Raw genomic sequence first — 286318 nt, forward strand, 5'->3', positions numbered from 1 at the left:
TTTGTGATTAAAAGGTGAAATAAAGAAAAAACTAAATATTCTTTTATAACTTTATTGTTTGCAGTTTTACATTTGTTTTTGCTGAGGTTGGACGTGCAAAAGGTAAACTGATTTTGAAGCATTATAAACATGAAGTTACTATTAGACAGACTATTTTCATTCATTGTTGTGTTCTTGTGTCGGCTGATTCCTCTTTGAGCGCGGCTGTTATTCTGCTGCCTCCACGTAGAAGCTGCAGTGGTAGTTGTTAGGAGCGGTTCACGTTTTTAGTGTCTTTCCCAAGTCAGGAGTTTCTTCAGCCACGCTAGCGGCAAGGGATAGCAATGTCTGTCTGTCGGCCATTTTGTACGGACATTCGTGATTCCCAGAGGATGAACCCTTCTGACTTTGGCGACTTAAGGTGCGTTCACACCAAACCGCGTTTGGTGTGAACGCACCTTTAGGTAGTTCAATATTTTGGTTTATGAACGAATGCCTGCAAAACTAATGACATCCCCATCAGTCTCCGCTAGCAAATGTTAGCATGCTAACATGCTGAACTAGGATGATGAACATGGTAAACATTAGCATTTAGCTCAAAGCACCACACTGTGCCCGAGTAGAGCCGCTAGCACGGGAGTTCACTTGTCGTCTTGTGTCCATTTCCGTGGAACTTTTTCAATGTTTTTCCAAAACAACAGCCGTCAATGAGCACGACATCTTTTGAATCACTGGGGAAAATTAAACCTCAACTCAAAGACGAAACTGTGAATAAATATTCAGGAAGCACGCTACAGACTTCCTCCTGCATGAAATCATTTTCATTTCATTGAATCCATACTGTCTTTTTCTGACACTCCCGTCCGCTGCATCGTGATGGAGTCAGGAATCGATAAGCGGAATTGAAAAAGCACGTTGAATAACGAATAATTGGTTTGTTTTTAAATTTTGGAACAGGTTTGAATTCAAAAACCTCGCTGATAATCAACACACCTGCACACCAAACTATTTCCGTCCACCTCTAAGTCGTCAACCAGAGAGAAAAGACGTCGACGTGTTTCTGAGGATCTGCTTTGTGTTTTTGGCTACAAACTACGATCTTACATCATAGAATTGGAGGCTCACAGTGCAGCAAGCCGGCAGTGTTTTTATCAGCATTTTTATGAGTTATGGAGTTACCGCTCTGACAATTCATCCTATAAATAGCAGAGCAACTTCCAGCACTGCAGAAGCCAAGGTTATACCCTTGTAGCAGCAGACAAAACCGGCAGGTTTCCTCACAGCCCATATACACTGGTCGTCATTGTCATAGCAACAGCAGAGAGTCTGTGTCTCGAATGAGCTCATGGGCCTCGATCTCGACTCAAAGGCTAAATGAATGCTTCATCACGACGGGAAAAACTAGATCTGTTTAAGGAATAATTCACCCCAAAATATCGACCTTTCTTTTAAAGTATTGAAGTTAACCCTGAGAGAAGTTGTGCAGCTTCTGATGTTGAGGTCTGGTTCACAGTTGTAAGAGTAACTAAACCCCCAAACCACTTTGTTCGGCTGAAAGCAAAACGTCTGTGTCATTAGAAGTGCTGTTGGTGGATCCAGGACCAAATCTATCTATAGTATTTGAATTCTACATATTGTGCTCTAGATATGCATAGTGACTGCCCTCTGGTGGTTGAAACACCGCTATTGCAATTGATTTCAGCTGTTGGGAAGGCAGGTGCTGCATTATTTTTGCACATCTGGTTCCCTCGTCTTAAAAGCAATGTTGTTTTTAATGGGTTTTTGGTTAGAAACCTGAAATAATTTACTTGATTAACACAAGCTTAAGAGATTTTAACTTTTTGTTCAACAAAATAAAATACGTCCGTAAACACCCCTCTTGTGAATTTTGATGCTTTTACAAAATGCGGTTGCTAACAAGTGGCTAAATGAGACTGCCTAGACGTCATAAAAGTGGTGTGAAAGTATCATAAACGTTTGTTTGCCACAGAGCTCATTTTATATAATCCAAAATCTTTTTGATTTTTGTTGAGGGAACCAGCGTGACACTAACTTCCTGGTTGGCCTATAAAGCCTACATCATCCCTGCTGCAGTCTGTATAGAGGCAGCTGTTGTCACCAACCAACTCTCTACTGCTAGAGATTTAAAGAGTTACTGCTGTCATGAACCTGAATTTGATATTGGTAAAGTCCGGCTAAATAACTGTAACTGTAGCATGAAAACATGGTGGAATTAGCAAGCTAGCTAGCTAACTAGTCAGCCCCTAAATGAGTAAAAACTTCATGATACTTTTTTCACATTCTAGAGGCATTTTTTTAAATATCCAGGGAAGATGCACTTCAGCCAGAACTCTGGAGTTTAGTAACTTTTGAAGATGCATTCGGATCACGAGCGGATAATTACATGTGTGAACGCACCTTGATTTAATGTCTCAGGCCTCATCCGCTGGTGGTCAGGAATGCATTTGTTCACATTAGCTGTGTGTGTGAATGCAAATGTGTTCCTCACTGCATTCAACTCAGTGTATTAGTATTCATACAGCATGCCAAACCTTCCAAACTCTAAGTGAGTTATCTTCTCTTTGTCCTCCTCTTCTCACGAAACTTAAACTTTATTACAATCGTCATACACACATGAATATGACATACATGATACATCATCCTAAGCATCTAGCAGTAGTGGGCTGAAGAGCAACTTGTGGTTCAGTGTCTCGCTGAAGGACGCTTTGACATGTGGAGAGTACGAGCCGGGGATTGAACCGCCAACCTTATGGTTAAAGGACGACCCACTCTGAGCATCAGCCGCCGTCGCGTTTTTCCATTTATTGTTTTTCTGATCACAGTCCTCTTCTTTAGCTCTACAATACATCCAAGTACATATGTGTATTTTCAAATTTGAATGTACGTGTGTAAACATAATCAGGATTTGAACAAAAGATACCGGCTTTGTGAGTCCTGCACTCGGGCACGAGAGGAGTTCTGGTCCTGCTGCTGACGTGAAGGGCTAAAATGGAAGCAGATGTGAGATGTGAAACACAACGCTTGTGTGTTCGTATGTCGCACTTGTATTTTTTTTGTTCTTGGAGCACATCATCTCCACCAAAAGTCCCTTCACTATTTGACATGTTTATGCCCGTCAAACAAACGTTACTGTGGGTGAATCATGGAGAGCATCGACCGGGTGTACAGCTCCGCTTAGCCTCAGCTGAAATCATTAATATCAATGAAGGTGGTCTGAGGCTGGATCGCTCAGTGGGCCAAAAAAGTCCAATCAATAAAGCTGAACTTGACAAATGTTAACAGATTCATTAAAAACCATCCTGCGGGACGAGATTTAATTTCCAAAGCCTACTTGAACACTCACTCTTTCAAACAAATAAAAGATGCAGTCTGTTAAAGGTGCTTTCAAGTTTCTCATCCGAGGATGTTATTGCTTTCTGAGCTTTAAAGACAACCAGGTTATGTTTGAATTGTGTGCTTCATAAAGAAAGAACAGATAAACAGGTAAAGAACAGAGTAAATGGAAGGTATTGGTTTTCATTTGGCTGTGGAAGCATTTAGGATTACGTCTCAGGGGCCTGTGTGCTGTTTGAAAAACTCCCAATGAACTGAACAAAAGCCGTATGGAGTCCCCTCCACACATCGCTGTGTCCAGACAGGAAGGCAAATGAGACGAGCACATTTAAAAAAAATAAAGCTCTTAATGTCTTTTTGCACACGAATCAACTCATTACCAAGGGAACAAACATCATTCCGTGTATGTTCACTTTCATGTGACACTTCAGACTGAAACGAGACACTTTATTGAAGCTTTTCTTGTTTCTTATTTCTCCATGTTTGTTTGTGTATGTTTGAATTATGCATTCTCTATTTCCACCGTACCACGTGCACACACATACACACACACACACACTCTCTCTCACACACACACACACGCTTTCACACACTTTACATTCGTTTCGGTGGAAGTTATAACGGCAGAATGACGTCACTGTGTCCAGTTTGTATATGAAGATCTGTTATTAAAACCTGAAACAGTCGTGTGTGTCCTGTAATCTATATCCTCATGACGTTATACCGGTTCAATATCAGTATGATTGATACTGAGAGGAAAACAATGGGAGTACCCAAATGACGTACAAGTACCTCACATTTGTACTTCAGACCAGTACTTGGCTCCTTTGGTTTCCATTTCCCTTTAGTACTAAAATAAATTAACTTGAAACTTGCATGAGTGTGATTAAACAAAGTTCATACAGTACATTCATTAAAGATACATTCTCATAGCAGACATGAGTGGAATAGAAGAAACAATACATAGTAAAAATAAAAGTAAAATGATTGAATACGTCATGTATGTACCAGTTCAGCAGTAGCTTGACAGACAGGCTGAGGGTGATCGGTAGAGGGCGCTACAGTTAAACACAGTCGGCTTCACGGCTTCTCTGCATCCGTGGAGGAAGATAACGACACAATCCCCCTTAAAGCCTTAAACCCTAAACCCTCGTGGATTGTGCAGTCCGTGAGTGTGGAGATTAGGCTTGGGTCCCCTAATACAGTCTATGATCACCAGCTTCCACCCTCCACCACAATTATTTTTTATTGACAGAAAACGACCCTCTTAACCAAAAAAAAAAAAAACATGTCGACGTGCCTCTGACACGGAGCATATACATTCAGAGGTCGGTTCAGGTCCGTCAAGCTACAAACAGACATTACCACCGGAAACCAACAAACCTTTAAAATCATAAATAAAAGCTCCGTCAGGGGTAACGTCCTTCTGTGATCTTATGGCCTACTTTTTCCATCTCTCTCCCTCTTTATTGAAGATTGTGAACAAACAGTCATTCAGCACAATTCTTGCTCAATTTCAGGGAGTTAAAAAAGTAAAATAAAATATGATTAATAGAATATGACACGTAAATATATCAAATTTAAAAGATTAGGTAGCTAAACATATTATTGAACAAAAACATAAAAACTGAATACAGTTTATTACAGTTTATGCCACAGGAAATTATTCTTTATATTTTAAATATTATTTCCTTGAACATACAAAAGTACTTTTTTATTATATTTTAAAGTTTAAAATATGATTTTGTATGTTCACTTTTTGTTTGAGGTTAATTTACACTAATTTACAAGTTTAATTCAAATAGAAAAAATATTAAAGTTTGGGAAGGAATGTGCCCTCTATGGTTTCCTTCCAGTGGAGACAAGATGATGAGGTGTCCTCTAGTGTCCCCTTTCAGAAGACAAAACATGATATAGTGTATATAGTTATCAATGGGTGCCCTTAAATGGAATAAATGTGATGCAGTGCCACATTGTCTGACCTACATGCTAGGAAACTTGTTGTGCTGGAGCCCTTTATTTATTTATTTCGCCCTTGCCCTACCTACAGCCTGGGTCGGCCACTAATTACAGTATTTAAGTAAATGTACTTCATTACATTCCACCACGGCCAAATAACTGGGGGTAAGTCTTAAGAACAATCATCTTAAAATCGATTCTTGTGCTATGAAGTAGACTTTTATTTTTTTGAATATGACCGGAAACGGCGTTTCCTTGCAGGTGAAAGCTTGACATAGCTGAGGGTTTGACATCGACACTGTTGTCCAGTCTGGATAAACAGAAACAACAATATAGAGCAGAGGCTCGGTGCTCCGCTGTCAGAGCGAACATGAAGGAGAAAGAGGAGACCGTCGTGGTCAAACGGTGAGACCAATTTATTCAAATGCATATTCCATGTCTGTGTATTTCCGTGTTGTCTTTTGTGTTCACTGCAACTTTCCGAGTCCCAGTAAGCCTTTGCATCCCCCATCAGCGGCTGTGATCATGACCCACATTGTGCGTTCTGATCCCTGCAACGTCGTGACAACATATGATTTAGATTTAGTGTTTTAGACGTTTCATTCATGTTTCATTCATGTCGCTTTCACGTCTCAGCTCCGTTATGAACACATTGATGCAGAAATATGTATGATCCAATCTTATAATATGCATTATTCATCTTAAATAATGCATATTATTATGGCCATTCTGCATAATGGTTACTTTGGGTGCATTTTTATGCTGAAAAAATAAGTACAATATCTGACTACATCTTCTACTTCTGGGAATCATAGTGTAATTACACATGTTGCAACATACTGTAGGTTGTGGTTTGTTTGTGCTTCTCATTGTGAAGTAATCATTATTTCAGGTATATTTTCCTGATATTCTTTCCACTTCCCTGCATTATTTAGCTGTGACCAACAAACACAATTAGGCAGCTGGAATGAGTTCATATTCATGTGCAGACTGGTGTCTTGTGACTTTGTGTTTTGATACTTCTTCCAAAAATGGCGTATATATTTAGTTCCTCTTAGCTCTGTGACACTTATTTTATTAAATAGTGAAAGCTTAAAGATGCAGCGGTGTAGTTTTGTAGAATGATTAAGTGTAAAATGCAACATTTTAAAGGGTTAATTACTTTATATTCTGACACAGCATGTAAATACATGTTACTTCTTGTTTGGCTTCATGTGAATCTGCCTCTCAACAAGCCGTTAAACTGCTGTGTTCATCCACACATTTGGTGCAGATCTATTTGGTTTCACAGTGAGAGTGTATGGTGGCCTGAGAGGACAAAGTTAAGGAATAGAAATACATAAATCTGTAATTAAGTGAGCTACCCTTGTATTCTAGTGATTAATCCTACAAATGTAGTTTTTACTGTTTTCGTTCGATGCTGTGTGACTGTTCATGTTGATGTCCAGTATAGATGTCCATATTTGGACATCTATATGGGAGGAACACCCGCACATACATGACATGAGAGGACCCCCATCAGCAGGTGACGGTAGAGTCAGCTGTTCAGCTGAACAAACAGGTCTTCAAACACACAGCACAGCGTGATGTGTTTTCAATACATCAGGGAAAACAGAAAATCACATTTATTTATATTTATTTTGAAAGATGTTGTTCATGGAACATAATTCCTTCTGAGACGACATGATAGGGGAAACAATCAGTGGATTAATCATTCAGTCATTTCACTTGAATAGAATTGCTGGTTCCATCTTCTCAAATGTGATTTTTAGCTTTTATTGTCTTATGTAATAGTCAAATGAATATATACAGTATATTGTGCTCTGGACTTGGACAAGTCAATGTCTTTTAAACTTTGTGTCAGTTATGTGACATTTATTATTGACTAAACAATAAATTGAGAAAATCATTGGCTGATTATTGGGTATTGAAAATAATCATTAGTTGCAGTCTTCTTTTGTCTGTATTGAATAAAGAAGAAACCATTAGTTAAAAGTACCAGAACACAGTTTAAAAGCTCCTTCCCTCTGGTGCAGGCTGTGTTTAATGCAATGTTTGGAGAAAATCTAGCACACTTACCAGCTAATGGGTCCGACAGCCACTACGGCGAGGTACACTTTTTATATTTTCTTTTTATAGTTTTAATACTGATAAACACAAGCAGTCGTACAATAACTTTGTCTAAAGTAAACCCACTCTGTGATGGGGGAAATGATCTCCTATACAATAAGCAAACACAAGCCTGTGAAGCTAACCAGACATCCAAAGCTCTACTTTTAGTTTGTGACAGTTTTTGATACACGGACACATTTTGTTTAGTACCCAAAAAATACTCTGTCAAAATGTTTTATATTAAAGGTGGGATGGACCATCAATGTGTGTGGATTTTATCGGGTCACGGATACTGAAGTCAAACTGGTATTTTGCTGACTTGCAGACTTGTATTTAACATCAGATCTGGGCTCATCAGTGTGGATATCATCGAATATGATCAATATGAGGCAGTTTGTGTTTTGCATTTACTGCACCGATGAATCAACACTAAAGTCCTGTCTGAACCTGGAATTACATATTTAGTTTGGATTCCATTCAAATGTGGATGATAGTGATGATTATGTTGTCTATTTGCTGCCCAGTGTACTTAACGTATATGCCCATATTCACATAGTGTAAAACGTATGCACTACTGGTGTGTGCAAACACTCCTGTAAGTAGTGTCCGTTAGGGCTGCAACTAATTCTTATTTTCATTATCGACTGAGCGATCTATCGTCTGGACTATTAAAAGTCAGAAAGCACTTTAAAAAGTCATAATTTCCCACACAACAAGGCGACGTCATCAAAAGTCTTCTTTTGTCCGTCCAATAATCCAAAAGCTCAAAAGATATTCATCGCATAAGAAAAAAAGAGAAACAGCGGATCCTCACAATGTAGCTGGAACTAGAAGTTTGGCATTTTTTAAGTGTGTGTAAGTGTCCAAAATGTCATTTAGCCAGTGTTCATAATCGAGAGAAAGGGGAAAGGGTGAACGAGGGAGCGGTTTTGGAAAATGCTCTTTAAAAAAAAAAGAAGAAATTGTTTAAGCTTTTTTCTTCAACTTTCTCTTGTGACCAAACTGCGAGCTTCATGTGTTCCTCACTCACACTGAAGAACTCCCACAGCATCCCTGTTGTTTTGTGTGTGTGTGTGTGTGTGTGTGTGTGTGTGTGTGTGTGTGTGTGTGTGTGTGTGTGTGTGTGTGTGTGTGTGTGTGTGTGTGTGTGTGTGTGTGTGTGTGTGTGTGTGTGTTTAAGAAGCTGAAGGTGTGTCCTTGCCTGAGTATATTTTACTCGGCTTATGCGGGTATGTTTTCCCTCTCACACACTTTAACTTCAGTAACCACAGTTTGTTCTCCATCACACACACACACACACACACACACACACACGCACACACACACACACACACACACACACACATTGAGCAAAACGAAATGGTTGCCATCGTGTAGCTCTGCTCACTGAGGAAGTACAGTGTTCTGTCAAGCTCCTCCCACTTGGCTCTCTTGTTGATGTTGTGTTAGAGAGAGGTAGACAGTATTTAGTTTCATGGGTTATTATTGGCAGCAGTAGTATTTACAGTGGTAGTAGTACTATGAACAGCAGTAGCAGCTGCAGTGGTGGTATTTGTATGTTGTGCAGATTGTAGATCCATCTGAGATGAACGTGTGACTTTTGTCACTTCAATCAATCGTGCAGTCATGTATAATATTTGCATGCTCGTTATTTGTAACATAGTAACACTTAATGTGGCCGGTACTTTGGTCTGTAAAATGGTGAAAAATCTTCAAATCGCTTGTTTTGTCTGATCGGTTTTTCATAAAAGCCTGAGAAAACCAACACATATTCACGTTTGACTGGCTGCAGACATTTGGGAAAAAATAAGAATAAATTGAGTATTAAAATAATTGATGTTTAATTGTTTAATTGATCAAATTTATTGTTTCAGCTTCATGCTTCATACAGTTTCCCATATTAACATAGTATTGTAATATACATGCACCTTTCAAGTAGTAGCAGCAACAGTAGTAGTATAGCTGTAGTAGGAGTGGTGTTAACAGTAGACAAATATCCATATTTTAGTTTAACAAACCTCTTGTTTTTAATTTCACTATTATATTTTCACTGTTAACCTGTACTTATTTCTGTCCATGTGCTGCTGCAACTCTGGGGATCAATACACCTTATCTGAAGTTAGTTGTGTGTGAGTTTGTTTCAAGGGGAGTGTGAGCTCCACCCACTGTGTGTTTATTGTGTGTGTGTGAATGAGAGAGAAATGAAAGCCTCCTTTTGTCATGTCAGCACATGTTTTCCATGGGATGGATGAAGAGAGAGGGGGGGAGGAAAGACAGAGGGGGAGGGAGCGAAGGAGGATCTGGACGGTCTCCCAGTAGCTGAAATAAACAACATTCTGTTCTCCTCAGTTTGGGACATGTTTCCCTGTTTTTGCCGTCAGCTCTGTTCCCACTTTGAAAAAAAAACCTCCAGGAATGTCCTTAGAGCTGAACTCTCTGGTCATGATGTCTCATGAAGACTTATGATGTGGAGAAAAACTGAGATTGGCACAGCAGCAGGACTCCAGGGTCTAAGATTGAAAGTTTAATTTGCCCGTCTTTCTCATCCTCATTCCACCCCGTCTATCTCCTTCCCCCTTTCCTCCTCCCTCCTTATCCTTCCTCTTCCTCCTCCCCCCATCTCTCTTTCCTCCTTCCCTCTTCTTCTTCCCTATCTATCTCCTTCTTCCCCCTTCCTCCTCATCTATCCTCTTCCTCCTTCCCCCTTCTTCCACCCTGTCTATCTCCTTCCACCCTGTCTATCTCCTTCCACCCTGTCTATCTCCTTCCTCCCTGTCTATCTCCTTCCACCCTATCTATCGTCCTCCTTTCCACCTCTTCCCCCCTGTCTATCTCCTTCCTCCCCATCTATCGTCCACCTCCTTCCCCCTTCTTCCATCCTGTCTATCTCCTTCCTCCTCTTAAATCTCCTTCCTCCCCATCTATCGTCCACCTCCTTCCCCCTTCTTCCTCCCTGTCTATCTCCTTCCTCCACCTTCCTCCCCATCTTTCATCCTCCTCCTTCCCCCTTCTTCCACCCTGTATCTCCTTCCTCCCCTTCTATCGCCTTCCTCCTCATATATCTCCTTCCTCCCTATCTATCGTCCTCCTCCTTCCCCCTTCTTCCTCCCTGTTTAATCTCCTCTCTCCTTCTTCCTCCCGTAGCACCAGTTCGGAGCAGAGGAAGCTGCGTTCTCGTGATGCGGCCCGATGTAGGCGGGGTCAGGAGACGGAGGTGTTCTATGAGCTGGCCAGCACTCTGCCGCTGCCCCGTCGAGTCTGCACCCACCTGGACAAATCCGCCATCATGAGAGTCGTCCTCAGCTTCCTGCGGATGCACCACCTCCTCCTCCGACCCGGTAAGAAGCACGTCTTCAGATGGTCGTCCGTCCCGAAGGAACCTGAACGCTCCCCAGTTTTCTCTTTTATTGTTGAGTTTTTGTTTTGTCATGATACGAATGCCACCTATAGTATATAATGTTTGTACTGTATGTCGGCACAAAATGCTGATTTCACTAAAACAAAAATCTTCATTGTTTTTGTTGTTGCATGGCTCAGCGATGGCAATGTCCAAATGTTAAACAGTGAAATCCGTATGGCATCACAGGAGCAGCAGCTCTCTGACACTTTGCACGCTCAGCATTTGGGTTTTTCCTTCTGTCAGTGTGTTATTCTGGCGACATGAGTCGGCTCGGTGCTGTTTTGCTCCCTCAGGTGTGAGAGCAGAGTAATGAAGTCGTCAATAATAAAGGGACGACTCTGACTTTATATTATTATTCAGGTGACAAACGTGAAAAATGCATCAGGCTTTGGCAGAGTGGTTCTGCTGATAGCTGTGGTCATACCAGAAAACATCCTCACTGGAAGAAAGAAATGTTGTTTTTCACTGTTAATGCATTTTTTATACTTAGTATTTATTTATGAGGACCAAAAATATGACAACAATGTGCCCAATGACTGGAGAATAGGTTAACCTAAAGAGTAACACAAGTAAACACAAATGATGCAGAGTTACAGTAAAGCAGTCCGGTTCGTTAAATCCAACAGGCAATGGAAGTTTGAACCAAAGCTGCTCTGTCTGTAATAATCACCTGGTGGTTTTTTACTGCAGGTGAGAATCAGAGCGAGGAGTCTGAAGAGAAGGAGGAGAAGAAGGAGGAGGAAGAGGAAGAGGAAGAGGAGGAGGAAGAGGATCCAATGGATTCTTTCTACCCTCAGGCGTTGGCCGGCTTCATCATGGTGATGACCGAGGAGGGAGACATGATCTACCTGACGGAAAACATCAGCACACACATCGGCGTCACACAGGTACAGCATTAGGTTCATCAATAACAATTCAGTACATTTATTGGAACTCGATCGATACCTTATAAATGTTGTTTTTTTTCATTTTAGATTTTGCTAGAATTTATTACATTAGATGTTAAATCTAATCTTTTATACAAGTGAGTGCAGTTCAAAGTGCTTCACAGATGACTGATGGGCCAGACATAAGACGGATTAAGTGAAATCAGCAGAAAAGACAACAACAATTTGGAAATTTAACATTTGAGATCAATGCAAGCGAGACAATAAAATGTTAAAAAATATAATAAATATAATAAAAGTACAGTAATGTTATTTAAACAGTATGAAATTAACACTAAATGAATAAAGTAGAATAAAATTATCAAACTTAATTAGAATAAAATAGGTGATTAATGGTAATCGGTATGACATTTTTAGGACGTTTCTTTAATTTGAGTTTTTACTGTAAGCCTCTAGGACGGTACATGACTTACTCTGAGTAACCCGAGCCGAAGGAGAAGCCTCCAATCTATTCTCAGCTCTGTTTGGGATCAGGTTTGTCTTTGAAACACAACTTGGTCACGATAAGTAAAGTGCAAACAGGAACACAGAGTGAAACGTGGCGTGGAGCTGAACTGATTTAACCCAACTCTGACCAGATTCAGCTCCCTCAGCAGGGATTCAATTCAATCTACAATCCATGTAGATTTGATTAATTTATCAGCACCACGGTGAATTGTTCAGTAAAGAAAAATGAGCACAGATGAACCTTTAACCAAGACAGCAGTCATACATGATTGTACATGAAATACATGCATAACATACATAGTAGTATCATGAATAGTATTTCCATTTCAGCTGGTTTTCCAACCTCAAACTGGTTTGACACTGTTTGTTATCTACAGCTGGAGCTGCTGGGTCAGAGTATCTATGACTTCGTTCATCCCTGTGATCAGGAGGAGCTCAGAGACCTGCTGACTCCACGTCCAGGTCAGACCTCTATTTACTATATACAACAGAAATCCTTCAAACAGAGGGCATTCCAGGTTTTCTTCCCAGGAACCAAACTGGACTTGTAAACATAAAGCTTAGACCTGTGACTTTTTTTTTTGGATGATAAACAAGTTGATAACCTTCTGTGAGCTAGCTGCGTTAGCTTTGTCATCATGCTGCTTTCAGGTTCCTGTAAGAAGCCGTTGGCAAAACGGCCGAGCGAGAGGAACTTCTTCCTGCGGATGAAGAGCACTCTGACCAGCAGGGGGCGCACCGTCAACATCAAGTCTGCTGCCTGGAAGGTGCAGTGTTACCACGGACACACAAAGCCAAACAGCTAGTGTCCTCACACACACACACAGCAGCAGATTTCTAGTTAGTGCTTATTCATGCCTGATGTAACAGCAGAGAGGAATGTTTTCTTTATTTGTAATGAAAAGGTTCTGGAAGCATCCAATTCTATCCAAATGCTACAGCCTGAAGACTTCAGCTTCAGGACTCAAGTATCAATCCGGTGATAAAAACAAAGACTTCTCAATCAATGTTAGCCTGGTGAACTTCTAAAACAATAGACAATAAATAAGAGAGTGACGGGCATGCTTTGCAGAGCCACACAGCTTGGATATTTAAATGTAGGCCTCTGCATTAAATGGACATTTAATGATCAAAGATACTTTTATCAGATATTTGCTTATTTGGATAAATCCGTTGTTGGTGTTAAGGCGACATTAAAAACTTCTGCTTTGGATTTGTTTGGCATTGGAAAAAAATGTTTTCTTTCCGGTAAATTAAGCAATTCACAACCGCTAACGCTGTGTCGGCCACAGAGCTACATGCTGCCATCTTGACGCGCACTGAATAAGCTAGCACGAACAGCAGTGGTGGGCTGGGCGAAACACAATTGAGAATTTCCCAATGAGAAAGAGTTTTCAGACTTTTTTGTTTTTACTTGTTATGTGGGAAAACCATGTTAAACAAAATGATTTGTATTTTTTACATACTTTGAAATGTGTCTGGATGGGACCTTTAATCTTCGCTCTCATGTTCTGCAGGTTCTCCACTGCACGGGTCACATCCGTCAGCTGGGCGGCGGCTCCGCGTCGCCTCCTGTGGGCAGAGTGATGACCCTGCTGTGTGAGCCCATCCCTCACCCGTCCAGCGTGGAGTTCCCCCTGGACACGCACACCTTCCTCACCCGCCACAGCATGGACCTGCACTTTACACACTGCGAGGGCAGGTAGGACCAACTCTGAGTCCCGTGACTGAGCCCGACCTTTGACCTCCCTGTGGATGGGAGGCAAGAGAAAAGGGAGGTTTTTTCACATGACAGAGAGAGATAGGAGAGAGAGGAAAATAAATTCCTGAACCTTTATTTTTTTTATCTTCTGGTTTCCAGGGTGACAGAGTTGGTGGGATACAAACCTGAAGATCTGATTGGCCACTCAGCCTACGAGTTTCATCACGCGCTCGACTCTGATCACGTCAACAAGAGCCTGCACACACGTGAGTTTCAATGTGTGTGTGTGTGTGTGTGTGTTGTACCAGAAAAAAGACATACTGTACATTTAAATACAACTACAACCAATACTAATAGTGATTATATATTTTTTTTAATGTTTTTTTCCTTGAATATACAAGTCTTTATTATATTAATGATATATATAACCATGTAGACGTACTTTGTGATTATTACTTATTGATGTTGAACCATGTATTTGATCTATTTTCACCATATTTGGGTGACTTAATTCTTTTGTTTCATGGATTGTACATTATTGAAGCCCATAGAAGAATTTATAACATTTAAGTGGAAGTCAAAACATGACATTTGCACAAATATGTTATAACTTCTGTAAACAAACGGGACAGAGAATGAGTCCGCGCACACAGAGGCAGGGTTTTAGTCAATGATCTGGTCCTTCATGAATGTACCTTGTTTTTCATACCAATGTCTTATATCTTTGTTTGTGTCCCTGTCTGCTGTAGTGCTGTCCAAAGGTCAGGTGAGCACCAGACACTACCGTTTCCTGGCGAACGGCGGCGGCTTTGTGTGGACGGAGACTCAGGCCACCGTCCTCTACAGCAGCAGGACGTCGCAGGCCGAGGCCGTCGTCTGCCTCAACTATATTCTCAGGTGCTTTAAAAAGTATTAAACTCATGTCACATAGAGTCTACGGTAACAGTAGACGTGGGGAGGGATGTTGTGTTTCATAACGGATGCACTCCCTCTCCTACTCCTTCTTCACCTCCGACATGGTCCTCCTCTCCTGCAGTGCCGTGGAGCAGCCGGACCTCGTCTTCTCCGTGGAGCAGACCCGTTGTGGCCGGCTGGCTGAAGCCGAGCCCCACGCGCCGGCGCTCGCGCCAGAGGATTGTGAGGCTTCCGACATCAGCGACTCTGACCCGGACGGTGAGCATCTCGCCAGCTCCAGTCAGACTGAGGCCGAAGGTTTGAATCCCGACAGCGCTGAAGAGCTCTTCTTCAAAGGGAAGGAGCCGCCGGAGGAGCTTCTCCAGTTGGATCCAGAGGCCGGAAACGCCATCGTCCCACTGACAGGAGGTGAGACACACCACAGACATTTATATTTATATACAAATATTTATATATATATTATATTATTTCATTATCTGCCTAAAATGGGAACTAGCTATAGTATCTTGTAAAATGTACACTCAGTGGCATGTTTGACTTTCTTCTGCTTCCTGTCTGTCAAAGAACTTATATCAAATTACTATCGTTGGTTTAGTATTTCTGATCTTTTGCTTCATCATGAACCATCCAGACCTCTCAGGTCGGCTTTCTGTCCCCAGAGTCCAAACTAAACACGGAAAAGCTGCCGTCATTTTTAAAGCTGCACATACTGTATCTGGAACAAATTCACAGAAAACTCCACTTTTCTGTTTGCTGCTGTCTTTTATTGAATTATTTCTTACACAAACTGTAACTTTTATTATTTTTTTTATACTCCTATTCTATTTAAGCTTGTCTTTATTTTCTAATCTCTTGGTTCTTTATTGACTGTTTTAAGTGTATATAAATGTCCTTTTATAATGCTTTTTCTTTTGCACTTTGTCTCCATGCTTTTGATGTTTTAAGTAAAGCACTTTGAGTTGTCTTGTTGCTGAAATGTGCTACGTTATTCAACTTGCCACAACAGTCCACAGCCATGCTAACAGCTAAGGCACAGCGGTGCTTTGAGCTAAATGCTAACATTAGAATGCTAACACACTAATATTTTACTATAAAATGCAGAAGGTTGCTGTTTGTAAACACAGCGTTTAGAATTCACCCCCTGAATGGAGAGAGGGACCGGTGTTGGTGAGCACGAAGCCGTGAATCAGAAGAATAAAACGTTACTTTCTGATTGTTTCACAGCGGTTACGCTCTAAAGCACAAATAAATACATCGACACCTCCCCACAAACCTGCGGGGGGGTGCCGGATTTCGAATGAATGCAGCCCAAAACCGTTGGGAAGTTTTAATGTGTACCATGTTCACCACCTTTGTGTTAACATTCTAATATTTGCTAATTAGAACGGAAACACAAAGTACAGCTGAGGCTGGTTTTGGTTTTATTTACGAGTCTCTTTGTGTTTTCTGTCTCTGTCAGATTTTGTTGCGCTGTCGTTCACCAGTCTGCCCAGTCCAGACTCAGTGCCGGACCACCCTCAGGACCTGTGCACTCCACAGCTGCGACAGCTCCTCTCACCCATCTTGGGCCTTATCACTCCACCTTCATCATCATCACCGTCATCACCGGCCGCCCCACCTGATGTTGAGTTGGTAAATACGAGCCCGACATCTTTTTAAATCTTTGAAAGCATACGTTTCTCTGTCTGATTTAACAGTTGACTCAATTCAATTCTCTTAGCTTTATTGGCACGAACAAAAACAAAGCAGTTTACAGACTATTACACACATTTCATATTAAATACCCAGGTGTCATATTTGACTGATGCAGATATATTCCCTCTCTTTGTTCGTTCTGTGTCGACCTTCCTTTAGAGCCCCTGTAAGGAGGAGGTGACGGACACCAGCACGGTGGAGAAGTTCTTCGCTGTTTGGTCAGAGGGTGGTCAGAAGAAAGAGGAAACACTGGAGGTAACAGCAGAAAACACTCTTCTCTCAGAAGACCAGGTTTTTTGTCTCCGCTTATGTCTTCTGCCACAGCCTGGCTGACGGGAGACACACACTTAACGAATAAAGTGATTTATTAATCAAAAAGTAAGTAAATATAGGTCAAATAAATGGAAGGGACAACTCTGTAAAGTCAGTGGTGTAGGGAGTGGACGTGTGGTTGCATGGGTGTTGTGCTGTAAATACAAAGAAAATAAACCAAAAGACACAGCAAAGCTCTGGAGTGAGAGGAGATCTGCCAACACATGATTTCTGCTGCTCAACCAAACAGTGGGGCCGTCACAAGGGTAGTATTGTAAGCTTTTATTTTCATTATAAAAAAGGTGAAAATCTTGTTTTGAAAACATCTAAAATTCAAATCTCAGGGTGAAAATCAGATGACAACACGTCTTGCAGCCCAAACACACTGTGTAACTGTTCACATTACTTTGAACAGCTACTTCTACAAATCGGTCTGTTTACTTCGTAACAGTGGAATCATATTGTGACCTGCATATGCCACAACTGGGACATGAATTTGTCAAAAATTTGACTCTCTTACTTGTAGTTATTTTGTGGAAATTGGTCAAAAACAAAGAGCGTTAAACATCTGGCATGTAAGATCATGATGAAGATGACTTTAAACTATCAACAATCCATCAGATAGTGTGAATATCTGATGGCTGTAAAAACTAAAAACCAGTGTAGACAGCTGTAAATATAATTGATGCTTGGGCCTTAAAATGTATTTGGAAAAAGGAAAACTCAAAAATGTTTCTGTAACATTTTTAAGTTGTTTGTGGACAACTAAATGTTACTTAATGTTGTTCTCTCTCTCTTTTTTCTGTGTAGATGGAGGTGATGGATCTGGAAATGTTGGCTCCTTATATCTCTATGGACGATGACTTCCAGCTGACTGTCCTCAGTCTGCCGGAGGAAGCCGACATACCTCCGTCTTCTTCTTCGTCCGAGCCCTCAGCTGGGACACCTGCAGTCGCAGGGAGCAGGAAACGGTATGATGGGCTACTTCCCGCCGTACACTCACATTTTCAGGGATTGTCAGTCGTGAAAGGAAGTGAAATGAAATGAGCATAAGAGAAAAAGAAAAGTGTAGAAAATTAGATATGTGCTGAAGAGAAAGAGCGGAAACAGATATTTTAAGTATTATATTTAAGTATGTAAAATTAGATTATACAGGAAAAGATGCAACATCTGTCCGTCCAATCTTAAATTTGTCTGTGCACAAGCTTTTAATAATCCGTCAAACATTTCTAAATTAATTTTGTGGAAACGTATTCTTTTATAATATTTTGGGAAAAATACACTTTTTATGAAATAAAAAAATATGTTTACAAAGTGGGACTGATGACAAGTGGAGCTGCAGAAATATGAGCATATTTGATTTATTTGTGAGCAGCCTTCATGGAATGTCAGACATTTGCGTGCCAAGTGTTTCACTCCAAAATAAATGAGATAAACAAGCATACCTTTTGCCACGAAATGATAATAAGCATTTAGTACTGATGCTGCAGTAATTCGTATCACACATGAGATCGCAAGCTTTCTCTACGCAGCGTGTCATAAGTAGAGACGTTATCTCGTAGATCATAAATGGGACAAATTGCTTCAAGCACGATTTTGAAAACAGGGCTCCTTTTGTCCAAACACTATACACAATTCTCACATCCGCACACACAAGCAGCAGACAACCTCAGCTCTTTTGCAAAATGAAACACTCAAAACAGTTTCAATAGTTGTGCATCATGTGTCATTGTAGTGTATTAGTAATTGGAGGAAAAAAAATTGGAAGAAAAAACAAAAACCTGTATGACAACTTTACGATAATCAGACTTTTCTATCTAACGGACACAAAATGTAAGGTTTGTCATAAGGGTGGCGCCACAGATGAGACTATGTCGTTATCTAAATCAAAAGGGTTTATCCTCTGTACGGTGGCCACTGTAGGACAAATGAGGATGTGTCAGACTCAGTTTAGCAGGCTCACTTCTACAATGAAGGTTATTTTGTCAGCCTCAGCCAGAGGGTGGGACCAAGTTATTGTTTTGCAAGTCACAAGTAAGTCTTAAGTGTTTGCACTCAAGTCCCGAGTCAAGACTAAAAAGTTCCAAACAAGTCATAAAGCACTCTGCAACAAATGTAATGTTAACAACAGAGTAATACTATATCATGAATGTTTTCTTTACAAGAGTGACTGAATTTTATCGCAAAAAAAGTTCTTGGAATTTCCGTGTGAATGAATAGTGTTTACATTAACTGATTCAGGAAATTAATTGATTCGTTGCGCAATTTTTAAATATCATGCTTTTTTTTTTTTTAGCTTTGATGAAGGTATCAAGTGTTTTCAAATCAAAAGGCTCAAGTCCAAGTGAAGCCACAAGTCTTTGGTGTTTGAGTCCATGCCAAGTCTTTTATTTTTTTTGTCAAGTCTAACGTCATCAAATTTGTGACTTGACGCCACACCTCTGACCTCAGCTGTACTTTGGGCTAAATTCTTACATTAGCAACTTATTTACTTACTGGCTTAAATGCAGGTTGTTCAAACTTTATAATGCAAGTCTAAAAAAATCCTGCATTTAAAAGAAGGTCTCACGGTTTACAATCTCCCTGTCTCTCTTTTAGGGCTCATAACCTGGATGAGGAGATGCCTTCCCAGCTGATGATTCAGGACAAGAAACAGAAACAAGATCCTTCCTCAATAGAAGAGGAACTTCTTCTCGGCCACAGACTTCTGGTGAGTGATAAAAAAAGAAAAAAGAAAAAGCTTACTGGCACCTTGTTTGAGAAAGTTTATGAAGCGCTTTAGAGAATGAAAGAGAAGGAAGATTCAACGTGTACCTGGAACAAGTGAAACTTTCTGAAGAAGAAAGGAAAGTCATTTATTTGAGATGATAGATGGAATTTATAAGTCTGATGTTTTTGCAGAGTAGAGAGAAATTGAATTAATTAATTTGATTCAACATTATCTTTGAAAAGAAATTGCTCTTAAAATAATTTCATCTCAATGAATGAATATTTCTTCAAGATTTGACAGTTTTATCAAGCAAAGCTCCTCCTCACCTTTCTTCATTCTGCATCTTCAGAGCTGTCTGGAGGAAACCGACCAATCAGATTTGTTCCTGGACCCGATGGCTGAAGGGCGAAGTCATCTGCTCACAGACAGAGACCCTGTTTTAGGAGGCACACAGGGACTCTGTGATACTGCAGGTGAGATTAACACACACACACACACACACACACACACACACACACACACACACACACACACTCTCTCACACACACAGTTACAGAGAAACCACAGTGACTTAACAGTTTCCAGCCTCAGACTTTTAAATTGGTTGTAGTTCAAATGAAAACCATTGTTAAGTTCAGGGGCCGAACAAAATGTTCCTGAGGGCCGCACAGTTATAACTTTTTATTTATTTTTTCAATATTCTTTCAATAATTTGGCACCAAAGACCTCAGCTCGAGGATGAACTCATTAGTTTTTTGGGCCGTAACTGAGGAACTTACATACTGTTTATGACAATTTCACATAAATGTCTCACAGAATAAAACAATTAAGTTTTGGACGTTTTTGGTCGTTGATGTAAACTGCAACTTGACTTGTTGGTGGATGCATACTACTGCGAGACGGTTATAAGGCGGCTAGTTACTTTAATATGACTTTTTTTATGGCTGCTATACCATGACACACTACAGTATGAATTTTATGACGATAACGTTTAATTCATTTTACGACATACTTTACTTATTTGTATCTCTTTTACTATATTTATTTTCTAAAGAATGTGAGTGATTTTATTTGCCTGGAAATTTAGCCTCTTATGGTCAATGCGGGTGGGGGGAGGGGGGGCAGTTGTTCAGGCCATTGGGGGATTTGGCCTTGTTGGGTCGCCGGTTCAAGTCCAAGTGGTAACGGATTTTAACTAATCCAAATTGGAATGTTAAAATCAGGTGTAACTGAGTTCTTAAAGGGCCATACCGCCCAAAATCTTTTGCGAATCAAACGCCCTCTGCAGGTTAACAAAGAGGCCGCCATCACTCCTCTAACGCCTTTGTGTCGCTCTCTCTTACAGCTCTGATGAGGGACATATTCACACCTCGTCCACCTGACCTGTTGCCGCCTCTAATGCTCATGACTTGACAGAGCTCCTTTTCCGATCAAGAGTCGCCCCGACTTCTGCGCTCAAACCGCCGGACGCAAATATAGACTGACGCACATTGTGTAACCACGCTTTGAGGTCCGTCGTGACCTCAACGCTTTTGTAGCTGAACCAAGAAAGGTCCAAGTGAGAACTGATGACAGGTGTTAAAGCAGATGGGAGGTGCTGCAGTTTGCTTTCTTTAACCCAGTCGCTTGTTTTCCCTCTACATTTTAAACGTAATCTCTGAGTCAATGTGAGGAACCAGCAGGTGGTGCTAAAAATATGTTTTCAAAAATACTCTGAGACAAATCTGGAAATATTTCTCTGTGCAGCTAAATGAGATTCATCACACCTTTTAATTGGATCACATTTAATTAGTTTCAGTATGTGTCATTATTTAGGCATGATGCGCAGGAACTCCCATAATGCTCTGTTTTAACTTTGAGCCAACTTCCTTCAAGTATGACATTTTTTTTTCAATCCCACTGCCATTTTGTGTTTTCTTTCAAATTACTTCTCCAAAAAAAAAAAAAATGTAATATCAGTGGCAGCGTTTATTTCAGTGGCATATTTTTACTGTTATTCTTATTCTTATACACTCTGAACTGTTATTACCGTGTTATCTAAAACCACGATGGCCTCCAAATGACTCGTGGCGTTTGTTTTAGCTTCCTGTGGTGCCAGGTGGGCGGGGTTTACCTCATCCAGCGCTCCCTACAAACTAACGTGAGGCGATCGATCACATGTTTGGTGCCAGCCTGAACCTGTTTACTACAGAGGAAACACAAAGTGAGCTAAACAAATAAAAAAGCAGTTTAGTTTGTCCTTTTTATTATAATTAAAACCAATTAGGAAATAGAATGTGATTACGAACTGATGCTAATAGTAGATGTTTGTTTTTTAAGTAGCGACAGCTTGTTCATGCTATCTTTAGAAATGCATTTAAAACACTATATTGTGTCAGATAGGAGTTTGATTTTATGACTTGTAACAGATTGTGCCTCAACATGCTCGGTATAAGGAGAGTAGACTTGTATTTTACAGTTGTAGCATTTGATGAATATATCGTATTGTGTCATATTGTGATTTGTTTTGGCCTCAGACGTCTGGTATTTTCTACAAATAAACCCTCAAACTGCCAACTGTCCTAAAAAAAGACCATTTTTTGTTTTTATTTCAAACCAGTTCTTAGTGCCTTTTATCATTGTGTACAGTTTTATCCTGTTTGCATTCTTAAGCTAAAAGTTGTTGAAGCAGAAGCTCGTTCGTGGGAGGAGCGGCTCCGTCTCTAGGTGAGCAGTGAATGTTTCATTTTCCCAGAATCAGGAGCTTCTCTCCTCGTCAGCGCAGCTCTGAAACAGGATGATCACGTTAATGTGCCATAAAGGCTTTTAAATAAATCTCAAAAACAGAAAATGGTAAATTTGACTGTAAACTACAGCCAAGAACCTTAAATAGAATCATCTCTATGTTGGTAAAAAGGTGCTCCCTTTACTCAAGTGCTGTTCTTAAGTCCAGATTTGAGATACTTGTACTTTACTTGAGTGTATTTTTTTGTAATGCACTTCTACTCCACTACATTTGAGAGCTTTGGTAACTAATTACTTTACAGATTAAGACTACATACAAAAGATCGGAATAAAATAATAAACCAACCGCCGGTTTTCTGATTGTAGGACCCGCTCTGCCTCTGAGCCTCATTGTTAAATGTAATACTGTATCACACTGGTCCTATTTCTCCACTCAATATTTGTTTACTTTTAATAGTTTTGAATCCGTTTTACTAAAAAGTTGAACTCACTTTTACTTGTAAACAGTGATGGAATGTATTTTACTTAAGTATAGTGCAAGTACCTCAAAGTTGTACCTAAATATTTCCCTTTTAATTCAACTTTATACTTCTACTTCACCACATCATCGAGTCAAATATTGTACTTTTTTACTCCACTCCATTTGACTGACAGCTTCAGTTACTTTGGAGAGTCGATTCATTTGACAAAATATAAATCAACAAATTAATTATGATATATTAATATTTGTACATGGTTATATTGCTACTTTTACTATTGAAAAAAGATCTGAAAGACTTTCCACCACTGCGTAAGCACTGTTATCAAAAGGTGGATTTGATTTAATAATAATGGAATACAGCTGTCACTCTGAAAAGGTGTACAGCCTCGCTGCGTAACCGATAACGAAGACAGCTTGTTCAGTGACCTCTGAGCTAGGTAACGAACGTCATTCAAATTTATATACAATTATTTACTACTGTCAGCCGATCCCAGGGGAAGAGCTCTCTTACCTTTAGGAGACTACGAAGGCCCCCTCAGAGATGAGCAACACTGGACTTTGGTTGAAATGTACAAAATACAAACCAGTTTTATTTGGTTTTTACAATAAAGAGAAGATAAAAGGTTACAAAAAATGGAAAAAATAAGTAAAAGAAAAGATGAAATGTTTAAAGTTCAAAAACCCAATCAGACCTTCAAAAGTTTCCAACATCCAAGGACCCCCTACTAAGAAGACCTGCAGCCCCAAAAAGACCAAGCCCCGATCCTTTGTTGTCTCCTTCTATTTCTTAATTCATTGAATAAAGCAGTTTGTGTAGGCTTATCTTCTCTGACAGACTTGTTCTTCAAGTTAACACTTTTTGCACCCCCCCCCCCCCCCCTTTGAAGGTTTCTGTCTGGCCTTTATTGAACAGGATGTCCTCCATTTCCATTTGAAAACGTATATGTTTTGCTACGTTTTGCTACCCCGAAAACGGAGGAGTTTGAAAATGCTCCAGAGGACGGATACGTTTGAAAAGGCCGGGGTTGCATTCGTGACCGTCGAAAACGGATAACTTTGGAAACGATGACGCTGTTAGCAGATGTGAATTGTACAGCAATTCTGGCGTGTATACCCAGTGCTGACCGGAATATAATTACGGAGGAATAAAACAACGTGGGGCATCACTTCTGTTCAGTGGAACTGTTTTTCCAAAGTAAGTAAGTTCTCTTTGTCCATCACTCAGAACCTGAATTAACTCTATAAAGCCTGCATATGACAATACAAATGGATAACATATAATTGAGAACACATTTCCTCGTGTATGTTAACAGACGCTCACACCCGCGTTCGCTACTTGATTGGTTCTTAGCAGTCATGACGTGTCCTTCCATGATTCGTCAGTCCCCTATCACGTGACCATTTCCCGGAAGCTCACAAACAACAACATTGATTACCGATTGACTAACAGGTTAATTCAACATGGATAACTGATTACAGGCGTTGTAATGGAGGAAGCAGTTGTTATTGGAGCGATTAGCAAGCGGCGTGTCCAGCGTCGTTGTCAGCCCTACGGAGCGGCCGTCTGAAGTCACGGGGTACATCCCAAGTCTCTTAGTTGAAACAAGGGAATTGAAACAAGGGAAACAAGGATGCTAATTGCATCCCCGTTTCCCTCACTTAGGTCCTTTCCTTGCGTCTTAGTCCCTCCCACCAGGGATGCATGGAGGAAACCATGCGAGGAGAGAGGAAACGAGGAAATATGTTTTAAGAGACATGAGACGTCCTTTCCTCAGTTGCGTCACGTGAAGTGACGTCTGTTTCTGATGACGGAGGATCAGCTGTCAGTCGGCTTTAACAGCTGGAGAGACTTTTGATAAGTTTGTGTATGTTCACATGGTCACTGTACTTAATAATAGTAACTAATAATACTAATAACTAATAAAGACACACAGTTATCATCAGTGTAGAGGTGTTTCTCTCTGTAGTCTGTTAACAAACTGTGTCCTGTGTTCTGTTTATAAGCGCAGGATATATTTCTACCGGCGGAATGTGATCGTCTTATTTATGAATTATTTGCGTCTGTACGTTTTGAAATTCAGATTATGACGTCACTATTAAATAACCCAGAATATGATTATTGTTTCTCTTCAATGATGAAACTCATCAAACCCGACAATCAGGAATGAACAGCCTCACGTGACTGAATGAAATTATGATAAATTATGTAAAAAGTGTTTTGTCTCTCAGCTCTCTCTCTCTCTCTCTCTCTCTCTCTCTCTCTCTCTCTCTCTCTCTCTCTATATATATATATATATATATATATATATATATATATATATATATATATATATATATATATATATATATATATATATATATATATATATATATATATATATATATATATATATATATATATATAGATATAGATATATAAAGGGTTTAGTCTCTCCAGCTCCCTCTGACTTTAATTGAATCCATAATAAAAGTTATTGAGGGTAACATCAGATTATGAAAAGACAAATCTTTCTAATAAATGAAGAAAGTTGTTTGTGGTCCTTTTGTTGTTCAGTCTACAATGAACATTTATTTAAACCAGATGTTGAATCAGAAAACGAATCAAATATAAAGTTTGAGTTTAATCTGTGATCCGTCTTCACTGTTTACATGTTGAAAAAAATCTCATCAGTCCGATCGGCTGCAGCGTCCAATCACATGACTGATGAACAATAAGGGGGCGTGTCGGCCGTTAAAACACTTCCTGGAAGTCTGTTCTCGTGGGTCCTCGCTCATGGCTCCTCAGAGATCCCTCCTCCCGCCTCGATCCTCGCTCCTCAGAGCAGAAGTAAGAGCTTTGGGACGGCCGTCAATATGGCGGCGCAGAACAACTTCCGGTTCGAGCTAGGATCGAGGAAACGACAATTAAGATACTTGAGAAGTACCCATGGACCAATAATCTAGTACACTTGTATGTGTAAGTGTTGATTTTAAAGTAAATTTGATGTGTGAGAGAGAGAGAGAGAGCAAGATCCGCAGCTAAGTAAGTAACCAAATTCGTGTTTAGCAATACATTTGTTGCCGTTGTTACATGATTTTGCCTGTTTCTCACATTTGTTATGTATTTCCTGTATTAAGACGAAATGCTTTTATTTTGAAGGTGGCTCTCAGAGTAAAAACAGAAGTAGAACTGTGCGCGCGAAGAGAGAGAGTAAAGTACGGAGAATATGACGGTTGTGAACGTTTAGAAACGGTTAAGGTATTAGCTAGTACCCCCCGAAGAGGCACAAGGTTGGTTAATGTTTTAATATCTGTAATAACTGATAACTGTAATAACTATGTGTGTGTTTTTAAGTAGCATAAGTAACTAGCGTAACGGCTCCATGTGTGTAGGCTACAGTAATGCTAACAATAAGGAAATGCTAACACATAATTGTTGCTTTGTGCTTTGTACACAGCTCTTCCGTTGCTTGTGGGATTTAGAAATAAATTGTACAATCATCAGTCAAGTGTCGGACCATCTTTCGGAGGGATATGCTACAGTAAGAGCTTCACCTGCTACACCCCGCTACTCGTGCACCTAGCGTGATGGTCAACAGAGGCGGTAAGGACAACTACGTTCAAAATGGATGCCATAAAGGATCAGATAAGCTACAAATGGAAATACAAGAAATTAGAGGCTTACTACATCTGGAGGATTATGAAGTCATGTCGAAGCAAGAATTAAAGGAGGAAATTGAATGTAAGGAAAAACAATTAGCTGAGCGTCAACTTGAAATGGATGACGCTAATGTGTTAGCATTACCACGTTGATCAGAATGTCATAGTGGGCAAACAGAGAAAATGCTTGCCTACCAACAGGAGGAACTGAGTAAAAAAGAAAAAAGACTCATAAACCTGTATGATCAATAGAAAATCAGAACATCCAAAGACAATTGAAAGAAAAACATATCAGTCACTGAATTGTCTACAATAGCAGACACCATTGAAGAAGGAATGGATGATGTCATGAGAGCTTACAGTGAAATAAGAGTGTGCCACACCATCCACTGAGTTGAGACACAAGATTGATGCATGTGAGGCTGTGACTAAAGACCTTATGAAGATAGTCCATGAACGCTTATCAGCAGTAGATGGCGATTATGATGCAGTACGCGAAAGGCACCGTCTCCATCAGTTATATGCCCACGACTATGCTTACTCAGTATATGGCACTACTTCTCAGTCAAGTGCCAGTCAACACTCTGAGCAGTGGCGGCTGGTGGAACATGTTCTAGGTAGGGCTGTGCCACATCCAATCAATTTCAGCAAACATCCCAGAATGATTTAATGCAAAAAAAATGAAGGTATAAAACACGCATTACTACTTTGCAGTTAAATATTTAACATTTATTCCAACATGAAAAAAGCAGTAAATAACACTTAAACAAACACGTCAGGACATCTTATTTTTGTCACCCTCACAAGCAATTCAGTATAATATTTCACCTGCAGTTTCTCCGCCAAAGTTCTCCTCTCAAACGGGTCTTTGAGAAGCCTAGTAGTAGTAACGTCTCTGTGTAGTCAACAACTGTCAAATCAAATAAAGAAAGTACACATCAATTATATTTTAACAATTACTATTCTCAGTTTTCAAATTTAACTGGATGGATTATAAATAATACATAGAAATACATAAATAAATGTTCTTCTCATTTCAAGTAAAATAATGGCTGGATTAAAGAATAACTGACATAACAGAAAGATTTTGAAATATGTGCATCTTCAAATAAAGTAATTCATTTTAGAAAAAATAATTTCACTGAATTGCCTGCAGCTTTAAATTCAGTTCATTCAGGTGTGAAGTGATAATCAAAAAAAGCCACGATATTATATTTTTCTCATCTTCTAACAAGAGAAATCAGTGAGCATGGACTTTATCTGTGATTATTAAACCACTTGTTTCAGCTCTATTCTCTCTGTTAACATCATTGGACAGTGAACTAACGTGTTAGGATTCTGATCATTTTGGGCTCTTAGGTTTATTTTCTGTGTCTTCATTACAGATGTGAGTGGGTGCGTTTGCTCAAAAGAGTTATGCTTTGTCTCGTAGTGTCGCTTCATATTACCGCTTTTATTAATCGTAACTATCTCTGAGAACATGTGAGACCTACTGGTTTTAAACTGTCTGTGGGAAGAATTAACATATAAAAGTCTGTTCATTATTGGTTAAAGGCTCTGGTCTCTCTGACCACTTTTTTCTCTTTGGAAAACGTCATGTGAAATAACTCTCTGGCTCACATAATTCTCCTGCTCTTCATTCTCTGTCCTCGTCTCTCCCGTGTGTGTGTACAACTCACTCGAATCAGGAAACTTGTCAGAATACTCATATTTGATTGGCTGAGCTGCATCACGTGATGTGATTTGCACCACTGAACAAGTACCGTGAAGGCTGAAAAAGCTGCGCCGGTTAAAATAGAGGCGCTCCGTCAAAATTTAATAATTCTCAATTATCTATCGCTTTTAGGTCCTGGGTCCAGATACAACGGCGTCTGGGTCCGGATCCGGTCCGCGGTCCGCCAATTAGTGACCCCCGCTCTACACCGTACCGGAAGTCGGCCATTTTGATTTATGTGTGAATTTTCCCATGATTTTGGACAACTTATAGGCGCTATACTTTAACGAACTCCTCCTAGGTACTTTGTCAGATCCACTTCAAATTTTGCCAGTACAATCTTAACACCGTTGTGATTAAAAGTTATCAAAAGCTTTACATTTGATTGAAGGGCTTAGCCATAGCAGGCGGCTACTTTAAGTGATTACCCATCAAACAAGCTGATGTAACTCAGCTGGACTTGTTCCAAACGGTCCCAAACTTCCCATGCTTGATAAGACTCATGGCCTGAGGATGTCTACATGCTAATTTTCACTAATACTCACAGCGCCACCTACTAGCGAATGGAAATCTGCAGCCGATTTACATGACTTCTACACAATGTAGTTTACATTTGACACAGAGCTACATGATGCATGTTTGCACGTGTTCTGAAGTTAAATTATCTTCACCTTATCCCAGCAACACTTTGCCTTATAAGTCACAACTATAGACTGTATATAACGAGTAGACAATCTTTGTGACGTACCCATTGATGCCTAATATTACAGAACATAAAATAAATTGTGTTGAACTCAACTACCTAACAATGCAAAAACATTTCAGTATGAATTGACAATAACAATGTATTGTATGATTTAAGATGGACTTCCTGAACCTTGCCACTGAGCTGATATTTAACCTTTTTTTTAAAGTCACACTGCAGATAATCAATAATACTTTATCTTATAACATGTTTTGTCTTCATGTATGATGTATTTACTGTCAACCTGTGGAATTCTTGCAGCCAAAAGCACTATTTGTTTGTGGGTAACCTGTGTTACTCCCTCCCTTATCTGTCTAAATGACAACTACACACATACTCTCAAAATTATTCCCTAATAGAAAAGAAACAACCACATGAACCAAATGAATAAAACTTTTATGAACAAATAAAATTATAGAACACAAAAAAAACTAAAATAAATAAAACTTAATTTTAAAAAACATCTCCACCGCCACTCTCCACCGACATCTCCGTCACCTCCTCCGACACCTCTGTTTGGTGTTGTCCACCGGCCTCCTTTCGACCCACTCACGCACCTGTAAAACAATGAAAATATATTAATATATGTCCATATATCCATTGCAGCATATCAAAGGGGCTCCTTCAAGCTGTTAAAATACAGTATACTCAGTCATTCCTTCCACTGCTCCTGGGCGCTGAAACTGATGAAGCACCAAGATTGCTTCGAGGTAGTATCTATAATAGGTCTTCTGTAAATCAGACACCTCGTCAGAGTCCTTGCCTGAGACCTCGCTTGAGCCATTGTCATTTCTGTCGACAAACTACGCAAATATATTAAAACCTCTTAAGCCCTAGCCCTATTTTTAGCCCTCTGCTCGAAAATTGCGTACCCATATTCAAGAGAGTACATCTTTGCAACCACAAGGTCTATTTGAATAATTGTTGTTGTAATAAAAGGGAACACTTGTGAGATTTGTTCAGATGTGTAAATATCAGTGTATAAGTTACTGGTTAAGAGTAAATGAACATGGCACACAGCTCAAATTGAAAAGTTTCAGCTTCGCCTGAAAAAAAAGCCCTTTTATTGTTATTATTTCATTAAAATGATGCAGCAGCCAGCCTAAAACATCTCCCAAATCATAGCACATATTGTGAACAGTCTCTCTGAAAAGTTTTACTTTGATATAGTGAAGCACAACAAAATGAGAGAGGTTTTAGTACAGAAGGTTTAGGCGAGATTTCCAAAATGTGCATTTGGGCACCATGTGTGCCATTTGAATTTCCTCATGTACTAAGCTACATATTTCACTTATATATTACTAATGGTGTTCAACACATCCAAATGCAGCAATTTCTGGCTTTTTTTGGGGGGGGGGGGAATATATTTTCCCATTCAAAATAACACACAAATCAACTGAATATTGAATCCAAATGAAACAGATTTATTTTTACTGTAAACATTTGAAACAAACTAAAAACCACACAAAAAAAAAAACCACACAAAAAAAAATAAAACTATTTACATTATTTACACGATACTGAGCCGTCAATGCACTCTAGTATCCCTGAAGGTCTTGGGGGGGTTATTGTCCACTGTGCCACAGGTGGAAGCAGTTATTTTTGGAGTTGAGGCACAGGGGAACATCACACCTCGCGCAATAAGTAGGTGTCTTCACCCGTGGCATTCCATGATCGTTGCACCTCTTGCAGTGTTTCCTGAGCCCCGTTTCAAAAAACATGGGCATGCAGGTGGTCGGGGGTGGGGGTGGGGAGGCTGCTGAGCCTTTGGCAAACTCCAGCATCTCCTTGGCCAACTGCTCCCTGAAGGTCTTGTGGGTGATGGGCTTTGTCTGGGTGGGGTCCTGCCTCAACTTGAACAGCTCCTTGTGCAAGAGGTAACTGTTCACAGCAGCGATGTCCACAAAGTGGTAAAAAAAAGTCTTGTACCACTTCATGGTCTTGTGGCGGACGGTGTACGATCCGATTAGGGAATCGGACAAATCCACACCCCCCCCATGCTGTGATTGTAGTCCACGATGCTGTCCGGAACTGGTATTGATTTGTGCTGCCACACCCCAGCAGTCTTCACCTTTCTCTTCACCGTCTGTCCACTATAGGCCCGATGAACTGTGGAACACATCGTGACCTCTCTCGTGTCCATCCACTTCACGAAGAGGAGTTTGCCACTCTGGATCCATCGCATGTCCCCCCTCACAGCCTTTTTGGGTAGGTTGTTGATCTGGGTCTTAGGGAAGCCAATACGATTTCTCCTGATGGTTCCACAACAGCCGATGTTCTTTTTGGACAGATCGGTGAAGAGAGCAGGGCTTGTATAGAAGTTGTCTGTGTACAAATGGTAGCCTTTACCGAGGAGAGGAAATGGCAAAAGGTCCATCACTGCCGAGTAACTCAGCCCGTGGCCTGTGGTGGACTCACTTTTTCACTGGTAGACAAAGAAATTCCAGGTGTAGCCTATTGATGAGTCAGCCAGCACGTACAGTTTGTAACCCCACTTTATGGGCTTGTCCTTCATATATTGCTTCATACTGATGCGGGCTTTGCTGGCAACCATCCGCTCATCAATAGACACATTCTGGTGCGGCTGGAAATGTGCTTTACAGGCGGTCACCATGTCCGTGTACAGCGGCTTTATCTTGAACAGGCGGTCATACTCAGCAGTGTTCCTATTGTTCTCGTTCTCCTCGTCCTCTTCTGGGTTGCTGAGGTGAAGGGAACACAAAATGGTGTTAAAGCGGTCCCTCGTCATGCTGTCACCAGGGAACTGAAAGTTGTACGGCCATCTCTTCCTCCAGTAGTCAGACCTGTTGTGGACCGTCACAAGGCCAGTGAAGATGATGATGGAGAGGAAAACGTAAAAGTCCTTCACTGTGAGCACAGCCCATTGGAACTTCATCCCAGCTAGTTTCCGTTTGGCAGCGTTGGCATTCGTGTTGTCAATGATTTTTTGGACAACAGAGCATGAAAAAAAAAAGCTGGAAGAGGCCAAGGGGAGACCATGATGTGGTGGTGTCAAATGTGGGTCCCGGGGTCCTGGCTGGCATGAACCTGAGAGGGTCTGGTTGGATGCACTCCTCCTCTCTGTTGTGCCACCTGTCGTCCTCCTCCTCACTGTCTGTTGTTGACCTTGGTTTTCCATGCTTGGATGCTGGAGCTCCCAGAGAGGCGCGCCGTCTCTTCTGTTGAGTGGTCGGGGGTGATGCTCCAGGGCTCGACTCTGAATGAGATGCCAACGACTGTGGGTGTGAAGCCATGGGGGGAGGTGATGCGGCTGGCTGAGGCTGTGGACGTCCTGGAGCTTTCTTTTGTCCTGGAGCCGATCGTTGAGCTGTCCTTTGTCCTCGTCGTGCTGGCTGTGAGGAACTTGAAGTACCTGGCACACTGGCATGGGGGGGCTCGTAATCCTCATCACTGTAAACCAGAATATGGAAGAAAAATAAATATGTGCATTCAGTAGTTTGGTTCTGAAATTGTAATACATGTAAACACACACACACATACACGTTTTTGCTACATGGTGGGGACGTCAGTGTAGAGGTTACGCGTGGGGACCTTATTTTCTAAATGGAATAACGGCATACTTTTAATCACATAAATTTTGTTTTGGTCATGGGAACCAAAATATCAACTCAAGTATCAAAATTTCTCAAATTTAACAAACTGAATTTTTGTCTGGTTTTTCTATCCCAGCGGGGACGCTCCTATCATGTCATAATACAAACCACCACCAGGAGACACTGTTAAAAATGTGTCTTACACTTACAAGCCTATATAAGGTATTCAATGGAGGGTAAGTTTATAGAAACACCAAGGAGCTTTATTTAAAAAAAAGAGTTGTTTCTGTATTATATTTTGTTAATTAATTTAATATTGCATTTGTGTATTCACCATTAAATGTTGTAATTGTATAATGACTCATCTGTGTATATTGAACTCCACTCAATATAAATGTTCAAACTTCACAGCTTTATTTCAAAGTTATGTGCATTTTTCAGATATAGTGCACTGAATATTACAGTTGAAAGCATTGCAGTTGTGATACTGTGATATTCAGTGCTTTGTATTTCAGTTGAAAAAAAACCTACAAATAATGGAGCTGAATATCACAGTATCACAACTGCAATGCTCTCAGCATAATATTTCAAAGTAGTATTTCACTTGCAAAACAAAAACTGAACTTGACTACTACAATACTTAAATTGTAATTCTGTAAACATTATTTCAACACTTACTGTTTCAAAACCTTTCAGTGCCTCACAACTGTTGTGTACAACTTCTATTACAACTGCAGTGCAATGTACACTTTTTACATTTTCAGTGTAGTGAAATGGTTTTAAATAAAAATACAACGAAAATATATGTTTGTGTATCACAAAATAGATTCGTACAACTCTAATGCCGTAATGCAAATAAAAACATTCAAATATTTAACAAAGAAAACGAGGAATGTCAAAGAGAACAGGCACGATTATGAATTCCTCAAAAAAAAAAAAAAAACCTGTTAAACCTTCAATTTGCCAATATTGAACAACGTCCAGCAACAGAAGTGCATAAAGGTCCAGCAAAGATTGTACCTGTAGTCTTCCATCTGAACACAATAGTGCACAAATGTAAAAGCTTACCTTGGTGGTTGGTCATCTCCTTCCTGAGAGTTGGTTGAAGTTGTTCTCTGTACCTTTCTCTTCTTTCCCGTGTGCTGTTTGACATCTTCTTCTGAACTGTGACTTTCTGTTTCTTCATCAGATTGAGGAACATACTCATCCTCATCACTGTACTCAGAACTTGATAGAGGTCTTCTTGTGTCTAAGCATTTGTCTGTTGAGCTTAAAAAAAGAAAGAAAAAGAAAGGATTAGACTTGGATATTCTTCATTGTAAAATCACAAGCATTTAACAATAATAAATGTCAAGACAAAACAACAGAGTAAAACTAGGCAAAATGTTTCGAAAAGAAATTGACTGCTTGCCTAAAGAACAACATTTACAGTGTGCATACTTGTACATAAATATAGATATATATTGAGTACCAAACTAATCTATTACTTTTACTGAGCAGTGCCAATTTAGACCATTAGTTTTGGGTAAGTTATCAAAATACATAGGACCAGTCTTTCCTGGCCACTCCGGCGCGTCGAACGCGAATGAAGCAGATAAATACAAATGATCCCGCAATCAAACTCCCGCGAGTAACGCTTGGTGTGAACGCAGCATTAGTCTAATGTCATGGTGGACCAGCCAACAGAGTCTACTGGTCACGTCTTGTTTATCCGTTATTTCATTTATACAGGTCTTGCTGCATTCAGTAATGTCTTTCCTTTGTTCAGGTCATTTTCTAAAACATCTGTGGGTGGCTCTGACAGAACATCCTATCAGTGTTTCCTAAAGCCGTGGAACAGCATGCATATTAACGTAGATTGTTGTTGTGTTGTTTAGGGTAGTTTTAAACATCTATGACTGGGGTATTCAATTAAAGTTCAACAAGGTCCATTCAGAGAGAATTTCCTCATTAAAGCTCCAGAACATCATAATAATGTCTAACTTGCACTCTGATTTAGTCCCATATACTGTATATTGAAGTAGCCAACAGTTGTATTAACGTCTGTATGTAGTCAACAACTGATTATCAAATCAAATATAGAAAGATCAATTGAATAATACATAAACAATATTTATTGTCAGATTTCAAATTGAGATTAAGATTATATTACATAACAGAAAGCTTTTGAAAAATGTGCATCTTAAAATAAAGAACTGAAGTGTCCTGCAGCTTTAAATTAATTTAATTCAGGTGTGAAGTGATGTCACCCAAGAAAACCAAGATATCCATATTATTCTCATCTTCTAATAAGATTAATTAGTGAGCAGGACTTTATCTGTGGGTATTAAACCACTTGTTTCAGCTCTATTCCTCTCTGTTAACATCATTGTTGGTCAGTGAATTCATGTGTTAGGATTCTGATCATACTGGGCTCTTAGGTTTATTTTTCTGTGCTTTTATTTGAGACGTTAGCTCAAAAGAGTTGTGCTTTGTCTCGTAGTGGCACTTCACATTACCGCTTTGAATAATCGTCATGGCCTCTGAACATATTACCCTGGTTGCTGTAAACTGACAGATGTCATGGCCCTTTTCATGTTAGAATGTGAAGTTTTGCAAATAAACTTACAACTACACTGTCAGTTCTCATGAGCTCTGGAACACTTGTGTCCTCATCGACATCAGCTGGAGTGGGGTCAAGAATATCGGTATTGTCACTGTCACTGGACCGTGTTCTTCCTGAAAAACAAATCATTTTTTTGTAATGTTTGGACAGGCTCCCAACCTACCAGTCTGCCTACCTATCAGTCTACCTACCTACCTACCAGTCTACCTACCTACCTACCTACCTACCAACCAGTCTACCTACCGACCATTCTACCAGTCTACCTACTTATCTTTGCATTCCAGCTACGACTTAAAATCAAGGTCCTCTCCCTCTCAACGTTTAACTTCTTTGTGTTTGTCGCTTCATAGCGCTTCTCACACACATCATGATTTTTTTTTTCTGGAGGCGACGCATAACACGACTTTAAACGAAGTTTAAGTTTTGGCCTTATTGTAAATGATACATGCTGTCAGGTGAGCCACTGGGGTGCCACATTATCCACTGAACAACTTTAGTAAACTTAAGTTAGGGGTGTCATATTTTAAAGTGAATTAACTTCTTAAAAAGTTGAATGTGGTCATTTGCAAAAAAAAATAAAAAATAAGGTGTTGCATGCGAGGCCTCAATTAGATTTGATTTAACTGATCAGAATAGTGTTGTTTCTCACATAGACTTTACTTAACAGCCACTAGGCCACAAATAGAATCAAATTCTGTGGGAAACATTGAATATTCTTCTGAAATGTGTCTTGCATGCTGAGATATACACTGTTTTACATAAATAAAATAATACACAACCAAACAACAAATACTACAACTTATATTTCATCAGACATTATGAATAAGTGGCTGCAGTGCAAACAATTGAATTTCTCCCTGTGGGAAACACTGTAGTAACAATGGAAGTCGAATATGTGTGATTAACTAGCTGTAGTCTGTAAGAAATGAATTACTCTAGCATTGTATTGATTTCTGTTCTACATACACAGTCGAGCAGGTTAACTGTCAATTAAGAACCCAAAGAAGATGACATATCCTACCTCGTTGGTCTGTTCAGGGTTAAAGCCATCTGTCACATCAGCGCCTGCAAATATATTACAGAGGATGGAAATGTTAATATGGTTTACGATGAACTAATAACTTCAACATAATCTTTGATGGGTAAAAATTAGTGCTGGGCAACGATTACAATTTTTAATCGCAATTAATCGCATGTATTTATTTTTTTGTTATGGCAAAGTTCAATAATGAATTTAAAAGTAGTGTATTGTGCACTTTTATTTTAAAAGTACTGCTATATGAACAAAAGGGCAATAACATTTGGTTTGCAAACACTTTAAACATATCAGGTTCTTGTTAACAGCAGTATTTCTCTCCCCTCTCTCACCTGTGCATTCAGAGCTGCCACCAGTGGATGAAAAACATGCTCCATCCTCCTGAAAGCACAAGGGACACATTCAGTCATGTTACAGTACTCTGTATTTCAAGCTGCAGTGGTAGAATTTGGTGTAATTAAAATTGTCGCCTGAGCTGCTATTATTACATTTTGACTGAAATTAAAAGTAATTTGGTCTGGTCTTATAGGCTGCATTATAGTAATGAGATCTACTTATTTCTTAAAGTATGAGGCTAAATATTCTACTTCAATACCCATGGTGATTTGAATTACAATATCTGCTTACATGTGAAGAAATACTTTTTTAAAAGTTAACCTTGAGTCAATATGTCAAATATCTCACTTTGTTGAGCATAATATTCACGTTCTGTGGGAAAAGATAATGATAAAACATAAATTCAAAAAATATCTAAATACCATTATATTGTGACTATAAAAAAGCCCCACGATGTGTAAATTATCCATTTGTAGTTAACTGCAATTAGTTGTCCAACCTTGCGTTAACGGTAGGCTGGTAGACATTGGAACATGTGCTGCTAGCTGCACATGCTAGCTTAGTGTTAGCTAACATTAGCTGTCCATCTCGGTTAAGTTCTAGCACATTGCAACAGCTCTTTTTATATGGCAGTACATGTACCAACATTAGGAGCTAGGACAATAATTAAAAACTTACCATTTCCATCCAGGTTCCACAGCTAGCCCGTCAGGTTACATGTGTGTGCAGCCCCTCGACAGTCTGAGGCAGTCAGTCACCTCTCCACGGGAGCATGTGCTGAGTGGGGGCGGGGCCAGGCCATGGTCCCCATGAGGACGGTAAACGTCAGGTTTTGTGTAATGTCACAAGGTACTTCACACAGAACATGACATTGACTGTCCCCACCGTAACCTCGCCCATCCCCCACTCCTTCGGTCACCATTAGCATGAGGGAGCTCTGAGGCTCGGCCTGGTCTGCAGCCTTTGTTAATAACTTAGACAGGTAATAGTAATTACTAAAACGGAAGGATTACATAAAATACCTTCTCAAGTCGAGACGTTATTACTCAACTAGAATTTAGTATAAAGTATGTCAAAAAAAAAAAATTAAAAAAAAATTAAAAAAGGACATTGAAATGACAAGCATTTCTAATGAAGTTAAGTAATAGAAGCATTTTTGAACTATTAAAAAATTATACAAACATTGATATTGTTAAAATAGAAACTACAACTATTTACAAGCCATTGTATTTATATGTGTATTTAACTAACATATTATGAATTTACGATGGGAAATGGTAGTCAAAAGTATAGTACTCACACAAGAATACAAAAAATAGATTTCTTAAGGGCTCTCATCATATTTCATAGTGAAGAATAAAGGTACAGAGTGGGGAGGGGCTGAAATCCTATTTTTTTTTTAGTTCTAGGTAGTTTTTATCAAGGTTGTTTTACTTGATGTATATTCAAATTGCAATTATGACAAATGCAGGAAACTTTTCTTGATAGTATAATGTATTATACAGATGCTCTTGCATATAAATGCATGTAATGTCCTGGAGACGGAAAGGGCATGGAAAAGTGTGGAAAAAAAATCTATAAGACAATGCTTGAAATGAATAGATACATAAATAAATCATAGTGCTGTTTTTTCCATTCTGGGATGCCAGAAACATTGTTTCAGCTAACCGTGAGCCTCTCAGAGTCTTTCTCTGGAGGTATTTGTGTCCATACATACATATTGAGCCTAGCCTAGCATTACTGTCGTCAATATGCTGCTAGCTTCAGAGTTAAAGCCCATCATGCCTCAGGCAGCTGCTCTGGACTGGTCCTAATCGCTATACATTCTGGTTTTGCCCAATTATCTTTAGGAAGCCCAGGCCCGACTCATTCTGATGCTGTTAGCATTTCTGCTTCTTCTTTTGGCTGTTCTAGCTGCTCTGCTAACGAGACTACCAGTGCTAACACTTCTATCCAGTGACAATCAGTCCTCCACTATGACCTCTTTTTCTTCCTGGTGTGCCGCTGTTAACTGGAAAGCTAATGCTAGCACATGCTTGTGTCAACAATGCTAGGGACATTAGCCGTGTTTCTAGCAATGGATCATTGCCATTTCTTACTTTCCACAGTACATCTGGATGCTGGATCAATGGTTTTCTTAGCCTTTGCTTCAGCATCTCCTTATAACACTCTTTGTGCAGTTCACCTCCGTTAGCTGCATGAAGCAGAGATACATCTGGCCCCATTTCCCCATAATGAGTGTCCTCTATTGGCTCTGTTTGCCACAGAGACACACTGGGCCCTGCTGAATGATTCTCTATTACTCTTTGCCGTCTCACTGCACCATGCCCTACCCACAATGGACACCTATCTCAACTTCCCTAGCTATGGTGGGTCAGGTATTAAAGCCATTTTAGTTTACTGGCCCACTATTTCTGACCCGTCCTCCCCCTCTGCCCTTCTGCTAACCCCCCATGAGCCAGGGCACCCTATGTTGAAAGTGGCCCTCTGGTTGTTCACAGAGCCCAGCTGGTAACTAAGGGTTACTAGGCCTTTCGAGTCTGGGCCCCCACACTCTGAAAAAACATGCCTGTTGAGAAAACATTAGCTAAATATGTCAGTGCTTTTAAATCACCTCTTAAAACATTATTTTTGTAACGGGTGTGGTAAGGACCCAGGAGCAGTACTACAGACACCAGGGATAGTTTGAAACAAAGCTTTATTTTCCTCTGGACACACAACAGGTAGAATAATCACAGGGAAAAGGTGGCAGGATCTCGTGGTCGGGAACAGAAGGCTGAGTGAATTACCGGGGCAGAGGCAAGTTGGGTAGTGCAAAACAGGCAGGGTCGGTACCGGGGAATCAGTCTAAGGGTATACGCTGGAAGGTCTTGTATCCCAGTGAGCAATTTTCCATTGAAAAGACGTTTAAAAGACGTCTATGCCCAACGTTGAAAAGACGTTCAGAATTGGTTGAAAAGTGGAAGTTTTTTTGCCGACTATTTGTAGACGTTGATTAAACGTTCACGCTTAGACCAGATTTAAACGTGATTTGCAATACTATAATTTGTCGTCCTCTACATTGTGCTAATAATAATTTATCATGATTTAGAGGCTTACTAAGAAACCACATCCACATTTATCAGTTGAAAGCCAGTATTGGACATCACGTTGAAATCTTGTCTAAACGTGAACGTTTAATCAACGTCTTCAAATAGTCGGCTAAAAAACTTTCGCTTTTCAACGTGATTTAACCGTCAAAATGCTCTCAGATCAATATGTAGCAACTAAATACTTAATGTTAGTAACACATCAACAGTTTCCACTTACAGGACAAAAGACCAAGTGATACAGGCAACAGTTAATTTGTATTTATTAAAGCACAATATAAATATAAATGTTCTTTATATAAAACCATAATCTCCTTTTCCTTCTTTAAATGTCGTTTTCAAAGCCACACAGGAGCCGGTTTCAGGAGATCTGCCATATTTTCAAGCTGGACATCTGTAAATAAAACAAGTATTAGAAAAACTTGTCTCTTCACCGGAGACCATAGACGTATTTTAAACGTGTCTTCAACGGAACGATGCTGACCTGGATATTACACAGTACTTTATATTGTTTGTATATTGCTATAAGCCAAACAACAATGTTTTGACCATGTTTATTAGTACATTACTTCGTTTTACTCACGTCCTCCACATTTAAACTGTGTACAGCCCCACTCGCTGTCCGTAGTACTGCGGACAGTAAGAAATATATGGAAAATACACGTGAATTTTACATGTGAAATGTCCTAAATACTCTATTTTATAACGTTGGGCTACAAGGACAGTCCACAAAGAAAGTGTCTCCAATATTAACTAACACACATGTCTGTGTTTACTTTAATAACATGCTAACACTACAAGCTAACATGCTAACGCTACAATTGCTAGCAGCCTCCCCACCATGGTGAGCATAACATGATATTAATGGTATGGTAATGATATTTCGGTTTGCAATATTGGAATAAAGTAGTTCAAGTACTTAGAGTATGTCGTTAGCGTGAAGCCTCGTTTATGCCGTCAGCTCGTTCACTTCACTCATCAACTCAGTAAGCGCTAGCTAGCTAGCTAAAATTGTGCAGACAGCACGGCTGGAGAGACACTCCAGCCGTCTCTAACTAAAAATGCACTGAGTCCGTGCACATGCGTGTTCCAGCAGTAAACAGAGTTGTATTTTACGTGAACATACAGACATAATGTGCTCTGCTCTCATTACGATGTCCTGGGAGCTTCTTGTTGACAGCACACAGTCTATAGTTCCATATTTACGAAGTTTTGTATGAAACATTAAATGCGTTGAAATCACGTCTTCGTGTAGACCACTTATCAACGGCCAGCGTAATATGACTTTGGAGAAATACGTTTAAAGTAACCAAAATCGCGTCTCTTTCAACCTACAACTGAACAAACTATCAATATTTTGAAACAAATTGGTGTTTTGTGACACGTTGATATTGTAACCGTAATTTAGCCGGTTGAAAAGACGGTTAAAATACGTCTTAAGACGTTCAGACCCCATTTCAACCAGTTTTAAACCAGAAATCAACGTTGAAATCCGGGTTAGTGCTCACTGGGATGGAAGCGGAGAACGATCTGGCAGTGAGTGTGTGTGTGACTGGGGTTTAAATAGTGTATGCAGCTATGGTCACGTTGCGGGTCAAGCTGCAGGGTATCAAACTTGTGATGGTAAGCTAGCTATGCTAACTGCAACTTTTGTTGCTTGACAACAGGTTGCAGTGTGTCTTACTAAAGTTGCACAAATGTGAGTTCCATGACATAATGACCCGTTCTTCCTATAGTATATATATATATATATATATAGTGTTGTGCGCAAGAGAGTTTTATCCTCAGATTCCTTGCATTAGATCAGAAGGTCACCACGGGAATATTCAAAGTAAGAGTTAAAAAATGAGGCCTATAGCCACCATATAGCTAGTTGTTACAAAACAACTAACAATGAGCTTTGCTAGCTACAAGGGGTGCGACCATAGAAATACATTATACGGTTTTCCGTGGTCTATTGAAGACTTAGTTGTTATAATGACAACACATGTCTGTGTGGCTAAGTGTTGTTGAAGCTTGCTTGGAAGAGAGCAGACTTAGCTCCAGAGACAGATGGCTAGCTACTGAGCTAGGTAGCTTATCTTTCTCCTGAGCAGGCAGGGAGTTAGGGCAAGGGACGGTTAGACCCAGCGATGCTGCTGGCTGTTGTGACCATCTTCTGTAACTAGTGAAGCATTTAAGCATAATGGAATTAGCAAGCTAGCTAACTAGCCAGTTGTCTAGTTTGCTAGCTAGCTTGCTAATTTAACAATGCTTGAATGCTTCACTAGTTACAGAAAATTAGCCACACAAAGTTGCTACTCATCTGGCTGGTGCTCAAAGTGGGCCCTTCTACATTTCACTCTTTGGTGTACCATGATTTATTTTTCGCACCAGCAGTTCTCACAAGCTGCTGTGAGCTCATAATGCTTTTCCGACCTCTTCATATCAGTTTCTCTGGATGACTCATGATGGCAATTCATAACAGTGCAGTGCCAGTGTTTTTGCACCGTGCTTAAGAGGCAGTATGATTTTATAGGGCAAACATTTCCAGAAGAAACAAAAGGTCAGACAAAGCCTGTGATACATGTAAATAATGGAATAACTATTCATACAGAAAGTTTGTCTCTTAGCTTTTGCAGCGTTATCTATGGTCGTAATAGTGGTCTAAAATGATGTCAAATTGCATACTTTAAGTCAAAAATCTTCAAATATTGTTGGGGGAGGACAACCAAACCCAAATATCCTAGTATCTTTTATTCAATGTAGAAATTCACGACTCTTTATCCTGCTGCGTAATATGTCCCGTCTGATATGCTGCTCCTAAAACCTGAATAAATAGCTCACACCCTGTCTGGCATGCTGGTGGTGATTCCAGGCTGAAGGCATCGTACAGTAAAATATGTTTTAAAGTGATACTATAGGCTACAAATAACAGGAAAGCACTTTAAGTATTAACACTATGGGTAAATATACAAGCACACCAGCTTAACCCTATACTGTTTCAGTTGGAGTATTATAGACCTACTATAGAAGATGCATAGCATTTGAATAGTATAATAATAGAACAATCAAATCATGACTGACACAGAATGCTATAACATGCTTAAAGATATAATAAATAATTCAATTAATTTGTAGAGTCCAAAATCATAAAACATAAATAGGAATAAGGAGCAAGACATTGCTGACACCGGCCCATACACATGCCAACAAGTGAATGAATAATGGGAGTAATGGGACTTATTTTTCTTCGACTTCAAGAACTGCATCTGGCTATATCAATGTGCTGTACAAGAGTGTGTGGATGAAGCATTAAGTTGCGACTCTATGCTTTGTGATGTTACTACTCCCCTTGTCTTTTCAGTCATTACTGCAAAACCTCTCCTCAGTGAGTCCGCAACTTGCCATATGTAGTTTACACGGAGATTAGCCTAATATAACGATCGCAATAGAAAGTGTAGACATGAAAATGGCCGCCCCTCTAACCATCCTGCTATATTGATTTAAAGGAAAATGTCTTTTCTACTGCTATTTTATGTCTATGGATACAACTCTATACCTGCATTTGTCTGTTATCATCAATATCGTTGTCATTGAACAGTGAGCACTGTTTAATGTGAAAAGTTAGCTTTAAGAAAAGCAGTGCAACAAAACAAGACCTTATTGATCTTACACCTCTGACATGGCAAAATAAATCAAATATAGACTATTATAATAATTGTTGTTGTTATTATTATTGTCAATAATATCAATGATGAGGTAATGAATAATGATAAAATATTTAAATAGTATAAAAGAAACTTAAAACAGGCAAGAGTTTACATAAGAGCTAGTCTAACATTTAACATTTTAACAGAGTGCATTATGGATTGAAAACATGACAACCTTAAAATACATGACAAATATACAGACAATATACATTATGGTTATCATTGTGTTAATGCAAATTTAAAAATAATAACTAGCAATATAAATAATATCAATATTAATATTATGTATTTATTTATATATATATATATATATATTTATTTATTCATTATCAAATGTAGCATTTCATTCATGCCTATCTTTGGTCAAAAAGACACATTTAAAGTGTATTCCCAAACTTTAATACTACTTCTGACCAATAGGGGGTAGTAGAGAGTGGAAGAACAGCGACACACACTTCAAGAACAGCCAACCTCATGGGGACTGCAGTGCTCTGTGTATACACTAGGGGAGCATTCATACACACACACACAGATTTTTGTCTTGAAAATGGTTTTCCTGGGGACTTCAGAGAAAACTACATGGGGCGTGTCTAGACACTGTTTTGAAGCTCGTAGGAGGGGTCTGCCGGTGGGGACCTCATTTTTTGTCCCCACGGTGACACGAGTCCCCATGGGTCTGTGTGCATTCAGGTCAAAGTCCTCACCGGGATACAAGAACAAGAACACACACACACACACACACACACACACACACAGTATGAAAGTATGCACCATGTGGTTATGAACAAAAACACGTGGATGCTGGAGCACACAGACACACTTGTATGAGTACACACACACGCCAGGATTTTGGCCTGAGAAATCTAGATAGATAGAAAATTCGACACCAATAAATCAATAAATCGACCAATAAATTGATCAATAAATATAACATTTACAAGACAATCATACCTCTCTGATGATGACGACGACGCAACACGGTAATCAGATTCACTGCTGCTGCTGCTGCCCTGTGGATTTTCGTGATGAATTAAATCTTCACCATCGGACGAGGATTCAACACAGAATTTCATGGCTTCCTCCTGGTTGAAAGATGGCTTCTGTTGTTTCGACATCTTACAAATGAATCCAAAAAATGAACGAACGGTGAAAGTAACTCAAACGATACTAAAACAAGCAGAAGAAACCAAGCTAAAGCTTTGCGTAAACTGCTGTGCGTAATGCTGCTGGCAGCTTGCTCCTCGGTTTTATATTTACGCCGAACAATAACTTTCGTTCCCATTGGCCGACCTCCATGGTTCATACCTCTCTGGCTTCGTCAGAGCCAATAGAATTGATCTAATCACTTCAAAATGACTGACAGGCCTGTTAGCCAGTCGAAATCATCAAGTCTCCGAAAGTAGTGACGCGCAGGCTCTGGGGCAGAGAGCACATTCCTCCTCTCCCTGAGGGGTGAAATCCCCCCTCCCAAAGGAAAGGTGTGTCTCTGTTGCTAGATAGGAAGTCCGTTGAACCTTTTCCGGCAAAATAATGCGGGGATATTCGATTTTTCTTCTTGAAAACGTCAAAAGTGAGTCATATTTATGATCATAAAGCGATAATGTGATTTGTGTTGCTGGTGTCTGTTGGCTCATATCTCAGCGATAGTGTGACGGAGAGAAATGTTACGGTTATGTCCATAACCGTTGTGTTCGTGGCGTGCTTTCTGCCATCTCGCTTTGTTTGTTAGCATCAAGCTACGATTGCTAAGTCTGGAAATGTGCAGTGTGTGCACACTTCTGGCGAAATATGAATATGGTGTTGTAGTTATGCCCAGATCTGGGGACCCTCGTAGTTAAAAGGTTAAGGAAGTCTTTCTCAGCAACTCTCAGAACCTCCTGGCAGTCTCGAAGGCTACGTGTTCCCTCCACAAACCGCTGGTATCTACATAACAAAAACAGAAAAAGAGTCCGATTTTTAAATGCAACACACTCAAGATTGTAGGAGTAAGCATCAATTAGATTAATAACAGGACATCTCACACCTATTTAAGTTTTTTTTTCGCAAAGCCCCTTTTTCAGGTTCACCAAATAACCTTTAGAAGCATTCAGATAGCTATTACTTTTAAGATATTCTGGCTTGAAGGTTGAATACTTTATAATCATATGTTTGACCTTTTGACCTTCAAAATGAGTCATATCTCAAAGTTATTTAAGTACTCCTTCCATCTAATGTCAGGCAGCTGCCTGGAGAGGTCCAGAGAATGTGAGAGTAGATGCAGTTCTATGTTAGATGTTCAGTCAAATGATTAGATACAGTATTTGGCCTTTGTAAAGAGTGATAGTTTATTTATGTAGCATTCCTGCATCAACAAAGTGTTTCACATCAAAGAATCAAGATATTTTTCTGTCATACTGCCACCTAGTGTTTCTTTAAAATCGGCCTGTGCACACGGAGAGATGTACTCAATAAAATAGATAAATACTTTGAGTTTGCGAAATATGACCATCTGTTGATGGCTGATGCTTGAGTGCCTTCTTGTCCTCTCCTCTGAAACTGTCCTCTCAGGCAGGCACCTTCTGCTTCTTTCAGGACAGTGTCTGTGTTTCAAAAGAGGCAGACAGATGGACAGGGACAGTGTTTAGTTTTTTGAATCTCCCCATATTATTCAATATTACCTTTTCATGTCACTTCAAACCATAAGAGATAGATAATGTAGTAGAGAACCTATTTGAGCCCTGACCCAGCTCAGAAAACTGAAAGTGACCATTTTGAATGACTACAGCACAAGGTGATATCTGGAGACTTTAGATTACTTTCTGACTACCCCAACTCTCACTCAAGTTGGGAATTTTGAGAGTCAGATTAGATACAGTATTTGGCCTTAGTAAAGAGTGATAGTTTATTTAGGGTTGCATTCCTGCATCAACACAAAGTATTTCACATCAAAGAATCGAGATATTTTTCTAAAGTCATACTGTCATACTGCACACAGAGAGATGCACTCAATAAAATAGATAAATACTTGCTTTTTGAGTTTGCGAAATAGGACCATCTGTTGATGGCTGATACTTGAGTGCCTTCTTCTCCTCTCCTCTGAAACCATCCTCTCAGGCAGGCAACTTCTGCTTCTTTTAGGACAGAGTGTTTCCAAAGAGGCAGTCAGATATCCCACGCCAGCCAGTATAAAAAAAAATAAAAATGGGGGGGGGGTTTAGAAGAAAAATCCTGAGTCATACAGAGGGTCTAAAAGGGGCCTCGTATGCCAGCGGGGGGGAAGGACCGCATCGGGGCGGTGTCTCCACCATGGGACTTTTTTAAATTTATCTATTTAACATCAAGATAAATATAAATTACTGATATATAACATGAATTAACAATAAAGCACAATTAAAGGAGTTAAAAAGAGTGGATAAAGGCATGCATAATAAATAAAAACCACACGTGAGGGAAAACAAAAAAAATGTATATAAAAGGAATTCCAGGCTGGAGGGTGGTGGAGGAAAGGAAAAGAGGGACTAGAGGCCCCATATCTGGAGCAATGGTGACCTTATTCATCCAACCACTGCAGGTCCAGCCCCTCTCCTTTAAAGGACTTCCGTTTGACACCATAGTCAAATTTTAGTTCATCCACTTTAATGTCTTTCAGGGCCTTGAAGAGGATTACAACTGTGCCCTTCCCATTCATATTCAGCAGGCACTGAAGTGGCTTGACATTTGGCCTTTTTGAAGAATGATTAATTAATCTTCCAACCGTCTCCAACTCTGGGTGGCACTTGCAGGGATGGGTTTGGGCATCGACGCAGAGATGCTTCTCCCGAAAGGTGAAAAAAAACATATAGGCCGCATTGTCAGTGATGGCCTGCATCTTCTCATTCCCTTTTTTCCCTGTGATGACTTAACCATGGTAGTCACAGAGAATGTCACCTTTTGCAAACTGCCTGGTTGCAACCACTCCTGTAATCAGGAAAACGTGAAATTTTCAGTTATATCGAAATATGACTGCATAAATATTACAGATTGGAAAACATTTCAATAATTTTTGTTACTGGTGGAGCTAAGGGTCTGATGAAGCCGGGCCGAATGTGCTCATAGTAGGCTTGAAACCACTGTGGGAACAAGAAACAGTTACTTGACAGCAAATGATTGTAGGCAATATACACTTTGTATCATACTACATATCAATGGTAAGCAAATTTGGCTGCTATAGAACTTACAGCCTCCTCCTCTTGTGAAATGGCAAACGCATCAAGTTGCGTTGCTGCCGTCTTGTGATTGCTGATGCCAATCACAAGCATGTTGTCCACCGGCCTCCTTTCAACCCACTCGCGCACCTGTAAAACAATGAAAATATATTAATATATGTCCATATATCCATTGCAGCATATCAAAGGGGCTCCTTCAAGCTGTTAAAATACAGTATACTCATTCATTCCTTCCACTGCTCCTGGGCGCTGAAACTGATGAAGCACCAAGATTGCTTCGAGGTAGTATCTATAATAGGTCTTCTGTAAATCAGACACCTCGTCAGAGTCCTTGCCTGAGACCTCGCTTGAGCCATTGTCATTTCTGTCGACAAACTTCGCAAATATATTAAGGAAGTCTTTCTCAGCAACTCTCAGAACCTCCTGGCAGTCTCGAAGGCTACGTGTTCCCCCCACAAACCGCTGGTATCTACATAACAGAAAAAGAGTCCGATTTTTAAATGCAACACACACAAGATTGTAGGAGTAAGCATCAATTAGATTAATAACAGGACAATACAGAATGAACAGTAAAATCCAAAAATGTACCTTGTACTGAGAGAGTCCTTGCTGTTAGTCTTTGATATAGCCTTCCTCAGTGTCTCAACCAGCTCTTTATATGCCTGGCACTGGTTTCGGAAATCCGAGTTGGTGGCATTCAGGTCCAACCTATTCCTCAGGTAGTCTACAAAACGAAGGATGTTCTTGATATAGTTCAATATCGTCGCTGCAGTCATGTCTGTGTTCTTCAAATCTTGGAAGAAGTCCCTGGTCTCTGTGCTCTTCTTTAGGAAGTCCAGAGTCGGCACATCCCCAGTCGGCTGCATATAGCGCAGGAAACAACGCTTTTCTAATAGAAAAGAAACAACCACATGAACCAAATGAATACAACTTTTATTGACAAATAAAATTATAAAACCAAAGACTAAAACAAAAATAAATAAAACTAAATCTTCCAAAACATCACAGCTCTCCACCACCATCTCCTCCGTCACCTCCTCCGACACCTCTGTCTGGCTACTTGCCTCGACCACATCTGCACATATGTACAACAAAATACAAACATATTAAATGTGACATTGCTTTTTTCATGTTAATTCTTTCATAATGCAATCAAACAGAAAGATATATATATTGACACAAACCATCTTATCAGCCCAATTCACACACCCAATGTGCAAAATGGAGACCCAATTGTTAGATATTCACTTGTGTTTATAATGTGAATTCCTGTTCATTGTCAGTTTTTTTTTTTTTTTACTGCTCCCATATTAATTTCTTGTTACAGACTGCTGAAGTAACATATCATATGACAAAGCCAGCTTTGAGTTCAATACTTGAAGACTGCTTCAATTTAATATCCTAATAATTGTAAAAACAGCCAAAGGGGAAAATCCTGCCCAATGGTGTACTTTATTAGTCATTCCCTCAGTGACAGTCATACTGTGACAACAATCAAAGTACAGCAAAAGATTAACACTTACCATCTGCCTTGAAGCTGGCGATGCTTGCTTCTACTTCCTGCTGCAGGAGGAAGCTGGCCATCCTCTCTTGGAGAGCTGTCAGTTCTTTTTGGCAGGTTGCCAGCTCGTCTTTGGTTGCTGCCAGTTCCCCTTTTGTGGCTGACAGCTCTCCTGTAGTCTGGGCCAGCTCCCTCCGCAGAAGGATCCCCTTTTGCTCCTCTGCCCGGCTTTTACGGACGTGCCGCACCAGGATGCCCATCATCTCTCCTCCAACCTGCACCAGACCAGTGTGGACGTCCTGGCAGCGGGATCAGCACTTTTGTACTGTAATTACAAAACAACAAATATACACATCAATCGTAGAACATGAATGAGGACTTTAGACAAGTACTAGAGACATGGTAAAAAAACACATCAAACAACGTAGGTTTGTTTAAAAAAACAACTTACAGGTAACAATAACATGATACAAATGTGTTGCATATACTGTAGGATTTCTAGCCAGGCTCATTTTTTTATATTAAATAAATAAGTACTTTCCCTGTCCCTGGTTGGGCTTCTCTGCTTAAAAAGTTCATAAGATAATTACCACTGTGTAGCTACATAACTTAATATGAACACAATAAATAGTAGCATTGTCATGCATGTGACATGAGGATATGAAATTCAAACATTTACATTGCATTACAATTATTTAAGGTGTGCACAACTGCAGAACAATCAGATGAATGCTAACAACATCGTAACCTGTAAACACCACCACCTGTAAAACTTACAGTGAGGAGCTGAATGGCCTGCCCGGTGGCCTCCACCTCCGGGTGCCTCATGGTGGGAAATTTAGCAGGACTTTGCATTTTCTAACAAACAACATTAGAGAATACACAACAAATCAACAACACACAACATTAATGATTCTACTTTATCAACACAGATTACAGGCACTGGATACCAATTCTTCAACAAACATGTGCGTAGACGTAGCTTTCCAGCAGATTAAAAGGATGACTGCTAGTGCACGTTTAGGATTAGCTATTTTATATTAACAATCAATTCAAACACTTAATTTGTCACAATATCTGGAAAAAATACATACCAATGCAAGATTAATCTAAATGATAATACAAGTAAATGCAAAACATAGCTATTAACAACTATCATTCATACAACAGCAGTATAAACTCCCGCATACTTAAGGCTTTGGTTGACTGGCAGTGAATGATCTGAAGGTCTGCTGGTCTGATGCACTGTAGCTCCTGCACCTGGCATTCAGGCGCGGGAAAGGCGGCTTTAGCTTTGATGCCATGCGCATATCACGCCACCCAACATCCTTTGCGCTATTGACTCATCCATCGCGGATTTATATATTACTATTACTATAAAGCTATTGGAGTTTAAAAACAACCTCTCCATTTTTAGCATTGTTATCAACTAATACGTACAAAGTCACATACATTTTTTGTTCTGAACAACTCTATAATAAAACTACAAAAGAACGTACTTTGGTCGATAACATGTCCGGCTCATGAGAAGGGGTTTACAAATCCAGTCAACGTCAAACTGCTCCCGGTCTCACTGGGGCTACCCAGTTAGTTTCAACAAAGTTTCATATTTAGGAGTTAAAGTGTAGATAGCTCCATTTATGAAAACGTCATACTTTTCGAGCAGGACCACCGCGGACATTGTTTACGAGCAACGATAGCCTCACGGCTGTTACCGTTAACAGCCGGGAGGCTATCGTTAGCTAGCATACAACTGTTGACAGATATTACCACTAACAGTTAAAAGTACTGGTATAACGGACCACTGTCGGTCCTTACGGATCCCCCCGCATTGTTCGACACGCATGTCAACTGCGGATTAACTACACAGTTAAAACTTTAACCATCACATTATGAAATAAAGTTTTTCTTACAATACTTATCTGTCAATATTCAGTCAAATATGCGATCAGGACATCACCATTTATGCTTTTCTAGTCGCCGATCTCTGATAACGTTACATTGTAAACAATTATTCCGTGTAGAAATCAACAGGAGCGCTAGTTACGATAACGGCAATGAACGAAGGTTCCGTTTGTTTACTTTTTAGACGCGTTCAAGCTCTGTTCAGTGAAAATGAGTACTGGGTGAATATTTTACGAGATTACATGTGAACACATCATGGTAACGTACCATGATGTGTTCATGTAATCTCGTAAAATATAGTGTTGGTGATACAATTGAATAAATCCAGTAGTTTGAAGGATAAGTTTTTCACATTAATATAAAATAGCTCATAATTCATCTTGAATATCTGTTTAAAATACCTCTAACAGCTTATAATGCATAATTAAGACTACTATTGCCATCATTTGTGGTAATCCATAAAAATAGAATCTTATATTTCATAGTCATTTGTATTGTGTGTTTTATGAGAAAGAAATACTATAGCTGCAGTGGCGGCTGGTGGAACATGTTCTAGGTAGGGCTGTGCCACATCCAATCAATTTCAGAAAAAATTAAGGTATCAAACACGCATTACTACTTTGCAGTTAAATATTTAACCTTTATTACAACATGAAAAAAGCAGTAAATAACACTTTGACAAACGCATCAGGACATCTTATTTTTGTCCTCCTCACAAGCAATTCAGTATAATATAATAATATATATATCATATAATAATATTCACAATAATATAAAACACACACATATATGTAATTATTTATTTATAACTATATAGCCATTTCTCAGGTGCTTCATGTCCCTCACTCCCGTAATTGTCCATGCTGGATCTGTCCCCGTTGTTTTAAGTTATTATCATGACTGCATCCAGCTAGCCGAACCTGTCTGGTGAACAGCTAGTAGAAAAGCTTTGCATGTATTGCTTCCCTTTCCCATTAGTCTGCTGTCTGATTGTGAGGTCGGGCCAGGGTAGGAAATTTACATATTTTTAGGGGGAAATTTTTGCCCCCACTGACTGAAATCCAGGGGCATTTAACAAAAAATTGGGGGCACTTTTTGAAACTTGTGAAATAACATTTAAACTTTGTTCAAAATAATAAATATACTTATTTAGGCTTACAATATATGAGCAATTGTCATCAAATGGCAATAATAAGACTATTAGGCAGTAGTCTACAGATTCAAAGTGTTTTCTTAGATTTTTTTGAACAAAAAAAAAACAGAAAACATAAATCATATTCAATTTTATTCTTATTTCTTTGTGGTTATTTATTATTATTTCATTTTTTTAAACTATTAACCCTATTAAAACTATTAGCCTCTTTTGGGCAGTTTCGCCAGCGCCCCAGCCAGCTGAGACATGCAGACAGGCGGAGAGGACGTGCAGGAAAAGCATATATTTACTGCAGATATCATATTTTACACATATTACTGGGTGATTCCATATTTCAAAAACACAAATATTGATAATTTGTATAGCTTATTATTTATTATATTTTATTTGTTTTGGCTCAAGGTGGGGCGGCGCCCTAGCGCCCTCTATTGACCAGCCGCCACTGTGTAGATGACTATAACTAAAAGCATAACATTTAAATTGCTGATGGTTTACTAAATTCAGAGCGGTTGAAATGATTTTTATGACGTTACAAAAACAAAGTCTGGAGCCTAGCAGACCAGCTGCTATAATCAAACAACAAAGGGCTCTGTATCTAACAATATCAATCATCAATGATCAGCAATTAGTATCGGCAGCAAAAAAAAAACATGATCAGGAATCTCTAACAGTTATATTTACCCAATTTTTTCTGGGCTAGCAAAGGCCCTATTGAAATTCTAATGTTTATTATTCTTCTGATTTTTATTTTTCCACTTTGGGTGTATTTTGGGGGGACTTGCCATGCACGAAAACTCACCAAATTGTGGACACTTGTCAAGCCTAGTGAAAATAGCCATCTGAAAAAGGATGCATCTTTCTGTGTAAAAGAAATGGCTCACTAGCGCCCCCTACAAATCGGACCGGCGACGCCCCTCGGCCAGTATGTCCGATTGACTTGAAATTCAACACATGTCCAATTCTGCTAGATCTACAAAAAAGCCTCTCAGACCCCTAAGCTCCGCCTACTTAGCCTGCTTTAATTATTATTTTTATTTTTTATTTTTTATGTAATAGGCGCCCTCTATTGACCAGCCGCCACTGACTGAGTCAACGATCATAGCTGAAAAAAGGGCTGATGCAGCCGCAGAGCTCGCCGCAAAAGAGGCTCAGTATAAAATACTGCAAGAAGAAACAAAGCAAAAGGAAAAACTAAGGATAATGGAGGCAAACCATAGGAAGGAATTGGAAATGCAGAAGTCTGAATTAGAGCGTCTACAAGCAGAAAGACATGGAGGTTGCTTGTGCTGGACTGGAGGTCTACGACAGAGAAATCAGACAAGAAACTGATACAGTCCATTCAGCAGAACAGCCCCCTATCATTCCTTTCAACCCTTCTATATACCATCAAAGCCCTCATGTTGTGACACCAGCGCCCGCTAATGACATGTCCTGTCTAGCCCAAGTAATCCAAGACAGCATAGCCATAAACATAGACTTCCAGTGCCAACGCCCACAGTGTTTAGTGGAGACCGAATCCTGTACATTGAATGGAGGGGGTTTCGTTTATGGCACTTGTTGACCGAAAGGGTATTTCTTCAGCAGATAAAGTGTATTACCTAAAGAAATACGTCAGTGGCCCTGCTTATAAATGTCTCGAAGGCACATTTTATCGCAATGATGATGAGGCATATAGAGATGCATGGAATAAGCTCAACCAATGCTACGGTCAGCCTTTTGTCATCCAAAGAGCTTTCAGGGACAAGCTGTCAAAATGGCCAAAAATTCAGCCCAAGGATGCTGAAGGGTTAAGAACATTCTCTGACTTCCTAAGTGCCTGTCTGCAAGCTATGCCCCATGTGAAGGGTCTAGAAATATTAAGTGACTGTGAAGAAAAGCTAATACAAAAGGTCCCTGACTGGTTAGCGTCAAGTTGGAATCGTCGGGTTACAATAGCCCTCATAGAAGGAAGAGCGTTTCCCACCTTTGAGGATTTTACTAACTTTGTGTCTTTAGAAGCAGAGATAGCATGCAACCCAGTCACTTCCCTATATGCTCTTCACACATACAACTCATCTTATGACAAAAGATACATAAAGGAAACAATGTTTTCAGCACTCAAACTGCCCTGAACAGTGACAAATCAACATCAAACGATGGAAAATCAAGGTCCCCCTGTATGTGGTGCAAAGATGACAAGCATCAACTTCCCAAGTCCCTTGAGGATCGCCGAGCATACTTGAAGGATAACACGCTGTGTTATGGATGTGTAAAACCAGGCCACAGTGCCAAGGAATGTCGTCACCGCCATACTTGTGATGTATGTAAGGGAAGACACCCTACCTGTCTCCACGATGAGAACTACAGAAGACGTGATGGTAGAGAAAGGTCCGTATCCTTTACTAACAAAGCTCCAAACACTGTAAACGAAACCATGCCAGCCACAGCACTCAGCGCCACTGGAGGTAGTCAGTCAGGCAGCACTTCCACGATCGTTCCTGTGTGGGTGTCCTCTGCTGAAAACCCATCCAAGGAACAGCTTGTCTACGCATTACTATACACTCAAAGTGACAGCACCTTCATCAACAAGGAGGTAAGCAATGAACTACAAGCAGACGCCTACCCTGTGAAACTGAAACTTACCACTATGCTTGGAGAAAACATGATTGTGAAAAGTGAAGTACACCAAAGGAGATGACAAGACTTGAGGATCTCGTTTTCCTGAACAAACTCAAAGAAGGCATAAGGAAAAATTATCAGGAACATTGTGAAATGCCTCTGCCCTTTAAGCAATAGCACTTACCCGATAACAAAAAACTTGCTGAAATCGGGCTCAGTCATTTACGACGGAGGTTCTACAGGGACGAAAAATACTACACAGCATACATGAAAGAAGTCATTGAGAGAGGTGATGTCGAAGAAGTAAATAAAGATGGAACTCCTGGTGAACGATGGTACATTCCCTATCTACCACCCTAAAAAGCCTGAAAAACGACGTTTTTGTGTTCAACTGTTCTGCAAGGTACAGCGGCACAAACCTAAACGAACACCTATCGGGGCCAGACATGATAAACAACCTAACGGGTGTCCTCATACGGTTCAGACAGCATCCTATTGCTCTCGTGTGCGACGTAAAGAAAGTACAGACACTGTGGAAAGCCATTCAGTTGGCTCATGAGAGTTATGTGCCAACGGTGGTCTCCGTCTTCAAAAATTTGTGTCAAACAACCATGCTGTCCTACAGAGCATCCCCTCATCAGAGTGTGCAATCGACGCCAAAACCAAGGATCTGACCTTCAATGATATGCCACTTGAGCGAGCGTTAGGGATTCACTGGAGCATAGAGAGGGATGGCTTCAGATTCAACAACACCTTGAAAGAGCAACCAGTGACACATAGAGGTTTACTGTCTACTGTTGCCTCCATATATGACCCTCTTGGCTTCCCTGCGCCATATATTCTCACTGGGAAGAGGATCCTACAGGAAATGTGTTGCCACGGTACTGGCTGGGATGACCCCCTGCCAGAGATGCTGAAGCCACGGTGGGAGAGCAGGTGTCAAGACTTTGCCAACTTAGAAAAGATATACATAGCTCGATGTTACATACCTGACAAATTTGAAGAAGTTGTGGAAACGGAGCTACATCACTTTTCGGATGCGAGCACCAGCGGATACGGTCAATGCTCCGTCAAATCCAGTGCGACCAAGGCACTAGTTTTTATGAGTGAGGTTTATGTTCAGGAGCCGGACTAAGAACATGATGTGGTACAGAGTTCTTGGAACCAAAGAGCTGCTGCACAGAACCTACAAGAACCTGGAGCAGAAGGTTCTATTGGAGGTGAGACCCACAACCAACTGGTCCAAATATCCTCATCCTCATCACAAGTCTAACGTGCGTTTGTGTCGTGTTTGTTTGTGTGGACAGTGTGATGGGTGTCCGATCCCTCTCCCCAGTCTTCAAGGCATCGCTGTGTTGAACATCCCCAGTTACGCAGGGGGAACCAACTTCTGGGGAGGAACCAAAGAGGACGATGTGAGACCTGAACCTGTCTGTCTCTGTCATCTGATGTCTTCCACTGTTTATCCGTCTGTCTGTTTATTGATCATGTTACCTGTCTGTCTCTCAGACGTTCACAGCTCCCTCCTTTAGTGATACGATCCTGGAGGTAGTAGCCGTGTTCGGCAGCATGCAGATGGCCGTGTCTCGAGTCATCAACCTGCAACATCACCGCATCGCACAGGTACACCTATCTGTCTTTGTCTGTCTGTTCATCTGTCTCTGTTTGATTGAGCTGTAATAATCTGAACCCTAGTAGACTCTTGTTTTTGGTTCTAGACACAGTTTCTCTCATCACCTTGTTTTATATCTGTGTTACTAATCATTAGATAGATGGATAGATATATACTTTATTCATTCCCAGGGGGAAATGTGTTTGTAGCAGCAGCAAATTAAGTTACAGAGTAAACATAAAAATATAAAGTATGATAATATATTATTTTTTTATTATTATAGTATTCTATCATTTTGTGTTTCAGTATTCGTGATGTTGCTCAGTCTCACCACAGTCTGGAACAGGAACTTAACACACAGAGACTCAATACATTTCTGTCACAGAAGCAGTGTGACTGTCATGAACGCGCCCCACTCCAGTCATGCAAGCGGCGTGTGGGAGCGCCAAATAAAGACTGTCAGGAGTGTGCTGAATTCCACTCTCACACTTCCCCATAGCAGACTCAACGATGCTTCACTACGAACTCTACTCTATGAAGCTATGGCCATAGTCAACAGTCGACCCCTCACTGTGGATAACTTAAACAGTCCAGACGGCCTGGAACCACTCACCCCCAATCATCTGATCAACATGAAATCCGGAACAGGTCTTCCACCACCTGGAACGTTCCCCAGAGAGGACTTGTACAGAGTGAAGAGATGGCGTCGCGTGCAGTATCTGGCCGAGCAGTTCTGGAGTCGGTGGAAACATGAATATCTTCACAACATCATCGCAAGGCAGCGCTGGCATACACCGAGGAGAAATCTATGTGTCGGTGATAGTGATGGACATTGATGAACTGTTGCCCAGAGGTGAATAGAGACTTGCGAGGGTCTTAGAGACTGTCGGTGGTAAGGATGGACTTCTAAGGAGAGTGAAAATCTCAGTGGGAGATAAGAGACTGAACAAGAAGGGTGAGCGCCTTAGAAATCTCTCCATAATGGAGCACCCAGTGCAGAAGCTAGTTCTGTTGTTAGAGGCTTCTGAAGATCATGACTACAAAAGGACATCGACGCTCCTAATGTTAAATTATTCATAGTTCATATGATGTCATTTGAAACATTCATAATTTGGTGGGAGTGTAAGTAACCCAATTCGTGTTTAGCAATCAATTTGTTGCCTTTGTTGTTTTTGCCTGTTTCTCACATTTGTTATGTCTTTCCTGTTTTAAGACGAAATGCTTTTATTTTGAAGGTAGCTCTCAGAGTAAAAACACATCACCCCGGTCCTTCGCAACCTCCACTGGCTCCCGGTCAAATACAGAATAGACTTTAAAATATGACTCAAAAAACACAAATTTTGACTTTTAATTGTACACCTCCTACAAACATTAGAGAGAAATTTCACCTTAACTGGGACCAGAACTCCCTGAAATACCTAGGAATACACCTACCAAGAGATATTTCAACATTGGCAGAGATAAATTACAGCCCCCTCTTAACAAAAATGAAAGATGATATACATCGATGGAACTCTATTTCTTTCCTCGGACTAAGCCATAGAATTGACTCTGTAAAAATGAATATTCTTCCACGATGCCTGTTCTTATTTCAAGCACTTCCTGTAGAAATTCCCCCAAAACAATTCTCCGAATTGGATAAAATCCTTTCAAGATTTATTTGGCAAGGGAAAAAACCAAGGATTCAATTTAAAACTCTACAACTCACAAAAGAGGAAGGAGGAATGGGTCTACCCAACTTTAAGGATTACTTCTATGCTGTCCAGATTAAACCTTTAATTAACACGTGTACCCCAGCTTATTGTGCCGGGTGGAAAGATATTGAACTCTCTATTATGAATGATCCCCCAATTCATGCAGTATTGGCCCATAAAAACTTGGGAAAACTTATAGACAATTTACAAAATCCATGGATCAAATTCCATTTAAAAATCTGGAACGTGATAAAAGGAAAATATAAACTAGATCAAAAACTGCAAATACTTCGATGGTGTGCCTATGATCCGGGGTTCAAACCAAATGAAATGGACCATAGATTTAAATCCTGGATCCCAAAAGGTATAACAACATTCTATTCTCCGACAGAAAAGGGACAACTAAAGGACTTTGAACACCTGAGGCAAAAATATTCTCTTGAAAAATCAGATTTTTATAGATACCTCCAGATACGCAACCATTTTGAACATAACATTAGAAATACAACGAACCTCGATGACCCAATATTGAGAATATTTCTCGGTGCCTACCAAAATGATTCAAATAAGGGAATTATCTCTAGATCCTACAAAGGCCTTATGACAAAAAAGCCGCACAATGTAGGATATGTTAAGGAAAAATGGGAAAGAGAAGGTAACCTCTCAATATCAAACGAGGACTGGTTAGATGTGTGTAAATTTCAATGGAAATGCACCAATTCTCACGTGTGGCGGGAATTTGCGTGGAAGTGTGTTATTCGTTTCTTTATCACACCGAAGCAGAAGGCGCGCTTCGCTGGAGGAGATGCTACATGTTGGAGACGATGTGGGGCTCCGGAAGCAAATCACTGGCATGTATTCTGGGAGTGTCCAGTGATACAACCTTTCTGGGCAGAGTTTCATAAAACATTAAAAAGCATACTTAACACTGACCTGCCCCTGCAATTTTCCACATTATTCTTAGGAAAATTTGATTTCCAAACAGGGCGTCCAGATGAATACCTGTTTGGCATTTTAATAACGGCTTGTAAAAAAGCACTCACAAGGCGCTGGTTGCTTCCTGAGCCCCCCACGATACAGGAGTGGATAGATATAGTAAACATCTATGTTATGGAAAGGATCACTTTTTCCCTTCGCCTTCAGAGAAACATGTTTATTCAACTCTGGGACAAGTGGGTGAGATACGTAAAACCATTACAAACAGATTTTGTGGAATAGTGAATGAATGACCCTGTAACGTTGATTTAGCTTAGCAAGCATCATCGACCTCTATCACATTCTCTCTCAAGTCCCCCTGTCTGATGGTTGTTTTTTTTTTTATGTGTACACTCTCCCAAATTGTACAAAGTTACCTAACTTTGAAAAACTGTGGACACCATATATGCTGGTGTGAACGTAAACTTGATAACCTAAACTACTGTCCAAAAATAATTTTGAAAAAAAATATATATATATGTCTCACTACCTACAAAGCCCTAAACAACCTGGCCCCTCCCTACCTTTCAAACCTCCTCCCCCTCCACGCCCCAACCCGTTTCCTCAGGTCCGCCAGTGCAAACACTCTGAAGACCATCAGGACCAAGCACCGGACCTGGGTTGACGGGGCCTTCTCAGCCGCTGCACCACCCCTCTGGAACGCCCTCCCCATCCACATCCGTGAGGCTCCCTCCCTATCATCATTCAAACTAGCCCTCAAAACCCACCTCTTCAAACTCGCCTTCACCTGCTAACCCCTGCACCCTACCCTCCACTACATGACCCATTCAGCACAGCTTCTCCAGTTTTCTTTTTTACCAAAATGTTCTGTTTGTTTGTTTTTGTTTGCTCCTGTCTTTTTTTCTTTTTTGTTTGTTCTGTTTGTCTCTGCCCTATGTAAAGCGTCTTTGGGTATTTAGAAAAGTGCTATATAAAAGTATTATTATTATTATTATTAGAACTGCGCGCGAAGAAAGAGTAAAGTACGGAGAATATGACGGTTGTGAACATATAGAAAAGGTTAAGGTATTAGTACCCCCCCCCCCCCCCGAAGAGGCACACGGTTGGTTAATGTTTTAATAACTGTAATAACTGTGTTTTTAAGTAGCATAAGTAACTAGCGTAAGTAACGGCTCTGTGTGTAGGCTACAGTAATGCTAACAAGAAGGAAATGCTAACACATTGTTGCTTTGTACACAGCTCTTACGTTGTTTGTGGGATTTAGAAATAAATTGTACAATCAGTCAAGTGTCGGATCATCTTTCGGAGGGATATGCTACAGTGTAACTAACGCTAAGTCTGAAAAATAAAACTTTCCACGAAATGTGTCTGAGTTTATAGAGGACGATTTTAGAGAACATCTTAAGTATCAAACACGACCTTTCATTATTAAAGACTACTGTATTACTATTTCGTGTTTTTTTTTAAACTAAGCAACCAATCTACTTCCTGTTTACATCGGCACCATCACACATGCCCAGTGTACGTGAATACAGAAGCACATATAATTACATATTGATAAATGATAGAAAAACATTAAATTGACACTATATAACATAAAATTATATGTAACGAATATATTGATATCTGAGACCAAAACATTCTTGGCTCAATAAAAGGAAAGACATCGTAACTTATCAAGGGAAATGAAACTTTAAAGAGAATAAAACATAACCAAAATAACCTTTAGTGACAGAGCCTAGAAAGTCTTACTTCAAAGTATTGTTTTCTTTTATTTTTGACTCATTTAGTATTGATGCTTTTGTTTTATTCAACTCAATAACTATTGATTTCTTCTATGACTACCGCAGATCCATAGGCCCGAAAAGTTCCAGTTTTGTTTCATCGCTCCACAGAGTAGAATCCCAAAACTTCTGTCTTATTAATATGGTTTTGAGCATATTGGAGCCCATAGATCAGCGGTATGTTTGGAGGAGAAAGAACGAAGCATACGCTGAGAAGAACACCCTGTCTACAGTGAAGCATGGCTCAGTGGCTCGGTGATGCTCTGGGGCTGCTTTGCTGCGTCTGGCACTGGAAACCTGCAGCGTGTGGAGGGCAAGATGGATTCAATAAAGTATCAGGAAATCCTAGGAGAAAACGTCATGCCGTCTGTGATGAAGCTCAAGCTTTGGTGTCGTTGGACCGTCCAACAAGACAATGATCCCAAGCATACCTCAAAGTCCACCAAGGCTTGGTTTCAGAAAAGGTCCTGGAAGATTCTTGAAAATCCACAGAAAATCTCTGGTTAGATTTGAAGAAGGCGGTTGCAACACGCAAACCCAAGAATATTCGAGAGCAGGAGGCCATTGCCCATGAGGAATGGGCTAAGATTCCTCAGGAACGCTGTCAGAACTGGTGTCTGGCTATGCATCACGTTTGCATCAGGTCATAATAGAAACTCTGTAAAGACACCAACGGACATCTTGTATCCATCCCCAACTCCATTGGTCCCTACAACGGACGCATCATATACCCCGGTCAGTCAGTAACCTGCTTCATCTGCCACTCTGCTGACCACCAGGTGAAACAGTGTACGTTTGTCAAATGTTGGAGATGTGGCGGATTGGGCCACATGGCCAAAGAGAGTCAGTGCACACCTTCGGCTGCCCCGCCTCATACTCCAACAGGGTGAGATCTCAACACCAGTCGCCTCCTACCGCCCTGCAGCGGTCTGTCCCTCCACCCTCCTCCCGGCAGCGGACCAATCCTCCACCCCCCCAGCCTCAACCGGATCCTTCTCCACCCCCCCAGCCTCAACCGGATCCTTCTCCAGCCCGTCAGCTGCCTGGTAGACAGCCGGATATCCACCAGCTTCGGTCCCTGTTCCATCCCTCAGCCCTGAGGCCGGGACCTGCACCTCCTCGGACCCAACAGCCCGTTGCAGATCCTTTTGCTCCTCAACAACGTCCTCCTCAGCGAGATCAACCTACCACAGCCGAGAGTCAACCCTCAGCTCCTCCTCCCGATGATGAGGTGAGGGGAGATTAATTAATGTAAGTGAATCAGAGAGCGAGTATAGTAGTGATGAAAATTATTATGAAAGTGCCAGTGAGAGCCTCAGCTCAGACTTCAGCTCGATCGGTCTGACAGCTGGCCAGAGAGCCAGCACCTCAAAAACCTGTATAGACAGCATTTATATATCGTCACACTTCAAAGCAATAAATTATAGAACCGTATTAAAAGAAAAAAGAAAAGGAGGAAAGCTCATTGTCAGCATCACATGTTTTAAATGAAGGAAAACCAGATGTACAATGATAATACAACAGACTAATGGACGGCAACATGGTGGTAAAACATATAGTCACTGACCTTTTGTATCTGTCTTTGTGTTATGTCTGTATACTTGTGAATCATGTATGTATTTGTGGAACTGTAGATCTGGTATAAATTAAATAAAGTTTTCCAAAAAAAAAGGAAGAGACACACCTGATCCTGATCTCCTCATCAGGGAGGTGAACAAAGGGCACGGAGGGAAACGGAGCAGAGAGAACATGAATGGATGTGGGAAAATGTCAACAGCGAACTAAACAGGAGCCAGCAAGGTAGGAGAGAAGGACTCTGTGGGAAGGTGGTGAGAGTTTATTTTAGGAAACACATCAGGACCAGGTGTTGCTCATGAAGCTGATGACCAAGATCCTACAAGACAAAGAACAGCCTGAAAATAAAGGAAACAGGAGTATAGAATGTCATAAAAACGTTATTCAAAAATTCATAGTATAGTATGTCATAAAAAATATAAGAAAATCATAGGCTATAGTGCGTCAAACATTTTTTTTAAAGTAATTGTATAGTATGTCGTAAAAAATGTCAATAAAAGTCATAGCTGTGCGTAAAAAAAAAATAAAGAGGCAATATAGTATGTCATGAAAAAGTTATAGTATAGCATGACAAAGATTTTCTTTAAAAAGTCATAGTATTGTTTGTATAAAAAAGTAGTAAAATTATTTCATAGTTTAGCTTGTCATAAAAAGTCATAGTATATCAAGCCAAGCCAAAAAAAGATGTCATTGACAGATTCAGTTAAAGTTAAACCTGACATTTTTGGGATTTTAATATGACATTTTATTGAAAAGTCATAATATATTATATTATACACATTTGATTAAAAAGCCATAGTATAGAATGTCATAAAAAAATCCATTAAATGTGATGGTATAGTATGTCAAAAAATATCAAACATGTCACAGTATAGTATTTCATAAAAATGTCACAGTATTGCATGCCGATAAAATATCAGTATATTATGTCAATGAATTTAATAAAAATATTTTACTATAGTATGCCATAAAGAAATGTCATGTCATAGAAAAGTGTACCATTAAAAACTCGTAAAAAGTATAGTATGTCATAAAAAACATCATAAAAAAGTCCTAGTATAGTATGTGCCACAGCCCAGCTCTTCTGCTGATGAATAAATCATAGTAGTGTGTCATAAAAGGATATAGAATGGCATACATAACATAGTATGTCATAAAAAAGTGTCATACAAATGTATACGGTACATCATAAAGATTCCATTAAATAGTCATTATATGCTATATGGTATATCATAAAAATGTAATTAAGAAGTCACAAAATAGCAGAGCAATGCCTACAGTAAAAATTCATAAAAAGTCATAGTATATGTCATAAAAACGTTATAGTAGCATCATGCCAAAGAAATTCCTGAAAAATGTCACAGTATATAGTATACGTCATTAAGCAGGGGGCGATGAGAAAGAAAGAAATGGCTGACGAATAAACCATAAATGTTAGGTTTTGCTTGCATTCCTCTGCTTTCATGTGTTTTTATGAACCATCTTTAATCTTTAATATGTATGTGTAAACGTAACGGCTGAACACACACGTGCCCTCCTCTTTGTTTACCTTTTTTATATGTAGGGCCAATGTCTCACACTACGTACTCCGGTCCAGTAGGTGGCAGTATGCACCATATAAGCATCGGTTGCATCCCACTATTTATGTGAAAGAAGAAGTAGAAGAACTATGACCTAGTTATTTAATGAATATTCATGTCTTCGTTACAGGAAGTTGATTAACCTAAAAACAATATCCGCTGAACTGCAGACATCTCTTTCCCAACGCAAGTCTGTGGGGAGAAATCTAAGAATGATTTAGATATAAATTGCATCTTTTGCACAGCTCAACCTGAAACAGTTCCTCATCTTTTTTGGCATTGTAATCTAAAAAATAATGGGAAAATATTTCAAAATGTATTCGCGAAGTTTTGTACAAAGATTTTGCATTATTCTATGAACGTGTTATTATTTACCTATGACAGAAAGCTTCATCTATTGATTATTCTGGCCAAATTCTACATACATAAGTGTAAGTTTACAAGGCAGAGAGTTTTGAATTTTATATTAAAAAAACTTGCTGTATCGTTAAAAACAGTAATGGCATGCATTGCCTGTAATATATGTATGTCATTACACAATTAGAATGTGTCCCCTTTTTATCTTTCGTTATATAATTTATTTACGTTTTTCTATTTTATTATTTATGCCTTTATTTCTGTCTATCTTATCTTATCCTCTGCGGTTGCCCCCTGACATGTTAGTTTGAATGTATGTATTTTGTATTTTGCTCTTTCTTAAAAGTTTGTGGGAAGACGGTTTGGACCCCGCGGTATCACGTGACGGACCCGGAAATTGTAGTTCCACGATTGTCCACTACATAGAATCTGCTTCACAGCCCGGCGCTCTTACTGTGGACTTGATAGGAACATACTTAATGTTTTTTTTGGCATACTAAATAGCATGGTAGTATGGGTGTTGTAACGCACACTCGGACACACAAGTAACGGGCATACATTGTGTGGCAGTCGCGGTGATCCATTCGGCGCAGGTGTGACTCTTATGGCACGAGCCCAGTAACTACTATAGACTGTATAATACAGGTAACTACTTAGCGTCAGTGTAGCTACATGCTAACGCTAGTTGACAGCACTCTGAGCTCCAGACACACAGACAGGAGGAGCAGGTGAAGCGATTAATGATCCCGCTCTGCTGCAGTTAGTTATCTCTGAAGAGTCCAACGGTCACAGGGCGATGTTGTCAGTGTTCGTCAGGTCAGCTCTCACCAAATGTAAGTCACAAGGTTCTGCTCGTTTGCTGTTTTATCGTGATACTAATGAACATGTGTTGTATTGTCATATAACTTCACAGTGCACCTGATGTTAGCTGTACAGGTCTGTTAGCGCGCAATAGTTGGTAGATGAAGTATTTAACTGCGTGAACAAGCTTCATACGCTGTGTAGGTGAAGGGTCAGCAGCATTCTTGTTTTCATGCAACAAGCAAGGTTGTATTGTCGAGCTCATCTGGGCTTTAACCAGTGGTGGAGGTAGTAGTCAGTAGTATTCAGGTAGTATTTAGTAGAAGTACTAATACCTTTTTAAATATACTAGTAAAAGTCCTGCATTGGAAGTAAAGTTAAAGTTACTTTGAGTAACTTTTAACTGGTTATGAAACAGTCTCATTTAAATGACCTTCATAAGTAAATGAGACCATCAGCAGGAAGGTCGGCTATTTCTATAGTTGTTCTTAGTTCAGCCCTGCTGGAGGGAAGGGGGGCACGGGAGAACCAGGACCAGGACCAGGACCAGAACTTAGTGCAGCAGACTGTCGGACTGCTGCAGTAAAATGAGGTTTTCTAAAGGGAGTCTGGTGCTGTCCACAGGGACCTCCAACATCCATACAAAATGGAAGTTCCTTGTAGTAACTTTAAGTAAAAGTATATAAGTATAATCAGGAAAGTGTACATAAAGTTGTAAAAGTACTCTTGCAAAAAAACTTTGTGCATTGTGTAAATAGCTTATACACATTAATGAGTCTAGAGGTGCAATCATGCATATTACTACGTGACCTGCATTACATCACGTAGATTACTACTATGTATTATCCACAGCCCAGGATAACAAGTTACTCTACAAACACGTGTTTTACATGTGCAGACAGACAGACAGACTAAAAGTGTGAAAAGTGGTTGTAGTAATAAGTTTAAAAAAGATGCATTGCACTTTTCCAGAAGTTACACAAATTTAACTTGTAGAGTATTGTTGAATAGATCAGAGTATATCTGCAGTATCCTCGACGGCTGACATGCAGATATATTCCTAATTAATAGTTAAGAGTATAAAATGTTAGAAAATTGTGAAAACAAAATCACAATTTGCAAAAAGCCCAAGCATACAAATATGAGTCGCACAACACCAAAAAAAGGCATCAAATCTTCACAGATGAGAACCGAGAAGAAATGTTGTTGCTTGAAAATGATCTTAAAGATTTATTGATCATCAAAATGGTTGCTGATTAATTTCAAATGGATCGTCTAAATGAATCAAATAGTTTCACCTCTACTTTCCTCCACTTTTACCTTTGTGTTTGACCGTTACCTTCTGATTATTTACCATCTCATCTACTCCCATTTCTCCTGTGTGACACTTTGTACTTCACTTATGTCTATTAACAAATACAAAAATATGTATTGTTAGCTTCTGTGTCAGAATGGTCAGTTCTTATTGCAGTGGAAAGAAAAACACCCCGGATTATTTTCATTATTGATTCATCTGTTGATTATTTATTTCTTTAAAGGATTTTTTTATTTGTGAAAACACCAGAAAAAAGCTAAAAAACCTCTTTAGTCCAACTAGCAGTACACAAACCTTATGTTTAATCAAAGACAATAATCAAATACTCATTTAATAAGATGGAAGCAGAATATTTGGTATTTTTGTTAAAAGAAAAAAGACAGAACTGATTAATCGACTATAATAACAGCAGGTGATTAGTTGTGTGATGATTTTCTGATTAGCTTCCACTGCTCTCTGTATGGATCTCTAAATGTAAGTTACTGTTTGTCGGCCACAGATGATTTCAGTCTCATCCTGTGTTGTCTGTGTCGTCGTGTCTCTGTCCTCTCAGACAGGAGGTCCTGGCTGCCCGGTCAGGCTGTGGTCCGGGCCATGTCGTCCTCTGGTGGTGCCGTCTCTCCTTACACCACCCTGGCCATCAGTCACCCAGCAGAGTCCGTCACACACGTAGAGCTGCACCGCCCGGACAAACGCAACGCCATGAACAGAGCTTTCTGGAGGCAGGAATACGTTTCTATTCATATGCAGTCATTTCAGACACCAACAACTAAATGAGGATGATGATGAGACATGTTTGTTTTTTACATATGAAATGCTTAAAGAAAGACTTCACCCCCAAAATGATCATTTGTATATTAGTTACTCACCCCGTCTTACCTTAAGTTCTTGAAGTAAACTTACATTTTTTCGCATGATTCAACGGTGAATAGAATAGAAATAAACGGACAAAATACTTGAATTTAAATGTTTTTTTTATTCTTTAAGCCGAAAAAGTTTTCTTCAAGAATACAATGTAACACGGAGAGAGTAATTGATGTACAAATGGTCATTTTGGGACTGAAGTACACCGTTAATGTTTTAATCCTTCTTCAAATGAAATCCTTTAGAGCAGTGTTTTACAGAAAAGTTGCGATAGACAAGAATATGTTGGGGCTGGATGTCGGCACTCATCTCCCAATTCAATTGAAAAAGTTTTGACATATGAAGAATCGGTTAAAACATATAAATACCCATTTTCCATGAATGTGAGAGCACTTATAAGAATTTATCTCGGTAACTTTAAATGTATTTTTATTCCACAAATAAGAAACACTGTAAACTGTTCTTTTGTATACAAAGTTATTTAAAGAGAAAATGAATGCCCGAGAGGTTGTCCAGTAGTTGTATTTTGTAATTGGCTAATTAACACATTAATACCCCCGTCTAGACACTAATATGTGAAAGGCGTCATAACGCAGTCAGTGATGCACTCAGCTGTGTTTTGAGAAACTGAGTCATCGCACCCACAAGAGGTCATTGAGCACACAGCTGTGACATTACGCAGTTTGATCCAGCAGAATGCGAGGTTAGCCGTGGACAGACACAGAGGTGCACACTCACTCACGAAGAGGCGACCGATCGCATGATCCTTCTGGCTGAGATGATAAAGAGCAGCTAGCCTATAAAATGACTTGAAATAGATTTTGAAAGATATTTAATAACTTAACAGAAGGCGACTGTGTTGAGTCAGTGAGCAAATCTCTCTTTGAGGGCACAAATTACAGGATATTATTAAAACGTAAACTACTTTAATTCATGATTGAAGCACTTACACTAAAGTATTTGTTTAACAGTTTATCCAACACTGATGGTAACTGTTGTTGTTTTCAGTGAGATGGTGGACTGCTTTAATGAGATAGCTGGGGACCCGGGCTGCAGAGTGGTGGTGGTTTCTGGAGCTGGGAAGGTCTTCACAGCTGGTGAGTATCTGACCGCTCGCGCTTCTTTTTTTAACGACACTATCTCCATGGTAACGTTGTATTTGCTCTCTGCTGTGCTGCCGTCCAGGGATCGACCTGATGGACATGGCCGGCGACATACTCAGCCCGGAGGGCGACGACGCGGCCAGAATTGCCTGGAACGTGAGAAAAGTCATCACCAAGTATCAAGAGACGTTCTCCGTCATAGAGAAGGTCAGACCTGAAGACTGGTGCTCTTCATCCCACTGAGGATGAAGAGATCGGACCGCTCACAGACGTGATTATGTATTTGGATGGACACCATTTAAACTGTTGCATTGTCGGTGTACGTTTCCTTTTTCTTCTAGTGTCCAAAGCCTGTTGTAGTGGCCGTCCACGGAGCCTGTGTTGGGGGAGGTAGGACTTCATCATCATCGTCATCATCGTCACACCGTCACAGTGTTTCCATGAATTCAGATGTCAGAGACCAGATATCACAAAGTTACATTAGTGGGTTAGCTGGCTAGCTTTAGCCTTTATTGTGATTTCAACTGGCAGAGAAAAGAGAAGTGAGGCCTCTGTGAGTTTTCACACTGTCATGGTCGTCATGGTCACGGTGGATGTTTTGCTCTGCTGCAGGTGTTGATCTGATCACAGCCTGTGACATCCGTCTGTGTACCCAGGACGCCTGGTTCCAGATAAAGGTACGTCTAATTATCATGACCTGCTGAGGAAAAATGGGAAATGTCACAAACAGGGACCAGACAAACGATTAAGATGCAAAAAGTAAAGAAAAATAAAATGCGTGATTTAAAGATGGAGAGATAACTTAAGTTTGAATTAATTAAATTAACTGAGTGAAGGTAAAAGAAAAGGCTTCATATTTGTTTTTACACTTAAATACCTGAGTAGATTGTCTCCACACACCGTAGATGTTCTGATAGGATACTTGTGGATGACATCACCACAGTCTGTGTCTGCCTTTGTGGTCGTCTTTACAGGAAGTTGATGTTGGACTTGCAGCAGACGTTGGAACTCTCCAGAGACTTCCGAAAGTCATCGGCAGCCGCAGGTAAACGGGCTATTTTAATTAACATCTTTATCAATATTATCATACATTATCATCTGTTGCTCGCTCTTAAAAGTCACAGGATATATGTAGAAATACATGTGATGTAGTGTGCAAGGCATCAATACAGTACAAAAATAACTTTTTGATGGTTTTTCTTGTGAAAGTTTAACGGCAGTACGGACTTGGTGTTTCAATTAGTTGCAAATAAAATAAATATCCATTGCAGATTTTTTGCTCACCCTTTTTAAAACACTACATCACAACACTAAAATACTCGGGACATTTTGGGTTAATGCATATAATCCATATATGGCAAAAACACGGCGCCTGATCCACGAAATAAAGATAACAAAATGTCTGATGGCAATATAACATACATAACTATGTATAAATAAGCTACACATTCACGATTTTGCATTTCCTGTGGTTTAAAGTTGAGTATGACGTCCATATTGTTGTCATGTGACACTTTCTCCAGCCTGGTGAACGAGTTGGCTCTGACTGCCAGGAAGATGTTTGCTGATGAAGCAAAGAGCAGCGGACTGGTCAGGTAAACGCATCCTACAGAATCACACCTACATACAGGAGGTGTTTTCTTTTCCTCAGTATTACTGAGCCTGTGTTGATTCTGACGTGTTTGCACCATCATCTCAGTCAGTGAACCAGCTGCATCAACGTTTATTGGTAAATTGATTGAGTCAGCCCCACCAGGGGTGGTGCAGCGTACATGCTCCTCTTTACTGCTGTCTCTCAGTGAAGTGCTGCTTTTATTATTGGTTGCTTGTCTTTATGGATATATTTACCTTTCTGACTAGGAGAAATGCTATTTGAGATTTTAAATATAGTATATCAATTATACATCACAGAGCAACCATCACCTATTTTAAGCACTTATTTGTTCCACACGTTTCCTCTCCAGCCGAGTGTTTGCAGATAAGGAGGCCATGATAGCTGCAGCTCTGGAGATGGCCGGGGAGATCGCTGGTCGCAGCCCCGTAGCCGTGCAGGGCACCAAAGTCAACCTGATCTACTCCAGAGACCACAGCGTGGCCGAGGGACTGGACTACATGGTGAGAACACCGCCTTTATTTTCTCCTCATCGCCACAATGCCTGGATATTAGTCAACACTGAGCACCTCGTTTGTCCCTTTCCAGGCTACCTGGAACATGAGCATGCTTCAGACTCAGGATGTGATGAAATCAGCTCAGGCCTCCATGGAGAAGAAGAGTCCAAAGACCATCGCCTTCTCCAAACTCTAAACTCAAGAGATGCTGTTTTATTCCCCCGCTGTGGGAAGAGGGGGGACCACATGGGATTTTGTGTCTTCTAAATATGTGGCCATATGAGGATGATTTAGTGAGACTTTAAGGAGAGCGTTCACCAGCTTTTATGTGGCTGTCCAATCAGTGCTGATGGTAAATTAAGAGATAAATCCTCCAGTGCGAGCTATATTGACCCTCCTGCTAAGGAGTCGTGTTAGCTGTGCCTACATGTACCAGGATGCATTGCGAGCAGTGATTTTCCATGTCTGACAAAGAAAAATAACTCCTAAACTTTATTAAATACAACAGTACACCTTCAGAATTCAAGTTTCTCTCTTACACTAAACTAAGATGGGCTTACTTGCTCTGTTAACTGATCCTAAAACACCCAATAACATTATCTGTACTCTTATTTTGCCTTTTTTTTTTTTTTTTTAACTGTTGGAAACGTGACAAGAGCACGTTTTTTGAGCAGGGTCACAGCTGCCGGAGTTGAGTGTAGAACTCCGTAGTTTTTTTCCGTATACCAAGTGCGTCACTGGAGGAAGGGACATGAGGAACAGATTTTTGCAGCTGCGCCCCCACAGAACAACTGCAGGCATTTTTTCCCACTATATACCCAACTCTGATAGGAAGAGAAGGTTGATAATCTGAATTTTCCTTTTAAGAAATAGAGGCTTGAATCCATTGTTGGAAATGAGATGATTGGTTTCAAAATATCTGTATTATTGTTTAGGTGGAAAAGCCTCTGAAACAGGATACTCTACTTCCCATCTCATTTATGTGTGAAATCACAAGTTATTTTGAGGTTAACTTCTGTACCACAGGTGACAAACTGAAATATGAGAAGTGACTCTCAGCTTGTCAGTAAAAGAAAAAAATAGTAACTGCAAGTTTTTGTAATTCTGTAATCGACTTCAAGAATGTTTAATCTTATTAAACTCATCTGAAAGTTAAGAGTTGGCTGTGATTTTGAAATATCCATTCTTAAAATAACACGGGTGCAAAAAGTGGATTAAAATAACTTAAAAGGCTTTATTGATAAAAAAAAAAATTTACAAATGTATTTTAAAAAGTAGAACCAGGACACATTCAAAGTAGCGGCGGCGTCTGCTTGGCCCGGAGCTTCTGTAAGGTTTTCTGTGAAGAGATCGGTAGAAAGTATTCAGGCAGCTAAAAGCAACAGTTTGGTGCTCGCAGTTCTGAAGAAGCATATAGTCTTTACAAACATATCCTCAAGAGCTTTACCTTGTGGAACTCTTTGGCCTTCAGTCTGTTGGTTGCAGAAGCTTGCTGTCGGCTCATGATGGCTTTCTGACGCTTCACCTCCTCCAGCTGCTCGTACAGTCTGCACAAACACAGGGTTGCTTACAGATACACTGCATCCTTTTGAGAACGCTGCATCTTTGTGATTGAATGCAGGTAATCACATATTGGGTTTAACAGATATAACATGTAGTCAGTGTCTGTTGCTGTTTGGAAACACAGCGTTCAAAGTTAAGTCCTCTCCGTGTGGGAGAGGCTGGCTTAAATATAAATATAGAAAATACAGGCAGAGGGCCGGGTCTCTGTAGATACAGATCAGTCTATACATACAGTAGTTTTGAGAAAATTGTTACATATAAGTTTAACCCTTCAAACTAATTGTAAGAGTAGTAGTATAAGCAACATTTACTCCACAGACTGTGTGTGAAGGTTAAAAGCTGATAATATTGTAGCGGTACCTCAGAGTTCTCTGGTGCATCTCAGAAACATCCCGTTTCCTTTGCTCCGGTGTGCAGCTCTTCACCTCGAACACCTGTTTAACCCTGGGATCCCTCGCTGAGGGAACAGACAAATTACACAAAGTCTTTACACAGATTATTGCAGACCACTTTACAAAAGGACTTCAGATGAAACCTTTACTCCGCAGTGCAGCACTCAATGATTATAGAACACTCCCTTTATTACCATAACACTATCTATCCCAACACCACTTTAATTCTAGGTCAGATATCCATATCTGAAGTCTTATTACCATGAATGACACATGACCAAGACTATTTTTCCCCTTTGTTTAGTCAGTTTGCATATCTCTTCCTACCATACGACTCCTGGAAGGCTCTGTAGTCGACAGAAATAGATTTTTAAACTGATTGTTTCACTTTCACCAGTAACGATTTATTGATGGCTGGGCATAATGCAACTGATCAGCTGAGATAATTGTGACGTTTTAATCAGAAGGTAGGTTTTAGAAGGTAAAACTGTCCACCAGGAGACACACATCTTGACACAAGCGTTAGTTCTAAGGTATCTAACAAACTGCTCCAACGTGTGAGCCTGAATGCATCGTCTCATTCTGCCACCCATCATACAAACGTTAAGCTATTTGTGGCCCAACCAAACTCTTTCCAAACATTTGTTCTGATTGGTCAAAAGTGGTACAACTTTTGAATTTGTTTTAGACATAAAAAAAAATTTGATTTTTTTTTTTAACACTGCATATTTGTGCATAGCTTTGATAATTAACTGATAATTATCCCGCTGAAGTTCATAGATCCCAAATACTTGATTTTGCTCCTTGTAGTCTTGTCAGTGCACACATGCAAAGGGCTCCTATGGTAAATGGACTGTACTTGTAGAACGCTTTTCTAGTCTTTCCGACCACTCAAAGCGCTTTCACACTACTTATCATTCACACACTGATGGCAGGTGCTAAGTGACACCTGCCTATCAGACTAACTCATTCACACACCGTAGGCACAGCTACGGGAGCAATTTTGGGGTTAAGTCTCTTGCTCAAGGACACATCGACATGCGACTAGCGGAGCCGGGGATCGAACCACCGATCCTCCGATTGAAGGACGACCCTGCTCTCCACAGTCGCCCACAGGTGAAAACATTCTCTATTATTTTCTATGGGTTTCAATGCACTCTCAGGATGCATGTCTGTTTGCCTCCATAAAACCTAAGGACATACTTAAGATAATAGTAAAAATATAAATAATAGAAGTGTGAAATGGAATAAAGTTCAGATACCTGGAGGGAGAAGCTGGGGCTTTTTCTGCTCGATGGAGCCAGATCTCTCATTAGTTTGATGCGGCTCAGCCTGTCCCCCCTTTGACTTGGTATTAGTCTTATGTTGAGTTTCTGCCTTCGTCTTTGCCTTACTGGGGACTGGCTTAGATTCCTTAGCTATAGACTGCTCTCTGGCTTCAGGTGGAGCTGAGATCTCAGGTTGAATCTTTGCAAGAGCCCCTTTGGCCTTGATCTCCTCCACCCTGCGGGACGATCTCTGGAGCAGCGCTCTGCGCTTCTGCTGGTGGAGCTCCTGCAGGTCTCTGCTGGGACCCCACCGAAACTCCAGGAGCGTCCCTGGATCTAGGGACAGGAAGTTTTCCCCAAATTTACAACGTTCTCACTGAAAATAAGGATGCTAAAAAAAAAATGATAAAAACGGTGCAATGTGTAAGATCTGGCCAGAAGTTTTGCTTAAAACATAAAAAAAAAAAAAAGACCAAACATTATCAAGACATCTTTGTATTGTGTTGCAGAGAGATCTACTGAAATGAGGATGCTAACCAGCTAGCCCCAGCCCGTCTTGTCACACCACTTGTACCTCTATCTGCTGCCCCGAGGGCTCGTCAGTCACGTTGAAGGTACAGCCCCCGGTTAGTTGCACAGTAAACACAAAGACAGTCAAGGAAACCACATTCGGCGGCAAAGAAAAGAAGCGATGTAACAAAAGAAGCAAAACCAGGGTAAATATTGGCGTGGCTCTCCACCGCTGGACGGCTAGGTTTGATGCTGAACACAACATGTTTCTTTTACGATTGTAAGTAACATCTAACGTTGGCTATTTTGCATCTTTAGTGCAACTAATGACACAAACCAAAGAAACATTCCAACTAGAGAGTCAGTATATGGTTTTCTTGGTAAAACAGAGCTAAGCAAGCTGCAACGTAAGTCATACACTGACCACACGGGAAGATTGTCTCACAGTTTCAGCAGTTCGGTCAAATTTTGACGGACGGTAGGAGGAGGTGAATTGCTGCCTTTATTTGTTTGGAGCATGTGGCCAGGCATTACAGCTTTTAATTAAATCTGTTTAAGTATGTTGATTATTGCTACTTTTCTGTTCCCGAACCCTATACATATAGATATATTCAGTCTGTAACTGTTGGGACTGTACCTGGGTGTGTGTGGTTCTCGTCCTCTGGAGTCCCATCCTGTGCCGACGTGGATTCAGACCTCTAGAAGAGACGAGGTCTGTGTTCAGAGATCAGAAAGACGCCTGCTGAAGTCAAAAACATGTGTAGACAGTCACCTCTGTCTCTTGGGCTTGCTGTCCCTCTTCCCTCACGCCGTCAGGATGTTCATCTTCCCACATTCCCTCTTCCTCAGTGACGGTCGTCTCTTGATCCTGCAGCGTGGTGTCGCTCAGGCTCACTAGTGTTATCTCCGACTGCTCTAGGATCCCCTTCTCACCGGCAGCTTCCTGATGGACAGGGAGGGATGACAAGCACGCAACTCAGCCAACGACATTGCACACAAGTTCTAAAGCAATAAGGACAACAAGGTTTAACAACATAACAGAACTGACATTTTCCAAAATAATCTGACCTTCAACTCAACAATTAACGTCCTGCAGCCGAAGCTCTGACTGGGCAGGTGTTGCCTTTATGAGCACTGCAATAGTCAGTTAATGTCTGAAGGATGATGCTTTAGTGAACAAAAAAACATAATCGTACCAATATCTTATCTGAGAAAGGACAGACGCGGTTTCTGTCTGCTCGAGCTCCCTCTGACACGTCATCACACATTGTTAAACGTGACAAGCTCAGAGCTGTTGGCTCCTCGTCCGTCCTCGTGTCGGGAGACAGCACGAGGACGGATTCATGGGGGTGGCACTGGGAGGTGATGAGCTGGGAGAAGGATTCATGCGAGGCGGGGGAAGCTGCCGCGCAGCTGGACGGCTCCTCCGCTCTGAGGTGCTCGGGGGACGGCTCGGACTCATCGGTTTCAAACTCCTCGGAAGACGTGGAAACACCGTGTTCCCCGCTGGCCGGCTGTCCCTCAGGGGACGTAGGCACTTCGTGTTCGGGCAGGTGAAAGGTCATGGAGAGGTCTGCCGTTTCGTTGTGGGTGACCTCAGCCAGCAGCGGGTGGAATGAGTCCGAGTCTGGAAACACTGAAGATGGAGATAAACATGAACATTAAGCACACCATGTTTCTAACTACGCTAGGCTGAATGTACACGGAGTGGTTTTCTCTGGCAGGCCGCTGGGAGCGCAGTGCCTTTCTAAAAAGTTTAAAGAACGTACTTTGAAAAAAAAAAAAAAAAAAAAAAAAAAAAAAAAAAAAAGAAGGTGCTGGTGCAGCGCTTCATCTCTAGGCAGCCACATACGCCTTCTCCTCATTGGGAACAATTGAAAAAGACGCTGGTGCTCATTAAAAAAAACTAAAACAAACCAACACTGAAAAATAACAGCAAATAAGTAAAATAATTAATAGAAATGGCTGAAGTTTGCTCAAAAATCAGCAGTAGAAGGAACTCATTATACTCTTTTTGCCTCAAGTTTCCGAACTCAAACTTTGACTTGAGCTATAAACAGACTATAATATACATAATGTGCGTGATCGTAATACACTCCAACAAAACACACCAGAAGATTGTTTTACAGCTCACTGTAACTGCTTGAATATGTTATACCTCACCTTCAGTCCTCTCTGGGTCCAGGTCCATTGGACTGGTTTGGTTCTGCTCCGTCTGGTGAAGTGGATTCACACCAGGGACCGAGGCCCTGTGTGACGAGGCTTCTGGAGGCAACGACGGCACATTGGCTTCAGTTGAGACACCAAGATCCACGTAAGTTCTTTCATCTGCAAAGCAGCAGAGGAGTTGATGACAAACTCTACTTTTTTTTTCGTACCAAGAGGAAATGGATGAGCACAGACACACACACTGTGTCAAGTGTCAAGTGTTTAGAACAAGCTGGATTATCAACAGGCAAGGTGTTGATTTATCAAAGCTCTTCTTCAAACTTCACAGTAGAACCAGAAGGCTAGTCTAGAGTTAGTATGTTGAACATCAGCTGAACTAATCCCAGTTCAAACCTCTTCAATCTAACCACTGAGTAGACTGCAGAGGGCCCAAAGAGAAACACACCCACTCAATATTTAGAGCCCAGTTCAGTAAAGATGGAGGATCACTGAAGACTACATCCAAGTTCAACAGTATTCTCTCCCGTCATGTAACACTGAGGGGACATCAGCTAGATGGAAGTTTGAATCTGACTAGGTGTACATATATGCACACAATCACAGAGTAATCAGATGAAGGAAATAGTTTGATTTAACCGAGTTTCAAGAGATTAGATTTTCTGAAAATGTTTAATCAGAATGTTCTCATCAATGTAGAAGATGTAATTGCGAATCAATATATGTCGTTATACGATTCCATTGAAAGACAATAAATCATCATATTAAATTATTGCCCAAAACTATGATGGGGTCAAAACTATGTCAAATGCAAACAAAACATTTGGTGTCTGAAGTAATTCCGACACCAAATGTTTTTATTTATTTATTTATTTTTTTAAATCAAAGAATGTAAGATTGATAGAATAGGTTTTGATTCATTCATTTCTATTTAGCATTAATTGTTTAACAATAAAACATTGCAAAGATGACAAATAGCCATTACAAATAAATATTATGGAAGTCGTCTTTTGTTGCCAAAAAAAAAAAAAATAAAAAAAAAAAAAGACAATTTAAAACCTTACAACCCGTTCCAGTTCCCCCACACACTCCTACCTGAGCTTCCACTGTGCTGGCCAGCGGACTCATCCAGCTCCACAACCAACGGCCTCATCCGGCTCTCCTCCGGACCTCCATCCAGCCACGTGGTCGACTGCTCCGACGCCATCCGACCCGTCAGCCGGTCGGCGTAAAAGTCCTGCCCACCGCTCAGCCAGTGAGAGCTGGACTGATGGGAGAGTCGACCGATCATCCGACTCAGAGTGGAATCCCATCCGCCGTGATCAAAGCTCACCGAAACCGGCGGGCCTGGCAGCTGACCAATCATGGACGAGTGAGCGGACGGTTGACCGACCAGCTGCTCCATGGCCGAGTCCCTCTGGTCAGCGGCGAGACAGGACGACTGGTCCGCCAGTTGGCCGATCAGAGGTCTGAAGGAGTCCTGCTCCTGGTCCTCGGCCAGTGACGGGTCCTCTCCTGAGAAGTGCTCCGGGATCGGATTGACTGCATTGTGCCAATCCTGTAGCAAAAACAAAATATCAGTAAAATGGTGGGTATTTTATTTATTTTTTTACAGTAAACTATTTATACTGCAAAATAGCCATTGTGGATTGTGAATCACTGACCAGGCCACTCCTCTGTGCTCCTGCGGTGTCCGAGGGAAGAGACCGGCGAGCCGTAGAGCTTTCATCCTCCCCGCTCCTCTCCGGGACTCGAACCGAAGCCTGCTGGGAAACTGAAGAGCCGGGTTCCTCCACGGATGAGCCTTCGCTGTCTGCGGACCGACAAGAGAGGAAACGAGACCAACGTGACGCAGCCCCCTGAGACGAAATGCTGATTCATGTGCTACCACTGAGTTTGGCCTGTTCAAACTAAAAACAGGTTTGTGGCAATTTAAAAATTCAGATTTGGATGGTCGCTATACCTTTAAGTTATATTGCTCAACAACGTCCTTAAAAAACACTTCATAGACTGATCTAAAATGAATCACTTGTTACCCACTAGAAGTGTGTAGCGGTGTCGGTATGTAAACAGACCCCGTCCTCTGCTTGCGTTTGCTGTGTACGGGACTATTATTCTCCCCCCCACCAATAAGCAGGGTGTGCTGCCCATTCTCATGTCAAACACCGCCACTTTGTCTTGCCCCTCGGCGTAAAAAAAGACAGGAGACAGCAGGATGAAGTGTGCCTTGGGTTGCTTTCATTCAAATCCAAAAGAAAAGAAGAAAGAGAGAGTGAGAGAGCATTCTTGAAACATATTTGTAGCATACCTGTGGTTTTGCCAGCGGCGCCGAGGGAGATGTTAAGCTCCCTTGTGTATCTGTCTATAATGTTCTGGATGCTGCTGTCGTTAAACAGAGAGTCCACAGCCAGACCAGGACGGCCTGCAGCCGAGCTGTCCTTGATACAGGAGCTTTGAGCGGATGGCGAGGAGATGTCGAGTGAATCTGCTCCTCGTCCTGGTTTTGCAAAATGTCTGAGTGGCGGGGATTTATCTAATGAAGAAGAGGGGGGAGAAAGGGAGGAAAACAGATTTAGGCTGTCATAGAGTTAGAAACACAACCAGCATGTTGTCTGGATTATAAAGGGAACTTAACGGGACAGCGGGGTTATACGAGTAAGGCACTTATCCATAGGCAGTGCATTATACCTACAGTAGAAACAGACAGGAGTACCAGCACGGGAGCAAAGCAATGTACTGCTGTGGACTGGGCAAACAGCAAGATGTATTTTAGACACCTTAAAAAAAAATTTAATAAATCTATATCAGTTTAAGTGTACGCTGTATTTAGAATATTTTCTCTGCTTTACCTCGTCGTCAGACAGCCCTTTAGGACGGGGAACTGAAGCCGGTTATTTTTCCTTTGCAGAACACAGGAACTGCTGGTCTACCAGTCTTTTTCTTTTTTAGGCATTTAAAATATGTTTTGCTGCTGCTGCAGTCAACAGCGGTACATTGCTTTGCTCCCGTGTTGGTACTGTCTGTTACAAAAACATCCCAACAAGCCACACACGCTGCTGTCCCTCACCGGCGTGGACGTTTAGCTCAGGATCGGTGGTGATGTAGCTGCCGGTGGAGATGGTGGTGGAGGAGAGGCAGTCAGAATCTGGAGTCCTATGTGCAGACTGACACGTGCACACAAAATAAATGTGTTAAAGAGGTAAAAAAAAAAAAAAAAAAAACGATTTGGGACACGCGTACATGCACACAGACGCAAAGACTCACACACACACTGAGCTCAGATCAAGTGTAGAAGCCCTCATGAAATGTATTTACATCAAATACACTTTAGGTCCAGGTAAATTCACATCATCGCTCTGTGTACAGAAACAACACACGACATATAGACACAGACACGCAAAGACTCACACACACGCAAAGACTTGCACACACACACGCAAAGACTCACACACACGCAAAGACTTGCACACACACACACGCAAAGAGAGACACACACACACACGCGCGCGCACACACACACACACACACACACACACTGAGCTCAGATCAAGTGTAGAAGCCCTCATGAAATGTATTTACATCAAATACACTTTAGGTCCAGGTAAATTCACATCATCGCTCTGTGTACAGAAACAACACACGACATATAGACACAGCCACACACACACACACACACACACACACACACACACACACACACACACACACACTCCATAAAAGACAAAGGTTGACACACAAAGTAAAAGCTTCTCGAGCATAATCAGAAGCTGAGGCAGATATATCTCTAGCATTCAGATTAGGCTATCTTTCATCATCGATCCACAGCATGTGAACCTCAGAGTGTATTAGGAAAGCGGTAAACGGAGCGCCTCGGTAGCTGAGTGGTTACAGCGTATAACCGCAACGTCCCAGGTGCGTGACACTGACAGAAGTGTCAGGCAGATGCTTTTTCACTGCATTCTGATCAAAACTGTTCCTTCACCTTGTAACTTTCTCATCAGTGTCTGCTGCAAAAAGTTTGCCACGAGGTTTATGACTTGAAAGAGAACAAAGCGCTTCAGCAGGATCGGTTACCTCTGTGGAGGGTCTGTTGCTTGTGACCGCAGGACCAGAGGAGTCGGCTCCTCTCCCAGAGTCGGAGGAAAGCGGTGAGATCATCCTCAGGACTGTATCTGGAAAACAGCGTTCCAACCCGAGAGGAAATAGTATTTGATCAGAAAATAAAGCTAACAGTTTTTCCTCCCATCCGTAGTCTTCATCTCATCACCCGTCCTCTACATACCAGACCCTGAGGAATCTGGAGACGTCCCTGCTCCCATCAGCAGCCTCTTTTTCCAGACTCCTCCCGAGCTTGTCCCAGAGCTGGTTGATCGTTCAGCCGTCCGCTGCCCACTGCTGGACCAAGAGGGCGCCTGCGGGGTCCTGTCAGAGGACATGGACGATTCAGAATCCTCCAGCCGATCCCAGCCCAGAGCGGGAGAGGGGACCGTCACACTATCCTCCGGGCCTGTGGGTAGGAAACATCGACAATCCAATCAAATGATAATCACCTCTCAACAACTTGTCACGTGGCGTGGGCGTGTGATGAAAACAGTCTTGTGTTTCTGGGGCTGAGCTCACCTGCGACTTGGCTGGAGTCGACCGGTGTCTCCACCTCTTGAATGGCACTGAGCTCGTGTTGCTCCGTCATCATCTCCATGGCGCCCAGCCTGACGCGGGTCACCGGGGGCTTCGCTGCTCGAGGAGGAGGAGGGAAGAGTCCTGAGGTGAAGACTGACGCCGGGGCAGGTCCGGCAGGAACTTCGCTCTGACCGATGAGATCTAAATGGAAAATTTTAAAATCACTTTTTTAAATTAAAAACAAGATACGTTTAATGGGTTGGAATTTAATGGAAAATGTGTAAATCCATCCAAATGATTTTGATAATTAGTACCTATCAAAGGGACAAATAATAAAATGAAGTGGAAAAATGTTTCCGTCCTGCAGTTAAATGGAAAATGTGTGAATAAGATGTGAAACACTGTCTGCCCTCTGACATGGGATTTACCCGTCTCACCACTGTTGGCTGTCGGTTGCGGAGGGGAGCCGTCGTTCTCCTGAGGGTCTTCTAAGTGAGCTAAAGTTCCTCCGTTAGACTCCTCTATAGCTCTCAGCAGGGACGCCAGTAATTTGAGGCGGGTCTGACCGATGTCCTCTGAAACCAACACTTCACCGGCAGCCTCTGGAACCAGCTGTGGGTGAGGAAAATGCATCAGGAAAGTTGTTTTACCTATACGTGCACGCGGACTCACTGAGCTCAGTTCAAGTGTAGAAACCATCACGAACGGTATTTTATAATAATACACTTCAGGTTATGGTAATTTCACATCATCGCTGAGTGTAACGAAACAACCACTTTGATTTTGATTCAATCTGTGGAGAAACAAAGTGATTTGTCTACTGTACTGCAACAAGAACACCAGGGCGGTAAATGTTCCCTGACTTACTTGTTCTTCAGTATGAATCAGAGCCTGCAGCGTCTCCTTTTGCCGCCTCATCTGCTCCATTTCCGCTTCCTGTCTCCGTCGCTGCTCCTCCTGTCTCTGCCTCTCCTCTTCTCGCCGCCTCTGCTGAAGAGCCACAGTATCCCTCAGCTCCAGCACCCGTCTCTGGACCTCCAGCAGCTCTTGTCTCTGCCTCTCCATGTCGTCGTCGTCGTCGTCGTCCTCCTCCTCCTCCCCGGAGCTCGGGGACCCGGTCCGCAGGGAGCCATGTGGCGCGGGCCCTCGCTCGCCCAAAGGTGCCCTATCTGTGATGCGCGGGCTTGTGGCTTGGATGGAATCAGAGGCCGGCTGAGGCGAGACGCTGGCTGAATGATGCGTTGGGAACCGTTTGTAAGATGGTGGCTCGGAGGAGGGTCTCACTCTCTCTGGAAGGTGCTCCGTCACTCTCTCCATTATGTTGTCGGTCAGCCAGGCGGTGGCATCCGGTCTCCGGTTCAACGGATCGCTCGAAAAAGATCCAACTTCATCCGGCAGCAGCAGCTTGGAGCCAACGCTCACGCCCGGAAGTCGTGAGGGCGAAGCCGGCATGTCGGACTCTCTTGTGGGAACTTCCGCAGGGGTTTGCCATTTGGCGTGGATGTATGGGGGCGCCGCAGGGAGCTGCGGGGGAGCTGGGAGATGAGCAGACTGAGAACCGTGCAGAGGATGAACAAGGAGGCCCAAAGGCACGACGGCCGGCGACGTGGCGGTCATGTTGTAACGTATCCGTAGAGCTCGCTGGTATTCCTCCAGGCGCTGGCGAGCCACCTCCATGGACCTCTGGTGAATCCTACAAATGAAAAGGTGGTCAGAGGAATACAAGTCAAGTCAATTTTATCCCGGCCTCAAGAGGCTTTCAGAATGTATACTTAGATCCTCTGAAGACGTGCGTTACCACAATAAAGTGGCGTCATTTCAGGCTTTAAAACACACCCGTTTTGTTCCAGCAGCCGCTGTTGGTACTCTTTAATCCGTCTGGTGTGTTCATCTTCACCTGCAGGAGGCACCAGCTGTAGAGTGCAGAGGCAGCAATTATTCCTCATTGAAGTAACAGTACTACACTGACCACACTTTACAAAGGGTATCTTAAAGGAAGTCCCCCAACAACACCTGTAAAAACTAGAAGTTGACAGGAATACCGAGAGGCCTACCTCAGTGGCTGCACCAGGAGTGACAGAGGTGACTTCCTGGTCATGGACAGGTACTTCTGGTTGGTTGATGGGTTCGTCCTGGGTCACAACAGCCTTCAGGTCTTCTCTCTCCTGCTGGGCCTCGAGCAGCATTTGCTCCAATTTGGCTTTCTGCTCTTCCAGCTCCTGGAGCAAAACCACCTGCTGCTGCTTCTCCCTGTCGAGCTCCTCTTCCTGAAGAAATAATAAAAAAGGTTTAAAAACAGCGAACTTTTCCTGGATATTGACCGGATATCCAGTGCAAAGTAGTGCGCATCAGTTAGCAAGTTGAGACTTTGCAGTTTGACCGAATAGTGAAACGCAGTCTTCAGAGGATCACCCTTCTCCGCAGGAATAGCCAGCCAGCCCAGATCCTGTGTTCCTCTGCTGGGTGTAGATGCAACGTCCACCAGCCCCCATTATGCTCAACTGCATTTTATTTTTTACGAAAGAAAAACTTTGGTACGTTGGGCCCCAAAACAGGGAATCAAACCAAAGTCTGTAGTTGTTTTATGTACAAATAAGACAACAAGCCATGCATATTGTGACTGCACACCACCTCCACACGATCCTGCTTTAGATAGAGCCAGGACTAATTAAGTAACGAGGAACACCTGGACCAATTAACTCGAACAACCAATCGCAAAAAACTCACGAAGCCACTCGGATAACAACAGAACCAGATTTTGGATTATTTAAAAAAAAAACTGAACAGTGAATACAGACTGACTTCTATCAATTTGATATTGTGATCAACTTAAATGTGATCCAACAGCCGTCACTGGGTAAACATGAGGAGAAGCATCTAAACCTGTCGGATCACCTGCTCCTGCCTACATGTGTAGTGTTTAGAAGCAGTTCCTGCATTGTATCATATTAAATAGGAATCAGCATGTACCCGTCTCTTTCGTTCTTCTTCAAACTCTTGGACTCTGCTTGCAAGTACATCGGGAAGTGGAGGACCTGCTGCAGACGACCGCTCCGTTGTCTCCAGCGCTGGTCGAATTCAACAGAAGAAAAACACAAAATGGTTATTATCTCACAACAACTTCAAACTGTGACTTCTTTGGCTGTAGTGGGATTTATATTTGGAAAACAAAACGGGAGCAGATCTCAAATTTGAGAAGAATGAACAAAAACCCTAAAAGACAAAAACAGGTGCTATAACTCTGGAGCCTAGTAGTAGACAGCACTTTGAACATAGAATTCAAATTTTAAAATAGTTGAAAATATTAATATTCAAGTTAAATATGACTAGTAGAAGTACAAAAGTATTAGCAAAAAACATTAAAGCAGGCTTCATAAAGGTAGGGTGACTCATCATGCAGAACGGCCCATTTCAGAATAAGTTACAGAACTTATTGGATCATAATTATTTATGCATTAATGTGTTCATCCCTTTAATGTTGCAGCTGGTAAAGCTGTGGCTCATTTAAATTACTTCGTATACCGCTGGATAGTTTAATCTACTATAATATATATGAATGTATTAGTTGATTCGATTTTTTATTATTATTCAGAATAAGGCATTTACTAAAATAAATGTAGTAGAGTAAAAACTACAATATTTTCCACAGAGATATAGTGGAGTAGAAGTATAAAGTAGCAGAAAACGAAAATACTTGAGTAAATGTACTTAGTTACATTCCACCACTGTTAACATGAATACATTAAATAAACCTTTGTTAAAGATTTAAATGTGATTTGTGATATTGGGCTATATAAATATGAATACAATTGACTTGACAATACAAATGACTATTAATTAAGAGTTTGCCCAAATAAATGAGTGTAAATAGGGGAAAAATATGAAAACAATGAAAGAAGAAATCTCAAGTTCTTTAAATATCAAAATAGAATGTTTTAATCACATTGTGCTCGGTCTTCTAGATGCATCTTACTACAGTTGATGACAGTGAATGACCTACCTGGGTCAGGCTCAGGGAGCTCCGTGGGCAGCAGGAGGCCTTTCTCCTCGCTGGACAGAGAGCCCGTGTCGATGGTCGTGTCCCGCTCGGGGATCTGGTCGGTGACGGCGGTCGGTGAATCGGCTGCAGGGCCGCGACTGTCGTGGTCAGTCCACTGGTTCGTCTGGCTCCTGATGCGATCCAGGAGTTTCTTCAAAGCCCGTCTGGGAGCAGGTTTGGAGGACTCCGCTGCAAGTACAGAAGAACCTCTGAATGCAGTTCTGGCTGGGTAACCGCCTGGTCTTGTTCAAGATGCTTGTCCTTGACTGGAGAATTTACATAATTCTTATAATCTATTGCAATAAACCAAGATCTATGTATTGATGTTGTGTAAACAGCCTTTATTTAACAATTTGGTAACAACCCTTAAAAATGAATAAATAAAGGTTTCATGTGTATCTGGTGCTTCTCCTCACTGTGATCAGATAATTCCCGCTCAGCGCCATGTTGTGTTGTTGCTGCTCCTTGTGTGGCGATTCCATCCATTGAGACGTCCAGCTCTTGGTCCTGGCTGCCTGTGGACAGAGCTGGCAGAGGCTCGGGTACCAGCTGCAACACCAGGTCACCTTTGACCCCTGGGATCAGACACAGGCGAGGTTCAACGAGGCCCCAGTAAAACTGTACCTGTACGCGGTATCGCCCACCAAAGCACAGACGCTATTTTGCTGCGTGAATATACAAATAAAGCTCAATACGATGACGATTTAAGAAACTGTATTAACAAGAGTGACACCTTCTAGGCTACATCAGAATGATGCTCTCGAATCTGATGACGTACTTCGTTTTGTGACTATTTGCTACAAAACACATTCAAAGCTGAATACTACACAGCTGAACTGTCCTTACTCCTCTCTCCGGTGTACATGTCCTCAAAGGCAAACTCCATCTCCCTCTGGAAGTCCTCCCTCGTCTCCTGTCTCTTTAGGAGAGGCTGGAAGATCTGAGCGGGCATCTGGGACACCTGCTGTCTCCTCCTCAGCAGGTCCGTCTGCTGCATGTGCTCCAGTTCAACGAGCAAGCGCTCGCGATCCTGAAGGGGACCATCGAAAACAGATTCAGTTTTTTTTTTAAAGCACTCAATTCTGGACCAAGTGAGTCAAATATGTAAGACCCTTTTACAGACAGATCTTGAAGAGGTGTCAAGTGACTGACCCTGTAATGTGGTTTTAACTGAGCAAACCTCATTGATTTTTATTTTATTTTATTTCGGGTCTCCCCCGACATATTTTTCATTCCTCTTGCGTGCACACTTTACCTCTCCCAAAATGATCAAAGTTACCAACTTTAAAAATCTGTCGATGGCACAAAATATGAAGTATAATTGCCCATGTGCTGATGTATGTTTTGAGAAGAATCCCACACTTAATATTTACAGCCTAAATCCTTGTTGCACTCTGATGCAAGACTACTGAACATGTTTATGGGGAAATGTTTTATCACAGTACCGACTCATTTTCTTAGGATGAACTGCACGTGGATTTTGGATGACAAATGTGTCAACACAGTAATATGCACCACTGCAAGCTGTACATGAAGCGGTTTGTCTTCTTACTGTGGTGAATGCTATTGTCCTGCTGCCGGTCAATCGTGTTTGCAAAAGTTAGGGCAAGTTACATGAGAGCAAATAATCTCGCTAATACACATTTTGGTGTCTATCTGCTCATTTCAGTAACCGGTAAGTTGTACCTGGACAAGATGTTCCCTCCTCAGAGCCTCCTTCCCTCTAAGGCGAGCCTTCTCGAGCTGCTCCTCTCTCCTCCCCCTTTCCTCCCTCTGTAAGTCCTGCAGTCTCCTCACCTCCAGCTCAGCTCCCTGGTGGGCATTAGGCTGTAGGCACATGCACAGATTAGACAACTCTGACAGGAGGGAGGACAAGCGAACCTTTAGTGCACGCAATAATCGGAGGGATCACCTGCTTCGTGTCGGCCTCTCTGTCCACTATGCCCTCAGGCATGTGGTAATGCGTGGTGGCGAAGGCACTCAGGTCAGATTTCTTCACTACACACGGCTTCTTGGAATCGATGTTCTGCTGGAACAAGAGAAGCCGATGTAACCTCGACTCCTTCCAGAACCTAAACTGTGCAACTTAAAAAGTTTGTGTTTTTACGTTGTAAACGGGACAGATTGGTAGCAATGCTTAGTTGTGTGTTGGGAGGATGGAGAGAGATATCAAGCCTGAGCCAAAACATACGTGATAAGTGAACAGGTATCTGAAATCACCTGGCACATTTCTGTACTGAATCACTTTGCCCAAACTTAATTCTGTGACATCCATACTCCAATTTGGCACATTAATTATTACTGTGACCTCTAAAAGTCAGCCAGCAAATCCAGCTGGCTTGTCGGGTCAACAGGACAATAGTAACGTTATGATCACTGATTGGCACCTGAATGGGGTTGGGGAGAGGCGGTGGGAGGCTGGCCACTTTTGCTGATCTTTCCTTTTCTGCGTGTAGCGCCTTCTTCCTGGCATTGATGGGTCTACAGACAAGCAAATGAACAGACTTAATGTTCAGTCGGTGCTGACTAAATTCCGACATGTAAACGTCTTTCGGGCAAATGTTTGTGAAGGCTGCGTACCGGCTTTGCCTCTCGTCATCTTTAAGCCTCTGTGATTTGAGCTCCTTCAGGGCTTCCCGATAACGCTCCTCTGCTTTGACGTGATTTTCCTCCTTCCTCTGAGCTATGGCTTCCAAGTCAGGTTCCTTGTGCAGATAAATGAAAATTAAACAAAAATTCAATGATTGGGAGACTGTTTTCCCCTTATTGTGAGGTTGTTATATTGTGTTGTTCACATTTTGGTTTCAGCTGTTCGGTGTTAATCTCTCTTTCGGTGTCTCCAAATTCATCTTACGTTTTCTTTTGCACTCCTGTGTCCCTGACCGACAAGCTGGAGGCTCTCCTGGTAGAGCGTCTGCAGTGCGTGGAGTTTCTCGCTCTGCTGTCGCTCCCAGTCCTCCCTCAGCTGCTGCTCCAGCTGCTCCAGCTCACGCTGCCGTCTCTGCTCAACCTCTCGGCGGATCTGCAGCGAGATGCACCTCTGCTGCTCCCGCACCTGGAAGTCAATGCACAAATATATATATACATATATACATACTCAGTCTTAAAAAAACAGACGATTTTGAAATCTACCCAGAGGGGTGTCTTTTTATAAAGGTATGTCAAAAACGGCAAACGTATTTTAGAAAGTCTTTCTTAAATGAGCCCGACATATTGAACCAGGACAAAGCTGTTTCATCACAGCAGCAACAGTTCGCTTCTTAGAAAAAAGACCCAAGATTACAAGCAAAGTTCCCGTATGTCAATAGTGAGGAAAATGGGCATGTTAAGACAAATCTGTGATGTTCACTGCCACAGAATGCATGTCGCAACATATCACAGAACAAATGACCTACACCAGTACCAGAACCACAACAGAAGAGAACTTCTGGCAAACTGAAATCATAGGCAATTTTTCTTAACGAAACATCCTTCACATTATACAGTAAGAAGCTGTATTCACGGGCATGCAGAAATCATGGACATGAAGTGAATGAAGTGAAGCAGAGACATCACTGAAATGAACTTGTTCCGTTAGTAACACCATTAACATTGGCGTTAGCTTACCTGCTGTATTCGTAATTTTCTCCTCCGTTCATATTCCTCTCGTATTATCCGAGCTTCTTCGTTCGGACTGAGTCTTAATTTGGCCACTTTTCTCTTCATTTTCCTCAAATATTGCTAGTGGCCATTTTACCAAAAAGCAGGTAATGTTAGCAACTCCGTTAGCCGTGCTAACGCTAGTTAATATTGGCTCGTTAGATTTAGCTTCATTGTGCTGTAGGATTCACTACCACGGACATCCTGGTTTAGCTAAATCGTTAAACGTATTCGAATATATTATGGAAATGGTGACGTTACCGAACAAAGACGAAATCAACCCCATGAGTTTTGTTTAAGAGCAGAAATCCATGCCAACCTGACAAAAAAACAAAACGTGAACGTTTTTGTCCCACACGTCATATCCGGTGGTTTAAACTGCCCGCCGTACCCGTTCCGTGATGATAACAATTCCCCGTGTTTCTTACCATTGACTAAACATAGTTCCTACCCATATTATGTGGGTTTAAAATATATTGTCCTGGCTATATTGTATTAAACTAAAAAATGTTTTATATTTTCAAATCAAAACGAAATGAAAGTAAATAACATGAAGCACCTAGAGCTGCTAGACGCCTAAACCCGTTAGCATCACGCTAGGGGGCAGCAGAGTGCAGTTGTTTCTGTGTAGAGAGAGAAGAGACACACTTCGCTACTGGAAAATATTCCACAACTCCAGTGAATAACCGGTTGTACAAGTGGTGACTAGTGCATACTAGAGGTAAGACATACATACACAAAAAATATGTTGTTGTCATTTGGGCGTTTCTTTCAAGCTCCGGTTCTTCCATTCAACCTGTGAGATTAGCAAGGGGCTAACGCTAGCTAGTCTCGCTAGCTAGACGCAGACATACACAATTAAATGCAGCTAGTGCAGCCGTATTAACAGTTACGTATGCAGTTATTTAGGAAAGAACGCCAGCAAACAAGCAAGCAGTGGTGGAATAAATGTGTATATCCTTTTCTGAAGTAAAAGTGCCAATACCACGCTGTGGAAATACTCCACCACAGGTAAAATACCTGTATTCAACACCTAAGAATATGCAACGTTAAGTATTATGTTGCTGTTTTTCTAGTTTGGGCCTTTTCTTTATTTATCGTCAACATTTTATGAAGTGTATTTGTGTGTGGTCTACTCTTATTCAAACTGTCTGTAAAATATGTCAAATGAAGAGATCCACTGAGCTGAAGCGCTTTGTGCTCCACTGTGTCTCAGTTTGATGATTTAATCTCGCTGCTTGTCTTCCTCTTATCAGCCTTGTCATCATGTCTGGTGGTCCAGCGGTGAGGGTCAGCATCGAGTCTTCCAGTGAGAAGCAGGTGCAGGAAGTGGCCTTGGATGGAACAGAAACATACGTCCCCCCTTTGTCCATGTCCCAGAACTTGGCAAAGTTGGCACAAAGAATTGACTTCAGCCAGGGATCTGACTCCGAGGAGGATGGGATCGAGGGCGAACCCAGGGACCGCGAGTGGACCAAGCAGGAGCCAGAGGAAGAGGAAGGTAACATGTGCTCAGGAGAGTATGGGACTGTCTAGAATCTGAGTCAAGTCATGTAAAGCTGACTGGCATCAGCTATGAATAATCCACCACTGATTCACTATTTAGATAAATTATATTTCACATGAGAAAAAACAAACTCTTTATTCCCTGATGTTTTCAGCTGCATGGCCTCGTCAAGGTGGTGCATTAACTTGGCAATTTAACTAATGAAAAAAAAGTAACAGCCAGAAAGTTAAGGACTTTCACATCATTATCAAGTCAGACCATCTTATGATAAATAGTTAACACAATAAAACACATTAAAGTAAAATAGCACATCTTTCTGAAACACCTTCCCTGTCTTCAATAATGAATGCTCCAGTCCCCGTGAGCCTGCACCAGGTGGATGGATTCAAAATAAAATATACTCGTATATAATACGAGTCATATGGATTTTGTCCTCTCTGTTAGTATCAAATCTGATTTGCGGTTTTGTCACGCAGGCACGGTGAAGTTTCAGCCATCTCTTTGGCCCTGGGATTCAGTGCGTAACAACCTGCGCAGTGCCCTCACAGAGATGTGTGTGCTCCACGACGTGCTCAGCGTGGTGAAGGAGAAGAAGTACATGGCCTTAGACCCAGTGTCTCAGGATCCAACAGCTAACAAGGTAAACTGCTGAAGAATAGCACTGTCGCTACGATCACTTAAAGGGGCAGTATGCCACAAAATCAAGAAGACTTATTTTTCCTCTTACCTGTAGTGCTGTTTATCAATCTGGATTGGTTTGGTGCAAGTCTCAGAGTGTTGGAGATATGGGCTGTAGAGATGTCTGCCTTTTCTGTAATATGATGGGACTATATGGCACTCGGCATACATCTGGAAAACTCAACAGCAATGTCTCTTTCCAGAAATCATGACCAGGTTCCTCAAGATAATCCACAGACCTTGTTGTGAGCAGTTCATGTAGGAACTATTCTCCTTCTACCGAACTACACCAGCCAATGAGTGAGCACGATCTTCTTGTTCTTCCTTCTGCATGGTGATACAGTTGGCCGGTTCGGTAGGAAGAAAATAGTTCCAACATGAAACTGCTCACAACATTGTCTGTGGATTATCTGAAGTAACATATCTAAGGCAGATATCGCCAAAACCAGGCAACTCGCACTAAAACAATCTAGATTGATAAATAGCACGACAGGTAAGAGGAAAAATGTCTTTTGGATTTTGGGGTGAACTGTCCCTTTAACCTCTGAAGTAGGGTGAGTAAAGATCCTACCGATGATACACAAGTGTTATTGCAACGCTGACGAAATGTTCAAAAACGATGACGTTCTGATGTTTGTATTTCTCAAAGAGATCTGTGCACCTTCTCTTTTTCACTCGCATATTTACTTCCATTCACAACGCTTTATTTTCTTGCCCTCGAGCAGACCCCCCAGGTGTTCCAGCTGATCAGTAAAAAGAAATCATTGGGCACAGCAGCGCAGCTCCTGCTGAAGGGAGCAGAGAAGCTCAGCAAGTCAGTAGCAGAGAACCAGGAGAACAGGAGGCAGAGAGACTTCAACTCGGAGCTGCTGCGACTCCGCTCCCAGTGGAAGCTCCGCAAAGTGGGAGACAAGATCCTAGGAGACCTGAGCTACCGGAGCGCAGGTGAGAAGGCCTCTAAAAGCATTCTAATCTTATTCACTTTTAACTCCCAAGCTAAACATATTTTGACCGTTTACCTGTGCAGGCTCCCTTTTTCCACACCATGGCACGTTTGAGGTGATCAAGAACACGGACATTGATCTGGACAAAAAGATCCCAGAGGACTACTGCCCCCTCAATGTCCAGATCCCCAGTGATTTGGAGGGATCTGCTTATATCAAGGTGAGAAGGAAACCACAAAGTTCATTAATTGCCCCTTTTTCACTCGCTTCACCGGTGAATATTAGAGTTGGTAATGCATGAATTATTTGGTGGACTACCTGTGTGGTACAGCTATAGCTCTTTTCATTTTCTGTTTTTTTGTTTTTTTTACAATTTCCTTGCTAGTGTGACCTGTGATCATCACCCATACTTTTTTATATTTCAGAAATGTAGTTGTAATAGTGGAACACTCTTTTTATGTCTTCAGGTGTCCATCCAGAAACAAGCTCCAGACATCGGTGATCTGGGAACCGTCAGCTTGTTCAGGAGGCCGCCGAAAACCAAAGCCGGTAAGGTTCGATATTCGGAGACATGACATTGCTCGTCTTCCGATAGGCGTTGAACTTTTCTCTGCCTGTAGAAATGTAATTGTAAGTCTCACCTGAAATGTCCCTGCTCTCTTTTCCTCCACATCCCTTTTATTAAATTTCCTCTCTCCTCACCATGGTCATCTCTTCGCTGTCTTGTCTTCCTTTGTTTCTCTCCAGGTACCCAGCAGTGGCATGTGAAGCTGGAGGCGGCTCAGAACGTTCTGCTGTGTAAGGAGATCTTCGCCCAGCTGTCCAGGGAGGCTGTCCAGATTAAATCCCAGATCCCTCACATTGTTGTGAAGAATCAGATCATCTCACAGCCCTTCCCAGGTCAGAACGCTCATGACGGGTTTTAGTTGAATGTCACCATGAGAAGATCTATGTTTGTTGCATATTCAACATGAAAGTGCATCACTATACACCTGTGCTACTTTCTAATAGTTCTGCATTAGTATACAATATTTTAAAAGTGGACAAATGACATGTGCATGCGTTGGAAATAGAAAAGTGATGGAACAAAAGATTATTCCAGAACAACAAGACTGCTTATTCGTCAGGTAACCTGATAAAGGTCAACGGACCAAAACCTATATTGCCAATTTACAGGTGTTCACAAGCTTTTGTTCTTTTATGAAAAAAATATACCGAAACACAAAGGAAGACGATAAAACAACTTATTGGAAGAGCTGTTTTTACCCTAGTAGTCCATCCACAGTTCAATTGTTCCCCGGTACAGATATTATTCCTAACACATGCGTTTTAATCACTTTGGGGGAAAAAGGCAAAACTTTGTTAACAGATGAAACACTTTATTATCTGGTCTCTGGAGTTGGCTTTGATTTATTTATTTATTTTTCTATATGGGGACATAAAACAAACGTACTCACGCCTTGTTTGTTTCCTTCCAGGTCTGCAGCTGTCCATCTCACTGTGCCACTCCACGGGGGAGAAGAAGAACAACCGGGCGTCTCCAGAGAAACCCAAACCGGACGACCACCTTTACGTACTGGAACACAATCTGCACCAGATGATGAGAGAGGTGAAACGCTGCGTGAAGTCACTCTGCATGTTGCCCGAAGCCGCTGCCTAGCACAAATGTTAGCTCATTGCAGAAATAGGAGAAGCACAGAGATGCCAAAGATATGTTTTGAAACCGGGTCAACATTCTGTAGTTTGTCCACCACAGTGAGAGTAGTTTATTTTTCAACTGCAAAATGTTTAAAAAAACGATTATATAAGTAATCTAACAAGTAAGGTTTGTAGAGCACAGTTTACTTCAGTTCAGTCCTTGTTGTCTTTATTAATGGCAACTTTGGCAAAAAGCAAACTCATCTGTCATTTATTGCTGCTCTGCATGGAGACATCTTGCCTGTGAATAAGGGTGTGGTATTGATCTCATGTTAATAACACACATATTATAATAGCGTGTAAATGATCCAGCGCCTCTTAAATCATTTTTATATATCTCTCTACCTCCCCACACTCATATTTTGAATTTAAATAATTTGCCAAAAATAGTTATTTTATAGTCAAATGTTCTCGTTAGCGTGAATTCGTTTGGCCACGATAACCGTGTAGAGAAAATCTGATGTTGTGACAAGAATCTGTGAGCTCATGTTTTAATTATTTATTTATTTTATTTGGTTTGGCGTCGTCAAGCTAGAATACATCCACATTCTGACCATGATAAATACCCCCACCAAAAAGTATTTTCATTCACAATTACATTGTATCAATTCAACCCTGGTTTCTGTTACAGTTCCACAAGCAGCAGCTGAGCTCCGTGGTGATGCCGCATCCCGCCAGCGCCCCCTTTGGCCACAAACGCATGCGCCTAGCGGGGCCGATGGCCTACGACAAGGCCGAAATCTTTAGCCTGCAGCAGAATGAGGGGCTTCTGGAGAAGATCATCAAACAGGCCAAACACATCTTCCTACGCAGCAGGTACCTTTAGCTGTGCCAGCTATGGTTTTTATTCGAGGACTGATATGATCACAAAACCGATTAGCAGCAGTCATGTCACTGTGTCGCATACATTACAGTAACGTTAGGAGCAGACACACTTTCAACTATGCAAGTACCAGCGGAAGTACTGTATGTAAATCCAGGCGGGGGTGTCACAATTATCATGCCACTGTTTGCAGTGGAATTGAATGAATGAATGTTTTGCCAATGAGTCATATTTGCTCAGTTGCAGTGAGCAAACATTGCTCCATCCACGTGATATGAAACTTCCAAACATGACCCTCAGTCTTCGCAATGCCACGTTTGGCCAGAAGGCAGCACACTTTGTCCACGTTCCTCATCGTTTGATCTCCAGAAAATACAATTATAAGCAAAAACAAAAAGTAATTTGAACTATTTTGTTAAGGCGGTGTTGAGGATGTAATGCCTACTTGCTTCATGATTGCGATCACCAGGACGGCGCGGACCATCGACAGCCTGGCCAGCCGCATAGAGGACCCCCAGATCCAGGCTCACTGGTCCAATATCAACGACGTGTTCGAGTCCAGCGTCAAGGTGCTCATCACCTCTCAGGGCTACGAGCAGATCTGCAAGTAAGTGGAGGAGACGAGGGCAGGATAAAAGGAGAACCAGAGCAGGAAGTGGGACACAATGTGGGAAATACAGGGGAGAACCTGCTAATGTATTTCTGAGCCGTTGTGGGCGTCTGCAGGCCCTTTAACAACGTTTCAAATGGTGTAAATTGAAAGCTATGGGTTGTAATCGGAGGCAAATCGTTTTTTCAGCATGCTATACTTGTTTGCTTTTAGTTTTGCTGGCATTATGAAACTAGAAATAGTACTGAGACTCTTGCATAGCCGTGAAATTCAGGCAACAAAATAGTGTGATTTCTTTTGGGGATTTTTTTAGTCCTTCATTCTGGCGCATTTTTGGCTTGACATGTTTTGCGCCTTCAGGTCCATCCAGCTGCAGCTGAACATCGGCGTCGAGCAGATCAGGGTGGTGCACAGAGATGGACGCGTCGTCACGCTGTCACACCAGGAACAGGAACTGCAGGACTTTCTCCTCTCACAGGTATCACACTTCCCACACAGCAAACTTTCCACGCTGGTGGAGGCTGGCTGTATTCACTGGAAGCAGAATGTGTGTGTGTGTGTGTGTGTGTAGACCTGTTGCGTATTGGGCCTAAAACAGTGAGGCACAATTGATTTGGTTGTTAAATGTTGCCCAGTACTGGTTATAAATAGTGGGGGGATGTAACCAGTGCTGTACTTAAGTACAAATTCAAGGTACTTGTACTTAACTTGAGTATTTCCATTTTAAGCTACTTAATACTTGTACTCCACTACATCTCACAGGTAAATAATTTATTTTCATCCCTGTCCTGTCCAGTGAAAACCATGTATCTCCTGATGTGTAAATGTTTGTGTTAAACTGAAGGATGAAGTGTTCCTTTACTTGTTGAGAAAGTCCTCCTACTTCTTCGTCTAAATAAACTCTTTAAAAAGCCTCTTGGATCAGCTGGAAAATGCATCGTCACAAAGCTGAAAACAGGACTGTTGATCTGTTTAGAGATACGAGGTTCTCACAGGACAGAGACGCTACAAACATGATGATCTTATAGAATATGATGCATTGATGCAGATTAAACTAACCAACAGGATATAAAGGAGTTAAAACATCTACAGCAGTAAAATGCAACATACACATTAATGCAGCAGTAATATTAATCCAGAAACAACATATATAATAGTAAAACACTGCCAGGGAACATTTTACTGTACAATCTATTATTTTACTCGTCATACTTCAAAGTACATTTAGCCGATAATACTTGCATAGTTTTATTTCAAGGTTTTGAATGCAGGACTTTTACTGTATTTTCACACTGTGGTGTTTGTACGTTCACAGATGTCGCAGCATCAGGTGCACGCTGTCCAGCAGCTGGCCAAAGTGATGGGCTGGCATGTCCTGAGCTTCAGTAACCATGTGGGCCTGGGCCCAGTGGAGAGCATTGGGAATGCCTCCGCCGTCACCGTCGCCTCTCCCAATGGAGAGTACGCCATCTCAGGTGAGACGAGTGTCGCAAACATCCAAATAGGAAGTTCTCCTCTATCTTAAGAAAATCATGCTACTTGCAAGCATGCTACTTTTGAAGCTTTATTGTGGCTATTATGGTGTATTTTTTTTCAAACAACAGGGATTTCCTTCTAGACTCAACAGAGTGCACTGACATTCAACAGTCACGGGGAGAAACGCATGAGAATTGGAAGTGATGCAATTTTCGGCACCAACGTTAGCCCTAGTTGACCAAAATGCATCGCAGCAGAGATGAGACCTGTTGCTTTTTCAGGCCCAACTCATGCATTGCAACACCCAGTCTCAGCTATGAAATCACTCTAAAAGACAGGTTCATACAAGTTGAGGGATTATTAAGAAAGCAAACACTTCCCCACAAATACAACTCCTGGAATGCACTACATCACATTATGATTTAACGTAGTCTTGAGATAATATCCTACTGCGGTAATACAGAATATCCTCATGAACTCAATGTACCAAGACGACTAAGTCACTGATGTATCGCCTGTGTGTATCCGTTCTGTCTGTTCAGTGCGTAACGGCCCAGAGAGCGGGTGCAAAGTCCTGGTCCAGTTCCCCCGCAGCCAGACCAAAGAGCTGCCGAAGAGCGACGTCATCCAGGACGCCAAGTGGAGCCACCTCAGGGGGCCGAGCAAAGAGGTCCACTGGAGCAAGATGGAGGGACGGAACTTCGTCTACAAGATGGAGCTCCTCATGGCCGCGCTGACTCCCTGTCCTTAGATCCGGTCAGTCCGCGGACTCCTTTCCCCACACACACACACACAAAGCCATGGTTTGTATTCAGCTGAGCGGCAGTGAACTGGACAACCAAACACAGATCATCTAGAGAGATATTTGGACAGAGCTTTGCAGCCTTGGCAAAGGCCTCTTTGTCAAATGTGACATTTCCATCCATTACACCTTTTTCCATACAATTCATGGACTTTTTGAATACTGCAATAATCCCCTCTCCACCTCCACCTGTGTGTCTGTTGTCTGCTCTGTTTTTGATAATGCGATGTTGTCGAGTGTGTCCAACTAATTGGATACAAAATAAAATGTTATGTCTGTATGTATTTACTGTATGCCGATTTGTCATATCATCATAGAATTAAGGATTTTATTTAGAGGTTTTCTAAGGACTTCCAGGTATTTTTTATTGTGAGGAATGTGTTTCTGTAGTCTTGCTTTTTTGAGGTTTTAGCTCAACTTTCTTAAAACGAGTAACAGTCTTTTTTTGTGTTTATTCTTTCACTCTGAAAGCCTAAAAAGTAGTCATGTGATTCTCCATCTTTTATCACTGCATCAGAAATCTGTTACAGGCCACCTACTGTAAACCGCAAGATTCAAGTTTGGATGATTGTAGTGAAGAGGCCATATGCTTACAAAATAAATCACACAATTCCTTTGCTTCGACAATAAATACAGTATGTATTGTTTTCCAGGGTCATGAGGGATATATTTACATTCAATCCAGTGTCATCAGCATTGTGCTGTAAAAGTATGTGTGTTCAATACAAATGTAAACATCTTGGGTACACGCTTTCATAAGTGGCATACCATCTTCCTGCCTGTCAGTAACTTGGGCAGCTAAAAAAAAAAGAAATGAGACATGTAGCCTCACATACACACCTAACTTTAAAAAAAAAAAAATGTATAAACAGTCTCCGGTTTGTTTTCCTGTCCGGTCCAAAGCACAGCGAGACGTCCATCAGAGACGCTGCAGCTCTGTCACGTCGGTTTCTGCATGAAAGGAGGATGTAACTTAAGACAACACGCTGATGTAACGAAGCAATAATAGAACTGTGAGACCTTTGTGCTCAGACACACCCACAACCTCAACCCACATTCACGCCCGTCAAGCCACGTCTGTGCATTTCACACAATGATGCAGCAGTGAGAAGGTAACTCCAGGGCAAACAATCCTCTCGTATGTACAAGTTTATATGATTTAAAACGAAGATCCGGCATAGAACGTCCTCATTTAAAAAAGCATTTTACTACTGTCTAGAAAAGTATCAGTACTTGCCACCATATACTTTCCTACCTTTTTATTTACCCAAGCTGCTGTAATAAGTCATCGAGGCATAAACACCTAAATGTGTATTTTGCATGTTTTCTTTCCACCAGTCAGAAAGAGTTCATGTTAACGGAAGCAAAATAGCTCAAAACATCAAAATTGAAAAGTGTTTTTTTTTTTTTTGCCTTAAGTTTCTCGCCTTATGTGCAAACATGATGGTGTCTCATACAAACCGGTCGGTCACAAACGGCCATGCACTTTACAGACTGATTGTTTTCATCCTGGTCTTACCTGGCATCTGTTTCCTGCGTCTCCATGCCACTATCTTCCTGTAGGCCTTGTCCAGCAGCCACATGGCCAGCATGAGAAGGCCGGCCAAACAGGCCAGTGCCAAGGCAGAGACTGACAGGTACTGGAGATCCTCATATAGCACCTCTGGAGGACAGGGACACAGGAGTCACTTTTTGTTACAAAAACAAAAAGCTTTGTGCAAAGGACTACTTTCCAGAGATGCAAACACAAAACACACACGTTTGGGAATCCAGCTTGTGCGAGGAGAGAGGAGGTAGTAGGGAGACTGTGTTTGATGTAAAGAAATAAAAGCATCCTGATTCTTATGTCATGCTCACCAATAACAAAACCTTACAGTTATTACACATGTAGCTATTTCCATGTGTCATTATTTTAACACTGTGAACTAAAATCCTGCTCAGGTTGTTTACTAATGATTAAGTTGCTTGATCTGAAGATCTCAAAGGCTCATACACTATTCAAAATGTGACTCTGGACTTTAACTACCGCCACAGATACCGGAGTATCATCATGAATGTGTCCTCCTGCGGAGTGCAACCACGGTCTGAGCTGCTGGTCGCTGAGCAGCTCCACTGGAGCAGTTGGGATTTAGGGCCTTGCTAAAGGGCACCTCAGTGGTGGTAATGAAGGAGGGTGGCAAGTGCTGCTTTTTCACTTTCCCGCCCGGGAATCAAACCAGTAACTCTCCCAGTCAGGAGCCCGCTTCTCATAGCCGCAGACAATTTTGGGAAACCTGGGCAGCTCAACTGTCATTCCAACAACTGTTATCACAATACTGTTGAGCAAGGCCCAATCAAAGTCAGACAGCCATAGGCAGCAGGCATAAGAGTGAAAGCAAGGTCTGCCGACTTTTCTTAAAAGGGACAGAGTGTAGGACTTGGTGACATCTAGCGGTGTGGTTGCAGATTGCAACCAACCGAATACCCCTCCACTCACTCCTCCCATTTCCAAGACTGCGGTAAACGTGAGCGGCCTGAGAGCAAAGCCGAGGTAACGCCGTTCGCCTCTCTCAGAGGCCGCCCTCACCGTAGTAACACCACTTTTAGGAGCAACTGAAACTACGGCGGCCTTCGTGATACGTAAAAAACGCAAAAGGGCTCTCTCTAGAGCCAGTGTTTGGTTTGTCCGTTCTGGGCTTCTGTAGAAACATGGCGGTCCAGCATGGCAGGACTCCCTGAAGACTCTATTTAGATATTAAGGGCTTATTCTAAGCTAAAGAAAACATTACAATGTTTAGTTTCAGGTAATTATACACTTATGACAAAATAATATGGAATATTATATTCCACTATTGCCAAAAGCTAGATGCTGGCTCTTTAAACCTGTGACTCTAGGCTGCGAAAGAAAATGCAGTCAAATGAGGTTTTTCCAAACGTTGCACTCTTATCTATTTGCTTAAAGAATGAAATACGCAGAAGCCCAGACCCACTCACCGTTCACTTTCAGGACAAAGCCTGCATCCTTGCTGCTTCCTGCGCTTTCCGTGACGGTGACCACGTAGTATCCGGCATCCTGCAGCCGCAAGTCCGACAGGCCCATCGAGCCATTGTCGAAGGACTGCACTCTGCTCACGTAATCCACCGTTATGTTGGTGTACACCCCCGGCTGCCAAATCCCAATGGTGCGGCTCACCGCTCCCGACATAAAGTTCCATTGTATGGTGGGTACCTCACTGCAGGTAATGTCCACTGAGAAAAACACATCGTCCTGCACCGACCTGGTCAGGCTCCTCTGGGGAGAGTGGATGGAGATGGCTCCGGCTTCCAAAGTGCGAAGAAGAAAAACAGATAAATACACATCAAGATATGATAGATGGATAGATGATTGTTATGGGTCACACCTTTACCTTTTCTGGCCAATACAGTGGCTCATTTGCATTAAACCCAGAAATGTGCTGCTGTGTGAGTTTCTTTTTTCAAATTACATGCCTGGCATGAAGGAATAAAACTGGTCAAACAAGCTGAGGCTCACCAATTTGAATTTAAATTGGCCTCCTGTGTGTTCTGGCCGCCCCTCATCAAATATTTCCAAAGGAGTTTCGGGGGGGGGGGGGTCTGGTTCTGCTTGTGGTGTGTTTGCTTAAGGTAGAGAATTCCACCTGACAATACCAATGCTTTTTTTTTTTCAGACATAAAATTCTTACCAGGGTTCTGTGTGGGAAAAATCTATATTTAAATCTAATTTTAAGAACGTTTTTTTCTTTTCTTTTTTTTAAAGCAAAATACACTTCTTTGTGGTTATTCTGAGCAGCTGGACTTCCATTTACAAGGACATGAGTTACTGCTCTTTTGCACTATTGCTTCTTATTTTCTTTGGGATTCAGATTTTCTTTGGTGTACTTGGTACTTGGGTGCGAACCAGGACAATCTGGTGTTTACATGTACAACGCTATGTGTACATGACTTGTGCTTTGCTCATCTACTTACCCCTGGTAGGGCGAAGAGAGTGAGAAAATATTATAAGTTCCATCTCCAGTTTGCACTCCTGCCAGGTTCTCAATTTAAGATCATTTTGAAAGGGCTGGGCCCTCACTCTATTTTCAATTCAATTTATTTTGTATAGCCCAAAATCACAAATTTGCCTCAGAGGGCTTTACAGTCTGTACACATACGACATCCTCTGTCCCGGGACCCTCACATTGGTACAGGAAAAACTCCCCCAAAAACAACTTTTACCAGGAAGAAACCTTAGGGAGAGCAACAGAGGAGCGATCCCTCTCCCAGGACAGAAGTGCAGTAGATGTCATGTGTACAGAATTAACTATTTAGCTCTAAACAAATATAAGATTGGCATATAGGCATGCTCGCTAACACAATAATCCAATACATGAGCTCTATGGAGAAGTCCAAATGATATACATGTGTTGGAATGCTTACCTAGATAACACATATATAATGTGATGCTGAGAAACACAGCAACATCTTGTACATCCCAGAGCCTGAAATGCCACATTGGAATCCCAGACCCATTGATCGAACTGCAGTAGAAGAATCTCCTCTGGGTTATTTCACATTCTGAAGTGTTCTTCTCTCTGTCTTTGTCCTTCCAAAACAGCCTTTCCTCGTTCCCACGGGTTTCCTCTTCCGCTGTCCTTTGTACAGGTGTTTCTGTGTGTGCCTTTCCCCACTTATTTTTGTGAGAAATGAAGAGTTCCCGTCACAGAAGCGCTAGAGTTCCCCTCCTCTCTCAGGACTGTGCTGGATTTCTCCTCATACCTTTGCAAGTCAGTGCCAGCCAGCCCACACCTAACAGACAGGTTCAGCCAGAGATTACTGAGCAAACATGTACTCCGCGTCCTGTGATCTCACGCACACCCACACACTACACAGATACTCTGGCAGACACACACATATCCTTCTCAATTTACTTACCTACCACCACCGCCCAAAGAAAAAAAACCTCACCTGTATACACAGACACACTAGCCTATCACAAAATGAAACCGGCAAAGGTTGAGTCACCTGGTATTCATGCTGTGACACACCTGGTAAAACATGTCAAACAGGAAGTGCGTGTTCACACGTATGCATCAAGGAACATAAACACACAGTCAACTGACACTTCAATTTGGGAGGCATATGCTTGATTATGTGCTATGTGTGTTATGACATTTTCATTACTGACTTATTTTTTAAATCATTTTGATCATCCTGGATGGGATTAGAGAAACTAATTTTGAGAATTATTTTAAATAATTTCAGACTGTCAAAGGTGTCATTGTGTTTCCCATAATTTGTTATTCCCATTCAAAAAATGCACAACCCTGGGCTACATTTGTGAGGACTCAAACTAGGACCTGTTGATAGTAATGAAAGAAGACTTCCATCATCATCACTAAACTCCAAAATATGTCACTCTCTGTCCAGATCTCTTGTCCCATAGTGCTGTCTGGTCTGAATTAGGGATGCTGGGTATACAAATGTAGACTTTCTTGACTATTTTTTTTTCATGTATTACCGTGTCTGCATTTTTGTTATTTTTCACAACATTTTCTAAATTAATAAAATATTTTATAGTATTCCGTAACAACAAAACATAATATGCCAAATGTTGAACTTGGTTGAAAATAAAGGTTTGTTAAAAAAGTACTGTTCATTACTTAAATGGTTTAACAGAATGCAAACTATACTTTTGTTCGCCAATATAATATCACAATGTTGAGGTAGCTAATGTTAGCTAATGCTATGTTTGGGCTAAAGATGACGTCATTTTGCACACGGTCAAGCGCACCTCACACACCGCTGCCTCAGGAATAACTCAACAATTAGCTTTTGTTGAAGACAACCTTCAGTAAGTTCATTTTGACTAAATAACTCGACATTTATTATAGAATTATTAGCGCGTGCACTGTTCCCATAACTATTATAGGGAAGCCAAATTGTTGTCGGCTATTTAGGGTGTTTCACCCCAACAACAATGTTTGATTAACGCTAGCTAACTGTTAGCTAAGTAATGCTAGCTCCTAGCTGTCATGTATTTATGCTACATTTGAACTCTGCATAGTAAAAACTGAGTCGTGTCAATACTTTGTTTTCGTCAGGGTGGCATGCTGGCTTTAGCTCCACATTAGTAATAACTTAACCATTACAGCCGGTTAACGTCACTTCACCTAAATGAACGAATCATGACAAGTTACTAACAGTTAACGTTACTTAATTACACGTCCATGTTTGTCACTATCACAGTATTATAACACAAGTTAATTCAGCGTATTATTAAACTAACAGACCAGTGTAGTTGACAGCGTTGTATTTGTTTCTAGGTTGTGGGACACATTATAATTATTACTCCACGCTTATTCTGCTATTACAGGGTCTTACACTTCAGTCAGGTCTGTAAATGTTATGATGACCTCACTAAGAAGCTAACAGTACACATTAGAGCCGCCAGCATCCTCTATTATGACCTCACTGTTTATATTCTACTCTGTGAGTCACGTTAACGGGACGTCTTCGGTAACTTAAATAACTGATGATCGATTGCATTGCTGTGTTTTCATCACTAACTGTGTGTGTGAGGCTGAAGAGGTGAAATGTGCTGTTAGCTCTCCTCCACTAGAGACACAGCTGTGTTTGTTGTCGTGAAGTGAGTTTTGAAGCGTAAAAACATAACTTTTATCAACGGAACAAGTTCGTTACACGCTATTTAAGAAAGAATATACTTGTAGAAACACAATATTTATTCCAGCGTGTCTGTAAATTAGAAATTATATGTATCGGTTTTCTCTACTTCCTGATTGGACTACAGCGTACCACGTGTCCGGAAAGAAACAAGAAGACGCATTTGCGAACACAAGTTAAATATAAATATCTCAAACTAAACAGCACCAGTGGGACATTATTACTATTGTACAATGTTCTTGTTTCATATGTGATTCAAACGTTGTAGTTGAGTTCCCGACCCGTCAGTGAGGTTGACTGTGCGGATAGTGAGTTCCTCACCTCCGACTCTGTACCGGTATCGCTTCTCGGCCTTTTGGCTAAGATCAAGTGTAGTATCTGTTCTTATCAGTTTAATATCTGATACGTCCCCTACCCGGGGACCATATATTAAATTGATTTTTGGAATAGGGAGATGGAATAGGGGCTTGCTCCGTCCACTCCACGCATCGACCTGGTATTGCAGAACCTCCAGGAACGGTGCACCCCCTAATGCTGTTCAAAATAAATAATATGGAGACAATATGTTGTTATATTGAGTTAATATTGAAAGTAGCAATAATACAGTTTAATGAATATGCGCGCTTTAGCTGTGACGTTACATGTATGTGTCTGTTAAAGACATTGAACTGGTGAGTGAGAAAAGGAGATTGATGTAAAAAGTGCTGAACATTTAGAAACATTAACTTATATACTTACATTGATTGAATCTGTTGTTAGGCTTCATAGGTTTGCTCATTTTTCTCTAGTGTGTTCTCACAGAAACGCTGTGTGTGCGTGTATATGTATATATTCTTTATCTCGGTATCTGAACCATTATTATCATTATTATGATTTTGCAGTAAGCCATACACAGAGAAACCTAGTGTATATACAACCAGTTGTCAGTTCATTAAGTTGCCTAGCTAAACCTAATGTAGCAATAAATCCTTCCTTCATGAAGGTAATCATCATGAGTTTTCTGTTGTACAATATTGTTTATATTTGCTAGACTAGTGTTGTTCACACTCCAGACCAATAGATGGCAGTATGTCAGTAGCGCACCAGCAGTAAACAAAGAAACAGGAAGTGGTTGGAATGTGAGGGAACCTACAGTCAATGGAGAAACATTTGTGTTTTTATTCTTTATTCTGAATTTCAAATGTGGATCAAATGACTCTTGATTGCAGTTTGATTTAGCTTCGTCTTGTCTAAGCCTCACATGGTGCATTCACCCGGAGCGTCATTGATCACAGTTAAGAATGAATCAGTGGCGCCCTCGTGTGGACAGTCTGCGTATTGTGAATGTGTAATGGCGCATCAAGTGGTCAATCTGCAGCGGAGGAATCAGAGAAGGTAGAATGGATCTTGGCTCCCCCAAGTTGTCAAACTGTGGTATCAGCAGAATGTTACTATTAAAGAAATCAGTATATCGATTATAATGTAGTAGACCTCTATCCGCCAAATATACTAATTACGGAGCACACTAGCCAGAGGAATGCTGTTATTCCTCACCGGATTCTCAATGTGTTTGTAAATCATGTACCACTGTTTACTGCAAGTACATGTTAGTTTGTGTATCACAATGACTTCTTTCATGATTATTGTCATACATGCACCACAATACACAAGATCTGAAAACAGAAATCTGCACATTGGTCCAGCAGCTGCTAGACGTGTCCCTTCATACATAAAGATCTTTAAGACTTTCTTTGTGTTTACAGGAGAGAGCGTCAACAGAGTCCCCACCACCGGAAAATATGCACACAAGATTCCCACGTGTGGAATATGAAGGAGTCCACAGGAGGAGTCTAGAACACGCCTCACCTCCTTTCAAAGTAGATGTTGCACACACTGTTGTCATCATCTGGATTGATTCCATGTGTGTAAAATTGTCCATTTCAGATTGTAATCGGCTATTTATTGTGATACCTGTTGAAGCTATAATAGAATGGTGCTATAAATAGAGAATCTCAAGTATATTTGTGTCATTTATTCAGGTTACTGTTCTTTTCAATGAAATACATCTTATTTAAAATCAAAGTGATACATGTGAGAGAATGCTGTTTGTTTACTTTTGTCTTTTTAAATTCCCTTATGACACCTGGGAGGCTAATTAGAAGTAGTTTTATATTTTCTGAGTCTGTTTAATGTTTCTATTGCAAAATGATCTGATATCATTGTAATATAGGCATGTGCTCTGACATGTAAGTAATCTGGAACTCTATATATCCGTGTCCCTGTTGTTGATGACAACTATTCCACAACTCGATGTTACTGTAACACTTTATTGAATACAGTGCATGAAATGGAGATCAGGAAAAACAGTGCAGTCATAAAAAAGAAGACGACAATATGTACATGAAGATCTAAACTATTTACAATGCATGAGTATGTACATGAAGATCTAAACTATGCTTGCTAACAACACCACAGCACAACAGTTAGTCATGAGGAGCAGACATTGTGGGCAGAGTAGTAGGGACTGATGTAGGAGGAGGAGCAGGCAGTATGGCCGTGTGGAGGGGCCAGCAGTCTCAGCGGTTGCTGTGGATGCAGAGAGGGAGGGCACAGGTCTGCTGATGGTAGAGGTGGCAGAGGTGCTTCTAACTGCCGGTAACACAAGTGGCAGTGGTGGTTGAGGCTGGGAGAGTGGCATGATTATGTCCGTCCTTCCCTTCAACACTTTAGTCCCTGCCGTGCTGGGTGTGGGCACATACTCCATCAGAGAGTAGAGTGGTGGAGGGAGGACTGCCGGCTGGTGTGGTGCTGGAGGGAGGTCAGCAGATGAGATGGAGGTGGTTTTTGTGACAGTGAAGGACTGTTTAGTGACATGCAGGTTAAGAAGACGCTCTTGACGACGGATGAAGTCCCGTGCGGTCTTGATGTTGATTTTTGGGAGAGGAATGCCTGATTTGCAGAGGATTGGATCCTCCACCAGAATCCGGTGCTGGATTATCTCGTAGGCCTTCTAGATGGTGCTCTTCTCAGGAATGCTGCGAGACCCTTGATGTGAGCGCAACCACAGCAGTTTCACCAGCGTGTACATGAGCCAGTTGAGCACTGATGTCTTGTTGAGCTGGTGCGTAGCGCTTAGCCATCTTTAGCCTCTGGATCACAGCATTACATTACATTACAGTCATTTAGCAGACGCTTTTATCCAAAGTGACTTACAATTCAGAGTCTATCACATTTCTACACCGTAGGCACAGCTACGGGAGCAATTTTGGGGTTAAGTGTCTTGCTCAAGGACACATCGACCCTCTGATTGAAAGACGGCCCTGCTATCCAGTAAGCCACAATCGCCCCCCCACAGCAGCATCAATAAGATGGTCCCTCTGTGTGTGGCAGTAGAGGGTGTTGCCCCAGTGTGTTCTGGTGCTGGTTGAACTGCTGCGGCTGCTTGTCGTGCTCGTCCACTGCATTCCAGGCTTCAAGGACCTTGTTCCTCTGCTCAGTGGTGAGAGTTAGCTTGTCCTCTGTCATACTTTGCTACCGAACACGGCATCTGAGCTCCTGTCGGAATTCCACCGAGCAATGCCACTGATCAGGTAAACCTGATGAGCCGTGCTGCACAATGGGGACCTGAGTCGAGTAGAACAGAGCAAAGTTAAGCTTTAATGTCCCCGAGGGGCAACTTGTCTTGCAGACTACTGTTACGTCCCTTCTCTGTTGTCCAGGGGAAGGATTTAGGGACTAACACAAAATAACCCAAATGAAAACCAACTAGCTCGTGTACCATAAACAACATTTATTGTGCTCACTGACAGTGAAAGATGAGCGAGTCTCACAAGATTTGGGAGAGGATGGGACAGGTGTGGCCGAGCCAAGCAACTGAAACAAAGATAACAGAACTTGGCCTAACTAACTAACCTCTGAAATCAACAAACAAAATGGCTTCTCCAACTCATCTAAATGTGCTTGACCAAAACCCAAATACAGATGAGGCACCGACCAATAAACCTAGTGTATCTAGACACAGAAAATCCTACGTGTGTGCCAATGTACAGGGTACCCCAGACTCACCTACTGTCCGCAACCTCTCACCACAAATACTAACACGTTCAGTTCTCAGGATTGACATAAACAGTGTGAAATGAAGTCCCCCTGAACGCCGAGGCTTCCTGCCTTTTATCTGTGGCTCTCCCTCCACCGATTGGCCAGCCTGCCGCTGGTGCCAATCACCAATCAGGACAACTGGCCCCCACAGGTGGAATCCAATCACCCAATTGATCTGTTAGGAGAACAGAGAGAGAGAGAGAGAAAAAGGAAGGGCAGGAGGGGAGAAAACACAACACGTAACACCCCCACCCATATAAGCTCAAACATAATGTTTGATTCTACAGCGCACGCGACAAAGCATCCGCAAGAACATTTTCAGACCCCCTTTTATGAATGATTTCCAGATTGTAGTTTTGAATGATTAGAGACCAACGCATAAGATGCTGGTTGTGGTTATACATTCTGGAGATGAACACAAGTGGGTTATGATCGGTGAAAACTTTAATAGGTTTAACACTTGACCCAATGTAAACCTCAAAATGTTGTAGGGCGAACAACATTGCTAGAGCTTCCTTCTCTATTGTGGAATATCTAAGTTGATGTGTGTTGAACTTCCGGGAGAAGTAACTCACAGGATGATCGATGCCCTGGTCATCTTCTTGCAGAAGAACTGCCCCAGCTCCAACCGCACTGGCATCAACTTCCAGTTTGAAAGGCGAGGAGAAATCTGGGGCGGCCAGGACAGGAGTGCAACACATTATACTCTTAAGACTTTCAAAAGACTGATTGCACTCACTAGACCACACAAAGGGCTTTGCGGGACTAGTTAAATCAGTCAGTGGAGCTGCTACAGAGGAGAAGTTTTTGCAGAACCGTCTATAATATCCTGCCATCCCAAGGAAACGGCGCAGCTCTCTCCTGGTGGTTGGTGCAGGAAATGTCGCAATGGCTGCGATCTTGGCCTCCGCAGGACGAACCTGTCCTTGACCAACCTGCTGACCAAGATAGAGCACAGTTCCTTTTCCAAACTCACATTTGGCAAGATTGAGTGTTAGGGATGCAGTAGAAAGACGCTTGAAAACCTCCCTCAATGTATCCATGTGACCAACCCAGTCATCAGAATAGACTACAATGTCGTCAAGATATGCTCGGCAGCGTGGAACGTCTCCCAGTACTGCATTTACTAGCCTTTGGAAAGTAGCAGGAGCATTACACATACCAAATGGCATGACGGTATACTGTAAGAAACGATCAGGTGTCACAAAAGCTGAAACTTCAGAAGCATGTGGGGTTAAAGGAACTTGCCAATACCCTTTCAACATGTCAAGTTTGCTCACATAGGTTGCAGGACCAATCTCATCAATTAGAGGTAATGGATGTGCATCAGGAACAGTTACAGCATTTACTTTGCGAAAGTCAGTACAAAATCTTGGACTACCATCAGACTTGGTATCCAGGAGACAGGGAGAACTCCATGGACTGGAACTGGGTACTGCAAATCCATTCTGTATTAGATAGTCAACCTCCCTCTTCATGACTTCCCTCTTAACCGGATTTACCCGATAGGCATGGTGCTTGATCGGCATAGGGCTAGTCAAGACAACGTCGTGAGTTATGACAGAAGTTTGGGAGGGAATGTCATTGAACAGACACGGAAAGTCATTAATAAGTTCCATGACATCTGCTCTCTGGTCATCAGGGAGATGAGACAAGTAGTGGGGCAAGTTGGACAATACCTCAGTATTACTTAGCCTTGCCCCCTGTGGTGTAGCATTACGCATCACCAACCCATCTTCATCACCATTATCAGGAGTGCTCACCTTTGAAATGGATGCCATAGGTGAGACTTCAGTCTTTAACTCATGGACTTTGGATGACCCTTGTTGACCTTCTCGGAGGTGGTACTGCTTCATCATATTCACGTGACACACTCTGGTGCGTCGCCTGCGGTCCGGAGTTTGGATTACGTAGTTTGTTTCACTTAGCTCCTTTTCTACAACATAAGGACCGGAAAATTTGGCAGAAAGTGCAGAACCAGGTACAGGCAAAAGAATCAATACTCTGTCACCTGGCTGAAACAAATGTGCGACTGCTCGCTGGTCATATCGCTTCTTCATCCCTGCCTGGGAAGAGGTCAGGGCATCTCTAGCCAATGAGCAGGCTAGTTGGAGGCGATCTTTGAGCTTGCTGACGTACTCTGGGATACTTCTGACCTTCTCTGGTATGACCAGTTGCTCTTTAAGAACCTTCAAAGGACCCCTAACTTCATGTCCAAAGACCAGTTCAGCAGGACTGAAACCTAGGGACTCCTGTACAGCCTCACGGGCAGCAAACATAACTAGTGGGACACTGTCATCCCAATCCCGCTCTGACTCATGACAATGTTTGCGTAACATTGATTTCATGGTCTGGTGAAATCTCTCCAGCACCCCCTGGCTTTCTGGATGGTAAGGACTAGATGTTACATGTTTAACATCCAATGTTCTAAGTGCTTGGGTAAAGACTCGTGACTTGAAATTGGTACCTTGATCTGTTTGAACCACTTTTGGCAGACCAAACAATGTAAAGAACTTTACCAGAGCCTTGGTGATAACTGGAGCTGTGATCCTTCGTAGCGGAATGGCTTCTGGGAACCTAGTGGAAGCACACATGACAGTCAGTAGGAACTGATTCCCAGATCTGGTCTTTGGCAATGGCCCAACACAATCGACAATCACCCTCTCAAATGGCTCACCCATTACTGGAATGGGACAGAGAGGAGCCGGAGGAATCACTTGATTCGGTTTTCCAACAACTTGACACACATGACAAGTACGACAATGACTAACATCAGTTTTGAGTCCTGGCCAAAAGAAATGCCGGAGGACTCTTTCATAAGTTTTAGTGATCCCCATGTGTCCTGACCATGGGTGGTCATGAGCTAATGATAGTACCTGAGAACGATAGACTGTAGGTACAACAACCTGGTAAATCTCACCCCAATCCATATCCTCTGAGATACCACTAGTCCAGCGACGCATTAACAGGCCATCATCAAGAAAGTAGGCCATTTTCTTTTTCTTGGCTTCTTCTGGGCTAAGAACAGATGAATGACATTTTTCAATGGTGAGGTCTGCTTTTTGTGCCACTATGAACTCTTCCCTGGTGGCTGGCAGTTTTCCCCTTTATTGACTGGTGTGAGAAGACCCAGTGTCAGCATGTTGGACCTCAGGCTGATGTTTGGCCTTAGTCATAACTACCTCAGGTAACTGTTCTGTGACCAGAAAAGAGTCAGACAAGTCTAAGCCATATTTCTTTGTCTGGGCCCGTGTAGTCACACAAGCAGGAAAGACATCAGGAAGCACTTGTGCCATCTTGTCAGAGTCAGAGCTTAAATCAGGGCTGTCTAGCACCACAGGGACTGGCATAACTTGGCCCCCTGCTAGGTTATTTCCTAGAATGAAATCGATACCTTTAATTGGCAAGGCAGGTAGAACTGCAACTTCAAAGAATCCACTGACCAAGGGAGACTGAACATTAATATTGTGCAAAGGCGCAGGTATGAAACTCATTCCAACACCTTGAACAACTGCACTTGAGTTACACGACGATTTAGACGACAGAGGTAAGATGCCTTCTCGAACAATAGATTGGGAGCCTCCTGTGTCTCTCAATATCTTTACTGGCTGCTGATCTTTAGGATCCCCACTAAACGAAACAAATCCCTCTGATATGAAGGGTTTGAAACAGTCATCAGGTTCATTCTCTTTAGACTGACAGTTCCAACTTTGGTAGTGTCACTCTTTTAATCAGTCCCATGCCTTTTGGATGTTGTAAGGTTGGCGGAAACTGTTGCTTACGCTTCAGAGAAAGGCAATCAGCAACGATGTGACCCTTCTTATGACAATAAAAGCATTCACGATCCCCTCGAGGTGGTGACGGTGGTCCCCTAGCCTTGTTAAGAGGGTGGCCAAAACCAGGTCGCATGGGGTGTGGTACTGAAACTCTGTCTGGGCGGAAGGAAGACAAACACATTTTTATGAGTGAGGACAAACTCATCAGCCAAGACAGCTGCTTTCGACAGTGACGTCACCTTTTGTTCATTCAAATATATCACCAGTCTCTCTGGTAAAGCACCCTTGAAATCTTCCAACAGCATTAACTGACGAAGAGACTCAAAACTATTCTTTACCTCATTGGCGGCACACCACTTATCAAAGAGAACTCCCTTTTCCCTTGCAAACTCAACAAAAGTTTGTTCACCAGATTTTTTATGGTTTCTAAACTTTTGTCGATAGGCCTCTGGCACAAGCTCATAGGCACGCAATATTGATTCTTTGAGTAAATCATATTGCAAGCTTTCTTCTAAGGATAGAGAGGACACTACCTCCTGTGCTTTACCTACCAGCTTACATTGAAGTAGAATTGGCCACATGTCCTTAGGCCAGACTAGTGCAGTAGCAATTTTTTCGAATGCATTAAAGTAGGAGTCAACCTCTGACTCCCGAAAAGTTGGCACTAAGGCAATGTTCTTGCTAACATCAAACCCTGGTTTGTGAAGGACTGTCTGGGAAGGTGCAGAAGTTGCTGTTAATTTTTGTCCAGCAGAGATTCTCATGGCCTCTATGTCAAGCTTCCGTAACTTGACTTCTTTTTCAGCCTCTATTTCGAGCCTGCGTACCTGAAGATCATGGTCGGCCTTACGCACCATCTCCTTCTCCTGTGCCTCTAGCTGAAGGCGGGCTAGGCGTACCCTCAACTTGGCATTCTCGCTGGATCCACGGAATTCTGGGGAAAAAGGATTAAACCGAGGCAAAGTTGCAGGAGGAGCCTTAGGTTCAACCGTTTCCCCCAGAGGTGTAGCAGGTGCTACTTTATCTGGAACAGAAAATTCATCCTGTCCAGAAACACTACTTTTAGGACCCACTAGTACTTTTGACTCCATTAGTCCTTCTAATACCTTATTTCTGATTTCTCTCTTAACATGGCATTTTTTTACTGAAATTTCATAGTGGGCTGCTATACACAATAAATCATCCTTGCAGCATGATTTAATCCTTTCAAAGTTTGGACTTAATATAAAAGTCCTGTAAATCAAAACTCATGGCTATTCTATTCTCTAACTACCATGACATCACTTCCAACTTAATTTAATAATTTTCCACGGAAATATCCCGGACGAGCCCCCAATTATGTTACGTCCCTTCTCTGTTGTCCAGGGGAAGGATTTAGGGACTAACACAAAATAACCCAAATGAAAACCAACTAGCTCGTGTACCATAAACAACATTTATTATGCTCACTGACAGTGAAAGATGAGCGAGTCTCACACAAGATTTGGGAGAGGATGGGACAGGTGTGGCCGTGCCAAACAACTGAAACAAAGATAACAGAACTTGGCCTAACTACCTAACCTCTGAAATCAACAAACAAAATGGCTTCTCTAACTCATCTAAATGTGCTTGACCAAAACCCAAATACAGATAACACCGACCAATAAACCTAGTGTATCTAGACACAGAAAATCCTACATGTGTGCCAATGTACAGGGTTCCCCAGACTTACCTACTGTCCGCAACCTCTCACCACAAATACTAACACGTTCAGTTCTCAGGATTGACATAAACAGTGTGAAATGAAGTCCCCCTGAACGCCGAGGCTTCCTGCCTTTTATCTGTGGCTCTCCCTCCACCGATTGGCCAGCCTGCCGCTGGTGCCAATCACCAATCAGGACAACTGGCCCCCACAGGTGGAATCCAATCACCCAATTGATCTGTTAGGAGAACTGAGAGAGAGAGAGAGAGAAAAAGGAAGGGCAGGAGGGGAGAAAACACAAGACGTAACACTGCACATGAACATAAGTACACAGGTAGTACACATCACCTCTAAGGCAGTAAAACCTTCATCTTGAGGTGAGCAAATTAAACTGTGTTTAGGGTACTGGCTGTGGTGGAATGTAACGAAGTACATTTGATTGAGTACTGCACATATTTTGTACCAGGTGTTTTGAAGAGGCTCACTCCGCTCTTATCCAGCCCAGCGGGACCTTTCAGCTCCTCAATGGTCAGGTGGATGAGCCGAAATGTCTCCTGAGCCCCGAGTGTGACCCTCCTCACCTGGTGCTTGAGCTGCTCCGTGGATACGTAGCAGCAAACAACATCCTCGTCTGAGACCGACTTCAGAGTTGCCGGGTCCTTGGCTCTGAAGGCTTTGATGAGCAGCTCCAGGTCTGAGCGGTTGTAGGCCAGCACTGCACCGGCTACAGCAGACTTGAACACAGCGTACTTACAGTGAGACTCTGCGCATGGCTGCGTCAAACCGGTGGATCCAGTGGAAGATATCCAGATGCACAACCATCACATTGTCCACCCATGGCTGGAACAAAGTCTCCACTGCTGTTGGGCCCTGAGACCGGCAACACCCACGGTCCACATAGAGGATCTTAGGGACGAGTTGATCAGCCAGTCGATAAGATGAAGGTCTTGACTATATTTTCCCTGGATTTGTAATTAGTATTTTTGTTTTCCCATTTTTTCACCTCTTCTTTAATTTCACACAACTTGTTTTCCCAATTTCTTTCACTACTTTTACTGTCACAGAATGTTAATCCCAGTATTTTTATTCCTGGTTTAACTTTAATGTTAATATTACATTGATGGTGTTCATCTCCGATCCAAACTCCCTCTGTTTTGTTGTGGTTTAATTTAGCTCCTGATGCGAGTTCATACAGAGCTAGGTTGTTAGTTAAAGCATCCATCTCCAACTGGTTTTTTATGATGACAGTAATGTCATCAGCGTATGCGATGGCTGTAACTTTGGGCATATGACCGACACTTAAACCTGAAATTGGATGATCCGAGTTTATTTTTTTAATTAGAGGATTAATGGCGAGGATGTATAGAGCAGCACTTAGAGGACAGCCCTGCTTCACTCCTCTCTCTACTTGAAAGGCTTCAGTTAAAACTACATTTACATTTACACAGATATTTGATTTAACGTACAGACATCTCACTATGTGAATAGCAAGAATCTTATAGTCTGTATTGATAATAGTTAGATGTCTGTAGTTATCTAAATCAGCATCATCACCTTTTTTAAACAATAAACATAAAACACCTTGATGAAAGGAGTCTCCCATACATCCGCTGTTTATACCTTCATTGCACACAGCAGTGAGGAGGTTTAAAACGTCTTCATTATAGAACTGATAGAACTCAGTGGGCAGACCGTCAGGACTTTTACTGACGTTAAGTTGTTGGATGGCCTCCATCACTTCCTCTCTTCTTATCTCTCCACTAAGGTGAGTGAAGTTTAAGTCGCTGTATGAAGGCATTGTTTCCAGCAGAATATTGACACAGCCTACATCTGTCTATTCTTTTATATGCATTGACACACTGAATTCTGATTACTTCTCTTTTTTCCTTTTCACAGCAGAAAGTATCACCTTCATGGTTTTTTATACATTTAATGCATTTATCTTGTATTTGTTTTTGACTTTATTTCAGAGCATGAATTGGATTCCCTCTGCTATCCAAGTCTGACTGTTTATAAACGTTATATAATAACTCATCATTAAAGTTGTTTATTTGTTTCTTAATACTTGTCATAGTTTCTTCATCTACTGTAGTTTTTTGTTTCTTCTGTTTCAGACTAATGTGTTGCTTCATTAATTCATCATAATATATATTTTTCGCTTTATTTAATTCTCTGCATTTGAATTTGAAGAAATCTTTCACTCTATATTTTAATATTTCCCATCATTTAATATTAGATTTGGTTAGAACTTTTAATTGTGTTATTTTTTGTATTTCCTGTTTTAGCTCCTTTAATAAATCTGTATTTTTTAGGCATTGAGTATTTAGTTTCCAGAAGCCTCTGCTAGCTGAGGTCCCAGAAGACACCGTTGTTGCTGTGTTTTCATCACTAACTGTGTGTGTGAGGCTGAAGAGGTGAAATGTGCTGTTAGCTCTCCTCCACTAGAGACACAGCTGTGTTTGTTGTCGTGAAGTGAGTTTTGAAGCGTAAAAACATAACTTTTATCAACGGAACAAGTTCGTTACACGCTATTTAAGAAAGAATATACTTGTAGAAACACAATATTTATTCCAGCGATCGTTTTTTTCTACTTCCTGATTGGACTACAGCGTACCACGTGTTCAGACAGAAACAAGAAGACGCATTTGCGAACACAAGTTAAATATAAATATATCTCAAACTACACATCACCAGTGGGACATTATTACTATTGTACAATGTCCTTGTTTCATATGTGATTCAAACGTTGTAGTTGAGTTCCCGACCCGTCAGTGAGGTTGACTGTGCGGATAGTGAGTTCCTCACCTCCGACTCTGTACCGGTATCGCTTCTCGGCCTTTTGGCTAAGATCAAGTGTAGTATCTGTTCTTATCAGTTTAATATCTGATACGTCCCCTACCCGGGGACCATATATTAAATTGATTTTTGGAATAGGGAGATGGAATAGGGGCTTGCTCCGTCCACTCCACGCATCGACCTGGTATTGCAGAACCTCCAGGAACGGTGCACCCCCTAATGCTGTTCAAAATAAATAATATGGAGACAATATGTTGTTATATTGAGTTAATATTGAAAGTAGCAATAATACAGTTTAATGAATATGCGTGCTTTAGCTGTGACGTTACATGTATGTGTCTGTTAAAGACATTGAACTGGTGAGTGAGAAAAGGAGATTGATGTAAAAAGTGCTGAACATTTAGAAACATTAACTTATATACTTACATTGATTGAATCTGTTGTTAGGCTTCATAGTACTGCTCATTTTTCTCTAGTGTGTTCTCTCAGAAACGCTGTGTGTGCGTGTATATGTATATATTCTTTATCTCAGTATCTGAACCATTATTATCATTATTATGATTTTGCAGTAAGCCATACACAGAGACACCTAGTGTATATACAACCAGTTGTCAGTTCATTAAGTTGCCTAGCTAAACCTAATGTAGCAATAAATCCTTCCTTCATGAAGGTAATCATCATGAGTTTTCTGTTGTACAATATTGTTTATATTTGCTAGACTAGTGTTGTTCACACTCCAGACCAATAGATGGCAGTATGTCAGTAGCGCACCAGCAGTAAACAAAGAAACAGGAAGTGGTTGGAATGTGAGGGAACCTACAGTCAATGGAGAAACATTTGTGTGATTTTATTCTTTATTCTGAATTTCAAATGTGGATCAAATTACTCTTAATTGCAGTTTGATTTAGCTTCGTCTCATCTAAACTTTCTGTTGAGCTGTTTCTCATTTGTTGGAGATAAATAGATACAGTTGGTGATTTTAGGTGGCTTTTGATATGAAAATACGTTACGTTTCCCATCATGCAATGCTGCATGATGGGAAACGTAACTATTATTTCTCAAGTAAAATGTAAATATTCTTCATCAACCCTATTACACATGACGTTACTCTATATTAAATTCCTGTAGGTTCTTAGACCTCTTACAGTATCTGGTTTTTGGTCATCTCTATGTTGTCAGCACCACCAGTCAGCATGGTGTGTCTGTGAAAGACTCCCCTGCCTCAGATCTGTACAACTCATACTTACCTGGCAGGGGAGATACCATGATCAACAAGGTGGTTCACCCAGGGCGAGGCTTAGCCATTGCACATACCGGCTGAGCTGACCTCTGCGAATTTCTCAAATGTAGAAATCTCGACTGCATAATTTGTGATAGTGGGGGACTGCGTTCGCGCTCTCCCCTGATAACATGTGAAATAATAATCAATTATTCATCTTCAGTCAAGCAGCGAAAGTTTGACTGATAGAAAAGCTGTTCCTGTACTGTCGCTTATCTAAATGTTTGATGTTGACTGCTGTGAATTAGGTAATGTTATTAATATCAAATAGGATTAGTCTCTTCGCAAAGCAAAATACATTTCTGCAATGTTATTAATATACTTTCGCACATATTGGTTTAAATTCATTCCAATTAAGTGAGTGGGGCTTTAATGAAAATGAAATCCCAGTCACGGTGGTTCTGTTGTTAATAAGACGGACAGTCAGCATGTGGAGAAGAGAATGCTGTTATTGTGTAGTTCATAGTTAACATGATAAACTCTGTTGTGGCTCACATGGTCAGTTTAGGGTTGAATCCTGCAGTCGGCTCTGTTCTCCACGAGAGACTACCGGAGCTCTTTAGTTCTTGTTGTGTACTTCATCACCGGACCATAAAAAACACATATAAATATAAAGTTTGCATTATCTTCTAGCACACATGTACAGAGAGACTGAGGAGCAGAATCGCCTGGTTGACTGGCGAGGTCCGGACCTCAGTAATTATTTCATGATGAGTTTTCTGTTGTACAATATTGTTTATATTTGCTAGACTAGTGTTGTTCACACTCCAGACCAATAGATGGCAGTATGTCAGTAGCACACCAGCAGTAAACAAAGAAACAGGAAGTGGTTGGAATGTGAGGGAACCTACAGTCAATGGAGAAACATATGTCTGATTTTATTCTTTCTTCTGAATTTCAAATGTGGATCAAATGACTCTTGATTGCAGTTTGATTTAGCTTCGTCTTGTCTAAGCCTCACATGGTGCATTCACCCGGAGCGTCATTGATCACAGTTAAGAATCAATCAGTGGCGCCCTCGTGTGGACAGTCTGCGTATTGTGAATGTGTAATGGCGCATCAAGTGGTCAATCTGCAGCGGAGGAATCAGAGAAGGTAGAATGGATCTTGGCTCCCCCAAGTTGTCAAACTGTTGTATCAGCAGCAGAATGTTACTATTAAAGAAATCAGTATATAGATTATAATGTAGTAGACCTCTATCCGCCAAATATACTAATTACGGAGCACACTAGCCAGAGGAATGCTGTTATTCCTCACCGGATTCTCAATGTGTTTGTAAATCATGTACCACTGTTTACTGCAAGTACATGTTAGTTTGTGTATCACAATGACTTCTTTCATGATTATTGTCATACATGCACCACAATACACAAGATCTGAAAACAGAAATCTGCACATTGGTCCAGCAGCTGCTAGACGTGTCCCTTCATACATAAAGATCTTTAAGACTTTCTTTGTGTTTACAGGAGAGAGCGTCAACAGAGTCCCCACCACCGGAAAATATGCACACAAGATTCCCACGTGTGGAATATGAAGGAGTCCACAGGAGGAGTCTAGAACACGCCTCACCTCCTTTCAAAGTAGATGTTGCACACACTGTTGTCATCATCTGGATTGATTCCATGTGTGTAAAATTGTCCATTTCAGATTGTAATCAGCTATTTATTGTGATACCTGTTGAAGCTATAATAGAATGGTGCTATAAATAGAGAATCTCAAGTATATTTGTGTCATTTATTCAGGTTACTGTTCTTTTCAATGAAATACATCTTATTTAAAATCAAAGTGATACATGTGAGAGAATGCTGTTTGTTTACATTTGTCACTTCTGTCTTTTTAAATTCCCTTATGACACCTGGGAGGCTAATTAGAAGTAGTTTTATATTTTCTGAGTCTGTTTAATGTTTCTGTTGCAAAATGATCTGATATCATTGTAATATAGGCATGTGCTCTGACATGTAAGTAATCTGGAACTCTATATATCCGTGTCCCTGTTGTTGATGACAACAAACGCACCCCTGTTGTTGCATTCATTAATTGATATTCCACAACTCGATGTTACTGTAACACTTAACACTTTATTGAATACAGTGCATGAAATGGAGAACAATAAGAAAAACAGTGCAGTCATAAAAAAGAAGACGACAATATGTACATGAAGATCTAAACTATGCTTGCTAACAACACCACAGCACAACAGTTAGTCATGAGGAGCAGACATTGTGGGCAGAGTAGTAGGGACTGATGTAGGAGGAGGAGCAGGCAGTATGGCCGTGTGGAGGGGCCAGCAGTCTCAGCGGTTGCTGTGGATGCAGAGAGGGAGGGCACAGGTCTGCTGATGGTAGAGGCGGCAGAGGGTTTTCTAACTGCCGGTAGCACAAGTGGCAGTGGTGGTTGAGGCTGGGAGAGTGGCATGATTATGTCCGTCCTTCCCTTCAACACTTTAGTCCCTGCCGTGCTGGGTGTGGGCACATACTCCATCAGAGAGTAGAGTGGTGGAGGGAGGACTGCCGGCTGGTGTGGTGCTGGAGGGAGGTCAGCAGATGAGATGGAGGTGGTTTTTGTGACAGTGAAGGACTGTTTAGTGACATGCAGGTTAAGAAGACGCTCTTGACGACGGATGAAGTCCCGTACTGTCTTAATGTTTATTTTAGGGAGAGGAATGCCTGCTTTGCAGAGGATTGGATCCTCCACCAGAATCCGGTGCTGGATTCTCTCGTAGGCCTTCTAGATGGTGCTCTTCTCAGGAATGCTGCGAGACCCTTGAGGTGAGACCACAGCAGTTTCACCAGCGTGTACGTGGGCCTGTTGAGCACTGATGTCTTGTTGAGCTGGTGCGTAGCGCTTAGCCATCTTCAGCCTCTGGATCACAGCAGCATCAACAAGATGGTCCCTCTGTGTGTGGCAGTAGAGGGTGATGCCCTAGTGTGTTCTGTACAGCTGGTTGAACTGCTGCGGCTGCTTGTCGTGCTCCTCCACTGCATTCCAGGCTTCAAGGACCGTGTTCCTCTGCTCAGTGGTGAGAGTCAGCTTGTCCTCTGTCAGGCTGACCTCCAGCAGAGCAGAGCCGAACTTTTCCAACCTTTCGAAGCCAGGAAGGGGGTTTGGACTGCAGGCATCCTCCTGTTGAAAAGTTGACATATAAAGGCGGTAAGTTCAAATGTAGCTCAAATACACTTGTGGAGTAAAACCACAACAACAAAATATTATTATTATAATATTAGATATTGTTATATTATAATAATACATTACTAATATAACAATGAACGTACAACAGGCCATTGATATATGCTTTTAGCACCCAGGGAGGAAGAGGAAGTGTCAGAGCAGGATGACAACTGCTGATTACAGATTAGATTAGAGATCTCTGAGGGAGAGTTCTTATAACGTTAACTCATATATCATATCTCATAACTCCTGAGCCTACAACACTGACTGATTCCTCTGATATTTGATCAACTGTTCAGCTTCCCTTTGGATAAGTTTCATGTTCTTACTCATGGCAAAACTAAGAGTAAGACATCAGAAATATGGATCTTCTATTATTCCATATTCCCGTCATAACCACAGCAACGGAGACAAAAAACACGCTGACAGAAGTCTTTGTAGTTCATACATTCTCTTGTCTTTAATAATATAACGTTAGATGGATAATAAACACCCGAGCAAGCAGGTGTTTATGACAGCACATAAATTATTAAAAGAACGAATTTAAACCCTCAAAAATACTGTCTCTGGAACACTGGCTAATAGTTGGTTATCTATTGATTAATGAGGGCCTGTTTTTGGATGCAAAGAATATTTGGCATTCGTAATACTGATTTAAGAGGTTATATTTAGGGACGCTAGATAACGTTAACGTTATCTTACCGGCCCGTACTCGAGCATCAGGATTTGAACCGTATATGCAAGAGTTAATGGGTTAACGCAAGATAAAATGGATGTTGACAGTAATACAATTTCGAAGAGATGTTATTGAGAGCTGCTAAACGTGAACTAGCGGCGAAGTCTTAGCTAGCTAGCTAACGTTAACAATATGTCCGTTTTTTTCCACCCGACCAAAAGACAATTGTGCAGTATAAACAGTGTTCTGTATAAATAATTATAAAGACAAAAATATTTCAGTCTTACCAGAATTACTGCAGGGTCAACGCTGTGGGTAGATTCGCAACTCTAACTTGACGTATTCAAGATTTGCAGGTCAACTTGTGATTGGTGGTCTGCAGTCGGTTCCTCCGATCCAATTGGTAGTCCACAGTCAAACTGACCAATGAGGACGCGTAAATGTCTACAGTCACTGTAGACATTGCACGACTGTAGACTCGAGCTCTTTCTCAAATGTAGAAATCTCGACTGCATAATTTGTGATAGTGGGGGACTGCGTTCGCGCTCTCCCCTGATAACATGTGAAATAATAATCAATTATTCATCTTCAGTCAAGCAGCGAAAGTTTGACTGATAGAAAAGCTGTTCCTGTACTGTCACTTATCTAAATGTTTGATGTTGACTGCTGTGAATTAGGTAATGTTATTAATATGAAATAGGATTAGTCTCTTCGCAAAGCAAAATACATTTCTGCAATGTTATTAATATACTTTCGCACATATTGGTTTAAATTCATTCCAATTAAGTGAGTGGGGCTTTAATGAAAATGAAATCCCAGTCACGGTGGTTCTGTTGTTAATAAGACGGACAGTCAGCATGTGGAGAAGAGAATGCTGTTATTGTGTAGTTCATAGTTAACATGATAAACTCTGTTGTGGCTCACATGGTCAGTTTAGGGTTGAATCCTGCAGTCGGCTCTGTTCTCCACGAGAGACTACCGGAGCTCTTTAGTTCTTGTTGTGTACTTCATCACCGGACCATAAAAAACACATATAAATTTAAAGTTTGCATTTTCTTCTTGCACACATGTACAGAGAGACTGAGGAGCAGAATCGCCTGGTTGACTGGCGAGGTCCGGACCTCAGTAATTATTTCCTAAAAAGCCCACCGTCTCCGCTTGACCCTGACAGCCATCAATAAGGCCGCTGTCTGTGGTGGTGAGGTGACTGGAGAAGGCAGATAGTGAGGCGCACCATGGCTTCTCACAGCACAGCTATGATCACTGCAGCGATGAGACAAACAACAACTTAGTGAAACTAAAATCATACTTGCTGATATTTCCACAGTATTATCCGATATTATCTGAAACTATTGGCACTCTGTTGTGCAAATTCTTTGATACAAGTTGATGTTATATTTCTACAACCGATAAGGATAATGTCATCAGCTGCTCCACACCTGTGAGACAGTACTGATGAAATATTGAGCTGCATTTGATTTAAGATTTGAGTTGGTTGCTTACAATTTACAAGTTGGTGTAGTTATGGCTCACTAGCTCAAATAACACTGCTGGTTTGACTGTTTATGATGAAGTGGATCTATAGCCTGTGGTTTGTCAGAGTTGGTGAGGTTTACATTTGTGTGGACAATAACACACAGTAGTGACATTTATGCCTTATCAAAAGTGTTTTTCTGTTAGTAGATTTTTATTCTTGTAATATTAACATTTGTTTCTCAAAATATTTAAACCATTACCTGACTTCCCATGAAACACAGATATGAGGGATGTGTATTCAATGTGAAGAAACACTGCAGATCAGACTGCGCATGCGCACATGTGAGAAACCGTACACAACAAAATAAGAGCCAAACAGGTTTGTTTGGGGGTTTTATTGGTAACTAACTATAACCCATTTCAAGACGAAAACATACGCAACCGGTCTGCCGTCCACTGCTGTGCAGGTGACGTCATGCCGAGCAGCATTCCTGAGTATGTTTTGTTAAGGGTTATGTGGCTCGTGACGGGAAAACCCCACCTGCTTAAGCTGTAGGCGTGGCCTGGGTTTGACTGCACAACCAGAAGCCTTCCGTATTTGATATCTGGACGCTTAGTGCAGCAGAGGACACTTACTCCTGAGGTAGGCACCATATGTATTGTTTCAATGATTGGATTATAAATTCATGTTATGTTAAACCAAGTGTACACACATACATCAGGTGACCAAAATGCTGCTTTTATACACATTGTTGTTTCAGTCCTCCTGTTATCGTTCTACTTCATGTTTTATGCAGACTCTCCATTTACAGTAATGATCCATAATTCCTGGGAGAGATTGAACAAAACACTGGTTTAAAAAATAAATGAAAAAAAACATGTAGAGGCTACAGGTTTTTATGTAGGTTACACATACCAGCTAAGTTAGAACTCATCATATGAACAATCATATTGTGCTTGCATGTAGCTAATTAGACTGTGTGTAAATGTTGGCATAACAGAGTTTGATTTCCTTTTCCATTATCATTATTATTTTTGTACAGCTTTAGCTTCCTTGACGGTGTAACCTGTTGAACAGGCACGATGGTGAACTGCTGTGGTCTGCTCAATACAAATAAGGAACCAGGTACAGCCCTGTTTGAAAAAACATAAACAATTCATACATCATGTGCAAGAATGATTGTGGTGTGTGTGAATACATTTGCTTGTGTATGTTCGTCTATGTAAAGGTTTGTGTTTGAGCCTCATGGCAGGAAGTGGCTTTTACAAACATCTCTAAAACTGAATACACAAGTTACACATTTATTCAAGAGGTGAATGATTAAATGTAGCAATTCAGGGACTTTATTTACGTACCCTCAACCATTCACAAGTATTGTCACCCACAAAACACAAAGACGTTTTCACACGGTCTGTGTTCATTGCGTGTCCTTCTGTTTCCCGCTCAGTTCCTCTGAAGAGCGTGGAGGTGGAGCTGGAGGTGAGGGACCATGTGGCTACAGTGGTCTCCACTCTGAACTATGAGAACAAGGAGGACAAACCACTAGAGGCTGTTTTTGTCTTCCCTCTGCCTGGAGATGCTGCTGTCTGTCATTTCAGTGCTAAGATTGGACAGACACACATTGTAGCTGAGGTGAAGGAGAAAAAGGAGGTGAGCTGGACACTAAAGACTTACTCACAAAGGAGCTTTAAAACACAGTAAACGTTGCTCACATGTGTCATCTGTATTTTAGGCTCGTGAGGAGTATGACGATGCTTTGAGCTCCGGTCAGCAGGCCTTCATGTTGGAGGAGAGTGAGCAGAGTCCAGATATATTCTCTCTGAGTGTGGGCAGTCTGCCTCCAGGAGAGAGCGCCTCCATCAGGCTGGAGTACGTCACTGAGCTGGCTGTGCAGGCTGATGAAGGGCTGAGGTTTTGTCTGCCTGCTGTGCTCAACCCTCGCTACCAACCTCAGGGTAGGAAAACCAGCCAACAGCTTCATCAGGAGCGCACCACACCTGTCCATACAGAGGGGTTTATTGCATCAGTCATTGTGACGACAGAAGTATTGTCCTGAAGAGCTGCTTTTTAAAAACTTCAGTATTTTGAAAGAGGGCTGAAGTGGAAATGGTGTGTTCACACTGACTACCGCTGTTTACATACAAACATCCTTTTGTCTGGAAAAGATGGAAAACAAAGGGCTGAATATTCATAATGATATCCTTGCTAGCAGCATGGCACAAGGGAATAAAATGTTCGTCATTCAATCGCTTTGTTCCCCTGAAATATCTCAACTATTGATGAAGAATTGATATGAAATTTGGAACAGATAATTGTGTCCCCTTCACTCTATTTCTCTGTCGTCAGCAGCAAGTCACATCTTTCAGGTTTATGACCAAATACCTGCACAACAATTGACATTCCCATCAGCCTTAGCTGTACCTGGTGTTGGTGACCATTTAGTCACCAAATGTAAGCATGCTAACAAACAACACTTGGATGGTTAAAATGGTAAACATTATACCTGCTAAATGGAAGTATATTAGCATTGCCATTATAAGCATATTACCGTTAGCATTTAGACACGGAGCAGCTAGCTAGTTGTACTAGTAACTATTATTTATGTTGGATATGTTCATCCCTCTACTTCCTCACTGCTGTGATTAAAGCATTTCCTTTTTTAAAGATTTTTTATTTCCTGCATTTCCACCTTTTATTGGACAGTTTGACAGGAAACAGGAGGAGAGAGAATGTATGATGTGCAACAAAGGCTACGATGGTGCTCCATGTCTGAACATTTTGACCTTGTTAACAGGGAGTGGTGGTAGTGAAGGTGGCAACGTTCAGGTGACCTCTGTTCCAGCCTCTCTGGTGCCCTACAGTCTGTCTTTCTCTGCCCGAGTGTCCTCTCCTCGTCCCGTCTCTAAAGTAGAGTCCAGCTGTCCCCTGGACCCTCTCCAGTACCTCAACACAGAGCAAACCCAGGCCACGGTAGGTAGAGTTCTAGTGATGATTGTTAGAGGATATATCACGATATTTATATTCATGAGTGTGTTTTGTCAACTGCAGGTCAAGTTGGCTGCAGGACACAAGTTTGACAGAGATGTTGAACTGCTGATTTATTACAAAGACGCCCACCAGCCCACTGCTGTGGTGGAGGCAGGACAGGCCTCTTCCCAGCCTGGTGAGTGACCGTTAGTGAAGGTGTTTGCAAATAAAAAAAGGTCATTGCATTCAGACTGATGCAATGAGTTAAATGTAAGTATTTAGATATTTAAATAGCTGAGTTATATATGTTGGAATAAATGATAAAAAGCCAGATGTGTGTTCTCTTCTCTGTGTTTCAGGCACTCTGATGGGTGATCCAGTAGTGATGCTGAGCCTGTACCCTGAGTTCCCCCCGGCTGTGATGTCTTCAGTCGCTTCATGTGGAGAGTTTGTCTTCTTATTGGATCGATCTGGCAGTATGAGTGGTGCACGTATAAAGAGTGCCACGGTACTAATGATGTGTTATTTCTATCATAGAACCATTCATCGTGTCTCTCTCACACAGTGACCGTCACTATCTTCTCTCTCCTCCCTTAAGGATACTCTGCTGCTCCTGTTGAAGAGCGTACCACTAGGCTGCTATTTCAACATCTACAGTTTTGGGTCCAGCTACAAACACATCTTCCCGTAAGTCACTCCCTCAGGTCACTCAGTCCAACAAATGTTGTTATCGCCTGTATTGTCACTTGTTGTTCATTGCTCCATGAGTTCATTCATGTGTTTCTGGTGGCAGTAAGAGTGTAGAGTACAACCAGAAGACCATGGACGAGGCTCTGAAAAGTGTTGAGGAGATGAAGGCTAATCTGGGAGGAACAGAGATCCTGAAGCCCCTCAAACATATTTACAGCCAGCCCTGCATTCCCAATCAACCTAGACAAGTAATATACACACACACACACACACACACACACACACACACACACACACACACACACACACACACACACACATACGTGTTCAACAGGTTGTACCAATATCTCTTGTAGGTAATAGTATCATATCATTCAGTGAGAACCTCCTACTAACAGGTTCATTCTTACCACACCTTGTTCTTTAGAAAGTACCATTAACAGCACTTGTGTTACTGAAACAGCAATCTAACACAGCTCTCAGAAAGATACTTGGATGACTCAACACATGCTGCATGTTTGTTCTGTGTGATGTTATGTAACTCAGAGTGATGTGTAAACTCTCCTCCCTAGCTATTTGTCTTTACTGACGGAGCGGTGGGGAACACAAAAGAAGTCATCAATCTGGTGAAGCACAATTCAGGTTCCCACAGGTGACGCAACAAAAACCCGCACAATTTGCAAAAGTCCCATGTTCAGATGTTGTGTGTGTTAAAAACAGAACTACTGTATTGCAGGTGTTTCTCTTTTGGGATTGGGGAAGGGGCCAGCTCTGCTCTCATCAACGGGTTGGCCAAGGAAGGAGGAGGTCACGCTCAGTTCATCACAGGGACGGACAGGATGCAACCCAAAGTAAGACATCACAGCCTCAGTATCAATTTTATTAAAAATGCAATTAGGACAGACGACACAATAAGAAATGTAAATGAATACATTTATTCAGTGCCTCTCCCAACTTTCTGTAAATTGTTTTTACTCATCAGGTGATGCAGTCGCTGCGATTTGCTCTGCAACCAGCTGTGGTGGACATCTCAGTCAAGTGGGATTTGCCAAAGGGAGTTTCTGTCACTGTTCTCTCTCCACCAATCACAGCACTGTTCCAGGGTCAAAGGTCACTGGTTTATGCCCAGCTCACTGGACAGGTAGGAGCAGTAACATCTGATAGTGAACTTACTTTCTGGTTAGATTTCTCTATGATGCTATGAATGGTTTCTAACTCTGTGATGCTTTCTCAGAGTTCAGAGGCCTCAGAGGGCTGTGTGATGGTGAAGTACAGTCTGGCAGGTCATCCCTCTCAGAACCAGCTTCACTTCAGTCTCAAACCTGCTGAGGACACTGGGTAAAACAGCACTGTTATGTATTGGGTCCTGCCCTTACAAATGTTGAGTTTATTTTAATTATTTAGATCAAATAAAACTGTAGCAAGAGGTGAGAAACATGACACTATTTAATCAACAAATATTGCACTGATACATGGCATTAAAGACCTGCTCAGCGGCTGACACACACAATGTGGAGAATGGCTTTAAATGTCATCATTTAGTCCAAAAATACGCTACAAGAGACTAGACAATGAATTCCTTTTCTTTCCTAAATCAATACCTGTTATGCGTGTAATACTTTGCAAAGCATCTGAAGTCACATGAAACATCAGGTAACTGTTCATAACATAATAGGTTTCCAACATTTCCCAAGATGGTTTCGGTTATATTCAAATAAAATCAAGAATGCTGCATAAAAATATATAAAACACGTCAACTTGCAAATGGAAGCATGCAAACTGTGGCGATGAGAGAAACCCTGAGAATCCCTGTGGCACAGCAATATCGTTAAAGTGCTTCGTGCTATTTCTCTACAATACATGAACCCTAAAATAAGTAATGAGTATGTTTATTATAAACATCTGTGTGTAGATGTGTTAACGTATCTCTCCTCTCTGCAGATTAACAGTCCACAGGTTGGCTGCTCGGACTCTGATTCGCTCGCTGGAGATGGAGGAGAGAGAGCGTAAAGGAGAGGAAGATGGAGTGAAGAAGAAGGTGGTGGAGCTCAGTGTCCAATCAGGAGTGAGCAGTGCCTTCACTGCCTTCATTGCTGTCAACAAAGACAACAGCGAAGCTATTCAAGGACCTCTGGTGCGCAGAAATGTTCCAACACCCAGTAAGTGTTTCCAAGAAAGTTAAAAACTGAAGTTACCTTCTACTTACTAGATACTGGCTGACCATGAATGATAATGTAGAGAAGCATGGTGATGTAGTGCTTTAACATTAATAACATCACTGATCATCTACAAATCACTGTTTTCATTTGTTTCGGAGATGAGAGCGAGCATTTGTTTCGTGCTCACAGTGTGTTTGCGAGTGCACATTTGTTTGTATGTAAGAAGTTCAACTGTTGACATATTTTGAACTATTTTAACTGCTTGTTGTTAGTCGTCTTAATAAGCTCAGAAACCAATAGTTTTGTTGATATTTTTTGTTTAGCTATTGTCTTGGCTCATATCCTGACCTCATACTTTTCTTTATCTCAAAGGGATGATGGGCTGTCGTATGCCGATGTCCTGTGGTGTTCCTGTGATGGCTCGTAAGTAAAAATCTCCAAAGCTGAATCGGAGTGGAACACATATCTGTGTATTTCTACACTTCTGAGATATTTTGAACTATTTTAACTGCTTGTTGTTATTCGTCGTAATGAGCTCAGAAACCAGTAGTTTTGTTGATATTTGTTGTTATTTATTGTCTTGGCTCATATCTTGACCTCATACTTTTCTTTACCTCAAAGAGATGAGGGGCTGTATGCCCCGGCCTGATCCAACGTCCTGTGGTGTTCCTGTGATGGCTCGTAAGTAAAAATCTCCAAAGCTGAATCGGAGTGGAACACATATCTGTGTATTTCTACACTTCTGAGATATTTTGAACTATTTTAACTGCTTGTTGTTAGTCGTCTTAATAAGCTCAGAAACCAGTAGTTTTGTTGATATTTTTGGTTTAGTTATTGTCTTGGCTCATATCTTGACCTCATACTTTTCTTTACCTCAAAGAGAAGAAGAGCTGTAATATGCGTCGGCGTGGTCCGATGTCCAGTGCTGCTCCTGTGATGGATAGTAAGTAAACATCTCCAAAGCTGAATCTGAGTTATTTCTCCAAATAGACTAAATGGATGGGAACAAAACAACAACAACAAAAACATGTCTCTGGCAGAATTGCTCTGCCTGCTTATTTGTAGATGTAATGTGATAAAGTGAATGTAAAGTACGAGTTGTTTTGGCTCCAGTGTGCTTTGGTAGTCATTGACGTAAGAGACATGCGATTGCATCGCGCAGCAAGTTAGGAAGTTTGAACTGTTGTGTGTTTTCATGGAGGCATGCTTGTGCTCCACTCGTATTTTTCTTTTTCTTAACACTGTAAACATTTATATAGTTTTCTTTATCTTTTTAACCTCAAAGCTGACCCTAATCTACCTTGTGACTTTGCTGTTCCCAGCTATTTTAGTACTAAATGTACACAAGGTAACTGTGATTTTCACACACAGTACTGTGTATTCCTATAAAGACAGTACATGGATAGACACGGAGCAAACAGCATGAACTACTGTATGTAGGAGTTCTGGCAGTCCTGGACATAAGCAACATATAATTGCCCAGGACTCTCAGCAGATTCCTCGTTGCTGCTCACATTTATTGAGAGCTTCCTTTAAGCAGCAGAACCTTCTTCGTTACCTTGTTTTAAGATCCTTCTAGAGTTGTCATTGTCCCACATTAAAGAGACATGCCATTGGGGGACACGTTGCTGCATGGCGATGACCGCGGCCAGTGGACTTATTATGAAAACAACTTATAGGCAGACTGCTGAGAGGAATAAATAATAATGAAGGAATATTTCACCAAAATGACCAATGTGGCTCTTGTGTTTCCTTTTATACTAATACTACTACTAATAATGATTTAAATTGTTTCTTTTCTTTGTACTCTGCCCCGGTTTCTGGTGCAGTGGTTTATACTTTGAGAATTTCTGCGTCTCACAATTTAAGTCCCTTCCTTGTATTTACTGTTGTTGTCTTTGTGTAATGTTCTACGTCTCCTTTTCTCTTTAAGCGATGGACAAGGGAACCACATTTGATGCTGGTGACGTTCCATGTAGCTTAAATGGTAAGTAAGGTTACTGAAGATACACCTGCTAACAACTGTTGGGTTATCACCATGTCATTTGGTACACACATTCATGTCTCCCTCAGGATGAAATGTAATACGTTTGGTGATTTTCGGACTTTAAATCCAGTGCTTTCATCAAGTCAAACTTTTTATTTGACCAATACTTTGATTAATGACCAAATACTTGCAAAACTAATGACATCAGCTCGTCAGCTGTATTTTTTGTTTATAGCTAATTAGCTAATTAGCAGGTAATGATGAAAGGTGAAGACCGATTCCAAATAAGAAGCAACAATATTATTTGGAAAGAGAAATGTGAGTCAGTGTTTTCCAGTTTAGCATGTCACGTTTCAGTTCACTCATATTTCTTTCCTGTAATATACTGGTATCTATACGTCAGTATCAAATAGGAAAACAATAAGAAAAAAGACAAAACTATAATGATTGTTCTAAATACGTATCAGTCCAATAAGCCACAGAGATCATTTTTATCTTCTCACTGTGATCTTTCAGCTTTCTCCTCAGAAAGCCGCTTGCCCAAACAGCCACCCAGAGACCCTTTGCTGCAGCTGGTCTCCCTCCAGAAGGCGGCTGGCTGCTGGGTGCTGGACCCAGCTCTGGCTGCTGCACTGGGAAAGACCAGTGAGGAGGTGGAAAGGCCCAAGCCTGCGTCGGTGGGTTACTGTCAAATACAACAACATAGATTAATAAGGGACTTATTTTTAATGGGAAATTTAACTTATTGAAGGTTTGTTTCCATTTGAAAGTATTTTTCAGAAGTTATTACGTTGTTAGGAAGTCAGATTTTTCCCTTTGTGCTATATCTTCTTTGTTCTTTTTGATTTTGTTTTGTATTCTTTGATTTGGTGAATTAGGTGAACCAGGAAGTGTGGGCCACCATTCTGGCTCTGATCTGGCTTCATGGTTTCAAGATGGATGCTCAGGAAGAGTGGGAGCTTCTGGCTATGAAGGCTCTGTCATGGCTCCGAGCTCAGAAAGGTAAAAAGCATAATATTAAGTGTTAATCCGTTGTTGTTTTTTACAATGTGTGCTCTTTAAAATCAGCAATTCAATCTCCTCTTCTGAAGCCTTATTTCGTATTTGTTTTTTTCAGCATCCTGTGTGACAGAGTGTGTGGAAGCAGGAAATGCTCTGTTGGGTTGCAACGTGCAGAAAGACGCCCTGGGGATCTGATGTTTTCATGAAAGTGCACTTTTCCTTCCGGACTGGTACACGGAAGCAGATTTATTCCATAACCTTTTTCTTTTCTTCAACATGAAACTCTTTACACCATTTACATTTCATCATACAATCATTCTTTTCTTGCCCAACTCCATAGAGATGGATTGACATGCACTTAAAACCTGTTATGCACGAGGCCCCCAAATTTGGGGTCTTCGAGCTTAAGGTAGCACATGTCGTCGAAAAAATGCACATATCGAGAGCCAATATAATGCATGTATACATGTTATATACCAGATTAAATTAAATAGGTCTGGGTAATACTATCATCTAAGCCATTTTTACAAACTCCAAACACAATTCTACACAACTAATATAATCAACTAGAAGATTAACCACAATATCACGTATTTTTCGCCATGACTCGGCGAGCTGCACACTCCGCTCCGAGCTACCAAAACAACCGTGACAACCGAGGTATCAGAAAGCAAGACAATTCGACACAGAATCCAGAGATATCTTCAGAATTTCTCTCCGTGAAACCAGTACAGAGCTGTGAGCAAACAAACGCCAGAACAACAAACCGCTTCACCGGAAATAAATCTTAGCAGCACCTCACCTTTACGCTGAATCATGAAAGGTACGGCATAATTCCTCGTTTCCCGGCTAAATACACTGTTGCTACGTATATCCTGTCTGCTTCTCATCTATTTCCTGGAGAAAGGGGGGTTAACCAAGCTTGTGGGAAGGAATTTGACTTTTGGTGAATTGAATTTTACGCAGGGCGAGGAGCGTCGCGGTTTTGATTTTTACTGGCTAACGATTCTGTCAATCAAGCCCACGTTATGCCCAATTCATTCCTGAGACTCTGACGCGTCGAACGAGGTGTCATAGTCTGAAATTGACCAATCATAGGCTGAGAAAGGCCCACATACACACAAGGAAACTGAAATTCAGACAAGAAAATCCCATGGATGACAGACAGAAACAGGCTCAGAGAGGATTCAGGCTGTCAAAATGATGCCAAACTGCTGTATTTGGATAGATTGAACACTATTAGTGATAAAACAAGTGAAATATATAGTTATATAGTATATAAAAGTACAATGGAACAGCTGGAACAGCTGGTTCCAAAATGACAATTTAGCTTGACCTCGCGTGACCTCTCTGTACTAAAACCTCTCTAACTTTTTTATGCTTCACTCTATCAAAGCAAATATTTGCATAGAGACTGCTGACATGTTGTGCTTTCTTTTCAGGCGAACCTGAAACTTTTCAATTTGAGCTGTGTGCCATCTTCATTTACTCTTAACCAGTAACATATACACTGATTTTACACATCTGACCAAATCTCACAAGTGTTACCTTTATTATAACATCACAATTATTCAAAGACCTTGTAGTTAGAGAATTACAGTCTTTTTAGTATGGGTATGCAATTTTCGAGCAGAGGCCTAAAAATAGGCTCAGAGCAGAAGAGGGTTTACTGAACTGTAAAAATAGGTTAATACTAAAGTACTAGCCTCTAATTATCCAGTATCTGTAACTGATGGGGTGGAAATCCCTCCCTGTGTCTGAGTAACATTTTATATGTGACAATACAGCTGTCAGTGACGACGTAAAATGATGATGATTAATATGTGTTACAAATTTCAATGTACTGCAAATGATAAACTATTGATGGTCTCTCTCCTCTTTGACACAGAGTTTCTCTCTGAAAAGCTCAACCATGTTCCTCTGCTTTTCTGTTCATATTCTATGCTGAATACTGTACACAGGAATCTACTAAGCCTACAACTGCACTCAATACAAATATGCATATCCCATCATTCTTAATAGGCATGCCAATTAGCCTCAATTTGGTGCTGCCATTAAAATGCTTACAATGTAACTTTTTATCTAAATGAAACGACAAATATGGGGTTGACTTCTGTCAATAAATCATTTCTTCTTCAAAACAAATAAAAAACTCAGCAAATGGGCTAAGATCAGTACTGTAACAGTGCAATAGCCTACTATCTCCACCCCATGCTTTGTCATGAATCAAGCGCACCTCATACGCTAGGCATGTCTGAGGAGTTACAGTCGAAGTCATTGAAGTGTTTACACACTGAAGCTTTCCGCAACTGCGAACTCCTCAAATGTAGAAATCTCGACTGCATCATTTGTGGTAGTGGGGGACTGCGTACACGCTGATAACGTGTGAAATAATAAACTAATAACCTGGCTCAGGGAGATAGTTGGTGGAGGAGGAGGATTGATTGTATAAGTTAATCAAAAGGTTTGATGTTGACGTCTGTGAACCAGGTCACGACTGTTATATAAATTGGGATTAGTAACTATTGCATCTCTTTCTGCTAAGCATAATAAGTTCCTGTGATGTTATTAATATATCCTCACACATATGATGCTGTAACATATTAAATCCCAGTCACGGTGGTTCTGTTGTTAATAAGACGGACAGTCAGCATGTGGAGAAGAGAATGCTGTTATTGTGTAGTTCATAGTTAACATGATAAACTCTGTTGTGGCTCACATGGTCAGTTTAGGGTTGAATCCTGCAGTCGGCTCTGTTCTCCACGAGAGTCTACCGGAGCTCTTTAGTTCTTGTTGTGTACTTCATCACCGGACCATAAAAAACACATTATTCTTCATGAAACATTCACTACACTTTACGACATTGGTTCAATGTCTCTTTTTGTGCTGCAACTGTTTGTAACGTGGCTGCAAATGAGATCATAGTTTGAGATTAACTGCTCAGCAAATCACGTCCTCACATCCGACCGTATCACGGCATCGCTTCTCGGCCTTTTGGCTAAGATCAAGTGTAGTATCTGTTCTTATCAGTTTCATATCTGATACGTCCCCTACCCGGGGACCATATATTAAATTGATTTTTGGAATAGGGAGATGGAATAGGTTAGGGGTGTCAAACATACGGCCCGCGGGCCGGATCCGGCCCGCCACGTCATTTTATGTGGCCCGCGAATCCGTCAGATAAAAAAATATATAATAATAATAATAATAATAATTAATAATAATTTAAAGTTAGACTTGATAATGAAACTATCCCCATAGTCGAAATTATGAGATAGAAAGTCGAAATTATGAGATAGAAGTCAAAATGACGAGATACTTAAACACACAGAAGCAGCTCTTTGGCTGGTTACTGTACACTTGACATGGAAATGTATTGTGAGTACATTGAAGACTACTTTAAACGTGGCTTTAAAACACATGAAATACTTCAAGTGGGATTGTGCAAACGCACCCTTGAAAGGATTTTAAGCATTGAACAAAGTTATTGTAATAACTTGTGTTTGATATTTGTCTTTGATATTTTCTTTAATAGTTTGATCTTTGATAGAGTAATGTGGGTTTCTTAACCCTAAATTAAAAGGATTTAAGTTATAATAACAGAAATGTGCTTAAATATATTTTTACATTCATATAACTGCATGTACAATATTTTTACACTTGAATAAACAATAATCAAATGCAGAGAGAGTTATTTAACAATATGTTAGTGAGTAGTTACATTTACACAGTCTTACATTTACAACCGGCCCTTTGAGGGCGACCGCGATGCTGATGTGGCCCAGAGTGAAAATGAGTTTGACACCCCTGGAATAGGGGCTTGCTCCGTCCACTCCACGCATCGACCTGGTATTGCAGAACCTCCACGACCGGCCCTGGACCATGGCCCAGTCATCCTTGTGTACCAGCTGGACACATCACAGATGTGACTACCTAAAGTACATATTGTGGAAATAAATCAAATAAATGAAGGGCCGATAGCAACATGTGACGTTCTATTTTTTTCATTTTTACATAACGTAATAAGAGAAGTGAAGTGAGTTATACCCGGTGGTGGTAGCCAGATGAAAACTTGAAAAGATATGTGTTCAACCAGTTTGGAAGAATCTCGGTTAGTTTGGTATGACGGTCTTAAAAGATATAAGAAGGCCCTCCGTGATGCCAGGCAGCCTATAACTCATTAATACAGAACAATAAGAACAACCCCAGGTTTCTCTTCAGCACTGTAGCCAGGCTGAGCCGTGTATTCCTATACACCTCAGTAGTAATGGCTTCATGAACTTCTTAAATAATAATATTCAAACTATTAGAGACAAGATCAATCACCTCCTGCCCTCAACCGGTACCGATTTATCCTCAAATATAGGAACCTTAGAAACAGCTGTAAAACCTGTTTTGTATCGAGACTGCATTTCTCTTATCCACCTTCACCAGTTGACTTTTGACAATATCTACATCTACCTGTCTTAGACCCCATCCCGACTAGGCTGCTTAAAGAAGTTTTACCTTTAGTTAGTCTCTGTCTTTACTAACTGATTATTGAACGTAATCACTTCTTTGCATTCAACCCACCTAAATTGAGTGTCTCTCCAGTCCAGGCTTTACAGGTGGAGGAGCATCTTCATCTGACACCCAGGAGAGAAACGCTGTCTCTGGCGAGGACGAGGTGAAGTGGCTCCATCTACTGACAAGACACAGGTTTGCAGTAGTGATGTTTCTGTGTTAATTAGGTAACCCACTGCTGTGAATACACTGTCTACACTCAGCTTTAAAAGTAGGGCTTCATGAGTGCTTTTACCCTGTTTATGTATTTATTTATATATGAAGATTTTCTGTCGTTACTTACATGGCTGGGCTCTGAGTTTTAAAACCGGGAGAGAAAGCAACATTTACGGATCAGCCTGAAGGTAACACCAAACCTCATATCAACTGTATTTATGTCTCAGACTGCAGGCAATCCTACGAGTATAATAATCAGAAGCCTTCTCAAACATGACCAACAGCAGCTCCAAACATCAAAATGTCACCTCAGAAATTGAACACTGGAAACAACACAACACACAAACAAGCATCAGTTTCTTCAAAGACTTTACATTAATAAAGTGGCTCACTGCACAGACATGGGGCCCCAATATTTATATGAAAAAACAGCAGATCAGTTGTTAAACATACACTAATGCATTGAGTAAAGGGGGGATCTAACAAATCTTCAAATGCTCCACTTAGTGCAGTGCGTATTTACAGGCAGTGGAAGAAGTCGTAAACACAGACAATCACGTGCGATGTTGAGACGTTTTTTACCCCTGAGATTCAAACAAGCACGATGAATTTACTTCCAGGTTGAGAGAACTGAACTCCATAAAGAACGTAAACTCTTGACAAAATGATTCAACCTTAAACAGAGTTACTATTATTATTATTATTATTACCAGTGATGTGCTGTTACATTTCTGAGAAATCATGCATTTGTTAAACATTAAGCAATAAAGCCTTGTACCATATTTGTTGGGGCAAAAAAGCCGATAAAAGTCACATTCAATAAAAGAGTCCTGCATTTGTACCACATGTTTAAACACCTTGTATAGATAATCCAATCAATGACTGCAAAAACTGAGAACACTCCTCTGAATATAGAGCGGAGAACTAAACACCCACAACCCCAATGTGACATGTTTGAGCACAGGTTGGTGTTTCAGCAGAGCCTCGTCGTATCACTTTCCAGACAGAGTGCTATTCCCCTTTACAGCCATGACTGGGTCTTGAAATGTAATTGATAATCTCAAAAAAAAATACATTCTCCCATAATGACAAATGCAAATACATACATTGAAGAAAACCACATGACTGCAATTTGACAATTTAAAGTTGAAATTGTCACATGGTGTCCGTTTTAAGACACTTTCTAAATAATAAAAACTGCTAAAATCTTCACAATTTAACCTGCCTAACCTTAAACAACCTTTACTGCATACCCACGAAACTGCTTTTACTTTAAATATTCACAGAGAACATATCCAGTGGGCGCTCAACTTGTTCAGTTCTAGGGATCAGGAAAAGAAAACTCAAAAAGAAACCCACATCCCTGATAAATGTGTATCAATCTTTACTGTAGATTTAGTCAGTCTGATGACATCATATATCCCATAATTCATAGGGCAGAACAGTTGCATTTTAGCACTGCAGTGTTTTAACCGATTGCTGAAAAATAAATTGGGATTAGTCCTTCATGGTTTGACGACTACGTTAACATGAAGAAAATATTCAGTCCTTTATTCCTAATAAGACAATATATCTACTGAGCTGTTTACACGGCTAATGGAAATGAATTCATAAAATTCATATTTTTGTTTACATGCAGTGGTGCATACTCAGATAAAAAAAAAAAACTACATCTGCATCCTTTATAAAACTTAAATTTGACTCTTTTTCCAACTGCAGTATGTTGCTCCCGTGGTGTACCCTCGTCGTCACCGTGCTGCAGGTTTTTCATTATCTCTGGCCCAGTGATTGGCCAGTTGGTTTGTGTTCAATGCACATGTGAATGTGCTCCATACATGTCCTAACAATGCTCCTAAAACCTGAATAATATCTGCCGTCTTAATCAGAAAATGCCACATTTGAAATAATAACTGAATATGTTGTTTACATGACCCGTATCAAATTTGGAATATTAATAATAGAATATTAGTGTGCAGGTAAACATAGTCAACGATTCCTGAAATCTGTACCAAGATGAGTGTCGCCTTCCAGTGTGTATAAACTTGCTCACTCCCTCCTTTTTATTTTCGAGCTGCTAGACAAAAAATAAATCTGCCTCTCAAACCACTCAAAAAACAAAACAAAGAACTCACATCATTAAAAGAAAAGGACTAAAAAGTTTGAACTTCGATGATGATGGTGCTTCAATCTCCCATCCCATTTTTGTATCCCTCCATCAGGACGGGAAGGCTGTCAGTTGTGAACGTACCGTGGGATGGCGGGGAAGTTATTTCACTCAGGACCCCCCCCCCACACACACTCTGTCCAGGTCTCCAGCAGCTGGTGACACCGCTCGCTGCCGGAGAGTCTCCCCCTCACTGATTTTGCTGCCCGTTACGTCGCTGTTTCCTGGCAGCAACGAGGTGAGCTCTGAAAATACAGCAATAATTTGATGTGTTACGGATCCATTTGGGATTTTGTGTACAGAAGTCGACTAAATTAGTCTTGACCTTTCCGAGATAGCCAATAAGCTTGTGACTCTTCCAAAAACTACAAATAAAACAACAACAAAAAAATATAGATACTAGATACTGCCCATTTGTTTTTCTGAAAATCCAAATCATCTCTGATCCAAACTGGAACTGAACCCTCAACGTAAAACTTTATTTTGTTACATGATGAGCTGTCAATCGTTACTGTTTGTTTGGGGTGTAACGGTTCACATAATTCTCGGTTCAGTTCAATACGATACAGTGGTGCCACGGTTCGGTATGGCACGGTTCAATACAGCAGAAATGCCATCATAACGTCTGTTCTTTTTCTAATTTGAACAATGATGGATTAATTTGCGTACAGGAAGTCTTTAACACGTGGGCTGCTGTTGTGCGTCTGTGAAAGAAGGTCACTCACTCTCTGATCTCTGGAGGAGGCCAGAGATCCGCTGCACTGCCGTTGCTTTCTGAGACGCTAGATTAATGACATCGGCCTGTTAGTGTCGCTACAGTCAGCTAGCTTTGTGTAGTCCGTAACGTCCGGCCGTCTGTTGTCAGAGCAACAGCGGGAGCTTCGGACACTTGATTCTCTGTTTGGGATTTTGTTTTCTTTTACAAAGCAGGAATTATGGTCTGGAGAAATGGGCTTGTGAAGGAGTAGTGTCACGGGGCTCAATAGCATTAAGTATGTTCGTACTGCCTGGTTTTCCACTCCAGAGGGCGGCCTCATATCCGCGGCTATAAATGTACCTTTAGCCTTGTTTGAATCGGTCGGGAGTAGCTGCCTAAACGCTGCGGGGAGAGTTTGTAGCGTGTGTGCTGCTGTTGGTTTTCCTGCTAAGCTAGTTTAGCATAGCGCGCCTCCCAGAACAAACGTACCCTCACCAGGGTAGATGTTGTTCTTCCGTGGTGGGCGTGTCAGACAGCACGTTGTCTGTTACGTTGCCATGTTGAGCATGCAATAGTATTATTCAAACGTATTTTTCGGTTCGTAATGCGTACCGAACCGTGAGCCTAGTACCGAACGATTCAATACGAATATGTGTATTGTTACACCCCTACTGTTTGTATTCTGGGTAAAGGCATGCAAAATCATTTCTCATCCTTCCCTCAGCATGTCCTTCAAACAAAAAGTTAAAAAATTAACCATGATTAGTGCACGTCTCTATCCACAGTCCAAACAGAATTTCAGACCATCACTAAAGACAGAACTATGCTGATCAACAGCAGAGAGTTTCAAATCCTTCATTGGACACCTGTACTCACCTCTCATCTCCGTTTCAGTCTGGCTGTCTTTGTTTCCTGCAGCTGAGTTTGGACTTCTGCAGCTGTTCTTAGCCGCTGTGGGGCTGCCGGCGGACTCTGCCACATTCGTCTTCACTTGATCCTGTTTCCTCGCAGCACCGGCGGGTTTCCTCCCATCCACACTGTCCATCTTCACCAGGCAGAGAGTCTGCAGCAGACTCATGGCATCAAAGTCCTCTCCGTAGCATTCGCCTTGTCTCCTCAACAACTCCAACACCTGCAGTCAGAAAACAATATTGGACATTTAAAGAAATAGAAAGAGGATGTAGCCTGGCAACAAAATAAGATTTTGATCAAAAATCAAAACTGGTGGGAACCTAGAAAATAACAAGAAGTATCTATAACCTTATACACATATATATATGTAGACACTCAGTAGTTTACTCTATAGTGAGAAGTGAACTGAGATTTCTGACACTAATTTCACAAGTCTAAGATGTGACCCAGTGCATTGTGGGATTGTTAAGACAGCAGTGCACATGTTACACACTAGCTGTGTCTCAATTCAGGGTCTGCATCCTTCGGAGGCTGCATTCGTAGACCGTTGCGTCACAGCGCTTCGCATTTTCGTTGAAGAGTCCTTCAATGCAGCCGACGAATGCAGCCTTCTGGTCCCAGATTTGGAGGACACATCTGATGTATCCTTCGCGGCCCACCATATCCCAAGATGCATTGCGTGCCGGTGCGCTATTACCGGCAGCTCGGCTGCCTGGATCCGACCGTGGTAAGCCTTGTAAAGTAACTTAATAACTTCACTTTCAAACCTCAGAGGTTGAATAATATCTTACTGAGTTTGTGATGATTTTACAGATGATTTATACTTTATATCATGTACATAAACGGACCAACGTGAGCTCAGGTAGACAGGTTGTGAACCTGAAATATCACTTTAAGTCCGGTAACGTTTCAAACGTTGAGATTAACTACACGAATACACTGAATTTGAGTATTTTGCTGATTCTGTTCTTATTTTGTTACAGAGAGCCAGGAGCTGAGGGGAGAACGATGGACAAACATTCAGCAACCGTAGCTTTGAATTAAGACATTAGTCCATTTGTAATATCTCCATTTGACCATCCTGTACTTAAGTTAAGGTTACAGTTACATGAGCTCTCATCCTGTACAAAGCCTTCACTAACAAGACAACCAGTAGATCCTTCTCATGTGTTCATGTTGCTGTCACAGAGATGACAGTTGTGACTGTCACCTATTTATTTAATTTATTTAAATTGACATAAGACATCCATGTAAATGATTTATATGTGAATATGTATATATTCTGCTGTGTAAAATGTGCCAATCTTCTAAGTTTGCATCCCTGTGTGAACATTATTGATAAATGTTTCTCTTTTCATCATTTTCTCAATGTGATTTGGACAATTTTGGAGAAAATGTGCCTGTGGGGGGGGCAACTTATTTAAAAAATATAAAGTATATGCACATGTGTTACTACAAGTTAATAAACACGTTTGCTGACATTTGTTTTGCTGCTGTTAATGTTAACTATCTTGATTGATTTCCTCTGCTTTAGGATTGCAATATGCATGTGTGAATGAAATAAAATAAAGTTATTGATAAATTAATTTAATTACAAGAACTATAACTGATTGAAAATTAGTTATTAGTAACTGATTTAATTAACTGATTATTAATATAGAAAAACAATATTATGAAAAAGATCTATGAATTAATTATTGAATATATGATAAAAAACTGATTCAAACACTAAACTAAAACCTTTCCAGTATATATACTGAATAGGTTTTAGTTTAATGTATTTATATATATATATATATATATATATATATATATATATATATATATATATATACACACACATATATACATACATACAAACATATACATATATATGAGCAGCAAGAGGGGGGGCGGGGCTGGAACAGCTGTTGACGCGGGAACAGCTGTTGACGCAAACAGGAAGTCCTCTGTAGCATAGGCCGTCTCATTTCGTAGACCGCAGGTCTAGCCTACGCGGTCCTCAAAGGACGTAGATCGCGAAGGCTAGGTCCTCCGAAGGATGCGGCCCCTGAATTGAGACACAGCTTATAGCTGTGTTCCAAATCGCGTACCTTTTTTTGTTACTGCAGCCACCCTTACAAGGTACGTACTGTTGCACGTAGTACACATTCAAATCGGGTCATACTACTTCCTTAAAAATATGGCATCTTGAACTTCGACCCTCTTGCTCATATACCTGCTGCGCAAAACATTGTGGGCCAGAATAGCATGCATGCTGCAAAATGCAACCAGATGCAGTAGAACATCCTGCTTTTGACATAGTATGTTTTTGGGCGTACTGTTTCTTTGGAACACAGAGTATGTTTGCTTCAATGTAGGGATTTTTGACATCATCATATGGAGCACACATTTCTTAGAGTTCTGACACTGAAATAAAACAATGGCCAGTAATACAAGTGACCTAAATGGTAAATGAAGAGGATTTGGGACACAGCCCTGGACACTGGCACACAAACACACGAGCAGCACCTTGATGTACTTGTAGGACTTCAGTTCGCTGACGTTCTCCTCCAGGAAGAGCAGATACAGAGAGAGATCGTCCCATTGGTTGGCGGGGTTGGGCAGGACGCTCACGGTGGGCAGCGATTGGTAGGTTTCCAGGAAGCGGGCGTGTCCGGTGCAGAAGAGGGGACGGGCGGCGGCATAGATCACCGCAGGAATCAGCGCGATGAACAGGACCAGGTTGACGAGGCTGGAGAGGAGAGGAGGTATGACGAGGAGTTCCTCTACTATCATAAAAAATAATTTAAAAATGACCTCAAATCCAAACATTCAGTCATAACCAACGACACATACCTCAGCAAAGAGAAGACCCCCACGGCGATGAGCTTGCAGTGCACCTTTTCGGGGACGCTCGGGTCGGAGGCGAGCAGGCCGACACGCAGCTCGCAGCTGAACTCGTCGGTGACGGAGGCCAGGCGGAGGTAGTAGCCCAGGTAGACGCAGGCGCACAGCAGGGTGACCAGAGTCAGGCCGCGACACAGCAGGTAGTGCAGCAGCATCGACCGCGAGCAACGCTTGGTCATCAGAAACTTCTCCACCAGCGGGTACTTGAAACAGCCCTCGGTGGGGTCGCTGGGTCCAGAGAACACAGGAGAGAGAGAGAGAGCACAGTGGAGGATGATGAAGCGCTTTCATTGATTAACTTAATAACTGTTGGGACTTCATTATATGGTTGGAACAAAGGGAGTTGGGCCTACCTGGCAGTTCAACAGCCTGATTTGAGTTTAATCACACCAAACCCCACGAGGCGTTAAATCTCACCTATGTGTGATTTTTGGTCCAAACCAAACACTGGGGTCTCATTGGACGAGGGCCACAGGCACCACAGGGGCTCCCTGTGCTACGGCCCTGACGTCAGTTAGACTATAACAATCTGCACTACCTACAGCTCTGGGCCATCCCACACGATTCTATTTGCATTCAAGGGGGCGCAAACATTATTGATGCTTTAAAGAAAACCTAGGAATAGTTTTAAATTCTCTGGTCGAACAATAGACTGTTTTGGATCCGAAGGAGAAGCGGATAACTTGCCCTGTACTCCACCAACTCTAACCTGCAGAAGGAAGAATTACATTCTTCAAACACGCTCCTGCCAGATCCCAACATAACTATGGCAAGACCAAGAGAAGAGAAATGGAGCATCTTTAAAAAGGAAGCAAAAGTTCATATTTCCTCCTCAGAAGTCCACGTCTCTGCAAATCATTAACAAACATATCACCTCGAATTCTAACCGTAGTTCCCTCTTGTAGTGCAGTCTTTATTAGTCAGATTTTATATCCGGGATTAAACTCTGAGGATCTTCTTCTCATCTGCATATTTGAAGGGCGTTATTTATCTGTAAAGTCCAGTAAACACATACAAGCCAATACACAAAATACCAGTCCTTATGGAACAGTTCACCAGTGGGGAGAAGGCCTAACACCGTCCCAGTGTGGTGACATTTAAATAATCAGTAGTGTACGAAATACCCTGCATTTTTTAAAGTTATGTGTGTGCATGCGCTTCTGTCAACAAGTTGGGTCGAGTCCAGGATTGATTTCAAGAGAATTGCATGTAATAAGCTGGTGTTCCAGGCCCCCCCGTACCCGTCTGGGGTGAGCAGTCCTGAGGTGTCCATGCGTTTGGCCAGAGTGACAGCGCAGTTGTAGCTCCGGTCCAGCTCCTCCATGATGAAGCCCAGGTCTGACTGCAGGAGGGGCGCCGCGGAAAATCTCCAGAACAACGCCGGCGTGTACATCAGCACGGCCACCAGCAGCAGAATGTAGGGAAAGAACTGGAGAGGAGAGTAAGTAACAAATCATATTCTAGGCAATGACATTCCTGCTCGTACAACGGTGGATAGAAGAGATGCAAACTCAGACAAACAGCTGTCCGAGTCCACACCAAAGCACAGGATTCCCTGTTCTGTATTTAGCTGATATGGGACGATTGTTATAAAGTTTATAAGTTTTAACAGAGAGCAGACAGACAAACGAAAATGATCTTAATTCAGGTGAAGAAGAGCCTTATTCTGAGTCTTATTTTGATGCAAAGATTTGCACATGAGCAGGAATGTAGCACAATGTGAAAGCGAAAGCAGCGCTCTGCTCATTTAAACGTGCAATCAAATATTTTATCCCAGCTGTCCCGAGCTGGAGAGGATACCAAGCTGTAAATGATCTTCCACTTTACTGTGTGTGTGTGTGTGCACTTTACTTAGCTGTGCTGTTCTAGTCTCTACAGTCAGATCCTTTTTAGGAATGTAAAGAGACGCACGCCTAACAACGCCTTAAGGCCAAAAACATCTTCATAACGATATCCTCAAGTGCGCCCTTAAAAATCACTGAACAAGAAGCCACCTGGGCAGAATTGAAATGTCATCATCTATTGTCTAACAATCACACATAGTTTAGCAACTGTAACTGTGTGTGTACACCTACCTTGTGCAGCCACAGAGGTAGAGTGTGTGTGTGTACGGACGCCCAGCAGTACGAGTCCACATAAGCGGCCTGCCTCCAGGAGAAGTTGCTCGGAGCGAAACAGCTCATCTGGGTACCTGAGACACCAGAGGAAGAGGAAGAGGAAGAGGAAGAAATGAAGCACAGTAGTTGGTTTTTTCTATCATTATTATTTTAACATTTTAATCTGCAGACTTCTCTCAAGAAAAACAGATCAGGTTGTTCGTCTGCTTGAAATTGCTGGATTTTAAGACATTTTTGAACCTCTTAAATGTATTTAAAAAGGTTCAAAGTTCATGTAATGATGGAGTAAGATGTTTGTTTTTCTTCAGGATATCTGCTCTGTGCTTTAATCTAGAGCAGGGGTCTCAAACTCCTGGCCCGCCACGTCATTTTATGTGGCCCGCGAATCCGCCAGCAAAAAAAAAACAAAAAAAAAGTTAGACTTGATAATAAAAATATCCCCATAGTCGAAATTATGAGATAGAAGTCAAAATGACGAGATACTTAAACACACAGAAGCAGCTCTTTGGCTGGTTACTGTACACTTGACATGGAAATGTATTGTGAGTACATTGAAGACTACTTTGAACGTGGCTTTAAAACACATGAAATACTTCACGTGGGATTGTGCAAACGCACCCTTGAAAGGATTTTAAGCTTTGAACAAAGTTATTGTAATAACTTGTTTGATATTTGTCTTTGCTATTTTCTTTAATAGTTTGATCTTTGATAGAGTAATGTGGGTTTCTTAACCCTAAATTAAAAGGATTTAAGTTATAATAACAAATGTGCTTAAATATAATTTTACATTTATATAACTGCATGTACAATATTTTTACACTTGAATAAACAATAATCAAATGCAGAGACAGTTATTTAACAATATGTTACGAGTAGTTACATTTACAACCGGCCCTTTGTGGGCGACCATGATGCTGATGTGGCCCGGAGTGAAAATGAGTTTGAGACCCCTGATCTAGAGCACCAGCAGCTGTGCCGACCAACATGACCAGGCTACGATCAGCCTAACCTGAAACTACTGTGAAGCTTCCTGAAATAAGCCTCTGGACTGGACCTAGACTTGACCCCGGATCTTGATCACGAAAACGGACTCGGTACGTCTTGACTCCAGCCCCCCCCCACTCACCGACCGAAACCTCTTGAGCGAAGGCCAGAGAGATGAGGAGGAGGGGCAGGCCCACCGCCACGCAGGTCACCATCTTGTCCACGGCCAGCTCCGTCCGGACGTTGCGGTACCGGGCATTGTTGGGGTCCTTCAGCAGGAAATCGCTGAACACGTACTCCGTGGCCACGTGGGCGATGGCCATCTCACCGCTCTTCTGTTAACCGGCGGCGCATCAATAACACCTGCGCACACAAAAATTAGGAAGCATCAGATATTCATTCTGCGTATGATATTTAAATGTTTCTGTTCAGTTTTAGATTATTTCATTTGCACAATGTAAAATACACAAACGAATAATAATCACGGTGCAGGAGGAGGCAGACAACACACTGGGCTTGTTTCCACCTAAATAATGTACAAATGAATACACATAAGTTAGGACGACATCCTATTGATAGCAAAGTATTTGAACCAGATATATAATAACACAATAACAATACATTATCAACAACAAAAAGCAAAAAAAATGTGTGTGCAGATGTTTATGAGTGCCTGTGTGTGTACATTGGCAATGATACTTGAGGAAAACAACTAAAACAGCAATTAAACGGTCTTTACAGACTCTTTCGAAAGATTTTATAGAGGAACAAATGTTTTGTCCGGTGGGAGAAGACGCTCTGTAATTTGTCAACCCTAAATATTTTTGAAAATGGACCTCTGCAAGTAAGAAATGTAGGAAGATTGACGAGTTGAGTAAGAATGAACCTGTGAATTTACTTTAAATTAGGTCTGGAACTGATCGGGAATATATTCCTTTCACCCGAGAGTATCTTATAAATATAAACACATATTTCAGAAGTATTGATGTCAGAAGTAGTAGTAGTAAAAGTACTCGCCCAAGCTAAATTACAATATGAAAGATGGGGATACGTTATACTGTGCTAATCCTCCTGACACACTGTCTTAAGCTCTCTGCCTTCTGGCTGGTCAGGGAAATTGAATTTGTTGAATGCAAATCAAGGCGTCCGGTAAACAGCCTGTGGTGATTTGAGGTAAAGCACAGTAGACAACCACAGATTATGATACCACACTGCTGCGTACTTCCCCACACTCTGACCCACTTCAGCCTAAATGAAAGCGGCATTACTTTGATGGTTACGATGTTCACTAACTTTGTGACGATGGCCGCTTTAATAGCCTCGAAGTAAGAGCCACACGTGTCTATAAAGTCATCTTAATCTTGTATTTATATTCTTAATATGTTAGAAATTCAACAATGGCAAATCTCTTCCACTTTTGTTAACATTTCCTCATTTACCTTATCTCTCATGCATGATCATTCTAGGGTCACGTGCATTTTGTCCAGACAATTATATGTTTCACTTCACTTCACTTTTTTTTGTTGTTGCAATTTTAATGATACATATTTCTCGAAATCTGATAACCTCATTTGATTCCTGGCTTCTTTCCTTCGTCCTATTAGAACTTGAAGCTGCAGTTAACAACAGTAGTTGAATCTCAGCCTGATGTATTCTCAGGTATCTTAAACGTGCAGACACAATAGACCTGTGGCTGTTCGCCTTGTGTGATGTTGTCCAGCCGGTCAGTCCTCATCAGTAATGTGATGCAGCTCTGGCTGCTTTTGAGGTTAAAAAGTGGTGAAACATGTGAGCTTATTTATCAAAAACAACTCATGACTGTCTGCCCACAACATCATCTTTTGCATGTATAGTAGCATTTCATAGTCACTTTAATTCATTACATTTTTCCGCAACAAAAAATAAATCATTTGGAACCTAGGTTAACTTTGAGTACGTTATTTAACTAACGTTAGCTATGAGCGGGATCAACACACGCCCGTAATAAACAGACTTTAGCATGACTTCAGTTAAAGCAGTAACTTAACACTCACCCGTGGTTCTCATAACAAACTAGCGCTCGTTTGTATTCACCGCAAAACCAGATAATGAACTTACCTACCGACCTGCTCCCGCCAACTTGTATGTGTCAATTCTACACAACTTCTTCAGCGGGAAAGTTAACTAATATGTGTTTTAAACGATGTGGCAGACTAGACGTTCAATAACGAGACACCTCGAAAAGCTCAATTCAGTATTCTTCCTGTGAGACACAAAACTTCCTCCGTCCCCCTTAAAAAACTGATGCCTTCAAGTGCAAATCCACAGCAGCGATTTTCCAGTTTCATTGCTGCCACCAAATGGAGCTCGTGAGCTTGTTTTGGGCAATCGAGTACGTACATTCGAGAACACGCTATTGTTTGTTTTTTGAAGGTTCATTCCCAATGAACGGTGGCGAAAGAAGTATTCATCGGTCACTTAGGTAAAATATTTATATAACAGTGTAAAAAATACGGTGTTACAATTAAAAGTTCCCCCATTTACAATCTTCAGTAAAAGTACACAAGTATCAGCATCAAACTATACTTAAAGTGTCAAAAGTAAAAGTGCTTATTATGCAGAATGGCCCCTTTTAGAATAATATGTATTGTATTACTGGATAGTAATTAGTGATGCCTTCATGTGATCATCTCTTTAATGTTGCAGCTTGTAAAGGTGGAGCCTTTTAATTACTTAATACTAGTATAAGCTACAAAATAAATGCAGTTTAGTAAGAAGTACAATATTTGCCACTGACATATAGTGGAGTAGAAGTATAAAGTAGACATAAAATTGCAATATTCAAGTAAAGTACAAGTACCTCAACATTGTGGCCTACATTAAAATATTTGTAGGCTGACAGACATTCCACAACTGCCCATGAAAGATATTTACTTTTGTTTTAGACTCATTGCCAAGCATGAAATGTTGAAATTAAGAAAATCAACAAACCAGGAAATCACTATTTGGGAAAAATGAAAACGTCATATTTCGTCAGCTGCAATAAAAACTGAGCTCCTGCTTCCAGTGTCTAAAATCCAAACTTCACAACTTCAGTTTGAATGCAGCGTATTACGGACACACACATTCTATGTTCAAATGTGAAACAGTATAAATTCATCCTTATACAGAGCCCCTTAAGTCCCAAAAGATGTTTGTTTTTTTTTTACTGTACAAGATACACTTGTAACCACGAGATAATTAATTAATAAATACAACTTGTGAGCACAACATAAAAAACATCAACTTTAGGGACCTCGGCGGCTAAATTGCGATAAAAACACAATATATAAACATTGTGCGTATGGTTTATATACAGTATTTGTGGTCTGATTGTGAGATATTTCCAACAGTCCGTGAAGGCAGCATCCTCATGGGCAGCGTGACTATCTACGCAGCATGCAGTGGTACTGTGGTTTCATGGAAGAGACCGAGGGATCCTTCGTTTGTTTTATAAAGAACAACAAGCTATACACATCAAACTAATCACCAAGAATAACATTGCTGCGTCAGTTTGTTGTTCAGACCCCCGTTAGGTGTCTAATGTCTGTGGGGGATTGATGAAGAGTGAGTAAATGCTAGGCTAACGTTACTTATTCTGGAATCGTTAAAGCAATATAAAACAAACCATTTTGAAACGTTTTAGCTCTATCGCGTTGAATTCTGGGCATTTCTCGCTTTGCCCTCCCTGGTCCTCCCAACTTCTCGCAGCTGCGTCAAGTTGCTATAAGATATGCACACTGTTACCGGAAAGGGATGTATTGCTTGCCTAAAATAAGAGCATACCGTGTGTGCCTTACGGGAACATAAACAAGAACAATATTTACATTCCTCTGTTAAGCGTAATCTATTGGGTTTAAATGTAGTCTACGGAACTATAAGCGGTCATCTACAGCCTTTACTATCGTTGTATTGTTTAACGAACACAACGTACGTCCCCCAAGTGGTTTTATTTTTAAAATGTACACGGAAGCCGTGTGCTCTTGTACTGTCCAGCTTGACACCGGTAGATGCTTCACTCCCTCCATTCATTTCATTCGCGCACAGTCGCATCCTAGCAGCGAGCCCTCCCCTCCTGTTTCTCTCCGCCTGGAAAGATGGCTGCTCCGGTGGTGGCGAGAAGCTCCGGCCCGGCGCTCTGCCCGAGCTTCGCGGAGGTCTGTTCTTTTCTGGAGCGATTCGGAGCGGTACTGGATCTGCCCGAGATGACTTTCCCGCAGATGGAGCGGTATCTGCGGGACACAAAGACAGGTGAGCGATCGGTGGTTAGCTGTGGCGGCGGCGGTGGTGGTGGGGCGAATAAGTGGTAGAAGAGCTGCGACACTCGAGAACCGAAGGAGAAGGGGGTCCCCCACCATCACCACCATCACCATCGTGAGGATGATGAGGAATGCAGAAAACGTAGAGTGTGTGGCCCAACAGCAACACGAGACTGGGGGTTTAGTCCGCGAGCTTCTACGCTTTGTGGCACATTTTGGCCCGGGTCAGAGTCGAGTCCCTCGAAGTAGAAACGCGGGGTTTTTTTGTCCAAGTTTCTGAGGGAATATTTGGACAGAGAAAACGTAGACCGCTAACATAAAGCTAGCCCCACTCCAAATTCGACACACTTTGCGCTGTGTTGTGCTAAAGTTAGGGGAAACGGATACGGACGGGAGTAAAAAATGGGCTCGCGAACGTTACCCAGACGGAGTTAAGTTGGAGTCAAGTGACAGATTGTCGATGGTGTTGTCAAGGCTGGTATCGATCTGTTCACGCTACACTTGGTGGGGGAGCCATGATGCAGCACTGCCTAGTGACCACACACAGCCAACCAGCTAGCTCCGGAGCGTTGTCAGGTGTAATTTTTCACCGGCCTTGCCTCACAGCCAGTCGGGTCTGGAATGACATCAGTGTCCCCTGTGTCTTTGTGTCGACCGTGAGCTCACGAGGGGATCATTTTCTACCTTCGATCTGCGTTATAGACGACTGTCAAAACAGAACGACTGATGTTAGCTGAAAACAAGGGATGTTATTTTTTTTTGGCCGTTGGTAGAGGGTACTGTCAAATCTGCACAGGCGCAGTAGGGAATCTGGCTCCTGCTAACTGGTTAGCATCGACGATCCAACTTTTAGTCAAAGTACAACACAGACCGCTCCACTTGTTTTACCGCGTTATCGTTTGTCAGAAAGAGATGATTTATACTCGCAACTGTCGTGTTTGTAGCTTAGCAAACCGTGTTAGCCAGTCTTGCTTTATAGCTAGCGTGTGTTAAATTACCGTTAACTGTTAGTTATGTTGCTTCTATTAGCCTCTGTACCGTAGCGTTTTACAGAATGAAGTTAGACCCCACGGCTAATATTTCTACCGTAGTTAGCTGTTACACTTCTCTGACATTTCAGACTCGGACATGATTAACTACGTTTTCTTTGTCGGGATTCTGAGTTTGTGTTCCTGTAAAAATAAATAAGTAAATGTAGAAAACTTCAGTTCACTGTGCCAGGCAGCAGAGACAACTGTAATTTCCTGTGAGCCCGTGGGCTCCGTAACAGTCTCACACAGACCACACATTAGAGCTTTATGTTTGTTTGAGTTACATTATGTTCCAAGGTTGTATTTTTAGTTATTATAGCGTGGTTACAAATGCTAATGGACTTTTGTTTTGAAAGCAGAACCTTTTTAACAGTATTATGACAGATTAAACATAAATCCTCACACAATAATTGTCTTGCATCTTTAATACAAAGAAACAATACATTATAAGGGTAAAAAAGAGACTCTGGGAAGGAATGGCAAGAGGTGTGTTTTGATGCAGTCTAGAATAAATCATCCATAATGTCACCATGCTGGTAAATATCATGCATTTTATAGCTTTTCTGCCTGCAGCATTTTTAACAGAGGTCAGGTACATGTCAATATCTGATACCCTCAAAGTAGTCTGTTTTGTATTGAGGCATCTCATCTTATTAATAATAATAATAATATTTCCAATACCATAATGTCATGAATTTTGGAATTCATAAAAAGTTGTAGAACATAATTTTATTCAAAGTTTGGCCAACCAGAGTGTGACTGAACATTCACATCAAACCTAGATTTTTTTCTTCGTGGTATTTAATCATTAGAAAAGAAAGGATTTCAACTCTTATTCTGAAACGGCAGAAAAATACACTCAGTATTGATAACTGGCGAACGATCACTTTTTAAAACGTCTATAAAACATTGGCATTAATCTTAGCTGATCCTCTGCAGTTTGGATGACAAGTCTTAACTGATGAATGTGGTTTGATCTTTACAGACTATAATGAGTCCCTTGAAGACAACCTGAGATTTTATTTAGATATTTTCATAAGCGTTTTCTCTATGGCTGTGTTTACATTTACACAACTCGTGCACTGTACTTGGGAGAAAAGAGGGAACATCTGATCTGAAGTTCTCCAACGTTAGAGTGAAAAAAGTTTTCCTGAAAATGTAGCCGTGAGATTCCGGCGAGCACCCAGGAAGTAGCTGGCACTTCATTTTTTACTAAGATCTGTTTACCAAGCACTCAGTGAACACCGTGAAACATTCAGAAGCTAGCACATCGCCACCAGTTATCTTTATTATACTTTCAGTGCAGAAATGGTTTTTAATAATGACCCAGGCAGTGCAGGAAACACATTGCACACCATAAGCAGCAGTGTGTTTTTATTGTTTATCTCAAAAACATTTAAGTTGCGCTGATAAACCGCCTCCTTTTTGTTCATTCACCAGTGGTTGGTCGTTTTCCAACAGCTGCTGGAAAAAAGATGTGAAAAGAAAATACTCGTGTTTGGATTGAAAAGGCGTCAAGTTGTTAAGTATTTTGTTACACACCTGTTTTTCATGGTTAAAAAAAGGGTAATTTCACACATTCAGTATTATGTTGAATCTTGAACCCACTTTCTATATTGTCATGAACACAACACTGTACCACACTTGGTAATTACAACATTGGCCGTGCGTTGCGATATGATTCACCTGCAGAAGGGAAATGATATTAAGCCTTTCTGGTCAGGGAGGTAAGAGATCAGCGTCGGCTAAATGAAAAAAAACAACCCTGCAGTTGGCTTTGAAGTTTTGCTTCAGGGCACTTTGGCAGGCTGAATGTTAGTCGTGGCAGCGACTTGTGAAAAGTTAATGTGTCTAATCGTCTTCGTTGCAGTTCCTAAACCGCTTGTGGAGCTCCACGTGAAGCTGCTCAGAAAACTGGGGAGGTCTGTGACTACTGACCGCTGGGAAAAATACCTGGCTAAGGTGAGGGCTCTATGTGTGTTTGTAATGTGTTTGGCTTCAGATTCTGCTTAAGCTGCACTTGACATGATAAAACGGGACTGAGCGAAGAGGTCCAGCCATCAGTAAGTCCAGCTGTCTCTGGGCGGAGCTAAGAGACACTTCTCAACGTCTGTGAACCTGCAGACGCTGAGAGCAGAGCGTTCTTTAGTGGGGATGGCGCACAGTCACAGCTCCATGTTTGTCATTTACGCTGACCTTGTGGAGCTTTAGAGTTACTGTGAGGAACTTTTAACGGGTTATGAAACAATCTCATTAATACTGACGCCTCTATATGACCTCATAAGTAAACGAGACCATCAGCGAGAAGAAGCTGTTTCTATAGAGTTATTCTTAAGGCTTATCATTGATGTCGTCGGGTTGGATTCCTCGCCAAGTCAAATCATTCAGGTTCACCAGAAACCCCTTCAGCTCAGACTCCAGCAGGGCCTCCTGCAGAGACCAGGCCTACTGCAGACAGACCCAGATCCTCCAGCAGAGACCGGTCCACCGTGGACGGACCCAGATCCGGCTTTGCTGCAGCCTTCGACCTGCGTTCAGAAGCTCCGGCAGGAGGAGGAAAGCTCAGCATCCGGCAGCAGTATCTCCTCCTCCGGCAAGGAGCAGAGCAGAGCTTCGCCTCGCTACTCTGCCGGTTCCCGCTGGAAGCCAACACTGACACCACGCTGCTGGAGGCCCAGGTCATATTGCTGGGCCCGCTGGATGGAAGGGAGGCACGGGAGAACCAGAACCAGGACTTAGTGGGTCAGACTGTCAGACCCCTGCTGCGGTAAAATGAGAGGTTTTCTAAAGGGAGTCTGGTGCTAGGAAACACTTGAGTCCACAGGGAATGGCCAAAATCAATACAAGATAATAAGTTCCTTGCAGTAACTTTAAGTAGAGTGAGATTCCCACACTAACTGTAGAGCTTTAATTGTGTTTCGGCCAACAGATGGAGGAGACATATGAAATAATAATAAACCGGTCATATCAGCTTTGAGGCAGAGAACTTGTGCAAACAACCTCGTACGCAGTGACAACATCTCTTCATTGTTTCCTGTAGGTTTGCCAGGAGCTGAACAGTACCTGGGCATGGGAGCTGGAACAGAAGGGCTACCAGGAGATGTCCATGGAGTGCAAGTCATGCATCCTCAAAGTATGACATGCCCTGCTTTTACTCCATGTGCTCAGTGCATCTGAAAGACTTGCAGCAACCACATTAAACCCCCCGTTCTCTTTCTTTCCACACATTTCATTCGTTCCCCCTCCAGTATCTCTGCGAGTGTCAGTTCGATGACAACCTGAAGTTCAAGACGGCGATCAATGAGGAGGACCCGGAGAAGATGCGTCTGCAGCCCATCGGTCGGGACAAGCAGGGCCTGATGTACTGGCTTCAGCTGGACCAGGAGCAGAACATCCGGCTGTACACGGAGGAGCAGGACGATCTGGACGGATCCACTTGGAAGTGCATCGTCAGGTATTACTGTTCTGTTAGATACGCACCTCTCGTAGTGTGTCGACAGGTGGCACCACAGTGTCTCGGGCTGCAAACACATCTTTTGTTATTGTTTTCTCTGTTTAAAAAAAATGTAGTTCTTTACAATGTGGATCTTATTTTCTTAGGAAAGTGGTTTTTCATAGTTTTGTTTGGTTCGATTCACATTGCAAATGAACATCAGCCTTGTCTTAAAGGGATCTGACTATTTGAAGTGGGGTTGTATGAGTTACTTCTCCATCGTCGGTGTATTCCTTACAGTAGATGAAGTTTGGAGAAGCAGACCGCACGGGAGCAAAGCAATGTACTGCTGTGGACGGGGGGGCAGCAGCTTCATGTGTTTTAGACACCTAACAATAATCAATATCAGTTGATTTTGTTGGCTATATATAGAATATCTTCATCGCTTTACCTTGCCATCAGACAGCCGTTATCTACGCTCTCTTTAAATTCACAAGACTCCTTTTGACAAAAACAGGGATTTTTCCTCACAGAACACAGAAGTAGCTGGTTAGCTACAGGTTAGCTTGGATTCACCAAAGTCACACTTTAACAAACTAACCGACCGAGGAAGCAATGGACCAGCAACTTCTGTGTTCTGTGAGGAAAAATCCCTGTTTTTGTGAATGGAGTCTGGTGGCTTTGAAGGGAGCATAGACAACAGCTTCAGTTCCCCATCAGAAATGTCTGTCTGATGTAAGATCAAGTGGTGTAAATATTCTGAATATAGCGTACAATTAAACTGATATCGTGTCTAAAATACGTCCACAGCTGTACATTACTTTGCTCCCGTGCTGGTTTAAGTACTGAATACAACCCCACTCCCAAACATCCAAACCATCCCGTTGGCTGTATTAAAGTAGTCTCGTTACATATTTTCATCTCAATGATGACTTGTCTGTCCTTGCTGGATGAGTTTTGAGCCACTTATCAAAATTGTCTTCTCAGGAATCGTACCGACCTGGCCGAGGCTCTGGAGCTGCTGAAGTCTCAGGTTGAACTAAAACAGAATCCGGACCAGGACCAGAACCAGGACCAGGACCAGAACCAGGCTGGTTCCAGAAGCACCAGCCCCACAGAGAAAGATGAAGGTATGCTGGGCTCTTTGGATCGTACAAGTTATATTATGGATGGCAAGATTACAGCTGCAGCCCAACGGATTTCTTTTAAGGCCAAACAAAACATAGCAAAAAATACCAAAAGTAATCAAATTATCTGAAATTGAACAATTGAAAAGTCCAATATCACTCATTACATTATGCCACTGTCACCCTGCAGTAGTAATAATAGTGTATGAACAAGTTAAAATACCCAAGAGGCCAAGATTGATTGTGAAGTACTGAAATAAGTTAAAGAGCTGAATTTGTACTCAAAAACAACACTGTGTCTGTCTGTGTTTTGCCGACTCAGGGGATGGGGCCATTGGAAGCACCAAACCCTCCAGGACCGCTGAGGAACACACTGACAGTGAGAAGGTCGAGCCTGTAAAGGAGGAGGAACCCCTGACACAAGGTACCATGGGTAAGGAAACGACTGGTTATCCTGCTTTTACGCATGTGTCATGAGAAAGGCTCCCGCGAATTAAGATAGAAAATCAGAGAGATGATATGTCATAATAATAAACTTAATTTATAGAGCACTTTTCATACAAGATACGTAGCTCAAAGTGCTTTACAATAAAAAATAAATAAAAATGAGGCAAATTTAGACAATAAAAAGAAAGGAGTACATTTTAAAATATATTGCTGAAAGAAAAAAAATCAGAGACCATTATGAATAATATAAGTGATAAAAAAAATACATCTCATTTAGCTTTTGTTAGGGTATTCCATAATTTTGGAGCAATTAGAAAGCTTTGTTTTGCGTATAATTGTGTGTTTTTAAAAACCCAGCAGTAGAAGATCTGAAAGCTCGTGAAGGATAATAAAACAGCAGAGACTCTGCAATAAAATACGATACTGGGAGCCAATGGAGTGTCACTAAAATCTATGTAAAATGTTCTCTCTTTCTTGTTCTGGCACTACAGTTCAGAATAAGTTGAAATTTTTTCAGTTGACTGTCTCAGAGGACCAGTAAAAGAGCATTGCAATAATGTAATTTCTTTAAAGATGCTGAAAAACATGTTTATGCTTTTTATGTCAAAGGATCGGAACAGCTGTACTTTACTGTTTCTTTAACATTCTCTGTTTGGGATTCAGAGCATAAATATAGCAGCAAACAACTATTAGCTATATATATATATATATATATATATATATATATATATTTTATTTATTTATTATAGTGGACTAACTAATGTCGACCTGAGCAGAGAATGAAGTCACTGTCCCTCCATGTCTGTTGTTATCAGAGCTTCTCTGTGCTTTGTTTCCTGTCAGCACTGTTAGTGCCGTTAGCTGCTAGCCGCCGACTCAGCCACGAAAAGGCTGTTCTGGTCACCTTCCTTATGTGTGTAATAAAATTGAACTCAACAAGCTAGAGCACTGGCCATGCATGTTAATTGTTCCTTTACTAGATGATAGAATCTGACGGATGGATCTGATCGTCCTCGATGTGATGACACCAGTTTAACGGTTTTGTCATTTTTGTTTGGCAGCGGTGAAGCTGGAGGAGACGCAGCCCACCAAGCAGGAAACCACTGAGGCCGAGGTGAAAGAAGAGAAGCTCGACCGCAAATCACCGCCCGTCTTTGACAACCGCGTGAGCACGATCACCACCGTCATCAAGTCGGAATCCAGGGAGGCCGACGCCCCCAAAAACGCTGTGTCGGTCGTCATGGCGCCAGGCGCAACAGCCCCGAAACAGGAGCCGAACAAGGGAGGGGAGGCGGAGCGGGCGGTCGTCAGGAGCAGCCAGCAGGCCAAGATACCACTGAAGAAGAGGGAGCTTAAGATCGCGGAGAGCTACCACGCCAACCACCTTAACAACACTAACAACAACAACAGCAGCAGCAGTATTATTGTTTGCAACCCTTCAGTGATCCAGACCAAGGACGGGAAAGAGGGGAAGTTGCCCAGCTCGTTGACGCCCCCTGGTGGTCCGGCTGCCTCACAACCGCAGCAGCAGCTGGTGGTCACCGCATCCAGGCAGGAACTGAGCAACGGGAGAGCGTTTCTCCCCGTGCCGCACAAAGAGGGACAAAACGGAGTCATAGGGATCATAGGTCAAGTCGGTGTCATAGGTCACGTGGGGGTCATCCGCAGCCCATCCGAGCGCCACAGAGCCTCCGGCGCCGAGCTGCAGGAACAGAACGGGCCCAGTTTAGACCAGCGGGACTCCAGAGCTGAGCAGGAAGAGAGGGAGGTCAGCCGGCAGTCGGTGCTGGTGAGGAAGGGACCTGTCGAAGGGGAGGCGGTGGCAGCAGCCATCACTCCTCCTCCTCCTCCTCCTCCTCCTCCTCCTTCTGCGGCGATAGATGCTCAAACGGCCAGAAAACTACCGTCACCGCCATCCTTAAAATCTGATCCGCTCCCTGAAGCTGTAGGGAGAAAAGTAGTTTCCGTTAGCCTTTCCCCGCTGTCTCTGTCCCTAGAGGACCCCAAAAGACAGACGGCAGGAGACCTGGGTGAAAACACGACAGAGGAGCAGTCAGACAGGGGGACAAAAAGTGGCAGTCGCGAACAGAAGGATGACACCGTGGACGAGAGGACAAGAGAGGTGTCTGGACACCCCTTGGCAGAAGAAGCAGGTACAGATGACCATGAAATGAATAAAAGCACTTTAGGAAAGTCGGAGGTGGAATCTGGGAGCACCGCTCCACTTCTAAAAGCGGACCAGCAGGACACAAAGGACCACCAGGGAGAGGGGGTCAACGGCGGGCTGGCTGCCCAGGTGAGGGTGAAGGATGCTGGGCTGGGATCAGGGGAGAAGCAGGGTCCCCTGGAGGAAGCCTCCTCTGAGCTCCAGAAAGAAGGAATCAGGTTGAAGATCAAGATCCCCCCCCACCGGAGAAACAAGTTAAAGGGGAAGGGGGGAAAGGAGGAGGAGAAGGAGAGGGAGCAGGAGGCGCAAGACGACGGGAGGCTGCTGAGGAGATCTGCAAGGATTTGCCGGTATGTGTGTGATAAGATTCAGGAAACTGGGGGGATTTGATTTGAAAATAAACTTTGTATTTGTCTGTCTGTTGTAATCTGACAATAAATTCAGTCCTGTCTGTGCCTTTTTTCTTGAAGATCATCTGCTTTGCCAACATGCAGGCCGAGCTCGAAGGCGGCTGACAGCCAGAGAAAGAAACCGCAAAAAATACAGGCACTGCCCGGCAGAACGAGGGAGGAAGAGGAGGAAGAGCAGCAGAGCTCAACTGCAAAGAAAGATGACAAAACAGTACCTGTTGGGCTAATAAGGAAACAGAGGGTAATCAGTTTCTAAACGTGTGTCTCTGTCAGAATAAACACATACGACTTGGGTTAAACTTTCCTTCTTTTTTTTTGGTCTGGTCGACTGTTTCTCTCTCTCTCTCTCTCTGTCTCTCTGTCTCTGTCTCTGTCTCTCTCTCTCAGGGTAAACGGAGGCATCGGCGCCCCCGATGGTCCAACATTCGCGCCAAGAGACGCAAACTGATCGAGGGAGAGGAGGTGGAGGCGGAGGGCAGGGGGGGGAAACAGGGAGACGGGGAGAGCGAGGGGGGGAGCGACTCGGAGGAATCGTGCAAATCAGAGGAGATTCCCAGCGAGGACGCCTGCAGTCACTGTGGCCTGCCAAACCACCCCGAACTGGTAAAAGACTCTTTTATCATACACATATATTTGGATTATTTTGCTTCAGGCTGTTTTTCTTTTTCTATGATTTGTGCAAGGCCCTGTGTTTTGAATTAAGGGGAAATCTTAACGCCACAGCATGCAATGATGTTGAAGACATTTGCATCTTTGAGGCAACATTTTGGGGAAGTTCTCCTGATTCAACGGGACAAACCACCAGGGACAGTGCACATTCATCAACATTTCAGTTTCCGCCTCAATGTAAATGTGCCTGAGTTAGCTAGAGAGCTCATTTTCATCTGTAGCCCCTGGGCAGGTTATTTTAGTGGCCTGTTGATCTTGTAATTGTTCCACTGCCGGTCCTTTGTGCAGAAGCAAAGCCGATTCAAAGGCTCGGTTGTCTCAAAGTGTCTCCACGGTCTGCGTTTGTGTCCTCAGATCCTGCTGTGTGACTCCTGTGACAGTGGGTACCACACTGCCTGTCTGCGGCCGCCGCTCATGTTGATTCCAGATGGACAGTGGTTCTGTCCCCCCTGCCAGCATGTAAGCTCTGTGTGTGTTTGTGTGTGTGTGTGTGTGATGGAGAGGGGGACTGATACTTAAGAACATATGAAGCACATTTGATCTCTTCATCAAACTGTCAAGTAGTCCGTATATCAAACTAAGAACCTCTGAAGTCGTTCCGTGTGGTCAGTAGAGTCTGAAGAGAGTCGGTGGTTTGTATAAAGGTTCATATTGACCGTTCAGTCTTTTTATTGACACCAGACCTCACTACACTCGGGGCTCAACAGTAACTTTTAATATCCAGGCTGGCGTCAGCTTTAGTTGGCCGAATCTAAAACAATATGGCTGCTATTTTTAGTCACCTTATATTTTCAGTAATTAAGATACTATGCTCAATAATGAAAATGTGCATGTTGTACATGCTTTGCAGTATATACAAAATGTCCTTGTTTTTTGTTCAGATTCATCTGGTTCTTTGTCAGTTGAATCAATTTGCACTTTTGTTTGTGATGTTGACGGGTCAGCTTGACTTGGTTCACCATTGTCTTTACAGCAGGCCTGTCCACACGAGTAAACACACGACACACGTGCAGCGTTGTTGCTGCTTCCGGTTCTGACTTTAACAGCAATATTTAAACATCACTAATGCAACAAATATTCAAAATGTATTTATTTCAGGGTGCACGTTTTGCTGGTTGCTGTCCCCTTTTTCTCCATGTGTTAAAAAGCGACACTGATTAATGACATTTAATGGTTGCCTATTCCTCAAAATGCTTTCCGATGGCAACACTTGGTCAAATATATTATATATAAATATATTTAGATTTTATTTCTCCAGTTTTTCATGTTGCCTAAACACAAGCTGGTGAGAAAGAACTCAAGAATTTAATTTAAATCAGGAACTATTTGATCAAAGGATTAGGTCAAAGGTGTGATTAGTTGATAAGATTACAAATACACCAGCTTTCAGTACTTTAAAGTCGTCGATACTCGGTGCTTGGGACACATTTCAGTGGCACTATTTGAGTGTTGAGTTTCTCTATTGAACGGGACATTTTAGAAGAGAGGTTTTCTAACGTTTAATGTGTTTTTCTGGGTTTTCCTCCGTTCAGAAGCTGCTGTGTGAGAAACTGGAGGAGCAGCTGCAGAACCTGGACAGTGCTCTGAAGAAAAGAGACCGAGCAGAGAGGAGGTACACACACACACACACACACTCTCACTATGATCGACTTTCTGAAAAAAACCTCTCAAGTCAAAAGAATGTGGATTGACCCTCCTCTCTCCCTGTCTGTGTAGGAGGGAGCGGCTGGTGTACGTGGGAATCAGTGTGGAGAACATCATCCCTGTGAGTAAAAGAGTTTTATATATATAATATATATTCATTCATCAGTGTAAACATGGTCTCATAATAATAATTACCGTAATAATATTATGAATGAAGATTTCAAACATGGGGAATAATGTGATTACTTCAGTGCATCTTAATATCCATTTTAATATGTTTTAATGCCGTTGAAATGTGATTGGTCACTGTGAGTTGCTACCATTCTACTCAGGGCTCTGAGGTTGAGTCTGTATCTCAATACAAGTATCCTGGAATTATGATTGATTGATTCTCTCTCATTGAATCTTTACATTCAGCAACTGGTGAAAAGATTTCTATTTTTATTTTAGAAAGAAGTCGTGCTTTTCCTTCGAGGCCCAAAAGGAGACACTCTGCCTGTTTTAAAGCCCTCACATTGCTCTCTATGATCGGGTTGGATGGTGTGCCTCGTCTGTCTGTAGACTGAACCAGTGGCATAGTCTTATTCATAAGGCTTTCTTTTTTCCTACAGTCATCAAGTTATTGTCTTCACATCCTGCTATCTGTCCCTAAAGGTCTAAAGGTCTAAAGATCTACTATCTGTCCTCCCTCAGCGTGCAATCGGTTACAAAGTCACCTGAATCTTCAGGAGCTGGTCTCATTGGTCGAATTTAAAGTGAATCCAAATGACTTGGAAGTCTGGCTGTAGATGTTTTGAACGTCTTTTGATTTCTTATAATTCTGCAAGCGTGTCCTATGTGCTGCTGCCTGTCTCGGCCAGGACAGCCTTGAGAAAGACATTTTTTAAAGTCTTTTAACTTCTGGTTGAATAAAGGTTAGATTCTGAGCGAAGAAGCTAGCTCACATTTTGCAGTTGTAGCACTACAATGGCCGTCTCAAGGGAGGCAGTAGTTTACAGTCAGCACTGGGGCTTCTGAGTTGGACCGACGGGAAACACAAATGTTTTAATTGCCATCGATCTGCAATTTCCAACATTTGAACGCAGCACAGAACAGATTAGACGGTCTAAACTTGATAAACAGACTTAAACCAAACTTGACATTTTGGCCATCTGTTTGATGTAAAATTCAAATAAAGAATTTGTCTCAACTGTTTGTTCTTTTAGGAGGGAAATGAAGGAGAAGAGGAGAAGTCTACGAAGAAGAAAGATCCCAAAAAGAGCAAAAATCTGGGGAGGAGATCAACCAGAACCAGGAAGCACATCAGCTACAGGTGGGTGTGGCCTGGGGGGGGGTTAAAGGTACACGTGGGCTGTTTTCTTTTGCTGCCATCATCTGTTAAAAAAGCGTGAATGGACTGCTTCCAGTGTCTGAAGAGTACAGTACACCTGCAGTGATGACTTACCTTCATCATAACTGTGAGAGGAAATGGTTCAAATGGCCGCACGCTGTCATATTTGCTAGCAGATTAAAATTCTGCAATTTGCAAATTTTGTGTGCGTGTGTGTGCGTGTGTGTTGCAGGTTTGATGACTTTGACGATGCCATTGACGAGGCTATAGAGGAGGACATCAGGGACCTCTGTGGAGGTGAGATTTCACGCAGTTGACGAAGTGATGAACGCTGATGAACTGCAGCATTAGAGACATTTATGTTATTAATTGTTTAATACATTTAAATTCTGCCCTTCAACAGCAGCTCGGTAGGTTGATGAATACATCCGTATTTGAAAGAGTTGAACCACAGTTATGTGTGTATATTCTGAACACGAGCAGAAAAACGACGACATTCAAAGAGGACCTGGGCATCTGGCAGGAAAATACCACTTTCATGATGGCTTAGTTTAAATGAGTGTTCCAGTGAGCCAGCTTAACACCTCAACGGAATGCAGCCATTGTCCAGCGCTTGGAGCAGGGTTGTTGTCATTTTTTAACCCTTGCACCTTAAAGTTAACCGCCATTAAACAACAAAAGGGAAAAATAAGAAGAACTTTAACCCCCAACCTTTTTTTTCCTCCATTTCCTGTCCGCAAACTCAACCAAATGGACATAAACCAAAAGAAAGCTTCTTTGTATCGCTATTTTGCTGCACAGACTGAAAGCGAGAATGGAGTTGAGCGAGCGCACAGCCGGGAGAGTTTTTCTTTCCAGTCGGCGTCATCCGGTCTGATCGCCATGGTTTTGTTTCTCCAGAAGTTCATTCTGTTTCAACTGTTCGCAGACGGGCCGCTGCGGGTATTTAGTTTTTCCGGCATCCCCTGCTTGTCCCCACCCCGCAGTAAGCGCAATACCTACAGTGGTTTGGTGTGAATCCAGCTCTAGGAGCATATTGTAGGAGCAATATGTCTGTAAAGAGCAATTACAGAAAGCCATGAAGGTCCTGTTCAAAATATCGAACTGTGTTTAGAATCTCACAATATTATCATAATAATTTCAACCCTGATGCAAGATATATAGTCAGTATACATTCATTATCCACGATGCCATGCAGGTAGAGATTCATGATTCCCCCACCTCTAAATTTAACTTGGTGCCAAAGTTTCCCCTTAACGTTAACTTGAACCCACCGTTATGATGCAGGAGCGGGGCGAGGCCGAGACATCGGCGCCATCCTGTCAGAGGAAGGAGGGAAGGGGAGCCAGCGGCCAATCAGAAGCCAGGCCAACTCTGCCAGGAACAGGAAGAGGCGGAGACTGAACGACCTGGAGAGTGACAGCACGGCGGCAGAGAGTGAAGACGAGTTCATGCTCAGCAACAGGTAACACACACACACGCACCTTTCCTCTCTCCCTGTGTTTCTTTCTCTCCCTCCTTGTTCACACTTAACCAAAAAAAATCGCTTGCTTCCCTCCGGCTCACCGTTCTCTTCCTCTTCCCCCCCTCAAAGCTCAGAGGATGAAGATTTCGCTGCGTCAGGGCCTGAGGATGACGAGGCCGAAGACGAAGACGCGGGCAGCGCGGACAGTGGGTCCCGCCCCAAACGGGCGGTGAGAGGGGTGCCCAAACAGCGACCCAGCAGGACCCAACGCAGGGGCAGGAAGCGGCCGAGGCGGCGGCGGAGGCGCTCCTCCGAGGAAGAGGAGGAGGACAGCGATGAAGAAATGGGTGAGTGCACGGCGATGGGAATTGCTCTGCGTTACAGTTGCAGAGTTGATCGAGATAAATGAGAATCACTTTCGTCAAGGGAGCTCCCACAAATAGGCTTTTTCTGTCTTTGTTATGATCGTGTCTGTCTGACATATAAAGGTCGGGATAGAAAGACACGAAACAAGCTTCTCCTCCAATTTACTACGGTGACATCACCAGCATGCGCTCTCTCCTCAATGATAACAATTGAAAAAGACGCTGGCGCTCAGAAAAAAACCCACTATGTGTAATGTCAAACTTTTTCTGGTTCCAGCTTCTCAAATGAGGATATGAATATCTTCGGGTTTTTTAAGTTGTGATGGGTATTTTAACAATTTCACTTCTACTAATTCAAACTTCTACTAATCGATCATCAAAACGATCAAATAATCCATAAACTGTCCCTTGTTCTCTGCAGGCTCAGATCAGTACAGCGACATGACCGACAGCGACGCCGAAAAGAAGAGGCGGGGCCTGAGGCGCGGCCAGCGGCAGCAGGTCAACTACCGAGAGACGTCCGAGTCGTCGGACAACTCCCGGGCCTCCGCCAAGAAGGTCAAGGTTAAACCCCGCGGCAGACCTCGCAAGGAGCATCTCTCCAGCGACTTCAGCAACGGTCGGTCATCTCCTCTCAGATCTCACTCTGAGCGTGTGCACTAGTTCACACTGATTCACATTCAGTTTCACTGGGTTTCTATTCAAGTATTATCTCTGCGAGGGATGAATTGGCTCAGCAGTTTTACTGCAGACCGAAGATTTAAATCCTTCCTCTTTCTTTTTTTCCTTTTAGCGTCGCCTTCTTCACGAGACACAGAGGACGATGATGACTATGAAGATGAGGAGGTAGATGACCAGAGGAGAAGAGTGAAGAAGAGGAGAAGAGAGGAGGAAGACCTCCGGAGAAACAGAGCGAGGCAAAAGCGAAGGAGACATGACGAGGACGAGGAGCGCGAGAGAGGGAGGCGGCTGAAGAGGAAACTCCTGGAGCGGGAGAAGACAGACAAAGACAAGGCGAGGAGGTTACAGAGGACAGAGAGAGAGGAGGAGGAGGACCCCGAGAAGATGGGCCGGGGGAAGAGGAGAGAGATCCTGTCGCAGCAGCGCCGCAAGCGGCTCGCTCAGATGCTGAAAAAGAGGCGTCCTTCGACGGACGAGTCGGAGGACTCTGAGGAGTCGGAGACGTCGTCGTCGGAAGAGGATCGTCCGGTCCGCAAAAGACTCAACCGCATCGACTCCGATGACGATGACGAGGAAGGCGGGGGGGAGGAGGTGGAGGTGGTGGAGGAGGAGGAGGAGGGGGAGGAGGGGGGGGGGGAGGCAGAAGAAGGCGACGATGAAGAAGTGTTCAGCGGTGGAGAGGAGGGCTGACAGCGACACTCAGGAAAAGGGGAGGGGCCGTAGCCTGTCTCCGTCAAACAGACATCAGACCTCCAAGGGCCCAGCGAAGCCTGGGGCTGGGAGTCCCACCTTGCCCAGGGACAGTGCAGGATCAGGCGGGCAGGGTAGGCACAACGGCCCCTCACATCCAGAGGAGGGGGAGCAGGACAAGGAAGAAGAGGAGGAGGAGGACAAAGAAGAAGAGGAGGAGGAGGAGGGGGGCCAGACAGACTCATTAAACTCTGCCCAGAACAGTCCGCAGTCGTGATGGCTGTGTTTGTGTGAATAACGCTTGCTTCTTTGTCTTTTTTTTTCTTCTTTTTTTTGTAACTGTCAAGCCTTTCACCCACACCACCACCTTTTGAAAACTGGATCTCCCTCCCCACCTCCTCCTCTTTCCTCGTCTTGCTCTTCCTCTTCGCTATTGTGTTGAGAGCGCTTTCCACGGCCACGTACTGTGACCTCACAACCACAAAACTCACGAGCTACGCATTCACGCTCATCTTCACCTCTGGCAGAACGGAACCAGCCAGCCGGGCCAAAAAAAATAAAAAAAACCATCCTGGCCAGGACATTCATGTTTCAGTGGTTGCACTCGCGCACAGCCGGAGGTCCTCGTGACCCTCTGAAGTTCTCTTCTCTGCCGGGTCCAAGCAGCAGGATGACGGTGGATTCTTCCCATTTGGGTTCAGGGCTGAATTGGTCACAGGAGTCTGTTTGTAGCGTACATCTACCTAAAAGCACTTCCTCATTCTCATAGCACTTAATGACCCACCGCCAAGGAGGGTGTCAGTGGCGAACCCAACACTTTGGATCATGTGACCTGATGGTTAGAGACACCAGAGTTGATCGCCACAACAACAATAAAAAGCAAAGCTTCCTCTAGTATCTACGCATGCAGATAGATGTGGTTTTTATTTGTCCAGGTTTTGAGATCCACCCCAATACCGTGGTAATGAATTATGTTTTTGGTGCTCACAACGGTGTTTTCATTGTTGTGTTGCTGTACTGGAAAAAGTACCCAGTATCCTTAGGGGCCGATCACACAAAGACGTGTTACTAACTTTTATGCGTCTCCAAAAAATGCTTTGAAAACGCTTGGGACATACACATAGACTGTATATACAAAGTGAACATAGTCATCGTGACGTCACCCATTGGACTCTCGCTTTGAAGCCTCGAGTTTGGCGATTTTGCCGTTGCCATCTTGGATTACGGCCGTCGCCATGTCGGTTTTTTTGGCAACCAATGAACAGAAGTGACCATATTTGGAATGTGGAGCAGTGACGTAGAGACGCCGTATACGTCTCTGATAGCGGCCGTGACCTGTCAATCACAGTAAGCCCGCCCTAAAGCATCCTCTGCTTTATGGTCTGTTTGACTCTAAATGGAACATAATTTACGAAATGAACATCATGCTGTATTGAAGAAGACTTGAAACTAGAGACTGAGACCATAAACTCATGTTTACAATGTTTACTGAGGGAATAAATCAAGAGAAGAGTAATCTTCTCATAGACGTCTATATAATTTTTGCAACCGGAGGAGTCTCCTCCTGCTGGTCAGTAGAGATAATGCAAGTTTTAAGAGACTTCAGCATTGGCTTCACTCCTGGCCGTACCATGAGAAAACCATGTTGTTTTTGTGGGCGATGCGTTTCTAGCGACACATCTTGGTGTGATCGGGTCCTTACAGGCCGGGGACATTAGTTGCATGTCATACCCGTCTCTCTCTCTCTCTGTCCATGTTTCCTGTCTCTCTCTCTCTCTATGCTGGAGAAAAGACCAAAAGTGATCTTGTTAAAAGTAAGTCACTTGAGTTTTAAATGCACCTTTTTTCTAGCTCAGTGAGCACCACAAACTAAACAAGGATTCAGCTCCATTGTGTTAAAAAAACAAAACATCTGCATGGTTAGACCCTACTCGAGGTACATAAGAAAATGAGTTTTTTTGGTTGTAATTTGGCTCCTTACAGCGAGATGCTACTTCTAAGTAAACCTGGACCCGATCATGACCTAGATGACCTAATGATGTAAAGCGGGTCAATGGCTGCCTTACTTCTGTTCAAACTACAGTCCTGATCATTAGTTGATCCACAGAAGGACTGGGGCTCCAGAAGGTGGTCCTGAAACGGTCCAGCAGCACTTAACGGTGCATTCAAACAATTCATCCATTCAAATAATCAGCAGGTAATCGATAATGGAACTAATCATTAGTTGTAGCCCTTCTAAATATACCGTTTACCTTCCAACACTTTGTAATATGGACTTTTTCCAAGTGGCTAACAAGATATAAAGTGACTTTACGTCATTGAAGTTGACGAGGATCACCTGAACACTGACCGCCATGTTGTTGTATGGCGGGATACTGTTGGCCGCACAAGATTCAGCACTTGTGCGCTCAATTTAGAAATGCTTGCTCCTTTAAATGCAGACTTTTAAACTCAGTTTGGAGTGAACTTGTGTATTTCAAACTTTCTCAAGAAAAAAACAAATGAATCAACGACGACATCGTCGGAACAGAATGAGAATGATCCTTATTCATTTGTTTGTATGAGGTTCATCTCCATAGTCGGTGTTCTACTACAGTACATGGAGTTTGTAGAAACGGACAGGAGCAAAGCGATGTACTGCTGTGGACACCTAAAGGAATCGATGACAGTTCAAGTTTACGCTATATGTTTTATAGCTTAACCTCGCTGTCAGACGGGGAACTGAAGCTGGTGTTGATGCTTTTTTCAAAGCCACAAGACTCCTTTGACAAAAAAAGTAATTTTACCTCAGAACTGCCTCGATCGGTTAGTTGGTTTGTGTTATTGTGTGACTTTGATAAACCCAGGCTAACCCGTAAAAACACCAAAGTCACTTAATAACAAACTAGTTAACTAAAAAATTTGTTTTTGTCAAAGGAGCCTGGTGGCTTTGAAGAGAGCGATTTAACGGCTTCTACTCCCCGTCTGAAAGGTCTGACGGCTCAATGAAGCTGTGAAAGTATTCTAAATATAGCGTACACTTACACTATATATTGTTATTTCTAGGTGTCTAAAGTAGGCTTAGCCCCGTCCACAGGAGTACGCTGCTTTGCTCCCGTCCTGGTACTCCTATTTCTATAAACATACATCGTAACACACCGACTATGGATAAGCACCTCGTACAACCCCAATTTAAACCCTCTAACATCCCTCTACAGAGCTGAACTAGGCCCACATTCTGGATCCAGGTAGCTCCCTGGATGCTCTCTCCCGACAGCCACAGTGTTCGGTTCTCAGACTGGTCACTCATTGGCTCCACACGGTCCGCCCCACCTCGGCTCGGTGGAGACCATGTTTTGCTGTACATACTTTGCCTGTGCGCCGTTCCTTGTAAGATAATAGATGTTCTGTTCTCTCTTAGTCCTCTTGTAAAATATAGTGTTCTATTTTCTATATGACGGAGAGGAGGAGAGATGCTGCTGTGAGCGATGTGTGGACCGATGAGGTTTCCGCTGCCAGTTCGTCCACGGTTTGCTCCTTTTTGTTTGGAGATTCCTGCAGGCCGTTGACTTTTGTGTGAAGTAAGACCAGCGAGGAGCCCGTTCACCAGGAGAATGTCCCAGAACTGTTGCAGAGAGACGGAGTACTGCTCACACTCAGCCCCGCGTGCACGCCGGTGAAGGAGTTTATAAGCTTTAGTTCCTGGTCACTTTGAACATCTAATGATTCCCCTTTTTAGACGCAGGAAGTCAGACTCAAACGTTTCTGATAGATCCTTGCAGATCTTTTATTTATTTGTAAGTAAGTTGGAAGCGGCTGAAATGGATGATGTCCACACTCTTCAGTCTGGATTTGTCAAACTTTTAAGATGAAATCTTCAGAATGCTCTAAAGCGAGCAATAAAACACTTTTACTAAGCGACTCACTTCTACTTACAGCAACGTGTGATCAAGAGATCCCACCATTGATCTCCTTTTACAATACGTCCGCCATGTTCTGTGCAATCAAATATATTTATAATATATCAATTTATAGATGGGGATGAAATAATTAGAAAAATTACTGAAATGGAAAATTAAAACAAAACTAAACTGAAGCATGAAAAGTGATTGTAAAACAAAATCACCGTGATATTTATTTTAGTTTGATCCCCTGATAAGGAAATATTAGGACAATGAACAGACTAAAACTACCTTATTCTGAATTATACGCATCATGTCCCAGAAGATGAACTTTTTTAATTCCTAAGAAAAGTGATCGTTTGGATCTTGGGCTGTAAGAAGGAGTGAAAGTGACATTTTTTTACTTTTTTAATCTTTAATCCAAAATGTGACTTGGATCAGTTTGATAAATCCGTGATCTGATGAGACGGGAGATCCTCCAGAGTTGGGTTCACATCCAACGCTTCCCTTTCTTTCGAGCTCTGTTCTTAACGACCTGGCCTCCTGATGAGCTATGAAGAGCCCTGGTTCCTCACGTACAACACAAAGCAGCTGAAGCCACCAAAAACATTTCAAGTATGTTCATATTTTGAATTGGCCTCCATCCAACTTACTAACACAGTTTACTCTCTTATGAACTCTCAAGCTGAAGGTGCAAGAAATACATTTGTTTTAAGAAAAAGGAAATGCAGTGATCGATGTGGAAAAACTCCTTTAAACCAGCAAGGATTCGAACCGTGAAAGACATCTACTTTTATACAGTGAAGAGTTGGAGAGCGAGTTTTGGAGTTTTATGGTTCACATGTCAGATGGAAATCCGACTGATCATGTAAATGTGTATTTTGTAACATAACATCTTGTGAAATGCTTCCGTCACTAGTCAGAGAAATGTCCAATGATTTGTAAAGGTCGCCGTGAAACTGGAGATGCACATAAAGAGAAACAGTCGGATGAGAAAGAAATTACATTTGGTTCCATGAAGTTTTTTTAGTGAGTCGGCACTTTATTACAGTTGCCTGTGTGTACCGATCGTGTCCTAACGAGTGCTGATGTGCAATCTGTGAAAGGTCAACAGCTCATAGAGGCGTTCACCAGTGGTCCGGTTATTAGATCATGGTCTGAAACTTTAGTCGACAAATGTTGTATCCTCTACGATAACTTTAATGAACATACCATAATGATTCAAGAAAACAAACTAATCAAGTCTTTACCTCACCTTATGGTAGTGCTTTACATTCAGCCTTGGAGACATTGGGGGGGGATCAGAATTACTGGTTGAGTTCTTTTTCTGCACAAATGTCGGCATTAAAACTTTAGTTTTGGGTCACAAGAACTTCTGTTTGCCAAAAGCATCAAATAGGATGTAGTGTAACTGGGATGACTGGTACATACTGGCCCCGCTCTCTCAGGCTCTAATGTGGGCTACTAAATTACTAAATGTTCTTTCAGGTACTTTCCTGAAGTTGAGCAGCTGTTGTTGGACTCCATTGTGAGGGGGGGGAATAACACCAATTAGATCAAATGCTTTTCAGACAGGTTGTGATCTCATTTAAAATACAGCTTGTGTCTAGATTTTAAACAGGCTTTTCTGGAAAAAACCCTTAATGCAGCATCTTGATCATCACTGATTTATTTTCCTTTACGAGCTGGACTCTCCTCTGGAGGCAGAACCAACAGTCTGTCACCAGATGTGTTTTCTCACTATGATCTGACAGCATTTAGATATCAATGATGGTAAAAAAGCCTCTACGAACTCTTTGAAACAAGATGAATCCCCCCGCCTGTGTTGGCAGTAAGGAGAGATCAGGCTAATGTGTGTTGATGCCCCCCCCCCCCAAAAAATAAATAAAATCATTCCACTGAACCCAGTGTGCATCTGTGTTCGGCACTTGTGGCAGAATCTGTTGGTTTTAAAATGTTGGATCTGCATTCTGGAGGTGAATGTGGCTCCTTCCATGTCTCTGTTGTACCGTTACTGTAGTATTGCTGTAACATGAATGTTTTCTAAGTTATTAAAACCAACATCCCAGGCATCTCCTCAAAAACACGCTGCGTCTTTGCCTTATTTTAAGTCCTGATATTATGAGTGGATGTAAAATTAAGGTTACATTAAATATCTTATTATTATTATACTGTTATTTTTATTTTCTATTATTGTAATTAATAAGTATTGTATGTATGTAATAATTGATGTCCTGATTTAAACAAAATGTTTATATTAAGTAAATATTTTTGTCCGTTTTAATTGGTCTTTTTATTTTATTTTATTTTAATTTCAAACAAAAAGACAGACTTTGAAAGGCACGTGAGGGCTTCGAGTATTGTTTTACGTTTTTGTGCATTTTATTTTGAATGGCTCCACCGGAAGCTTGATTGACTGATTGTGTCTGTCTTTACAGCTTGGTACAGTCAGTCATGTACAGTCTGTGTGTCTCTGGTATGAACATGTACACTGCCCTCTGCTGGCTACAATGTGTAACTACAGCGTTTAGAAGTTGGTATGGATGCTGAAGACAGAGTACGTCATGAAATCGAGAAATCATTTAAATTAAAGAATTATAATATAGTTAAAACGACTGAACACAGATGTATGCACGATGTTAAATATATTGTAGAAATGGTACGTTTACAACAAATATTGAGACTGTTCTTTAAGACCAATTTAAACTAGATCCTGCTCTACATACCCCGGTACGGTAGGTGGCGTTATGCACCTAGAAGTTGGTATTGCAGTCAGACAATAAAAAACAGACGTAACACGAACCACGTTTGTAAGTGGTGGTCACGTGGCTATTTTTTTTTTTTTTTTACGTTTTGCCTCGATACATCTTGCCGCGATATTTCAGCCGTGAAAGGTCGACTTCGCGAGCTTCAACAACAGTTTGCTAACGTGTTTATCTCGAGACCTTCTCACCGCTCGTGTCGGTTTACTGAACGGTTCCGACTGGTCCTGTTAATCCCCTGGAAGAAGCGCACAGCCCGGCTCTCAGTTTATCTTTCTTCAGCTGCGGAGCGTTAATTTACTGAAAAGGTTATCCCGGGTGAAATTAGCGAGCTTTTGTGGCACGAAATAGGTCACGCAGCGTCTTGTTGACAGCGGAGTCTGGTTTCTGTCCTCTCCCGCCGCCTCCTCCTGCGGGTCCGCAGACGTTGACGGTCGCACGGACGATGGTTTTACTGAGAAATCTCCGTCCGCCCACCGAGGGAGTGCGGCACGAGCAAGCCGAGACCACAGTGGTGATGGACGGCCATAAGCTGGGCTGCGGCACGCTGTACGTCGCCGAAGCGTAAGTGATGCACGTGGCGCTTGTTTGTGTCCTTAAACCACCGTGTTCAGTTTTAGAGTCGCGTTTAATCAGTGTTTAATACAGAAAACGCGTTTAACTTTACTAATATACAGGATAGAAAGTGTAATAATAACAGACAAAACACGGCCACTCCTCGAGCTAACTACTTCCGGAGTAGTCACTTTCAAAATAATTAGAAATTACTTTCTTTTAATTTACTTAAGTACAAGTAATTATACAAAACTGCAAAAATACTCTGTTACAAGTAAAATTCCTGCATTGAAAATGTTAAAATGTATATAAATATAATAACAATACATTTACTTTAAAAGTAGTTTTAGTCAATCGGCAGAAAATGAATGTTAAACTATTTTGATAGTCTGTTTTTCCCATGTTTCCTGCTACTGTCAAACGTCATTAAATGCACCTCACATTATGTGCTCGCACCCTTTATGAACCAACAACAGCTGTGCATTTATTTCCGTGCAGGCGTCTGTTGTGGTTCGACGGCTCTGGGATGGGTTTCTCTCTGGACTACCCCACCATCGGCCTGCACGCCGTCTCCAGGGACGTCAGCGCGTACCCAGAGGAGCACCTGTACGTCATGGTCAACGGAAAACTCACAGGTGAGTGACACAAAGTATAACATTTGATATACATGATAAGGGGCCAATTGATGAGTTTTTACGTGGCCTGTTTGAAATCTGCAACTTGCGGTTCCTTCATCTAAAACACATTTTTTTATTTTGTGTGGAGAACTGTTCTGTTATGTTTCTGAGGGAGTTTGTGGGAACTTAACCTAACACACGAAGAGACTAAATATTGACAAGCAACGTTTTTATGAGCAGGTCACCACTTTGTTTGTATGTTTACATGCAAACATACAAAGTGGTGACCTGCTCATAAAAACGTTGCTTGACAATATTTAGTCTGTTTGGTGGCTCATTCTCAAAACTGTGTAATATCATAGACTGTATATAAGAAGTGGACGTAGTCATCGTTACATCATCCTTTGGTTTGTGGACTGCCGTTATGAAGCCTCGAGTTCTGCGACTTCGGCGTCGCCATCTTGGATTACGGCCATCGCCATGTTTTTTTTTTGGCAACCAATGAACAGAAGTTACCATATTTGGAATGCGGAGAAGTGACATAGACACGCTGTGTACGTCTCTGGTAGCGACCTGTCAATCACAGTTAACCCGCCCTAAAGCATACTCTGCTTTATGGTCTATTTGACTCTAAATGGACCATAATCTACTAAATGAACATCATGCTGTATTGAAGAAGACTTGAAACTAGAGATTGAGACCATAAACTCATGTTTACAATGTTTACTGAGGTAATTAATCAAGAGAGAAGTAGAGTCATTTTCTCATAGACTTCTATACAATCAGAGGAGTCACCCCCTGCTGGTTAGGAGAGAGAATGCATGTTTTAAGACACTTCTGCCGTGGCTTCATACGGCAGAACCGGAGGTTGCCGCCTGGTAATGCACACAGGTTCATGTGACACCAGGAAGGGAAGCTTCTAACTGCTTTGTTTTGTCCCGCTGTCATCTCGCAGGTGAGAACGGGGCCGAAATGGCAGAGAGAGCAGCCGATGAGGAAAAAGACGACAGCAGTAACAGCGGCGATGATGATGACGACGACGACGACGATGAAGAAGGAGTCATCACAGAGATCCGGTTTGTGCCCAGTGACAAGGTGGCATGTGAGTGATCGGATGAGAGTCAGACCGATTCTGGTCCTTTTACTAAAATATGTAATTTTTAGTTTTTTACTGCCTGAGCCAGGATCGTATCTTCATACTGATCAGTTATTGATGATGTTTCATGACCGCGTCACAGCTCCATAAGTAAACCACGCGAGTGATCAGACAGAACGCACGTTAACCAGATCATCAGATCCTCGGGTAAAAACAAAGATAACGTTAAAGTTATTGTCCAAACAAGTTGTCTTAACAACAAGAAGAGGCTGAAGTTTCTTTTACAATTAACAGGAATTATTCTGCTATGAACACTTAGTTTCCTGTGATTAATGCATTATTTTAATGATATATTTTATCATCACTTTAGTAACGTTTTTATTCCGTGTATTTTTATCTTGTATATTGTTTGTTATCGTTGTTGTTCGCTGCTGCTGGCTGGCTGAGGGCTACCAAACGAAGTTTCGTTGTATCACTACAATGACAATAAAAACCTCTTTATCTTTATATGATATTCAACACCAGGACAAAATATCAGAGGAAAATAGCTGACTAGATATGCAGTAGGTTTGGTGTTATTTTTTTTTTTTTTTTCTTTTTTTTCAGCAGCAGCATTGTGGTAAAACATAAAATACAGTCGGGTTCAATATAACATTTGAGGACGTTGTTTAGAAGCAGATACATGTAACAGGAAACGGAGCATAGTGAGTGTTTACACTTTCAATTACAGATTCTTGAATTGACCACAGGGGGGGCAGCACTGCCTCTAATGTCATTGTGTGTGTGTGTGTGTGTGTGTGTGTGTGTGTGTGTGTGTGTGTGTTTGACATGCAGTGGAGTCCATGTTCTCAGCGATGTGCGAGTGCCAGGCGCTGCATCCCGACCCAGAGGACGACGACTCCGACAACGACTTTGAAGGAGAAGAGTACAACGTGGAGGAGGCGGGTGAGGAAACACACACACACACACACACACACATTCTCAGGTTATCAGTTTGTGAGCTACGGGTCAACAGTGTTATAAGACATTAGCCTTTTAAATTAATCTTAATTTCCAGATCTGTACAATGAACTCTCAGGAACAGGAGCAGCACCGATCCCAGCAGACATTGGGCGAAGGCAGGGCTCACACATAGTGAACAATTAACTCATACAGTAAAGAAATAAATAGATTTCTGTGTCAAAAAATGAGATGAAGTCTTGATTACAGTTTTTCAAAAGATAAACATAATTATCAAATTTTTTTTTGATAAGTGAATTGAAAAAGCTGTCTGACTATAGAAACTTGTAAAACATGAAAGTGAAGACAGCTGTATTGTGGGCAATCTGTAAGACTACCTGCTACTACTTCTATCAAATATACTCATACATATACTTCTGTATCTGCTGCTTGTTCTACTCGGGATGTAGTGAACATAGAGTACAAATAGTCTCGTCATCATCATCAACAGAAGTAAAGCAGCAAAGCGAGTTTAAGGCTGCAGTACCACAGATCTATTCTCTCTTGTAACACCACCCGCTGCACCACTATGCACATACATATCTAATCCCCATTGTATAGTTTTATCATCCATACTGTTAACCTGATTCTGTATAGTATATATATTGTATGTCTCTTGGATTTGTACCTTATTGTTTTTGTTTACTTTTATATTTGCACACCTCACTTTGTGTTGAACCTGCTGCACTCTCCTCTCCTCTTCTACATTTTGGAGAAGCAGAACACTATAACAGGCTGTGGACTGACTTCAATAATATGACGTGTTCTGCTTCTGTCTGTTTGTCTCCCTGGTCCTCTGGACTGTGTGGTTGCAGAAGCAGGTAAGCTGTCCAGCATTCATCACTGCACATGAACACGACTAAACGCCTCCTGTTGAACCTTTGCAGAACAAAACAGATGATCAAAAACACTCTGAACGTTGGCACTGAATGCTTTTCCAGATTTTTTTAGGACTTTAGTTTTTAGGTGGAGCCCCCTGCTGGTCAGTAGAGATAATGCAGTTTAGGGCTCTTCATCATTGGCTTCACTTTTCAGAACCAGATGTTTATCACACCATCTGGTGGGTCAGGTTACTTTAACCTGCCTATATTTATACGCCGTTTTTAAACATTAAAAATGCTTTAATTGTAAACGGAGATCAAGTAAAGTTTAGCTGTATTCTCTGCCAAGCACATGTCTGCTGTTTAAAGCCTGCCTCTCTCTCTCCTCCACCACAGAGCACGGCCACGCTGACGTCCCCACCTTCTACACCTACGACGAGGGTCTGTCGGCACTCACGCAGGAGGGCCAGGCCACGCTGGAGAGGCTGGAGGGGCTGTTGGCCCAGTCGGTCGCTCAGCAGTACCACATGGCCGGGGTCCGAACCGAAGAAGCCAACGGCGAATTCGAAGGTTTGAGTCCACACACACACACACACACACACACACACACACACACACACACGCACACACAGCAGCCTGGTGATTGTAGTGACTGGAGATGAATAAGAATGGATCATATTGATAATGAACTCCAATCTTAAGTTCAGAGCATTTATACTGCACCTGCAACGTGATGACACTGATGGAAAATATCTCTATCATTTACTGTTTGACTAATGAAGCTTGTGTATGACCTTAAATTGTATCATCTGATACTCGCTATTAGTTCTTCACTCCAACATCTCCTCAGATTAACAGCGGAATATTCAATATGTTCATTAAAAAGACAACTTGTACATTAAACGTGACTTTTTTAAAATTCAAAATTAGGAATATTGCTTCTTTTTGTGATTTAAATGTTTATTATTCAATGAGTGACGCCAGTTCTTTAAGGCAACATTCCAGACCTTGATCACACATCTTGTACATATTGGATTCAAAGCTCTCACATCTGGGTTTGCCAAGTGATGCATGCGCCCGGCTCCTGTCTGGAGCGACTGGGCCGGTGGGCTCTGCTCTCTAGCGGGAGCGGCCCCTGGTTTCTCTCACCTTAAACAGTTCACCCAAGTTTGTCATCAAAAGCAGTTGAGATTTCCTCCCGCACGATGTCATTTTCCCCGAGTGAATGCGAGGTCCACTGTTACGCTGCAGAGTCTACACGGCACAAGAGAGACCGGAGCTTGTTGTTTTTAGGGAGAAAAAAATAGTTTGAGGGGATTTGAAGTTTAATCTTTAAGCTTAATTGTTTGAAAAGCGCTGTGGTCAGCGTTCTTTGCTCTCACAGCTTGCCACCAGCTTGGGCTGCTATTTATTTATTTTTAATCTGGGTCGACAGTAATAAACAAATATTGCGGTATTTGATCAGTAGTCTGCAGTGTTTTAACTCCACCTTGTAGTGTCGGCTCCAGCTCACTTGGAAACTCGACCAAGGTGGTACAATAAATACGTACCAGATACTATCTGCAGGATTTGCTCATGGAAAACCAAAGAAGAGCGAGTGGAGTTAAGTAGAGCCGTGCTGTAGCGTGCATAAGTGTGGCATAAGGTTTTAATAGCAGCCCCATAACCATGTTTAAACAATGGAGGGTCCAACACACTTCTGCTTTTGTGTTTTTGCAAATCAACCTTTGATATTCAAAGTTGTTGTTCTAATATAAATGATACAATAGCAGGCTCATGGTTTACAATGTTTACTGAGGTAATAAATCAAGTGAGTAGTAGTCATTTTCTCATAGACTTCTATACATTCAGAGGAGTCGCCCCCTGCTGGCCAGTAGAGAGAATGTAAGTTTTAAGACACTTCCGCATTGGCTTCACTTTTCAGAGGTTGACGCCTGATTTACAGTTAAAAAATCGTAGAGAGAAGGAAACGTTTCCAGCGCTCAATAGTTTGTTTGAATTCTGTGATAAACTGAGAAATTTAGCTTGACCGAGATCTGAAGGAAACCCAAGACTATTGGAGGCTTTGTTGTGTTCTGTTACACATATCTGCAGTGAAAAAGAAAAACGCAACAGCTGATCTCACTGGATTTTGTTTATGGGATGCTGTTAAAATTGAGTGTGCTTGTTGTTGTTGTTTACAGACGGTATGGAGGTGGATGCAGCAGAGCTGGAGGCCGGTCAGTTTGAGGACGCAGACGTCGAGCACTGGTAACGACAACAGTGAGACTTTAACGTGTAATAAAATATAACACAAGCAGCAACAACAGAACCTTAAAATGATGATACAACCTCAAAACCATCTTTGTAAACACACGAGTGATGAGAATGTGAGCGGTCTGGTTCATTCACGCGTTATCTGACTCTTTCTGTAGATGGAAGGCGTCTCAGCAGCCAGTTGAAGCACTGATGCAGTGTTGCATCATGGGATTGGAGGAGGACAGCAGCACTTCTCTAAAGCTCTTACTCGTACTCTCTTCTCAAACAAACCTTTTCCACATGTACTCATCGTCATCTCTCTAGTCTTTTTTTGTTGCTTGCTACATTTCCTCTCGTTGTATCGGAGCTCACGTGTTGCATTTTGTTGTTTTTTCTGCTCATATTCATCTCTACTAATTTGTCCAAACCATATGAATAAAGTTTGCAGTAAACAGTCAGATCAGCTACTGTAGACTATTGAGATGCAGCCCTGAAAGGCCAGGTCCTGTTGTTAACTGTAAAAACAAAACTCTGAGTTTCTGTTTTCTACCTAACAACCAATTTAATATCAGATTTTCCTGCAGAGGAAAACGAATGTCTTTGTATTAAAATGTCAATAAATGCATAGTTTTTGTATCACTTTTGTTTTTGTTCAATTTATTCTGTTTATATTGAGGGTTAAAAGCCTTAACCAACAATATGTTATATAATACAATACGAGGGGGGAGGGGTGGTGCAAGTAGGGCTGTGCATTGGAGAGAATCTGGCCATACGATGCGTAGCGTGATACAGGGGTTACCATTTAATATAGAGATTTATTTTTTTTATCTTAATTTTAGGAACATTTTAATAGTATAAAGAACACCACCATATGCATAAATCTAAGTAAAATGTTTATATGCAATCCCAGCAGTGGCATTTGCATTTCTCACAGTCCCTGTAACATCAGACATCATAGCGCTACCCTTTTGTGCAATCTGAGCCACCGGCTGCTACCAATCTTTGCGCGTAAACAAATTAAAATCAAAAGTTTTTGAGAATCCCTCAACGTGGCGACGTAGGACTCAGTGGCTTGTAGCTAATGTTATGCTTTCCACGTCTACGAGTATGCGATGGTCCCCAAGACGTAGGTTTTGTCATAAGAGGGTGTACGCAAAGGTTCTGTACAGACATCCACGTACCGCCAATATGTACACCAAAAGTGGTAGCATAGCAACCTGCGTAATGTGTGTGGAACGCGTCCCACAAGTGGACCAGTAGCACTCTGCATACACATACTGTCCGTCTGTGAGTATAACCGACGCTTAAAGGAGCAGTGTGTAGGATTTAGGGGGATGTATTGGCAGAAATGATATATAACTATGTTTTCGTGACTGTATAATCACCTGAAACCAAGAATTGTGATTTCTTTAGCATTCTTTAGAATGAGCCCTTAGGGAGCGGGTCCTCTTCACGGAGTCCATGTTGCACCGCCATGTTTCTATGGTAGCCCAGAACGGACAAACCACAAAACTTTCACGTGTTTTGTGTTACCTGAAGGCCACCGTAGTTCTCTGACACACTTGTGGAGCGGGATTCAGTCGGTTGCAATTTGCTACCTCACTGAGCAATCAATCATTATTTCAAAATGGGGTCCGTCAAGAGGGTTTAATCTGCCTTTCCAGCTTTTTACAGAGAATTCAAAGGCACCAGTTGTATCTGTGCGTACATGGACCCGTGTACTGTACATTCCTACACTGTGCTTGGCTCTGCAATGTCACATTGAGTATAAACACAAATTAAAAAAGATACATTTTCTCTGTTAAGCACTTTTTAAATGTGTTATGAAAAGATTATACAAATAAAGTTTATTGCCATATCATACTCGGAACATCCAATTCTCAACTTTCTACTATACATATTTCGGTTGATTAATTAGTGAATTAGCTCCAGTAAATTGTTGCAACTACAATATTTGTTTGCAGGATTGAGATCGACATGCTGTAATCTGCCTAAAAGTCATGCAAGTAGGGCAAACCCTTTGTTAATGTATGTTTCAGTGACAGATATTGGACATTTCCAGCATGTCATTTCAACAGTTGCAGAGGTGATTTTGGCTCCGGGGTGGTGATCCAAAAAACAGAAGTGTTGATGTTTCTGAAGGATTTTTAAATCAGATGAGTGAAAACTAAATGATTTTTACATGTTTGACCAAGTAAAAAATTGGTCAATCAATTTGCGCATGCTTTGTAAATGAGATCTATCTTACCAAGAACACTAAAATGAGACGCTAAGTTAGTTTTCTGTTTAGCTTCTAAAATGTGCTCTTGAAGTCTTAAACAAAAGAAAGTGCATATCAGTGCTCTGATTATTTGTCTTACTTGTGACTAGAATCAGCTGTGGGTTAACAGTGTGTCAGTAAACATCCACCACACGTTGCTCATGTCCTCTTCTTGGTCTCTAGGGGGAGATGGAGAGACGCAGACTCCCCCGACAGCAGAGGGACGAGTTTATCAAACAGCAGCACTGAGCTCATCATACCTGCAACCGAAAACACATAGAAGAGGAGCAATGTAAATATTTAGAGAAGATTGGATCTGCTTACAAACTTTTTATTTTTTTTAGAAATTGGCAGATTTTAAAGAAATAAGAACTGCACTGTACTTAAATCCAGTTGTGTGGTAGTTGTAATGTACTTGAGTACTTCCATGTTATGCTACTTTATACTTCTACTCCACTATATCGCAGAGACAAATATTGTATCTTTTTACTCAGATTTGGATTATTAATACAACATATACATCATCTAATATATTATGATGTGTGAATAAATTACCCAGCACTATATTAAGTAGTTAAAATGAGCTTCACCTTTTCCAGCTGCAACATTAAAGTGATGAAAACATCATTTATTAAAATATTATATATATTATTCTGAAATAGGCCATTCTGCATAATGAGTACTTTTACTTGTACTACTTTAAGTATATGCGGATACTTCTGTACCTGCTGAAGTAAAGCAGGACTGTTACTTGTAACAGAGTACTCTTACTCAGTAGTATTGCTGCATTTAGTCGAGTAAAAGATGTCAGTAGTACTTCCACCTGTGGTTATCTGTATATAAACTTAACTGCCCAATAAAATAGGGTTTATAAAATAGGGTAGTGTATTAAGTATTATGTTACTTAAAATAAAAAAAATAAGTAAATTACCTCAAAATTGTACTCAGGTGCAATATGCTCATGTAACGTTTTGTATTCATGCTCAGTTTTTGTAATTTCCTAAATATTTGATGTGTTTGTTCCAGCTGCCGTCAGAGAGAACGTGTTTGTTAGAGTTTTGTTTAAAGGGACAGTGTGTAACATTTGGGTGGGGGGTTACTGGCAGATATTGAATATAATATTCATAACTATGTAATCACCCGAAACTAATAATCGTATGCAATTTATATCTACGTAGGTAGCCGGTCGTCTTCCACGGAGTCCGCCATCTTGCACCGCCATGTTTCTACAGCAGCCCAGAACGGACAAACTTAAGACTGGCTCTAGCGAGAGCCATTTGTATCTATGTGAATGGCTACTGAAGGTAGGGATGCTTTCCGAAACCCGCTATTAAACGGGCCCCAATGCTAAATAATTAAAGATCGTAGTATTGATAATAGCTGTACCGATATTGTAACATTTCACATTTGTTTCCAGTAAACAAAGACTTTATAAAGTGACTCTGCTGTTATAAACACAACTGTTGCTGCTCTTAAACAATATTTAGATACATCGAAATTATGAATCATTTCTAATTCTTAATTCATTTGTTTTTAAAATTGTATATACTGTATCTTTTTAAAAACAATTATTTAGTCATGTGGAAGAACCGAGTATTGATAAGAGTAGCCCCTAGTTGTACTAAAATCCTAAAGAATCCTCTCCGTACCTGTAGGCCACCGTAGTTCTCTGACATGCTTGGAAAGGGAGGGCCTGAGCTGAGGGGTATTTAGTTGGCTACAACCTGCCACAAACCACTAGATGCCACTAAAACGTACACACTGTCCCTTTAAGTGATTATCAAGTCTTCTTCTTGTGTTTTATTTCCAAATTATCCGATTTTTTTTTTAATATAGAAGGACTTTTTTTGATGAGGAAACTGACATCAATATTGTGTTCGTTTTACAACCTGCAGGTTCCCTGATATCGGTGTGCATGAGTGGGTCTTACCCAGCAGCGGGCTCAGCCAGTAGACCAGGCAGTACTCCAGGAAGGAGTTTCCACTGCAGGGGAACTGTGTGGAGAAGGCCAGCGCCGGGTTGAACACTGCTCCTGTCACACTGCGACCTGGACACACACACAAACACACATTCATGAACTTTTTTAGGACCAAACCTGCAGCAGATGTCCATCTGTTTACAACTCCTAAACAGACACATTGAATGTGCTCTTAAATTCGTGGTAGGAAGATGAATATTTACATTTTAAGTTCACCAATTTTAAAACAGCTAATAAGAGGCTACATACTAATTCTGCACAGGTTGTTGCTTATAAAGTGTGTTCATGCTGAAAAAAGCTACAAAGAAGTCAGTATGCAAAGTAAGTTTGCTTTTCTGATCGAGTGAAACAGGATATGAGTGCAAAATGGTATGATTAGTATGTATTATGTATTACGTAAGATCTGTCTGCACATGGTGAGTTAAATATCTTTGAGATTCATCTGGCTGCCTTCGTTGGAGTTAGAATAGGTGGGAATACCTTTGCCATAGTGGGGAAAAAAATATTGCCCCTTGGACAGAACAAAAAAATACAAATCAAGGATAGATTAGCATTTTTGTAGCCTAGTAAAAAAATAAAAGGTTGCATCTACCTTAATCCGTGATTTAATGCACCACCCTGTGAGCACGCTCAGTGATCCAATCAAACACACCTATGATGTTACAAGGGTTGCTAATATGCTAAATGCCAAAAATGCTCGCATGGATCCTGCTTTCACAGAGGTGTATTAGGCCTGTGGGGAGTGGGAGGCTGAGTGGACTGGTTATAGTGGGACATAGAGGCTGAGTGGACTGGTTATAGTGGGACACAGAGGCTGAGTGGACTGGTTATAGTGGGACACAGAGGCTGAGTGGACTGGTTATAGTGGGACACAGAGGCTGAGTGGACTGGTTATAGTGGGACATAGAGGCTGAGTGGACTAGTTATAGTGGGACATAGAGGCTGAGTGGACTGGTTATAGTGGGACATAGAGGCTGAGTGGACTGGTTATAGTGGGACACAGAGGCTGAGTGGACTGGTTATAGTGGGACACAGGCTGAGTGGACTGGTTATAGTGGGACACAGAGGCTGAGTGGACTGGTTATACTGGGACACAGAGGCTGAGTGGACTGGTTGTACTGGGACACAAAGGCTGAGTGGACTGGTTGTACTGGGACAGAGAGGCTGAGTGGACTGGTTATACTGGGACATAGAGGCTGAGTGGACTGGTTGTACTGGGACGCAGAGGCTGAGTGGACTGGTTGTATTGGGACAGAGAGGCTGAGTGGACTGGTTATACTGGGACAGAGAGGCTGAGTGGACTGGTTATACTGGGACATAGAGGCTGAGTGGACTGGTTGTACTGGGACACAGAGGCTGAGGATGAGAGGGCACTTCAACATTTGCAAAAAAAGCTTTTGCACACTTGTTGCTAGTGTGCCATTGGCAGGCGTGCCTAAAGTTGCCTTCCCCTGCTTTAAAGTACAGGGGTTTACTTTTAGCCTTTTAACTTAAGTATAGGCTAAAATATTCTAGTAGCCTACTTTAGCTGGCGAGCAATTTTTAGTTCAAATTTATAAGATTTGATTATTGTGTGGATGGGTAATGTGAGGCCAGCATTATGTCCTTATTTATCTATTTAACTTGATTTATTCAGCTAAATAAGAAACTGAAAAACACAATTCTGCTGCATATAATTAGAGACCTGCTAAAGAGCCGATGGCACTGGATCTCAGACTCATACACCACTATCATCAAAGAGGAACAACTAAATAGAGTAGAGTCAGCGTCATACCTGCATAAACCACTGTCGCGATGACCGCAGCCACCGCGTGCACGCGGTATTTCTCCTCCACCGGTCGCGTGTGCGTTATGGCCGTCTGAACCGCAAAGGCGCACGCGAGCTCCACCGCGGCGGCCTTGGGCAGCGGAGCGCGGATGGCGCTGATGCACCTGTAGCCGAGCAGCTTGTGCCGCGCGTGTAGTCCCGACAACCCGACACCCCAAATCGCCGGCACCGCGGCTCGCGCGGCGGCCGCCGCGGCAAACTGGCACGCGATTCGCCGCAGGGCGCACCCGCCCGACAACCTCGCGTGGTACGCGTGCTCGAGCGTTGCGGAGGGGTTGCCGATGGCCCCGCCGAAGGTGAGCGCGTGGCCCACGGCCGCCAGGTATGTGAAGGTGAGCGCGAGGCGAGGCTCGATCCCGCCCACGTCGGACAGCAGCTTCAGCTCGTGCGTGCAGCAGCACAGCTGGAAGGTGGACACGAGCTCCACCGCGTACACGGAGAGCCCGGTGTCCGCGAGGGCCCTGGTCATCAATCTGCGGGTCGCGTCGCTCAGCGCGATGATCCCCGCGAGTACCGACAGAGACACCGCCACGTCCGCTGTCATGTTCGCGGCAGGTCCGCGCTCTGTGTCGGCGGATTGTCCGTGCCTTCAGCAGCTGACGCTCCGCTGTGTGCCCGCTGCCGCTATCGCTGTATGCCGCTTCCTCTGTCCGATGGAAGCCTCTGCTGTGCGGGGCTGCTGCTTTATCCCGAAGGATGCGGGCTTCAACCGGGAGCAAATGAGCTTCAGTCCCGTTAACTCACATGGTGCGGAAGTGACTGAACTCCGCAGTTTTCCCCCTCCTCTCCCTCCCTTTGTCCCCTCTTTTCCTTTCCCATCTCCATCCCTCATTAGCCCCACTCTCCTCTATCCTCCTACTCTCTGATTTCTTGCCGTTCCTCTCCCTTATCACTCCCCTGTCGTCTCATCCCTCTCTGCACGTCCTCTTCCTCAATCTTCATCTGGTTTACATTTGACTCCAAATGGCCTAAGCCGATTTAGCCCAACTGATTCTTTCCCCTATTTCAGCCCCTAAGTGCAGATTTTCTGGACATGGATGCCAACTGCGCCAATGCACTGAGCCTCAGCCCATGTTGGGCCAGAGTTGTGTACATTATTTGGTTATTTTGTTACAGTATGTGTACAAACAATTTAAAAACAGGTACAAAATCCAAAATAATGTCACTGTTGAGCAGCAGACAAGTTAGACTAAGCTGAATCCTTTTGGGGAAACACTAACTGATCTGTGGATGCTATCATGGAATTAAATCATTTAAAGTATTGTATGTTTCAGATAATTAATAATTAACAATCAGGTGTCATGTCAGAGTTCCCCATTATTTCTTTAAGATGCAACTACTTAAAACCTGAGAGGATATGGGTACCTCATGGCGTCTTTCTCCCACGCCATGCTCTTGGCACCACAGCTGTCTCTTCACTCCTCTGGGTGTACGGGTCGAGACTGAATGGGTCAGGTTGTGGATCGCGTACGAAGAAGTTTTCTCCCTGCTGACAACTGAAAGTCATTGTTTCAGGTCTTCAGGTGCTGTGGAGCTCTCAGACCTGAGGTCAGAGGTCAGAGACGTTCCACAGGACAAGCTTGTCCTCACAGACACATCTAAGGCAGGAGTTGGCCTCCCTAGCTTGAAGGTGTAAGAGTCCCTTTCCCTTTTGGTGATGATAAGTTCTTCTGCATGACTGTGTGTGTGAGAGAGAGAGAGAGACGTAAAGTGTGTATGTATCTACGTTTGTGATTGGGTAGAGTAAGAGAGAGATAAGAATAAATAAATACAATAAATATTTTATCTCAAAGGAATTTCACACTGTCCTCTATTTTTAAAGTAGCACATCACAGACATGTCTCTTTATTCTGGTGCTACCTGTATTGGTGATAAATAGTTGCCTTAGAATTCCCCACATGGCTCACATTAAAGGAGCACTCTAGAATATTTTCACTGAAGTACGGGGACTTGCAGAAGTCAGATTTAAAAAAGAAAAGGCGAAATCAAATTAGATCTTCAAAATAGCTGGTTCCTATTTTCCCAGAATGCGGCCTTATAACATCCTATGTTTGATTTATAACTCAGATTTCTCCCACTGATTCATGTTCATAGTTTGGGTTTCGACTGGAATACGTGTACATGCTTTAATGCTCAAAGAAAACATAACTTTTCTGTCTGAATATACCTGTATTCACCTCTGTGTGAAACGTTTTACACCTGTCTCTTTAAGCCTTTAATCCTAAAAAAGTTCAGTCTGCTCTGATTGGCTAGCGAGAACAATTTGGTGCACCTTTGCAAATGTAGTTGTGAAGCCGTGGCTGTACTCAGATGGGGGCAGAATATTGTAATGAGCCTGCATGTGACATGGGAAGAGGAGCCAAATCTGATTGGTTTGTTGAATTACATGTTTTCTGATGCAGGCAGCTAAAAAACAACTGACTTGGTTGTTTTACTTCATAGTTTGCGGGTTGGTAGCCACTCAAGATATCCAAATGTATGTACACAAGCACTGTACAAGTTTGTCATGATATTTCTCCTTTTAACATATTTTGAGATAGACAGCAATAGCAGGAAGGTCTGTGTATCATCATTGCGTGCAGGAAAAATCCAACGTTTTTTCACTAACTATGAGAGAAACAACAATTTCTAAGGACATCACAAACTTGTAGAAGTAAACACAAGCAGCCCAAGCTGACCAGTCACAGTCCCGTGTGGTAATTGTGATTTTTTCCCAATACCTTTTTCAAGTTGTGTAGATGTCGCCACTAGATGCCGCTGTCTCTCCATTCTCCTCATTTAGTGCGGTACCTTCATAATGATCATGAACACGTGTGTTCTGAGGAGACAATACATGATTCCTTCAAGGATTCAACAACTGGTTATTGTTTTGCTGGAATAGAAATCAAAATTATGTCTAAATAGATTTTTTCCAAAGGACGTTCCCCATTAATGTTTTTTTGGGGTGAGTTTTTTCTTATCTGAATTGAGGGTCCAAGGAAAAGAGGCTGTCGTATTCTGTACAGAATATAAAGCCCCTTGATATACATTATATTTCATTGGATATTATATTAGTTCTATGCAGTTTGATGTATGTTCAATATATGTAGATCACATTATTATTATAACTATTATTATAATTATTTTTATTGATTAAACTTTGCAATATTTATCTTTACACCTCGAACGTTCTTTATTTACTATCTTTTCCCTCATCTTTGTCTTATTAATCAATCATGTGATATAAAGTACTTGTGGTAAATTATATCTTTATAAATTATTCCTTCTTTTTAGTTTTGGATCGATGGTGGGAAGTAACACTTACTAAAGTACTGTAGGCTACTTAAGTACAACTTTGATTTCTTTCAGTGTTTCCATTTTTTTGGTACTTCATACTTCAATTTTAGCTCCACCATTACCAGTTACAACACTGAAGTGATCTGTACATTGATTTATGAATGATTATAATCCAATAATATACAAAATATTATTCTACACTGTTGCATTGCTACTTTTTTGAAGTAAAAGTACTTTCTCCTCCACTGAATGTCACTAAACAAGACAATAAAGCAGAAATATTTTACCCAACCAGAGGACTCATTTAAAAATCATTAAATCTGTGAGTACGTTTTTATCTTATTATATCTTTTTTCCATGCAGTGCATACAGTGTATTATCCACTGGACATCCATGAGAGCATGATAAGTAAAAGCCGTCTTTTTTGTATTGGTATCTAAATATACAAGCTAAAAACCATGTCAGTCACCCACTGGCCGAGTTACACCTGAATGTAACGTCCTCAGCCAGAGCTTAGAGGTAAACTGCAATGTTGACTTTCCCCCGAAGGCTGTGAACGCCTCACCGCTCGCTCTCTAGCAATGAGCCGCGCCCCGCCCCGGACTATGAGCACACCAGCCAATCGGCGGCAGGTGGTCATACCAGTAGCCAATGGCGTGTCCGGAGCGCCCTTGAAGGGGGCGGGTGTTTCTGTGCAGCAGGCTTCTCCGTGCCTAGCTAACAATAGCCTGGACTCGGCAAGTTTACTGTGAAAAAAAAATCCAGCCAGGAGGGCGACAGAGCGAAGCGGAGCTGAACCGGGAACAGAGTTTCACCGAATACACGAGACGTTGTGACCCGGTGTCGGAAAATTATCACGGCCCATTCTGGTATTTTTACATTTTTGCAACCAGACAAGTGGTGAGTGAGCCTTTTCCCACTTTGTTCCTAAACCCTCAAACGTAGCCGTTCATCTCCGTTCTCAGCCGGGCATGGTGCGGTTGGGAATGAGGGGCTCGTTTACCCGTGAATAGGAAGGGGTTAATGCTTTACTGTAGGCTGGCTGGGTGGGGTGGGGGGTGGGGGGGCACCACACTATTATTCTGTATCTGCATCCATATATTAACGCCCCGGTACCACGCAGGCCCCGCACACTGGGGGCTCGAACTCAGCCACGACGAGGTTATTACAGTCCGATGGTGGATGTTTGGTGCCATTATATATATTTATATATGTTTTATTACACCGTTGTCCTCCCAACCAGATGGCTCTGATAACATGGGAGTTTCTGCTGGTCTACACGTGAACACTGCAGGGCGAGTATGGAATGAATGAAAGAATGACTGGATGAAATAAATCCACTTTACCAATCTCTGAACCTACACAAAGTCTGACGTGATTCATCAGCAAGTCCACGCGATCCCGAACCCTCTCTGCTGCTGCTGCGAGAATAGAAAATGATGTAGTTTATTTCTAGGCTCTTATAATAGTACTAAAGTGTTTGATCCATATCATCTCGGAAATGATCTGTTGTAAGATTAATGTAATATCCAGTGGCGCAAAGTAACTATTCTAAATGCACTGAAGTACAATGTTGAGGTACTTTAACTTAACTGGATAATATTCATTTTCTGCTACAGTATACTTCTCTTTCACAACATCTTAGAGGCAACAACTGTATTTATTTTTTTACTTTTACTTCTGTTATTTGATAACTAAAGTTCCTTCTTACCTTGCGGATTGATTTTAATAAAACATTAAATAATAAACAAATACATTCTGAATAAATAATTGAATCCTAGGAGGAAATTGACAAGCTTCCCCTGCATTATTTAAAGTATATAAAGTTAGCCCCACCTTTACTAGACGCAACATTAGAGCGATGAGCACGTGAATGCATCAATGGTTATAATCCAATAATAGAATATAGATATTCTTCACAATGAGTACTTTTACTTTTGGCACTTTTAAGTATTTGTACACCGTGGTATCGCTACTTTTACATAAGTAAAATATCTGAGTACTTCTTCCACCACTGTTAATTGTACTGCTTCCTGCAAATTCACATCACCTGCTGTATCATTAATCACTGTAAACTAGTAGTTTTCTACGGTGCGTTCACAGTAATCTGTCATTAATGTACTGGGGCTCTGTCAGGTCTTACAGCCGAGTTGGGCTGGCGTTGCCCTTTGCTCCCTGTTATAAACAGTGTATTTCCTCATCTGACCGGTTTCCAGGATAACGCAAAGCTGTAAGGAAGCTGCTTGAACAAGTGTTGGTGGCAGACAGAAGACAAACCCAGTCGGAGAGCTCCAGCACCTCAGTCTGAAAGCCTCTGCTGTAGCTCACATGTGTGTGAATTGGAATGGAGCCTAGTTGAACTATCAGGGGAGCTTAGACCCCACTGAAGTGAGTGTAGTAGAATATTACATTTATTAATTCTATTCAATATTTGATGGTTCCCACAGATAAATGAATTATATCTTTCTTATATTTGAGCCAAGGATTAGACGTTCAGCACGCCGTTGTGTCGATGCCCGTTTCCATTCACATGAAAGAATGATAAATTAAATATTATAATGACGTATGTTCTTGGTCCTGATAGAAAAGATTGGGTTAACGTACTGAATCCTGATTTTCACTCATATTAGACTAGAAACATTTAGCCCATTAATATAGCATTTGATTGAGAAAATTAACCGGCAACTATTTTGATAATTGATTTGTGGTTTGTCATTTTTTAAGCGAAAATGGGGAAAAATTCCCTAATTTCAGGTTATTTTCTGCATTTTGTTGTCTAATCTTATTATACATGTATTTCCTTTTAATTTTGGACCTTTTGTCAGACAAAACAAGACATTTGTAGACGTCACTGTGGACTCAGGGAAGTTATGACGGACCCTTTTTCGTCGGCCAAACAATTGATCGATGGTTGAATTAATCGTTATTTGCAGACCTACTTTACTTGTGCTGTAAAGGAGCTTTTAAAGCAGGAAAAGACAATAAATTCAGGTGTTTCCTATTAGCCCCGCCTCCCAGCCCTCGGCCCAGCCTCGAAAAAAAAGGCTTCACTGACTCCCAAATAATGCTCATGAAAGGGCATCATGTGATGGACACGGAAGTTGTGATTCTACGCTTTGAACACTACGTTACATTATCTTTAAAGCCCAGTCCTCTTCCTGAGTGCTTGATCTATTGGGTTATGGTTTATGGGCGGTGGCAGCGCAGCGGTTGCCATGGAGACCTGGGAGTGACCAGAGGAGTGTTTTATGACCCCACGTGAAGCACGAGGCCACCCAGTCGTTGCTTTGACACCTCGACAGCATGAAGGAGAGAGAGAGAGAGAGGTTAATGACCCATTTGGTTACTCTGTGTGTGTGTGTGTGTGTGTGTGTGTGTGTGTGTGTGTGTGTGTGTGTGTGTGTGTGTGTGTGTGTGTGTTCCTTTCGGGCTCTGTCTCACCTGTCATTGAAGTTCTTTTTAACCCCGAAATAGTTCGTGTTGACCTCCTGACCTACAATAGAGCTACTTACTGCCACACACACACACACACACACACACACACACACACACACACCTTTGTCTCAACACTTTACCTGACAAACGTGTTGGCAAACAGTTGCTTATTTACACATTCATCACGAGTTTAGAAAGGCTGTAAATCTCTGCAGAGTTCAGGAAACCAAAGGTTATCATTTTATGTTGCTTCGTCAGTATCAGTCTGGGTTCCCAGAATGCATTTCAGCCAATGTTCCGCTTGTTTTGCTCTCTATTCCGACTTGTGTTGAACCAAAGCCTGCTCGAACATGATTGGTCAGAACTCATCACACTACAAACGGAAACCAGAACGCTACCGATTCCAATATCTACTCCATGCAACAGAGGTGCAGCAGGCTAGCCGTTTCCCCTTGTTTCCAAAGCTAAGCTAACTGGCTGCTGACTGTAGCTTCAGACCAAAACAACGATGTCCCTCGCTGTGTTTTACGACCGCGGTCGGGAAGCTAAAGCAGGTCAGTTTGTCCATTGTGGGCATAGACTGTATATAAGAAGTGGACGTAGTCTCATAGTGATGTCACCCGTTGGTTTGTGGACTGCGGTTTCTGAAGCCTTCAGTTTGTCATTTTGGCCGTCACCATCTTGTTTTTTTGCAACCAGTGAACGGAAATGACCATATTTGGAATGCGGAGGAGTGAAGTAGAGACGCCGTGTACGGCTCTGGCAGCGACCTGTCAATCACAGTAAGCCCGCCCTAAAGCATACTCTGCTTTATGGTCTATTTGACTCTAAATGGACCATAGTTTACCAAATAAACATCATGCTGTATTGAAGAAGACTTGAAACTAGAGATTGAGACCATAAACTCATGTTTACAATGTTTACTGAGGTAATAAATCAAGAGAGAAGTAGAGTAATTTTCTCATAGACTTCTATACAACCAGAGGAGTCGCCCCCTGATGGCCATTAGAGAGAATGCACGTTTAAGACACTTCACTATATATCAGGTGGTGGCAGATTTCTACAGTCAACAATGTACTACATTACTCATTAGGATGTATATATTTCTTTGCCACGTACACTCACACACAGCATCAACAGAAACGGTACTGTTGGCTGTGGAGCAGCCAGAATCCTGCCAGCAGCTGAATAATGGATAGTCTGTCTGCCTGGAGCTGCTGGAGCTGCTGCGCTCGGCGTCTAGACGCTCCCTCCTCTTCCCTCCATCAAAGCTGTGGTCCATATTGTCTTCAAGTGTTTCATCCGCTTCGTTGATGTGAAGGCAGATGAAAGGAGGCGCATCTCTAAGCCGTTCATAGCAGGAGAGGGATCGCTGATACTGTTGGTGTGTGTTTATGATGAGCAGAGGATTAACATATTCCTCCTCGCATCAGTTCCCTTTCATTGAGGAGAGTCCGGAGAGGAAGAGGAGTCTACAGGTGGAGCTCCGTTCAGGGATAACATGGGTGTAATTTGATTAGTTTTTCTGCCAACGCTGATCCGTCTGAGCGTGTTTGCTGCAGTCAGAAGCTCTTCACTGTGTGTTGTGCAGGTTCCCCCCTCAACCTGCAAAAAACGCCGGCAGACATTAGAAACACTACACAAACTGTGTACTAGCAGGTGTTGAAGATGTCCCGTCTGTGCTGTCTCCATATGTGCATTAAGAAGTCTGCACAGGGAGACTGTGGTAGTTCGACTTCTTCAAACACAGAAACCAAGATACCGAAACTGGATAATACAGGAGTTCCCTGAATGACACACCCTCTTTACAAAGACAGATCGATGAAGAGTACGGCTGAATGATTTTGAAAAATTGTGATTATTTTGACAATTACGATTTGCAATATTAGAGGGAACGATGACTTTGACATCATTTTTCTCATTATGCACCGGAACACATCATAAAATACATGTGGTGTGATCTTTGCATGGATCTGTAGAGTACGACGTGTGGGCCAGGACCACAGCATTTCATTCAAAACGGTATTTTGACACATTCCTCACACAAATATTGCGCCTCTTGCAATTTTGAAAATTGCAGCAGGCCACGTTGCGATTTCAATCAGATTTCCATAAATCCAATGACTCTTTAACATTTTTCACAGAAATCTCTCAGCTGTGTGATTGAAAATCCCAAACAGCAGACGAACACATAAAGACCCTGAATATGAAAAGATATCGATGAAGACGGTCCAAGCCAGAGCCCAGCTCCTTGAGGGCTGACATCATGTGTGTGTGTGTGTGTGTGTGTGTGTGTGTGTGGAGCCCAGAGACCATATGGTGGAGGAACCACCCACTCATTGGAACCAGCCACACCTCCCAGTAACACACGCACACACACACACACACACACACACACACACACACACACACACACACTCTTTTAATCTGCCCTTCAGTATTGCACGCACACACACGAGCAGCTGAAACTCAGTGTGAACATGTGAGGAAGATGACTGAGAGGGTGAGGAGGAAGGTTGTCTGTCACACCTCAGTCTCAGCCATTTGTGTGTGTGTGTGTGTCTGCATATTTATGTGTTGAAGTATTGTGTTCACACCCTGCAGCTTTGCATCCATAGAGAGATACTGTGTGTGTGTGTGTGTGTGTGTGTGTGTGTGTGCGCGCGTGCACATTAGATCGTTACATGATCACACACACTGTTTTTGTTGGAAAGTGTGTGTCTGCTGGGAGATGAACACGAGTGTGTGTTTTCACCACATGAATGAGGTGACCCTGTCTCCACTAACAGTGTTTGGTCAACACATGGTCAAGTGGAATGGGTTCATACTGTGTGTGTGTGTGTGTGTGTGTGTGTGTGTGTGTGTGTGTGTGAGATAATCATTTGATGGAACACCTCATGTCTAAATTCCTCCCTAAATAGTTTCTGGTTAGTGTCAGGCTCTTCTTTATTTCTTTCTTGCAACACAGCTGGCAGGTTTATCAGCTGTTACGTTGATGTTTTTCTACTTTCCTTCAATGACGACTATTTTACCAGAGATAAAAAGGGTATAATTCCAGGATGGTCTCATCCAGCGTTCGTAGCTATACCTACAAAAAATAATGCGCCGTAATTCGTAGGTATCCCGTGGAAGGTGGATGGGTCCAACAAACAGCGACCTTTGACCCGGGAAACCGCTGTCGTCCCCCGTGTGAAACGAGAAGTCGATGTTGATTTATTTGTAACGTAATTGTGTACCTCAGTAGCAGATCTTCAGTAGTTATTTTCCTAAACCTAACAAAGTATTTCACCATCTCTTCCTAAACGTAACTAGGAGTTTTCTTGCCTAAACCTAAGTGAGTTGTATCCTGTGAAGGCGGAATTTTATTTTGAAAAGACTTGCATGTATCGAGTGGAAACTGACGAGTGTTTCGTTGGAAAATGCAAAAAAATTGCAGATTAACTTCTGCTAAGATATCAAACCAACCGTTGTATGAAGATGCGTTTATAATTGTGATTTATTTACATTATAAATAGTTCTCATCCCAGAAGAAGAAGAAGAAGAATGAAATGTTTGAAACTTCCATTTAGTGGATGTCCCCAAAGTGTTACATGACCAGAGAATACTGTTGGAACTTTGATGCTGAATTAGTTTTCCAGGCCAGAAAGACGGTCGGTGACCCTCCATCATTAATGACGATGGTTAGCGAATAATGGCATCAACCATTGCATGGGCTGCACGGTGGTGTAGTGGCTAGCACTGTCACCTCACAGCAAGAGGGACCCGGGTTCGACCCCCGATCCCGGGTGGTCCTTCTGTGTGGAGTTTGCACGTTCTCCCTGTTGCAGCGTGGGTTCCCTCCGGCTTCCTCCCACAGTCCAAAGACATGCAGCTTAGGTTATTTGGAGACTCGAAATTGCCCGTAGGTGTGAATGTGAGCGTGAATGTTTGTCTGTCTCTATATGTGCCCTGCGATGAACTGGCGACCTGTCCAGGGTGTACCCTGCCTTCGCCCAATGTTAGCTGGGATCGGCTCCAGCGCCCAGGATAAGCGGATAAGCGGTTTCGATAATGGCTGGATGGATGGATGGCATCAACCAATCAGGCAGTGTGGAACGCTTTGAGCTGCGTCGATATTTGTAAAACAACCACACGGAGGCTCCGTGTGGCTCCGTGCGGAAACTTTAATACTCCTTTCAACCTTGACAAAGGCACAACAGACCAGATCCACTCTTTCCGTTCTTACCTTTCACAATAAAAGCCCTAGACGAGTATTTCTCACATTTTCATGTTGTTTTTCCGTCCCGCCCCCCAGTGTGTGAAGGCCTTTTTAAAGGGCCGATGTGTAAGATCAACAAGAACAACTGACTGACTCTCTGATTCTTATGATTGTAGTTTCCCTGCGCACATTCAATATGTATCTTTTTTTAAATCTTTGATGAATTGATTAGTCAGTCCACAGAAGGTACATCTTGCTCCATCGCTGTAGTGATGCACATGATGTTTTCAAATGCCAACGTCATGATATCATTTCTACAGATCTCCACAGCCGCTATCGACTGCAAAACACATCAAATATTCAAAGATAAAAAGGCCGACTCTCCCGAGATCAGTCTGCTTTCTTTTTCTTGTCCTTCCTCAATACTTCCTCTTCATCCCTCTCTCTTTTTCCCTCTTGCCATCCTCCTCTTTCTTCCTCTCCAAACGTATCGTTCCTCACCCTCCTCCTCTTCATCGTCTCTCTTTTCCATCTTGCTCTTCATCCCTCTTGCTTCCTTCCTCGTGTCATACTTCTCTTCATCCTGCTCCCTTCCCTTATTTCTTCGTCTTCCTCCCTCTCCTTCATCCATCTTTCCTTCCTCCATGACCCACATGTCTGCGTGGCCTCTTTTCGTCCTCTTCTTCACCTCTTCGTCCCGTGTTCACTCCTCTCCTCCAGTGTATGTGACGTAGCCAGTGAAGCAGATACAACACTATTATCTATAAATACCCCTTCATGTCTCTCACTGTCAAACAGAGGAAGCCTCTCTTTTTGCTCTCGTCCACTAGTTATATTTTCTTCTCTCTGCTGTTCTAGCCAGAGGGATTCTCTCACATCCCGTCTCTTCCTCTCGCACTTAAAGCAGGAGGAAACGTCTTCACATTGAAATGATTGAAGTTGGCATATGTTAGTGAGGAACAGTGTAGCGATGCATTAAAGTCGGAATCAGTGTGCAAATTACACAGTGGGCCAATCAAACGATGATTAAGAAGATTACATAAATGGGGTCTGTTCATCGTTACTGTTGAGTGTATTTGCATGGTGAAATGTTGAAAGGTGAGGAGCAGGAAGCCATAAGGATGTTGTTGGTGCTGCAGTTTCATTTTTTTTTTTGTGGCCAAATGTTATTGATTTTCATGATATGCATTATGCATTGGGAATCAACAGCAAATGAACAGTGAAAAATAAGACAAAAATTGAAAGGAAGAATTTTTTTTGACATTTTATTGGACTTTTGAGAGACTTAGGCTACATATAAATATAAATATACATATACATCTAAGACATGAAAATATTTGATTGCATTATTATACATGTATATTTTCTTTTCTTTCACCTGTTCTATAATTGCTTGTCTTCTCTCTCTTGGAGATTGAACGACTTTGTCAGATTTGTTTCCAGAGTCTCTTTCCTGAATTCATTTCTCAGCCTCGTCACTCTCAGGCGTAGATCCGTCTCTCCCATTCCCTCTGTGTCTCTCTCATCGTGTCCCTTCCCCAGGGGGGACGTTTGATGTCATGCTCTCACCTCCGGTTTAACAGAAAGACGAGAACAACACCCTCCTCCCTCCCTCCTCCTTCCTCCCTCCTCCCTCCTCTCCACATTTTAAATATGGCCAGTCAAGCCTATCTGTATCAGGTTCGAAGAACGAATAAACCACATTATTGATACCAAAGAGCTAGGATTTGTTAGAATTTCCAAAGACCAAAGGCATCTAAATTACAGCTGAAACAATAAATCAATCAGCAGAAAGTAAATCTTTTATAATCTATTCATTGTTTAAGTCATTTTTTAAGCAATTAAAAGATATTTTTAGATTCCTTTCTGATTGCAGATTGAATATCTTTTGGACTGTTGGACAAACAATATCAATGTTAAGACATTAACACAGCTTCTGGGAAACTGATTTTATTGACCAAACAATCAATTAATGGAGAAAACATTCTGCGGATGAATGAAAAATGAAAACAATCCCTAGTAGCAGCCCTAATTCTCACTGTGTACTCTACATTTTGGGCTTCTGACGGTAAAACACGTCAGTGTATCTATAGCGACGACCGCCTACTTTTAGAGTTATGCTGTGTAGTCACTGCCAAGATGATGACAGCCGGAGCCGCACACTTTGGGCTTCACAACGGCTCTTCAGAAACCTATGGGGGACATCACGGAGACTGCGTCCATATCATAGACTGTCAATAAGAAGTTGATGTTGTCATCGTGACAACCATTGGTTTGTGGACTGCTGTTTTGAAGCATTGAATTCGGCTTTTTGGTCGTCACCATCTTGGGTTTTTTACGACCAGTGAATGAAAGTTACCATATTTGGATGGCAGAGAAGTGACATAGAAACATCGGATACGGCTCTGGTAGCGACCTGTCAATCACACAGTAGCCCCGCCCTAAAGCATGCTCTGCTTTATGGTCTATTTGACTCTAAATGGACCATAATTTACTAAATGAACATCATGCTGTATTGAAGAAGACTTGAAACTAGAGATTGAGACCATAAACTCATGTTTACAATGTTTACTGAGGTAATAAATCAAGAGAGAAGTAGAGTCATTTTCTCATAGACTTCTATACAACCAGACTTATTGCAACAAGAGGAGTCGCCTCCTGCTGGTCAGTAGAGAGAATGCACGTTCAAGACACTTCAGGATTGGCTTCACTCTTCAGAACCAGAGGTTGCTTCCTGCTCCATATTTTATACAGTCTGGTTAGAATCCAACATACTTTCATGTGCTCCGCCGTCAGCATTCATCAGATATTGGCACGCTCAGCAGAAATAATTAGGCTCGCAGCCGTGAAACACAATTGCCCTCACATAGGTCTGCCAAGAACATGGCACGCACGAGTAGTGTGACTTATTGTACGCGTGCGTTTCACCTCACAGAGGAAGACAGGCGGGCCGAGGGTCGAGGGGGAGACAAAGCCAGCTCAGAGACCACCGCGTTGGACTTCAGGGCTGATCTTCATCTTCAGCCTTGACTAGAAAAGACAACGCTAATAAGAAGCTAAACATCCCCAGTCTGTTCTAATAATAATGTTACAAATGATGGCAAAGAAGCTGAACTCAGAGGGTCTTCATAGTGAATAATAAACCACTTAATAATGACGGCAGATTAGGGATTGGTAATCATTAAATATTCTTTATAAACAGAGTCGTGTTCTCTGATGACATGGTCTTATCATGGCGTCATTCTACACATTTACATCTACTGCTAAAAATGTAGTTCTATACATGAAGGGTTAGTAGAACAGTTCTTGACTCTGAACATCAGTTTGATTATTTGATGTCGTTTTGCATAGATTCGCTTTATTCTGATGGTTCTCAAAATTGTCGATTAAGGCTGCAACTAACCATTTTTTATTTTGATTAAAGTTATTTTCTCGATTGATAATTTTGTGTATAAAAAGTCAGAAATCACTGTTCCCTACGGTCCAAGGTGACGTCTTCAGACCAGCAGTTGAAAAAATTTACAGCAAAAGAGGGAAAAGCATCCAAAACCTCACACTGGATGAGTTTGAGACCAGAGGATGTTATTATTCTTAAAAAACGAATTGAGGATTCTCAAAGGAGTTGGTGTTTCCTCTTATGTCAATTGAGTGATTGATTTATTTCAATTCAATTCACTTTATAATTTCGTGACAACCTTAAGTTTTCTAATAGAGCAGCAACGTTGTCACTGGAGCGACCGGTCAATGTCACTTCAGTTTCATTTCTTTCAGTTGAAATATATACACTACCTTTTTTATTTTGATGTTTTCATCTTTGCTTCAATAATAACTATTATTACCAGCGATAAAAACAATATAATGAATGTTTTATTTACATTTGAAACCGTTCAGATATGTAGTCGTGCTCTCAGACATTCCAAACATTCCAGCGCTGGTGAACCTGTTTTATTTCATTCATTACATTCGTCATCAACTATCACTACCTGCTATCTTCACCTGGATTCAGCTGATCTTGTGTGGCCTGAACTGTAACTTATCCTGAATCAGTTGATCAGATAATAAGTTGTATGTCTGAGTGAGAGACTCTCAGCTCACCTGTACCTGCAGAGGCTAACGCGGTGCCAACTGTCACCAGGAGTGTTGGGTGATCCCATCACGAGTAGGCGGCTCTAATACCTCGGCTCACACCGGGCGTGAGATCTCCAGGGACCACTTCAAGCAGAGCAACACACAGCTGTTCTGTTTGCAAAGACCAAATGCAGTGTTGTTTTTAACCAGGGATGTATTATAATACATATGATACAATATGAAGGGAGCAGCAATGCACCTCCTGTGCCTAGTCCTCTGGAAGATGAGGAAGAGGACGAAGAAGAAGTAGAAAAAGAGGAGGAAGAAGAAGAAGAAGAAGAGGAAGAAGGACTAAAAGAGGAAGAAGGAGAAGAAGAGGAGCAGGAAGAATAATAATAGTAATTTCAAGACGAGGATGAGAAAGAAGAATTTGAAGACGGAAAAGGAGGAGGAGGAGGAAGAAGAATCGGAGGAGAAGGTATAAGAAGAAGAGGAATAACACGGCACCATTGGCTCGTGAATGAGAACGTACTTCCTCTCTGGCAGAGGACGTCGGTTGAGTTGGCGGTCCTTCAATGCGGCGCGTTGCACACATTCACGTACACGCTGCTGACAGAATGAGGCCGTACGCGGCTCGGACCACCTCCTAATGTGGTCCGAGCCCTCGGACCTCGATGCGTCTTGGGTGCGTTCACGCCTGCAGCTGTCCACTTGTGATCGGATCACCCAAGATCTTAATGCCAGGTGTGAATAGGGCCTCTGAGTCTGTTTGTGTGTGTGTGTGTGTGTGTGTGTGTGTGTGTGTGTGTGTGTGTGTGTCTGTGTGTCTGAAGGCAACACAGGTGAAATAACACTCACACCACATAAAGCTATATACACACACACAAACACATCACAGCTGGCAACCTGTCCCGGTAGCCCGTGCTAATGTGAGTTTAGCAACACTTCATTAAGCCATAATCCAGAGCTAGCGTAGCCCGTATGGCTGTCGGCATCACTGCAGTGTGTGTGTGTGTGTGTGTGTGTGTGTGTGTGTGTTCTCACAGTCAGGTGTAAATGTGTGGACAGCTGCAGGGCTGTCCCTCTCACCTCCTCCTGCCCTCCTTGTGTTTGTCCTCCCTGTCTCCCCCTCAAACGTTCTCCTGTTCAGCCTCGTCTGAGCCCCCGATGACACCAGCACTCTGTGGACACACACACACACACACACACACACACACACACACACACACACAAACATCCTCCTCCTCTTCTTCACTTATAAAACAGCACTCTGTTTGTTTGTTTGTTTGATGGCGTGTAGACTCCATCTGGTAGGAAAGGCAGAGAGACGAGGAGAAGAAGCCCCGTCCACACTAATGTGAATGCTTTCTACGTCCTTATCTTACCTCCTTACTTCTCTTCCTTACCTCATCTTAAAGTTCGCTGTGAAGCACCGTCACAATAGGAGAGGGTTTCTTTCTTCACTCAGTTCCAATTCTTTTTTATTTATTTTTTGTCCACTTTCACTTGTACAAATTCAACTTTTAAGATAAAGTTTTTGACGTGCCTGTACCTCTCTTCTTTATATCTTGTCGTCTAGAAAAGCGCTTTACAAATAAAATGTATTATTAATATTAATTTGTAATTACAATTGTATTATTATAATTGTATTATTATTTTATTATGACTACTGTTATTATTATCATTATTTCAATATGGTTAAAAATATTAAAAAATTTGTTTTAAATAATTTATTACGAAAAGATGCAAAGACAACTAAATATCAACATATAAAGAAAAATAAATAATGTCCAAAAGCAGAATTGCCTTTGGCTCCTAATCATGGATGGAGTCTTATCTTTCTATATCATTTCATGGACTGTGTGGATGGAAGCAGAGGTGTCCACACACCTTTGACCCTTTAGTGCATGTGAAAAGAGTTGAAGCTATTTCAGGATCAGGTTTTGTTGGTGATCCTGACTTTCTACTGTTCACGCTACACAAATCATCGTGCTCCATTATTACAACGTGTCACCATCACACGTGCTTCTGCTTCCTCTCAGCAGCGTCGATCATTTCTGTTCGCTTGTGTTAAAATCCTCTCGTTTGTGTTTCAGTGACATTTAAGTGTCAGTCTCTTTCACCGCTGTTGACTGCAGGACAGTAAAAAAAGTGATTTGATTAAGGATTATAAAACACTACCAACCCAGGGAGTACTGTTAGCCTCTGCTAGCCTGCTAGCAACTCGCTTCCTGTAAATGAAAGATATGTCAATGACAACTCCTGTAATGCTACACTGCCACAAAGTGTAATATCCCAGGCCCTCGTCTAAGAGAGGGACAAGGTGGTGAACAGTGTAATAATGGCTGCCGCTGTGTGTTTGTGTGCAGGCTGCAGGTTGAAGCTGCCTTTCTGTAAGGAGGAGCCGCCCAGACACGACGTTAACGGGTAAGTTTGCCTCTCTGCAGGTTGTAATTCCGAGTCTGCTCTGTGGACTGTGGGACTTGCTCAGGGGCACCGTGGCAGCGAAAGACTCATTATTTACCATCACAGGTGGATGTAGCGATGTCAATTGATAATTTGGCCTTTATGCCTGTGTTTACTAAGTTAATTTCTGGATTATGTGAACACTAAGACATGGCTCCAAATAATACAGATGGGTCCAAACAACTAAAAACACGTTCACAACCCCCTCCTCCTGGTGAGAATCTGGATGTGATAACATATGTAAACGATACATTTCTCATATTAGATTAGCATCTCTACAAAACTGGACTGAACGACACGTTTTTAAAAGAGTTGTTGGTGTCTTTAGCGGATCCTTGTATTTCCTCCCCTTCAGTTTATAGTAACTGACATCTGCAAAATAAAAAGCTGAGATAAGACAAAACACGAGCCAGTTAATTACTGACCGAATGAGCAGTTACGCAAGATGGTCCTGATGTATTTGTTAAAGATGAGCGTTTCCTCAGTCATTCCTGGCAGCAGTGATTGAAAGGGTTCACCGGCTCCGGAGCAGGTTTCCCTGCAGACCCGCTGCTCGTTAGATCGCTTGTCATCTTCAGAGGAAGACCGCGTTCACTGAGGGAAACCACAGTGCTTCACATTATGTAAGTCGGCTGTAATGGGATTGTGGCCCGACGGCTCCCAGCATGCACTGCGGCCTCCATTATTTATGGGGTTGCCATAGTAATGGGGGCCATAGGGCGGGGCAGAGTCTGACAGCTGCTTGATCAGGGATGGAGACACCCCCCCTCCTTTAAGCACACCTGTGTGTGTGTGTGTGTGTGTGTGTGTGAGGGTGGGGGGTTTACTGTGCTCATGAGAACAGGGAGTCGGAGGTTCGCCATGTATTTTTTATGTACTGCAGCATTGTGTGTGTGTGTGTGTGTGTTGGAAATATTGCCACATTGTGTGAGTATTCGCAATGTACAAGTGTTGGCCTACAAAAGACAGGGGATAGGTTCAAATCTTTAGATGGTTATTTATTTTAGTAAATTTTCAGAAAATTTAGTGAGAATGTTTTTATAGTCAGTGTTACCTTGAAGCAGTCCTGCATGTTGATTTGCAGCACAGCCCACTATAGTCTAACTACCTGGGAGGGTGGACCCTCCCAGGTAGCCACAGGCCGCTATGACCCACAAGGCAAGGATCCCGTGACCGACTGAGGCGGCCAGCATCAACGGGTTAGCGAGCTAGCCTTGCCAGCTTATTTGCTCGTACTAGACTGTGAGACCTCTGTACAGCAAACGCTTGTAAATCAACCTGCTGCTTTTCTTCAGTCTTTCACTTCTATTTAATTTCAACAAATTGTGATTCCAACAAGTTTTATTTTATTTTATGTTTATTTATTTTGTTGGTCCGTCGCCCACAAATATCAGATAATAGAAAGTGCACCGCCAACAAACATACTCAACAATCAGTTCCCACTGAACTCTGTCCGTACCATATTTTCAAATAAAGCGACCTCGTCAAACCCGCTCAGTGTGGTTTCTTAGATGACATTGTGATAGCTCAAACAGCGAGTAGTGGGTCATCAGGTAGTAAACATGTTGGCGATAGTGCATCCCCCTTTTTGTCACTTGACTCTCTCACCCTGCCGGCGTGACGTCCGTCGAGTCTTCCAGACAGCCAGAGATAGTAAAGGATTATTTAAGGGACGGTTCCACAGTGGATGTCTTCACAGCGCCACTTGATTCCTTAAATCCGAGGTGCATTTCTGCTCTTTTCTAATTTGGTGGAGCATCGTGCTGCTGCTGGTGATGATGCTCCATTACTCTTTGGTTGTGTTCAGGTCCACTGCATTTCGGATCAGTTCTGATCCTTGTAGGGTCTATTTGAATATGGTCTGACTTTATTCTTTCAGATAAAATAGAATTCCTGCACATGCAGGGCTTAGCTGAGCTGTGACATCACCAACATGATGATCGTATCATTTTATCATTCGTGTTACACATATGAAGAGTTTAAACTGACACACTTCATTGCTTTGAACAACAGTTGGGTTTGTTCACGGTGTTTAACTTATGAATTGAATTTGTCAAATATCAGAAATCACACATCTGTCATACCAGGAGGGATAACTGATAAAGTTGGAGTTTGGTGTGTGTGTGTGTGTGTGTGTGTATTACTTTTGGGACAGGTTTGTCACTGTTTGCAAATGTGGGTAATATGAAGCAGATGGAGTGTGTGTGTAACGTCCCTTGTCTTCAGGGCTGGGCTGAGATCGACCTAGCTTTCTAAGAATCACATTACACACACACACACACTCCAATACATGTGCATCAGACATTGTTTTTTCAGGGTTTGAAACTGATGGTGTCCCCTATTATCCCGGGGACGGTAGAGAATTTCCCTGATAATGCTACATTGTGAACAACAAATCTATGTTGAAATCAGCAGGAGGGCTAGTTAACGTTAGCCGTTAGCAGCCGGTGGGCAGCACAGTCCTGCTCGGCTAAATAACGTAGCTAACAGCGAACGTTAAACGCATTTAGTTACATTATGATGTGTTTACATTCTATTTAATGGTATTTAAAAAGTATTTGAAAAAATACTTGAGTCCCGGAGAGAGGAAGAGAGAGAGAGAGACAGAGTAGTTTTTCTATTGAAAAATGGTTTTGTCTAAATTCCAGTGGACTCATGTTGCTACTCAGCTTTCTTTCTATTCTTTGATCCCTTGCTCTTTTATTCTCCTCTGGCCCCCTCTTGCCCCCTTCCCTCTCTCTCCTCTCTTTCTCTGTCAGTATCTCTCTCTTCTTACTTTGAGTTCTTTCAGCACGGCTCCCGCTGTTCCACTTTCTCCTTGTTTTACTTTGTCCTCTTTTTTGTCTCACTCTTCTATTCGTGCTCGCTCATTGTTGGATAACTCAGACAGATCTTTTTTTTGAAAAAACATTTTCCTTCTTTCACACGATAAATAGCTGCGAGCAGAAAACGTTCCAGATGGATTAAACGGCGTGAAAGACGACAAATAAAAGCGTGAAAGAAATGGAGACAGAGAGAGCTGCTGTCAAAGTTTAAAGAATTCAAATGTATTTTTGCGAATCACAAGTGGGTGACGACGCAGGCTAAAGGTGGAGCATGGATGGAACAGAAGCAGGCCGAATGAAGCCTGTTTACTAAAACATGTTCACCTAGCATGAAGCTACCAAACTACCATGCTAGCTACAGCTAACTGGGCTAACAAGCTAGGCTAAGAAGCTGCGCTATATGCTACTGTGCTGCTAGCTGGCTAACGTCAACTCTGTAGTCAGGTAGTTGGTCCCGGCCATCGACTGTATAAAAGAAGTGGACGTGGTCATGGTGACGTCACCCATTGGTTTGTGGATTGCTGTTACGAAGCCTTGAGTTTGGCGATTTCGCCGTCGCCATCTTGGAATACAAGAGTATGCTTTAGGGCGGGCTAACTATGATTGACACGCCGCTACCAGAGACGTACAGGGCGTCTCTACGTCACTCCTCCGCTTTCCAAATATGGTCACTTCTGTGTATTGGTGACGGGCGTAATGTATCTATGTGTAATTTCTGCTGTAAAGTTGGGCGTGTTAACATAGAGGTCTATGGGGATTGACTCACTTGGCCATTTGAGGAACTGCAGCTTTTGGCACTTCCGCGTTGGCTCTATTTCTTGCATATGAATGTAGCATAAGTCTTTGAATTAATTGTGGTATTGACCTGTCAGGGGGGCGAAATGGCTGATAGATACAAGATTTGATTATGTGGAGCTGAGAGTTGCTGAGTACGGGAGCTTGCAAGGGACACACAGGGAGACGGAATGAGTTTCTTTTGTTTCAAAAAAAATCCGAAGAGAAGACATTTGACATCCAGTTGTAAATAGGGATACACCGTCCTCCTCCTCCACCTTTTATATACAATGTATAGGGAACATACACACACAGTTTAATCCACAAACTCTGGACGTCGAGTCTCTATATACCCACACACACACACACACACACACACACACACACACACACACACACACTTGCAGCTTTGTAATAAACGTGTAAGAATCTTCTTCTAAGCTATTGGATGCCACCACTGATTTATCTCCACTGCAGTGTGTGTGTGTTGCATCCATCATGTTTATGACTTACATTATGCTTTTCTAACTGCCATGTGTGTGTTGATTTCAATCTTGGAACAGTATTGAGTAGTGTGTGTATCCTTGTTGCTGAATGGACTTCCGATGGCTGTGTGTGCGTGTGTTAAGCCTATTAACATCATTAGAGGATAGACTTGCCGCTCAAGGCTCTGCAATGCACCCTGGGATTGCATTGAAACACCTCACACAGGCGTTTGGAGGGTGTCTTTAACTCTAGTCTTGTGTAGTCTTCTTTTTAAAAAATCTTTTTTTGATCTCCGTTTTTTTCGTTGTATATCTTTTGCCTGTTAACTCTTTCTCTACACATCTCTCATTCTTCCTCTCCTCTTTTTTTAGGTATTCCCTTACTTTTCACTACAGATGAGGGTCTCTCGTAAAAAAACACCAGCTGATTGTGTCCCCTCAATTTCATTCATATCATATCAGTAATTTAATGTCTTTATATCAGGTAGCTCATAGTTGGCTGTAAATGTTATTTCAAAGTGTCAGATCAACATTTAGGTAAATACGTTTTTTTATTGGCGTCGTTAAAACTTAATTGGGACATGCCAACTTTGCAGTCCTCTTTCACTTCTGCATGTCTGTCTTTCTCTACATTTGTCTCTTTTTTCGTTTTACTCATTTGCTCTGATTTTATTCTGACCATTTTCAATCCATACTTCTTTCCTTCCCTCCCTCCCTCTGTCCCGGTATTCTCCAGCTCCCTCTGCTTCCCGTAAAACCAATCCGGTCAACTTTGGACCTCCAATTAATCACAGGCCGTGAGTCAACGCTGACCCAATGACAGCCGCTGATTCAGACCTCTGCTTCGTTAAGGATTTCCGTTTCGCTCTGGCCTTCTCCTTGGACTGAGTTTACGTTCGCAACAGAACATTCTGACTTATCAGAATGTTACTCAACCAACCATGAGCAGCGGTCTTGTTTGACCGTCTATGGCTGCTGTAGCTAGAAATTCTTTCTAAATGCTTGTTAGTGTATGAAGCCTAGTGTCTATTTTAAATCCAGGGATCATTAAGTTGTTAACTGTCAAATATTAACTGTCATCTTTCTTCCTGGTGTTTCCCCTCTGGCTCTTCTCCTTTTTGTTAAAACCAATGGGTCTCAGTCAGACAGCTAATCAATCACAGACAGCTAATCAATCACAGACAGCTGCTCAACTCCGACCAATCACAGGCGCTGAGTCTTGTGAAAGTAACCGGAGAGTAAAACGTTTTTTTTTTTTGATTGGTTGTCTTCTACCGTTCATACCTTGAACATTAGGTGTTTCTTCATTTCAGGTTAGGATAACAAGTTATGAGAACTGTTGTTCAGGTTGCTGTTGCAAGATAATGTTTAACAATGTTGGTGTCATTTCTTGGTAAAAAAATACCAGAGGAATTAAAATCTTTGGAAATGGTTTCTTGAATTAGGAGCATTACACAGTAAGCGACAGATAATCTGAACTAATTAAAGAAGCTGTTGTTTATCCAGACCGGGATGCTACACTACAGCCCAACTGCATCAATCGGCTGGTGTATGGCAAATTTTTGAAATGAAAATAGAAATTGTATCCTAAATCGGCCATTTATTTTTTAATTTTAGGAAATATACCCACTTGAAGGTTGAGTTTCCTGCTCCGAAAAAAAATAAGTTGTGGTAGCTAGCAGTGGAAAAGTGTTTTAATGTGCGTCGTGAGTAGACGTTTTATTTTTCATTTATTTAAAATATGAGCAACAAAGGAACACAAAGTGTACATTTTTATTCCTTAATGGTGCGGGATACAGAATTCAGAGCATATCTATTGCCTCCACGCGGTTCTCAACATGGCAACGGTGGAGCTGGCGATGGAAGCTAACAGTGCTAACAGCGCTAAAAGCAAACAGCGCTAACAGTGTTTACCTGTTTTCACCGGTGGGTGGGTGTTATGCGTCCACGACGACATTGTTGATAACAACACACACACACAGAGGGAGAGTGACTTCATTCTCTACTCAGGTAGACATCACTCCACTATATCTTTACAGTTGTTTGATGCTATAATAATGCTCTGAATATTGCATATAGAACCTTTTTATAGCAGCGTTTTTTTTAAAATACTGACATGATGCATAATTGCTTGTTTATGTGTGTACTAGTGGTCAGCACACACACCTGTACTGTAACTCCATCTCATTGAACAGACAGAGGCCCCACCTATTGACCTAACACAGTACTACAACAAAACCACAGTATGTTTACCGGCATAACACCAGATAATACATTTTAATTGATGCATTATATATCTAATTGAATCGATAACAGGGATAAAACATTATCTCCCCAATTTTAGGATGAGATAATAATATTTGGACTGTATGTTATATTTAAAAAGTGAAATTATTCGTTTTTGTGCTTAAAGGAAAGCATCACATTCTGCATGATTTGAGACTATTTTTTACTGACACAGCAGAAAAGTTCGAGTGTGCGTGTGTGCACGTGTGTGCGTGCGTGTACGCATATGCGGTCTAAAGGGCAGAATGGAGCTGAAGCATCAGGTCTCTCCGTTGGGGGTCTTAATGTGACCTTGTAGTCCATGTCGGTATTGATTACGTAGAGCTCTGTATGTGTGTGTGTGTATGTGCTCTTTATTGGATTTGGTTTTGTGTGTGTGTGTGTGTGTTGGGGCCAGTCACATAGGAAGCCTCTCTGGAGTCCATGTTGTTGGTGATTATTTTATGTGTTCGATCTTTAGACGCCAACACACTCTCTGAGCTGTCACTGAAAATGCCAGGTTCCCTTAAAATATAATTTAATGGCAAATTAACTACAGATTCACCGATCTGACTTTTTTAGTCCTGATACCATACTTTGGGTATCGGCATGAATTTACTTAATTTAACAAAGAATGAATTGTACACCAGTAACTTAGTAAAATCTGCTGATTATTTACGCGCTTTATTGTTTAATCTTTTAGTCTCAGAAACATCACAAAACACAGAAGAATGCCCGTCACCAAATCGCACAATATGACGTCATCGAGTTTCTTCCTTTATTCTTACTAGAGCTGTCACGATATCAGACTTTGACTACACATTTATCGTGGTCAAAAGAATTCAAGGTAACGATATTATCGCAATATCTATCAAAAATGTGAAACTAATAATAATAATGCTGTCAATCAAATTCATCTTTAACTTTTACTGTGCGTTTTGTCTTTGAATTACACTCTAAGTAAGAGTGCAGGGAGGCAGAGAGAGAGAGAGAGTCTGTGACTGTAGCTGTATACATAAAATCATTTATACCATATTATCACATGTATATATTTGTTATCAATATTTAAATTTTAAAATATAATGGTCATTATCAATACCGACACCCCCAATTCTGACTAAAAAACGTTTGATTAACTCTCATGTAAGGACAAGAAAAGCTGCAAAATTCTCAAACTGAAATGTTTCTTTTCACTTTTGCTTGAAAAAATTACTCAAAATTGTTGTTTGTTTTATTTTGGTCGATTAATCAACGAATCATTCCAACTCTAATCTCTGCCCATCGACCTTTATTATATGCCGATGCTGCTCGTTGAACCCAACACATTTTAATACAAGTTCAATTTTCTCTTTTAATACTTTTTTCCTTTGCTCTAGTGCTTTGAAATCATACTCGATATGTTTTACTATGAAGTAGATTATGTTTCCCGTTCAACCCGTTAGACTTGTGTGAGCTGAGAAGAGAAATAGCATCAGGTCCTGGGTGTTGGGATGAAGGGTTTCCTCTTGCAGGACTGCCAGTTTAGATGCGTGACATGGTCAGCCCAGAGACTCTAATATGCATAACTTGCTCGGTGCATGAAAGCATTCCCAAAACGGACAGAAAGTAGGGTAAAATGACGCATGGCTGTGTTTGACAGCGAGTGCAGTTGGGATCATAATCAGGACCCAGTTGGCCCAGTAGACCAGTGAACCCTGTGCTTATCGTATCACACGTCCTATTGTAGTAGTAAGTCGGCCTCCAGAGTTTTGGAAGGACTAGAGCCTACTCGCGTAGTCAGTTTTCTGGATTCAGATGTTTCAGCATCGCTGACCCTCTCCTCTTCCTTGCCCCAGAGTTTGACTTCTTCTTCAGTTCTAGTCCTGCTGGATCCTTCCCACCCCACTTTGGAGATGTTAGGACGACTGTTTGCTGCCCTGCTCTTGCTCGGTTCTAAATCCTGTCCCACTTTGGTCCAGACTAAAATATCTGGAGAATTATTAGTAGAGATTAAATTCAATTTATTTTGTATAGCCCAAAAAAAGGGTTTACAATCTGTACACATACGACATCCTCTGACCCGGGACCATCACATCGACACAGGAAAAACTCCCCCAAAAAGCCCTTTAACGGGGAGAAAAAAAGGAAGGAACCTTAGGGAGAGCAACAGAGGAGGGATCCCTCTATCAGAATGGACAGAAGTGCAGTAGATGTCATGTGTACAGAATGAACAACATAACAGAGTTACAACACAGATACCATTTTTTCCTTCCCGATACCAATTCCAGTTCATATTGGCTGATGCAGAGTACCGATCCATTACCAAAATATATATTATTGTTATTTAACAGCTGATTTCTACTGATCCTCTGTGGATGTGATGTGATTGCTACAATTGTTGTATGGGCTGGCTCAGGTCAAACCCTTTGAACAAATGCATGCAGAGAGTGACTGAAATAGAACTTTGTTCTGTTATTTAGTTTAGTCATAACTGAAAAACAATTGCGGACATTTTGCTAGCTCTTGCTAACGTCACTCTTTCCGCTAGCACCTGCCCGATCGGTAATGCACATGGGCAACAGAGACGAGGAAGAAGCGAGATGGCTCACTCGTTAGCTTCTATCCTCAATGTTTTTCGGACGCAGTGATTGATTTTTTTTTTCCTTTCCCAGAGCTGATGATGGAAAAGGTAGAGAGTGAGCCATCTCGCTTCTTTCTCATCGTTGTTGAGAGTTGGATGACGCACACTAGACCATAAACAGGAGTATGCTTTAAGGTGGGACTACCTTGCGATTGACAGGCCGCTACCAGAGCCGTACACGGCGTCTCAACCTGGCGTCACTCATCCGCATTCCAAATATGGTCACTTCCGTTCACTGGTTGCAAAAAACCAAGATGGCGACGCCCAAAATGTCAAACTTGAGCATTCAGAAATGCAGTCCACAAACCAACGGGTGACGACCTCTAGTTCCTGTATACAGTTTTATGTTTCACAGTTCTGTAGTTCAGGAATTTTGATACAAGATTAGGATTTGTGAAAGTTTACAGTCCGTCATCCGTTATCCTTCGTTGCTCTGTGTACAATGATGGAGATAAATCAAAAGGGATTGGACCTCTCGACTGATTGTTCCAATCATCAGCATGTAGAGTGCAGCTTCAGCTCAGGAGAAATTGCCCAAGTTATTTCACTAGGTAGTGTACCAAATTCATTCTTTATGTATTTTTTTTAAACCAGCACACATCCCCTCTCTCACACACACACACAGTGGTCTCAGTTGGCCCCTGAAGACAATATGCTGAGGACAGATGGTCGTATGTTGAGGCTAAGGGGTTCTGGGACGGGACGCCTGCTTGCTTACAATAACCTGCATAATCAATGAGCTGCAGACACACAGACGGACGGACGGCTAGTTAATCACACCCCGTGTGATTACGCAGTTATGTCACGACAGCAACCACATTATTGATGCCAGAATACCACAAACCCACCAGCCTGAGATCACGTTCACATAACAGAGTTCCAGGTTTGAGAAACACTTTGTCTGCCGTGTGAGTACATTTCTGACCTGTGCTGTAGTTTTCTTATCTTATATTCAATTTACAATTATATGAAACACAAAGGCAGTCAATCCTCACAATTGAGAAGCTGCAAATTGAGTGTTTGATATTTTTGCTCATCAATCATCTGACTAATTGTTTCAGCTCAAAAAAAAAAAAAGAATGATTCAAGCACCAATATAAATGATATATATATGCGTGTGTATGTCTCTCTCTCTATGTCATGTGCTTCGTTCATGCAGAATTTCTTCTGCATGAACCACCGCCCCCTCTCTTCCTCCTCCTCCTCTCTCACTTTCTCCTCATTTATCGTTTATTATATGTTTGGCCACGTCCTCCTTTTCAAAATTACCATCTGTCTCTCTACCACAGACACACACACACACACACACACACACTGATTGCCAGCTGACAAAAAACTGACAAGGTTTGTGCAGAACCGCCTTACTCTGCCTCTCAGATGTAATTGATAATTAATGAAAGGGCTGTGTGTGTGTGTGTGTGTGTGTGTGTGTGTGTGTGTGTGTGTGTGTGTGTGTGTGTGTGTGTGTGTGTGTTTTTACAGAAAAACACTTTTCCCATGAAAAGTGTTCGTCCGTCTCTCTATGCTGTCTGACTTCCTGTCTCTGGCTCTCAACTCCAAGTAGGACTAGCCCAGGGGTCGGCAACCTTTTCTATCCAAAGAGCCATTTTGCCCTATTTTCCACCAAATAAAATTCGTCTGGAGCCGCAAAAGCTATTTGATATCACAGCTTATAAAGTGTTATATATAGTTATATTATATATACAAAAACTAGTTTGTTGTATTTATGAAAATATAGAACAAGAATAAAGACAATTCTTGACATTTTTTTGCAATTTTACCTGTTACCAATATCAAACTCTTATTAAGAGGAGAGTTTGCTGCAGCAGCTGAGAAATCGCTCTTTGTCGCTCATCTCCAGCGTGACACTTTTCAGCACATGCTGTGTGCTTGTTCTGGAAGCATACAGGTAAGCCAGCATCGTTGGCAGTAAAAGCAAATGAAGATGTCCACGCAGAGTTAAACTCTCTATTTTCTTCCGTGACTTTTCTTTTTTTGGATTTATCCATTGATAGTTTACAGAGGGCGTGGGTCTGAAAATCATGATTAGCCACCTGCAGGGAAAAGCTCTTGACAGGGGTAGAGGATTTAACTGCCTGTGGGAATAATTAACATATAAGATTCTGTTCATTCTTGCTGATAAATTATATTCTCTCTGAACACGTTTCTCTTTTTGGAGAGTCATGTGAGATAACTTCTTCGAACAGCGCAATTTCCCTGCTCTTCTTTCTATTTCCTCGTCTCAGCCCCGTGTGTCACGGTGTGTGTAAACCTCGCTCGAGTCAGGAAACTTGTCAGAATACCCATATTTGATTGGCTGAGCTGCATCACGTGATGTGATTTGCAATGCATTGGTCGGTGTGTTTCCTGCACCGCCGAACAAGTGCCGTAACGGCTGAATAAGACGCGCCGGTTAAAGTTTAAACTCGGTGCCCAATATGTATAATTCCGAATTATCTATCGGTTTTTAGTTCCTGGGTCCGGATCCGGTGCGCCATTTGGGGACCTCAGGGAGCCGCAACAGAGAAGCTAAAGAGCCGCATGCGGCTCCGGAGCCGCAGGTTGCCGACCCCTGGACTAGCCGATATGAAGAAAAATCAATTATCACAATATTTTTGAGCAAATCCCTATTATTACTATAATATTAGTGCTTTACAAAATAGTTACTGCGGTTTTTGATGGAGAATCTTCAGTGATGTGGATTCACTGTAATGCAGCCTTTAAAACCAGTAAAAGACAATAGTTCTACCATACTACGATATCCAAAATCTAAGACGACATCTAGTCTCATATCACGATATCGACATAGTATCAATATATTGCCCATTGGTTCCTACTGAAGGCATACATCTTTAAAACGTGGTCACAAATTATTTAAAGCAACGTTACTGAAACGGGGGGAAATAGTGCTAAAATAGTGACATTTGTTGGGGACTACTTTCAGTGGCGGATTAATCCACATTTGGTGCTCTAGTGAGTGCTTGTGGCAGCAGGACGGTGCATGTGGGGTGGAGTCAAAAGTTAAGATACAAAATGAATATATGAACCGAGAGTTCTATTCAGGCTGAATGATTAAACGTGTTGAATACAGAAGAACAGTGTGTGAAGTGTAAACCAGGGACTCTCCTGAGGTCGGAACTTCAAAGACCCGAAATCTAATGGGTGTGGTTGTGACTTGTGACTTGTGTGTGTGTGTGTGTGTGTAGACTGAGAATAGATTGTGTGTGAGGTTGCGTGCTCATGTTGGGATTTGCACATATCCATATATAAGATGCTGTCTGGTCTGTAAAATATGTTAAAATATACATTTGAAGTCGGGGCCTCGGGCTCCGTCTCGTGACGTGATCACTCCTATATCTCTCTCTCTTTCTCTCTGTCTCTCTGTCTCTCTCTCTCTCTCTCTGTCTCTCTCTCCGGTCTTTCTTTGTCTCAGTCACTCAGACCTGTTCTCTCTGTCCACGTCTTTCCCTCACGCTGCTGTTATGGAGGTTTTCCCCGTGCTCAGAGGAATTCAGATGCAGTCGACTCTTCGTCTTTCTTCCTCTTTTGTTCTGTTGTCTTTTTTTTGGCCAGCAGGCCGTGGCGACGCCTCTGTCTCTTTGTCTCTTCCTGTTTATGTCTCTTATTTATCTCTCCACACACACACACACACACACACACACACACTTGCGCTGACATTGTTTTTGTCCATGTGTGTGCTGAGCCTCCCACTGTGATCGAGTGTGTTGGAGCAGCAGGAGCTCCAGGAGGGCAGGGGCTCTGTGGCCTCTCCGTGCCCAGAGACACTGAGCTCTCCTGGGCAACGACATGGGCGGGTCCCCCCCCCCCTCCTGGGTCTCTAAGCTCAACTAAGTGTTTAACAAGGATGGAGGCAGAGAGGGGACATGTGTGTGTGTGTGTGTGTGTGTGTGTGTGTGTGTGTGTGTGTGTGTGTGTGTGTGTTGCAGCATACTACAGCGGGAGAAAACTAGAATGAAATACAAAAAGTATTCCAAGAATTGATCTGTTGTCAAATCGAATATGAATCTGTACGTAGATTTGTACAAACATAACATAAATCAAGATTGACGATACACGTCTCATGTGTCTCCACAGAGATAAAACCCAGATATGCTCTAACACAGTCTAAGACTAATGAATATTTTCATCATCAATCATCTGCTAATTATTCTCTGGTGAAAAATGTTCATTAAAAATTCCCAGAGCCATAAAGGAATCTCTTCAAATGTATTTTTTATTTTTTATTTTCTAGCTGTCCAAAACCCGAAGACATTCGGTGTGTGTAATGACTTGAATGATTGATCTATTATCAAACTAGTTTATTGTCTGTCAATCGACTAACCGGTTTGTAAAAAGAGGAAAGGAGGGCTGCTGTTTCTGGATAAGTTGTGTTTAACAGAGTGCAGCTAGCTGACACGTCACATCACCAAACATATGCAGGCATCGACCACAGGTGTAGAAGCTACCTCACTATATGTGGTTATCAATCTCCTGCCACAAAGCTTGACTGTGTCCAGTCACACGTCTGATAGCAATAAAGCGGTGTCATTTAAAAAAATAAATTCTAATAAAGGCATCGACCAATCGCGTTGTGAGGAACAGAAATATTCAAGACGTAGACTATAGTGTCCAACAACACGGAGGCTCCGTAGTCCGCACCAAGACAGCAAACTTTATTACTCCTTTCAACTTTGACAAAGGCAGAACAGACCGGATCCACTCTTTCTGTTCTTACCTTTCAAAATAAAAGCCCAAGACGTTTACGTACCAAAGGGAACTCAAATTCACTCGAAGCATTTCAGTAAAAGACCTTGATTCACATGAAAAGGCTCAGTGGTTCTGGTATCTTTAGTCATGCTGCCTGAGCTTTCATATTAAACACATGGCCCTCTTTATTCATTATCAAAACTTAAATAATCACACCAGTTGCAGGTGTATCTTGTTAAACTGGGTGTAATTATGAGAGCCAGCTCACGCTACAGAGATCCAAACCACTGCAGGAAACATGTCAGGTTTTCTCTCTCGACAGCAGGATGAAAGAGGGGCAGAGCAGGAGGAGAGAGTGAAGACTGCTGTATTTTTAAAACACAGTGACATGCACTAATGTGTGTGTGTGTATGTGTGAGGTGCGCACTGATTGTTCTCTGTGTGTGTGTGTGTGTGTGTGTGTGTGTGTGTGTGTGTGTGTGTGTGTGTGCGTGCGTGAAGACTTCTTCCAGTAAACTTGGCTGCAGAGGCTGACATGGCGTTTCCAGGAAGTGCTGCTGTTAAACGGCAACTCTCTTGATGTGTGCGTGTGTGTGTGTGTGTGTGTGTGTGTGTGTATAATGTAAGTCTCTGTACATGGACATGAACTTATACAGCATCTGTGTGTGTGTGTGTGTGTGTGTGTGTGTGTGTGTGGTTGTTAGATGTGTATTTTGAAAGTATTATCTCTGTTTGATTGACTTATGTTGCATTTGCAAGAGAAATAGAGAGGTGGAGATAACGGGTGCTGTTTCGTATCGTTTGACTCACGGCCTCTTGTGCGTATTTTATAGTGATCATGTGACTCATGGTCTAATTAGGAGAACAACACACACATTCTTCTATACATACTGGCAGCAGTGTTTCTTAAAGGTGTGGACTACGGGTACATTTCAGAGAGATGTTGATATGTTGAGATGTATGGGTTGACCCCCCCATAGGACCTTATTTCAGATAAATGATGTACAGTACAAATGGTTATTTGATCCTGTTTGAATTCTGCCACGAATGGTAACTCTGAATGAGCTGATTGGCCACAACACATGTTTTTCAATTTCAAAGGTCATTTTGCACATCAAGAAAGTCACATTGTGTCGTAAAACTGTTGAAGTATAAGGCTGTGAGACTGTGTGATTAGAAAGTGTCTCTCTGAAGCTACGGTGCCTCTATGTTTAGTACCGGGACGTTCTCACACCAACAGCGGGTCTTTCACTCGTTCTTTCGGTTCCCGGCCGATAAAAAGAGTCGCATGATATAACGCATCAGGTAAGATAACGTTAAATTTGCGCGTGGAACATAGCTAAGTTAGCCAGCTAGCTAGCAAGCTAAGCTGACGGCTGTGTCTGTGACGCACGTTGTGCGAGACGGGAGATGCAGTTCACGAATCGGTTTAACACAAAACTACAGTGTTCATACTTGTATTTCGCTTTCGACTACTGTACACATTTTTTTTTCCGAAATAAGGTCCCACATGTGACACAGTAAGGGGCGGGGCTTCACCTCTCTATCGCAGCAGCAGTAATGTGTTGATATCCGATTTATAAGCTTGCTGTTGTGATGAAGACACGAGAGAGAATATGAACTGAGTGATCAATACATTTATTGTTGGTATGGATCAGTGAAAAGGGGGGGATGGTTTTTTTGTGTGTTTTTGGCCCATACCTCCACTTTCATCAACGAGGCGATCCTATCGATCGCTATCGGGCCGATCCAGGCACAGTCAGTCCTTCCACTTGTTGGTTCTCCCACCTCAGCCTGCCAGTGGTGCAGCACTTTGCGCTTCTTCAGACCAATTGTGAGGGAAGAGGCTCCACTAAAAACGTCCTAGTTTTCAACCAGCACCTTCAGTACTTGGATCAAGTAGCTCGTGAGAGTTAGTAGCTCCAGCTGTTATTTCAGTGTGTCAGGGAATTAATCACCATTTAGGTCAATGTGCGTAACTGGCTCGGACTCTGTACCCAATATTAAAGGACTAGGACTGAGATCAAGACTATCTAGACACTATCGGCAACAACAGCATTCAGCAGACACAGTTAGAGAGTAAGTGGTGAACATAGTGGAACATTTAGCAGCTTAAGAGACAGTTTTTCTTCCCTCAGGAGTCGGTGGAGACCAAAAACGGAGCTAAAAGAGAGAGAATATCTAGACTTCACCTTCATCAGGTGGACGCAAAGACGACGGTGGGACGGTAATGTCGCTCCGGGTCTGCTGCATTTCTATGATGACGTCAGCTGTTGTGTTTTCGGCTTCATGTGCATGCTTCCCAAGTGGCCAAATAATCAGTAAACGCTTTTAGATCCAGTCGTTAGATTAAGTAACAAATGGAGTCCGAGCTGCTGCAGTAATGTGGGTCAGAGAAACTGGCGGCGCTGACAATTTGTGACTCACTGAGAGGCGCTGTAATCACTGTGTGTGTGTCATTCTAGATATCATATAGGATCTCTGACACTGATATTTTCTCATCAGTCACACACACACACACACACACAGTCCTAAACACTACACTGAACATACTGTGTGTGATGAGACAGGGTGTCTCCTGTCTGTCTCTGCACACAGTAAACAGAGACTGTTTGTCAGCTTGTGTTTGAAGGTTTGTACCTTTTTCTTTCTTACTGTTCTGGCATTCAGACTGAATTGAAACGTTACGGATTTCGGTGATTGTCAGAATATTCCAAAAGGTAAATACGAGGTGTTTTTTTCATTTCCTTTTAATATGCTTCCTGTCAAACGTTTTGATGTTTTTGAGGACTCATCTTGAACTGTAAATTAATCTTTTTGCTGTGACTTTAAGTCTTTTTTCCTTCCTCATATTGTTGCGTGTGTGTGTGTGTGTGTGTGTGTGTGTGTGTGTGTGTTGTTGCTGGCTGATGTGGCTTCGCCATGTTTTCTTCCATTATCATGTTACTTTTCTGTTTTGTGTATATTTTTTATGATTTTTTTTCCATTTGTCGGTCAATTAGGGACACAATTATGAAGATGCCAATCACAATTTCCAATGTGCTGTCTTCAAATATCTTGTTTTGTTGACTGACAGATAAGAAGCACAAAATAATAATATTTCAGCAAATCCTGTGTGTGAAATATGTTTTATATTCCATTCGCACTATTTTATGGTTTGTTGTTTTACAGTTTATGGTCCCATAAACTGTGAAACCCATTCTCATGTCCATTACAGCCCAACTGATACTGGAGCTTTTGAGGCCCATACTGATATGGATTAGTGATGTAATTATAGAGACTGTATATAGGAAGAGCACGTAGTCGTCATGACGTCACCTATTGGTTTGTGGACTGACGTTTTTAAAGCCTTGAGTTTGGCGTAGTGGCCGTCGCCATCTTGCCATTTTTGCAACCAATGACCATTTTTGGAATGTGGAGGAGTAGAGACAGCGTATACGGCTCCGGTAACGACCTGTCAATCATAGTAGCCCCGCCCTAAAGCATACCCTGCTTTATGGTCTATTTGACTCTAAATGGACCATAAGTTACTAAATGAACATCATGCTGTATTAAATAAGACTTGAAACTAGAGATTGAGACCATAAACTCATGTTTACAATGTTTACTGAGGGAATAAATCAAGAGAGAAGTAGAGTCATTTTCTCATAGACTTCTATACAACCAGAGGAGTCGCCCCCTGCTGGCCATTAGAGAGAATGAAGGTTTAAGGCACTTTGCATTGGCTTCACTTTTCAGGACCAGAGGTTGTCGCCTGGGTGAAACAGACTGTAGTTGATCGGTGATCCCCCCCCCCCAGTGGTCGGGGGCTGACTGATACACATCAGCCGATTCATTGGTCACACAACGTTCATCCTTGATGCAGTCTCTGCGGTTCACTGGGAAAACCCTCCGACTGTGGTGAAACTCACTCCACTCACCCTGTGGTGATCGTTTGTAGAAGATGTGTGTGTGTGTGTGTGTGTGTGTGTGTGTGTGTGTGTGTGTGTGTGTGTGTGTGTCATGTAGCAGACAGTGTGTGGGTTTGTTTGATAACAGGGCTCAGCTGAAACTGACAGCAGCGTCTGAAATACGAGACCTCTGCTGTCTCGTCCCCACAGTCTGTGGGCGTGTGTGTGTGTGTCTGAGTGTGTGTGTGCGTGTGCGTGTGTGTGTGTGTCTGAGTGTGTGTGTGCGTGTGCGTGTGTGTGTGTGTATGTGTGCGTGTGTGTGAGTGTGAGAGAGACAAAGATTTATATTGTGACTGTCCGGTTGTTTTTAACAAGGCTATCTTAAGATTTAAAGGTGATTTTTAGGCTGAGATTCTGTTTCATTGTGTGTGTGTGTAAAGATATTTATGTGTGTGTGTGTGTGTGTGTGTGTGTGTGTGTGTGTGTGTGTGTGTGTGTGTGTGTGTGTGTGTGTGCGTGTGAGTGATTCCCCCAGCAGACACGATAAACACTTGTGTGTTTTCGTGTGTTCAAGGATTGGCTGTAGTGTTCCTGTTGCTTACACAGAGAGAGTCTGTGCGTACGTGAGTGTGTGTGTGTGTTTGTTTCGAGTGTCGGCCGCGGTGTTTCCCCACTTCCTCGTGTGATTCACCTTGTGACATCATGCCGTGACATCACCGTCTGTGGGAGGCCGGATTGGTCAAAAGGCCGACGGAGCGTCCCTCTCTCAGTCCCTCTCCTTGGCTTTACCGCTCAGTGGCTCCAACGTTTTCTCTTCATTCTTTTGTTGTTGTTGTTGTTTGTTTGTGGATCAATTTGAAGCTGTAAACATGTTTGTCTGCCTCTGCTAAGGTAAGAGATGGGGAAGTCACCCGCTTTTGGTAATTAAAGTGAAAACGGTGTGTTTTTAAATCATTATTGAGGCAGAATTGCTTCTGTTGAGTCTCCTTTAAAGATGATTTAAGCACGGAAAGAGGTCTCTGCTTTTTAACCGGCTTCATTGTTTGTTTTTATTGTACTTTTAAATCTGGTCTTGTTCTAAACAGCAGAGGAATACATATGTTGTTGTACAATGCGGCTCATTTCTCTGCTTACAGCTTCAGATGTTTTTTTTCCTGTTAATGTCTTTAGAAATGTGTTGGGGTGAAACAGCATCGTGTGCTCGGTGTGATCAGACCCCCGCAGACAGAGCTGCTGCTGATCAGAGATCAGCTCGGCGGGGCGTCGTACCACTGATGCTGTAAACTGTTCACCCAGTTCTAAACTTTTGTTTGGAAAAAAATTGAAATTGATTTTAGTCATTTTAATTTGACTGACTGGATATTGAACTCACAGAGACGAGTTGTTTTCTGGTCTTCTGCTTTGTCACAGCTCAAATATTAGACGGGCTGTGATTTTACACATGAAGACCAGCTTGCTATGTTGAGTGGTGCTCAGCTTGCATGAAATCTTTTGGAGTGTTTTCAAGTCTGAGAAAATAACCCTGACGCTGCTGTCGGAGGCTATCTCAGCGTGGGACGCCTAGTTAAAGAGATGTTATTGAGTTGCATTATGGGAACTGTAAAAGTCAGGATATTTCTGGGCTTTTTTTTAAAAACCTTTAGTTGGTTCGTTCTGGTCCAAATCAATGGATGAGTTGGTGAACTTGTTGCATTTTCCCCAGGGATGGGGATCGCCGTGACCAAGTTTTTCTTTTGTTGAATAAAATGGCTTCACGATGACTACATGAGTCTTTAAAAATATTTAATGAAAAGGAATCATTTTCCAAAAGGTTTGGTGTGTATTATGCATTATTGTAATCATGAGGCACAACTCCCCCCCCCCCCCCCCAAAACAAATTAAATATGCGAATACCAAAATGTAATTGAAAATATTGGGGTCTGACCCTGAGACGCAAAGCTATTCGTATCCTGGTCCAGGTCGGAGCTGTTGTAGTTTTAACTCTTGATTGATTTTCATTGTAGTCACTTAACTTTATTGATGACTGTGTAAAGCGGAGACATAGCATTACAACAGGAAGTAGACTTCAATGTTTTTATAATGAGACTGAGCTGCTGAGAACACCTGCAGAAAACTGAGACTGTGAGCACTTTGTGTGCCTCAATAAATCACATCCTTTTTGGGGATTAATAGATCTTTGATGAGTCATCAACATCCGTTGCGTGTGTGTGTGTGTGTGTGTGTGTGTGTGTGTGTGTGTGTGTGTGTGTGTGTGTGTGTTGCACTGATCCAAATAGACTCTCTTTGATCCTTGTGGGACTTTCAGCAGAGCAGCTTAGCTTGCAACGTGTGATTGTGTGTATTTTTATGTGAGGGTGACGTGGTGAAAGCATTCATTAAAAGGTCCCTCAGCTGTGTGTGTGTGTGTGTGTGTGTGTGTGTGTGTGTGTGTGTGTGTGTGTGTGTGTGTGTGTGTGTGTGTGTGTGTGTGTGTCATCTCTTGACCAGGCAGAAAGTTGCTCCTTTCCTTCTCACAGCATTTAGGTCTGAGTCATAGACGACACACACACACACCACACACACACACACCACACACACACACCACACACACACACCACACACACACACTATAGTCAGCATAGTGTTTGCAGATCAAACAGACCACTCAGTGAGCAAATGGAAACTGTATTTCTTTCTTTCTCTGGCTTGGACTTTGACATTCTGATTTTCTCCTTGTTTTCTAAGTATATTCTGTTTGTGTATATATATATATATATATACAGTATATAACATTGATAAATAGAAGTTTATTTGTAGTAAACCTTTCAACAGCGAGACAATTTAAAGTGCTTTACATAAGACGTAAAAGACATTAAGGTATAAAATAAACACAAGACAATATAAAAAAACATTATAAATAGAATTTAAAAAAAGGAAAGTAGAAGATGAAGATTAGATCAAATATGATTAGATGGATTAACCCTCTGTCCCCCAAACAGCGTCGGGCCCCTCCTGTCACATGTTACTCTCTGTGGCCTCGTTTTTCACTGCAATATATAAATCCTGCACCTCTATGGACACACAGCCCCATCACAGCTAGAAGTAGAGAGAACTACAATATGTATTTTGTGCAGTATAACACAATTACAATGGCATAAATAAAAACACAAGTTGAATTTCTTTGATCATTTATTTTACAAAAATACTTTTCCAAGTGTTACCAACACCCTGCTGTACATATTTAACTTTTTTTTTTACAGTTTTACAACCTCTCTTCTCCTCAATGCTCTGTGTTCATTTTTTTCGAGTCAAAGATTTTTTGTCACGTGACTGTTGGTCTCGGAATTGAATGTTTTTTTACAGGATGTGGTTAAAGCAAACAATTTATTTGGGGCAAAATTTAAAATGGGACCTGTAGAAAAAGATGTTTTTTAATAAAATTAATTGATTTTGGCTTCGTAAGAAAATGAAAATGACAGAACATCCACAGTAAATAAATGAATAAATAGGGTCACAAAGCAAAGGTGCCTCGGCTATTTGTAATGACAATAATTGATTTAAGGTTTAGGTTATTTGTTAAGTACAATTCATTTAGTTTTCTATCATTGTATATTGAGCGTTATTATTTTTTTCTGTCGGTGACACAAAATATTTTCAAAACAAAATAATTTGAAGAGTCACCGTCTCCTGAATGCTCGCCTGTGATTGGTCGATGATTCCCCCTCTGTTCTCTGTGCAGGAGCGGCCGGCTGCAGCCTCGCTGAAGATGTCTGATAATGGGGAGGTCGAGGACAAGCCCCCAGCTCCGCCCATGAGGAACACCAGCACCATGATTGGCTCCTGCAACAAGGACCCCGCCCCGCTCAACCACGGCTCCAAGCCCCTCCCACCCAACCCGGAGGACAAGAAGAAGAAGGACCGCTCGATCCGGTTCATCCTGACGGGGGGAGGCGACAAGAGTGAGTACCGAGACCGCTGTGGGGGGGAACAGTGGGATTGCACCGACACTCGTGTTGCCCTTGAGCCAAGCACTGGAGTGTGACCTTGTAGACGAACGGATCATCTCCTTCCATTCTGTGCCAGAAAGCGAATAAGCTTATTACTAACTATTGTTTTAAGTATTTTGTATAATTTACTTTTTATACTTCAGTAGTGGTGCAACGGATCATAAAACTCACGGATCAGAGTCACGGATCAGATCAAAAGAAAAAAGGGAGCAAATATAACTTCTAGAGATCCCTGATCAAGTTTATAACAAATGTTTGATCCTTGATGATCCATATTGGCAGATACACATCCCTTTGTTGTTTGATTATAACAGCTGGTCTACAAGGCTCCAGACTATTTTTTATTTGCCACGTCCCAAAAATCCTTTCAACCACTTTGAAGTCCTTGTAGACCATCAACAATTCTACGTACGGATGGACAGTGGTCCGTTACACCACTATACTTCAGGGGTGTTTATTTGTTGCTACATTATTTCTATAAGATGCATCTTCTTGTGCTGCTTTTACGTTTTGGTGAACTCAAGACAATTCTGCACCTGTGGACAATAAAGTTGTATTCTATACTATTCTACGATAAGTTAAAACCACAGAGTCGACAAGTGGCCACTCCTCTGTATTAAAACGTTATCTCAGTTTCGATCTCCGGCATGTTTCTGGAGGAACAAACACATTTCTGCTGACTAAGTCACTGTCCGCTTCCACATCCAGGGACAGGTGCTTTGTGGGTAACTAGTCCCGTATCATTCATAGTCATCCCAGAGGGATCTGTCTCCAACATACAGCGTCTCATATTGACGTCTTTCTCTCAGATTCCATCCTTCTTTCATCTTCCTCTGGCTCCTTTTCTGTTTCCTAATTTCCTCTCTTCTGCTTCCCTCAGTTCCTTTTTACTAATTCTCTCTGGATTTAAGACCGTTCCAGGAATTCCTTGTACTTCCTCTTCAAGGGCTCTTAAAAAAGATGTTTTGCATTCAGGATGGTCTTTTACAGTCGGTTTAATTATTGAATTGCTACAACTGCTGCTCTTCTGCAGCCTCTGAGTGCCAAGTTAGGAATCAAAATCATTTAGTTTATACGCACTTTTTCACTAATCTCCTTTTATTGTAAAGGGAAATGAATTCTCGGACCATACTGCGTCCTAAAATATATCAACTTCACAGGTATAATCTGGTTCCTAAAATGTTTATGAGTCTCCTTTTTTTTTTTTTTCAGCCTACAAGAAGAAGGAGCGTCCAGAGATTTCCCTGCCGTCTGATTTTGAACACACCATCCATGTCGGCTTCGACGCCGTTACCGGGGAGTTTACTGTAAGTGTCTGTGTGTGTGTGTGGTGTTTTGTGCATTTAGTCCCCTTTGTGTGTACTCACACTCAGTGGATTTCACTGAAAGCAACCGTAGTGTGTATGCGCTTTACTTTTTAATTGCTTACCGAAGGACCCATGTTTATTGATGCGTGTGTGTGTGTGTTTGATAAGCACACATTTGGCAAATGAACCTTTTTAAATAGTCACATTAGACAAAGAAGCCTTGTTTAGCTGACTCACTTGATTCGCCTGACTAAGCTCTTTTAGCTGGGAGTGTGTGTGTGTGTGTGTGTGTGTGTGTGTTTCCTTTTCTGTAATGTGGGACATTGTTCTCACTCATACACACATCTACATGCACTTAAACATATTTACTCAAGGAATATTTAAGTTGTGTTTATTTGGGTAAAAAAACAAACAGCAGAGCAGTGTACAAAGATGTCAGATGGATGGAGGCACTGATGGTGTGACATTAAGGACAGATGAGACCCAAGGAGAGTGCAGGGACGGAGAGATGGAGCAGGAAGTGGAGGAGCGTGAGTGAGGGACTGACCCAGACAGACGAGTAGAGAGAGAGAGAGATGGAAAACATGGAGATGTGACCCAGTTATGTGACTGAGGTACAATATGACAAGGCTGCCTTGTTAGGACTCCTAACTCCTAACCTACTATAGGAAGCCTGTGTGTGTGTGTGTGTGTGTTTGTGTGTGTCCTCTTTACAACAGTATCTTGTTGTATTGTTTGAAACGTATTGTGCATTTTAAAGCGATGGGGATTTGTGACAAGGCTCATAAATAAGTACAAAAAATACACAGCACATGAATTCAAAACAATAAGTAAACATTTGTGTGTGTGTGTGTGTGTGTGTGTGTGTGTGTGTGTGTGTGCGTGTGTGTGTAGGGCATGCCAGAGCAGTGGGCCCGGCTCCTGCAGACGTCCAACATCACCAAACTGGAGCAGAAGAAGAATCCTCAGGCCGTCCTCGACGTTCTAAAGTTCTATGACTCGAAAGAAACGGCCAACAGCCAGAAGTACATGAGCTTCACAGGTACACACACACACACACACACACACACACACACACACACACACACACACACACACACACACACACACACACACACACGTGCGAGTCTGGAACTTTCCTCCTTATTTTTTTTTTCCTCATAATTTCTCATTGTGTTTTTCCCTGCAGATAAAAACGCAGATGCCTACAGCTCCTCCACCACAACGGTAAGACCTCCTCTGTCAACGCAGTCACAACATGTGTGTTAACACTGGCTGCAGCCAACGTCAGTGGAACCAGCTAATGATAACTACGATTATAGTTTCCCAAATGAATTTATCTTTCTTCTGGCCAGCAGGGGGCGACTCCTCCTCGAAGCCAAGTTTGAGAGTGAATAAAGTTGAGGGTAAATTTGAGAGGAGACTGTCTTGGAGGGAGATGGAGTCTTATTTAATCTGTCAAGGTGATGAGCAATAAAAGGATTAATAGGAGAGGGAGGAGGGAGAGCTGAGGTGTGACAGGATGAGGAGATTAAAAGAAGGAGTGGAGGAGATGAGGTGTAATCTAGCGTTTGACAAGACGGAGCGGAGAGGAGACGCAGTTTTGGAGGAGAGAGGGAGAGAGGGAGAGCAGCTGATGGGGTTGAGATGAGAGGAGAGAATACATTTGAAAGAGAATGTTAAAAAGAAGTGAATGAGGGCGAAGACATTGTGTTGAGATGCAGATTGTGCAGATTTTTATCATTTGATCAGCAAATCTTTTATTTCTACATCAATTTGAATTAAAACTTAACCTTTTTGACATTGGCTGCACACCAAAACAACTCTGAACTGCTAGTTGCTGCTAGTTTGAGTTGGACCAATATCTTAAATTGTGTGAGTGCGAGTTATTTGATTGGCCAATATATTTTCACGAAGGACAGCACTGAGGATGTATATTAAAAGGATTGATTGTGATTGTTAATCTGCATTATTTTTATTAATTATTTAATTTTGTTTCAATAAATTGTCCGGTGAAAGGCTACTATTTTTTATTTATATAATTTTATTGCTAAATGTCTATTTTGCAAAAACTGAATTATTAACAGGAAATGATTAAATGATTTAGGTACATTTTTAATGCCGGCTATGAATCCAAACAGCTCTGGAACCATAAGCTACTTCCTCATCTATCTAACATTAAATAAATGGGATAATATGTGTAATTTATTTGTGAAACAGACAGATTTCATGTAGATTAATATTTAAGGAGACAGTATGTGCGTGTATGGTATGATCTAGCTTAAAAGGACAACATTTGAAATTGGCGAAGGCCTTTCCAATACAGGACCACCTTTCATTGCTGGACGACACACACATTCTCCAAACTCAATGGTTCTTATTGAAATAAATGAGTTTTTTTCCCCGCTGTGCAAATGTCTGAAAGGTGCCTTTGAAACAAAACTATGTAGGTGAGAATAAAGAGAAGGAGGGAGCAGGAAGTGATGATGATGATGCCACACCTAGAGATGCACTCCTCTCTCTCTCTCTCTCTCTGCATTGTGAATCAGCATCTTTTCCTCCTTTCACCGTTTCCCCGTCTCTGCAGCTTGGCCACCGGCCGAGCATCAGAGTGTCAGAGAGAGAGACAGAGCAGAGAGGAAGAAGAGAGGGATGGTGGAGGGGAGGACGTGTGACTAGTGGCTTTAGGAGCCAGACATGACAAGAGCTTTCAGACATCAACAGTGATGACGAGAGGAGGGCGAGAGAAAAAAGGGTGGAAGGACAGAGGGAGGGAGGCAGGAAAGACAGGAAGTCCAATTCAAACAACAAAACGAGCAGAGAAGAAGAGCTGGAGGGCTTCTCTACATGATGAGACAATGAAGCAGTAGAAGAAGAGACGGTAACTGTAGGAGGCTATGCTGGGTCTGGTGTTTGCTCATGTGACGATGATGTCACTGAGGCTCCGCCTTCTCCCCCCCTGTGACATCACGCAGAGCTCCAAGGCCATGTCGGAGACGCCCGCCATAGCGACCGTATCCGAGGACGACGACGAAGATGAGGCCGAGCCCCCGCCGGTGATCGCCCCCCGACCAGAGCACACCAAATCAGTAAGGACACGCACACACACGCTCTTTCCACACCTTCAAACAGACCTGTGAAGTAGTGAGAGGGCCAAGGCAAACAAGAAAATATAGTTTAATCTATGTAAGAATATAACTATGATGATACAGTGCTATCAGCAGATTATCAGTATGTTAAAAAAGCATTATAGTAATGGGTGTCATAGAAAGTGTTACTGAAAAAGTAAGTATACACACTTGGGGAATTACTTTAAAATTGCAGTTAAATAATAACGGGAAACACTTTCAAAGTTCTACAGATGTTTGTTTGTCGATGTTGAAAACAACTTTAAAATAACTAAAAAGTTGTGGAAAACTACAACTAAAGACGTAGAAAACTACAATTAAAGATGTAGAAAATACAACTAAAGACGTGGAAAACTACAACTAAAGACGTGGAAAACTACAACTAAAGATGTAGAAAATACAACTAAAGACGTGGAAAACTACAACTAAAGACGTAGAAAACTACAACTAAAGACGTAGAAAATACAACTAAAGACGTGGAAAACTACAACTAAAGATATAGAAAATACAACTAAAGACGTGGAAAACTACAACTAAAGACGTGGAAAACTACAACTAAAGATGTAGAAAATACAACTAAAGACGTGGAAAACTACAACTAAAGACGTGGAAAACTATAACTAAAGACGTGGAAAACTACAACTAAATACGTAGAAAACTACAACTAAAGACGTGGAAAACTACAACTAAATACGTATAAAACTACAACTAAAGACATATAAAACTACAACTAAAGACGTAGAAAACTACAACTAAATATGTAGAAAACTACAATAAAGACGTGGAAAACTACAACTACGTAGAAAACTAATAACTAATTACTATAACTATTGGCTCTATAATTAGCACAAACTAAACTTTTTCAGTCCAGCTGAAGAACTGGCTCCATGATTTTAGATGACTTAGAATCCTTTTGTATCTATGATACGTTTGCTGGATATATTGTTTAAATCAACGGTACAGATACATGTATGTAGAGAAATGATTTTTACATTAGAAATATCTCGAACATTCAATAAGACAGACACGAAAACACTTTTCGCCAAAAGCTTAAAGGTTATTGGATCAAACATAGTACAACACTGTAAACACACACACACACACACACACACACACACACACACACACACACACACACACACCGAGTCATTCTGTCCCACTAAACAGTCCCACATGAGTCATTACTAATGTCCAGGTAGCAGTCGTTAATGAAATGTCGTACACCCACTAATCTTTAAATGGTCCGGTCTCCTGCCTCGCTTCAACTCCCTAACAAGACCACAAAGACCTGTGTGTGTGTGTGTGTGTGTGTGTGGTGTGTGTCTGTGTGTGTGTCAGTCTCAGGGGAAGCACAGGTTATTTTATTTAGAAACTGTTTTTCAAAGAAGCTTTCTGTTCTCCCCTGGGTCAAGTCAGGATCTCTCTCTCTCTCACACACACACACACACACACACACACACACACACACACACACACACACACACACACACACACACACTTATGAGATTAACTAATCGGACAGAAGGCCTGATCTCTCTCCATTCACAGTGACATGTCTCACTTCTTCATAGACTGACAAACACTCAGTGGCCATGTGATTTGGTACACTTGGCTAAAACTAATGCGATCCAATACAACAGTCATTAAATCCTCCCTTCTGCTGTTTTTAATAGTATGTCTACACTGTGCATGCTTTATCAATGGGGGTAGACTAAATAACAGAAACACCTCTCTGTATAATGAACCACAAACTACAGCCTCAAAAATCAATCTTTTAAAGCAAGAACAAAAGCGTCATCAAAGTAGGATTTGTTGCAGGACTGTTGTATTCGACTGAATTAGTTTTAGCTTTGAGTACCTAATAAACTGCCAACTGAGTGTAGTTGAGATGGCAGTATTCAATTCTTATCAAAAAATCTATTTAGACTTCAGTGAAAAGATTGAAATCAAAACAAATGTGTTCAGGTCTGCGACGAAATAGCATTTTTACCATTAATCTATCTGCTGTTTTGTTTTCATAATCAATTCATTGTTTTGTTTATCACATGTGGAGTGAAGAAATGTCCATCACCAAAGATAACACCATTAAATGTCAGACATTCAGTTCATCGTCAGACAAAGAACAAGCAGCCGATCCATGCAGTTGACAATCTGGAAGTGAAAAATATGACTCAAGCGATTATCAAGATAGTAAGCAGAATCATTTCTGTCCAATAGATTAATGGACTAATTGGATTGAAGATTTCGACTTCACATAAATTCAACATGTGTCGTTTTTAATCCCCACCTGAAAAACTGTTAGAGCTTTTGTTAGAAAAGATTATAGTACTACCATCAAATGTTTCAACTAAAATAAATCATTTAAAAAATAAATCATTATATACTTTTTTTCTCTATATCTGGTAAAACACACACACACACACACACACACACACACACACACACACACACACACACACACAGACATTGTTGCTCCTTTGTCAGACAGGTTGGCGGTCGAGAGGCTGCTTCCATGGCGCCACCACAGTTTCCACGGTACCTGACTGGAGCTCCCGTGGCATACACACACACACACACACACACACACACACACACACACACACAGAAACACTCTGTTCTCTTTGTCGTTTTTTTCCCAACAATTTTCGTTCCGACAGTCTGAAAGCGGAGCGGGACTCAAACGCCTCACAGCTCAGTTGCAACATTTACATTTAAACATGAATCACTTACTTAAGCTACAATTTAATACATATATTTTATATAGTGTGTATATATATATATATATATATATATATATACTGTATATATATTCATCGTTTCCAACACTGCGATATAAGGAGCTCCTCTAGCCCCCCACCCTTCCTTCAATGAGCTGGTAATGCAGTTTAAGTGCAGAGCACTTTGAAAAGTCAGCAGCACCTCATAACTATAAAGCAACTTTGACAAAAGTTAATGCGGACCTGATGTTCATTATGATGGATTACATTACTAGAGCAGCTTTCAGGAATCTGCTCATTGATTGTTTTTATACTGTGCAGAAAAAGCATGGAAACCTACTGAGGCCTGCTGCGGCTGTGAGGACACGTCCACATTTCTACAACACAGCAGTTTTCTGTGTTAACAGTCAGACTAATATATATGATATGATAAAGTGATAGCACTTAGTGTTGTCTGTATTGATATAGAGATGTAATATGAATAGAGAATGACATATATAGAAGTACAAATCAACATAATATGGTAGATTATGATATAGTATGGGATATGACATAATAATGTAAGGTAGTAATATAACAATAGATTCAGGTAGAAGTATAGTACAGCAATATAACAGAATAGAGTATAAAATATATACAAATCAGTATAGTATAGTAAAGTCTACAGTGTAGTATGATATAATGTGTAGGCGAGCTAATGTTTTTATTTAGTGATGTAATTACTGATCAGGTAACATGATGTCAAAGCTGAATCACTGCTGAGTCAATGCAGTGCTGTGTGTTTATCGATGGCGTCTCACTCTACACGCCTGCTATCACATATAGTTCATCTTCGCTCTTTGTCTCAAAAGTCGGGAAAAGACAGAAAGATGGACTATTTGATAATATTGAAAGTATTTTCTCAGATTTAGAATTGTGTAACACCGTTTGGATTATTCTTTCAGATATACACCCGCTCGGTGATCGAGCCCCTCCCTCCTCCTCCTCCCACCAAAGATGCCGCGACCTCGCCCATCTCCCCGCCTCCGGCCGCCGGCGCCACCGCAGCCGTCATCCCCGCCCCCCCTTCAGAGGGAGCTCCCAGCAGCCCTCCCAGTGCGAGCCCCGCCCCCGGGCCCTCAGTGCCCCGCCCCCTGGACAAAACCAGGAAGAAGAAGATGTCGGACGAGGAGATCCTGGAGAAACTACGTAAGCCTCATTCATGCACTCAAACTTTAGAATACTCCAGATTATCTTCATATAGAAAGACTTTGCATTATCTTTTATCTATGACTGTCGTCCTTTAAAGATCACATTACCAGTAGTTTAGATTAATTACCGGCTGAACAAAGAAACAACCACAATAAATGGCCAAAAGTATGTGGACACCCCAGTCCATGTTGTTATCTGAGCTTCACATTGCACTGTTGCCATGTTGAGACCACGTTAAGGGGCGATGGAAATGCTCCCAATTCACGCACCTTTTTAACGCAACAAGCGTTACAGCACATGGACAAAGCCAGCTCCGTAAAGAAGTGTTTTTCCCAGTTTGGTGTGGGAGAATTGAACTGGTCTGCTCTGAGCCCTGACCTCATCCCCACATCCGTGACCTTCTGGGATGAACCGGAACACTTTGACTGCGAGCGAGACCTGATCAGCCAACATCAGGGTTGAAAAGACCCTGCGTTCTAAAAATCTGGTGGAAAGTCTGAAACCAGAAGAGTGAGAAAATGTTAAAACCGACGAGCTGTAGACACTTGAGAGTCCATCACGGTCATGATCACAGTAGTTTTTATCTTACAGGGTGTTTTGTATAAAAAAGACGGTGCCTTTTATTTTCTTTAAAAGTCTCTGACAGCGTCTTTTCCTCTAAAGAAAGCTACACACAAGTCTTAATTCCACAGACCGTATATTTATATATTTATGTAATATTGTGTGTCCTGTGAATGATTTGCTCGATAGATATTAATCGTCATCCCGGGTCCGTTTTAAAAAAGCGTGATGCAGTTCCTCTGCTACAGTTCAGCGAGTCTCCGAGAGCTAATTTTAGCCTCGTTTACACTGTTTTTATCTTTGACTCGCTGTTTCATCACTTTCTCTTTACACACACACACACACACACACTGGTTTTCTCCCACGGAGGAGGCTGTGAATTTATTTTAGGCTCAAGACCCAGCAAGTATTGTATTGTGTTTTTAACAAGTAGAACTTCTATTAATAGTACATATATGTGGTGCAAATATTTCAATCTGGTATTTTTCTAACTGACTACATAATAAAGGGCCTATTCCATGTAGAACGACTTTGTTCCTTTAGGCTTCCACATCATGATTAACATCCTGGTTCTGCAGCACACTACAGTCTGTAGTGTGGGAAGTGAGAGATGTTACATAATGTTATCTCTTCTATAAATATAACCCGCCTGCGGCGTCTCAGATCCTGTTAAAAGTTTTCTCTATTGAAGCGTTAAAGTCTTCTGTCCGACCTTTTAAAGTATTTCCTTTGTCCTCATTGGTTCGTGGCACCGAGCCTTTCTTCTTGAAGCCCTCCTCCTGTTACTGTAGCAGTCGACGTGACGTTCACGCACAGAGCTTTTGTCTCTGGAAGTCATTCTTTTCGCCCTGACTTAAAGCTTGGAGATCGTCTGGGTAACGCTCCTTATTTCAAGTCAAATTAAAGTAAAATAAAGAGGAGCGACATGGTCCAGAATAAACTGCAGGTGGCAGACGGGAAGCACAGACACTCAATAACTGAATTAAGTTTGTGCTTTGTACTCTTCCAACATGTCTTATGATAGTAGAATGACATCTATTTCTAATCATGTGCTGTGAGGTCACATACAGAGCTGTAGTATTGTAACCTCAGACGATTTTATTGCAATATCTTACTTATTAAAATAATCAAAATAAAAAGTTTTGATTTTATTAATGACATCCGTGATTTTCACATCACGTCCTCAAGCTGTTAAAAGTCTTGTTTCACGCCACTTGTGTGTACTTTAAAAGTCTCTGTTCTTACAATAATGTGTAAAATATGCAATATCATCCAAAACCTTTCACACTCTTTCTAAATATAATTAACATATTAACATAATTTAGCACATAAATAACTCCTCCTATGACCCTTTGAGCTGCACTGTGACTAAATCATGCCACAACCCTTCAGAATAAAAGCACATATTTAAAAACAAACCCTCTCCCGTATAGAAATGTGTTGTTGTGTACTTGTAATAAAAGCCTGTATATTTTTTAAATCATGCCCCACGCCTGTCCAGATGTGCTCAGATCTCCCTCTGCTGGTAAGACCAGGATACTGCCTGTCTGTGTGTCTGTCTCTGACTGACAGACCTGATATCCACTGTCCCCGCCCCCACTGTCCAATCCTCACGTCTGATTGGTCGTCCTCTCTCTCTATCCATCGTCTCGTGCGGGTAGAGACTGACTCCAAGTTTTGTCCTTTAATCACTTTCCTTCTGTGGACTCTGATTACTGAACTGCAGACGGAGCTGCTGCAGCTCCTTCTGTCTGTCTGTCTGTCTTTTCTTTCATCTGTCCTTCCTTTCGTCCTTTTTTTCTTTCATTCTTTCTGTCTTTCTTTCGTCCTTCACTTCTGTCTTTCTGTGTTTTATAATCATTACTTTCTATATTTTCATTTCTTTCTTTCATTCTTTCATTATTTTGTTCTTTCATTTCTTTCTTTCTTCTGTCCTTCATGTCTTTCTTCAGTTTTTCCCTCTTACTTCCTTCATTCGTTACTTCATTGCTTTCTGCCTTTCCTTACTTCTTCCTTTCCTCTTTCTTTCTTTTCTCTCTGGTCTTTCTCCCAGTCAGCATGCTGCATTGACCTGAGTGTGATGAACATAGAGTAGAATCTGAATGGATAGAAAGACCCCTGACTCTTCTATCCATTCAGATTCAGTGGAACAGTAAAAGGAAGATATATAAATACTATTCAGCTGTTTATCTTTCTCTGAATACGTTAGTTTGTTTTGGTCACTCATGTGAGCTTTTCTTTCTCTGTCTTTCTTTGACTCAGGGACGATCGTGAGTGTGGGAGACCCCAAGAAGAAATATACGCGCTTTGAGAAGATCGGACAGGGGTAAGTGTCACCAATCTACTGTGGCTGAGTCGACACGTCAAGTGTGCTGCGATTGGTCCGATCACTTCAAGGCGGGGTCAACAATTCCTGGAGAAAGATTGTTGATATTTGAACCTAACAGCCAAACAAACCCAACCCCCCCATCTCGATCCACCGTCCTCTGGCTCTCACTGCCTTTCTCTTCACTCACCCATGGCCTTTCATCCTGTCCCGTACAGGAGCATGACCCTAACCATGTTGCTGTTTGACCAAAAGTCTATTGGATTAGAATCACTGACGGCACCTAACGAGCATTATGTAAATGTAGCATCAGATTAGAATAATCATTGCACAGAAAGATTTCAGGTGTGTCCCCGACAAAACAAAAACCTTAAAAAGAGAAAAGAAAAGTGAAACTGCATGTGTGAAAACGGCAACACAGTGTTCGTTTCATCCTATAAACAAAACTTTCATATTCTACAATTCTGCTAAACCCAGAGGTACATCTGACAACATAGTACGAGTTATTGTGTTAATGTCAGTAACAATAGCACAACGGCCCAAATCACACTAAATACTTCTTTTCCAATAGAAACAGTGCGTTAAACATTCAGTAGCAAGCAATGAATCAAAGCTCCATAACCATCCTTTATTTTGATTGAAATAGTCAGATGGCACAGATTTAGATTAAGGACAGAAAGTAATATTAGACTTTGGTGATTTGTTATTAATATGACAAAGATTAGTCCTCTGGTAAATATAAAGCCTCAAAGGGTAACTTGTAACTGGTTGAATGCCCACACAGGCTATTTTGTGGAGTATTCAATTTAAAGTTACTGTGAGGAACTTTTAACGGGTATTCCTCTGTGTGAACTTCATAAGTACTCGAGACCATCAGTGAGAAGATTGGTTGTTTCTATATAGTTATTCTTAATGCTTGTGATCGCTGCACCGGGTCGGATTCTGTGCAAAATCAGACTCAGACTCCAGCGGGGGCTTCAGCAGAGACTAGCCCACTGTAGACAGACCCAGATCCGGCTTCGCTGAGGCCATCTACTCTGTCAGAAGCTCCGGCAGGAGGAGGAGAGCTCATTGCTCCGGCCAGGAGCAGAGCTCCACCTCCCTGCTTTGCCGGTCCCCGCTGGGAGCCAACACCGACACCACGCTGCCTGTGGACCAGGCCGTACTGCAGGGCCCGCTGGAGGGAAAAGAGACACGGGAGAACCAGAACCAGGACTGAGCGGGTCAGACTGTAAAATGAGAGGTTTTCTAAAGAGACTCTGGTGCTCGAAACCACTTTGTCCACAGAATCAACACAGAATGAAAAGTGCCTTGCAGTAACTTTAACTAGTATGGTCTAATATAGTTTAACTAATATGGTCTCATATAGTTTAACTGATATGGTCTAATATAGTTTAACTAATATGGTCTAATATAGTTTAACTAATATGGTCTAATATAGTTTAACTAGTATGGTCTAATATAGTTTAACTAATATGGTCTCATATAGTTTAACTGATATGGTCTAATATAGTTTAACTAGTATGGTCTAATATAGTTTAACTAATATGGTCTAATATAGTTTAACTAATATGGTCTAATATAGTTTAACTAATATGGTCTAATATAGTTGAACTAATATGGTCTAATATAGTTGAACTAGTATGGTCTAATATAGTTTAACTAATATGGCCTAATATAGTTTAACTAATATGGTCTAATATAGTTTAACTAATATGGTCTAATATAGTTTAACTAATATGGTCTAATATAGTTTAACTAATATGGTCTAATATAGTTTAACTAATATGGCCTAATATAGTTTAACTAATATGGCCTAATATAGTTTAACTAATATGGTCTAATATAGTTTAACTAATATGGCCTAATATAGTTTAACTAATATGGTCTAATATAGTTTAACTAATATGGTCTAATATAGTTTAACTAATATGGTCTAATATAGTTGAACTAATATGGTCTAATATAGTTGAACTAATATGGCCTAATATAGTTTAACTAATATGGTCTAATATAGTTTAACTAATATGGTCTAATATAGTTTAACTAATATGGCCTAATATAGTTTAACTAATATGGCCTAATATAGTTTAACTAATATGGTCTAATATAGTTTAACTAATATGGTCTAATATAGTTTAACTAATATGGTCTAATATAGTTTAATTAATATGGCCTAATATAGTTTAACTAATATGGCCTAATATAGTTTAACTAATATGGTCTAATATAGTTTAACTAATATGGTCTAATATAGTTTAACTAATATGGCCTAATATAGTTTAATTAATATGGCCTAATATAGTTTAACTAATATGGTCTAATATAGTTTAACTAATATGGTCTAATATAGTTTAACTAATATGGCCTAATATAGTTGAACTAATATGGCCTAATATAGTTTAACTAATATGGTCTAATATAGTTTAACTAATATGGTCTAATATAGTTTAACTAATATGGCCTAATATAGTTTAACTAATATGGCCTAATATAGTTTAACTAATATGGTCTAATATAGTTTAACTAATATGGCCTAATATAGTTTAACTAATATGGTCTAATATAGTTTAACTAATATGGTCTAATATAGTTTAACTAATATGGTCTAATATAGTTGAACTAATATGGTCTAATATAGTTGAACTAATATGGCCTAATATAGTTTAACTAATATGGTCTAATATAGTTTAACTAATATGGCCTAATATAGTTTAACTAATATGGTCTAATATAGTTTAACTAATATGGTCTAATATAGTTGAACTAATATGGTCTAATATAGTTGAACTAATATGGTCTAATATAGTTTAACTAATATGGTCTAATATAGTTTAACTAGTATGGTCTAATATAGTTTAACTAATATGGCCTAATATAGTTTAACTAATATGGCCTAATATAGTTTAACTAATATGGTCTAATATAGTTTAACTAGTATGGTCTAATATAGTTTAACTAATATGGTCTAATATAGTTTAACTAATATGGTCTAATATAGTTTAACTAGTATGGTCTAATATAGTTGAACTAGTATGGTCTAATATAGTTTAACTAATATGGTCTAATATAGTTGAACTAATATGGTCTAATATAGTTGAACTAATATGGTCTAATATAGTTTAACTAATATGGTCTAATATAGTTGAACTAATATGGTCTAATATAGTTGAACTAGTATGGTCTAATATAGTTTAACTAATATGGTCTAATATAGTTTAACTAATATGGCCTAATATAGTTTAACTAATATGGTCTAATATAGTTTAACTAATATGGCCTAATATAGTTTAACTAATATGGTCTAATATAGTTTAACTAATATGGTCTAATATAGTTTAACTAGTATGGTCTAATATAGTTTAACTAATATGGTCTAATATAGTTTAACTAGTATGGCCTAATATAGTTTAACTAATATGGTCTAATATAGTTTAACTAATATGGTCTAATATAGTTTAACTAGTATGGTCTAATATAGTTTAACTAATATGGTCTAATATAGTTTAACTAGTATGGTCTAATATAGTTTAACTAATATGGCCTAATATAGTTTAACTAGTATGGTCTAATATAGTTTAACTAGTATGGTCTAATATAGTTTAACTAGTATGGTCTAATATAGTTTAACTAATATGGTCTAATATAGTTTAACTAATATGGTCTAATATAGTTTAACTAATATGGCCTAATATAGTTTAATTAATATGGTCTAATATAGTTTAACTAATATGGTCTAATATAGTTTAACTAGTATGGTCTAATATAGTTTAACTAATATGGTCTAATATAGTTTAACTAATATGGTCTAATATAGTTTAACTAGTATGGTCTAATATAGTTTAACTAATATGGTCTAATATAGTTTAACTAATATGGTCTAATATAGTTTAACTAATATGGCCTAATATAGTTTAATTAATATGGTCTAATATAGTTTAACTAATATGGCCTAATATAGTTTAACTAATATGGTCTAATATAGTTTAACTAAGATGGCCTAATATAGTTTAATTAATATGGTCTAATATAGTTTAACTAATATGGCCTAATATAGTTTAACTAGTATGGTCTAATATAGTTTAACTAATATGGTCTAATATAGTTTAACTAAGATGGCCTAATATAGTTTAACTAATATGGTCTAATATAGTTTAACTAATATGGTCTAATATAGTTTAACTAATATGGCCTAATATAGTTTAACTAATATGGCCTAATATAGTTTAACTAATATGGTCTAATATAGTTTAACTAATATGGTCTAATATAGTTTAACTAGTATGGTCTAATATAGTTTAACTAGTATGGTCTAATATAGTTTAACTAATATGGTCTAATATAGTTTAACTAGTATGGTCTAATATAGTTTAACTAATATGGTCTAATATAGTTTAACTAGTATGGTCTAATATAGTTTAACTAGTATGGCCTAATATAGTTTAACTAGTATGGTCTAATATAGTTTAACTAATATGGTCTAATATAGTTTAACTAGTATGGTCTAATATAGTTTAACTAATATGGTCTAATATAGTTTAACTAATATGGTCTAATATAGTTTAACTAATATGGTCTAATATAGTTTAACTAATATGGTCTAATATAGTTTAACTAATATGGTCTAATATAGTTTAACTAGTATGGTCTAATATAGTTTAACTAATATGGTCTAATATAGTTTAACTAGTATGGTCTAATATAGTTTAACTAATATGGTCTAATATAGTTTAACTAGTATGGTCTAATATAGTTTAACTAGTATGGCCTAATATAGTTTAACTAGTATGGTCTAATATAGTTTAACTAGTATGGTCTAATATAGTTTAACTAGTATGGTCTAATATAGTTTAACTAATATGGTCTAATATAGTTTAACTAATATGGTCTAATATAGTTTAACTAATATGGCCTAATATAGTTTAACTAGTATGGTCTAATATAGTTTAACTAATATGGTCTAATATAGTTTAACTAATATGATCTAATATAGTTTAACTAATATGGTCTAATATAGTTGAACTAGTATGGTCTAATATAGTTTAACTAATATGGTCTAATATAGTTTAACTAATATGGTCTAATATAGTTTAACTAATATGGTCTAATATAGTTTAACTAGTATGGTCTAATATAGTTTAACTAGTATGGCCCGAGATCAGCTTTGAGATTGCATTCTGACCCATGACGATGTGGAGCATCTCCTGGTTGTTTGAATGCTGCTGTGGAGTGTGAAACCTGCACATATTCATGATGTTACTTTTAAGTGATCTTAAATAAATAAAAATAAAAAAGCTTTCATCCAACAGAGACATGGTGACATAATGTTAATGTGGAGCTCTCTGCTGTGTGTCTTCAGGGCGTCTGGGACGGTGTACACAGCTATAGACATCGCTACAGGACAGGAGGTGGGTTACATTGAGCGTCCTCCTTGATATTTGTTGTCTCCTTCTGTTCTCTCCGCTCCTTCAGCTTATCGCCAGCCTCAGTCATTGGGCACAGAGGGAATGCTGACAGTGCTAAAAAGGACCAATTTCTGAAACTTAACTTGACTTGGAGAGCACATTAAAGGTCCCACACAGAGACAAGAGGGTAAAGGGGGAAAGAGGATTGACTTAATCAAAGAAGTAGAGGGGAAATAAAGTTCACTACCTGGAGGATGACGAAGATGACTTCAAACTGTTTAAGTGTTGGCTGAAAGGCCAAAGTCTGTAGAAAGTCTAAAGTCAAATGAAGTTGAACCATGATGCTGAAGTGAGTTCTAATTAATTCCACAGACTAAAAGATTTGATTGCAAATTTACGGAGAAATAAATTTCAGACTGAATGGCCTTTTTTTTTTTTTTTGAAGACAATAGAGGTTTTAATAAGTGTTAACAGGAAGTTTAAATGAAGGAGGGTTCATCCGGGTGTCAGCCATTCATCAGGTAAAATGAAGCGAGGAGACTTAAGAGACGAGAGCAGTCCGTCCTGATGGAGTGTGCTCAGTGAGGACAGGGACTGGATTAAAGTCGTCAGCCTCAACAGCTGCGACGCACAGGTTCATTTTTTAAAGGAGCTCGGCTCGTCTGTCGGGATAATCCTCCTCAGTTTCACTCTGAGGATTAGTCTGTGTGCTCACTTTTACTGCCGTCGGATTGAGAGATTTCCCTCTGGCTTTCTGTCCCTTTTCTCCCTCTCTCGTTCTCTTTCTCTTTCAATTAAAGAGAATTTCTACTCCCGCCTATTTCTCCAGTTTCATCTCACATCCGTGTGATTTATTTGCATGAATATGAGAAAAGTTTTGTTTTTTTCTCAGGTTGCCATCAAACAGATGAACCTGCAGCAGCAGCCCAAGAAGGAGCTGATCATCAATGAGATTCTGGTGATGAGGGAAAATAAGAACCCGAACATAGTCAACTACCTGGACAGGTTAGACACACACACACACACGCACACACACACACACACACACACACACACACACACACACACACACACACACACACACACACACACACACACACAGATGAGATTTCTGGAGGCTGTGGCTTTAAAAGTTGGAGGATTATTTTTAGTTTTGGCAGATTCACACTCGGCTGAGATCCTTCTGTTAATGCGGTTCTTCTTCTGACAACGAAATCTGCTGACTGCAGTAAATGTGTGAAACCAGCTGGAAAAACACAATCTGCAGGCCTCGCATCTCGGTTAGTTATTGAGAGTAAATGTTATTATTTTGAATCCTTTGAATCCATTGCATCGATCACTCGAAGGACCCGCCGCAACGACGCCTGATACGCCGTGACTCCCCAGGGATACGGACCGTATCGCCGCTTGTGTTTCTTTTTCCCGGGAACGTCGCCACAGACGCATAAATGGCCGTGTTACCTCATCTGACCTAACAGACATTTATAGAAATGAAAATCTTCTGGGTTATTACTTTACCTGTTGAAATGGATAAGTACATCATGTTTACAAAATGCTCTCAAGATTTTAAGATAAGCCAAATTATGTAGTCATTCTCTGACCGCTTGCACCTAAATTTCCCTCCCTTGAAAAATGGTTTCTTGTGTGTGAATATTTCATTTTTAAGCTTAATATATAGCGAGTCCCCTACCGGCCTTACAACATCTGACGAAATGTCCGGTTTCATGTCTTATGGTGAGTATGAATACCTGTGTGTATTGATGGTTTCCATAGTTACCTGGTGGGTGACGAGCTGTGGGTGGTGATGGAGTACCTGGCCGGAGGTTCGTTGACTGACGTCGTCACGGAGACCTGCATGGATGAAGCCCAGATAGCTGCTGTGTGCAGAGAGGTAGGACACAGGAGACAGGAGACGTCATCTCTGTCTGTCTTTCTCTTGCTTTGTCTGTCTCGCTCCGTCCCTCTTTCTCTTTCTGTTTCTCTCTGTGTGTCTCCCTCTGTCCCTGTTTCTCTCTCTCTCTCTCTCTTTCTGTCGGTCTCCGTATCTCTGCCCCTCTTTCTCTTTCTGTTTTCCTCTCTCTGTCTCTCTCTGTCTGTCTGTCCTTCTTTATGTCTGTCTCTCTCTGTCTGTCCCTCTAACTGTCTGTCTCTCTGTCTGTCTGTCTCTCTCCAGTGTCTCCAGGCGTTGGAGTTCCTCCACTCAAACCAGGTCATCCATCGAGACATTAAGAGCGACAACATCCTGCTGGGCATGGACGGCTCCGTCAAACTCAGTCAGTCCACAGAGGACATCATGTCATATTTATTATATCATAATTATTGTCAAGTATTACTGGCATTAGGCTGCTTCTACCTCGTTGTACTCGGGTAGGATTGTTGTTGTAGTTGCTGGTATTGACCAACAGGGGGAGCTCTGATTCTACTGGGACCAGTATTGAAGTTCAGTCTGTTTGCCTGCTGTGGACACAGTGGGAACAATGATCAGCTATCAGCGCTGCATGTCTGTTAGACTCATTGATTATAAGTAGACGGTAAAGATATTTTCATATATTACACAGTCAACATGAGCCTTTATGTTCATGTGACATCATCATGGTTAAAGGGAAATCTTTAACTCTTTTTCAGGGGGTCAAATCTGTCGGTCGGAGGGACATTACCTTCCACAGATTTTCATTATTGGTTGTGTGGAAATTTCATGCAATAACTCTAATCCTTCTTTAACTGTTTGGTCCTCAATGTGCCAAAAACATCACAACATTTTTACAGATTGATGGTAAATGAAGGGGACTGTCGATAACGCCAATACTCTGAACTCATGTCGTCCTCTGTCCTCCTCACAGCCGACTTCGGCTTCTGCGCCCAGATCACTCCGGAGCAGAGCAAACGCAGCACCATGGTGGGGACCCCGTACTGGATGGCCCCAGAGGTCGTGACCCGCAAAGCTTACGGCCCCAAAGTGGACATCTGGTCCCTGGGCATCATGGCCATAGAGATGGTGGAGGGGGAGCCTCCGTACCTGAATGAGAACCCGCTGCGGGTGAGATTGTGTTCGCTGTGAAAGCTTCTCATTTTGTCCGATTCTTATGAAAACGTTTTTTTTTCTTCTGGAAATTACAATTAAGAGTATTATATTTAAAGGACTAGACTATATGCAGATATTGTTTTTGAATGGAGAGAGCGGTGCATTATGGGGTTGTTTGTAGCTTTTAACGTTTCTTGAAGTCAGTTTGTGTCTTTCTGAAGTTATTCAGTTTAACCTGCGGGAGCTTTGAGTCGACTCGTGTGAAGTGTTTCGCTGCCACGGAGGCAATGAACTCCCGACGCCTGATGGCAAGTCAAAGGTGTCGTTACCATAGAAACAGACCAGGGATCCAGATCATTTGTCGAGCAGCCATGAATCACCGCTGTAACACGATGTCTTAACGAGGAGCTCAGAGAGCGAGTTACTGACTCAAACGTGGGAGTTACATGCCGCCTTACTGGAAGTAGTTCATGTCTCGACACCACGAGGTTATGTCACACAGGTTTCTATTATTTCCTCATCCTGATTGTCTATGCTGTAGTTTTATTATGTTGTTTATTACGTACACATGACATCTATTGACTGTCCCCTCAGCTGTTCTTTCTGAGGTTTCTTCCAGTCTTATTGTTTATGGAGTCTTTCTGTAAGATAAGATAAGATAAGAGTTAATCAATCCCGAGGAAATTCCTGTGTCTTGATCAAAGATAACAGCTGAAGAATACAAACAAAAAACGATAGAATAAAAATAAACTTAGAATAAAGATTGGTAAATAGACTGCATTTATAAAGCTCTTTTTTAGCACTTAACAAAATGGCAATATTCATACAGAGATATGTAACTAACCTAAACAAAACCAGAAAACAGGACTCTTGGTCATCTACACACTAAATCACAGGTAGAAGAACTATAACAGAACAAAGTGAGTTTTCTAATCAGGCTGTTATATTCGGGTCATTACGATACACATTGTCATAACAGAGTTCTCTGTAGATATCCACAGTATAAAACCACCACTGGATGGCACGGAAGTAAAAGGATTTTCTACACACCTTGTTGTTGTAAGCATGTGTTTGCGTCATGGGATGAGGACTACCTTGTTGCTCACATGTGTGTTGTGTGTGTGTGGCCCAGGCGCTGTATCTCATCGCGACCAACGGGACGCCGGAGCTGCAGAACCCGGAGAAGCTGTCGACGACGTTCAGGGACTTCCTGAACCGATGTCTGGAGATGGACGTGGAGAAGAGAGGGTCGGCGAAAGAGCTGCTGCAGGTACTGCAGCTGTGTGTGTGTGTGTGCGTGTGTGTGTGTGTGTGCGTGTGCGTGTGTGTAGAGTAGTCTCATCTCCGTAGTCTGCATATAATGAATAATAAGATTGGAAGAGAGTCAAACTGACAACGAGCACTTAGTCTGTCCCGAGTGGCCTTTAGGTGGTTTGACAAATACAAATTGAATCCAGTTTCTTTGAGGTTCAGCTGTCCGCTCAGACAGACAGACAGACAGACAGACAGCTGTGGAGGTGTAGAGAGGTGGAGGTGTAACTGAGTTGTGTAACTGTACTATAACTCAGAGCTGATAGGTGAAACTGGGACTTTATACTGTTTTCAGAAGGAGGTCAGTTCTAGAAGTAATCCAATTCAAAGCCTCCTTTGTATGAGCGAGTGCTTGTTCTCCGAGGTAATCGTTGATAAAGGTTGATTCAATTGCGTGTGTGTGTGGGCATTAAATAGGACCCGGCACGCACTGTGATTATGACCAGTTTGTATTCAGGGCTCTGTGTAGTGATCTTCTGATACCCTTTTTATGCTCCTGCTGATTATTTCGACTCGCATATCTGCCGATACCGATTACCGCTACCGGTGCGTTATAAACATAAAGTTCAACATAATTCCCTCTCTAATATCTATTTCATGTTGCTGTGAATAACATCTCCTTCAAACGACTGGATTTATTCAAATTTCTCACCAAAAACAACATTTTACAAGATTACAGTTGCACACATCATGATAACTTCATAATTTGCTCAATACTCTTATTTATTTTTTTTACTGCATGGAGCCCGGACGTATCATAGTGTAACTCAATGCAACCTCCGTTAGCGTTAGCCGTTAGCTCCGACTGAGCTCTCCTCTCCTCCATTTCTAAATGGATCAGTGATGAAGTGCTGAACATCCCATCACCTGACCACACCAACACAGTGCAACAGCAAACCCGTGAGCTCTCATAGGCAATGTATTATTAGCAATTTAGTGCTCAGCTTTCTTAAGTTGGGGGACTCACAAGAGACGGATTAAAAAGACTAAAATGTTCAAATACTTTAATAGTATTACCTTTCCTCAGACTGTCTGATACAGTAAATGCTGACCCACACACCTCAAGGATTTCTGTTAAAACTTATATTTAAAATATTTGTATATATACATATATATATATATATATATATATATATATATATATATATATATATATGTACATATTTACGTTTCAACCCAAATGTATGAAAGTACATTACTGCCTCATAAAACCAAGCCTTATAGTTGGCATTAAAGTCCAACACAAGTTCATTAAAAAACTGAATATAAAGGCAGAAATATTAATAATAGATATGTATTTACACACTCACGAAGAAAAGTAGACCGCATGTGTTCACGATTGAACCACTTTCACATGAGGGCAGACATTTATTTGTTTCTTTGATTACATCATATTTTCCATCAATGATGAAATTAACTTTAGGCAGTGAACTGAAATATCTCTCTCTTCTCTCCACATCGCTCCCTCTCCCACTCGTCCTTTCCTTCCATCTCCCCTCCTCTCCGTTCCTATATGCTTCCTCCTCTCCCCCTCCCTCCTCTTCCTCTCTCTCACCTTCTCCTCCTCCTCTCAGCACCAATTTCTGAAGATGGCGAAGCCCCTCTCCAGTCTGACTCCTCTCATCGTGGCTGCAAAGGAGGCGGCCAAGAACAACCGCTAGCGAGCCTTGCACTCCTCTGTCTACCATCCCTCCTTCCTCTCTCTTTCTTCTTCTCCTCGTTTTATCTAGACAGGAGAGCAGCGATGGCGAAAGCCTACGGTCCTTCTCTCCCTTCTTTTTTTTTTTGTTTTTTTTGTCTCTTACAATCTGCACCGACTGCTCCTTCACCCCGTGACCTTTGACCCCAAGCGTGACCTCCCCTAATCATCCTCACAGGGAGGATGATGGGTAGTTTCTTCCTGTAACTCTTTGTCCGACACTGCGCTGGACTCGGATCAGGAAGACGAGACATCATCTGTGATCAAGTGACGTCATCGCTTACATCATCGCCCCCTCAGCCGGTATGAACAACCCAAGAGGAGAGAGAGAGTGCTTCAAAAGAGCCCAAAGACTCATGGGAGTTTTTTTTTTAAAATATGTTTGTCTGTTTTTTTCTTACCGCGTTTGAAAAAAGGACCACGACAGCCAACCAGCACCCTCTGCTGCAGACTGTGTGTGTGCGTGTGTGTGTGTGTGTGTGTGTGTGTGTGTGAGCTAAGGTCCTAGCTTCCTGTCATGCGTCGATGGGTTTCAGTTGGACTTATTTCAGCGTCTTCTGTCTAAAAGTGCATTTGTTGATTTTCATTTTATCACTCTTTTTTTTAAATCAATATTTCTGTGTGCGCGGGTTTGAGTGCGTCTGTGTGTGTGTGTGTGTGTGTGTTTTGTCAACCTGATTAAGTTCATGGTAACGTTACCTTCTATAGTTTTTGACATGGAGCAGGTGAGGTTCGGTACTTTGTGGTGTCTGCGGTGTGAGTTAGAGAATATTAATATGAGTTATAATAAAGTACAGGCATGGCGGGCCCCGAGCTGTCGACGGACCGAGTTTGGACGCTTTGGAGGTTTCCCTCTTCAAAAATGAAGCCATTTTGACTTCCTACTAGGAAGAAACATTTTCTCATACTTTTATTAGGTTTTATAAATAATTCACAGCTGCTGAATGAATATTAGATGTAGCATTACACTCCTATAACATAGTCTGACTCAAACTAGACAAGAAAAATAAAAGAAAACCGATGCAGCCAAACCTCCCTTTTTTATTCTTATTTCACTGTTCAAAGTTAAATGTTTTCTAATCAGAGCCGTACTTGTTACAATTGCATGATGCTAGCAAACATGGTTTAAGTCTTCTCCAGGAAATAGAAGCATTATTGTCACATCATTGTCTTGAAATGACGGACGGTCCACAAACCAATCGCTGACGTCACGATGCCTACGTCCACTTCTTATACACAGTCTATGGTGTCGATTTTTCAAAACCTCAGTAGAAGGTGTCACACTCGTATTGTCCTTTTTAAAGCTAAAAAAAAGTGTCAAAACGCTTCAAAAAGTTGGATTTAATTAGAAGCATCTCAGATTTTCTACTCTCATCGAATCCGGTCAGCATCATCTTCAGATATCTAGAAATGTAAATGCAATGATGAAATGTGCTGTTTTACCCATAATCCACTCTGCCAAACTCGCTCCATCTGCGGCTCTGGGACGTCACTGTCTGGGGGGCTCGAAGGGAGAGAATGTGCATGACAACAACCCTTTTTTAAATACGGTACGTTCAACACAGTGAAGAAAAGTAATGGCGGCAATGCTGCAACGTTAAGTGAAGTTGCACGAAGGGTGCGTGTGTACGATAGGAAAGATCGTATCTTTATCCTATTTTTCAGAAGATGAGACAAATAAATGCTACGATGGTACGTTGTTATTTTCTTCCTGGTGGACCGTTTGGATACCCGGGAACCCTCCGAACATAAGGTGTATATTTTACGTGGATAGAAAAGCGGGAAAAAAAAATGTGCTGACAAAACAACAAAACATGACAACAATCTCTTTCAGCCTTTGTTTACAAACCACTGTGTTGTTTTTATAATTGATGTCAGAAAATTCCTTTTTGATTTGGATACTAAGATTTGAATATTTGTTTTGGATTTCTTTTTTCCTGCTGAAAGAAGTTTCTTTTCAGCAGAGAAGAAGAGTTTTTCTTTCCGGCAAAAAAAAAAAAAAAGTCACAGGTTCAAATCCTGAAAGAGCCAAAGCTTCCATCAATGGCCAGCATCAGATTTAAAAAATGCTGCAATGTAAATAAAACATTTCCAAAACATCTATTCAAAACTGTCAGTTTGATTTCTGCTGTTATCGTTCAGCTGTTATTTAATGTACCCCTGGCCTTAAACTGTTTTAAAGGTGCAAGACTACTTGAGTAACATTTTGAGGCAACAAAGAATGTTGTTGCTGCAACTACCGATTGTTTTGATTATTGAGTCATCTGCTTATTGCTGTGTTAATCGATTTGTGAAAAATCCACAAACGGTGAAAACGTCACAATTTCCCAGAGTTCAAGGTGATGTTTTCAAATGGCGACCAACACCCCAAACCATATTCCGTTTATACGGATATCATCAAAATAGTAGCAGATGAATTTTCTAATCATCTAATCGTTGCAGCGCTGCAACAGGGAGAGGCACAGCCAACCCCGTCACAGTCTCTGATCTGAACTCTGCAACCGGTGTGAACGATGACTGCCGAAGTGTCTTTGAGCAAGACACTGAGGCACGCAGCTGTTTTAAACGCTGCTGTGAAGGCGGTTTACACGGCCTCTAACTGTTGCCACTGTGTGTTTGTGTGTCCTGGTCTGAACCCCCCCCCCCCCCCCCCCCCCCCCCCTGGACTTCTCTGTGGTTCCCCTTCTTGATCTCCTCTGAGATCAACCCGGTTTAAAGTGTTGCTGTCGGTATATAAAAGACAAAGTAACACTAAACAACTGGAGAGTATTCTCAGACGACTGTCGATGAAAGACCACATGAAGGCTGCTGTAAATGATCCTTTACATCGAGAGGTAAAATGTTACTTTTACCATTTAATGGTATTTTGATTTGCTCATTTTGATCTGACGATGAAAACATTGTCTATCTACCGAGATGTGAGCTGATGTGATGGATCGGACTGAGCCGCATCTGTGGTTAATAACCCCGTCCCAGATGCGTTCCACCATGTTATTTTGGATAAATAAGAAACCCTTAGTAGTTTCTTATTGTAAGTAGTCTAAACCTTCTCGGAAACATTATAGAAGAATCACATAATGCAAGATAGATCATCAGATTTTGAATTTCTTCATTCGTCGGTGCATCAACTCCTTTGCGGTTTCCTTCACTTTTAGCTGAAAAATGTCCCTGAAGGAGACAAACGAGGAGGTTGCTCTAATGTAGGAAGGTGGTTCATCGTCTCCTGATCCAGGATCATCTGTTGTGACCTGTTTGTTTTTTTTCTGCAAAGAGAAACTACTGTTTCCAAAAATCTCAACACAAATCTGATGACCATCGACCTTTTTAAATGCTATGAATGACTAAAATAATCATTTGACTGTATGAAGTGACCATCAACAAGCAAGACACAGTTCTCTTAGCAGCTTCAAGGGGGGTTCAGACTTGGTTCAGTCCAGGATGAGACGGTTAAATGAAGTCTTCACTCCCCAGTGTATCAGAGCCATAATTTATCTGTTTGTAAGTAATTTTGATGATTTGAAACTCTGGAAAATGAAAAAAATAAAACTGTACAAAAACAGAAAATGTGGTCCATCTTTATTTTTTAGCATTTAGCAGCTAAAAAGGTAGTTCCCACAGGAGCTCAGGGACACCAAACCAGTGCTAAGAAAGAGTAAATATTGGACTTGCATTCATCAGGTGGACACAAACAGCACTTCTAATGAATGATAATGTTACTCCATATTTGCTGGATGTGTAAGTAAATGTCTGGTTTGATAAATAAATTGTTAGGTTTGTGAAAAATATTAAGAAATGGCATCATCAATTGCCCAGAGCCCAAATTTAGTTTAGTCTAACCAACAGTTGAAACCTCAGCATTATTGCTTGTATATTAACATTACAAAGAAAAAGCAAATCTGGCGCCATGAAATGCTTTTACATGACGATTATCAAAATAGTTGCTAGTTAATTTTCTATCAATCGACTCAGCTGTACTTGTTTTCATGTGTTTTGTGTAATTTGAAAAGTAACCACTAATTAAAACTTTAAAATAAAAGTAGTGGAGTTGAAGTATAAAGTCGCGTGAGTGGAAAATACTTAGTTATGTACAAGCATGTCAAATTTGTACTGTACTCTAGAAAGATGGTAATATGTCAGTGTTGTGTTTACAGCTTGTTTACGCTGCCCCCAAGTGGCCAAAAAGAAAGCAGCATTGAAAGTTTAAATTCAGACTCTAACAAACCCTGTGGCCTCCTGTCATCCTTTTCACATAACCAGATTTTATTAAACATAATCAGTTTTTATTTTTACTTTGAATTTCCAATGCATGAAAGTTACTACAAGGAACTTTCATTTTGTGGTGATTTTGGCGGCCCCTGTGTTTCCAAGCACCAGAGTCCATTTAGAAAACCTCTGATTTTACGGCACCGGGGGTCTGACAGTCCGCCCCTGCTCAGTCCTGGTTCCGGTTCTCCCGTGCCTCCCTTCCCACCGGCGGGCCCAGCAATGCCCAGCAAAGCGTGGGGTTCAATGTTGTAACAGTAATACTGTTACAACATCATATTTATGATATAAAAATAAAAGTCAGGATCATATTTATTGTGTAGAAGGCTTTTTGGTATAGAACAATAAACATAGAGAGAGATAATAAAAATATATAAAGCAAGTGCTGCAAAAGTCAAGAAAAGTGCAGTTTTGTGCAGGAATGTGCAAAAACAGTGCATTTGTAATGTGCAGAAGCTCAAAGTATGAAGTATAAAGAAAATATAGTCCAAAATATGTGTGTTAATGTGACGCATAGAGATGCACGTGAAATTAAAATACACTACATTTAGATTGACAAGAAAAGATCCTAAAACCAGTGTTTCCTAAACAAAGCTGAACTCGGCTCACTATCTAAATCTGTATTGAACACACACACACACACGTTAGCCATATTGATCTTAACAGTCAATCACATGGCAAATAAGGGACCTTTCCAAAAGACTAGTATTCCTTCTATGTCATTGAAACGTTGGGCCGAGGGGGCACTGTAATTAAAAATATATATATATTTACTGAATTATGCTGAAACTTAATAGGAAAAGACATTTGTTCTCTGAGGTTTCACTTTCAAAAAGGTCAGCGGCCATCATCCACTGCTCAAACATGCACAGACAAGTCCAATAAGGAGCGGTACTCGTCCTAAACGACCGGAGAGTTGTTAGCACAGTGGACTGAGTGACCACTGTTAAATAATACAACATGATTTGCTAATAATACTGCTGAAGCCGTCCTGTAAGTCACTTACATAAACGACTGTTCTGGGGCAGGAATGAGCTTATATCCGTCTGGCTGTGACGGCCACCTGCAGCCTCCCTCCCTCCCTCCCTCCCTCCCGCCGCCCGTGAAATTAGATCCCTCCTTCTTTTCTTGCTCCTTATAATTAAAAGTGCTGAATAGCATACAGCTCCCCGAGTCCCCCCCCCCCCCCCCCCCCCCCATCTGCAGGCTAATAGGGAATGAGTTTTGTGGCCGAGATCGAGCGGATGAATCAGTGTTGAGTTCCCTCCGGCCCTGTATGTGTGTTTGCTTCCCTTTCTTTCACTCCTTATCTTCTTTCCTTGTGTCTGCGTCCTTTTTACCCTCTCATCTTCTGGCTTCTTTTTTTTTTTATCTCCCTTCATCTCACCTCCATCCAGATGCTTTTCAGTTGGAATAGGGGACATTTCACCGGTCAAACTCTATGCGCACCCTGACCTCTGCCCTCCACCTCCTGATGTCCACGTGGACGCTCGGACTGTCTCTGGAAGTGATCCAGTGTCCCACACACAATAACACACACAGTATGGTTCTGAAGCATATTGTGCTCCGGTTGATTTGATATCAAATGTGTCCAATAGAGGTGTTGCATCGATTATCACGCAATTTTAGCCACTGTCAATCTTCTTGAATAACAGATTATTATTATTTACTAAGATCAAATATTTAACTTCACTTTACATGTTTCTCGCTGACTCCTTTGAAAACGAATGAAGAATGAGCCTAAAGCACATATTCTACAGGAACTGCACTGTCTGCATTGTGGGAAGTTGTTTATGGCTTCACTACAAAGTGTTGAATACAAAACAAGACAATTTACAATACAGAGCAATGACAACAAACAAACTAAATGATTTCAAATACATAGCTAGCAAACCGTAAAAATCAAGTGAAATGTGCTCTAATTATTAGTATTAATATCAAGAGAGACTTCCTGTAAATGTTTGGTGGCTCTTCTTTGTCTAGATGAGATTTCAATCACATGGCCAGAATGAAATACTTACATTTAAAGCCTTTAACTCCCTGTAGATACTATCTATTTATGGTTGGTTAAATAAAAGTATAAAGGAGCAGCATTGTTTTTAAATGTGTTCTAAAGAAAAGTGAGCTGAGGATTCGATCATTTGAATGCTTACTTGGACGTTAAAACGTACTTTAAATGCAACACAAAGGGTAAACTCTTTCTTGTTAGTGTCAAAAACACTAAGTTTCACTTTTAGGAGAGAAAAAAGAGCTACGGACGTGAGGCTTGACTCTGACGTAGTGGCATCAGAGGCTGGCTTATTAGTTTGTTTATTCATTTGTGTAAAAATACAACATATGTTAAGAAACATCTTTAGAGACCGATATAACCGATAATAATCGCAATATCAATATATGTTTACGTTAAAATTGAGCATGGAGGTACTGTATGTTTTCTGGCTACCATCTTTGTTTGGATTAAGAAATACAGCTCAGTCTCCATGGCAACAGCCTCCTGTTACCATAGAGACTGCGCTCTCGTTAACAACCTCTAATTGTCCTGCAGGGACAGAAACAGTGACGCAGGATTTCTGCATCGTTTTCGGCAAAGAAACTCTCTCTCTCTCTTTTTCTCCATATTCACGTCTCTACACTTCCTTCATTCAATCCGTCTTCGGTCTTTTTGCTCCTCTCTCTCTCTCTCTCTCTCTCTCTCTCTCTCTCTCTCTCTCTCTCTCACGTGCACACCAGTGTCTCTTCCTCTGCCGGTGCAGTGTGGAGAGTGCTGAGGTGGCAGAGAGGAGGAGGAGGAGCGATGGAGTGTGACGCATCGCTGGCGAGGACAAACTAGAGAGTAGCCTTGAGATGGGATCACACCGGCTACTACGCTGAATCGGACCAGGGGCGTAAAGTGTGTGGGGGGCCCATGGCCCCTTCCCCACTTCCTGCTCCCCTATTTCCAGATCCCTTTGCTCAGACCACACCCATCTTGAAACTCCGCCTTCATCTTGATCTCAACTCCACATCTGTGAGGTTTCAAGAATGCATCTCACACGGTTGTGACAGAAACACCTTTATAGACCTTTTAAAGAAATCAAAAGTGCTTCTGTGGTAGTTCTTGCTGCAGCAGGTGTTTATCAGGATCACATTTTGACTTGCGAGGTGAAATAATACCAGCGTTGCTGTCGCGGATGGTAAAAAGAGAGAACGGGCAGAAAAGCTAACTCCAGCTTTTCTATCCGTTCTCTCTTTTTACTGTCAACCCCAGCAGTAGAAAAAAAACAAGAAATTACGTGTAAAACTGGACAGACAAGAAGATGAGATATAACTTTATTTATCCAGAGCGGAATAAACGAATAATAAAATCATTCAGCCGCCAGATCATCATTGAAGTCCAGCACTGATGTCAGGTGATCGGGTCTGGCTCTCAGCCCAGTTCCAGTTCATCACAAAAGGGGATGAATGGGATCGAGGTCGGTGCTCTTTGTGCCCAGGTGTGTTTCCATCCAGCTGTTTTGTGTGCTCTTTCAATTTGTGCTTAAAACCCCTGGAGAGAAATACAATTATGATACTAAATAGAATGTGACTTAAACGTCACTAAGCTTCCACCGAAGGGACTGAACCATCAGAGCTGTATCCTTTTTCACATGAACAAACTAACAAAAATGTCATATTTCCATCCCGTTTTTACACATGGTTATTTTTATGGAGAATTATTAGCGTCACCAACTGTTTATCTTGAGTGCATTCATTTTCTTTTTCCGGGAAATTCCGTTAAAATTTGCGCCGTGTTTGGACGGAAACTTGGACTATTGTCAAGGTTGAAACAGGGAAAGATCTTCCCCAAATTGTTGCCACAAAGCACAATACTGTCTGACATCACTGTATACTATAGCATTGCAACTAAGAGACAAAATATTTAGACAGACATGTCCACATACTTCTGGCCATATAGTGTATCACTGAAGAAAATGAGCATCTGCTCAGAGCCACACATCTTTGTGTCATTAATGAACTCTGTGTGTGTGTGTTGAGTGATGTCCTCTAGTGTTAAAGTGGAGCCCCCCCCCCCCCAACCCCCATCCTTGCTATTACATAACAGCCTCCGCTGCAGAGGAAGAGCACTGCAGAGGACTCCGGACACATACACATTAATTCTTACTATGTAATCTCTGCTTGGGTAAGTATTTCCAATGTGTATCAGTTTACAGTCATTTATTTAATTGTTACAAAGACCAGGATCAGGGGATATCAGTATATTCAGTTTGTTTTTGGGTCCTATTTTCATATTTTTGGTCAGATTTCCTATTGATGATGGTGACATTTAACTCACCACTTTCGACAACTTAAGTCACAACCACAGGGAGATTGGATAACTTAAACATTCCAGGATTGGAAAATAAGGCTATGACTGTTTGGGCCTGGAATTAAAATAGGTCAAAGACATACTGGATAAAAATGCTCTTCTTTTTTCATAAAAAAATGGAAAAATCCATAATCTATAAATGTGTAAGTTTTGGTCATTTTGTAACAGTTGAACTTCTGGATACACACAGTGTCTTCAAGTCTATTCTCAGTGTGTATGTGCTGGAGGCGTCTAGTTTCCACATTACAGTTGTGTAAGTTGCATATTGGACAATGATTTGTTTCCAGAACTAGTTGTGATGATCCAAAAATTATCTCCTACTGCACAGGTCAAGCTCACTTAAAGGGATAGTTTGTATTTTTTAAATTGGGGTTGTATGAGTATGAGTATTATGAGTATGTATTCACCGCTTTGCCTTAATGGCTGTCACACAGACATTTTGACGGGGGAAAAAAAATCAGAAGTATAGAGGTGAAATCTGATTGGATAAAAGCTCTACTTAAAACAAGCTGCACTGGAAGCAGAGCAACTGAGGAAGACAGTAGCTGTGCAATGAGAAAATAAGATAATGGGAAAAAGAATACATGTAGTGTATTTGTGAAAGATTATTAAATTATAAAATAGCTATAACTTTGTGATTCTGTTTAGGCCAGCAGAGAAGGCTTTGCTGGCCCTGACGGCCCACCACTGCTGTCAATTAATGCAGAATGATCATGAAAGAACCCTGGAAGGTATGCTTTAATCTCTCCAATTCCTTCATACAGCTCAGGACAACATGATACAAACTGAAGCGTGTGTTTTATGCTGCTGCATACGTCTAGTATACAGCCCATGTCTCTGTTTGATGCTTCGCCTGCGGTCCAAATGGGCTGTTCGATCGCTCTGCATGAGTGCGAGAGAGGTGACGTCAGGAAAGAGGAGGACGGGGGTTTGAGATGGTGGAGTATGCAGAGAATAATATAAAGTGACGATGCAAAGCATTTTCCATTTGAACCTGTGGATGAAAGAGACGCCGACGAGTGGGAAGGTTTTTCAGTCGGTACAGCATCTTAATGTGCCCTCAAAGAAATATATATATCCACACTACCAAAAGCAATGGCCCTACCGCTAAATTGTATTGCCATAGAGCGACGCATAGGTCCAGACTGAAATATCTATAGTAGCGTAATTCATTTTTCTTAAGTCTTTAGATTAAAAAAAATAAGTCCGAGTCTCCACATCTGAGTTCTTCTATACTATATAAGAAACTGACAGTAGGGAGCTGCTTTGACAGACTCCTTTGTTTATCATTCTGGTAGGCAGCTTACAATGCCACTGTCATTTAAATCGCTTATTTGCTTTAAAACGTCCCTGTGGACACAATAACATGAACACCGTTACAGTGGAAAAGCCAGAAAATCACATCTTTGTGGAGTTTTTCTCATTTGTAGTGAGCATTATATTTGGCTTTTTTCATGTTTTTAGCTCTAAAGATGTCAAAACTTGATTTTTTTCAATTTGGTGCATGGCGTCTGGAGGATGAATCCTGTTCATGTTGGCGATCCTCTGACTTTTTATACAACGCCATCATCAGGTCCAGAACTTTGCGTTATACCTGCAAAATTTATATAATAGTCTTCAACAAAACATTTTCAGCCCTCAAACGCATTAAAACGTATTCAAGAAATACAACTGGGGAGGCTCGACTGTCATCACTGGCACCATGAATAGAGGAGGACCTCTTGATGGAACTGAACCGCACCGATGTTCTGTACAACCGCGTCATTGAACTCTTTGTTATCAAAGAAAGGAGGATGGACTTTGTCTTTAAATAGTGAACAGCAGCTTTTGGTAAGTGAACTGCTTTTGTTTTTTTACATCTGCAGTAGCGTTACTACTGAGTTCATTTGTCTATCGTGTCGTTTTTATGATATGGTTAATATTGTTCCCTCTGATATGAATAATATTTGAATGGCTCGTGTCCTTGAGTGTGTGTTGGAATGCGTGTTTTAGCGCCGCAGTATTGCTTGAATGTGCAGAGGCCTGTTGAATCGTGTTATTTGGGTTTTATGTTATTCTACCTGCTTTGTTATATAAATATATGTGACTGGTTCTTGTGAGTTTGTTCTTGTCATTGTGTTAATTACATTGATTTTGACTATATGCATTGCCCGTTAATGACGAAGCATCCGGAAATGCTGGCGTCATAATGAGGTTATTAGGAGGTGGTTCAACTGTAGTAGGACAGCACTGATGTCCCAGGTATGAAACACACGGCCCAGCACTGAATTGTCATGACCCTCGGGTGTGCTTTCTGTTTGGTGCAATTGAGCAAATAGCATGCTAAATAAAATGGGGGAAGATTAAACCTGCCAAACATCATTCCGTTAGCATTGTCACTGCGAGTGTTAGCATGACGACGCTAGTATTTAGCCAGACATGAGCGCAGCCTCACAGAGCCACGGTGTGACGGGATGAAGGGAACATCGTCCCTTTATTTACAAGAACAAAAGTGGGATTAAAAGTGAAACCGCTATTTATCTTGAATAAATAGCTCTGGATAGATGACTATTTCTTGTGTGATAGTCCAAATAGCAACATGCACTAAAAGCATGCAGGGCCGGCCCGGCAATGTCCACAAAACAAGGAGAAGCTTGGATAACAACACACATACAGGGGGAGAGCGACTTCATTCTCAATAGTTATTTACTGCCGCAACTTCATTGGCCCGCACAGGCGTTTTAGAGAACGGTTCTTTAGGTTGGTCTCGCAAGGACACAAACCCCAATATGTTGTACCGAGCTCAGACTTCTTTCAAGCCTCATGTTTATCATTAGCCATGATGATTAAAACGTTAGCGGAATGCAAACAGCAAGACTAAAGGTGACACTGGCCCAACAAGGAAACAGTTTTTAACTTTCTCAAAGCAGGTGTGACTTACACAGAACTGGACCGAACACTTCATAAGAACAGAAAGCGTGCTGATGGACCAGCACGGGACAAGAAGGAGAACCTATGTTCTCGTCTGCAGGACAGACATTGGCTTTAAGAGCTCGACTCATTCGATTGATTGAGACTGAGGTTCAGAGGTTGAGTTTGATGATATTTACTGAAAGCTAATCAAGATATCAGTTTGGTTTGATAAGATGATATATTCTTTGGAATATGACTTCTCACAGATAATAATTAAACATTCATCTACGACATCTCTGTTGTAGAAATACTAGTAAAAGTACTGCATTCAAAAGTTTACTTCAGTCTAAGTACAAAAGTACTAACATCAAAATATACTTTAAGTACTGTATGTAAAAGCACACATTATACAGAAGGGCCCATTTCAGAATAAAAAAGACATTATTGAATTATAATTATTAATGCATCAATATGTACATTGCTTTAATGTTGCAGTTGTTTTACTTTATATACTGCCAGGTAGCAAAGGATCAATAAAGTCTACATCATCATTTATTTGTTGATCATATTTATTTTTATTAAAAGTAACTAAAGGTATCTAACAAGTGTAGTGAAGTAAATGTATCAATATTTGCCTCTGATATGTAGCGGAGTAGTACACGATGTATAAAGTACAGGAAACTCAACATTGTACAGAAGTACTTGACTCAATGTATTTAGTTACATTTCACCACTGTGGACTCTCATGCTGGTTCAGAGTAGATCAGATGGCTGCAGTGCAGTGACACCTTCTGACACATGTTACAAACTATTGTTGGCCATGATGAATAACACGTTAGCTAATGCTAGTGTTAGTCTATTATATATTTAAATAGTATATGATTTCTCTGATGTAGCTCATCCAGCAGCAGCAGAACTTCCTCCCTGCTCCACTATTTTCTATTATTTTATTATTTATTGTAAATATATTAGATTGTTGTTAATCTTCTACTGATATTTGGGACTTCACACAAATTAAACTTGTGTTGTTGTTTCTTTCAGATCGCTTATCCTTTTTTCAGAATAAGAGTAAAACATAAGTTTTCTTTTTTTCTTCACTAAAGAATGAACAACATGGCAGACGTTGGGGTGAATCCAGCATTCTCGTGTTCAGGATGAATATTTTACTCTCATTTTTCTGGTGTATCTTTGGTAGTTTATCTTTGTTCCACGGCAGCTTCTCATTTCTCATTTAGTTTGTTTTTGTGTGAGTTCAAACAGAACATTAGATGCAAACCAAATGTTAAAATGTGTCTGAGTCACAATAGAGCTGCATTTCACCCAAAGAAATGTGTTTGCGTGTGTGTGTGTGTTTGTGTGTGTTTGTGTGTGTGTGTTTGTGTGTTTGTGTGTGTGGGTGTGTGTTTGTGTGTGTGGGTGTGTGTTTGTGTAAGTGTGACCGTCATCTCTTATTGTTTGCTCAGTGAACAACAGATGTCTTTTTACTGGCTGTCATCACTCATGCAGTGCAATAAAGCTGTTACTTGTGTGTGTGTGTGTGTGTGTGTGTGTGTGTGGGGTACAGGTTGCCGTATGTTTCCGTGGTGACCCATGCCTTATTGACCAGATTCAAAGTATTATGATTAAAAGTGCACCGAGTCGCCATGGCAACACTCTGCGTAAGAGTATCAGAGAGAGGAGGCCTCAGTGACTCAGTGTGTGTGTGTGTGCGTGTGTGTGTGTGTCTGTGTGTTGCAGATCGGCGACCTCAAACCAAAAGAGTTTGACATTTGTATCTCTTGAGGAATACTTGATAACTTGCTGTCTGTCCCTCTTTTAACCTTTTTATTCATCCAGGGGAATTTAACAGAGCGAGTTCATTTCCCGACAGCGCCTCGCTTCACATTCACACAGCCTCTCAGTCTGCTGCCAGAGGTTGTTTGTGGATTAATGTTACTGCTGCATTAATATTTTACTGCTGTAGATGTTTTTAACTCATTTACTGTCGATTAACTTCGCTTTTAGGTACATATATAATATCCCTCTTTTTTTAAAATATAAATATTTGAACTAAAAAGAGGCTTTCAAGAGAAATTTGTATTGATAATCTGAATTTACAAAGTAAAATATGATCTAAAGCTGTCAAATACATTTTGTGGAGTAAGAAGTACAATATTTCCCCAAAAATATAGTGGAGTAGAAATGTAAAGTAGCATTAAATGGAAATACTCAAAATTGTGCTTGAGTACAGTACTTAAGTTAATGTATTGTACATGACTGTTAGTCCCAAATAGAATAAGGCAATCCCAATAAATAAATAAATAAATGAATAAATGAATAAATGAATACATAAATACATAAATAAATAAATAAATAAATAAATAAATAAATACATACATACATACATACATAAATAAATGAATACATAAATAAATAAATAGTAGGCTATAGTTTTTGTGCAAATATTACAAAGTCCCCAAGATAAGTAATTTCTCTCTGCATATATTATTTGTTTCCCTGTTTTTGTTGATTATAATTACCAGAGTGGGAGAGACATGGGAGCGCGCCTCGCTGACGTAAGCAACAGGTGAGTTGAAGCCCCTCGCGGATGCCTCGTGCCTGCAGCGTCCCCCTCCCCTCCCCTCCTCTTCAGCCGGAGCGCGTGCTGGTACTGTACATCCCCGTGTCCTCACTTACACAGGCAGCAGCGACACACGGGAGCTCGAGAGGCTGCCCTGCTGCGCGAGGTTCTACACTGCAGCAGCAGAACACGGCTCGCGCCTCCGAACGACGGTTAGACAGAGAGAGAGACACGGAGTAAACGGACAGACGAGCGGCAAACAATCAGCCTTCAGGTAAGACAATGTAGCTCCTCGGTGAGCATTTGAACGACCTTTATGTGTCTAACTGTAGATATCAGTTAGCGGCCGATTGGACTGAATACAAACAGTGGTTTTAATGTGAAATGCAGTCATTAGACAGCAGCAGCGTCTCAGTATCATGGAGCCACTATAGGTTGAAGCCAGCGGAGCTGTTCTTTTTCCCTCTGGCGCAGTACTTCTCTTTTTTCTGTTACATTTGGTCGTTTCTCTCAAATCTACTGTTAACATCAGGTGTTGTCAATGTAGAGCAGGCGTCAGCAACCTTTTCAATTTGAAGTGCCTTTTTTCTTGTTAAATGTGCAATATCAACATTAAGGTTAACAGTAAGTTCAAAATGTAAATACCAAGCGGATCTTTCATTTTATTCCAACCATGTAGGCAACCTGCATATCAATAATTAAGAAACAATGTTCTCCTTTAATCATGACTTTGTAATTATATATGAGAGCACTATACATGGAGGCTGCTGTCCTCGTGAAAACATCCACATCTAAGTAAAAAGGATTTACCCGACAAACCCTCCACCAATCAGTAACATACTTTAAGGTGCAATAGATGTGATTGGGAGCATTTCTATTGCCTCTCAACGGCTCTTAACATGGTGAAGGCTGAGCCGGTTGCTGGCAGCTAACGGCGCTAACAGCTCAAACGACAGCAACAGTGCTGGCCAGAACTAACAGTGCTTGTACCTGAGGGGGAACTGGAGGGTGGGTGCTTCGCTTCCCTGACGATGCCACAAACCGTGAGCGTAGCCACAGCTAGCTCAGAGCCTCTGTTCTGAGCTAGCTGTGGGTACGCTCACGTGCACTAAAAGCACATGAGGACCAGGCGGCAACCTGCTGAAGTGACTTAAAATGTGCATTCTCTCTCCAGACCAGCAGGGGGCGACTCCTCTGGTTGTATAGAAGTCTATGAGAAAAGGACTGTACTTTTGATTTATTACCTCAGTAAACATTGTAAACATGAGTTTATGGCCTCAATCTCTAGTTTCAAGTCTTCTTCAATACAGCATGATGTTCATTTAGTAAATGATGGTCCATTTAGAGTCAAATAGACCATAAAGCAGGGGATGCTTTAGGGCGGGCTTACTGTGATTGACAGGTCGCTGCCGCTACCAGAGCCGTATATATCGTCTCTATCGCTCCTCCACATTCCAAATATGGTCACTTCCGTTCATTGTTTGCCAAAGAAACAACACATCGACGGCTTTAATCCAAGATGGCGAGCAAATTTGAGTTTGCTGCTATGTTAATGTTCTGATTATTATATAGAGAAACTTTAACAAATTCTGCTCAGAAGGAAACGAGCACCAGCAAATCAGAGGCAGAGTAGGGCGGGTCTTATTTGATGGGGGCGGGGGGACAGTCAACTATTGAGAAAGAAGTTATTTGGCATTCAGGTGAGAGGGCACTTCAATACTCTCCCCCCCAAAAATAAGGTTGCCTAAAGTTGCCTTCCCCTGCTTTTAGTACTGCTGTTAATGTTTTTTATCTCTTGTTTTAAGATGCCGACAGTTAACTCAAACTACAAATTAGTGAAACATTAAACGACTTTGAAAAGAGTGGCTGTTGAGTATTTCAAGTACGATTATAGTCATTGTCAATATCATTGTGCGTTCTGTTTCATGAGGATCAGTTCTATTCCGAGTGTCTGCTGAGACTTTAGTCTTTTCTCTTCCTCTATAAGCAGACAGAGGCCTCAGTTAGTGGCTCAGCAGTTGTCCCACGCTGTTGATTGTCCCGTCGGTGTTGAGCTCAAACTGCATTTCTTCACAGTTGATTTAGTGACATTGCTGTGATTGATTGCGTTTCTCCACATCTGCGTTTACTGAACGGCGAATCCCGCTTCTGTCAGCCCGCCTCGTTGTTAACCCGTAGGTCAATACCAACCGATGGACGACCGCACACTGGACGGGAATCTCTGCTGCCAACTCAACAAGGAGCGTTAGATATATGCGTTCATGGCCCCGCAGGCCAAGGTCAGCTGATGGAGTTACAGCTTTGTGAGGGTTAACGCATGTGGAGGACGAGGTCTTGTTTTTTATCGTCACTGCGGGGGAGCAGAGGTCCATAACAGTCCCAGCTTGACACAAGGACAGACGCTCACATTCATGCTGCATGTGCACCTCTAGTTAATTAATCACTCCATTTATCTGATACATTTAGTTTATTACTTTATAGATTTTGATTATTAATACTAAATATTAAAGTATGATATATTATCATAGTAAGCTACCCGTCAGTAGATAAAGTACTTAAAAGTAGCCCCACATGTACCATGTGTAACATTAAAGTGATACGCACATTAATCTGTCAATGGTTATAAACCAGTGATACTGAAATGGGCCGTTCTGCATCGGGATTGTTTTTTACTTTTGGTACTTTAATTGTACCTCGATGAAGTAAAATATTGAATTCAGGACTTGTAACCTAGTATTTCCGTTAGTTTTACCTGATCCAATGATCGGAGTACTTCTTCCACCCCTGCAGGGTTCAGGTGCATGAAATATTTCTGGAAGGATTAGTCTTGATTTCACAACCCAGTCTGGCTCGTGATCCTCTTAAGTCCCGCGGCTCTCAGGGCTTTTTAAATGTTGTGTTGCGTTCGGTGCCTGGTTTTACGTCACCATTCACATTTGCACCCGTAAGCCACGTAATTTGCGTTTGGCTGTGTGAGCTGACGATGAAGGGATGATGAGCACAGTTGCATTGTGTGTGTGTCTGTGTGCGTGTGTCTTAATAAATAGTTTGCAATCGGACTGTGTGGCACCAGTCGAGCAGACGTCATGTTAACGCTCACACAGACGGGAGGAGAGCGTCGTGATGCAACAGCTCCTCTCTCTGCAGCACAGCCTCCTGACCCACACTGAAGCTCCTCACACCCCGTCAGAGGGGCCAGTGTGAGCCTCCCTGGGTGCTGATGACGTCAGTGTTGCTCCATCTTTAAAGGGCCCAACACAGCAGACAGCTGTTTCCTCCTTTTCCAGATACAGTCCGTGAACAAAACCCTCGCAATCAAAGAACAGAAGCAGAAAAACTATCAGTTTCTGTCATATATGCTCAGAAATTACAGATGGAGCGTTTAAACACACGTCAACTGACAATGCTTTTAAAGTCTGTCTCATATTTTTGGTTTTCCTACAAAAAAAAAAATATTATAAAAATTTAATTAAAATATTAAAAATTGAATTTTGTGTTCACCACTGGAGATGCACCTGGATGAAACATGTGTGTTCAATGACGCAGTCGGACTGACGACGTGTTGGAGGATCATCAGTGTTTGGGTCTTTGTTAGACTGATGGAACTTGTTCTCTTGTTCTAACTTTTTTTTTGAAACTCAAGTTGCAGCTTTGTTGCTTTAAAAGTAAAAATATGTAATAAGCCATGTTCATTTTAATTAAAGATGAATCTGCTGATTATTTTCTAGGTTCATCGATAAATCGTTTGGTCTATAAAATGTTGAAAAATGTCCATCCCAAACTTCTCAAGAGACCAAGGTGATGTCTTTAAATGTCTGGTTTTGTCAGTCCAAAACCCAAAGATATTAACTTTAATAGGATATAAAACAAATAAATCTCCATATTTGAGAGGCTGAAAATTATTTTTGTCATGAAAAATGACTTGAATCGGTCATCAAGATAGTTTGTCCATATTTGACTGATGGTTGCAGCTCAGCAGCAGGTGCAGCGGTGACTTTAGACCCTGTAAGGCACAATGCTAGTAAATCCCTGTACCGTTGCTTGTGGCCACCAATGACAAACTGCCAAGTCAGTGCTGTCTCAATGCTTTATATCCTCCTGAAACCTGAAAAACCTCCAGAAAGATGCATTCTTAAAGAACAGTTTAGGTGTTTATTGCTTTGGGGAATATTGCAACAACCAAAACATCATCAAACACCTGTTGAAAAGAGAGAGATTAGTCTCCCACGTCTGCATCTCAGCAGCTTGAATGGTTGTCTCGCCCACAGGCTCTGCAATCTGTCTGACCAACCAGCGGTCTGACCTCTGAGCTGCGGACATGTGGATGTTTGTTTTTTTATCGTGGTTTTCTTCACAGGAAAATTAGTACAAAAGAAAAGTAAACAAATGTTAATATTGCACAAATAAAATGCTGATGTTGAGCGACACAGTTGGAATTAAAAGCTCAGAATTCCCATGTGTGTTGTTTTTAAAAGGTGCTTTCAAAGTCTTGTTTAAATATTCTGTACAAGTTAATTAAATGTGCTTTATTACTGTGACCGAATATTCCCACAGGCTGACAGGACTAGTCCAGCAGTAAGAAAGCAATTAAATGGCCCTCTGATACGGGTTATTTCCCTCTCACTGAGGCTGTTTTAGTGGCCGTGATGATGACAACATGTAACGAGCAGTTAAATGAATAAATCAATATGTTTGGTTGGCTTATCATTAATCTGCCATGACTCATTAACATCGTTTCCTCTTCATATCTTGGTCTGCTTTGTGGTGAGACGGAGAAAAAAAAACACAGATGCCAGAAGAGGACAAGCTGTTCATTGCTGAGAAATCCTGACTGGACTGTGAAAAGAAATCACTATTTGTTATATTTGTTTATACAAATTAGCACTTAGTCATTAATGCTGAAAAGGTGTGTGTGTTGAGATGAAGAAGCTAAGCAGCAGCCATTATGGCTCAGAGGTAAAGTTAAACACATTCTCACTACCAACTAGTCAGATCTTAGTCAGCGGCCACACGCTTCAAACTCTGGCGCTCTGTTGGACGGAGTGTAAGTTTCCATTCTTTTAAAAATAATCTTCCAGCTTAGGTTCGCTCATGTGTTTAGGCTTACTTGGTTAAGTGTAGGCAACGAAAGTACTTGGTAAGGTTTATGAAAAGATCGTGGTTTGGGTTTAAGTAAGTATGTTTGTTTCGTAAAAGGTACGCCTGTTACGTAGCTTACAGCCGCGGCATTTGTTTAGTACGTAAGTTATGCAACAAAACACGGTAAAATAACTCAACGTTGACTTGGTTTCACATGGGACACCGACCAGCGTCTCCTGGGTGAAAGTCGGTGTGTGTTTGTCATTATATAAGAAGAGGACGCAGTCAGACTGTTGTTTTGAAGCCTCGAGTTTGGCAGTTTGGCCATCGACAACTTGTTTTTCAGCAATCAGTGAACCGAAGTGACTGTATTTGGACTGTGGAGGACTGACGCCCTGTGGTAGAGACGCCCTGTACGGCTCTGGTAGCAACCTGTTAATCACAAGGTAGCCCCGCCCTAAAGCATACCCTGCTTTATGGTCTTTTTTCTCTGAATGGGACCATATTTTACAAAATAAATATGCTGTATTGAAGAAGACTTGAAACTAGAGATTGAGACCATACACATGTTCACAATGTTTACTGAGGTAATAAATCAAGAGAGAAGTAGAGTCATTTTCTCATAGACTTCTATACAATCAGAGGAGTCGCCCCCTGATGGACACTAGAGAGAATACAAGTTTAACACTCCCGCATTGACTTCACTTTTCAGAACCGGAGGTTGCCGCCTTTTTTGACACATCCATCAAGCCCAGCCGTCTCCCTTAGAGCAGTGATTTTCAACCGCTGTGCCGCGGCACACCAGTGTGCCGTGAGAGATCGTCAGGTGTGCCGTGGGAAAATGTCCAATTTCACTTAATGAGTCCAAAAAAATATTATTTAGTTGTTGCAAATACTTTGCCGTTGTTGAGCGTCTGAGCTGCAATATAGTGTCTGGCTAAGTAATACATGCTCTTCCATGCCAGTGGGTGACAGTAGGTAGCGCAGTAATGACCGTGTTCATTTAGGACAGTAGAATGAAGTGACACGCGGGAGATGTTGCGATGACGAGACGAACAGCGATGGAGAAATATTTGAAAAGGAAAAATGCAGACTCTGAACTGGGCCCTGGACAGCACAGCCTAGCAAGCATCAACACATTGAGAGACTTGTCATTAAATTGTCAGCATATATCCGTTCCTCGGTACAACGGCCCGCCAGAAAATATCATGTTTATCATAACTGGCCCGCCACACCACAGAGCTCCGGGACAAAAAGTGGCGATGTGAGCTGGCTTTTTGTGCAACATAACGAAGCATCTCACTGCGCTAAACCTCCAGTTTCAGGGACGGGGACGTGTGATCACAGACGTGTGATGCAGTGAAAGTCTCCACCGCTGTGTTCCCGACTGCACATTTTGCTGATAAACTAGGTTCACTCGGCGATTTGCCGACTTTGGAGCTCAGAAATGTAAATTTCAACTGCTCAGCAATCCGTTTGCAGTTGACGTGGAAAGAGCACCTGTGGAGCTGATAGCCCTCCAGTGTAATGACACTCAAGGCAAAGTATGACTCTGAGGGCGCTGCACAGTTTCCAAGCTTCACCCCTGAAACGATGCCTTAACTCCGCCTACATGCTGCTCAAACGCTCTGCATGTTTGGAAGCACATACCTGTGTGAGCAGCTGTTCTCTGTGATGAAGAGGAACACAAACCCACACAGGAGTCGTCTCACTGATGCACACCTTCACTCCATCCTGAGGGTTTCCACAGCACAGAACCTAACCCATAAGATATTAATGAACTGGCAGCCAAGAAAAGATGCCAAACATCTGGCTCTGGCACGTATGCATAAAATAATGTAGTCTACCTAAACATGTATTCTTTTTGCACTTTGTTCAATATCCCTTCTATCCTGTTTATTAAATGGTGACTCTATTTGGCCCTCAACGTAGTCACAATTTGTTATTTTGCAGCCATTTGCTAAAATCAAAAAAGTTAATTTTATTTCTCATTAATGTACACTCAGCACCCCATCTTGACTGAATACTTATGACCATGTGATATTTCAGTTTTTCTTTTTTTAATAAATTTGCAAAAATTTCTACATTTCTGTTTTTTTCTGTCAAGATGGGGTGCTGAGTGTACATTAATGAGAAATAAAATGAACTTTTTTGATTTTAGCAAATGGCTGCAATGAAACAAAGAGTGAAAAATTTAAAGGGGTCTGAATACTTTCCGTACCCACTGTATATGCTGTATTATACTAGAAGGTGTCATTTTGTAACGTTTTTGGTTGTTGGTGTGCCGCAGGATCTTTTTAATGTAAAAAATGTGCCGCGGCTCAGAAAAGGTTGAATAATACTGCCTTAGAGGACCTGCTCGCTCTTTACACTACTCTTATCTTTATGCTCTCTTTATACTATTCTAGCCTGTTGACGTAGATCGGTGTACATTGGATTTGGTTAAAAGCCTGGTGCGTCTCATGCAGACTCGGTGCGTCAGTATCAGACGCTGAGCAGGTTTTATCTTCCCACTCAAAAGTTGTAACCTCTTTTCCAGAGGAGTTTAGCCTACTTTTATTTGTTAAGTGTATCATTTTGCAACTCACTACATTTTGGCCAACTTTAACTTCTGTGGTTGTTGTTGGGGAAGGATTATCACAGTGCACGTCCACTTTCAATAAGAAATGTAGTGGGTTGTGCAGGCTTGGTTGAGATGTGTGTTTTGTGTTACTTTGTGTTCACATGTAGTTTTCACCATTTTGTACACAAAGAACGACTATACTATGACCCTTTAACATGAGCCCATGCCCGGTAAGTGTTGTTGCTGGTAGCTGTGGTGTGTGGTACAGTGAGTTATTAACAGCAGAGAGCTGGTCTGGATACAGAGGGCTGCATTGTTTCATGCGTACCGTCTCCCTGCTCTCTATCCCTCTCTCCATCTAATATCCATCTATATTCATCCATCTACATCTTTTACCTCCACGTTGTCTGCACATTTAGTGGAAAAATATTTTCTCCTCCAGTGTTGTGTGTTTTTCTGCATCATCTCTCACACTGAACACACGCTTTGCATCGCACAGGCAGCCTCCAGCACTGTGCATTCAGTATTCAGCTCTGTGATTGTTTTGTGTCATCACCACCGGCCCTCTCTTAGCTTTACAACGGGCAGTCTGGGACCAATCACAGCTCCAGGATCAGCTGCTGGGTATGTCTGGCAAGCAGAGCTCATTGGTGTATTTACATGTAGTTTGTGTCATTTGACGTGCAAGGAGATAAAGCTTTGTTTATCCCCTGTGGTACCTTTACATGAACTTTTACTCAACAATAGTATATTTCCCTCACATGTGTCCTTCATACTACTATAATTTAATTTCTCTCTTTATACTACCTTAATCTCTATACTCTCTATATTACTTTGATTTGAATACTCTTTATAGTCCTCTAATCTTTATACTCTCTTTAAACTACTCTAATCTTTATACTATTTTAACTACTCTAATCTTTATACTCTTTAAACTACTCTAATCTTTATACTATTTTAACTACTCTAATCTTTATACGATTTTAACTACTCTAATCTTTATACTCTTTAAACTAGTCTAATCTGTATACTCTCTTTAAACTACTCTAATCTGTATACTCTCTCTTTATTACTCTAATCTTTATACTCTTTAAACTACTCTAATCTGTATACTCTCTCTTTGTTACTCTAATCTTTATACTCTTTAAACTACTCTAATCTGTATACTCTCTCTTTATTACTCTAATCTTTATACTCTTTAAACTAGTCTAATCTGTATACTCTCTTTTAACTACTCTAATCTTTATACTCTTTAAACTACTCTAATCTGTATACTCTCTTTATTACTCTAATCTTTATACTCTTTAAACTACTCTGATCTGTATACTCTCTTTTAACTACTCTAATCTTTATGCTCTTTTAACTACTCTACACTTTTTACTCTTTATATTACTCTAATCTTTATACTCTGTTTATACGACTCAAAGTTTTATGCTCTCATTATATTAATCTAATGTTGATATCACATTTTTATCTCTATACTATCCACTATTTATATACATTTTTTTATTCATCCATTGTAGTTCCTTTACATGAACTTTTACTCAACAATATATCTCAAAGGTTTTTTAGATTCTCATATATCCTTCCTTTTCAGCACTGACCTGCTTCACAAGTAGACATCTCACAGTCGTACCCGAGGGGATCATTAAAGCTTAATCTAATCTTATATGCATAATCACATCCTAAAACCACAGTGGAGCAGCTCCACGGGAGCAGCAGGGATTAAGTGCCTGCTTTAAAGGGCACTCCAAAAAACTGTCTGGGGATTCGAACCAGTAACAAGCCGCTGCTGTTGCTGTCGGAGGAAGAACTGGTATACAAACGGAAGTCGCAAACGAGCCAGTTTGCTGACGAGCCGCGTCATGTTCATTGAGCGTTTTCTGTCAGTCTGACCACTGAAAGTTAATCGTGTGTGCTTGACTTACTGTATGTTTCTCCTGAGAGGACTGCAGTGGGATGAACACATTATATATGGGTATATGTGTAACATTATTCACACACATAACTGAAGAAACTTTGTGTTTGTCGGTTACTGTTCCTCATTGGCCAAAGATAGACACAACTCTCTTTCCGTCACACACAGTCAGTTTTCAATGAATAAATATCTGCATGTCTGGTCGCACCTTTACTAGCCTCTCACTCTGACTTCTGTCCTGGTTAATCTAATGAACAGAGCCTGCTTGTTTGTATTTTCATCGCATTGCCCCTCACCAGATAGCAGTCTGGTAATTCATGTTGATTAATGTACATGTGGGTGTATCGCACTTACGTGGTTGTGTGCACCTTTGCTGACGATTGTGGTCTTGTTCTACGAGTTTACATTATCTTGTGTCGGTGTTGATTTTGTGTCCAGTACCTGGATTTGATGAGCATCCAAAATGGTCTCTCTCCCACAAATATACAGACAATCAGGACTACAATCTGTGGATCACATCTGGTGGTGTGCATGTCAGGGTGTTACAATAGTGTGACCTTGCATTAGCCTCCAGGCTCCACGTGAATCGGTGCAATATTTCCAGCTGTACTCGGTCCTGTCGGGTTATAATTTAATTCTTTGGAGGGGACACGAGGCAGTCGGTGATCCCGTCAGATGTAATGGAGCCGAAACATGGCGGATCGCTAACCTGTTCTCCACCTCAGTCGGTTCCCCACATCACCCGGAGATGAAGATGTGAGACAGCTCCAGCTCCTGTGGCGTTATGACGGCGCGTCTATGGCTGCAGCTGTGTTCACACCCACAAGAGCAGATGTTTTAGGTGTGGCAGTGTTGATACAGGTGCCATTTAGAATTTATATTTTATTTTAGTCTTTAAAAAATTTTACATATCAGGAGTTTGTAGTTAGTCCCGCCTACTGTTGGTGCATTGCAGTTTGTGAACTGAACAGTCAAACGGGTTGTTAAGCTACATTAGATAATAAGCCAGGAGTCTCTGGAGGAACCTTTGACCTGACTGGCACCACGTCCTACCGAGGACGTTCTGTGGAGATCAGACAGACACACCTGTACGAGCCGGGCAGCACATTTGACGGCTTCAACGACCACATCACACCTGGCTAGAACTGGACGTATATATATTCTCTATACTTACTCCAGGTGTCACCAAATAGTAGCATTTGTTCTTCTGGAGTAAACTGAATGTGTGGAGTAATTTGAGTACAATATATTTGACCCTCATCATGTTTTGTAATAATGGCTGCCCATTATATATGATATGGCAAGAATAGTTAGAAGCCTCTGAAGTTTAAACCTGTTCTAGTAAAACGTCTTTGTTAACCAAGTTAGATGGATAGATAGAAGGATAGATGAATAGATAGATAGATGGAAGGATAGATAGATAAATTGACCTCATGATGAATTCCTGTGTTGTATTCGACCCGAATATTGTCAGTTCCTTGGTCTCAGCGGAGGAGAAAGGTGCACTTCTCTTTAATCATTATTTTTGGGGAAAGTAGAACGAGGTTTTTGGAAACTGGAGCAGTTGTGAAACACGTCCTTTTCTTGTTTTCCTGTGTCAGCAGCAAAGACTATAAGAAGTGGACGTCGTCATCGTGACGTCTCCCTTTAGCTTGTGGCTGCTGTGAGGCCTTGAGTTCACACCTCAGCTCTCCCTCCTCCCTCTCCTGTTAATCCTTTTATTGCTCGTCTCCCAGACAGATTAAATAAGACTCCATCTCCCTTCAAGACAGTCTCAACTCAACTTTACCCTCAAATTTACCCTTAACTTTGTTTGCTCTCAAACTTGCCTTTAGGTCTCTTCTAAAGAAATTCATGTCTTTATTAACATGTGGGATGATAAGAAAATTAGGTTTATTATTTGAGACACTCTATGAACTCCAACTGGGCTCCAGACATGACTTACTGTTCAATTTTGACAAAGGCTTTATTTTTGACATGTTAGCCGTTGATCTTTTTTTTTTTTGCAACCGCAAAGAGAGACGATGCAGCAAATTACAACCGAACACTGAATAAAACATTTTTAGTCGACAAAATGTTTCATGAACAAAGAAAAGGGTCAAAGACAAAAACACAGACAACTCTCAGACCGGACAACGCCGTGGCAGCGACCTGTCAATCACAAGGTAGCCACGCCCTGAAGTATTTGACTCTACACTGTAAAATCTAATTAGTTAACCTTACTTAAAAAAAACATGCAAACTGATTGCCTTGAAAAAAGCAAGTAAAGTAAGGTACTCATTTCATTCAAGTATAAGTATACTTACACTCGAGTTTCAGTAACTAAAAAAAAACAAGTGAAGAGTACTTGCAACTTTACTTAAGATGTACTCTTGACTTAGTAAAGCCTACTCAGAATTACTATTTCAAACAACTAAATAATTTCAAGTGAAATATACTTTGTGTGTATTCCAAGCAAAAAAAAGTAAATTATGGTCCATGTATACATGGACCATAATTTACTAAATAAACATCATGTTGTATTGAAGAAGACTTCAAACTAGAGATTGAGACCATAAACTCATGTTTACAATGTTTACTGAGGGAATAAATCAAGTGAGACATAGAGTCATTTTCTCCAATAATCAGTAAATTGAAAAAAATGCCCTTTACAATTTCCACCTTAAATGACTTGTTTTCTTCAATCAACAGTCCAAACCCCAATGACTTTTTGATTGATTTAGAAAATTGTTACCATTTGATTTTCTGTTGAGAGACTCGTTGATTCAGCTCTAAAACGCTCTTAACGCTTACTGTTTAAATAGACTTTGACTTGGCTCAGTGGTGTGTGTGAGTGTGTGACAAATACAAATGTAGAACAGAGCTTAAAGTGTGAAATATTGGATTTAGAATGTTTCTAAACACCTCTGTGCTCGTGGGTGTGGAAGCACCGTACAGGAGGTGTTCTGAATATCAACACTCATCCTTTAATCCCTCCACATTACACATGAAGTAAAGCCCGGCGGCCACTGGAGATGTTGTCATAGGCGTCGCGGCAACAACAACCATGTGTCTGATGTTTTTGCCCGTGATTTTCAGGTGTGTGTCAATGTACTCGAATGTGTGCGGTCTTGTTTTGAGATGCACTCAGAACGAGGCACATACGGCGGGGTTCCCACCTCCCTGTCTGTCTGTCTCCCCGTCGGTGTGATGTACCAGAGGACGTCTGACTCTGTGTCAAACACGGACTCTAACCTGCTTCATGGCGCTCTCATGGCACCGCAGTGGTTCAGTGGTTCACTGGTTACAGCTGTTGGCTCACAGCCTCAAGGACCCGGGGCTCTGCAGTATGTTTCATATACTCTGTTGTGTTTTAGTATTATACAGGGTTTCCCACTGCGTATTTTAGCAGGGGCAGATTGCCTCTCCTGAAATAAAGACTGCCACCTCTACCTTTTAAGATAAATTAAATATAACATTGACCTTCACAGAAAAGGGAGACATGAGTGTCATCCATTTTCTAAACTGAAAGCCAGATGAGATGTTCCAGGATCAGACAGCATAGCAGATTTACAGCGAATGATCGATCACTTCGTAGGTTCACTTCACCGTTCGCCAGAGCAGCAAGTCGCGATAATAGGAACAAGAAAACATTCCGAGTTTGTAGAAGTTGAGAGAAGTAGAGGTGAATGGCTCAATCAGGTGGGGATGTGTGAGGCAAATACAGCTTAGAATGAGCAGAGCTGCCAGTCAAACACCAGTCTGAAGTTTGATCAGCTGGACACATAGTTAGGATGACCAGCTCACCAGTTCCAAACCACAGATACGATGAATGTGGACGTTGTTTTGTTCAGCCAGAGCAAGTGTTGCAGTACAGAAAGCGGCCGTTATTGAATGTTGTGTGGTGTGAAGGTTGTGTGGTATAATAACGAGTATAACAAGTGACAGAGTCCCCAAAGGGTAAACACAGGACATACAGGACTTTCACCTTGGAGATCAGTGTCCATGTCCCATGTTAAACCAACATTTGACTTTATGCTTGTCGCTGAACATTACGTAAGAAAGTTGAGCAAGGACAGTTGTTATTTATTCACGTAGTTAAGGTTTGTAGGTTTTGTTCTTACCTTATTATTTTTACACAAACAATCATGGTTTTTCTAACCTTAACTGAGAAGTTTTGTTGCCTAAACCTAACCAATCCTTTCACAACGTTAACCACATTGTGCCTTTGTGATACGAGGCTGGTTCAGAAGCATCAACATTAAACGTATCTCGTGGTTGGCAGGAACCTGCAATGCCAACATTTTTTCTGGGTTGATCATGAAACACCGACCACATAGTCACAAACCATAAATCCTATAAATAGTTGGTCTTTGTACGTGTTGTCTTTCCCCGAGCTGGTAGGGAAGTTTGGCCAAATTCAGGACTCTTAATTTGCAAATGAACTGTTTTAGCTGTCCACGGAACATTTACTTTGGCCTTTCATTGCTGATTAAATGCGAGCGCCCCCTATAAATACACACATGTATAAATAGAAAAGTGTGCCGACAGCTGACCTCAGCCGACTTTGGCTCTCTCTGTAAAGAGCTGACTGAATGAAGTGCTGTCCAGTCATGTAGTTTGATGTCAAGCTGCTGGAGCACTGGCCGGTTTCCAGAGAGGAAGTGGAGCACTGACAGATGGAGAGGGGGAGGAAGAAAAAACAAGATGAAGACAATTAGTTGAGAGAGGTGAAGTGAATTGGTGAAGTAGGGAAACTAGACGGGAGAGAATGAAGGGTAGGTGCAAAAAATAAAGATAGAGGAACTTTTATGTGTATTTTAAACTGCAGTCTTGTGCAGTGCAATCTTTCATTTTTTGGTTTCTGAAACTCCTGAATTTAGGAATTGGCCTCTCCTTTTACCTCAGGAGCTCAGAGTCCTGAAAGTGAGTCAGCGCTCTCCTCATGTCTGTCAAGCCTCCGGCCCACTTTGGGTCCAAAAGTCATGATTTATAAAGCAGTGAAAGTAAAGATGTCCAAAAAGGAAACCCTCTCATCAGCTGTCAGAAGCGGCGGTGGGTGGGTTGAGTGACACTTGGTGCTAAGACTTCAACTGGGCCAGGAAGTTTTTAAGGTCCTCCTAGACATTCATATCTTATGATAAAAGAGGCACTATTTTCAATGTCTGTGAAACACACTGGATTCAGTAGAGTTGAATGCAATAATAGATTCACTGTGCATCAAAAATAATACAGCAAAACGAGGGCTGGTCAGTGTAAATAACCACATACATTTATAGACGTCAATACCACCTTTGTGTGTGTAGCTTGTCTTCGTTCCTCTTTATTGTATTAAGACATTCGTCCAGCGTCTTTAAGTTTTGTTTCCTGGTTAATCCCTCCCATGTGTTTCCCATGTATCCCACACTGGATAAAACTAGACACGCGGTAAATGAATACAGGCAGGTAATATGAGACAAGTACAATCATCAGAAAAATACACCACAAGGGTGAAGGGAGACGTTCACAGCTAATACCTACCACCTTTATCAGCATGCTCAAGGGGGATGAAAGACTTGGCTCACTTTCAGAGCAGAAATCCATGAATCCATAAGTCAGAAGCCCCTTTTTGTTCAGTCCATTAATCAGCTTGACTTTTACAACATTAAATACAGACAAAAAAAACTCACGACAAACTACAAAATGTAACTGCTTCTCTGACTTTTGTAACTCGTCAATGTCAAAACTGTTGTAAACACAAATGAGGAAGCAAACTAGAGAGTCTGCTGTGATTTGAATTTAAAAAAATGCCTGAAGTGACTTCAGATCACTGGTCCTATTTTAAATAACCTTGTACGTACACTTAACAACACCGGCTTCCGGCTCAGTGACAAAACGGCTGTTGAGATTTAAAGTTTCTGTGCGGTCACCTTCAACGTCACATCAGGATACGCTCCACTTATTAACCGGTCAGAGGGAGCAGGTGGGAGATGTGTGGGTGACTTTAAACATCCAAGTGGACAAAGCATTTAATACAAAACGAATTAATAGGAATACCACCATTGCAAAATGACTTGTCTTTTATTTTTAAGTGGTACCACCTTATTTTACAAAATGTTTAAAGATGGAAGTGTTACGATTAATTAGATTTATCCTTTCAGTCATTTCTCACTGTTTCCAGCTCCGTAAATGTGAGGTCTTGATGTTTGACTTTGTCATTCTTCATAGTAAATCACAAAAATCTTAAGGTGTTGGACTGTTGGTCAAATAAAACTAACAATCTTAATACTTCATTCATTTTTGACTATTTTCTGATACTTTAAAGACAAGACGATTTATTATGATCGCAAAATAATCCGTAGATTAATCAAAAATGTAATCTGGTAATGTTACATTGTAAACAACCAGTCCGTGTTTAAATTGACAGGAGCAGAGCTAGTTAACGTTAGCAGCACCGCTAACGGACGAAGGTTCAGTTCTGTTACATTATGATGCGTTCAGGCTCTGTTCAGTGAGAATGAGTATTGGGTGAAGGTAAATTATAACGTTAACATGATGTGTTCACATGTAATCTCGTAAAATGTAGTGTGAAATCATTTTTGGGACGATGGCAAAAAAATAGTCTGGATCCTTGTAGAGACCAGCTGCTATAATCAAACAACAAAGGGATCTGTATCTGCCGATATGGATCATCAAGGATCAGAGATTAGTATCAGCGGCAAAAGAAACGTGATCAGGGATCTCTAACAGTTCTATTTGCTCTCTTTTTTCTGTTGTGTTGATCCGATCTGTGACTCTGATCCGTGATTGCAGTTAAAACACAACTCCAGATGGACACAACATTGATAGCAGTTGACTTTAAAGAGTAACGAAACCCTCGAACCACTTTTGTTCCAGCTGAAAACCAAAATGGGTATTTGGTGGTGTCGACCCTCATGTCGCTGCAGTGGCCGACCAGCCCTTTGACTTAAACGTTAGTCCTGTGCATCATGAAGGAAGATGGAAATAATAGCGGTGACATTCTCTCTCTCTCTCTCTCTCTCTCTCTCTCTCTCTCTCTCTCTCTCATATTACTTTATCCTGCTGTGTGCTCACCCTAACATCCATCCATTCCCCATGAGTGTGTGTGGGTCATCGTGTAGAGACAGTGCTCCACGTCTCACCCTGCAGAATGTGTGCAGAACAGCTGTGATGACTCCTGATGGTGATTTCTCTCTCTTTTATTGCTCCATCTGGCTCTTTCTTCTTTATCGCCCCGCCTCCCTTCCTCCTCGCTGCAGCAATAATAACAGATCTGATGTCACCGTTGCCATGGCGGCCGTGTGATGACTCGGCTGGTTGACTGGTGGCAGACGTCAGTCAATGAATGGATCATTATATACCAGAGTATTTATCAAAACAGGTCAACTACATGGATTTGGATCAAACTGTAGGCTGTGCAAACAAACCTATAGTATATAGTAGAGTAGTTATTAAATACTAAATGTTCATAAAAACATTCATAAAACTTTATTGTCTTTCACATAATGATATAAAGCTGTCTTCAGTAAGGGGCTCAATAACAACATAGACTCACATAAAATGACATTAATACAAAAACAATTCAATAAATAAATAAGCAGATGTGCAAAGCTGCATTAGAAAACACTTTATCTGGCCTTTTTATTGACCTATTTCAGTAATAAGATTCTCGAGATAAACAGCAGTAAGATGATACACTTACATTTGCTTTAGTAGAGGTAATGTGGTCTGTAATGAGTACTTTGATGATGTCTGTATACTTTAATGATATCAGAGAACACGGTACATATAGTAGCATAATGACTCGCACTACCAAAGATGATGGTTTTATTATTATTCATTAATTTAATTTCTATAGTTTGTATTTGCCAAAAACAGAAGATCACTTTGGACTTTACTGTTGGATTTAAAATTGTTGGTACTATTGGTATTCAAACACAAAAACTGTCTTCAGTGGTAGATTATGTTGTTGCTGTTTGAAGAGACATCTGTTATTCAGTCCTGATGTAGCGGAACAACATAGTCGGTGTGTTTGGGATCAACACAACAGTGTGCTTACCATCTGTCAGCCCTACAACTGTATCCTGGTCAATGGAGTATTTATGATGGAGAGTGTGTGTTAAGCCGCTGAACTCTTTGTTCTTAACTCTGGCACACAGTTTAAAAGCTTCTGTTGGACCTACGTTAATGGGATTTAGGTCACCTATCTGGGTCTGTGCATCAGGTCCACCGTAAGTAAGTAGAACTACAGAAAGGAAGAGGCTCAGTGGTCTGATCTGGGATCTGGAATCACTTTAGAGCTGAAACAATTAATCCTTTGAGAGTTGGCAACAATTTTGATAATTGATTGTTTTAACCCATCAAGCAATCGTTCCAAAATGGTCTCCCTCCAGCTTCCCCAATGCTACTTTTTGTTTTATAAGATTACATCCGTCAAAGACGTTGTGTTTTCTACTCCGTTTGTTTGTTTGTCAGCAGGATTACTGAAAAACTGTCGGCCGATTTTCATGCAACTTTTTACCATTCAGCCATTACACGTTGGAGCGTGTCCTTCTAGTTGTTAAATTGAATATCTTTGGGTTTTGGACTGTTGGTCAGATGAAACAAACAACATGAGGACATGTCATAAAGACACGCAGCCCTAATTCATTTTACATTTGAACAGTGGCGGGCCGTGCATTTTATACCTGGGCCTTCACTGTTGTCCTGCAGCTGAAATACCACCTTATAACCACATGATGGCGCCACAGTTATCAGTTTCTAAGGCTGTAACTATGTACGTATTAAATGTACGTACATTACATGCACTATGTACATAACGTTCGGTACAAGACTTGCAATACGTTTGAATAGTACTAGAGCATCTGGAAAATGCAGAAGCTTATATTCAGGAAAATATAATGTTTTCTGCGCTCATGGAGGACAGTGGGTCTCAGCTGGTCTGGCTGTGGGACCAACCATCACTCCTTAATGACAAGTCGCGGCCCAACGAGATCGTCTTATGATTTTACTTTCACAACTTGAGCATTGTACGTACTGCTCTGCAGTGTCTTTCCTCGTCTCAGTCTCCTGTGTCATGGTGTGTGGTACATATCACGCAGTCAGAATGCCCATATTTGATTGGCTGAGCTGCATCACGTGATGTGATTCACTACCCGACAGCCTCTGCTGTTTCGTTTCACGATAGTCACGTGCTCGCCCACTGACCAATCACAGCACACTCTGCACTCGCGGCAGAGCTGCATGGACACTGAGCTGCACGTTATGCTGACGTCATTATAGGCCGGCTCGCAGGCGCTGACACCTCAAAGAATACGCCCAACATGTCAAACTAAAGATCTGATTGGTTGAAGACTATGACAATCAACAATATCGTCTCCATTTACTTTAATCTGCACATGGATGCAGGTGTGAGTCTGCAGGCCTCGGGCCTGTCTTCTTACCTAGAGATTCTTACCTAGAGACACAGAGGTGGAATCTGATTGGATAAAAGCTCTACTTAAAACAAGCTGCACTGGAAGCAGAGCAACTGAGGAAGACAGTAGCTGTGCAATGAGAAAATAAGATAATGGGAAAAATATTTTTATAAATTATAATACATGTACTGTATTTAAGAAAAATTATAAAATTATAAAATAGATATAGCTTTGTGATTCTGTTTAGGCCAGCAGAGAAGGCCTTGCTGGCCCTGACGGCCCACCACTGCATTTGAATGTGTTTGATCAAAGTTGAACAAACTTGTGATTATGTTGATGAGATGTTGGTTTAAATGTTGCACAGCTTAGTGGCGTAGTGTGACTGGGATTAAACTGGTTCCACGCTTACCTTGATAATAACGTGTTAGCCAACATGGGCTGTTCCACTGAAGGCTCCGACTCATTGGCTGATGGTGGCCTGCTTCTCTGATGATGAGCCGGGTGGCCGTGCTATCTGGTTCAGTGGAGCAGTGTATGTAGAGCTGTTGTATAACTAATCTTAATACACCACACTGCTGCTCTCGTTGTTGTTGTTGTTGAGGTGTTAATGGCACATCTGGGAGAAAAAGGAAAACAGCCAATCAGAGGTGAGCAGTCTCTAAAGCGCCGATCAAATATGAATCAAGATTCTCTCACTGCGTTGCCTATTTCTCACCTCATAAGATTTCAGAAACATATTTTAGTGTAGCGTTTCGCTGTAAAATGAGGAAGATCGCCCCGAGCAGTGTTGCAGTGTTGGAGACTCTGCTCTGATTGGTTGTTTTCCTTTCAGGCGAGGACTCTTGCAAATGCCATTAGGAGCTCTAAAAGGAGGAAGAGGAACCCCATTTTTTTCATATATCGTTGGAATATAGTGACAGTTTGAGCAAATATGACACAAAGTTATTTTTATTAAAGTCAGCGACTGTAGCTTTATAGTATTAAAACAAACAATGACTTAAATGATGAATAGAGGATCATACTTGTTGCTGGTTTTCTTATGATGTCAGTTTTTAATCAGCTGTTTTAACTCTAGTGTGGAGTCCAGGACGTTGTTGCTCGTTTGGCCGGTTTGCTGGCTGACTTCTTTTGGGGTCTGTTAACTTGTGTATTCACAATCTCACCAGATGTAGGTCACTGTGTATTTCTGAGAGAGTCTCTGTAGCTTCTGGGTTAGTTTAAACAGGCCACATTAATACAACCAGGACTACACACACACACACACACACACACACACGAGTCCTGCTGAGTCTAGTTTTCCTATAAATGCATTTTAAATTGATTCAAACCTTCTTCTCTCCCTCCAGGTGAAGGTGGTGCTTGTTTTTCCTCTCTCTCCTGTCCCATTGTCCTCCTTCCTCCTCTCTCTCTCTCGCTCTGTCTCTGTCTCTCTCTCTCTCTCTCTCTCTCTCTCTCTCTCTCTCTCTGTCTCTCTCTCTCTCTCTGTCTCTCTCTGTGATGCCGGGCTGTGGGTGAGTGTATGCCTGTGACCAGACTGAAGCTGGGGAAGCTAAAGGTGGTGCGGCGGCAGCTGCTGCAGAGGTACAGAACAACACACACCTACGCCGTCATCAGATTTCATATGTATTCACGCTGCCTTAAAGACACTTGTGTTTGTGACAGTTATTTAAAATAGACTGAAAAAAAGGAGACAGTGCTTCTGTACAGAGGGAACCTGAACGCATCATCTACAGAGGGCTATTTTCTTATTTTTCTGGCAATTTGGTGTGACTGTATGTTTATGAAAGTTTGAGAGTTGGTTGCATTTTGTCAAATACGGGATCATATGTGATTATTGAATCTGAACCCTTATGTCATCCTTAGTCTCTATACTTCATACTGTACATCTCTCTCATTTTCTTTTACAATCTTTTACATATTTAAAAAAATATTTAATTTCAACATTCTTTTGTTTTTTTGTATTGTCAAATGATTCATTTTATTTATCTTTCTTGACTGTTGTACTTGATTATCATTTTCTCTGACTATATTTTATTTTATGCACCAAACCACCAACGCAAATGCCTTGTTGGGGAAAACCTACTTGGTAAACCTGACTGATTAAACTCAACATTTGTGACTACAGTTAAAAGTAACAAAAAGTAAGTTTTGAGTGGCAGCCTACTTAATGTTGATGCAACCTGATCAGCAGCAGAAGGAAAGACATCCTGATGGAATCTGAATCATTGAACTCTTTATTTTTCACAAGCTGCATGCTTGAAATAGCCGGAGGTCCTGACTCAGAACTATTCGGTCGATAAGCTTTAATGTAGATGAACCTGAAGCTGACAGCAGCTCAATCGGTTCACTAGAGCAGTGATTTTCAACCGCTGTGCCGTGAGAGATCGTCAGGTGTGCCGTGGGAAAATGTCCAATTTCACTTAATGAGTCCAAAAAAAACATTAGAGTTGTTGCAAATACTTTGCCATTGTTGAGCGTCTGAGCTGCAATATAGTGTCTGGCTAAGTAATACATGCTCTTCCATGCCAGTGGGTGACAGTAGGTAGCGCAGTAATGACCTTGTTAATTTAGGACAGTAGAATGAAATGACACGCGGGAGATGTTGCGATGACAAGACGAACAGCGATGGAGAAATATTTGAAAAGGACTGCGCTAAACCTCCAGTTTCAGGGACGGGGACGTGTGATCACAGACGTGTGATGCAGTGAAAGTCTCCACCGCTGTGTTCCCGACTGCGCATTTTGCTGATAAACTGGGTTCACTTGGCGATTTGCGGACTTTGCAGCTCAGAAATTTAAATTTCAACTGCTCAGCAATCCGTTTGCAGTTGACGTGGAAAGAGCACCTGTGGAGCTGATAGCCCTCCAGTGTAATGACACTCAAGGCAAAGTATGACTCTGAGGGCGCTGCACAGTTTCCAAGCTTCACCCCTGAAACGATGCCTTAACTCCGCCTACATGCTGCTCAAACGCTCTGCATGTTTGGAAGCACATACCTGTGTGAGCAGCTGTTCTCTGTGATGAAGAGGAACACAAACCCACACAGGAGTCGTCTCACTGATGCACACCTTCACTCCATCCTGAGGGTTTCCACAGCACAGAACCTAACCCATAAGATATTAATGAACTGGCAGCCAAGAAAAGATGCCAAACATCTGGGCATAAAATAATGTAGTCTACCTAAACATGTATTCTTTTTGCACTTTGTCCAATATCCCTTCTATCCTGTTTATTAAATGGTGACTCTATTTGGCCCTCAACGTAGTCACAATTTGTTATTTTGCAGCCATTTGCTATAATCAAAAAAGTTCATTTTATTTCTCATTAATGTACACTCAGCACCCCATCTTGACTGAATACTTATGACCATGTGATATTTCAGTTTTTCTTTTTTTAATAAATTAGCAAAAATTTCTACATTTCTGTTTTTTTCTGTCAAGATGGGGTGCTGAGTGTACATTAATGAGAAATAAAATGAACTTTTTTGATTTTAGCAAATGGCTGCAATGAAACAAAGAGTGAACAATTTAAAGGGGTCTGAATACTTTCCGTACCCACTGTATATGCTGTATTATACTGGAAGGTGTCATTTTGTAACGTTTTTGGTTGTTGGTGTGCCGCAGGATCTTTTTAATGTAAAAAATGTGCCTCGGCTCAGAAAAGGTTGAAAAACACTGCACTAGAGAAGCTCCTGCACATTTCAGATCAGCAAGGTTTACTCAACTTCTTTTAAAGTATCAAACATGGAGCTAGTCTTTATTCTTTCTTTTCAATAATCTGAATTCCTAATTGACTGTATCAGGTACGAACACCAGCCGTTTGTGTCCTGCCTGGCCGGCCTCTATGGCTGCCAATGGAGACGATACCAGAGAGCCCGGGCCCAGCCAGGAGAGTGCTGCTGCAGCAGGGTAAACACACACACACACACACACACACACACAGCAGTGAGTTGAGTTTGGTCGGTTTGCTGATCGAGCAGAGAGTATTGATTCCCCAGACAGATTTTTCGTCCTGCTGACTCCAACAGTGCGTTACTGCTTTTCTCTGAAAAATATGAGCACATATTCACTCTGTCAGCTTCTATCAATATATACTGCCTCCATATGCACTCGGTAATATGATTGAGCTCCTCTGTATCTGCCAGATTGTGGAGCATCAGGGAGTCCGATTATGACTGTAAATCCTGTTAACATGAGAAAACTTTATTTTCCCAAAACACTGGAGCACAGTGTTAAAACCTACTTTCTCCAGGTAGAAGTGGGTAGTTTGGTTAGACCAAACATAATACATGACTTCTGTGTGTGTGTGTGTGTGTTTGTGTGTGTGTGTGTGTTACAGGTGGAGTGTGGCAGTTTTGGCCTCCTGATCCTCACCTTCTTCCTGAGTTTTTTGTTCCTCTATTTCTGGAGTGAAGCTCAGAACGACTACATCGACTTCGACTGGTGGGTGACAGCACAGCACATGCAAATTGGCACGTGCACACACAGGCTCCTGTTGGTCGGAGTGTTTTTGTGATTTGAAGGGCATGTTGTCATTGTGATGGGGATACGATAGAAAACTTTATTTATCCCGGGGGGAATTGCTGTGCAGCAGTTGCACTGCAAAGTAGGAAGAGTGTAAATGCAAGATAACGATAGGTGCAAAAAAAAACAAAAAAGACTAGATAACAGTCAGATGCAAATATGGTGCAATACAAAATATATACAAAATATACAATGATTGTGTCATCAAATATAGTGGGGTAGCAGATACCTGTAGATGTGTATGTAGAGTATACAGTATGAAACCTGAGGTAGTAGTGTAGGAGTGCATGGTTAATACAGAATGTAAGGATTATGTCCATGATACTTGTTATGGTGAGTTGTCTAAGACGTAAAGGAATGAGTTAGTGGTGCAGGTATGAGTCCTAAACCTAGGAAATGAGTCAGCAGTTTCCTACTTCCGGTTCCCTCGTCTCGAAGTCAGTGTGTTCATTGAAAGGTTTTTGGTTAGATGCCTGAGATATGGTCTGTGGTTAAAACAAGCTGAAGAGATGTTAGCGTTTCGTTCTATGATGCAAGATACATCAGTAGATACTCCTCTCATGAATTAGTTGAAGCTTTAATGTTTCTTACGCACGGCGGTTGCTAATTAGTGGCTAAATGAGACTACACAGGTTTTCGCGTGAAATCAAATTACCAGTTGGAAGCTTCGTGGTGGTGACGTTGAAGTCATGCCACCGTGGTGTAGTTTGTTTATAGCCTAATGTTAGCTTTTCACTTCTGTCAGTTGTATTTATGCTTCAGAAATCATAAAAGTGGTGTTCATTTGAGAAGATTATCTTGTGTTTGCCACAGAGCTCATTTTCTGCAATACAAAATCCAATGTAAAAATGTTTTTATCCTTTTTTGTCGAGGAAAAAAGTGAGATTCTAACTTCTGGGTTGGCCAACAAGAATCCATCATCCCTGCAGCACTCTATTGCTCATCCTAATAGTGAATACATGAATGCATGACAAGACCAACCCATCATTCAAACTTGATTGACATCACGAAGCACACTGGTTGTTCTCGTGCCTCTTCAGGTTCAACTTTGGGACTCTGGGCTTCTGGTTTCCCTGGTCTCTGGTCCTGCTGGTGGTCGCTGCTGCTCTCTTCACATACATCGCTCTACTATTGGTACGGACACTGATGGGGTTTCAGCCTGTCTAGAATCCATGTGCTGAGAAAACCTTTGTCATCTCTTTACAGCTACTGTAGTGTTCTTGAGCAAGACACTTGGCCTCTCTGCTTCTGTTCTATCAGAGATGAGCAGTAGTGCCACTTTATTTTATTTTTATTTTTATTAAACCAGAGTGTTAGAATCAATGTGTTTCATTAGCCCATCAACCCTCCCAGCCCTTTGTATAGAGAAAGATTTGTCTCAATATTATTTGTGTGAACAGATCGACAATCCGTGTGTCAATTTGCAATCTGTAAACAAAAAGCACCTTCCACAAATACAAAAAAAGATTTGTAAAATTACAATTTTTCTTCCACCAAAATAATATCTGAGTACATGAAATTAATTTACAAATAAATGAAAAGCATTTGTGATCCCATCTTCATTAGTTCTGTAGCAACTGAGGGCCAGGCAACACATCAGTACATTTTTCATTTATTGTTTCAGAATAATCATCTTTTCTAAAATATGAGTCTCAATTTATTCAATTTATTTTGTATAGCCCAAAATCACAAATTTGCCTCAGAGGGCTTTACAATCAGTAAACATGCGACATCCTCTGTCCCGGGACCCTCACATCGGAACAGGAAGAACTCAGATCTGTTTTTATATTGCAAAATATTTTTATGAGTTTAGAAATCTTTTTCTGTATTTGTGGATGGTGTTTTATTTACACAACAATTGTTCATCTCTTCACTCATGAAACTGAGACAAATCTATCTCCAAACCCTTGTGCGGTATTTAGGTACCTGTCCCCTTGCTTGAGGGGACAAATATTCAGTTAGACTTATCATATGATACAGAAAAACGCACACACATGAAGTGAAGGAGAAATCTGCACCAACAGAGTTTACTTTGTCCTTAGAGAGAGAATCTGAGGCGTATAACTATATTGTCAGCAGTGTTAAGATATCAACAAGTTTTCTTAAATCTGCTAAGGCATAAAAAGCCAAGGATTTCATTGTTCATCAAAAAATAAATTGTGATTTAACAATGTTGAGTTTGCTCTAGTTGAGTAGAAAGCGCATATGTTCTGGACCGGTCCAAACTGACACAAGATAAGACGGTACTTTATTCATCTTGAGGGAAATTGTTTTGCAGCAGTTGCAGTACAAAGTACAAAGAGTGTAAACATGTGCAAATAAAACAAAATACAAACAATAGAGAAGCAAGTGACTAGAAGCAGCTTTATGTAACATGTTTTGATGAATATCTAAACGTTGTTCAGGTGCTGGCAGTGTGTCTGCTCTCTGAGGGACAGAGGCTGTACCTTCACTGGAGCCACAAGGTAATGATAATAATAATAATAATAATAATGCTTATGAATAAACACAAACACTG

The 286318-nt window shown here is 41.5% G+C and overlaps 15 protein-coding genes, 3 long non-coding RNA genes, 3 other non-coding genes and 1 pseudogene across 44 annotated transcripts in view; 16 read left to right on the plus strand and 6 right to left on the minus strand.

The window, feature by feature from the left end:
* The first annotated feature begins 5559 nt into the window (after positions 1-5559).
* hif1al (hypoxia inducible factor 1 subunit alpha, like) lies at positions 5560-22102 on the plus strand. The gene is made up of 15 exons (XM_076112019.1): positions 5560-5697; positions 10549-10742; positions 11495-11691; positions 12576-12660; positions 12850-12965; positions 13716-13900; positions 14060-14166; positions 14650-14797; positions 14937-15223; positions 16275-16447; positions 16670-16765; positions 17633-17793; positions 19421-19532; positions 19882-20005; positions 20878-22102. The coding sequence occupies exons 1-15, from the start codon at positions 5663-5665 to the stop codon at positions 20943-20945; spliced, it is 2088 nt and encodes a 695-aa protein (XP_075968134.1). The 5' UTR covers positions 5560-5662; the 3' UTR covers positions 20946-22102.
* A 3759-nt stretch (positions 22103-25861) lies between these two features.
* LOC142971484 (uncharacterized) lies at positions 25862-36570 on the plus strand. The gene is made up of 2 exons (XR_012959350.1): positions 25862-26007; positions 26175-36570. It is a non-coding gene; the product is annotated as an uncharacterized LOC142971484 (long non-coding RNA).
* Positions 29216-38806, minus strand: LOC142971480 (uncharacterized). 3 transcript variants are annotated; one of them, XR_012959349.1, is made up of 6 exons: positions 36363-38806; positions 36016-36059; positions 34998-35107; positions 33458-33658; positions 30341-32246; positions 29216-29392 (listed from the first exon to the last, which is right to left on the minus strand). XR_012959349.1 is itself a non-coding variant. In XM_076112021.1 (5 exons), the coding sequence occupies exons 4-5, from the start codon at positions 33600-33602 to the stop codon at positions 31258-31260; spliced, it is 1134 nt and encodes a 377-aa protein (XP_075968136.1). In that variant the 5' UTR covers positions 33603-33658; positions 34998-35107; positions 36016-36059; positions 36363-38806; the 3' UTR covers positions 29216-31257. The 3 variants fall into 3 exon arrangements, 2 of the variants coding, with proteins under 2 accessions (XP_075968136.1, XP_075968137.1); XM_076112021.1 differs by having other exon boundaries at positions 29216-32246; XM_076112022.1 differs by lacking the exons at positions 36016-36059; positions 36363-38806 and having other exon boundaries at positions 29216-32246; positions 34998-36007.
* An 895-nt stretch (positions 38807-39701) lies between these two features.
* On the minus strand, positions 39702-50947 carry LOC142971481 (uncharacterized). 10 transcript variants are annotated; one of them, XM_076112028.1, is made up of 13 exons: positions 50746-50946; positions 50023-50092; positions 49610-49690; positions 48855-49157; positions 47920-48406; positions 47552-47800; positions 47344-47460; positions 47176-47235; positions 46156-47083; positions 45612-45726; positions 44099-45070; positions 40039-40085; positions 39702-39849 (listed from the first exon to the last, which is right to left on the minus strand). In XM_076112028.1, the coding sequence occupies exons 4-7, from the start codon at positions 49093-49095 to the stop codon at positions 47415-47417; spliced, it is 1023 nt and encodes a 340-aa protein (XP_075968143.1). In that variant the 5' UTR covers positions 49096-49157; positions 49610-49690; positions 50023-50092; positions 50746-50946; the 3' UTR covers positions 39702-39849; positions 40039-40085; positions 44099-45070; positions 45612-45726; positions 46156-47083; positions 47176-47235; positions 47344-47414. The 10 variants fall into 10 exon arrangements, with proteins under 10 accessions (XP_075968143.1, XP_075968144.1, XP_075968142.1 ...); XM_076112029.1 differs by lacking the exon at positions 40039-40085; XM_076112027.1 differs by having other exon boundaries at positions 40039-45070.
* Positions 50948-52551: 1604 nt separating this feature from the next.
* On the plus strand, positions 52552-60179 carry LOC142971509 (diacylglycerol kinase delta-like). The gene is made up of 4 exons (XM_076112067.1): positions 52552-55708; positions 55796-55903; positions 55998-56111; positions 56407-60179. Exons 1-4 carry the CDS (start codon positions 55604-55606, stop codon positions 56413-56415), a joined length of 336 nt encoding a protein of 111 aa, XP_075968182.1. The 5' UTR covers positions 52552-55603; the 3' UTR covers positions 56416-60179.
* Positions 60180-63842: 3663 nt separating this feature from the next.
* On the plus strand, positions 63843-71374 carry ech1 (enoyl CoA hydratase 1, peroxisomal). Of its 3 annotated transcripts, none has more exons than XM_076111971.1 (10): positions 63843-64100; positions 66696-66864; positions 68015-68103; positions 68192-68316; positions 68451-68499; positions 68722-68786; positions 69084-69154; positions 69633-69704; positions 70074-70224; positions 70310-71374. In XM_076111971.1, the coding sequence occupies exons 1-10, from the start codon at positions 64025-64027 to the stop codon at positions 70412-70414; spliced, it is 972 nt and encodes a 323-aa protein (XP_075968086.1). In that variant the 5' UTR covers positions 63843-64024; the 3' UTR covers positions 70415-71374. The 3 variants fall into 3 exon arrangements, with proteins under 3 accessions (XP_075968086.1, XP_075968085.1, XP_075968087.1); XM_076111970.1 differs by lacking the exon at positions 63843-64100 and adding an exon at positions 64323-64859 and having other exon boundaries at positions 68451-68592; XM_076111972.1 differs by lacking the exon at positions 63843-64100 and adding an exon at positions 64341-64859.
* Positions 70827-88759, minus strand: cep295 (centrosomal protein 295). 3 transcript variants are annotated; one of them, XM_076111968.1, is made up of 29 exons: positions 88383-88759; positions 87631-87831; positions 87357-87481; positions 87164-87257; positions 86689-86802; positions 86463-86603; positions 85623-85806; positions 85193-85351; positions 84738-84965; positions 83708-83805; positions 82792-83004; positions 82574-82650; positions 81605-82430; positions 81166-81349; positions 80738-80938; positions 80400-80624; positions 80192-80289; positions 79185-79281; positions 78426-78650; positions 77782-77930; positions 77213-77675; positions 76115-76279; positions 75148-75587; positions 74724-74894; positions 74589-74649; positions 73436-73777; positions 72142-72238; positions 71666-71765; positions 70827-71557 (listed from the first exon to the last, which is right to left on the minus strand). In XM_076111968.1, the coding sequence occupies exons 1-29, from the start codon at positions 88479-88481 to the stop codon at positions 71510-71512; spliced, it is 5625 nt and encodes a 1874-aa protein (XP_075968083.1). In that variant the 5' UTR covers positions 88482-88759; the 3' UTR covers positions 70827-71509. The 3 variants fall into 3 exon arrangements, with proteins under 3 accessions (XP_075968083.1, XP_075968084.1, XP_075968082.1); XM_076111969.1 differs by having other exon boundaries at positions 81175-81349; positions 86689-86805; XM_076111967.1 differs by having other exon boundaries at positions 86689-86805.
* A 223-nt stretch (positions 88760-88982) lies between these two features.
* Positions 88983-97600, plus strand: med17 (mediator complex subunit 17). Its single transcript, XM_076112043.1, has 13 exons — positions 88983-89136; positions 89672-89916; positions 90399-90562; positions 91326-91545; positions 91628-91764; positions 92012-92093; positions 92292-92444; positions 93023-93153; positions 93874-94058; positions 94535-94672; positions 95036-95153; positions 95991-96150; positions 96694-97600. The coding sequence occupies exons 2-13, from the start codon at positions 89682-89684 to the stop codon at positions 96900-96902; spliced, it is 1932 nt and encodes a 643-aa protein (XP_075968158.1). The 5' UTR covers positions 88983-89136; positions 89672-89681; the 3' UTR covers positions 96903-97600.
* Positions 97601-98350: 750 nt separating this feature from the next.
* vstm5 (V-set and transmembrane domain containing 5) lies at positions 98351-102018 on the minus strand. Its single transcript, XM_076112044.1, has 3 exons — positions 101370-102018; positions 99927-100253; positions 98351-98616 (listed from the first exon to the last, which is right to left on the minus strand). Exons 1-3 carry the CDS (start codon positions 101443-101445, stop codon positions 98441-98443), a joined length of 579 nt encoding a protein of 192 aa, XP_075968159.1. The 5' UTR covers positions 101446-102018; the 3' UTR covers positions 98351-98440.
* A 1934-nt stretch (positions 102019-103952) lies between these two features.
* Positions 103953-104143, plus strand: LOC142971537 (U2 spliceosomal RNA). The gene has a single exon (XR_012959368.1). It is a non-coding gene; the product is annotated as a U2 spliceosomal RNA (small nuclear RNA).
* Positions 104144-104296: 153 nt separating this feature from the next.
* Positions 104297-122392, plus strand: LOC142971497 (uncharacterized). The gene is made up of 3 exons (XR_012959352.1): positions 104297-104987; positions 105356-105513; positions 118689-122392. It is a non-coding gene; the product is annotated as an uncharacterized LOC142971497 (long non-coding RNA).
* Positions 115971-116161, plus strand: LOC142971523 (U2 spliceosomal RNA). Its single transcript, XR_012959356.1, has one exon. It is a non-coding gene; the product is annotated as a U2 spliceosomal RNA (small nuclear RNA).
* LOC142971534 (U1 spliceosomal RNA) lies at positions 117183-117348 on the plus strand. The gene has a single exon (XR_012959365.1). It is a non-coding gene; the product is annotated as a U1 spliceosomal RNA (small nuclear RNA).
* A 498-nt stretch (positions 122393-122890) lies between the features above and the next one.
* Positions 122891-133231, plus strand: LOC142971467 (von Willebrand factor A domain-containing protein 5A-like). Of its 3 annotated transcripts, none has more exons than XM_076112003.1 (21): positions 122891-123185; positions 123586-123668; positions 123991-124193; positions 124276-124498; positions 125338-125513; positions 125592-125706; positions 125870-126018; positions 126109-126197; positions 126304-126448; positions 126773-126852; positions 126937-127051; positions 127183-127341; positions 127435-127538; positions 128142-128359; positions 128732-128782; positions 128981-129040; positions 129240-129302; positions 130293-130346; positions 130875-131023; positions 131225-131348; positions 131464-133231. In XM_076112003.1, exons 2-21 carry the CDS (start codon positions 123626-123628, stop codon positions 131541-131543), a joined length of 2400 nt encoding a protein of 799 aa, XP_075968118.1. In that variant the 5' UTR covers positions 122891-123185; positions 123586-123625; the 3' UTR covers positions 131544-133231. The 3 variants fall into 3 exon arrangements, with proteins under 3 accessions (XP_075968118.1, XP_075968117.1, XP_075968119.1); XM_076112002.1 differs by having other exon boundaries at positions 122895-123185; positions 130863-131023; XM_076112004.1 differs by lacking the exon at positions 128981-129040 and having other exon boundaries at positions 122895-123185; positions 130863-131023.
* Positions 133232-134326: 1095 nt separating this feature from the next.
* On the plus strand, positions 134327-134500 carry LOC142971528 (U2 spliceosomal RNA; annotated as a pseudogene).
* Positions 134501-136244: 1744 nt separating this feature from the next.
* LOC142971469 (pannexin-1-like) lies at positions 136245-148064 on the minus strand. The gene is made up of 8 exons (XM_076112005.1): positions 147928-148064; positions 145973-146193; positions 144805-144920; positions 143971-144158; positions 142679-142957; positions 142352-142574; positions 139805-140060; positions 136245-138476 (listed from the first exon to the last, which is right to left on the minus strand). Exons 2-8 carry the CDS (start codon positions 146151-146153, stop codon positions 138343-138345), a joined length of 1377 nt encoding a protein of 458 aa, XP_075968120.1. The 5' UTR covers positions 146154-146193; positions 147928-148064; the 3' UTR covers positions 136245-138342.
* On the plus strand, positions 136878-141321 carry LOC142971470 (uncharacterized). Its single transcript, XR_012959348.1, has 3 exons — positions 136878-138469; positions 139847-140567; positions 140824-141321. It is a non-coding gene; the product is annotated as an uncharacterized LOC142971470 (long non-coding RNA).
* A 1792-nt stretch (positions 148065-149856) lies between the features above and the next one.
* Positions 149857-171531, plus strand: rsf1a (remodeling and spacing factor 1a). The gene is given in 19 exon segments (XM_076112068.1): positions 149857-150099; positions 153009-153100; positions 154179-154271; positions 154387-154592; positions 155559-155701; positions 156021-156122; positions 157207-158662; positions 158783-158963; positions 159110-159325; positions 159746-159850; positions 160924-161003; positions 161108-161156; positions 162241-162347; positions 162598-162662; positions 163653-163830; positions 163960-164177; positions 164617-164814; positions 164989-165503; positions 165505-171531. Coding segments are annotated over 19 exon segments (4497 nt in total). The 5' UTR covers positions 149857-149945; the 3' UTR covers positions 165844-171531.
* Positions 171532-172280: 749 nt separating this feature from the next.
* Positions 172281-179174, plus strand: clns1a (chloride channel, nucleotide-sensitive, 1A). Its single transcript, XM_076112069.1, has 8 exons — positions 172281-172773; positions 173263-173399; positions 174337-174483; positions 175312-175422; positions 176292-176297; positions 176694-176867; positions 178481-178559; positions 178712-179174. Exons 1-7 carry the CDS (start codon positions 172655-172657, stop codon positions 178549-178551), a joined length of 765 nt encoding a protein of 254 aa, XP_075968184.1. The 5' UTR covers positions 172281-172654; the 3' UTR covers positions 178552-178559; positions 178712-179174.
* Positions 179175-180954: 1780 nt separating this feature from the next.
* On the minus strand, positions 180955-185145 carry aqp11 (aquaporin 11). Its single transcript, XM_076112053.1, has 3 exons — positions 184548-185145; positions 182726-182842; positions 180955-181055 (listed from the first exon to the last, which is right to left on the minus strand). The coding sequence occupies exons 1-3, from the start codon at positions 185143-185145 to the stop codon at positions 180955-180957; spliced, it is 816 nt and encodes a 271-aa protein (XP_075968168.1).
* A 38210-nt stretch (positions 185146-223355) lies between these two features.
* pak1 (p21 protein (Cdc42/Rac)-activated kinase 1) lies at positions 223356-248880 on the plus strand. 7 transcript variants are annotated; one of them, XM_076111996.1, is made up of 15 exons: positions 223356-223548; positions 224809-224903; positions 225798-225945; positions 226093-226130; positions 227879-227992; positions 231693-231783; positions 231871-231936; positions 234763-234826; positions 240186-240234; positions 241124-241236; positions 242005-242122; positions 242405-242504; positions 243072-243268; positions 244386-244523; positions 246139-248880. In XM_076111996.1, exons 1-15 carry the CDS (start codon positions 223356-223358, stop codon positions 246223-246225), a joined length of 1611 nt encoding a protein of 536 aa, XP_075968111.1. In that variant the 3' UTR covers positions 246226-248880. The 7 variants fall into 7 exon arrangements, with proteins under 7 accessions (XP_075968111.1, XP_075968109.1, XP_075968114.1 ...); XM_076111994.1 differs by having other exon boundaries at positions 231693-231936; XM_076111999.1 differs by lacking the exon at positions 244386-244523 and having other exon boundaries at positions 231871-231940; positions 234776-234826.
* Positions 248881-280797: 31917 nt separating this feature from the next.
* The window catches only part of gdpd4a (glycerophosphodiester phosphodiesterase domain containing 4a), a 19507-nt gene continuing 13986 nt past the window's right edge, over positions 280798-286318 (plus strand). The window contains exons 1-5 of the mRNA XM_076111977.1: positions 280798-280859; positions 283080-283185; positions 283616-283719; positions 284841-284934; positions 286206-286265. Coding sequence (XP_075968092.1) covers positions 280798-280859; positions 283080-283185; positions 283616-283719; positions 284841-284934; positions 286206-286265 — 426 coding nt within the window. The remainder of the gene's footprint in view (positions 280860-283079; positions 283186-283615; positions 283720-284840; positions 284935-286205; positions 286266-286318) is intronic.

The sequence above is a fragment of the Anarhichas minor genome, unplaced genomic scaffold, assembly GCF_050575085.1.
Source record: "Anarhichas minor isolate MPS153535 unplaced genomic scaffold, ASM5057508v1 ptg000046l, whole genome shotgun sequence".
Lineage (NCBI taxonomy): Eukaryota > Metazoa > Chordata > Actinopteri > Perciformes > Anarhichadidae > Anarhichas > Anarhichas minor.

What these genes read in the sequence shown, in the direction of transcription:
- cep295 (XM_076111967.1), bottom strand. Translation starts at nt 88,481, where the DNA reads ATGAAGAGAAAAGTGGCCAAATTAAGACTCAGTCCGAACGAAGAAGCT. An exon ending in ATGCACCAGAGAACTCTGAG is followed by an intron (nt 71,766 to 72,141) that starts GTACCGCTACAA and finishes GTGTTTGTGCAG; the next exon opens with ACTGTACGAGCAGCTGGAGG. An exon ending in AGGCCAAAGAGTTCCACAAG is followed by an intron (nt 71,558 to 71,665) that starts GTAAAGCTCTTG and finishes ATCTCTTCACAG; the next exon opens with AAAACCTTACAGAAGCTCCG.
- ech1 (XM_076111970.1), top strand. Translation starts at nt 64,823, where the DNA reads ATGTTGTCAGTGTTCGTCAGGTCAGCTCTCACCAAAT. An exon ending in TGGGAAGGTCTTCACAGCTG is followed by an intron (nt 68,104 to 68,191) that starts GTGAGTATCTGA and finishes GCTGCCGTCCAG; the next exon opens with GGATCGACCTGATGGACATG. An exon ending in CCGAGGGACTGGACTACATG is followed by an intron (nt 70,225 to 70,309) that starts GTGAGAACACCG and finishes GTCCCTTTCCAG; the next exon opens with GCTACCTGGAACATGAGCAT.
- vstm5 (XM_076112044.1), bottom strand. Translation starts at nt 101,445, where the DNA reads ATGTGGCATTTCAGGCTCTGGGATGTACAAGATGTTGCTGTGTTTCTC. An exon ending in ATTATATATGTGTTATCTAG is followed by an intron (nt 100,254 to 101,369) that starts GTAAGCATTCCA and finishes GCACTTTGGAAG; the next exon opens with CCGGAGCCATCTCCATCCAC. An exon ending in CTTTGTCCTGAAAGTGAACG is followed by an intron (nt 98,617 to 99,926) that starts GTGAGTGGGTCT and finishes CCTGTCCTCCAG; the next exon opens with AGGTGCTATATGAGGATCTC.
- aqp11 (XM_076112053.1), bottom strand. Translation starts at nt 185,145, where the DNA reads ATGACAGCGGACGTGGCGGTGTCTCTGTCGGTACTCGCGGGGATCATC. An exon ending in CGCGACAGTGGTTTATGCAG is followed by an intron (nt 182,843 to 184,547) that starts GTATGACGCTGA and finishes GTGTGTGTCCAG; the next exon opens with GTCGCAGTGTGACAGGAGCA. An exon ending in CTGGCTGAGCCCGCTGCTGG is followed by an intron (nt 181,056 to 182,725) that starts GTAAGACCCACT and finishes TTTCGGTTGCAG; the next exon opens with GTATGATGAGCTCAGTGCTG.
- pak1 (XM_076111994.1), top strand. Translation starts at nt 223,356, where the DNA reads ATGTCTGATAATGGGGAGGTCGAGGACAAGCCCCCAGCTCCGCCCATG. An exon ending in GACGGGGGGAGGCGACAAGA is followed by an intron (nt 223,549 to 224,808) that starts GTGAGTACCGAG and finishes TTTTTTTTTCAG; the next exon opens with CCTACAAGAAGAAGGAGCGT. An exon ending in CGGCGAAAGAGCTGCTGCAG is followed by an intron (nt 244,524 to 246,138) that starts GTACTGCAGCTG and finishes TCCTCCTCTCAG; the next exon opens with CACCAATTTCTGAAGATGGC.
- clns1a (XM_076112069.1), top strand. Translation starts at nt 172,655, where the DNA reads ATGGTTTTACTGAGAAATCTCCGTCCGCCCACCGAGGGAGTGCGGCAC. An exon ending in GCCCAGTGACAAGGTGGCAT is followed by an intron (nt 174,484 to 175,311) that starts GTGAGTGATCGG and finishes TTTGACATGCAG; the next exon opens with TGGAGTCCATGTTCTCAGCG. An exon ending in AGCCAACGGCGAATTCGAAG is followed by an intron (nt 176,868 to 178,480) that starts GTTTGAGTCCAC and finishes TGTTGTTTACAG; the next exon opens with ACGGTATGGAGGTGGATGCA.
- LOC142971467 (XM_076112002.1), top strand. Translation starts at nt 123,626, where the DNA reads ATGGTGAACTGCTGTGGTCTGCTCAATACAAATAAGGAACCAG. An exon ending in ATGCCCAGCTCACTGGACAG is followed by an intron (nt 127,342 to 127,434) that starts GTAGGAGCAGTA and finishes ATGCTTTCTCAG; the next exon opens with AGTTCAGAGGCCTCAGAGGG. An exon ending in CGTTCCATGTAGCTTAAATG is followed by an intron (nt 130,347 to 130,862) that starts GTAAGTAAGGTT and finishes GTGATCTTTCAG; the next exon opens with CTTTCTCCTCAGAAAGCCGC.
- LOC142971481 (XM_076112029.1), bottom strand. Translation starts at nt 49,095, where the DNA reads ATGATGGGCATCCTGGTGCGGCACGTCCGTAAAAGCCGGGCAGAGGAG. An exon ending in CGCCAGCTTCAAGGCAGATG is followed by an intron (nt 48,407 to 48,854) that starts GTAAGTGTTAAT and finishes ACATATGTGCAG; the next exon opens with ATGTGGTCGAGGCAAGTAGC. An exon ending in GCAGTGGAAGGAATGAATGA is followed by an intron (nt 47,461 to 47,551) that starts GTATACTGTATT and finishes ATTGTTTTACAG; the next exon opens with GTGCGCGAGTGGGTTGAAAG.
- hif1al (XM_076112019.1), top strand. Translation starts at nt 5,663, where the DNA reads ATGAAGGAGAAAGAGGAGACCGTCGTGGTCAAACG. An exon ending in TTTACACACTGCGAGGGCAG is followed by an intron (nt 13,901 to 14,059) that starts GTAGGACCAACT and finishes TCTGGTTTCCAG; the next exon opens with GGTGACAGAGTTGGTGGGAT. An exon ending in TTCTCGGCCACAGACTTCTG is followed by an intron (nt 19,533 to 19,881) that starts GTGAGTGATAAA and finishes CTGCATCTTCAG; the next exon opens with AGCTGTCTGGAGGAAACCGA.
- med17 (XM_076112043.1), top strand. Translation starts at nt 89,682, where the DNA reads ATGTCTGGTGGTCCAGCGGTGAGGGTCAGCATCGAGTCTTCCAGTGAG. An exon ending in GGCTACGAGCAGATCTGCAA is followed by an intron (nt 94,673 to 95,035) that starts GTAAGTGGAGGA and finishes TTGCGCCTTCAG; the next exon opens with GTCCATCCAGCTGCAGCTGA. An exon ending in AGGACTTTCTCCTCTCACAG is followed by an intron (nt 95,154 to 95,990) that starts GTATCACACTTC and finishes GTACGTTCACAG; the next exon opens with ATGTCGCAGCATCAGGTGCA.
- LOC142971509 (XM_076112067.1), top strand. Translation starts at nt 55,604, where the DNA reads ATGTTCAGGAGCCGGACTAAGAACATGATGTGGTACAGAGTTCTTGGA. An exon ending in AGCAGAAGGTTCTATTGGAG is followed by an intron (nt 55,709 to 55,795) that starts GTGAGACCCACA and finishes TTGTGTGGACAG; the next exon opens with TGTGATGGGTGTCCGATCCC. An exon ending in GAGGAACCAAAGAGGACGAT is followed by an intron (nt 55,904 to 55,997) that starts GTGAGACCTGAA and finishes TCTGTCTCTCAG; the next exon opens with ACGTTCACAGCTCCCTCCTT.
- LOC142971480 (XM_076112021.1), bottom strand. Translation starts at nt 33,602, where the DNA reads ATGAGGATGAGTATGTTCCTCAATCTGATGAAGAAACAGAAAGTCACA. An exon ending in GGAGATGACCAACCACCAAG is followed by an intron (nt 32,247 to 33,457) that starts GTAAGCTTTTAC and finishes TCTGGTTTACAG; the next exon opens with TGATGAGGATTACGAGCCCC.
- LOC142971469 (XM_076112005.1), bottom strand. Translation starts at nt 146,153, where the DNA reads ATGGCCATCGCCCACGTGGCCACGGAGTACGTGTTCAGCGATTTCCTG. An exon ending in GGACTGCTCACCCCAGACGG is followed by an intron (nt 142,958 to 143,970) that starts GTACGGGGGGGC and finishes CTCTGGACCCAG; the next exon opens with CGACCCCACCGAGGGCTGTT. An exon ending in GGGGTCTTCTCTTTGCTGAG is followed by an intron (nt 142,575 to 142,678) that starts GTATGTGTCGTT and finishes TCTCCTCTCCAG; the next exon opens with CCTCGTCAACCTGGTCCTGT.